Source organism: Centroberyx affinis, unplaced genomic scaffold (assembly GCF_046629955.1).
Source record: "Centroberyx affinis isolate AG114_WGS23_722 - 3 ecotype Tasmania unplaced genomic scaffold, CSIRO-AGI_Caff_v1 ptg000859l_1, whole genome shotgun sequence".
Taxonomy (NCBI): domain Eukaryota; kingdom Metazoa; phylum Chordata; class Actinopteri; order Beryciformes; family Berycidae; genus Centroberyx; species Centroberyx affinis.
Window position 1 is genome coordinate 324,917 of NW_027279453.1, and position 259,592 is coordinate 584,508.

The following is a 259,592-nucleotide window of genomic DNA, read 5'->3' on the forward strand; positions in this document are numbered from 1 at the left end:
TTGAAACATCAACAGGAATATGGCACTGACTTCTGATTCTACAGATAATGCACACCCAAATGTTAATTTCTGGAGACAACTGCAGTGAAGTGGGAGAAATGAAAGAACATGAAAATCTCCCTCACTCATTGTGATTGCTAGAATGTGCTAAAATCACTCGCATCAAGGAAACAAGTGGCTGAATATTATAGGGGAGTTTGTTACTTTGGATCTCTGTGATGCTGACTTTTCCGACTTAAGCACCCAAGCTATCACCTCAATCCTAAAAGTTGGTTATGTTCTGAATTTACCATTTAGCAAGTTTATAAGGGCCACTCAAATGTGCCATTGATTTCTCAGATTGGATTAACAGAACAAAATCCTGATAGATTATTTTAATTGTTAATTAAATGATTTTCATCTTCCTATCCCTGCAAATGGACACTGAATCCCATCACCATTAATCGCATCTCTCCTTTTGACCACTGGTCTCATCAACTATGTACAGTAACTCCTTTTAGAAACTGACTGCTGATGCCTTATGCGCATGCTCTAGGCAAAAAGGACAAGTGAGGAGACTGTGGGGTGGGAAGGACTGAAAATACAAGCCATCTCCCAGTTGCATGGCACAACTCCATCCCCCAGTAGAGGAAGGTGAGATGCCAAGATAGCAGAACACTAAGGCCTGGACTTGGACAAGACTGTAAAGCACTGCACCAAGTAGCCCTCCACTGCAGGAGGAAAATATCACTCAGCATTTCTTAATTATTTACAACTCCCACCCCCATTGCTCTTACCTCTGTATAAGTCCCCGCTTTAAGGCATTAGTGTGTGCTTTATATATTCATACCTCTATCAACAAAGATTTTTAACACTTTGTGTGTGAACATGTATAGCGGGCTTTGGGGGAGAAAGGGGAGAAAGAGACAGAAGAGGGTCTGACAGAAGAGAGAAGAGACAGAAGAGACTGTTGGGATGCGTCTTGGGAAAAAGAGACCGTCTGGGAAGTGGGTCCTTCAAGTCTATGGCATGGACAAATTATCCATGTTTTCAGTCATACAACTGGGTTGACGGGGACCATCTGTGAAACCATCTGTGAGGACACTTCACCTCTCAAATGTGAGAGTGTCGCGCCGTTTCAGATCCACACAACTACATCCTCTCGGCAGGCTTGGTTCCAGGTCCCGCATCGCTGGAGAACAAACAGGAAAGATCATCCAGTGACCGACAAGCTATCGTGCTGTTAATACCCCGCTATCATGGCAGCCCCATCCAACAGGACGGAGCAGGGGGGGTAATGGAGACAGACATGGCTGAAAAAAATTCAACACCACGTACACACGGAATTAGCAGTCCGTATCCTGTCTCAAACTCACCAAAAAAATGCTTCCTGTCCCACGTTTTCTCTAAGATTCTGATGCAATTCATAGACTTGTCTGCCTTTGTCCAGGCTTCCCTCTAGAAACAATATGCAAGCGTATAGTGACGCCACACATCAAACATGGAGCATTCACCTAACCACACTCCAGCAAGGGCCTGCAGTAAGTCTCTAAATTGCCTGGCTGATGGTGATTCATCCCTGCATGCCCCAGAGGTAAGAGGTGGGACTTTGAGAATTAGCTGCAGATGCATCGGTCAGTCACTCTCCTTCAATTTCCACTTATCTTGTCTCTAAGAAACAGGTATTATCAGACAGGGGGCATTAAATCAGCATGCTAAATGTCCATTCTAAAGCAATTATGCATCAATTTGCTACTCACAAGAATTAAACTAGCTGTTGGGTCTGTTGAGATAATTTCCATGGCTGGTAATATAAAAAGGAACATGTCCCATCTCCTTTCGGTCCCTCGGTGTAGCCTTGATTCTGCCCCTGGTCATGCTGCAGGAAGCTGGCTTTGAGGATCTGGCATAGTTCAGCTGCTGGATATCTGACCCTCCCTCTCGTCCCAGCCAACCAGCAGGTACAATGCCCCTGAGTGTTTTTAGCAGATCTCTGTTTGCAAACGAGAGCCTGTTCGAGTCTGAAAACACCGCAACACTAAAAATAATCTTTAGCCCGACTTTTCAGGCAAAAAAGTCAGCGGACAGCGCTCAGCTTGAAAGGTGATCATTTGGCTCGCTGTCTGATCCTCCGGGGCATGAGCATCACAGCAGCTACAATATGTGCACAGTGACGGTGATAATCGGCTAATGTGTGTCTCAACAGAGATGTGGAATGGCAGCAGATGGGAAAAAGATGTTGTTTACAGATATGTTGATATCTCAGTGCCGAAGTGGATCCAACCACAGCCCGATTCCAGACAACAGAAAGGCTGTTTTTGATTTTTAACCCCTCGCTCTCTTGGAGGCATCTGGTTTAAAGGCCACACTAATTACATCTGTCTTCTCCAATATACCAGAGCGTTTAGGTAGATCTAATCACCAGTTTCAGAGAGGCTGGGATTTCCACTAATGAATTGATTCTCATCCACTGGCCTGATGAGAATCTGAGCACACAGCCACTCCCTTTTGAAGCTGAGCCACAAATGACAGAATAGGTATTCTTAGCAGACAACATATTGAAAACTATATTCAAAAGCAGGGCGTAAAAACATACCGAGATTCTGGGTATAATCTATGATTTGGGTTTATAGCTCCATATAGGGATTTTGAACAGTACTGAGGAACATGGAGGAGTCATGTACCTTTACCAACTGTGGCCATGGTAACAGCAAGATCAGAGGAGGAGAATCAGAATGATTAAACACTGTGTGTGTGTTTGTGTGTGTGTGTGTGTGTGTGTGTGTGTGTGTGTGTGTGTGTGTGTGTGTGTGTGTGTGTGTGTGTACCAGTCTGTGTGTTCACACAAGGGCATGTCTGTACCAACTTTCAAAGCCCATGCATATGGGGTCATTGTTTCAATATCAGTGTCAGTGGATCAGTAGACCTGCTCTCACATCAAGAAATATGGTTGCAATTTGTTACAAATGATCCATCTTGCTTGATTGATTCTCACCATTGCTATAAATAGTATTAATTGAAAAGACAGCATGGTTAGAGGGGGAAAATGAAGACAAGCCAAAGACACAGGATTCTGGGTATATACAGCTGCCTTGTATCCTCCAGCTTTAAATAATGCAGTTAGCGTGCAGAGCACTTACTTCGTTCCTCCATCTCTTTTTTTCACCTCTTCACCCATCTTTCCTATTTCTCCCTCCATCTCTCTACCTCTGCCTTTCTCTCTTGCCTTATGTGATATGAGCTAAGAAACATCTTTCCGTCTTCCTAAACATATTTTATCCTTCTTCCATTCTTTCTCTGTATACATGGCACCATGATAGGCTGACAGAGAGAGAGAGAGAGAGGGGGGGGGGATGAAGACAGAGAGAGAGGTGGCAGCATAAGGGTGTCGTCCAATCACTGTGGTGGTTGTTCATGTGAGAGGAGGCAGCTGCAGAAATCTCAAACCGTTCATTCAGTCTTTTCTCCCCTCCCCCATTTAATCCCCATGCTTCAGGTCTATGTGAGGAGTTGGAGATGGTGGAAGTGGGGGGCGGATTCCAAGCCTTGATTTTCCCATCCTCCCTCCATACTAAGGCTGGTAGCAATGGACTGCAATAAGTCCATGGTGGGTCTTTGCCTCTGTTTACACACAGCGCTCTGACCATCCAAGTGTAATAACCCATGGGTGCAGAACGAGTTATCGTCGTCACAACAAGTAGGCGACTGAGTCACCTGTCCTGTGGCACAGCTGGAGTTGAGCTGCCCTGCCCAGATAAGCACTGGGAGACACAGTCATCATTGATGTTTTCCTCCTAGCCTGCAGGCACCTCAAGCCCCAGTGTGTGCTCCTAAAATCCTGCAGCAACGCCCAGGGACCGCAACCACACAGCCTCCCAAATGACTTACCAGGTCTGTTTTTCTTAGAACAGATCTGCAACAAGGAAGCACCCGTGTTGCAGGAGTGCAGTCAGCCACCAGTCTCATTTTAATGAAGCTTGGGGAGGGGAGCGGAGGGGAGGGGAGGGGAGGGGGGTGTAGGGATGAAGACGGTGGGCTATTATTAAGCTATACACCAAGTGCTTTTTTTTTTAGCATAATCGTTCATGAATGAAGTATTATTAGTAGTAGTATTATCAATCAATTATAGCACCAAAGCATGCTGTAGTTTGTTTCATTTCACATTTCAAAATAAGAAGGTAATCTCAGCTTTAACAATGCCTCTACATGAATGACTGCAATATTCTATTGCATAGCAATGTTTTTAATAAGGCTTTTTTTTTTTTTATCAAGAAACCATTGAAATAACAAAGCAGTCTATCATATGTTCATTTGCATAATTAGCACCTCATATAGGTTAATTAGTCACAGCCTCATGCAGATTCACTGCCTTGCACACATTCATAAAAAGCCATTTTCAAATGGTTCTATAAGTAACTGGCTCATAAAGGCAATGAAAATGTGTTTCATCAAATGAGAAAATACATGCAATGGAATATGCTTCATTGTAGCAGATCATTCTCGTCTCTTGTGAATGAAATCCTTAATTCATTCAATTCGTAAATGAGAAATTGTAATTCACTGAGCTACTGACTGAATGCAATAACCTTACAGTGGTTTATGTTGAGGATGCAATGTTTCAAAATCCTTCGAAGGCGATCGGATACCCTACCTGAGAATCCAGCCCGTCTCCGCTCTCTCCCTCTCAGGAAGCTTGTCAGGGAATGATGCGGACTAAATTTCTGTGCAGCGCTTGGATCCAACCACAAAGTCAGTCATTGCGCATGGTGCCAGTCACCAAAGCCTGTGTTTTTATTTTTTTGCCTACAGGAGTACTTTTGTAGCGTAGGTTCCTGCGCTGCCTGTCGCTAGAGGCACAGCTGATCTCCACACTGCGTGGGAACTCGTCCTCTCTCCTCCGTGGAGGATGGAAAGCCCTTGGTACCCTGGGAAGGAAACCCCTGGATCCAAAGTGATAACATTGATGCTCAAGTGGACAATCATCACCTGCTCCAATTGTCTCTGTAACATGCCTTATCCTGCGTTTTGGTACTTTTTATCCTACATCGTATTGCTATAGAGTGTTCTGTGGTATAATTTTGACCAATATGATATTTTTAAGAATTACTAGGTTATTCAATATTTTTGTCGTAAGGGTCATCTCTGCATTTCACGTTGTGTTCTCTGAAATTACCAGATTGTCTCTTGATAACTTTACTCTTTGGCAGACAACAGATTGGAAACACCGGAGCACCGATCTTCATTAGGCCTATTCCTAAAAACAACTTAATTTGTTGCCACGTTGTTGTCACTTACATTTTCTTTCAGTAAACTGGGTTGAGTTGGGGCTAATATTGTTTTGTAGCAAAATGTAGCTCCAAGACGTGACAAGTGGGTTTCTGAAGACTTCCTCAGTGTCTCAATTTGTATGGAGCTTTGCTCATCTCCACTTTATCCCTTGAAATTGTGAAGACATTGCGCCATCTAAAGGACAAAGTGTCCATTGCACCCAAAAGACAGTGACGTGCGCCTCATATTGTATTGTAAATTATGCCTACCAAAAGAAATCAGTGGAATCAGCACCAAAATGTGAAGACACGCTTATTTTTCCAATAATCTGAATTGATGGTGGTGGTGGCGCAGATACTGATGTGTAATTGTGTTTGGTCATATGATTGCCCCACCTACAGACGAGCAAAGTGAACAAGCGAAGCGAGAGGTTTCACTCCTGCCCACTTCCGTGTTCGCTTTGCCTGTTAGAAAGATGAGCCCGCTCCTTATTCGGTCTCACACTCGGTCCAATGTCATTACGGTGCTATTTGATTTAGCCAAAGAGCGCAATGTTTAAGATGTTAGTAATTGGTACTGGTAGCGTTGTGAGACGTAGACGGTCCTCAACATGGGTAAAACAAAACAAAAACTCTGGTTTCGCGCATGCGTAGAATGATGGTTGTGGATGACTATTATACTCTTGATTGTTTTTGCACAAATTGGCTACTGCATACCTTAGATAGCTTTCCTCTTAGGTAATTAGGGTATTCATCATATGATATTTTTAGATGTACGCTGTTAGCGGACAGGAGTTTCCATAGGCTGGAATAGGATGTGAAATATCTTGATAGTCTAGCTTCTTTGATCATATGATCGCCTCACCGCTGGAGTCACCTGACTTGTTGTGCTGTTGAAGTAAAAATGGCTGCTCACTTATCATACGGAAGAGTTAACTTAAACATTTTGAGAGAAGCAGCACGAAAGGAGCTTCGGGAGTTTTTAGACAAATGTGCGGGAAGCAAGGTAACTAGCATCACAACAATTGCAAACCAGGACTAAACAAATCTTTAACTTACGGTTTCTTCAGCCGTTAGTCACGGACCTGTCAATGGTCGACCGATACAAATACATGGCACAATACTCCAGGATATGTTTATATGTTTGAAAATGTACCAGAATTGGCCAAAAATGTATTTGTACACTTGTACATTTGTGCATATTCATTCTAAATATATCTTGGACTCTGAAAATACATCTATACTTCAAACATACTCCTCTGAGCTTTTGATTACATAGCTAGCATATCTGCAAATATCTCCACGAATGAATGTCATCTACATATACAATACCTTTTGGACATTTTTACCATTTTGAAACGCGTCTCTAAACACATCCTGAAGTACATGTGAAATGTGTTTTTCTTGGTATGGGCGGCTCCGACGGTCATTAGTTTATTCTTTATTCTAACCAACAAATTGTCAGCCAAACAGGTTATAGAAACCATCGTTTCCACATGCAGATATTGGTCCAGCTGTCGGTAATGAGATCTCTAACTTCATGTGCTTTTGCTCTCCAGGCCATAGTTTGGGATGAATATCTGACAGGACCTTTTGGACTGATAGCACAGTATTCCTTATTGAAGGTAAGTTTTGTCTGTTCACATACTGTTTTTGTGTAGCAGAATAACCTCACAGCCCAGGCTTGGATCAGGATGAAACAGATCTGAAGTCAAAGGGATACTTCACCTGTGATGCATCTGTTTGTTATTTTTCTACTATAGAGATAAATGGGGTGCTGTATCATTATGACTGTGTCTTTCAGGAACATGAAGTGGAGAAGATGTTCACCCTCAAGGGGGGCCGCCTCCCACCCGCTGACGTCAAAAATATCATCTTCTTTGTCCGTCCCAGACTGGAGCTTATGGACATCATCGCTGAGAATGTCTTTAGGTTTGTTTTGTCGAGGCATTTTCTCCACATCACAGGCAGACGGTCAAGTGTATTTCCCATTTCCGCAGCATTTTAACACTCTCACCCTCATTTATGCACCTTTTAGTGAGGATAAGATGCATTCCCGTGACTTCCACATCCTGTTCGTGCCGCGGCGGAGCATGCTGTGTGAACAGCGGCTGAAGGAGCAGGGCGTGCTGGGCTCCTTCACCAACATTGACGAGTATATCCTGGACCTGATTCCCTACGATGGGGACCTGCTCTCCATGGAGTCTGAGAGCGCTTTCAGGGTGTGTGCAACCTGTACCTGCCAACTGTGTCCACTACTGTCCTGCCATACAAACACAAACAGCAGTAACTACTAGGGATGGGACGATTTACTTATCTCACGATACAATTCTATACGCGATATGGGGTTCACGATTCGATACAACCGCGATATGATGTAATAAATAGAAGTTCAATGACAACAAAGTGTGACTGTGCAGAATTATGTTTATTTCTGAGACACAAATCTTTCTAGCAATGGCACTGGCTTGCTAGAATGTAAACAACAATTTAAAAATGTCTTTACAAAGTGGAAATAATAGAATTTTCAAGCCGTCGCATTTGTGATTACTACAGCAGAATAAAATGTAGCTAATATCACAATTCATTTTTCTGCCCCACGATACGTATTGTCACATTTTTGTATTGCAATATATTGAATTTCAATATATCATCCCATAGTAATTCTATTTGCATGCTATAAAGGTCAATGACTAGAGTTTAGATTTCAAATCAACAGATTTGAAATTCTACCTATAATTTCTGTTCAATGATATACAGTGCAGTTTTGCAGATAATAGATAAGCGATGCAGTGATTTTTTTTTTCAGTTTCACTACTACTGCTCTCTGGCTTTGTAGGTCAGTGTAGTTGGGTGTGATAGTTGTTCGAATTACTAAGTTCACTAGAAGGAAATCTTTAAAATTCCACACCTCATCAGGATTTATAGCTCTTATATGACTCACATGACTCATTTCACCCCCTTATGTCTCTTGCAGGAGTGCTACTTGGAAAATGACCAGACAAGCCTTTACCACACCGCCAAAGGCCTCATGACCTTGCAGGCGCTGTATGGCACTATACCGCAGATTTATGGGAAAGGAGAATGTGCGCGGGTGAGTACGAGGTGTGAGGTGGAATAATGTTGCATGGAAAAAATAACGACAAGTGAAACTGTTAGTTACACCCGGACAGATACTCGGCAGCGGTCAGATATGTGAATTGTTCAAAGAAGGATATTCTCTTCGCAGCACGTAGCCAATATGATGCTGAGGATGAAGAGAGAGTTTGCTGGCAGTCAGAATCAGATCCTGCCAGTGTTCGACACCCTGCTGCTCCTGGACCGTAATGTTGACCTGCTCACCCCTCTGGCCACGCAGCTCACCTACGAGGGCCTCATTGACGAGATCTATGGAATCACTAACGGTCAGGATGAACTTTTGGATTTCTTCTCATCGTATTTCAAGTGTTGGGTCTAATGTATGCTGTGCTTCTTCTGTTTTCTGACTTCTCTTTTCCCTCGTTCTCATTATTGTTTCCTCTGGTCGTGTGCATCCTCTGAAACACAGGTTACGTCAAGTTGCCCCCTGAGAAGTTTGCGCAGAAGAAGCAAGGTGAGGCGGGTAAAGATTTACCCACAGAGCCTAAGAAGTTACAGCTCAACTCAGCAGAGGAATTGTATGCGGAGATAAGGGACAAGAATTTCAATGCTGTTGGAGCAGCGCTCAGCAAGAAGGCCAAAATCATTTCTGCTGCCTTTGAGGTTGGTGTCACCTCAACTCCTTCCTCTTACCTTACTTACATACTGTGAAAGAATTGTAATGTTAGGGTGTCTTTTATAATATGAGAGGACAAACTCATGCAGTTGCAATGTATGGTACTTTCAGGTAGAGCTTGGTGATATGGTTGAAATCAATATCACAATAATCATAAGGATTTTTTCCCCTATATCAATATACATATCACAATATGACTTATGTGTGCAAAATCCCGTTAAATAATCAAACTGATGTTCATCACATTGAACTGCATGGTGTTGTTAAGTGTGATGTCATTTTGTCAGAGGTTTGAAATAGAATTAGCTTGTTATCATCAATTTGACAACAGATTTGTGTATCATATCAAAATATTTTCATATCATCCTGATATCATTCCACTAAAATATGATAAGCGATAATATTGAATTATTGCCCAGCCCTACTTCCAGGAAGCCATCCTACATCTCTGCAAGTATCTATCCAGACACTTCAGATAGTCCAATCTGATCATAATCTCTGAGGCAATTTGCCGCAAAGGTCATAACAGAAAACCGATAGGTTAGGCAAGTGATGACATTCGCCCACAGATAAGATAAAGTACTAATCTTTCAAGCGTAATGCTTGACAAGGCCACAATAATAGAATTCTTATTTTGGCTTTTGGTAATCTCCTTACTGTATATTGTCTCGTCTATTGATGTGTCATTAGCTCACTTGTAAACCAATGTTGTTTGATGTTGGGCTCTCTGGGTTTTTGTGTGTGTGTGTGTGTGTGTGTGTGTGTGTGTGTGTGTGTGTTGTCATTGATGGTGAATTTGTGTAGATATGCAGTAGACAGAGATAATATTTTGTGTGAGAGTTGTGGTTTATAGAGAGACTTGGACAGGGGTTAAACTGTTTTTTGTCTGCTAATATAATTAGACAAAAGGGCCTCTACTTCCCCACCTCACCTTTAGGTGTTGTCATCTTAATTGTCTGTCTTGCCCAGACCTGTTTTACATCTCATTTCATTTTCTGCTGTGCTGTATGATGGATTTTTGATAGTAATCAAATTGGTTTACATTATTTAAATGCTTTTTCTGAGGTGCCATGTTTAATTTATTAACAGCTTGGCAAATTAAGTGATATTCGTTCTTGTCTTTCAGGAGCGGCATAATGCTAAAACAGTGGGAGAAATAAAGCAGTTTGTGTCTCAGTTGCCTCACATGCAGGCGGCACGCAGCTCGCTGGCCAACCACACTTCTATAGCCGAGCTTATCAAGGACATCACCAGTGCGTAAATAACTTTCTCTTCTTTCCCTTTCAATCCCGTCAAATCTCATTTCATCTCTTCCATTGCAATTCTCAGTGGGATGCCCATATTTTCATAAACGGAAAATAAAGCGTTGTGCACTGTGAAGATTTGGCAGTGGAATAAAAATAGTAAAAAAAAAAAAAAGAAGCCATTATCCATCAACCCCAGGGTACATCTGTTTGAGGTGAAAATATAAATCACCTAAATAAAAAACTTCCAACTTCCCAACCCAAAAAGTTATGCCTTGGGTTTTTTATTAGTGCCATTTTCTATCTCTGTTTGCCAAAGAATACCTTTTTATATTATAGTTTTTAAGCATTCACCAAATTAATGTCTCTTTTTTTCAGCATCTGAGACCTTCTTTGATAACCTAACAGTGGAGCAGGAGTTTATGACTGGAGTTGATACAGACAAGGTATTCTCCACCCTTCCACCCATTGTTTCTCTGAGGCAGTTTTGTCCTTAGAAAGTAGAAGGAGGCTATATTGCATGCTCAAGCTCTCACTAATGCCTTATGGTCTTTATTTCACTATCATGGAGACTGCTGTTGATCCACATGTAGATTTACAATCCATGTGTTCCTGCTCGCATCCTTATGCCTGTGGTAGCATTGTCCGTATGTATTAATTCATTTACGAGTTATCTACATTTCTACATAAATACCTTTGTGAAATATGATTATTTTGTAAGTTTAAAAACAATCAATGTTGTTTAATGCTATCTTACCTGTAATATCAGCTACATCTTCTACATGCTATGTGAATTAATGATGCAAGATCTGGAGATTAGAGTACTGCATTGTCAATTTATTCCATAATTAGACACATTGTAAATTAAAAACTCATACGATAAGTTACATTTCAGGCATCTATAAGCCTATTGTCAAGTTACAGCTAATTCATTGAGATGTACATGTTCTGCTGTGATTTTCAGTGGACAAAAGAACATCAAAAGAACATCAGTCTATGGAGTCTTAGTTGAAGAAATGTGTTTATCTGAGTGTCATGCACTTAGTCTGTATGGAGAACAGTACAGCCACATACTGTATATCACCTGGTACCACAGATCAGCCAATAGCAGATGGCAATTTCAGTAGCATGCTTTTTACCATTAGATGTCAGGATTTACACAGATTTGGGTTTGGGGTTGAGTTACTCTCTAAGATGGAACAGTAACAAACAAAAAGTGTGGCATGCCATGATACAAAAGAGTTAAGTCTGAATGATCTTGATGATCCAGGTGAACACGTACATCGAAGACTGCATTGCCCAGAAAGATCCCCTGATCAAGATTCTGCGTCTGGTGTGCATGCAGTCTGTCTGCAACAACGGCCTCAAGCAAAAGGTGTTGGACTACTACAAGAGGGAGATTCTCCAGGTACAATATACGAATTTAAGCTTTCCCTATACAGTTATTGTTTTAGGACACTTGCTGTTTTTCATGATCAGCTTTAATTTGGTGGTGTAGTAGTTAAGGCTGAGCCTGATCAGAAAATCAGAAAATCATATCTTCTCTACCTCCCTGTATCCCTGTTGTCATTCCTGCTGTGTGAACAAAGAGAAACTAGTGAACCAGAGTGTACTGTGCTCTTCTTTTTTTAAATAATCACTTACGTCTTCTTGATTGAATGAATAATTGAAACTGGCTGGTGGCTGGTTTGTTGATAACACCTCCCTATAGCTCCAATTTTTTTTTTTCTGTTTTGTCAAGACCTATGGTTATGAACACATGCTAACGCTGAACAACCTAGAGAAGACGGGTCTTTTGAAGCCCCAGACAAGCTCCAGGAACAACTACCCCACCATTAGAAAGACCCTTAAACTGTGGATGGAGGACGCCAATGAGCAGGTAAGTCCTGTTGATGAGATTTATGGGCCACTGTAGAAAAGCACTTTAAGAACTGAGCCAGGAGAAGTTTTAAGGGTGTGAGGACCTCGACTGACCTCTGGACTGGGTGTGTTTTGCTCTCTTCAGAACCCCAACGACATCTCCTACGTGTACAGTGGCTACGCTCCGCTAAGCATCCGACTGACCCAGGTCTTGGCGCGGCCTGGCTGGCGCAGCATCGAAGAGGTTCTGAAGATGCTCCCAGGCCCCCACTTTGAGGAGAGACAACAGCTGCCCGCTGGGCTTCACAAGAAACGTAAGAGCCGATACAAACCGGGGCTGCAGTTTGCCCCGCCGCTCACCAAATGGAAAAAAAGTAAATGACCTCCTGGGTGCTGCGTGTAGATAAGACATGGCTTTGTTCCCGTCATGTCAAATGCTGAACAGCAGCAGATTTATTGCACAATGTTGACAATAGGACAGGGCGAATGTCAGAGTCTCTGTTTGTGCAGGTTTTTGTGTGTCTGTGCTGATGAGAGGGATGGATAGACGGGACTGTGGTTAATTTGGCAGTGACCACCAGTATTTTCCTCCAATTTCCCGCAGTCTTTTCATATTGGCTATTGCCGTTGTAGGTGTTGCACTGATGTGAATAATGAATTTAATTATACACTCAATGTGAAATGTGCTAATTAGAGCTGTGACTTTGGGTATTAGACAGTTGACTTGTTTGTGCATGTCCTCCCCACATTGAATTTTAAAAGGCGATAATAGAGGACTCTATCTAAGGGAGGGTGATGGCTAAATTAGTATTTTCAGAATCGAAAATAAGGTCCTTAAGCAGATTGGGCTTTGCCTTTTTTTATATTCAGTTGTGTTTAGTTTCACTGAGTGATGGCACAAATTTCAATGAGATACCATATCAAAGTAAAATGTAACCCAGTCACACATTCCCATATAAATATATTAAATACCCTGAATAAATTAAGAGAATAATACAGTAATAAGGATAATTATTCATTGTGTAAAATAAATAAGATTAGTTGTGTTTCTAGACACGACGATTCTTCTGAAAATTCTGTTGATGACACTTGGTAAGCTAACAAAGGTGTTAATTAGTGCTGTAAAATTATTATTTCCTTGTTTAAAACAACAGTTAACCTGATTGATGTAACTTGGTCACAACACAAGTCAAATTGTGTAAAAAAGTAAAAAAAAGTTGTTTTATGCTTGGAAATCAATATAATTCGAGGTTGCATTGAGTTATATTGTGGTGCGTTCACCTCTGTTTTGGAAAAATTTGCATTTTGTGAAACTAACATAGTAACTCCATTCAAATGTATTGCAACTCAATTGAAATGTATTATGCTGTGTTTGAGTACAAGCTTATAAAATGCAGCTTTTGGCTAGAAACTGCAATGAATACATTTATTTGGATTAGAGATTAGGTTTATGTTGTGCAACAGTAGAAAATAGATAATATAGGGTGAATTACATCCTGTTTTACAACATGTCAGGTTTTTAAGAGACCCTTAATGGTTCTTCAGCATTTTGAAGTGGATGGCTAGCAACCCAATTGATCCAATTTCAAGAATCCAGTGAACTGGTGTTCCTTTTTTCCCTGCAGATTGTGGAGATAAGAACTGAACACTGAACAAACACACACATAAAGGATCCTAAACACACAAACACACAACAAAGACTATACATTTAGTTTGATACGTTTTATTTTTATTTTTTAATTTCTATTATTTCACTGTTGCCGGCTTTAAACTTAAAGTATACCTTGGTTATTGTTTTACTTACCTCAACCCTACCATAAAGGAGTTGAATGGTCTTTCCTGAGTCGGGTGTCACCCTAGCTTAAACAAACCTGGAATCTGAGACGTGTTCTTACCTTCTTTCTGGTCCATGTGGGTTACAAAAACATACAGGAAAGTAATTGTGTGTGGTGTGTAGTCTTAGATGATTTTGAGTCAAGTGTTCATCTTTCCTGCTTAGTGAACTTCATGTCTACCAGCCTACCCAGAAGTCCTGTGTCTGACCTTCCCGCTCTCCTCTCACTGTCTTACAGGCCAACAGGGGGAGAACAGGACTACACTGGTCTTCTTTCTCGGAGGAGTGACGTACGCAGAAATAGCGGCTCTGCGTTTCCTCTCCCAAATGGAAGACAGTGGGATGGAATACATTATTGCCACCACCAAACTCATTAATGGTACCAGTTGGATCAAATCCCTCATGGACCGGCCTGAATCCCAGACCCCCTGAGTCACCTTCAGTTAGGAGGTGCACGCACACCTGCGCACATCAAACACTCTTATCGACCAGAAGACCTTGGCGGCTGTTTTTATGTCCATATCAATGTACTGCAGGTGTGTCATTGATGTCTGCACTGGTGAGACAGCAGCTGGCTCTTTAAGGTTTCCCAGTCCTTTATTTGCACCCTCACAATATAATGTAAAGTTGCCCTGATGGAACTCTTTACTGTAGATCCCCTTGCCCTCATCAGTTTGGTCATTGCTCTACTAAGCAGCTGCACTGTATATATGTATGTATGTATGATGGAAAGCTTTTGGATGTTTGTGTTAATGTATAACACAATAAAACATATGTACTTTGATTTGCATTTTGTTTAGACTTTCTTTTGTCTTTTTTGAGCTGTTTTGTGTTTGGCTGTTGCCTGAATAAAGTCTGTTGCCTGAATAAAGTCTGTTGCCTGAATAAATCTGTAAATTAAGTGTTCACAGCTAACTGAAATTCATCTTCATATTACATGGTTATATTGGAACTTTCTGTACATATTGTTGCTCATGGATCATTTGCAGAAAGGCAAGATGGTTGTGATCAGGGAGAGGAGAAGAAAGGAAGAGATGGGAGCGTATCCATCAGCAGCGGTCCAGCTCTCTGAAGGAGCAATTATCCCAGTAAACAGGCCTCCTGATCAGCCGATAATGGCCCTCTGCTGTCTGGAGAGCTTAGCCCATAGCAGCCCATGATTTGACAGCGCAGGATGCTGATTAAATTAGGAAGCCATTTGCTCCATGTTCCGGTAGCGGATAACTGTGCTGGAGGAGGGAGTTTGATCTCTGTTCCAGTCAATAGCTTCTCCGTGCCTTACACTATGAACATAGTGAGACACATTGACAGCAGCCAGATATGTCGGTGAGCTTGATTTCTATTTTAAGTGCTTCCCTGTTGTTGATAGGTTACCAGACTGGAAAACAATTCTGCTTAAAGTGAAAATACTTAAATTGTAAATTTTGTTTGATATACAAAATCTCAAAATCTTACTGTAGATGTTCTCTGTTTGAGGAGCAGGTGCACTGTGTGGCTTAACTTTCCATTAGGAAAAACCCAAGGGTTTCAGACCCTTGTAATCAGTTTAATTGCTTTTGGCTCCTCCTCTGCCATAAGGACTAGAAACAGGCAAGGCAACAGACACCAACTTGGACTTCTGGGCTGGCAGCACAGGAGCCCACTTACTGATCAGCTCCTGTCCTACACCAACAACACAAAGGTAAGATTGATTTAAGGCTGTTACTATTAAAATTCATGCATGTTTTACGCTTTAAGATTTAAGATAAGTCTTTACAGCCTGTGCCAAGACAATGCATTTATACTCTATGGTTAAATAAGTGAAAGGTACACTGTATCACTATATTACTAATATTTGTTTGAATGGTTTTTCAAGTTCTACATCATTATCAGACAGACATACATGACAAGACAGCATAATTTTTGACAAAATTATTTTCTTACTCTAGAATGGTTTATAGCTGTGCTTATGTGTAAATTTGCATGTACTGTGTTCAAATAACGTCCTGGCAAAGCAGCCACTGTCAAAGACAGAAACAAAAAGATCTTGCCTTAAGAAATCAACACATTTCTAACTGTTGATTGTTGGGCATGTTTGATTTCTCCATCTGAAAACACAGAGCAACAGTCTACATTATTTCTGGGTCTAAACCAATGGAGAGCAGATCAATACTGAACCCATTTAGTGCAATTTGCAAATAAATTATTAATAATGGTCCTCTGATAATGCAGCCAAGGCTCAGCATGTACAAGCCTGGATACTATTATGGGAGCTTCTTCCCACAACAGTTCTGATTCAATTAACCAAAAACATTTAACTTAATTAGTAGTCTATAAAAGTGTGCATTTTCTGTGTTTGTCAAATAACTTGTTTTTCATCTTTTAGAGTAGAATTGAGGCTGAAGGGGTAAATATGACACAAATGTGTGTGTGTGATTGCAGAACAATGGGACGAGGAGAAAACATGGGACACTTGAGTGAACACACAGTTCGCAGGCAGAAGACACATGTGCCTCTGGATGTGGAGCCTTTGTCCATCCGCTTCCTCCGGACATTCAGAGAGATTCTCAAATTCATCCTCTTCAGCTACACAGTACTGTTCGGTGCTCTGCTCCTGGCCCGATGGACCACTTATTTTATGGTGGCAAAGTAAAAATTAACAGGACAGCAGCAGACTGTCAGTGAAGAACGAGCCTGTTCTTGGACGTACAGCTCTTTAACAATTATGAAGCTGAAGGAGACCGTATTGGGATTTGCAGTCTTAATGCATTAATGTGATTATTATTAATTTTGTACAGTAACAACTGGTGGGAGGTGATCATTTTTAAGTATTAGTGACGTGTTTGAATGTGCAATCTAGAAATTTTTCAAAATGACCACAAGTATAAAACATGTGTGTTTGGTTGTGTAAAAAGTACATAGCCTAAATGTTGTTGTATGCTTGACTCCCAGATAAAAAGGTATAAAACTGTATAGCCTACATTTTTTTTAACCAGCCAGCACCTTTTTGTCAAAATGCTGATTGTTTCTAAACAAAGCACATCCTTGGTGACTAAAGTCTAGATAACAATGGGGAGAATTGGCCTCTGCACAGAATAGTCATTTAAACACGTTCGCTCCTAGTGCTAACTTATCGTGAATGAAATATGTGTGAAATTAAAGTATTTGTCATTTCACTGCATGGGGACCCCCTTGAACCCTATCAACTATTGGAGCCCAGTTTGGGAGCAATTAGCCAAAGTAATAGTTTTAGGGTGACATTTTTTCTTCTTCCCATTTGTTTGTTGCTAGATCATTGGGAATGCTTAAGGACTGAGGAGTACAACTGTTACTTGATAGTTTGGATATTGACACAGGCTTGGGTGTGTTCAACAAGCGGCTGTGTTCAACTGGCCGTCACGACAATGGAGGAGCAACTTCTCTGATACAAGCACACTAAACAACGCTGTACCCCTACATCGTTATGATGAATGAGTTGTGATCAATCACTCGATAGCAACAAAACAGGACCGCGTTCTGGTTGGCACAGTTAAGTGTTGGCCACGGACGTACACAGACATTTTGAGGGGCAGTGGCTCATTGCAACCCCTCCCCCCCCCCAAACCCACCCCCACAATTCCTAATCCTGACTTTGGCAAACAACATCATATGAAATGGTATGTCCAAACACACACTTGTCTCTCTAACACACGCACTTCAACTACTGCATGCACCTGGATGAAAAACTGATCCATTTGAAAGTGTCAACACCATTACAACAATTTGTAATGCTTAACACCTCGTACACAATTCACTAGAGTCGACTCCAAAAGAGTCGATTCTTGATTCCATCACATCGATTCTGAGAATCGATTCTAAAAATAAACGGAATCGGAGTCGACTCCAAACTCTGGAATCGTAGAAACTGTTTCATTTAAATCAATTTGTAATTAATTAATTCAGATTTAGGTCTATCTATACTAATCTGTGTTTGATTGCCTTGGTCTGATCCATTTCACAACAAGTGGGGGGGGGGGGGTTCATTTGGAATCGGAATCAACTCCAAAAAATTTGGAATTGTCCATCCCTACAATTCATGTTCGCTAGTTCCACTGGCGCCGAAAATCACTCAAGTCAATGGAGGACCTCTGTAATGGAGTAAATGCAACGCACCCTTGTGGACAGCGGCTCCGCTCACAACGGAGTGGCGGATACTTTGGAAAGTTTCAAAGTTTGTGTTAGTGATCACACCACCCAAATGAATGGTTGGCATAGCAACTATCCAAACAATACCATGAGTGAATAAGATTTTACCAAACAATGTATGTACTTTTTTAAAATATATTTTATTATTTGACATAAATAAAATATTGTGATTATTATTTTTGATGAAAATATGTTATCCATCCTTTTTTCAGTGCTAGTTTTGGTATAAATAACCAGCCTGTATAAGACAAATTACTTTTTCGAGCAAGCTATACTCACAATGAAATTATTATATCAATAAATAATTAATTAAATCAATAATTAAATGTACCATTTTATTTTGAATTACTCAAAATGAGATTATTAAATGTACTATTTTATTTTGAAATATTCCATTAAAACAAACCACTTATTCTTATAAACATTTCGTAGTAGCCCTTTTCACAGTTGCACTTAAAGGAATAGTTCACCCAAAAATGAAAATTCTGTCATCATCTACTCACCCTCATGCCAGTTGAAACACAGGTGAAGTTTGTCCATATAAGGGAGGTTGCCAGCACAACTCCATAGCAGCCTTCTCCAAAACAACTGAAGTCAGTGGGGACCAGTTCTTCAGAGTTCCAAAAAGACCTACAGTATATTTACACCATCATTTAGTGCAAATCTTAACTACAGCTGATTGATTTGCAACAAATAATGGTGTATAGGTCTTTCTATTCACAGTGTGATTGTTTGACTGTGCTTGTTTTTGGACAACCTCCCTGTGTGTTCTATGGACTAACAAATTTCACCTGTGTTTCATTTGGCATGAGGGTGAGTAGATGATGACAGAATTTTCATTTTTAGGTGAACTATTCCTTTAATTCAAGTTAGCGTTTCCCAATGTCGTTTTTCATTACAACTGTCTTCATTTCCCAAAGACACTTACCCAACAGACGTATTTTCGAACTCCAGTTTCCCCAAGGAGGTTTTCATAATAACCAGAGACTTTTCACAAAAGACAATCAACAGCAAGGGGGCGGTATTTAGTGCTGATTGTCTAATTCTTGCCCTTGGCTGTGCAGCGATTTTGGCGTAGTGGCCTTTTCCCATAGAGATACATTAGAAAAGAAACACCTGTAAAAAAAAAAATAACATTTTTAAATCATTGGGTCCATTTTCTTTAGAAGCCACCAAGAGCCGTATCCAGCTGTACATTTTTGTGCTCTGTTAACTCGCCTCTAGGCCAAGCCAGGCACATTCACCGTAGAGATGGGCAATACCAAAATTCGATATTGTATTCGATACCGGTAACAGTTTTATCGGTACCTATATCAATACTAATACTGAGTATTTCTTAAATAACCATATGATTTTAAATTATAGTGATAGTAATTACTTTTTAAATGATTATTATTAATTGGTACGGGTCAAAAAAATATGGAAGGGAAAACTGAATTCTGAAGGAGACTCTGGACTGCACGTTTTGTTACTAGTCGCGCTTCGCGATGACGTTTGCGGTGCTCGGAAATAGGGGCAGAGTGAGAGCTCTCCTCTTTTTCCTACTCTTTGGAAACACTGCCCGAGAGTTGTAAGCCACTTCATTCTTGCCTTAAAATCAAGGGCCCACTAGCGTAACGACCAGGGACAGATGTGGCTATGTTCCTGACATTGGTGGTTAAAAGTTACAACATCCAGACACCTTTATAGTAGGCTTATACGCAAAAACAGAAACTACGAAACAAGCACGGCGTGCCGTCCCGTGCTGACCTACTGTCTTGCACGGAGATGATACACACAGGGAAAGCCATACAATAATGTACGTGTTTGTCATGATTATGTTTTGACCGTAAAAAGACAACAGTGCGGCAAGGAAGCCCATTGTTTTGTTTCCCGGTTTCAACCAACGGACAGTTACTAGGGCGCGCAACCACAACAAACGTCTCCTCCTGATGACGTTGACGTTGCCAAAGAGTTATCACTGTGAGTTTGAGTTCAGCGTTTCTACAACTTAGGTAACTTTTATGAAGTGCTGCCAGATCACATACAGTTTTAATGATGGCAGCCAACGCCAGTGTCAGTTTGATGATCATGTATGAGGATGAGTCGGTGGATGTTCGCTACGGAGACGGATCCCAGTTACAACTGTCGCCGTGCGGCTCTGAGTTCATGCTGGTGAAAGCCCCAGACCCATCCGGACATCCTCTGCAGACCACACACACAGTCCGACAGAGGTCAAGGTTCACCATCAGCACCTACAAGGTACTAAAGATGAATACACACCAAATTAGGCTGTTTTATACAGGCCTGATGCTGGTTGGTTAGTATTCTGAATGCATGGTGTGGTTCTCGGTAAGGCATTTCTTGCTTACTTGCTTAGGCTAATATCCTCTTTAAAGTGATGATGATGATTTTGTAGGATTTGATGGAAGCTGCGTTGGTATTCAGGAATAAGTATGCCACTCGGCCATACCTGCCAGAGGAACTCATCCCTGCTGTCCTCAAAAAGGTACGAAGGGCTTTTCTGCTGACTCAGTACTAGTCCTTCAGATTAAAAGTCTTCTGCTCAGGCTGTTGTGTATGCTAACAGTATACAGTATCAGCATCTGTGTCTCCCTATCCCCCCTACAGCCTTTCTTCAGTATTGACTCAGATGTGGAGTGGCCCAAGTCGTCTTCCTGCGACGCCGAGCTCAGACCCGGCGGTGAGACCATCGTCAGGTCAGCAGAGGGACGGGCCGCCCTGACGCTGTCGTCCTCAGGGGAAGACTTCTCAGTCGAGTTCACCTGCAGCCTCAGTCAGGCTGTCAATCAGCACCACAGGACGCACGGCCTTAGCAGAGAGCCTGATGGCTGGCCAGTCAGTCAGCAGCACCAGAGAGGCAAAGATGAGACCAAAGAGGTTCGGGGTAGAGGAACCAGAAAGAACGAGCCGCTCAGATCGCGGTCTTGTTCTCCTCTGCCCAAGGTAATGCTTCCCAGCAACATTTCAGTGCTCATTTCTATCTCATTTTAATCTGATTTTATTCTATTTCTCTTCTCTTCTCCTCTTCTCTTCCAAGCCAGAGGAGCTGTACCAGTCGACCACAGTGGTCCAGCATCACTCCTGCTCCGGTGTCGCCCCCATGTGGCGCTACCCTCTCTCCCTGGCCCGCCACCACTGGACCTCTCGCCTCTCCAAGCCTCCTGGAGATATCGCAGCAGAGGGAAGAAGAGTTTCCAGCCAGGCAGATGGGAGGATAAACATAACAGCTGGACACAGAGAGGAGAGAAGGTCTCGTCTGCCTGAGGCGCTGCCTCTCACGTGTCCCTCGCCTCATCAGCACAGGTTCACTCATTAATTGACTTGAATAAATCGAGCAAACAAGGTACACCAATTAAAGATGTTCAGTGACAGATTTTACATGTGTAATATATACGTAGCATTAAATTGGTTAATGTGTTTAAGGTGGAAGTTTAAAGACCCCCTGGCCCAAGGCGAGGAACAATCAGACCAAAATCCTCCAGAAGAGCTGGTCAAAGTGATGTGGTGCCAAGGAGTCATCTACAGGTACGCAGCTCATTAGGTTTTCAGGTTCCCACGGGCCTTAAAATCCTTGAAAGTGTGATGAGTTGAGAAAAATAAAATAAAATAAATGGTTTCACCATGATTTCTTGGCTTGACATGATCATGAGTAAAAATTGAGGCCTCTGTGATGTCTAATTTTGACCAATGTCAAGACCTTGACAGTCATTGAAAAGTCCTTGAATTTGATCTCCTAAGTGAGTGTGGGAATGTAGTGTTTCTCGATAGATAATGGCCTTTATTCATCAAAACACTTTCACTCTATTTTGACTTTGTGCATTTTATTGTAGAATCATTTCAGAGAATGTAATACAAAACCTAAAACCTAAAACCCAAAACCTATTACCTATTACAAAATGCAAACCTATTAGTGGTTTGGTTAAGGTAGAAATAAGACAGATCATAAGAAAAAATATCACAAAAATGGGAAAAACAAGTATGAAGTGTTCATTTTGACATTGAGAACTTTTTTCATAAATCACAACTTTCTGATTGAATTTTGTTCCACATTCAACCTTTCTGTGTAAGACCCCTCCATAAATGAAGACAAATGTGTTTGCAGTGATACATATAGCATGCATCTAGACTGTAAATGTGTGTTTGTGTGTGGGTGTCTTGTGTAGGATCCTTGGTGGAGCTATCTCAGTCATAGAAGTTTCCCCAGGAGATGGATCAGTCATGCGGTCAAACGGTGTCCTTAACAGTTATTTCACCCACCACAAAACTGAGCTCCAGTCAGGGCAGGTGAGCTTCAGCCCGTCATGTAGCTGCCATACTGCATGTCATATAGTCTGATCTATTCAATGTAGCATGTTACCCTGCTTTGGGATACAAAGCCTCTTAAGCTAAAGCAACAACAGTTATTTGGGTCTTTGCATAATTGGGCTAATTTATGCATCGTGTCTGTCTCCCAGGTGAAAGAGGTAACATACCACCTGAACAGCCTTCCACCTGATGTCCCTGGGCAGCTCTACTCTGTGGACTCTATTGTGAGTCGTGCAAGCAGGTAACCGACCACTATAACACAGTGGGATGAATCTGATGGCTGTTCTCTGTCATTTGAGTCTCTGACTATCACATTGCTGTTTTTCCAGGATCCTCACTTGCTACAACCAGGCCAAGCACTCGTTAAAGCTCCCTGCCACACCTAGCTGCTTGCAACAGGTCAAAGACTCGGCCCATACATGTTAAGTGATGTATTTATTTACATACTGTTCGGGCTTCTAAATACATTTTTATTATTTTGTTTACAGGACAGACATTTTTCTGAGCCAGTGGTATTTGAAGAAAACCTACCTAACCTTGTGCCTATAGATCATCACATTATAGTCACACAGACGGTACACAGTGGGTGAGTTATATTTCACTGAGCTATTATTACTAACAGCTTTAAAATCACGTTCATGTAATGTTGAGTGATTTTCCATCCATTTTCAGGTCAGACCTTGTAGCTGCAGAACTGGAGAAGATAAAACGATTCAACTGTATCCTTGAACTCTGAGATGATTATAGAAGGTACAAGGGGCTGTGGACATAAATATTATGATTGGGGTTTGAAATTGTACTTGTTTTACATGTTTAGAACACTATACTAGCTGGCAGTCCAGTTACCTGCTACTGTAGATAATCTTTCTGAGTGAAAACGTGTGTGTTCTTTAACATCCTGTGTCCAGTTCTGCTGGAGAACAGTAATGTGCCGAGAAGTGCTAAAGTTTCTTCAGAACTGGGATGTAGTTCTGCAGAAGAGGAGACTCATAGTGAACCAGTGACTGAGAGCTGCATTGCTGACGCCCTGCAGAGAACATCTAAAGCCATACAGGACATTGATGCTCTCATATCGGCAACCACACTCACTTGAAATAGTCCGGCTCGAGAGAAAGAAGAAGAAGAAACTATGTGAAAGGTTGTCATAGTTGCCATGCTATTGGGACTTTACAGTTGTTTTACCACTATGTATATACACTATTAATTAAATCAGGGTTGTTGAACTTGTATTTAACTACCTTGTAACTTGTATTTAACTACCACTATGCCAGTTGTACAAACACTGGTATGAATTTATATTCAAGGGCAGCAACATTAACAGAAAATGTTTGACCAAACCCCAGTTATTTATGGCACAGTCCGAGTCGCTATGCTCTCTCTTCCTGAGGATGAGAGGATACGTTAAAATGGTGTTAAGTGGCTTTCACATCCTCTTGCATCTTGGCAACAATTTCCACCCTTTAGTTTGTGACAAATTGTGGTTACACAAGGCGTGACTAGCAAGTTCTGTGTTATGGGTTCCAGTAGGAGAAGAGGACCTCAATTGGACATCTTCAGTACTATTGGGTTATAAACTGAAGTTTGTTCTGAAGTGTTCATGTAAGTCTCTGCCTGTGCTCAAACAAGTTGTGGTCTCATGCTCAACCACAAGCCTACGTATACAGGGGCACAGCTGACACCCAAAACAAAGGAAATGGGTCTGAATTCTCAACATATAATGCAGAACATATAACCAACATGTTCTGCATGCGTTGTGTATTCTGCCATTCACACAGAAAGGCAAGTGTCTGACATACTATGAGAAATGAGCTTGAACATGATTGTTGTTTGCTCATACATGTTGGTCATCTGGCTGAGACTGAGGTTACTGTGTTTAACGGCAGAAAATGTTGACTCAGTCACAGTATTAGGAAGGAGGCACTGCCTAAAAAGAGATGCTCTAGGCAGCACTTTATATGTTGCTTCTACCTCTATGGAAACATGGTGAGTCTTGAATTATTGTTCATGTATCTTTGAGGAAGGGGATTCTTTGAGAATATGCGTTGCCTCCTATAGTTTTACTTCAATTGTGTAGTCTCGCTATACAGTGGCACTTCAACACATATCACAGCAACACATAAGATAATTGATTTTAACTGAAAAACATAAAGAACATTACTCAGACACATTATCATTGTGCTGGAAACTAATACTGACTGTTCATAACACATACGTGTTCATAACACAGGGGGCTCTTCACAGTTCTCACATCATTAAGATAGTGATAGTCCTTGCACTTCCTGTATAAGAAGAGTATTGTGGGTCTGTGAATGATTGTATCACACAGTCTCTAGCCACGCAGACATCAACGCAGGTGAGTGCTTGGTAAATGTTAGGGAATTTAAGGAGGAGGCTAAGAGGTAGAAGTGAATTTTTGAAGCAAAAGATAATGTTCCCTAAGTTCTGCTTTAAACTCTTTGCTAGCAGAGGTGTTTGTATAACGTTGCTATTTGTCCTAATGTTTGTTCCAGACGACTTTATCCAACAAAATCAATATGTCTCCCGCCTCAGCCAAACCAGCGTGGATTACCAACAGTGGGTTGGCATCTACCCCTCCAGCCCCTAAATCCCCTGATGTCTCCAAACCAAAGACCTCCTCCATCTCTTCACTGCAGTCTCAGTTTTCCCAGTCCCAGGAACCCAGTGCGCCATCCATCCCCAAACCGCTCATGAGCACCAACGTCAAACCTCCACCACCTCTGGCCCAACAAAACTCTTTTCTCAAACAGCACAGTGTGAAAGACACTGTTGGCGTGGTGAAGGAGGGTCCCCGAACTTTGAACCCCATCAACTCTGTATGCCTAAAACCCCCAGCAACGCAGAAGCCCAACTTTGTAGGGACGTCTGGAACCCAACATCAGCCTCAAAGAGACAGTACTGATCCGTCTGTTCCTAAGAAGAAGAGCCTTCCTAATGTGTTTGCTCTGGGAAACCCTCCTCTGAAGCCTACTAGGCCACCTAATGTTGACATACATCGATTTAGAGGGAATGGACCATCTTTCAATAATGGTGAGAGACCCTTCTTAAATGGTGTTTGAATTACACTTTGGAGAATCGTGTTCATCCATCCTGCATGTGGTTGACTCATATGTTTATTGGTTCCTCAACATCATTTATACTATACGGTGAAAAAAGCCTACATAGAAATAGCTTTAGATACTACTGATTTAAGATGGCATTTTTGTGTGATAGGTCCAGGGATGAAAATACCCGGTCCTCTTGCTCCTCTATCTACCCCTCAAAGCAATAACTACCCTCCCCCTCCATCTTCATGCCCACCGTCTAACCACACAACTGCCATGTAAGTACAATTATTGCAAAGCTGATGTATTTTCAGCTAATGTTGAGATTGCTATAAACATTACAAGAGACACAAGTATATTGTTGTATGTTATTGTTAATTTGAGCAGGGTCAGATCGGACCTAATCTTTGTCAGTTTGATGAGTGAGTCGCAGAATGTACATCACTGTACATTCAGGCTTCAGACACATATAGTTAAGCGCCTGCTGCAGCTCTGTTTCTCACAGGAAGCTGTTTATCAGATTTTCACTGGTCTCAACAAACCTGACAGAGGAACTAGCCGATCTTCACCCAGACAGATAAAGACTTTTTGTTGTGGTTATACAGTAGCAAAGACAAAGCCGTTCCCAGTCTGCCTGTACAGTGTTTGAATTAATGCAATTGAGTCCCTCTTTCTGGCCATAAACAAGGAGCCAACAGCTGGACCAGGAGGAGAGCTATGATGATGTTGGGGTCATGAACCCTCCGCCAATTCCTCCCCTTGAAGGTGCTAGTTGATTTTCAATCAATATACCAAATAAATAAATAATTCTCTTAATCAGTCAAGTGACCTTTAATTCATCTCACAAGAGACAAGATTGTTGAATTACCTGCTGTTTTGTCTTTACAGGACATCCTGCAAAGAAGACTGAGGTAATTATTGTCCTGTGTGGTTCATCCAAAATCAGTTGCATAAAAATGAATTTCAGTCGGCACCATGCACTTGATTGTCACCATGCACTCGGGTACTCTGATTTTAAAATGGGCCGCTATGTTGCAACTAACATAATGAGAGGTTTACTACGAAATCTAGCAAATTACAGAGACCTTTGCTTGAATGTTTTTGTCTGTCAGATATTGTATTCGGCAAACTGTTGAAACCCCTGGCATAGCAATGAGGAAGTTGTATGCATCATTTTTATCTTAATAATGTTTTTTTTCCACTATAGGCAGAGTTTGGTGATGAGATGTATGAAGACCTTGATGAGAGATGGTGAGAAGCAGTTTTTAGGTTCTTTTTACTTTCAGGAGCTGCTTTCAACACAGAAATTAGTCATATAGAGCAGAATGTGCCATATAGTGTACAGTATATGGTATACTACCCCACTCTATCTTTCCATTTTATCTTCTAACAGGGTAGAACAGCAGGAGAAATCTAAAACATGTCAAGATAAGAAGACTGGAAAAGAGGAGACAAAACATAGTAAAGTCACCAAGGAGAAACAGGCAGTAAGTGGTGTAAATAAACAAAGTTGTTGATTGTATAGAGTTGTTGCCTTGAATATGTTGTTTCTCTACCTTATGCAGGTAGAGTTAAGTGATAAGGAGATATATGAAGAGCTAGAGGAGAGATGGTGAGAGTTCATCAACACAAATTTAGTCTAAAGAAACTTTATACATACTGCCAAACTAGCCTCTTTTTGTTTCATTTTGCATCCCTCTCACTATGTTTTCACGAAACAGGAATGATCAGAAGCCTAAAGAAACCAACAACTTGGTGGAAATGAGAGGGCAAGACAAAAAAGATATGAAAGAGGAGAAGAAAACACAACAGCAGGAAAAGAAATTACAGAAAGCCAAAGAGAAGAGGGAACAAGAGGCAAAGAAGAAGTTCAAGGTAAAGGGACAAACCTACTTTTGATTCACAATTGAAAATATGTCATGTCAGCAGGAATATACCAACACATATAGATGATATATATGCAGTGACACTATGGAATTATATGCACACAATGTTGTCAATTCATGCATTGTGCTGAGCCAACAAGGCAAACTATACAAAGGTCAGAGACCCAATGTAAGTCTGTATGAATTAAAATCAAGTAACAAACATAGCTCACGTCTCTGCATCCCATGCCTAAAGATTAAAGGGCCAGTCTGCGTAATCCAGAATGGGAAGGCACGGCTGGACTGTAAAGGAGGGAAGACAGACCTGCCTCTGAAGCAGGGTGAGACCATAGAGATCGTCCGCATCACAGAAAACCCAGAGGGACGATGGCTGGCCAGGACCATGGAGGGCTACTGTAAGTGGCACAGACACACACACACACACACACAGTGCTTGCTAACAGTTATGAAACCTATAGTAGAAATCGGGAAAGAGGGCAATGGGAATACATGTGATAAAATATCGAAGCAATGAATGCTCTTTATTAATGGCTATTTCCAAAAAACAAGAAGACAAAACACTTGAGAAACTCTGTCACACTCCCTGATCATGTGGTTGAGGTGTTGCTGATTTTTACTTTAAATAGAACATTACCACATTAAAAGAGTTGTAAAATGTGCTTTGCTGTTTCAGATGGCTATGTGAAGACCGAGTATGTCGACATAGACTATGATCGTTTGAAACAAGAGGCAACAACCGGGCTTCTGTCTGACCGGTCCGGAGGAGACCCAGAGGTTTATGATGACATCGGGGCCCAGGCTGACGTCTGCAGGTACAGTAGGTGACAACAAGACATGTCGCTAAACTAGACAGTGAGGTGATAAAAGGTGATAAAAAAACTAGACAGCACAATCTAGAATGAGACTTCTGAAACACTGCACTGACATCTTAAAAAGATAAAAGTTCAGAAGATTTTCAGTCACATGATTGATTCTTCTTTGCTCTATCATACATTTTTGATGCGGATTGCTGATATGATGCTGTCTCTCTTTTTCAGTGGGTTCAAAGGCCAAAATGGTAAGCTGTGGTTTGTTTTTTATTTATTTATTTTTTTGTGAAATTGTTAAAATATAATAACAAACCCTGTCTACGGTAATGACTTTGCTCTTTTTGAAACAGTTGAGGATGGTGATATTTACGATGATGTGGACAGTCCTGACCAAGGAATAAGGTTGTACTTCTAAGGTTGTGTTTGTACTTATGTTTTGAATGGATGGGACAGATCTGGAGTAGAAATCAGAGGGAATGCAATCAGGTGCTAGAAATATCTGAGACAGTAGAGGTCAGTGTTTGACCAAAAACAGTAACGTCTGTACTGATGACAAAAGCCTTAGTTTAACCTGAACCTGAAATACTACAACTACAACTAATACTACTGCTACTACTACTACTACTACTACTACTACTAATAACAACAACAACAACAACAACAACAACAACAATAATAATAATAATAACAACAACAATAATAATAATAATAATAATAATAATAACAATAATAATAATGATAATAATAATAATGATAATAATAACAATAATAATAATAATATAATCATAATCATAATATTAACAGTACTACTACTATTGAAGTCCATGGCTATATTCCCTTCCCCAGTCCATGCCTGCTTTCTGTGTTTGAGAAAATGTATATTCTTATGTTTGGGTGATACTTAGGGGTTGATATTATTATTACAGCCATCATAAACTGCTTCCACTTTTTTAAATTTGAAATATGTTTTTTTCATCTTAACCTTTATAAGTGTGCAATATGTAGGTCTGTACTAAGCATCCCACACTGCATCTTCACACTGATTCTTCTGTTTTCCCAGATTTCCTCCTCCACCTCTACCAATCACAGATGGAGGTAAATATGTCAGCATTCAAAGACAAGTTTTCACAATGTTTTTGGTGATTAAATCTTACAAAATATTGGGGAGGTCCTGGCAATATTACGTACTAAACTGTGCTTGTCTCTGTGCCCATAGATGAGGTTTATGATGATATTGAATCCCAGAGCTTTCCTCCTCCTCCACCTCTCAACAAGTAAATATCAGCATCAGTCATTGGAATACATGGCAGAATACACATGAGTTCACTTACATATTATGTTTGCTAGTTAGTGAGTTTTAAAAACCTTCCAATGGTTGTCTGTGTTCCTTTAGTCCGCCACAGCTTACTCCAAAAGGAAAGCCAGAGGTGTTGGATCCCAGGAAGCAGAAGAAATTTGAAAAAAAAGAAAAGGAATTCAGGAAGAAGTTTAAAGTACGTGTTCCTACTGACTATTCATTGTGATACTGGTGATAATATTTTTATCTTTTACTCTGTTTTCCTCAACAAAAAAAGTTCAATTGTTCTTATTCTAGTTTGAAGGAGAAATTCAGGTGCTGTATGATGTTACTGTAGCATCCACTTTGAGGACTACGAAATGGGAGAGCAAAGACCTGCAGCTGAAGCCAGGAGAAGTGATTGATGTCATCGTCAAACCTACTGATGGTAAACTGATCGGCAGGAATAGAGAAGGAAAATGTAAGTTTGCATCAATCAGTTCAGATTTTATAACATGCATTATGCTTTGAGTGGATAGAAATTAAAACTATATCTGCCATTTTTTTTTTTCAGTTGGCTATGTGGCAACAGCACATGTTGCACAGTAAGTTTGTCTCTCTCTCTCTTTCTCTCTCTCTCTCTCTCTCTCTCACACACACACACATACAAATGAAGCTGCACAGAAAATTATATCTGTGCCTGTATGACAATATTTTATAGATTTGATTAATATTTTACACAGGGATACCAGTGATATTTATGATGACATTGGAGAAGGTAGGCTATGTTGCTATAACTCAAAATATGATCATGCTTACAGACCACATATGCATAATTATTTAATGTAAAAAACAAATTAATTGAAAATGTCTCATTTTTCTGCAGACTGTATCTACGATAATGACTGCTCTGATTTTTGAGAAATGTAACCAAGACCAACCAAGACACTGATCAGTGGACATTTTTTAGGTTTTGTATGATTGAATGTTTTGAATGAATGTATGTATGAAGTTTTTGTACATTGCTGAATGCATTTATTGTAACATATATATTGTGCTTTTCAATAAACATCCATCATTACATGAGTAGTGTCAGTAAATATAGTTTTGCACCCCATTTTAACTTAGATTTTAGGGTGTATCTGTGATGAAAACCGGCCAGTGCTGAGCTGTTGAAGAGCTCCTCTCCGTTGAGCATAATGCTGTCGTCAGGTCAGATTTGCGTTTATATCCCCAAAAGGATTAGAGGGGGATTAAGGAGGATCAGGCTGATCTAAGATCTGTACATTGGGAGGTCTCCGACGCTGCCCTGTTTTCTCGCGAGAAGTCACGAAGTTTCCGGTGTTGTGTATGTTCCTGGAAACATGGCGGCCAGCTTCCGCGGCCGTCCTATCCGAAGTCTTCGGATGCGAGGTAAGCGTGAAAAACTCGCTTCAGTAATATCTGTATTATCGGGATATTATAGAAATAGATTTTCTCAAGCATGTGATGACCCCGGCGTGTCCCCTTACGATGCCCGCGATGTGTGTTTTTGACAGGTCGGAATGACAGCGGGGAAGAGAACGTACCGCTCGATCTGACCAGAGGTAAGCAGAGGCTTCATCACATCAGAGTGAAAGCGATTATTGTTCAAAATGGATGAGTATCATTCCTACAAATAGTGGCCCTATGAAGTGAGAATTCATTTAGTCAGTGCACTCCTGCGGTCATTGTCATTGCCATTTCCTCAGTTTCGCCTCACTGTTTTGTCTAATAACATCGCAAGCAATAACATAATAACAGGCATTAGCGAGCTAACTAACTAGCTAAGTTAGCGTTAGCTAGCTGCCACAGCTAACCAGCCATGACGACGCTCTGTTGTTTTGATTGGTGAGTGGGCAAGATAGCCTATTATTTAGCCAACCAGCCATAAGTGCAGTAGTCATACAAGAGTCACTGGTCATTGCTGACTGTATGAGAATTTTGGTTTTCAGACTGCTAGCGGAGTAGCATCAAGATAGCGAGGGTGCGCACCCTTTAGCTTTGGTTCAATACTAGTGGCACACAGCTGCACAATCTGGCAAGATTTGTAGCACCAGCAGCATCACTGCATACCCGTTTGTTTACTTAAGCAGTGGTTCCCAATCCTAGTGCTTGGGACACACAGTCTTGCTGGTTTTTATTGTAGACATTTAATCACAGACTATTATACACCTGGGACGCCAGGTGAATGAATGCAAGTAACTCCCAGATTGGATAGAAAACCAACAGTACTCTATGTCCAGACGACCAGGATGCAGAACTACTGACTTGCAGGATGGGTTACAAACACTTGTCTCCATCTGCTCCAGTCACTAACCGGGACCATTTATCACGATTTTGAAAAAAAGAAATGTCTCGTCTAGAATACTAGGTCAACCTCACAGTCTCATTTCAAGTTGGGGTATATGCTTCATAGCTATGTATGACTGTATATGACATCATTTATGTAAGTGGCATTAGAGCTCTGCACAGTCCTAAAATTGACCACTAATCCGTGTCTGTGCCCAAGCAGCTCAAAGTCTGTCTGAAGTGAGTCAGCTGCTGCAAAATCTGAAGGCAACCGTTCACATAAAGCCCAAATTAATGTTTCCTATGTAAAATGCATACAATCATCTGTTTGCTTAGCATAGTCTCCCTCCTCTTCCAAATTGTTTGAAGGCAGAAAAATGAATATATTGTTTATTATTATATTATTTGCTCACGGGACACAACCCTAACCCAGCCCAAACTCATTTGCTGGAGAATATGGCATATAGCTGCATGTTGTATTATTCCCTGGCTGGCATACACAGCTGATACATTTAGATGATATATAACACTGGGTATGGCTCAAAATTATATTTCAACACTAGCTTAATTTCTTCAAATCTGATACCTGCAAAGAAATGATACTTTTGTTCAGTATTTTTCCATGTTGATTGAAAGAACATTTTGTACATTTGGTTTTCTTAACATGTTCAGTTGACTAAAAGTGCCCACAAAGCAGTTGAAAACTTGCCTCTATTATAAGAGGCCAGAATTTTTAAGCTTTGTAATATTTCTTGGCGTGTCAAAGTCAATATTCTTGCTCAAAACCGATACAGTGGTGACAAGGTATTATTCTTTGACACCAAATGCTATTTATCTGCAGTGTTTGGTATATTATTTGATTGTAGAGAAACTATTCTGTGCAACCCTTTAAGCAAGTGTAATCTTAGTTTCCACAGCATTCGCTTTTTTGTTGAAATATCTGGAGTTGGTTTCCCCTCAGGCTAGATATTAAGCCACTGATTCTTGCCAAGAGAATACTCTCCCCTAAGAATAATCTCTCTGCTTTGTCAAGAACATTTAACATTACAGTAGTCACATAATAGTTGAAAGGAATTGAAAACAAAAAAAGCACTTCCTTGTTAAACATTACTGTCCGGAGCTTGTTTTTACTGTACACATTAAATTAGTTTGACCAGCTAAAGCTACTTCCTTCCTGAAACATATTAATTACGGTTCATCGACTGGTATTATGGCAATATAGCTTAATACTTGTCTTGGTTACATTGTATTTCCCTTTCTCTCTTCTGCAGAACCATCTGACAACTTCCGTGAGATCCTTCAAAATGTGGCCAAACCGCATGGAGTCAGTAACATGCGAAAGCTGGGCCACCTGAACAACTTCATAAAGGTAATGCTATCAAGTCACGAGGCTTTTACCGCCGGTTTTCCTTTGTTCTTTGGGCCAGTGCAGATGAACAAGAGGAGAGGGAGAACAGTAAGCTGTGTAGTCCACTAACTCATTTTGAAGGCTTGTCCTGAGTCTGTGAGGAAATTTCGTCAACAAGAAGAGTTGGTAGAACTTAATAAGTTGCTAGCTAGTTATTTCCCTGAAGTCAGCAGCACGGCATCATTAAAGCTGTGGTTACAGAGGCACAGCTTGTCGTGTAGAGATTGACTCACTGTTTAGAGATCTGTAGAGATTGACTGGCTGTGTTCCCCTTCCTCTGTAGCGCAGCCATTGACCTCTCCTTGGTCCTCTCCTCTTGGGTGTTGCTGCCAGTAGGCCTAGCTGTGCCTGTCATTGTGATGCTGACAGTGAATGTAACAGGAGCTCTAGGGATGGGAAAGCACTTCTAATGTGCGTCAAGAGCAGCACTCTGACTTTGAAACCTGAGATTTCCAATGTCTGGTTATTGTTGTGCTTATGAACTTGAGACACTCTCTTTAGTTATAGAATCTCTTTTTTTCCCTCCCAGTTTACTCTATAAGTAGACCTAAATCTGCACTGTTTTGTACATGGATGATAGATATACCAAGGGCAAGTGGTGTGTTATGGTGGTTAGTCTTACCTCTACAGGAGGTTTGATTTGCGGAAACTGAGTCTCTGACATTTTGGAGCAATTTTGGAGGACATTTTGGCATTTTGGAGTGAATTCTTTTCTTTTTTCTTTGGAAGCTTGAGAACTGTTCTACTAGTCTGGTCAGTAGTGTTAAGACAGGAAATTGGTCAGAATCTGTTTGTTGTGGTCTTGCACAGAGCACATTCAGTCCACTAACTCATTTGGAAGGCTTGTCCCGAATCTGAGGAAAATCTCTGCAACAAAAGAGTTAGTAAAACAAATAAATCGCTTGCTAGTTATTTCCCTACTTAATATGGCAGTAATATGCACTTTGACTGAAATGGGAAAGGGAAGGGAAAATCTCTCGCTGTCACCTGTACTTACATCATTTTTTTCTCACCCTCACGCCTCATTTAGAAATATCAAAAACCTTTTCGATGATTGGCCGAATCTGCCCAGAGTTCACTGACTCCGGGCGCTGATTCCTGTTCAGACATTTACTGATTCCTACTGAAGGACCAACTGCCTCGAACCACTTCTGACTGTTGCTCTCTGACACATTTTGAACAATTATTGGTGGCAGTGTAGCCGGTGTGTTTTGGCCTTCAGAAAACTAGGCAGCTGGCACTGTAGGAGGCTGTAGGCTGAGGCTGAGTCTGGCTTGTGCTTCTGTAGTTCGTACACCTGACTCTCTTGTTTACAACTGACAGGAGGGTAATATCCGTGACGTGTGTGTGCGTGTCTGTGTGTGTATGTCTGTTAGAACACCAGGCCGCCGATTCCTTATAAGGATTCCAGGACAGTGAGGGTGACCTAATCCCCCTGGAGAGTGTCACATGCCCCCCTCTCCTTCTCCTCTCCCCTCCTCCTGCCTGCCTGGGCTCTGACATCACTGCTGGTCCCAAACAACCCCCTCCTCACCATGCCTCTGTCCACCCGTCCCATCCTGCTCCAACTTCCCTCCTGCTCTGCTCTGTGGTTTACAATGGGGAGAGGAGATTTTATTCCAGCCCTAGAGCTGTTGAAATTGACGTTCTTCATCTTATGAAAGTAATAAAGGCCCATTCAGAAGGTTACATTTTGCAAGCAGTGGTCTTTCTTAATGTTTCACATGACCTAACACGCTGTGAACATAGTCTCATTGATATCATAATGAACTCTAAGACGGTAATCCTCCTAGATGTTTGACCTGGGATATATGATGAGTTGCTAGAGTGTGTCAAATCATTTTCAACTTGACCTGTCTCTCTGCGTTGCAGCTGCTATGCAGCATTGGCCACCATGAGGAGAAGTTTGGGTTTACGTACGAAGAAATCATCATTTGGTAAGTGTTGATGATGTTGGTACACCATGTGCATAATGCATTGTATCGGAAAGTGTTATATTTCCAAATCGTCGTCTGTTTTATTATGCAGCCAGGTGAAATGGGTGTATTGAGTCAGGCCCTACTGGTAACAAGTCATGATTGATTGATTGAACATTTGGGACATTAATTTGATGAGTTTGAGTGAAGAGCTGGCAAAAAAGCACAAAACTTGTGCTTAGGAAATAGCTGTAAGCTGTAAGTACTGGTCTGTTTTGGGCTGATCTAAGTATGTGATTTGCACCCCTAGCCTGCGGCTAGCTCTACTGAATGAGGCGAAGGAAGTGCGCGCTGCAGGGTTGCGGGCGCTGCGCTACCTCATCAGAGACACCAGCGTGCTGCAGAAGGTCCTCAGACTACAGGTGGACTACTTGATAGCCAGGTGAGAATCCTGCTCCGACTACACCAGTGGTCAGGTGGAGGGGCGCTAAACTGAAAATCACTTCATTTATTCATACATTTATCAATTCCTTTGGAAAGTTAAGCTTCAGTGACATTTGTTTTCCCCGCTGGCTGTCTGTTGATGGTGAAAAGAACAGTCAATATATGAAAAAGACATAACTGATTGTTCCCTGTGTGTTGGTTCAGGTGCATCGACATCCAGCAGAGCAACGAGGGAGAGAGGACTCAGGCTCTGAGACTAGTCAGAAAGGTAAGATAAAACTGACTTTTTGTCTTTTCCCCTACAACTGCTCTCCCTGATTTTTCTATGTGACACTGTCATGTCGCTAGGGGAAGTTGCCCTCTGCCCTTACTGTTCAGCCTTGTGCCGGCATAGTGCCACCAGAATGATCATTGGGTTAGTGGCGTTGGTGTCGGTGTGTGGATGGTTTGCATGACTCTGCGGGCTTGGGTATTTATAGCTCTTTCTGTAGTTTACTGTAAACGTTCCTCACACACTCACACTTAGAGGCAGGCTCTGGTTTCAGGAAATGACCATTGGCCATACAGACAGTAATATAACCCTACTGTACATTCCTTGTCATATAGCCTAGCCTCTATGGTAAAAATATGTTTCTGTTATCACTTAGATTATAAGTCTTGGGAGAATGTGTCTGGCTGTGAGCATTATAATACAATTTGCCTTGTTTGTCAAATACTTTGTTTCATTTGAAAATGCATCTTCTGAATAGTCTTTGAAAAGGTCTCCTACAACTCAATCCAGATTCTGGTGAATGTTTTGCCTCTATTATTTAGATTGTTCAGACCTGTTTGATGACTCTTTTTTCATCTTTTTTCCCCTCACACCCTCCCCATCCCTCTTTTAGATTATCACAGTCAACGCGATGCTTTTCCCATCCACCGTTGCTAATTCTCTCATTGCTGTGGGGACTGATGGGCTACAGGAGAGAGACCGCATGGTCCGTGCAGCCATCGCCATCGTCTGCGAGCTAGGTGCGTATCTGGACTGATGCTGTAGAGATGGAGATATTGATTTGATTGTTTGAGTTTAGGCCGGTGTGTGTGAGATATTAAAGAAGGCGTGAGTGAAGATAGAGTTGAGAAGTTTTAGTTTATTTGCACAGTACTAAAACATCAAATCAAAGTGATGTTAAATGCAAATTAATATTTTGTGCAGGTGAGATAGAAAAACCCAAGGGGGAAAAGACAAAAATATTTAAAAAAGAACACAAAAAACAAACAGAAACAAAATCAAGATGATGAGCAAACACAGTTTCATAATTTAAATGGCAGCAGAACACAACATGGTGCAAAATGGTAGACAAGAAGATCAATCAAATGACAAGGGAAATTAAATTTAAAAAAAACTAAAAATAAATTAAAAACCTTCTGCACACATACTGGCACTTTGAAGATCTTAGAGGGAGGTTGTGATGTTGCTAGACAGAAACACCTTGTATAATAGTGTCCTTATTATCAAGAAATGTGGAATGCTCCCAATATCTCATCGTTACTGATGCCCTCTGCCCCCTCTGTAGCCCTGAAGAACCCAGAGGTGGTGGCCAAAAGGGGGGGTCTCAGCACCATCCTGAAGAGTGTGATTGACTGTCAGCTGAGCCGCATCAACGAGGCTCTGATCACCACCATCCTCCATCTCCTCAACCACCCACGCACCCGTCAGTATGTGCGCGCTGACGTCGAACTAGAGGTACACACACACACACACACACACACACACACACACACACACACACACAGATATGAACTGGGAGGAGGCTATTGTTCACAATTGAGCCAGTGGGCTGGGAGTCATTCCAGTCAGGATTAGCAGTCGTAGGTTGCCTGTCTCTTTCCCATGGAGCTTACAGTGATCAGTTACATCAGTCCTCTAAAGCCCCTCTCGCTCCAACACATCCTGTCTGTAAACAGATACCTGGGACAGAGGCATCTCATCACCACAGTCATAATAGCCGCATAGATGTCATGTGATATCTGTAGCAGGTTAATTATTATTATAAGGTGTTTATTGGGAATATTTAAGAATGTGTCCACTTCATTTTCAAAAACTGATGAAGAGTCCTTGTTCATTGTATTTTGTTCTCATCCATCTGTTGTGTGTTTGTGTGTGTGTGTTCTGTCCTCCAGCAAATCCTTGCGCCTTTCACAGATTTTCACTACCGTCACAACGCAGACACGGCTGAAGGGCAACTTAAGTGAGTGTGTGAGGGGGGAAAAAAAGAGTGTCAGTGTTACAGTGGAAACAAAAAGATAGTGTTCTGACATTTGCTTCTGTTTACTGTTTTCTGTGTTCCTATATTGGTAACATCATGCGTTGAGCAAGTTGAGGGCTTGTATAGTGTTTTTGTGATATGGCCCTTGCCATCAGGGCTCCTAGACTTCAGAACGACCTGCCTGAGGATCTGAGGCCGGCTAAATCAGTATCATCTTTTAAGTCAGGCTTTTATGGAGTGATTGATCCTCCTGGACTTCCCTTTTATGTTTAGCTTCTGTGTCTTGTTTTGCTTGCATTTGCTTTTTCTTTTTTGCTCCTTTGTGAAATGCTTTGGAACTGTACTATACAGAGATTGTGTATTAATGTGGTGTGTGTGTGTGTGTGTGTGTGTGTGTGTGTGTGTGTGTGTGTGTGTGTGTGTGTGTCTTCTCAGGGAAGACCGAGAGTCCCGTTTCTTGTCTAGTAGGATGGCCATAGTAGCAGCCTTCCGTTCCTGGTCTGGTAAGGGTCCAGCACTCATGATTTCCACACAGAACTGATGGTCATATTAGTCCTTTTGTTAATGATTTTGACTGATTTTTAAGTCAGAATTGCAGATAAATAGACTAGTTGATTTTATATTGGTTGTTGTGTTCTACTCTTGAATCATGAGTTAAATGCCTCCCTCTGACTCTTTTCTTTTTCCAGGGATTATCAACCTATGCAAGGCTGGAAATTCTGGAATCCAATCTTTAATTGGCTTACTTTGCATACCAAATATGGAAGTTAGGGTGAGTATTGAAACACCTGCATACCCAATATGGCTGTTAGAGTGGATATTTAAAAAATTCTTCCTACCAAATAAGGAAGTTTTTTGCCTTAAAAGCACTGTATAACTTATGGTCGCTAGCTTAGCAGGCAAGACCTCTTATAGTCGACTGTAAAGTGTTGCTCCAGCCAGGAGGGTTTTTATCTCCCTTTGAACCAGACATATTCCTTTTAAGCTTGAGTGATATTGCTAATTTGTATGCTAAACAGTCTGAACCACTCCACTACACCCAGCAGGGGCAATGACTCATTGAGCCATATTGAAAATTTGACCTGCATTTTTCAATCTAAATGGGGTGCTTCAAATAAGACCAGAATCAACTTCCTCAGTTGTGACTCTTTTGACTATTTTGGGCAAGAGCCTGGTTAGAGCCAGAGTACAGGAACACAATGTAGGTAAATTCAAAGGCAGCCATGACACAGTCAAAGCAAGTCACAAGTCAAAGCAGATGTACTTGCAGATTTTGTCTCACTAGTTCTAAATGCTAGAGAAGCAGGCTTGTGGCCTGAAGGTCAGCAGTTCGCGTCCCTGGACCCGCAGGCAAAATCTGGGTGGTGAAAATGAATGAAACACCCCTGCCCCCTCACAACTGAGGTGCCCATGAGCAAGGCCTTTCAGTCCCCGCTGGTCCAGTGGAGCTGCTCAGTGGCCAACAATGGAGGACTGGTTGCACTGGGCAGCTCCCAGCTGTGAGTGTGTGTAACTGCATGAATGTGAAGCTGGGCGTTGCTGAAAAGAGCATGAATTCTCAGCAAAACCCTTCCCTGAATAAATAAAGCCAAAAAAGAAAAAGAAACTTTGGTCCATCTGCACAGTGTGTTTTGGCTTGGTCTTCTATGGCAGCTTATCAACCATTGCTTTGTAGTCAGCCTGCTAGCTAGTGGTTCATAGCAGTGTGCCTCGTGCTTTCATTACTTCAGTCTGATTGCATAGAAAAGGTATATACCCAATGTATATATTTTTTTTTGGTATTGAGATGCTTTTTTGAGTGCTGGGAAATTTGTGCCATGACAATCTTGTTAATATCTGACCCCTGTAATGTAATTTGCCCTGCAGAAAGGCTTGTTGGAGGTGTTATATGAGATATTCAGGCTTCCTCTTCCCATTGTAACTCAAGACTTCACAGAAGCTCTTCTAAGTGTTGGTAAGAAAAGCAACTATTCAATCTTAGGATTTCTGTTTTCTATTTTCTTCCTCCTAAACCTAAATCAGCCCGTCTTCCACTCATATACAATATTCTTCCGTCTGGTCTACTTTAGACCCCAGTAGGTTCCAGGACAGCTGGAGACTGTCTGATGGGTTTGTTGCTGCTGAGGCCAAAGTCCTCCTGCCCCATCGGGCCCGGTCCAGGTGAGAGAGTACATGAGAGCATAGAAAAGGAATAGGTAGAACTTTGACTAAAGCAATTTGCTTTCACTGCCCACCACAAATGGCAACTCAATCTTTATGCTGCATTAAATGAAGTTTTCTCTGTTTGGTTTATCAGGCCTGATCTGATGGACAACTATCTTGCATTAGTCCTATCTGCCTTCATCACCAGTGGGCTGTTAGAGGTGAGCTGATCTGCATGAACAATGTGCATCTATATTGGGGCCTATTTTTTTGTTTTAGTCTGCAATATTTAAATGTTTCTTTCCACCAAACTTTGAATTGGAGTAAAGCAATTTAGTATGTATAACCAAAGTCAGCAGGACTCCCTTGATTATTTTGCCTCTCAGTTTCACACCATGTATTTGCACTGCATTTGTGCACAGCAGCTTTAGGTTGTGAATGTTGCTATTAAGCCATACCCTCCTCTCTCTCCACCTTTGTCACTGTAGGGTCTTGTTGAAGTGGTGACCAGCAGTGACGACCAGCTTGCTGTCAGAGCCACCATCCTCTTGGGAGAGCTACTACACATGGTAGAACAGGAAGGGGGGAACGTGTCTGACACATGGCATATGTTGAAAATGTCACGATTGAGTTACTGGTACTTTAATGCTCAATTAATACTTCTGTGCTTTTTCCTCTACCCGCCTTTCTCTTGTTTAGGCAAACACCATCCTTCCTCATTCCCACAGTCACCACCTGCACTGCCTTCCCACCCTCATCAACATGGCAGCCTCCTTTGACATCCCCCAGGAGAAACGACTGTGAGCACACACACACACACGCACACGCACGCACACACACACACACACACACACACACACACACATTTGTGTTTTACCTTGCAAAAAAAATCCTTTGCAATACAAAAACATTTGCTTGCCAGACCTCAAAATATATATTTTTTTGTTTGGTTTTGTTTTGATTTATTTATTTATTTTTTTGCTTTTCCTCTTCCTTTGATCAGTAGTGCTCTTATAACTGGGAATGCAGCACTTCTCTCTTGCAGGAGAAGTGAATACATTTTAAGATTTGCAAAGAGAAATCCTCCAGAAAAAAAAAAAAATCCACCATGTACCTTCAGGACTTCTGTACACTTAAACTGTCTAAGGGTACACATTTCACACGTACTTGAGCGCACACAAACATCCCCCATGTTTATTATTGTGTATGTTCCAGTCGGGCGAGTGCGGCAGTCAACCATCTGAAGCGTTTCCATGAGAAGAAGAAGCGAGGATCCAAACCACACAGCCTTTACCTGGACCACATCATCTGCAAGTCTGTGTCTTTGCCTAGCCGCAGAGAGTCACACTCACGTGCTCACAGGGACATCTATGCCATCAAGGTACACCGTGACATGCTTTTCAGGTTCTAGACTGGTACACTCTGTACCTTAAAAACATCTCAGGATAGTTAAAATGCAGGACAGTGTAAATATAAATGACAGTGTAAGCTTAGAGACGCTGAAGTTAAAACCCACTTCTATCACCTCTAAATTAACCATAAATCGCAGCCCAACGGTAACACACCATTATAATAAAATAAGAATTCAAATGTTCTGGAAATCTTTTTTTTTTATCAATAAGAATGAAATGTTATTTTAGTACTAGTACTAAATATTTTGATCAGTAACTAAACAACAGTGTTACAAAGCGACATGTGAATTACGTTAAAAGTGGTTATTTGTGGTTTCTGCATTTATGTTTAAATTAACAGTTACACAGTCAAACATAATAATAATAATAACTTAGATTTATATAGCGCCTTTCAAGAGACCAAAGGACGCTTTACACAGTGAGGCAGACAAAACAAATAAAACAAGAACAGAAAATAATAATAGCAATAATTGCCGGGGATGAGAGAGTTAACTAGAGTCCATAGGCCTTGGTTAACAGGTGGGTTTTCAGGATTTTTTTAAAAAGTGTCCAAAGATCGGGCGTTGCGGATCTCTGCCGGGAAAGAGTTCCAGAGGGTGGGGGCTGCCACACTGAAGGCTCTGTCCCCAAAAGATCGCAGGCTGGTGTGGGGGGTGGAGAGCAGACCCATGTCTGAGGACCGCAGATTCCGGGACAGGGTATAGGGGTGGAGGAGGTCAGATAGGTACTGGGGGGCGAGGGCATGGAGGGATTTGTAGGTGAGGAGGAGGATTTTGTAGGAGATGCGGGACTTGACCGAGAGCCAGTGAAGCTGGATGAGGGTGGAGGTGATGTGCTGCCAGGGCTTGGTGCGGGTGAGAACCCTGGCAGCTGAGTTCTGCACATACTGGAGCCTGTCCAGGGCTTTGCTGGGTACACCGAACAGGACTCCATTGCAGCAATACAGACGGGAGATAATGAAGGCATGGAGTCAGAGAGTGAGTGAAGCTTAGACCGTGGTGGCGGATGATCTGACCAACGGGGGAGCATGTAGATGGTAAAAGAGGAGAGGTCCAAGCACAGAGCCTGTCTCACATGTGCATTTATTCATTATTTATACAATGGCTTTGAACCTGACTCAGTCAATCAGAACTGAGGACTGGAGCTATATTTTTTTATATTGTCAGAGTTTATATTTTGGGTGTGTGCTTGTCTTTAGGACACGGAGGAAGCGCTGATGTTGAACCTGAGAGACAGTCACATTCTCAACCACAAGCAGAACCTGGACTGGAACTGGCTGCTCATCGCCACCATCCTCAAGGTGAGACTATTCTCATACAACACTACAGACAAACTTTTACTTTCACTCCGTATCTCACACACGCACAGATGTGTCACACCACACCCAACTGCCTTTTTTCATTCTTATGTTTTACTTTTGTTTTTCTCTCCCAGTGGCCCAATGTAAACCTCAGGAACAACAAAGATGAACAGATGCACAAGTAAGACCCCCCACCATGTCATCTAAACCATTTAAAGTTTTTACACAGTTTGAAGTATTTCTCTTTGATCTTGTTTTGAATACTTCCTTGCATTTGTCTGTGATGCAGGTTTGTGCGGAGGCTGCTGTACTTTTACAAGCCCAGCAGTAAGCTGTATGCAGGGCTGGAGCTGGATCACCCTAAGGCCAGACAACTCACTGTGGTGGGCTGTCAGTTTGTCGAGTTCCTCATGGATTCTGATGAGGTTAGTAGAGGGTGCACACACACTCTCTCACACACACATTCATCTTTAGGTTGTCCTTTTGTAATTTTATAAGCCACATCGGCCTCTTCTCTCCCTCTCCCTCTGTCAGCAGGACGGTCATGGTTACCTGGAGGACCTGGTGAGGGACATGGTGTCATGGCTGTCCTCATCCTCAGGACTGAAGCCTGAACGCTGTCTTCAGAGTAACGGCCTGCTCACCACACTCAGCCAACACTACTTCCTCTTCCTGGGGACACTCTCCGCCCACCCACACGGGGTCAAACTGCTGGAGAAATGCGGCCTGTTTCAGTGGTGAGTTCACAAAACGGTACAGGAAATCCTCACAGCATTTCTGAGCATATAGGGTCACACTATCAGAGAAGTGTTGCTTTCAGTTGATATACTAGTGAGTTCTTTAAATAAATACAAATGGATTCACTGGAGAATACACAGATGAATTTTATTAAGAGCCTGACAAACAACACTTTTTAACTGAGACTAGCTGTACTTCTCCCACATACATTTTTTTTCCTAGTAACAACTTGATTGGTTTTGTCTCCATGTATGTTTTCTGTCTCTGCAGCCTGCTGAACCTGTGCTCAGTAAAGAACCAAGATGCTGTGCTGAAGCTGGCTGTATCCACACTGGACTACAGCAGAGACGGCCTGGCCAGAGTCATCCTCTCCAAGATCCTCACTGCTGCTACTGATGTAAGACAGCAACATCGACAGGATAACTGTACACATGCGTACAAACACAAAAATACAAAAACACATAATTCCAGTGTTAGGGAGGCTACTTTGAAAGTAGAGTTTCACAAGTTACCAGTTACTTCACCTTGGAAGACGTTGTACAACAGCAAAGCTACCCTCAAGGAAAATACTGTTTTGTTAACTCACATTAACATCACATCACATTGTAATGTCATATAATACAAAATGACATGACTGTAAAAAACACTGACTAGGTAGGCAGTGAGCTTATTACAGTGGGGCAGGCTGGGCCATCGTAACAGTCAGGATGAAATAACAAAAAAGGATGGAAAAAATGCAATTTCCCTCTTTTCGTTTATTGCCAGAAGTAGTTGGGAGTTGCAGTAGTTAACTATGCCACAAAATAACAAAATAAACTGCTAAAAACACTATCCAAATTTGAATTGACTTGAGCTAAAATGTAGTTAAACTATTATTTTAATTACATGTAGTGAAACTACTCCCCAACACTGCATAGGTCCTATGCCTGCAGTGTCCATTTGAATACTGGCATGCTCTCAGCAAGGACCAGATTGACCATGTCCCCTCCTTCTCCCACAATCCTTCTTGTCTCACTGAGCAGACATGCAGGCTCTATGCCACCAAGCACCTCCGTGTGCTGCTGCGTGCGGGTGTGGAGTTTTTCAGTAGCTGGGGCATGGAGCTGCTCGTCACCCAGCTTCATGACCACAGCAAGGCCGTGTCCATGGAGGCCCTGGACATACTGGACGAGGCCTGTGAGGACAAGGTGACTGCTTGGAAACACACATCACTTAGAATACTGTCAGAAACCATAAGGAATGACTTGCTTCTCTTTAGAGTGTTAGCCTAGAGGGTAACGAAGTGAGTTGTGACTGGAAGTAACACTCTCCTCTCCCACGGCTACTGTTGACTTGCCAATGAGCCAGGCACTTAACCCTCAAATTCTCTAGTGGTGCTGGTCAGTGGCCAAAAGTGCAAGACTGTGGTTGTACTGGGGAGTTCCCAGTGTGAATGTGTAGAACTGTATGAATGTCAATCAGGGCATTGCTGGAAAAGTGCATGGGTGCTCAGTCATCTTACCCTGGATAAATAAAATATATATATTTGTCTCAATCAAGTTAATGCAAATGCGGTCTTTGTTGTCATTGTCCTGAACAGTGGGGATGACATGATATGAATGGATATTTATAAAGGAAAGGGAAAGTAAAAATCATGATAATCTGTTGTTGAAAGATTTACGTCAACTGATAGATTCGACTATGGGTGTGGTTTGCTGTCTGTTGATGGTGGTGTTTTGTGTCCTGTCTTCCTGCTGTCTGACCTGGTTTGTTGTGCTGGTCCACAGGCCAACCTCCACGCTCTAATCCAGCTCAAACCAGCTCTGTCCCACCTGGGAGACAAGGGCCTCCTGCTGCTCCTCAGGTTGGTGTACAACACAGTCACTGTACATGACTCAATGTCATGTTTCAATCTTTCTGTATAATACAAAGCTGTCTGGCAGTGTTTACATACCATCTATAATTACCCTAAATGTGCTGGTACCACTGTAAATCTTGTCTCTACTGTTTAGGTTCCTGTCCATTCCTAAGGGTTTCTCCTACCTCAATGAGAGGGGTTATGTCAGCAAGCAGCTGGACAAATGGCAGAAGGTAGAGCATACTAGCAAGCAGCAAAATTCACTCTCACTTGTGTTCCACTCACTAATTCTTGTTTAATTAACGAGGTTACTGTTTAATAACAGCACCACGCTCTAATAGAAGTTTTACTGTTGCTCTGCGACCTAAATGTCTCTTGGATTGCAGGAATACAACCTTAAGTATGTGGACCTGATAGAGGAGCAGCTCAACGAAGCACTAACAACTTACCGCAAACCTGTTGATGGAGACAACTACGTCAGACGCAGCAACCAAAGGTGGGAGGAGTCTAGCTGGACTGCAAGCTATGAATTGTTGGTCATCAACTGGAGAGCCACAGGATATGCTGCAGTATGTGTGTCTGATTTCTCCACTGGTTGTCCTGTTTCTAGGTTACAAAGACCAAATGTCTATCTTCCTGTGCACTTGTATGGTCAGCTGGTCCATGACAAGACAGGCTGCCATCTACTGGAGGCTCAGGTAACTGCTTGAGCTTATTTCACAGCCATGTTTCTGCAGTGCAGTCTATTCTTTCTGCAGTTTGATTTTCTGCATTCCTTGCTCTTAGAAGCAAGGGGGTGTGCAGATTTAGCTAACAACCCTTCTTCCTTATGTCTCTCTCTTTCTGTCTCCAGAGTGTGGTTCCTGACCTCAGCTATACGGTTCGCTCCCCGATGCTGGACACCTGGGAGGGCATTAAACAGCTGAAGGCTGCTCTCTGGGCCCTGGTAAGTAACAATTGCTGTCAATTTGTTTCTATCACATCAGTTACTCTGTCACCGTAAGAGTAATTCTAGAGAGGGATCTAATGGCATCTCTTTTTGTTCATGCAGGGTAACATTGGCTCTTCAAACTGGGGTCTGAATCTCCTGCAGGAGGAGAATGTCATTCCTGACATCCTCACATTGGCTCAGCACTGTGAGGTGCTGTCTGTACGAGGGTAAGCTCTCTCTCACACAGATACAAACTAATACACACACACACACACACACACACACACACACACACACACACACACACACACACACACACTTCACTCCTGAAGGCAGAGCATGATTTTGAAGAGGGAAAACCCACAACAAAAAAATTCTTTGAGATTTTCTTTAACTAATTCAGAGCACCAATCTTGCTCCATTAGTGCTTTGAAATGTCCCTTTGTGTCCTGTGCTTCTTGTGTTGATGGAAACCCTGGAAAGCTCATAGAATCTGAAAAAAAAAAAGTTTTTAAAGCTTTTGAGGTCATGGAAATTTCATTCACTTTTTGTCAGTGTCCATTGTCAACCTAGCCTGCTGGTAGATGACCTAATTGTACTTTTTCTCCTAGTGTTACTTTGAGTTTACTTTGAGTGACAAGTCAAGACCTGGAACATTTCAATGCGCTGTCCAAGAAATGACAAATATTTTTCACAGTATGCAATGGATACAACTTATGTTGTATGTTTAACTCATTGTATAGTAGTATGTTTGCTAACTACCGTCCCCCATCCCCAGGACATGTGTGTATGTGCTGGGTGTGATCTCTAAGACCAGGCAGGGCTGTGAGGTGCTGAAGCAGTATGGCTGGGATGCGGTCAGACACAGTCGCCGGACGCTGTGGCCTGTCACTCCTGACGAGGTCGACACACAGCTGACCTCCGAGCTTTCCTCAGTACCGAGCACGCTCAGTCTAAACTCCGAATCCACCAGCTCCCGCCACAACAGCGAGAGCGAGTCCCAACCAAGTAAGTAGGACATATTTGTAAGGACAATTAGAAGAACTCATCAACATTAACGCATTAACAGAATTTTTACAATTCATTTCTGAAACTGCTCTCCACTGTAACAAAACAACAGATTGTGTTTTGAGTTGTGTTTTTTTTCTTTTTATGGCCCACCACCATGGTACATGGTGTAGAAGACATTGGGCCTCATTCACAAATAGTGCGTACGCACAAATCTGTGCTTAAACCATGCGTATACCGTGCGTGTGTTACGCACAAATCTGGGATTCATCGATATTTTCTTACCTGAATTTGTTCGTACTCTGCGAACAAATTTATAACTGCCTCAGACCATGCGTACACACAAACGATGAAGGCCCGGCTGTCTTAGAAAATGTAAACACACACCTTTTAACTAAATGCATAGCATATTAAAACCACATTCATTAAAAAGGCTTTAATAGGCAACAATATTTAAAACCGTTAATTTACTAATGCATTGGCCAAATGTATTAAATAACCATGAAATTGATGCCCTTTCATCCTTATCAATTATTGTCATTAAAATATTCAACTATAAAAACTGAGTGTCCCAGTCCTACCTTACAATGGAGTATGAGACATATATGACCATATTGAAATGTAACAGTTTTGGTTTTCATTGTTTTTATTGGCCTATAATGATTGGCTACTCCCACCAATTTCTACTGCCATGAAATTGCGCATATGTAGCCAATGTTAATTGGTAGCCAACTGGTTAATTGGTAGCCTATTAAAAGGCATGCAGGGTCTATAAAAGATTCCGATTTACCTCCAAGCAAGTGTTAAGATGGCATATCTTGCCTTGCTGGGAGATATTGCAGCCCGTGCCTTGAGGAGAGAGTGCATCTTCAGAGTCCCGCCTTGTCTCCTCCCAGAATTAACTATGCAAATGACTATAAATACGCCCCTCTTGTCACCTTCTTGTCAAAAACGATGGTGAATGTGCCTGTGGTCAGTGCTCCCCTCTCCAAATATTTCCAATGTGCTTTTACACATGCAGTGTTTTGTAAATAAAGGTGAAATTGCACAATTGAACTGAATCAAAGATTAAAAACAAAACCATATAATGTGACATGTCCAGTATTCGCAGCGCTGCCGCTCCAAATATGGCAATGTGCTTTTCCATTTGTGGCATTTCTTTCTACAGTTGTCTTTCCTTTCATACCGTTCAGTCCCGCAGTCAGCGCACAGCTTCGGTGGTTTGTGTGAGCAGGTACTACACACAAATCGTTTGGACATCATACAGTCGTTCCAGGACTTAATCCGAGTGCATCTGCCCACCCGACTGCGTTTTCTTCCCAGGAGAGATGGATCTGTGCGCCTCGCCTCCTGTGCGCCATGGATCTTTGTGCGCCTAGGCAACTGTACAGTCCCCGACGTGCGTTGACATCTCCATGTCACATAAACAAAGAAAACTGTCCATTTTACTGGCGATCTTGGTTTTGGCATTGTGAGTTAAGGTCTGATGTTATCTGTGGGAAATTAGTTTCACTAGGTTTTCATTGCGCTCAATTATGAAATAAATTACTCTGGGTGAAAGTCCTTGCTGGATGTCATCACTTTCACCCTCATTTCTTGGAAGTTGCCCACTTATGGAAGCTTTCTCCATGATATAACATATTTCCTTATATAGAGAAATGGGGGCGTGGCAGTATGCTGATTGCAAATATCAGGCACGCGCCTGTCAATTTAGAATGATTCTGATTCACTAACATACGCACGTCGGTAAGAACAAAATTGGCCGGTGCGCACGTGTCATGAATCCAACGGTAATTTTGCATGCGCACTTATTTTGTGCGCAAAGTAAGAACATTTCTACGCACATATTAGTGAATGAGGCCCAATATGTCGTCATGGTGGCATCTGTGTGCCTGTTGGTCTGTCTTGTGAACACAACTCAAGAACAATACATGACAGAAACTTCATACTTACACCACAGGTTCCCATGTAGAGTAGATGATCTGATTAGATTTTGGAGCACCTTGCTGCATAGATTTGAGGGAAAAACATTTTTTTTCTTGAAACTGCTTATGTTTAATATATCATGATGATTATGGTGGGACATTAGGCAGCTCAAGTGTTTCTTGTGTACACATTCTTGACACACTCCTTGTGCTCCCAGACATGTACATCCTGGACGATGACAAGTGTGAGGTACTGGACCAGTCAGACGAGCCCTCCTTCTATCTGCGCTCCAAACCAGTCAAGGACCGCAGCCCCTTCACCATCCTGGCCTCTACACGCTTTGTACGCAACCGCTTCCTCAACTCCCTGTCCCTCCCTAGCAAGAAGCTGCGCTCCACTAGTGACCCCAAGACACCGTCAGGCTCCCGCACCCCTACTGAACTCAAGACGGGGGGCATGAGGCGGAACAGGACGGTGACAGAGCCCTCTGTCTACTGCCAGGGGGAGGTCTTCACCCCTGTGTTCAACGGCAGAGGAATGCCGAAAAGCCCCACAGTCAGCCTGGAGACGTCCTTTGTGGGGACCAGAGGGGGCTCCGAGGAGCAGCTTGTGGACGGTAGGCTGGCCCGAGGAGGAGGCTCGGGGCTGGTGTCAGGAGGCTCTGTGGGTCTGGGACTCGGGGGTCTAGGAGGGCATGGGGCCACAGAGCCCCCTGGACGGGAGAGGGAGCAGAGCAGCCGAGAACGTCTAGCAGGAGGTGACGGCGGCTCCTCGTCCGGTGGAGGCGGTGTGGGAGGGGGTGGAGGAGGCGGCGGAGGGACTCAGTTTAAAAGCCGCAGTCAGAGCTTTAACACGGACACCACAACCAGCGGCATCAGCTCCATGAGCTCCAGCCCCTCCAGGGAGACCGTGGGAAACCCCGAACACCCCGAGCCCGAACCGGACTCCTCTGACTGTGTGAGCCTCAACACGGTGGTGTCAGCCAAGACTGTCAAAACTCTCTCCTCCCTCGCCCCTCAGGCTCAGACCAACCACTTGTCTGCCTCCAAGTCCAACTCTGTCTCTCTGGTACCGCCCGGCTCCTCTCACACTCTCCCTCGCCGAGCTCAGTCTCTCAAGTCCCCCTCGGTCACCACCATCAAGAGCCTAGCGGACTGCAGCTTCATGTACACCAGTCCGCGAGATGCGTTGGGCTATGCTACACTGAAGAGGCTACAGCAGCAGAGGATACACCCGTCTCTGTCTCACAGCGAAGCATTGGCATCGCCTGCTAAAGACGTGCTCTTCACTGACACCATCACTATGAAGACTGGCAGCCTGGACTCCAGGCTCACACCTCGCAGGTAAGTCAGGCGAGGCTACATGGACTATATAGAAGAAACCATACACTGTTACAACTTAATATGTCTATGTTTTTTTCTTTGTCTGGTGATTATATGAATGTTGGTCATACTTTGTCAATTTCTTTCTCAATTGTCATCACCTCCATCTGTTGTTGTATAAATAGAACAATAGATGGTCACTCATCCTAGTGACCAACTCAAGAGGCGACCACTTAAATGGTACTGTAGCTTCAGGAGATATCTGCCAGGTTTTGGTTTGTGTCTTCCTCAGCAGTGACAGGTGGGAGTGTGTGTTTCGTCCACGTTCTGCTGTGTCTATCAGGTTAACTGATAGGAGGGTTACCTGTCCAGATCCCAGCAACATAAATCCGTACCGCAGGCTGTCCAGAACCCTCGTCCCGCGGTGGGTGGACCAACCCAGTGTCCTCCTCATTAGTGATGTAGCTACTAGCACTGCAGACACAGTTAACCTTGCTCCTTTTAATTTAGTGGCAACTACAGTTCTACGCCTACAGTGGTGTTGGTATTGCTTTGACTCATGTAGCTCCTTAGTGTGACTGATCCATCCCCATCTAGAAAGGCCAGTTGCTGGTTGTTCCCTCCTCCTTATAGCTGTAACCCATTCCTCTTCCAAGGAGACAAATTAGTCTTGGATCCTTCATATGAATTTCTCTAACTCCTATTGAAGATATTTTCCCTGTAGGGCTGTAGGCGTTAGGTCCTTTGGTGCTTTGGTGTGTTTTAAAACAATGCAAGCAGGTAATAGGCATTGTGATAAGGCAATTACATCAAACTTTGGGTGGACGTGCCTTCTGCTGTGAGTTTGTGACCTGTACCTGCTGCTATGATAGTTTGCTATGTAGGTATTTAGAGCCCCTTGTTTTTGTCAATTTTTTGTGTCTTCCCATCTTCCTTCTCACTCTCTGCTCAGTAAGTCTCTGTCTCTGTCCTTTACCCAACATTTTCCCTTATTCCACATTCCTTTTCTCTCCCAGTCTCTCCCCCCGGATCCTCTCACACGCCTCTCCTCTTGGCCTCCCTAGGTTTCTGAAGGCTCTGAGCTTCGCCTCCCTGGATAAGGAGGAGTTACTCAGTCCCATCAACCAGAGCACCCTGCACCGCTGCTCCTCAGTGCGCTCCATGGTATCTAGTGCTACCTATGGGTGCAACGATGACTACATTGGCCTAGCACTGCCCTTTGACATCAATGATATGTTCCACATCAGAGACACACCCTACTTTCAGCAGAGGATCAGCCCACCCTCCGATGAGAGGAAACGCTTCCTCTTTGGCGACGGAGATGGTAAAGAAAACTTAATGCCCTGAGAAATGACAAATATCTGAGAGATGTTGAAACAGAAATCATGCTGTGAGGTTAGTAGGGAGAGACTTTAGAGATAAGAGGTGGAAATGGAGAGAGAGCTAAGTTGAGGAGAAGATTACAAACAGTGTGTGTGTGTGTGCACTGACACTCTGTTATCTGTCCCTCTGTAGGCGACCGCCCCCCTGTCCCAGTGCTGAAGCAGCAGTTCAGTATCTCCGAGCTGATTGCCAGCCGAGGGGAGAACCAGAACCACGCCCTGGGTTCAGATGAGACCGGGCTGCAGGAACACACTGAAGACACCTGCCTCTACTGTGTAGGAGCCATCGTCCTCGGATACCCCACACAGCCACAGATCAACAGCACACACCCTCGGACAGGTGAGCAGGCACACACACATTCACCCGTACACATACATATACAGCCTCGATGCAGAGTGTAACCACCTTCTCTCTGACAGACTATGTCGAATTCCCGTCATGGGGAGGCCATGGCGGCCATCGTCTGGAGGTGATGCCTCAGTCCAAGTTCTCTGGGGTGTCGGGCTGCAGCGATGCTGCCGTGTCACAAGGCTCAGTCTGCAGCACGCCCACCCCCAGTGACATTGTCATAGGTAAGACCACACATATCCACACGCTCATCTGTGTTTTCAAGGCTTTTTCAGGATGTCATTTTTTTATTCAAAAATTCCTTTCAAATAGGAAATGACTAATTTCTTTACTGCTTACCTGCTTTTTGTGTTTCCAGTCACATCCCTGATTCTGTGAATAAAACTGCAGTTTAATGTGAAATGTGTGTGAAGTAGCGGGAGTTTTGATAGTTACAGGCTGTGGTGTGTGTCCTTTAGGTGGCAAGGGGATACCAGAAGACGCCCCTGCCTGCCGGGTCCTGCTGAGGAAGGAGGTGCTCCGCCTCATCGTCAACCTCAGCTCCTCTGTAGGAACCAAAGGCCACGAGACAGGACTCCTGACGTAAAGCTCTCTCCTCTTTTTGACAAACACACACACAGTCATTCTTTGAAGTCATTCTTTAAGACACGCATATACCTATAGCCATGAAATGGAACAATAGCAGCTGGTTTTTACAGACCTGTTAAATCTCTCCCCCCCTCTCAGGATAAAGGAGAAGTTTCCCTATGCGTTTGATGACATCTGCCTGTACTCCGAGGTTTCTCACCTCCTATCTCACTGTATGTTCCGCCTGGCCTCAAGACGCTTCATACAGGAACTCTTCCAGGATGTGCACTTCACGCCTGTAAGAGATTACTCACGCTTCCTCCTTTCTTCTCCCCCATTCCTTTTATGATATTGTCTGTGTCTTTGTGCTCATTATTCTGACATGTCTTCTTTTTCAGATGTATGAGGAAGCAGAGGCAATCCTGACAAAGCCACCAAAACCTGTTGAAGAGGATGCGGACCCTCCTGCAGAATCCTGATCATCCTCCGCCTCGTGTTCTCTGCACAGCCCCGGTCCTACCGCCCTACAAACACAGAGAGAGCGTGAGACTGAGAGAAAGATAAGGCTACAAGGAGGGGGAGACATTTGGCATATTTCTGTTGCTCAAAAACAGAGTAGCGTGCCCAAGGATGAGGGGGAGCTGGTCATCACTCGCCTTTCTTCTAGCAAGTGAGAGCTGGAAACAAAGGATGTCGATGCCTGTTAACAAAATTTAACCTAACACGCCTAATGCTGTTTCAGACTATTTTAAAGGAAAAAGGGGGAGCAGTTTAACCAAATACTGTTTTCAGATGGGTTGGCAATCTCGAGCAACACTCAATAATACATCAACGTATGCTTAAGGACATGCTGGATCATTAAGACAAAGACTCACGCTGTGTTTAAAAAAAAATCAAAAAATCAAAAAAAAAAAAACTTATATCAACATTTTATCTCTTTCCAGAGGTGGTGTTTTCTGTAATGAAACCAATAAGGCATGTTGTTGTGTCTACCCAGTGATTCCCTGGACCCCATGTTCTTTTCCCCTTATGAAACAAAACACTACAGAAGGTCCTGCTGTTTTTAAACTATCTGGAGCCTTCCTGGTTCATGTCCCACCCCAAACCTTCAATCTGCTATAGCCAGATTTGTGCTGTGCTTCTCTCGCTTCACCACTTCCTACTACCTGTAGCCTCTTATCAGCATTGACAGCCAATTACTTTTCTATTTCTTATATCTCAGACAATCAAACATCACTTGTGTTGTATTTTCTTAAGCACTATATACACACCACCCTTACACAGTACATGTGGAGAACAGCATGTCATTTTAGCTAGTTTATGCCATCCTTTACTTGCTTAGGACCTTAAATGTTTTTTCTTCAACCATTGCATTATTATTATTATTATTATTGTTATTAAGCTTGTGGTTTTAGGAATTCTCAGGAGGTGGCTTGATCCTTGGAAAGGTGCTCTGTTGTACCATTTATCTGACCTCCATTCTGTAGAATGACATTACAGACATAGTACCAAACTCTGCTCATACACTTTTTCCAAAATCTATCTTGCTTAGGCCCAGCAGCTGCCCATTCTATGCCTTCTTACCTCTGTGCTTCACTTCCACTGCATGTGCAAATAGCATGGCAAAGTTGTAATGTCACCTTACAAAATGTCTTTCAATCGCTTGTAAAACTTTTTTAAGATAGGTTGCCATTACATGCTGCCATTACATTGCAGGAATATAATTATCCCTGAATCGTTTTCACAATGCAATATCACTGTCTATCATTGGCTGAGATGGGGGGTGGGTTGGGGGGTTGGGTTGGGTTGGGGTGGGGGGGTTGCGATGATTTAAGGATTTGTAAAAGGTTTCCAGGGAAACGGGGGATCTCTGTTTCCATTGGCTTGTTTTTGCTATAATGCTGCTACACAAATGGACTCGTAGAGAGATGATTCATAGATCAGCTGAGTGATGTCAGATCCGATCTATTTATTATATGTCTGTACCATAGAGTGAGCTCAACCAGAGAAGAAAAAAGTTATTTATATTTTTCCTCAAGACTGTATTATAATTTAAAAAGATTTTTTTTTTCTTTTTTGCCTGAATCGTGGTTTCCCTTGTATAATGTGTACAGTATGTTTTGGGGGCATTGATGACCTAAAGAAGCATACAATCCTATCAAAGGGATGCATTGTTAATAAAACAAAATTTTGAAATACCCAAACTCTTTGACATTTTGCTCAGTTCCTGTAATAATGCTTCATTTGTAACTTTTCTCTTCATTTCCTCATGTACACTGAAAATCTCAAACACCCCTAGGTCTGAAACAACCGTTCTGCTTCAACCATGAATCAGGAATCTCCTGTAAAGGCCCAGGTTGTCCTGTAGAATTTGTGCATCCTGATGTACCGGCATGGTGTCCACACGTTGAATAACTTCCAATACTGAACTGCTGTCTGCCTCCACAGCACTAATTTCTACCCATACTTATTGACTAAACTCTTGTTCCTGATTCACGTTTGGTTGCTCGGTGAGTCTGACTGAACTCCAGTCTACAACCCTTGAACCCGGTTCTCCAATCATTCATTTTGACAGTCAAAGAAGTGCCTGGTAAAGAAAAGATACATGAAAGATGCACAAATTTCTTTAACACTTGATGACACAAAGCCATTGAATCGGCTTCACACAGATAAGTACAAAATTAAGACATCCTTCTGGGCCTGATGTGGCCTTTCTTATAGTTTAAAGTGCTCCACAGTTGTTTATTTCCTACTTAACACAACATATCTCAGATTCATAATACTAACAATCCAGAAATTAAAGAAACCAGGAAATAAACTATTGAATTGTAATGGATATTGGTAGTACTATGCCCTATTCATTATTCCACAACTATCATAGAAAACTAAGATGCCAAAAATGTTCAACTAAGGATTCCATTCACATAATAATAATTTAATATTTTTGCACTGATTGTACATTTTACACTCGATACTGCTATTGGAAAAACTAAAATATTAAATGCTGGAGTGTGTCTGTTCCTTTAAATCACCCTAAACACAGTGTTAACGTGAAACATTCAAACATACAAAATAATTACATTAAATAAACATGTTTAACTCACAACCATCCCAAAAGTACAAAATGACTAAGTCAAGTATATTGTCTACCATATCTGTAAATGGACAAGTGAAAAACTCCTGGCTAGCTGCACCGCCTGTCAAGTGAGAAAAGTCACGTCATTTTCCACAGGAAAGTCAGAGCATCTTCATTAACTGTTCACTACATCTACAGTAGTGTAGCTCTTTCTGCTCTTGACTCTCATTCCAGTAGTCCGCTCTTTGCTTGTTCAGAAATATTGCACAGTTGTGTGTTGCGGTCTTCGGTCCCAGCAATGCATTCATGGCTATGAGGTACATAGCCATGGTTGATGATTTCCATGTCAAGTCAAATGAAGGCCATATAACCCTGTGTTTGCCATCTCTCTCCTTTTCTTTGTCCATCCTTGTCCCTTTCATTATGGAGGTATATATTTAAGAGTTTGAAAACAATAAGTTCAGTTTGTCCCGCTGTTACGTGCTCAGAAACGGTCAATTTTCTCCTCTTTCTCCATCTGTTCTTTTGCTATAATTTCTGAAGGTCTGCTGCTTTCTGTGGTAGACTTTATGGAGATGGAGTCTGGGTCCTGTTTGTTCTCATTGTCCTCGTAGCTCAAGTTCTCATAGACTCGCTTAGCGTTGCTACTCAGCTCCAGCTCCTGGTTGGCCTTCGCCTCGGCCTGCTGGAGCTGCAGCAGCACTGCCTTGTTCACACCAGGACCTGAGAAATTAGAGTCAACGTGAGAAAAGATTCCGTCTTACAGCCATTCCTGAATAGTCTACACTTTTATTTCTCTGTTCCTCTCTCTCTCTCTCTCTCTCACACACATAGACATACATACCAATGTAGCTGAGCAGCACAGGGAGGAAGATGAGTCCGTGAACCATCCCCAGCAGTGTGATGACCAGGTTTAACCGGAAGAAGAAGATCTGGATGAGCTGGGCTTTGGCGAACGCCAGCACTATGATGCCTGGCAGGTTGGTCATAGCAACACCGGCAAACACCTTTAGGACACAAAGACAATACACTCAACTCAGGCAGCTCTTATGGTCGATATACAGGAAACACTTCCAGTGAATGTTTTGTGCATTTGGTTGTTGCTTCAAAATGATGTTTAATAATATTAACTGATCTCAGTGTCTAGATTGCTGTATGTTAATATAGATCTACTGACCGCACTGCCCATGTTGGCTGTAGCCTCCATCGCCCTTTCCACATGTGTGGGCTTAGTGCTGAGGGCGAAGGATCTTGTCAGATGGGACACAAACTCAACAGAGATGCCCACTGCCTGGAGATAATATAGAGAGAAAAGGTTTGTTAGTTTTGTTTTTACACCTTCTTGAACATAATTGATAGTAAAGCAAGGAATGACCTGATAGGATCACTATTATTGTTTATAAACAAACAAGCAAACAAGAACAAAAAAATGATATGCACATTTTCATAAACAGTAATTATCATTAAAAGGTTTGACTATAATTTCATACATAATTTCAAGCAAGCACATGTTATGTGAAGTTGAATGCAATAGTGGTAAGCAAAGCAAGACTATAAAGTACAGCAGTGGTGTATGTGTGTGAGAAAGAGACAGAGGTGAGGAATAAAATAAGGTGTGGCCCATATTTAGGGTAAAGATCTCTTAGATTTTCTTCGAACACCCAAACCTCTGATTTATCTGTCCTTTTGTTCAATATCAGAAAACTGGAATCCAAATATAGGATCTATAAGCCAGATTAATGTCTGCAAGGCTCAGGAAATAAGTCACTTCTGATCATAGCCCTGCCCTTACCGTGACCAGATTGATGAGGGCCACTGCGTTGTAATCGATGCCCCAGAGTGTCATGACACCAACGGTATCCACGATGATCATGACGATGGTGAGCAGGTTGAGCAGGCCGGACAGCAGGTCCATACCCAGTAGCAGACAGCACACCACAAAGGTCGGCAGCAGGCACAGTGAGATGTTGAAGAGTCCCTCTGGCACAATAGTCAGGTACTGCTCATAAAATACATAAGTCACCCTGGACGGGAGAGGAGGGAGACACAGCAATTTTCAGAAACTACAGAGTAGTTGCACAACTTTTCATAGGTTTGATGGACAACTCAATAGAAACAGCCCAAGATGATATGAAGAAAGGCAAAAAGAGACTGGGTGTGAGTACATACGTGTAGGGAAAGACCTCAAAGTCGGGCGAGGTGCCCGGTACGGCCCTCATGCCCATGGTGATGTTGTGTGCCAGCTCTCTGGCCTTCTGCAACGCTGCAGTGAACTCCTTAGAGTTGGTCAGAGGCGTATGGTAAGCCATGAACCGAGAGGCTGGGAGCAGAGGGAGACGGGGGTCAAGTTCAAGTTCAGATACGTGCAGCATTTTCATCTAAATTAATATAACATCTTTGACTGCATCGGGATGATTTGGGCTGATTCCTTACCTATAATTTCACCACTCCCATCTCTCACCACAGCCTTGTCATAGGCTCCGAGGCCACTGTTAGAAGAGAGACAATAGGAGGTGAGACAACATGGACATTTTGTGTGAATGCTGTTTTGATGTTGTGATGTTTGTTTTTGTGTGAAACTACAGTACTCACCCTTTGGGACACTGCAGGTCAGGCCTGTTACCCAGGAAGTCAGGGAGGAAGCGGTTGAATTGCTCCACATTGGGCCTGAGGACGCCGTTAGGGGGAGGAGTCATACACTTCCGTCCACAAAGAATAGGAGCTGTGGAGACGTGGGAGAAGAGCTGGTGTTAATCAAGGACAGTCTGTGTCTTTGTTCACACAAGGAATTATGTAAAACTGTTACTGCTTAGAATGTGCGCCACAGTGCTATTTTGGACATTGAAATCTACATAAAAAGTGCTAAGCAGTAATTCTCACATTTGTCCGCAGAGCAGAACTTTCCGGTATTAGGACCAAGGGTGTATAGACGACAACATTTGGATCCAGGGTTCAGCCAGTCAATGAAATCATCCACCCAGGAGTTAGCAGGAATAGCCATGTAGGATCTACAGAGGCAGAGGTGGAAATACAGTCAGAATACAATCTCTCCATGTTGACATTTGATAATGATAAAGAGGCTATAAACGGTGTCATATCTTTGTGATGCTTAAGAACTGTTGCTTCACATTACTGAAGAAGTTGTTTGGTTTTCGTGGGAGTTTTTCCTTGTTCTCAGTTGAGGGCGTTGTGAAGCCCTTTGAGACTGTAACAGTGATTCACCTGTACAAATAAACTTGACTTGAATTAAACTGGATTCATTCTGAGTAAGCATTTGGACTGACTCCAAACCAAACAACCAGAATGTTGTTAACATTCCAACTCAAGTTAAAGAGTAACTAAACCCCAAATCCAAATCTGTGTAAAGCCTGACATCTTACGGTAAAAACCAGGATACTGAAATTGTCATATGCTATTGGCTGATCTTTGGTGCCAGGTGATGTCACCTTCTATAGAGCACAACAGGTGGTGACATCACCTGGCACCGAAGATCAGCCAATAGCAGAAATTTACTAACAAGCCCTATTAATTTGCCTGGCTTGCCTGGCTGTCTTGGCTTCCCCTTCTATACATTCATTTGGACAGTAGGGTGATCATTTAGAGGCAGCTTTTATCTGCTGGATGCTGTTCACGTAACTGAGTTGATCATTAACTGATCTGATTGGCCAGTATGTAAAAGGTTGCTGCGAGGATATCAGCAGGTTCAAGGCTTGTGTCGGAGGGAAAGTCATGATGTGATGTGAAGGAAGAGAACCACACTTCACAACTTCACAACACTGAGCAAAGGAACTACTGGAAGCAGAGTTTGATTGTACAGCAGTATGTTGTCATGAAGTGTTATGAAGTGTACAGTTTGTCTCGAGTAGGCCTAAATTTCATCCTGTCCAGATTATGATTATGAATCTACTCACAGTTCAGGGTAGTCGGTGGCGTACTGGATCTTCTGGGTGAGCGAGAACTGATCACAACCCACGCTGGAGCAGACTGCGTTCATGCCTGCCGTAGTAGTGAAGTTGAAGCCCTTTGTTGTTACGAAATAAGTCGGGACCCCCACCTCAAAGTATTTGTACAGGTATTTGAAATAATCCAGCATATAGGAGCCCTGCACCAAAAACAAAATACTATCAGTAAGGTGACATAGTAAAAGGAGAACCATTCATTTACAATTTATATAGTCAGGGAATTCATGAGCAGCTTGAACCTGACAGTCATACAGCAGCGCTTACTCACCTTAGGCATAGCCAGCTCCTGATCCAGACCCACAGTCACATGAAACATCAGGAACACAGAACTGCATACCATGAAGATGAAAACCACCATCTGGACAGAACACAGAGGACAGAATGAGAGAATATTCTACAATCACCTAGTTGAGATTTCTATAGTCCAGAGTTGAAATGGTTCTCAGCCTTGCCATGGCTAGTATATATGACACAAAATGCCGAATCACACCAGATGATTGTTTGGAAATGTCACATAAAGCCCATTATGATCACAGAAGAGTTTATAGTAAAATATTAGCCTGGGATGATAAGCAAATTTCATTTTCTTGGATGAAGAACAAGTATGATTTTAGGCTTATTTCATTGGATTTCAATGAAGTTAATGTAGTACACTTTGGATTTCATGACATTTAAAGCTCAATGGTTGAACGACTGTGAATCTATCTTGCGTAGCCAATACTGCACATGTTAACTGTCAGTGAATGTTATTGCTGGAGAAGGAGCCGCGGCCTTACCACTATGACCCTGGAGACAGGGTGCAGCAGGACAGGGGCGTAGTATTTCCTCATGAAGGGCAGCAGGAAGCCCTCGTTTGGCTTGTTGGGACGCTGGGTTGACACTGTCACGCAGCAGACCAGCTCGCAGCGGTTGCCGTCTTGTCGCCGGGCGTCCAGGGACAGCAGTGCCACAAAGGCTGTCATCTGGAGCACGAAGTCCATGAGCACAGCCAGAGCCGCGTACAGAGCAAAGGACTTCACTGCTGGCATGGTGGACAGAGCCCCTGGGGTAGCAGTGGAGATACGTGGTTAGAGTTTGACACACTGCACAGAAACCCCATAGTCCCTTCATACAGCCTGCATGTGTACAGAATTGATTGGATGGGATGGAATGATGCCAGGGAATAGACAATGGTGTTTGCCACCATGTGGGATTGATGAAGGAATGCATTCAGCTCTATCATATGAGTGTTACCTATTGCACCCATTGTTCATTGTTATTAGTCAAGTTTATCATTGTTTCAAATTTTTATGTTCTGTATGCAAACATTCTTACCAAGGAAGAAGCAGACCGACTCTGACATACTGCACAGGAGCATGCTGGGAGCTACGTTTCCAAGGACGCGACCAATCTGCTCCTCTCTTCTCTCACCGGGCCTCCGTACATCTCTCTGTAAGGTAGAGCAAGGCAACACTCTTTTAGTCATCGAAAATGACAAAAACATTGCCCCTCTCGCTCACACACATGCACACACATAACACAACACAAACAAACACACACCTGGTACTCCAGCACGAAGATGAAGATGTTGTCCGCTCCGACAGCTAGCACCAGGAAGGGGACGACCTGCAGAATGACCAACGAGGAGGGGATGCCGATCCAGGCGTAGAAGCCCATGGAGGCCAGGACAGAACAGCCGACCACCAGGATCCCACCCAGACCCACCAGGAACTTAGAGTCCACCTGCAGGACACAACAGGCTCTACAGCTGAGCGGTGGAACGCATTCAATTTGGAGTATATGAAAGTGGCCTTGGAGTAGAGATAAGGGCCCATTATGTATATTCATTCATTTCTTGCTGATATTTTTCCTTATCTATTGCTTACATCATGTATTGTATAAGTACAGGGGCAGTAAAAGCAGGTGTTTTAAACTGACAAGTTATGTATTCAATTCTGACTGTACAGCTGACACATACTATCTACTCTCCTCTTATCATATACGTGATAAGTACTATCACATCGGTCTTATCCTCACCCAGGTACATATTGTATACCTGTGTGTTTATAGTAGGTACTGTATGTCCCTATAGGTTTAAGGTAAGTCTTCTCAAGTGCTTCTCCCATCCAAGTTAAGTAACAACAGCTTAAATGCTGAGGACTGTGAAATAAGGTGTAGTAAAGTTAAGACAATGCAGTCTTACCAGTATGCGTTTCCAAGAAGAGTATTCTCCCAGTGCCACAGCAATGTAAATAAAGACCACCGCATAGCTGATCATGAAGATGGGGATATCCTCGGCTGTTGTCCTGTTAATCTCATCCTCCAGAGACCTCTGTGGACAGAGAGTGAGAGAGAGAGAGAGAGAGAGAGAGAGAGTGAGGGAAGCAGGGAGAGGCAAATGATTAGGAGGAAAGAGGATGTGGTGATAGAAAAAGGGAAGGGATGATTTAAAATGAGTAATTGAGGAAAGAAGAGAGGGAGCGGTGGCAATTATACATTTTTACAATTCAAAACATCTTTGGAAAAGCAGAAGCAGCAGATCTTTATCAGCATGGTTATTGCTTAGTCACAGTTACTGTGTCAACTGTAGGTTTGCTGTTCAGCCACCCTGAAATCCACTGAAATGTATTTCTGATAATTCTGATAGGTTTCTTATCAGGTGGCACCAGAGTCGAAGCTAACTACGTCTTTGTGCGTTTTTCATTATGCAACAGATAAATTATGCGATTACATTATATTTACAGTACCTCTGCCATGTATGCAAAGGTGAAGTTGGTGTTAGGGTTTCTCTGGTATTCTTGGACAATATCCAGGAACAGTTTCTCCCACTGCAGCGCCACTTTGAACTTCACATTGTCGCGAGCGTAGTTGTTGAGGGAGATGGTCAGGATGAGAGCTTCAGCATTGGTGTAGTCCTCATCTGAGACAGGTGAACAATGTGTCAAAGTGGTTTAGTAAGCCTTGTTGTGTGGTGTAGTGTGCTGACGCTATAGGTGTACAATGTGAATACAGTGATGGTACTGAAAGTCACTCACTCTCATAGCCTCCCACAGCCAGAAAGGGGAAGACTGGAGCTCCATAGTCAGCCATGCAGCTCATGCCTAAATCAGTGATGTCTTTGAAAGACAAGGGAGAGCTGGAGAAGAGATGGGGGTAGAGTAAGGAATGTTATGTTTAGTAACCGAGTGATTTTAAGATATTTTTACAGTCACACAAATAGTCATTTCTTCCACTTCCGTTTGATGAAACTAATTTGAGAACCATTCCATTTTATTTCATCCTTACTTGACGCAGTAGACGAAGTGGTCTCTCCAGTCCACCTCTTGAGTCACTCCTAACTCTGTCATGTTGATCTTAGCGTTGAGGTTGGCCAGGCTGTTCTGGAAGTACTGGGGCAGGCTGTTGACTGCACAGTCCGTCAGGGAGGGGTTGGATGGGTTCAGCGGGGCGAAACACACATCCTTCAGACTCGCTGTGCGGTTCAGATCATCAGACCAGAACTCTATGTTCTATAAATAGATGTAGGATAGTGGAGGCATCAATGCATCAAACTTTTGCATGGCTTTTGATGTTTCCAATTAGATGAAATCTTACTCTGATATAATACATGATACAAATACATACTGGCAACACACGACTCTGGTTATGCGGTCTTTACCTGTATCCGTTTCTGGAGCTCCAGCAGCTCAATAATGAGATCTTTGGAGATGATGCCACTGAAGTTCTGCTGTCCAAACAACAAAGAGTTATAGATGTGACCTTTTCTGCCCGGCGCTGTCAAGATCAGCTGGTTCGTTCTGAAGAACGGGTCAAAGTATTTGTCGTGGAAGTCCTTCTCCCTGCGGGCCCGGCTGTCGGGAGCAGACCACAGCTGGACGGGGTCTGTGGTGAGCTCAATATGCATAAGGCCAGTAGCGAAGGCAGCCACAGCTATGGCAGACACTAGAAGCACCTTGAATGAAGATTAACAATGAACAAATGAGCCGGTTCATGAATGACCACACAAGAAACCACACTCATATATTCTTCATCTCATTGACAACTAGTTTCTATCTCAATTACGGTGCTTATGTCAAAGAAAACAACTTTAAAAACATCTTAAAACATCATTTTGAAAGCATCTTTAATGATGCCTGCATGTAGTAAATTCCACTTTGGCTCATTTAAAACCTTGAGGAACCAACCTTGAGGGGGTGTGAGGCCATGAGAGTTCCCCACTTCCAAAACATAGAGCCCAGGAACTCTTGAGCGGCCAGGCTGTTCCTGTCAGCAAAAGTCACCTCGGACGGATCGATGAGCTGCTGGGTCACAATGTTCCCATTCTGGTCCTTGCCTTTCCCCTTTCCTCTTCCTTTCTCTTCATCCTTCCTTCCTCTCTTCACCCAGCAAGAGACAGACAGGTAGAGCAGGAAGGCGAGTAGCAGGAGACAGAGCAAGATGATAGAAACCACCAGGAAGCCGTCTATCCCCATCAGTCTGAAGGGTGCGGTGGGCTGTGGAGGATCGGGCATAGCCGGGCACGACTCCTGGCAGTCCTGGCAGGAGCAGACCAGTCCTCCGGACGGTGTGGTCTCGTTGCACTTCAGCGCCCGCCCGTTGTAGGGAACCACACCCTCGGGCAATCCCTCGGTGACTCCCTCAGGTATGAGCCTGAAATCGATGTCCAGTGGCGCCAAGCCATTGCTGGAGTCTCCCTGGAAGTCGTACCAGCGCTGCGGGGTACACAGCTTGGCACCATAGCGACCACACATGGTGGCGATGGCGAAGCCTCCTGTGGCGGGGATCCTGACGTTCTCACAGGACTGGAACGAAGCGTCGCAAAGGTGGTGGAGAGGAATGCCTGGTAGCCCACTACAACCTCCCTCTCCTTGCCCAAGTAGGTGACGTTCATGGTCTTTGTGACATTTACTGCCTGGCTCTGGTTGGGGCTGCAGGTGTTGATGCAGTGCAGGTGGGCAAAGTTTTCGGTGCAGGAGGGGCAGCGGATCAGCACAGCCTTGGACAGGGTCAGACTCATTTCCAGGGACTTAATCTGCTTTACTGAGCAGCAGGCATAGGTGTTGTTCTCTCCACGGTCCAGCATGGGGCACACCTGCAGCAAGAACAAGGTGCTATGCTGTGACTCGGTGCTATGTTGTGATTTTCACTAAAATCTTATGTTTTTCCCTTCAATCTTAAACCAAAAGTATAGACTTTCTCTTATTTGTTGTGTACATATTCTATCCATTTCCATGCTTTATTCTGCCCTTTCCTCTGCCTCTTTTCTACTTCCAGCAAAACACCAAGCAGGATCTACTGACCTCTGCGAGTCTCCTGTAGTGTTCTCCGGTGAGGGCTCGGGCCGGGCTGTAGTTGAGGCAGGGGACGATAGGAGGAATGAGGGTTTCTCCCAGCGAGGGATTACGCCCACACTCCTCATAGAAGGCACAGTAGCCTGGCTCATGTTGGGCCTCAGACAGGACCTGGGTGGGAGACAGAGAAACACAGTTTCACAGTAGGGAAAACTGTAGAATCACAGTAGGGAAAACTGGTCTTATTAATGCCGTCATATCCTTAACACTGTACTGTGTCCTGCCATGTCAGCTAGTTAGCGTATCCTTGTAGAGACAATAAAATGAAGAGATAGTTACTGTATGTTCAAGGTTGGAATAAAACCACAGTCCACCTCTGGGATATAACGAGAAGATAACAATTGCCAGATTATTGCTATTTGTAGTAAACAAAACATTGGGAATTAATGTATCCTTACATATCAATAAAACAATTTAATAAAGATCTTACAAACTGACTTTCCACATAGTCACACCTTGATCAAGAGCGGAGTTTGTAAGATAGCCACGGGGAACATTTAAGGATACAATACGGTGTGTCCATTCAATTACCCAGTGAAATAATAAATTCAAGGTTCAATTACTTTATCTCTCTTTTTTCACTCTTTTGGCATGAACCAAAAATAGCAGAAAAGTTCCTGGACCCTGACCAGTGAGTAAACTTTACCATCACTCACTACAAAGAATGAAAACAGCGGCTTGCCTGCACAGTCCATGTAGTCTGGATGAAGTCACTAATCACATTCTACTAAGATACTATAATAACTGGTAATACTGGAAGAAGATGAGAGTGTTAGTAAATCACTGTGAGGTTATTACACTGTTTAATTTCTCGAGTGTTAAAAGCAGCATATTCATATTAGAGTACACCACAGCACTGCACCCCTAACAAAGAAATATTGTTGATTGAGATGGACCAACTTACCAGACAAGCCAGAAGAGAGATCAAGGAAGCGGCACGGGTCATGATTACATTCCAGAGCAGCACCAAAAGAGTCCGGATCCTCAAGTATAGAAAAAATGGAGTGTATATGAGTTGCCCGGTTGCGTGTCAGTCCTCCTCTCTCTCCTACCGTCTATCTATCTGTTTGTCTGTCTGACTGAGCTGTGAGGGCCCAGGGGTTGGGAAGGGAGAGACATGACATGGCCAGCGTCACCACTCCTGTGATGTCACACCTGGTTTATCTGGCCTGATGCAGTGAGTGCCAATCACAGCTATGGGCGATCATTTCCTCTGTCTGATCATTAACATGGGTGGGATGATTATAGGGTTGCTGGGGAGATTCAAAGCAACTGGGAGAAACTATGGGAGATTCCAAAATAACAGATCCAAAATATGGACCCCACCCCGTCGTCACCTGTCTCTTCGCCACCTCAGCCAGGCGTTACTGCTGACCCTCTGCAACTTTTGTTGTTGCCATTGAAGATAGATAGATAGATAGATAGATAGGTAGATAGATAGAGAGAGAGAGAGAGAAAGATAGAGAGAGAGAGAGAGAGAGAGAGAGAGAGAGAGAGAGAGAGAGAGAGAGAGAGAGGGTGAGTTTGCATATTTGCTGGCTGATGTTTTCCCCTCATGACTGATGACAGGTTATTTGTGTAACTGAATGTGAATCCCGTTGGATCAATGTTTCAGTTTCGCGCTTTATAAAAATCTGTGCAATTAACCTTGTACTTTACTGCCTGAAATAAATTCCAGCACAACATTGGTGTGCAGTTTCATTCAGTTCACTCAGTCTCAATACAGTTTGAGCAGGTGAACTGTATTGTTTTAGGTGCAGTATCTCAGTTGATTCCACCTAAAGTTCAGCATTACTAATGGTTTTGCTCCTCTGCTACCACATCCAGTATATTGGTCAATCAGAATCAATTCAGACAAGCACACAGGCCTTCTTATTGTAGTAAGGGATAATTCAATGCGTACCTAATGCTGAGTACAGTGGGCTACAATTTTCAAGAACGTTAGTTATCAGGGCCTTTGGACAGCTCCAATGTGTCCCTGCTTGCAGGCTATCTGTTGTGTAAGGGGTGGAGAGAGAAGAGAGACGGCCAGCCCTTCAATCAGCAACCGTTAGTCCAGAAGTCCTTGACACACTTTACCACAATTTACTCTTGGCTTACCTACATGTAATCATGATACTGTGATAAAGGAGAGAGAATGAGAGAGAGAGAGCGATCCCTCCCGGACACACACATTGCAAGCACAGCTGTTTGAATGAGACACTGCACTACTCACATTTGATAATATGTTTCTTTCAGACAATAGCATTTCATTTATTATCAGTCCTAGATAAGCAGCTGATGATGCATTTGAAAGTGGTTACTATATGTGAAAATGGTGAAAAGTGTGAAAAGTCCTGACCGCCCCATGTATTTAAGTGGGAAATAACAATGTTTCATTATCTTTGTCATGTTTTTGTATAAAAGTGTAACTCGCATCAAACCTAGTGATGGCCTAAAGACAGTAGCAGTCGGTCATGCCAAGACAGCATGACAAAAGTAATATTTCCTTGATCACATCCTTCAATCTGGGATTATCTGTATAATTAACATTGCCTGCGTCTATTATCACATGTCAAGGTCAAAGCCAAGATAAAACGGACAGCCTCCATGGTCGTGCCATAAGGATATCAGAGCTATCAGGGCTAAGGTACTTAAGCATTCAAATGTGTGATAAACAGAGATGGTAAAAAGACAAGGAAAAGTGATAGGATACAGTGTAGATATGGTGATGTTCTTTGTTCTTTCACATGAAGCCAATCATGACAAGACAGATAATTTTGTAACACAGCCAGCACATCAAAAACTGATGCACATCGGAGTGCAGCTATGGAGGCTATACAGTTTTAAAAGGTAAAATCATAATTTGCATTGTATAATTTATCAGTAGGTCTATCCGTTTATCTGTAAGAAATATAAATTAATACCCTGCACTGAAATGATACTATTTGTTATTGCACATTCTTCTTAAAAGAGTGATTTCCTTGCTGTATTTTAAGTGTTTTACTTTGCTTTTCTGTGCAAAATTAATTTCTTTTTGCATTTATTTCCTGCTATATTCCCCTCATATCTCATCATCTGCATATAACCTTGATTGGAATACAGTGTACTGGCATAAATGCTTTATGAGGACCTATCTCCACATACAAAAGGGACTCTGCCCATTCATAAATTTGTTTTATCAACATTAGCCTGAATTCAGGAGTACTGGTTTTGATATTGCTGAAAGAAATCACATACTGGCAAATTAATTTTGCCTTAAATGTTTACAGCTAAAGTCTCTAAATGAGTGAAATCGCTTTAAGATTCTTTTCAAAAAACGTATTCACCCACTTTGGTTTTAAGAAGGATCAACTGCCACAGAGATGTCAGATGTCACTTGACCATGTTTATGCAAAGGTTTTGCAACTGTTTCTTGCTAAAAATGCCGACCTCAGGTATACGTTCACGGCACCAAGCAACATAGAATGTAAAACATTAGCTGCTCACACAGTTTCTCCATAATGAAAGGACATGAGCAAAATATGTAAAAAGTTAAAGGGGTGAATACTTTATTGATGATATTGTGTACGTAACAAAGGGAAATACATAGAATAATGAAGTATCAAATAGGATTTGGGGAAGAAATCACCAAATAATACATAATTTAAACTGTAACTGTAATTAATAAAAAAAAGAAATAAAAAAAAAAATATATATAAAAACACTATGCTGTTTTGCATCAAATAGGCTGGAATTGAATGGTCACTTCCCCTGTGAAAAGGAATTATCCCACAAACTAAACACTGAATGGAAAGAAAGTCTTTGTATACGTCGTTTAATAAAGGAGCAAGGGAGGTAATGTTGTGCCTCAATAAACCTATAATGGTTGACTCGATAATTAAAGAGTAAATATTTGCTCATCATAATATCATGGGCACAGATCCTGCTGAGCATTTTTCCCTGGCAAACACAGCATGACGGCTGTGTGTGTGTGTGTGTGTGTGTGTGTGTAACTAGTTCCTCCCATGGTAAAATATCATTAAATCATTAAAAATCATTAAAATGCAAACAAATATAACAAAATTATAAATTATACAAATTAAAGCAATTTATTGAAAAGGCTCTGACAGGTAAACAAAACTCACCAAGGAGATTCTGATGGTCTGATGGTTACAAAGACTAACTGGTTACAATAACATCCTATGCTGCATGGTTTAATTTGCATAGTCTGACATATTTTACATACATTTCACATAATAAGCATGTTTTACATATTACTGCAAACTTCCCAGTAACCTCTTGTAATGTAACATATATTGCATTGTGCTCTCACATAATAGAAGCTACTATTCATTTCAGCTTTATCCAAATAATACATCTTAATATTATGCCTGTATAGAATGATGATGCAAAAAATAAGCCATCATTTGTACCAATAACTAGCAAGCCATTAAATCCTGTTGGTCTGCTTGACAGTGTCATTTGTGGTTTTCTAATGTGTGAGCTTGAATGTCTTGTATAGTTTCAAGATCAGGATAAAAAGAAATAGGGTGCTATTGGAAATCTCCGCTCTCCTGCCATCCACCAAGTTACAGTGGGTTGTTTAAAAAGTATCTAGTATCTCCACATCTCCACATCTCCACATCCAGATAAGGCACACTTTCCCCTGCTGGGCCCCTCGTTATGATCAAGTCCTTATCAATCATTATTTATGGAACCATTCTGCAGGCTGGTGGAGCAAGCTGATTATCTTCACGTGCTGGACTCCGACACAGGTGAAGGGTAGGTGCCAGGGAAAGGACTCGCCTATCAGCTGACAGCCAAGAGGATATAAAACTTTGGAGCGATGGAGATAGGAGGATTCCTCAACTATCTGCAGAGACCACTGGGGTCTTTACTTGTTTTTTAAATTGAGAAAAACACAGACATGCTTTCCACGCTTTTATCACGAGCCGACTGGACTACTTGTAACTCTCTTTTTACTGGGCTACCAAAGAAATCCATAGGTGAATTCGAAATAATTCAGAATGCTGCAGCAAAAATTTCAACAAAAACTAAATTAACACCATTTCTCCATTACTGGCAACACTGGCGAGCTATGTCTTTTAGAATTGATTTTAAAGTCCTTTTAATTGTCTATAAAGCAAAAACCTTAATACATGTCATTATTATTTTATTGTATCTTATATGTCCCTGCTAGAACACGGAGGTCCTCCACTGCTATTTTTATTAGGGGTACCAAAGGTTTTACACAAGAGCACTGGTGAATCTGCTTTCTGTTTTTATGCCCCTGGACTCTGAGACCACAGGATCTCAGCACGGCAAACTCTGCTGGTATTTTTCAGAAAAAATTTAAGACATATGTTTTTAATCTGGCTTTTTAAATTAAGGCTATTGTATGTACATAGGATTTTGTGTTTTATGTATGTTTCATGTTTTCTCATTATTTTTGTCTTAATAATCTGTTTTATCGTGTTTTACTCGTATTTTGCATCAACTATTTTACTGCTTGTTAAGTTTAGCTTCCTGATTTTATGTGAACTTGGACTACTTTGGACTACAATTCTGTATGGAAGGTGCTAAACAAATAAAGTTTATTATTATTATTCTCATATCAGCAGGGGTGACAAATTATCTAGCTATTAGCAGATAGGCAATACTTTGTTTCTCTGATTATACTACTAATACTTCACTGACTAGGCCTGTGTCAATAAACTTTGTGTAGAAAGTTTAAAATTGGTTTCCACTAAGTAGATTAGTAGATATTAAGTAGGGATTAAGAGAAGTATCTCTGGCAGCCAAACACATCCACAACTACTCTTCTTATTCTGCAACACCATGAATTTTGAGAAGACAGAGCCTAGCTCTTTCCAGACTACACTCCGTGCTGAATATGCACAACACACAGGTCTAGGTGCCTTATGCAATTACACAAGCTTAAACCGCTTCCCACCATTTCCATGGATGCAGCCCTTGTTTACAAACCAGACTTTCTGTGCGTGGTCTGTCTCTATTTGGGTTTCATCCTGACAGGTCAGATGAGAAGTTTGTTCATGAAACTCAAACAGCAGAGCAGTTACATTACAGACTGCTGACATGGCACGGATCAGTCATGACATCAGGATTAGGACCGGGGTCAAACAGTATTTGCAAACTTTTTATACTTTTGTTTTGCACAACTGAGGAGCCAGGACAGTGGAGTTTGACACTGAGGTCAGTAAAATAAGTGTCAGCAAGTTACTTGAAATTAGATCTAGCTTACTTCTGGGTGATCGACAACTTTCCTCGCCTCTATCTGAATTGTTCTGATGCAGTAAGCCCACCCACCTGGTGCTACAAGCAGGATAAAACACTACGTATTTGTAAGTACTATTTGATGTAGGTCTGACCAAGATAGTCATGTAAGAGACCCTAACGAGATGACAAAATATATAATGAATATCAGCTCTTTCAGTAGACAAGAGACTGAGCAATGCTGTAATGATTACCCCTGCAGTATTATAAATCACACCAGCCATTATTTCCTCTTCCTGACCATCAGACAGACGGCTCCCTCCCTTTGAGTCAGTGGCAATAGCGTTCACATTTGTCTTGAAACGTCACAACACACCATCGCTGTCACTGACTCGAAGGAAGGGAGCAGTCTGTTTGTTTTCTTAGTAAGATACTGAACCATGGCTGCTGTCACCATGTAGGCATGCAGGTGTCATTGCCCTCTGTGTCACTGCACTGTGTGTGGGCACGACTGACCGGATTGTGCTTTGCCACTTTTTATTGTGTGGTCGCCAGCTCCCTCAGATTCCACTTTGGCCCTTGGAAACCTGGCAGGTAGATTATAAACAAACACAACTGTCTCATATAGGTTACCAGCTACTATCATGTAGCTAAAAGTGTGAAAGTTAGTGTGATTTATAGAATTTCATGAATAGTATTGAGCTTGGTGAGGTGGTGAAACGCACGGTGCTCTATGCTGCTTTGAGAAAGACTAATTTCTGCATTTTAAGTGTGTGTTTTTGTTTACTCTGAATAAAACAGATTCTTGGGGAATCAAGAATTTATTCCAGAAAAGCTGACATGTGGCATGACAAAAACATTTGCTATCGCTATGAAAGGTACATTAATTTTAGGAAATGACGAAGTAAAACACATGGCTATTTTCATAGTTTTGAGGTTACACTACTAAAGCCTCATTCAAAAAAGTACAAAATAAAATGTAAAAAAAACAAACATCCATGCATCATCTTTCAAAGTTCATAAGTAATTGCTCACTATCTGAACTTTAAAATACAGCAAGTATGAAAGGAAAAATAGACATGGGTCTCAAAATCTGCGTTGCTTATTGGGTCCATAATCTCCCGGACCTGGCAGACCCCTGGGGAAGCCCCCCTGGCCTCCTCCAGGCATGTTGTTGTTTCCTGGCCCCGGCATCAAGGGAGCGCTCTCAGCAGACAAGCTGGGCGCTCCGGCGGGGCCAGAATTCCCACCCATTGAGTTTCTGTTCATCGGCATCCCATGGCCCGCCATGTGCATCCTCATGTCTTGCTCCCTGTTCTCGGAGAAGTTCCCCCTGAAGCCCTCCTGTTGCCTTTTCATCATTTCCTCGTTGCGCATCCTCAGCTCCTCTTCCCTCCTCCGTCGTTCCTCCTCCTGGCGGAGCTCTGCCTGCTTCCTCTTCTGCACCTCCTGGCTGTGTAGCTCCTCCATCCTCCGCAGCTCCTCCTGGCGCCTCAGCAGGTCCTGCCTCATCAGCATCACCTGGTGTTCGTGTCTGGCCGCCTCCATCTCTGCCTCCAGCTTCTCCTGGGCCTCTTTCATGTTCCTGTCCACCATCTCGTACTGCTGCTTCTCCATCTCCATCAGGGCCTTCCAGCGCATGGCGTACTCGTACTCGAAGGAACCAGGCTGAGCAAATCTCGGTGGCTGCTCGCGCTCTTTGTGGTACTGTTGATTTTTGTTTATGATCTTTTCTGGCAGACCCTCATCCTCATCAAACTGATCCATAGGCTCAACTGTTATAGGTCTGGGGAAAGCAGTGAGAAGAAATGCGCCATCACCACACTTATCCAAAGCCTTCCTTGCAGCTGGTTTGGAAGTGTACTCCACGATTCCTTTTCCCGTGGGCCGTCCCCGGTCATCCACTATGACTATGGCCCTCTCTATCTGCCCGAAGACAGAGAAAGCCTCCTCCAGCAGCTCGTTGGAAACAAACTCTGGCAAATTCTTCACAGTTAAAGCTGCACCGTGCGTCGCAAACCTCACACGGATCTGCCTGCCTCTAAAGGGGGTATCATCAAGCTCAGCTCTTGCAATCTCTGCTATGATTCTCGTCTCCAGTCGGATGAAGCCAAAGCCTCGGTCCTTGTTGATGAAAATCTCGGAGGGCTTGCCATACTTGGAGAAGAGCTTCTCCACATCTTGCTCGGTGGCACCGGTTGGCAGGTTTCCAACAAACAGTCTGCTGCGCTGAGTGTAGGCTTTCTCACCTGGTTTCCTGAAGTTCTGCAGATCTAAGGTTAAGGCCTCGTTTGGGTTGGACTGCTCGTTGTGTTCTGGATGCTGGCCGTTGCTGCTCGTCCCCCCGGGTTTCTTCTGCTCGGCCGGGCCGGGCTGTCGGGGCGGGCCGTGGTTGTGTTGAGATCCCCTATTTCCTTGCATTTTTGCAACAGAATAAAAAAAACCGAGTCGACGAATCGCTCGATAAAGACACACAAACTCTCGGCAGACGGCGACACACAAAGACCTGCAAAAATGGCCGAAGCTCGTGCTGGCTGCGACGCTATTGTGACCCGAAACAAATGCGACCTACTAAACCCATGACGTAGTCGTTGTGCGACGGCGCGAGATTGAGCGGGTGATTTCGCGGGAGTCCCGATGGTGTCCCTTTCCTCTCAGACAGGTTATCAAACTAACGTTATCTGAACGCTTATAAAATAACGCTTATAAAATAACAGGCTTAATACAGTTAAACTGCTGAAGCTTGACGTCCGTCTGCCGAGGTAAGATCGTTATATGTGTTTGTTTCTGAGTGTTTATCGTTACATTCAGCAGAAAGCCGTCTCTGTTATGGCTCAACATTATGGCTTGCTAACATTAGCTACAGTCAAGGTTATGCTACAAGTTAACTGTCTCATTGGCTTAAGATTGCAAATTAAAGCACTTGAAAAGTTTGCATGGTATCCAGAAAGTGTGTGTGTGTGTGTGTCGAGTGTCAGTAAGCATGGCAGCACCACTTGCCACTAACGCTACACCTGTCCCCCCCAATTCAGTCATGTTTTCTGACCTGAGCGCCCAGAAGAAAGAGGGCTCCTCCCTGCTGTGTCGCCCAGACTCCGAGGACCAGGGCCCGGTGTTTGACAGGGTGCTGCCGGCCTACACTCCCTGCTCTGAACACTTCAGACTCGGGGAGCGGAGCTTCAATCGCCAGTATGCTCATATTTATGCAACACGGCTCATGCAGATGAGGCCCCTGCTCACAGAGAGGGCCCAGCAGAAATGGGGTGAGTTTTGGACAAGCACAGGACATAAGTCAGGCACACCTGTGAACGGCATTTGAAATGTAATATATTTTTGAAACATGTATTTGAAATATAATATCTGTTTTCTTAGCTACATCAATGTGTCTTTCTTTCTGTCTTTCACAGGAGCAGATGTACGTATCAGGAAGCTGTGCGATCTTCAGACAGGGGAGCAGTGTTGCATTGTGGGAACCCTGTTCAAGCATATGGAGTTGCAGCCATCCATTCTGAAGGAGATCAGTGAGGAGGTCAGGAGTGACGCTCTGCCCCACCTATATCCCAAACATCCCAAATGAAATCATCCACTACATCTGAATGATGATGCTTTGCCCCCTCACTCATATGCCCTGTTTCTGTGTCTGTCTTTTCCCCTCTCTTTCAGCACAACCTCCTGCCTCAGCCTCCACGAACCAAATTCATCAGTGAAACAGATGATCTGATTCTGGAGGATGAGCTGCAGAGGATCAAATTGGAGGGCAAAATCGACAAAGACAAGTGTGTCACAGGTCAGAGTTTTTCTTGAGATCCTTGGAATTGTTTGATGCTAATATGCTTTATTTGCTTACTGGCTGAACGTAAATGCTTACATGAAGGACAGTGTGGCTTCACTCGAATGTATCTGTGAACACGTCGTCTTGTTTGCCTCATGTGTTGTCTCTTTTTTGTGCTTTCTTTCTCTCTCTCAGGTAGTGTTATTGCCATATATGGAGCGGAGAAGAATGATGGGAAGTTTACAGTGGAGGACTACTGCACTGCTGATCTCCCTTTGCAGACAGCAAGACCTGCGCTCAGCTCTGACAAGTATGCGCACACGCACACACACACACGCACACACACACACATGCACACATACTGCTTATCTCCCAGTAATTGAATTGTGATCTTCAGTTGTAATTGTCCTATCTGTCTTTGTCCAGGTTTGTGCTCCTGGCCTCAGGACTTGGTCTTGGCAGTAGTCATGCTGATAGCATGCTAGGTCTGCAGTTGCTGGTTGACATGGTAACCGGTCAGCTAGGTGACCAGGGGGAGCAGAGTGGGGCAGCAACCATCTCCAGGGTCCTGCTGGCTGGAAACCTCCTGAGCCAAAGCACCCAGGACAAGGAGGCATCCACCAAGGTGACTGCCACTGGTTTAGCCTTGACACACATTCACATAGTTTTACTAGTTTAGAAATTTGCATGAACTAGTTCATACAATAAAGGATTCAAATGCTGTTTTACACTCACTGTGTCTCCAGCCCAAGTACCTCACCAAGAAGACTCAGGCTGGCAGTGTGGAGGCTATTCGTCTGCTGGATGAGCTTCTACTTCAGCTGGTGGTGAGTTGACATCACCAGTATCAGGTTTTGTATGTTCATATATTTACATTTACATTTTATGCATTTATCTGGTGCTGTTGTCCAGATTGACTTAAAATTAGTGTGACTGTAGACTAAGCTGAAATTCCTAGATCATCAACATTACATGCACCCAATATTAAGGATCATATTGCCAAGGCCTTTGAGCCTTGGCAATATGACCAATGATCATGTATGAGGGAGAGAATCAGTAGAGTAGAGAATGTGACATGAGGTACTTGAAAGCTGAGTTTTCAGCCTGTGACAGAAGATGGGGAACAACTCTATTTGATAGTTTAGCATAATAATTTAATCATTTAATGCTATGTGTTTCTCCCCCAGGCCTCTGTTCCAGTGGATGTAATGCCAGGCCAGTATGACCCCACCAACTACACCCTTCCACAGCAGCCTCTCCATCGCTGTATGTTCCCTCTGTCCTCTGTTTACCCCACTCTACAGCTGGCCTCCAATCCATACCAGGCTAACATCGACGGGGTGAGGTGAGCAACACTGCTTCCACGTACAGTATGCACATACACGCACTTTCCTACCATTTTGCATTTGGCCTTCAATCCCAAGTGAGTGCGCAGATATGTTTAAGGGCTTTTTTTTTCCTCCCAAGGTTCCTGGGCACATCAGGCCAGAATGTGTGTGACATCCAGAAGTACAGCAGCATGGACAGTCACCTGGAGATACTGGAGAACACACTGCGACTGAGACACCTGGCCCCTACGGCACCTGATACTCTGGGTTAGTCAAACGTGTTCATTCAATCTAACTCTCTCCCCCTCTGGAACAGACAACGTTGGCCTGCACATAATTTCTGTTCAAATTATTTACCCGATTTTCTATGCATTGTATGTCAGGTTGTTACCCATTTTACCAAAAAGACCCTTTCATCTTGGAAGAGTGCCCCCATGTCTACTTCAGTGGCAACGCCCCTTCCTTGGAGTCCAAACTCATCAAAGGTCAGTTGAGATGCTCATCATCTGTGACGTATACCTGTAAATCAGACTTCTTGGACAGTATCACTTAATCTCTGATTTATTTATTTTTTTCATTTTTGGCTCGGAGGACAGGTGCTAGTGTGTTTCACTTATTTTAACTTGTTTCATCATTTAATATTGTTTTATCTGTACAACTGTCTTTTTCATTATGCTATTGTCTTTTTAAATATCTTTCCCTCCTTCCAGGTCCTGATGGTCAGGAGGTCCTCTTGATTACAGTCCCAGAGTTCAGCAGCACCCAAATGGCATGCCTGGTCAACTTGCGCACACTTGAGTGCGAGCCAATCAGCTTCTCTGCCTTCTCCGCTGACGACGATGATGAGAGTGAGATGAACATCAGCCACTGAGACTCCATTCCCACACACAACGTCTTGATACTCTTGGACACTACTGATACATATTCACGCTCATTATTATGTCTCTTGTGAGTAATCATGACATCAACAGCATGCCAAGAATCCTAGAACCTTTGCTGTATTGATGCTGTCCAATATCACTAATTATTCCAAGAGCTTTATACATTGCTGTTACATTTACCAATATATGGTTTCTTTAAATGTTTGTCTTTATAGTATCTTTTCCTATAACAATCTTTAAAGAGGTATACAGCAGTTATCCCAAGATTCTCTTGTTACAATTGCAGTCAGCGTTGACAAAGTTGATAAAGAAGAGAAGACACATTCTGTGTATTAACAAGCCTTTATTATTTGAAAAATAACTTTCTTCTACCTCGGCTAGTTCTGAGGAACATGACAGAAGATATCTCTCTGGATTCTCACGTATCAACTTTGAACAAAGTTTTTTTTTTTTAGACCTTTGGTGAGACTGTTTATACTGTAAAAAGGTTTTGCTGTCATGAATGAAAATAATGTAAATAATTCAACTATTTTGTAAGAAAAACTGGTGTTTGTTCTTAATTGGTGAAGTAAAAACTAGATGGCATCTTTGTTAATATCCATCCACCATAAACATCTCTTCATAAAGCCGAAATGATTCACAAAGACGTCTGAATAATGCAGTGAGGACTCTTGAACTGAAATTATATCATTAATTAAAATGGTTCCATTTCTACAAAGAGGCATTTTCATGTGTAAGCAATAGGCAGCTTGACGCAACTACTACAGTTAAGTGTTTAGCAGCTGACTTTGAATTTGGACAAGTAAGATCTTCCTATTGCTTATAAGTCATACAAAAACAGGATTCCTATCTTAATTATTTTATTCAACCTACTCAAAGTAGAACATGGCAAGTGAGAACTACAAGTAGGAGATGATGGATGTATATAGTGTACTGAAACAGGCTGTGTGTGTGTGTGTGTATTTTTAATAGTCATCAATCTTGTACTCATAGTTATAATCCAGGATGGAGTCTGTGAACCCGCCAGGCGTTGACGACTGTCCCTCTCCTATGAACCACGAGTCGTACCAGGAGGTTGTGCTCTCTGTTGTTGTGGGAACTGTGGTTGTGGTTGTTGGGGGTAACGTGGTCGTTGACTGCATAAGTCTCTGTTGCCGTAGGCGACGAAGACGGGCTATTCTAAGCTTCCTCAGCCTCTCACGGCGGGCTTGTGGATCTGCTGAATACCCACCGTTGCCAACAGCTACACGCCTATTGCTATTAACAACTGAGGAGTGACGTGTTCTGCTGTTGCCATGGCTGATCAGGCGGATGGGCTTGTTACCATGGAGGGCCATGATCTGTGGATGAATTGGTAGAAAACTGCTTCATTATTTGATCATCTGGGCCCAAAGGACCAGATAGGCACGAGGGAGGTGGGAATGGTGAGGGCCAGGGAGGATTGGTGAGCTTAGTCAGTTCAGGATGGCACTAACACTGTCAGGGTTAGGGGTTCAGCTCCCACTGGGGCCATCTATGCTGCAAGTGTATGCAGTCTTGGTACTGTAAGGTGCTTTGGGTAAAAGCATCCACCATATGGCATATGTTATGGTGAGGACAGTATAGCAAAACATATACAACGAGGACGGAGAATGGAGATGATGCGAGAGTGTAATCATCTCACCTGTTTGATGCGGTCCCAGTTGGACTTGGCCAGGTTGAAGCTGCAGGCGGTGGCTCCTGATTCATAACCCACCACACAAAGCTTGGTCATAGGGGAGAAGCCCTCGGCTCGCACCGTCACATGGTACTCCCCCGGGTTCAGCAGCCGCCAGTAGTCCCCTGTCGTAGCTACAAGGGCGAGAAAATCACTTCAGAAGAGTAGAGAATGTTGCTATAACTTAAAGAGTGTGTCCTGTCCACAAAGAGAACAGAGTGGAAGTCTTTGTCTTTGTCTAGTGTTACAACCAGTATACTGACCTGTAGTGACGTCATGGTTCACCCCCTCTACAGACACGGTGGCATTTGCAATAGGGTTCCCCTCCTGATCCTTCACAATGCCCCGAATGCCACGGTGCACCTAGGTAGGGAAGGGGAATAGTTGAAGTACAATGATTAATGCTTTATCTTCCTATGGGATAGCAGTCCACATGCTGTCTGTGTGTGTGTGTGTGTGTGTGTGTCTGACCTGCTCCATGAAGATGAGCATAGCTTCCCTGTTCTTTTCCCACTCGTATACCAGCTCACTCTGATGAGGGAACTTGTCACAGCCCAGGAATATGGATAACTCAAAACAGTTGGTGTGCAGGTAGCTGAAATCATTCATACCTACAGAAACACACACACACACACACACACAAACACACAACCTTTAGAGCCTGCATTGCACACATTTGTCCACCAGGGAGTGTCATAAATATCTACAGACAGGTGAAGACTGACTTCTTTGAATAAAACTACTGGACTCTACTCACTGCCTGTGACTGGCTTCCATTTGGCACGGTTGATGATCCCCAGCCCCCCCGCAGCATTGTCTCCATGACAGGAGCCGTGGTGGTTGTGTGTCATGGTCAGGTGTGTGGAGGCGTAGGAGATAGCCAGCCACCTGAACAGGGACTCATCTGCCGTCACCCGTGGCTCATCCTCAGGCTCGGCATACTGGTAGCCACCATCGCTGCCACCGTCGCCGCCTCTCCCTCTGTCATCGCGTTCCTCCTCCTCTCTGTGGCCATAGCCGTGCTCATGGCCGTAACCTTGTTCATGGCCGTAACCTTGTTCGTGGCCGTAGCCTTGCTCGTGGCCGTAACCTTGTTCATGGCCGTAGCCGTGCTCGTAGCCATATCCTCGCCTTTCCTCTTCGGGCTCTGCGTACCCCCTGCCTCTCCAGTCCTCCTCCGGTTCCTCATGGTAGCCCCTTCCCCACTCTGTCACATCAAAACCTTCTTCTTCATACCTGTGAGAAATGATGGTGCAGAGGATGGGTTTGGTGTCAGAGATTTAACACAAGTGTCATTGTAGATGGTTCATTAAACATGATGCAGGGAAAGGAGAAGGAGGGAGGAGGAGTTAGAGGGAGATGGAGAGAGTCATACTGTCTCTTCTTGCGGCTGTGGGGCCTCTGGCTCTCGGCAGCCTTGTTGAGGCGATAGCTGTCATAAGGGTAGGCCACAATCCTCTCCCCGCCCTGGAGGTTCGCACCCAACACAAATGGATGGCTTTCCATCCAGGAGATTATGGCTCTGGTTTCCACAGCAATCTGGAACAAAACAGGGACAGCTGCCCTTAGATCAGGATCACAGATGTAGTGGAGAGTAAACCCACGTAATCCCACCTTTTTGTTTACAGAATAGAGTTTAACCACCTTTATAGGAAGACAAACATCTTTGGCATGAGTTCATAGTATGCATCATATTGTAAGTAGTATTAAAATTATTTAAGTTACATGAAGAGAGGGTCTTTTAAAAGGGGAGAATATCATAAATTAATGTTTTTTTTAAAAATATAACCGATTTTTAATGTAGTCCAGAGGAACGCTGCCTTGGCTTGTGTTGTAGAGAGGATAAGTAAAGAAATAAGATAAAGGCTTTTTAACTTTCTTTCTAAGAGAAGAGTGCCTTGAACTTGTTTTTTCTCCATTGCCCTTATAATTGATTTTTATTTCTATTAGTAGTTGTTAGTAGCCTTATGGTGATCGTGACGTCATAGTTTACCCACATTTGAATTTACCACTGCATTACTGATGAGGATAGTCTTGTATTCTCACATTTTATGATTAGTTGGTTGTAAGACACACACACACACACACACACACACACACACACACTCCTTACCGAGCTGTTGGCCTCCATGTTCCCTGGTATGGGCACATGGTGATTGGGGCTGAGTTTGGGCACCATGCCCTTATCTTCAGCGTCCCACAGGAAACCGTTCAGGTCTGGGAAGTTCTGGAAAATGTCATGGCCGTCCTCAGTAAAGTGGCCGGTGGTCCATCCACTCAACTCTGATCCCTGCAGGGAAGAGGTTGGACGAGGGGCAAGTAGGGCCAAACAAAAGAGGAAAATTAACTTCAAGCACTCACACCAATCACTCCAGACCACGATGCACCATGTAGTGCATATATAACTCCTATGATTCACAAGCTTTTACTTTTGTTTCACTGTTTTTGTTCCCTTTCCATCCCATTTGTCAATAAAGGAGAGGCGTATCCTTTCATAGAGTTCACTGACCACTTGAAAGGCTCTCTCATGTCCGTCGGGGTTGAGCGAGGGCACCAGGTGGATGCGCATTCCCTCCACCAGCCGTTGGGCTCGGGGGTTTCTGTCTTTGTACTCTTTGCACAGGTACTGCATGAGAAGCAGAATCATCTCCCGACCCACCGCCTCGTTTCCATGGAGACCGGCCGTGAAGCGGAACTCCGGCTCACCTGGGGAGACAACCGTGCAAGACTGTAGCCATTTGTCTATCGAACACAGTCTGCTGACTTCTGGTGTTTTAATAGGATTTAAGGATGTAGTTTCATTGGTTCTCACTCAGCCATGCGCCATTGAAGCCCAAGAGTCTGAAGGTTTTCATTCCAACCAACACAAACCCAGTTGTTTTCACTGATTAGTTCCTCCTCTCCCCTTTCAAGGTGTGCAAACCAGTGAAATCAGCTGCTGTAGTCTTTGGCTGGAATGAAAACCTGACTTTTGGGCCTCGGTGGCACATGGCTGAGAACCGCTGGGATGTAGGGATTACAGTTATGATTTTACTCTGATACTGATAGGGCAAAACCCAATACATTTCAACAGAAGTAAACGTACTGACTGACAAAATTATTCTGTCTGCCTGTTGTCAAAATGAACACATTCCCACCTATTTCGTGCTCTGTGGGGTTGCCAGAGATGACCATGGCCATGATGTCCAGGCCCTTGGAGCTGCGGCCCAGGCTGTAGATGTTGGTGATGTTGGGACACTCCTCATTCACTGACTTCATCAGCTGAACAAGTGAGATAACGGAGATGGTGTCGAGTGAAATGAAGGTGATGTGGCTGGTGTGCACAGTGTTCTACATTTTAACAACATTTATGAAATCATATATGTGAAACTGCTGATGGTTACTCCACTTGGCAGTTGCCCTCTGGTAGTTGAAATCAGAACCCAATGAGAATGGCTTGAATTCTTCAGAGGGATTTTGGTATAAATTTATATTACAGAGTACAGTGGATAAAACAAGACAGGGGTTTTATTTCCAAATAAAATAATCTGACTTTATTGATTGTACCTAAGTGTGGCCAGCTAAATAAATAGGGAGTTTCTCTGGAATGCATGCAGCCAGCAGGAGTGCTGGGGCCGTGTGCAGGAATACTCACTGCGACCATTTCTGAGTAGCTATGATGTTTGAACTCCAAGTAGTCCACTGGAGTCACTTCATTCTGCCTGTACTGAACATTGACTGGATCTGTGAGGGAGAGAGGGAAAATGTTGACTGTGTATATCTGTGTGTGTGTGTGTGTGTGTGTGTGTGTGTGTGTGTGAGAGTGACTCACCAGGCAGGGGGCAGCCCAGGATCTCTAGCCTCATACACAGAGTGCCATTCCAGCTCTGAGGGATGATCCTGATGTAGCGGGCAACCACAGGCTCAGCCAGCTGGTTCATCACTGGAGTGTCTTTGTCACTGTTACCGAAGAACAACTGGACCGAGGAGAGAAGGTAGAGAGAAAAGGGAGAATGGAGGGAGAGAAGTGTGAAGTGATGTATTTTGACCCATCTTTTTGAGGCGGTGCAGCGCTCAGTAAACTCACCCAGTCAGAGTATCCGTCATGGATGGTGGTCCACTCTCTGCTGTCATTGCTGAAAGCCAGGAAGTAGGACGTCACAAAGTCACTCCTGAAACAAAAGTGGGAACAAGTTGAGTTTAGGAATGGAAGATACAGTATTTGTGTGTGTGTGTGTGTGTGTGTGTGTGTGTCTTACTCGTTCAGGGAGTCCCGTCCCTGGGTGATGACTCCAGTGAACTCTGTCTCCCTGCGTGCATCTATCTCAAACCAGTGGATCCTGTCCTCTGAGTTTGCGCACCATGCTCCGCCTCTGGAGCTCTCCTCGTCGTCTGAGCCCTGGGAACCACAGAGGCCAAAACTCCTTTGATTGACATTTTAAGCATATGCATCTACTTGTGTGTGAATTTAAAGCAGATATAGTCATGCAGTCTTGAAACTCAACTCATTTAATTCATACTTTGCAGGTAGTCATTCCAATCAAGCACTAGACATATAGCTCTCAATGGCACTAATTGGACACTACTGATTTAAATACATGTATATCATAGATAGAGTTGAATGTTTAGTTGATCGTTGAACTTCAGTGGTGAGCGGAACAATAAGTTTAAATTTAATTGCGTGGCTGCTAAAGTAATTTTTAGAGTATAAAAGACTGATCACAACCTGCCAAAGCAGCTAATGGAAGTGACAGCGATGATAGTAATTATTTTCCAACATATGGCTGGTAGCTAGTGTTTATTTCAAGGCCTGGCACTATGTAAGTGATAGCTGCAGTGTGTGTTAGTTATCCAGGCCGGGGGAGTGCTGCAGCGGTTGTTGTGTACCTGCATGTTGAGGCGCGCCCTCTGAGGTGCGAAGCGATACTGAGACATGGAGGAGGCCAAGAGCTGGTCGGGATCGATCTTATGGGACTCCATCCCCAGGGGAGGACATTCTGCCACGTACACCAGAGAAAATTAGATGATATGTAATATGTATTAGCAAAGCCAGTGCAGGCTTTTTTTTTCCAGATTTGAGTAGAGATTGTGACTTACTCTTTGGCTCTTTGAAGACACGTGGCCTGTTCCTCGCCCGCTCTTCTGCCTCCTTCAGTTTCTGTGCTCTCTCTGGCAGAGATTAGAAAAACAATCTTAATGCAAAACAAATTGTCATGCATTGGCTGAAGTTTCTGTCTTTTTCTCTACACAAGAATTGTCTAGAAATTCATCGTTATGCACCACTTATCCACAGATTAAATGCCAAAATCCCTGAGAGGACCCAGAGGGCCAGATTGCAGGGACAAAAAGATCCCAGATGTTGTTTTTTTCCTTCGCAGTCCAAGTATGCATTGATCAAACTCAGATCGTCCTGAAGCAGTTAATGTAAGACAGACTGCGTGAAGCCCTATTTGGTGACACACAGTGAACAGTAATATCCCAGCTGCCATTGCCCTAAGTCATATTCTGACACATTGTATCGTGTGACACATTGACATAGATTATTGCTGATAGCAGGGCTGCCAGCAGCAATACGTGTCTTCCTGACACTGGGAATGTAAAACATGTTGTACACTCACATATACATGCATACATTGACACATACTCTCATACACAGCTCGCATATGTGCAGATGCACATCTGCTTTTGTATCACAGGGTTCAAGTTTAGTGCTTCAGGCCTTAAAATCTGTTGAACTCCTGCTCCAAGTAACCTTGGCTGCTGAAAATGCTGTCCACCTTAAACCCAGTGATCGGTGAACCATACACAGGATGTGCCCTATTGACACTCGTCTTGACAATGTCGTATATCATTGGCTCGAGGCTTGCCTTAACCACCAGCTAACCTCGCTACACACAGCTCACAGAGCAGAACACGTGGCAAAAAATGCTGGATGTGATCTGCATACTGAAGGTTTTCACTCCCTCAGTCCTGCATTTCAACATCACTCCTATCATATCACATTGTATCATATCCTCCGCCTGCCTCCCCTCCACACGATCCAATGTTCCTTTCTCCTCCTTGTTTCTTTTCTTTATCATTCAGACTAATCCTCTGTGTGCGTAACATTCCTGGTTGACCTCCCACTCTCACTCTCTGTGCTCCAGTCCAGCGCACGAGAGATTTCAAAACATTACAGGCTTTATCTCTACACTCAGATTTGTTCCTCTATGGGAGGATGAACTTTTGTCCTTGCTGTGCAAGTTGTAGCAAGCATATTTGCACCAAAGGCCCGCTGCCTCTTGCATGGTGTGAGATCACATCGGCGTTTTCTTATAATAGAAATGTGAGCCATGGGAGTGAACGCTGTAGAGCACAACGCTGTTATCTATTAGTGCTGCCATGTTCTTTGGTTTGGCAACTACAACATATTGTCACAGTCTGGCATCTGTCAGATGCCATTCTCCACCTGTCCACCAGATATCCTCGGACTTCCCCTCATCACCTGTTCCCCCCCGTCCTGCTCCCACACACCTGTATTCCATCACCCATTAGCCCTGTTGCACTGTTCCCTCTTTTCCTGCCTGCTTGAGCCAATCACCTCCCGAACTCTCCCCTGCCAGCCAGCTGTCCCTCATGTGTAATCAGTCTGTGTGTATATCTTGTCTTGGTCCCTCGTTGTGTTTTGTCACGCGTGTGTTACCTGCCTTGTTCTCTGTTACCCTGTGTTTCCTGTAGTTTCTCCTTGCTGTGTCACCACCCCGGTTTGGTTCTGTTTTGCCTTTTGTTTCTGCCAGCCTGTTTGTGGTTTGTATTTGGTTAGCCTTCAGTTAGTTTTGCCTTTTGCCTGTCGGCCTGGTTTTGGATTTGCCTGCCTTGGTTTTGTTTGTTGCCTCAGTTTCTTCATTAAAGCCTTTTTCGTAACCCCTGTTCTCTGAGCTGGTCTTGCGTTTGGGTCCAGCCCCCCTCCTCACATCCGTGACACATGTAGGCTGACATGAAGGCATGGTTGCACTGGGCAGTTTTATGTAAGGGAAACAGACGGTCCACATCTGGGTTGTCTTACCTCTCTCTTCCCGCTCTCTCTCTTTCTGTGCTCGCTCTCTCTCTTTCTCCATCCATTTTATTTCCGTGTCATCTTCTTTCCTCCCTGTGGAAAAAGAGAATCAAGGATAATTTTGCAGAAATATCCATTAATACATCAGCCCCATTATGTATGGCAGTAAATACTCAGGCCTTTCTGGGTGTTTGCAAAGCATTCCAAAAAACATGGAAAAGGTCACAGCATTTAAATCAAGGATAATTTACAAATCTGGAGAGTCATTGACCTGACTTGTTTATCCCTTTTCCTTGCTCTTTGCTTTGTTGGCAGACAGTCTCACAGCAGACTAACCAATGAATGTAATATAAAACATTTGGGCATGGATATTATTCACGTGTGTGTGTGCGTGCACGTACTCCCGTATTCGTCATAATCATCATACCAAGTACCCTCATAGGGAGGAGGGACTGTGGGCTCCTCTGTGTAAAAGAGAGAAAAGACAAACACAAGTTAGATGACTCATGCACTAAAAAGCAGAACATGTGAGATTTCTTACAGACATTTTACAAGATTATACAGTTTGAACTCCAAAGATTTACAGTACTACATCAACACACTAACAAGTTAGCACAGCCTTGATTTCCTCAACCACAACAACCATGCTCTGTTTGGACAAACATAAATGCCACTGCAACGCCTACCATGTTATTAAACTTACAGCAGTTAAATGTTTAATTCACATTTACAAGAATCAAAGCAGACTTGCTATCTGATGACAGGCTTTTTACTCCCCAGCAAAACTATGAAAACTCTTGTTGACTATGTGGAGCCAAGCAGACCCACCCACTCCTGTTTGCCTAAAAACTAGGGCTGGTTAGCTCATGGATGCACTATAATGTTATTCCCATGTGTTCTGCTCTGCTCCCACCCTAAAGGGACAGATGGGATGGACATTTCATCTGCGTTACAGGTCTATACTGCACTTGAGAAGTTGCCAGATTCATAACTAGATAACCGCTTAATTAAAAACTTGATATATTGATTGATGGGTGGTAAATTAATTTCTGTCTTTAACATGTTTGAGTGATATCAGTTACCTGTTAGGGTTTCTACTTCTATTTCAGGGCTGACCTCTTTGCCATCAGGGAATGGGAGGTTCTCTGGCACCTCATCTATAGGAATGGAGGGGGGGAAAAGTGAAAACAGAGAGGTTTTAAGGAGGGTTGTTGGATAATATGAAAAGCAGACTGAGGAGCGGGAGAATGTAACAGAAAAGGCAGGATGGATTAATGAGAGTGAATGAGTGGAAATGCTGAAATAGCTGAGGTGCAGCATACTGGAAACACACTGTAATGAGAACATGTCATCTCTATCGCGTAAAGAGCTGTCCAGTCCAGATGAGCGCTGGTTTGCACTGAATGTCACAGAGTCACACATGACACAGTATTTCCACCATCTGATCCTGTGGAAAAAAGTAGTTCAGTCACTGCAGACTTCAGGTGGATGGAGGTGAAATTCACAAGGTGAATTTGTCGGCAATACATTCTATTTGCTCTAACCAGGATTAGACCGATATATCAGTTTGCCAATATATATTTGGCTTTTATTAAATATTGGCCAGCAGATGTCCTGTGTTGCCAGTATGATGGAGGTTCCTCTCTGACCACAGCTACATAAAACCTGAGGTGAAATTATATTTTCTTTGAATATTTTCTTTGAACATTTAATTCACCACTTGAAAGAATTTCATTAATGTGGGTTTCAGTGGAGAGTTTTAGTGTTCCGCGGTCTAAATGCTGTTTTATCTCTTATTAATGTTTCATCAACTACCATCTCACAAACAGCTTCACTCAAACAAAGCAGGGGGAAACAGAGAGTCAAACCTACATGTGCCATCCCAGTAATCACTGTCATCTGTATCAGCCTTCCCATCAACCTCCGGGGCAGGGGGCGTCGGCTCCTCTCCCTTCCAGTAGTCGTCATAGGAGTCAGTCACAGGAGCGGCTGGGTCTTCCTCCTCCGGCTTCCAGTAGTCATCATATGGAATGTCGGTGATGAGAGTCTCAGGCTGAGGTGTGGACACTGTGGGCTCAACCTCTGGTTTCCAGTACTCATCCACTGGGTCTGTCACTGGGCCTGCTGGGTCTTCTTCCTCCGGTTTCCAGTAGTCATCCTCCGGATCAGTCACTGGGCCTGCTGGATCCTCTTCCTCCGGTTTCCAGTAGTCATCCTCCGGATCAGTCACTGGGCCTGCTGGATCCTCTTCCTCCGGTTTCCAGTAGTCATCCTCCGGATCAGTCACTGGGCCTGCTGGATCCTCCTCGTCTGGTTTCCAGTAGTCATCGTCTAATAGAGATAGAGATGGAAAAGTGGAGTGATTGCGGGCTGGGGCCTCAGTGGGCGGAATAGGGCTATTGACTAACCAGACTATCTTAAGTGTCTGGACTAAAATGCCATTTATGCTCCTCAAGTGTATATTTATAGATATGTTGTACTTTCATTTCACATTGCTTTGATTTTAAAAGAGGTTTTGGTTGAAATCTACAAAACTGCAAACAAATAAAACCTCAGAAATGAGATACAGCAGCTGTTTTGTAATCCGAGACAAACTGCAATAAACAGGCGTAAAATTTGGCTCAGTTTTTCCTGTGCAAACTACAACAAAAATGTCCTCCCTAGCCAGATTTTCACCACACTGGTGAAAGTATGGTCATATGACAGCAGATTAGCGCTATCAGGATACTGCCCAAAGTCCATAATTTTTTAATGTAGGAATGCGTCCGATAATTGATCAGTAAATGAATGTGTGGAGGTGTGTTTGAGTTGTGCAGTAGATGTTTGTTATAGATGGGATAATGGTGGTGTGGGGATGAGAGGAGGGGTGGAGGGGAGCGGGGTCCAGATTCACCCACTGGGCATAGGGCCATAATTCCTTGCCACACCCCTGTTGTGGAAATGTGTGTGTTTGTGTGTCACTCACCACCGTCAGTATAGGGGTAGTCTGGGTAGGGTTCAGGTTCTGTGGGCGGTTCTGTGGGTGGTTCAGTGGGGATCGCTAGAGGCATCAGACAGACAGAAGGTCATCAGCAGCACAAACAGAGCCATGTTCAGTCAAGTTCAAGAGATTTCAAGTATGAACACTGTCCGCTCCTTTGTCCTCACCTGTAGTGGTAGGTGGTGGGGTTGTGGTTGTGGTTGTTGGCTGCCGGTCCTTCTTCTTCTTCTTGTCAGTTTTGGGCTTCTTGGTGGCGTTGGGGTCCTTAGGCTCTTTGTTCTTCTTTTTGTCCTTCTTCTTCTTCTTGCCTTCCTCTGGTGCTCTCCTTACCCTGCCTGAAATACAGGGAATGAACGAGGGAAGCAAGAGTAGATTACATTTTTGCATATTTTCAACGAATACCCTACAGATCAGAATTTCTTAGCTGGTGAAGACAGATACCAATTTGTTAATTGATAACAGAAATAGCAACTTCATTCTGCAAAAATGCTTACTTAAACTAATATGTGAGTAGTGAACCTGCAGTTAAAGACGGTAGTAAACATGATATCATTATTTGTAGCACCAGAATTAAAATACTTGGTGGCAACCAGATGATACAAATAGTTGTCAGTTTATGGAATATTTATCCAAATGGGATATTGGTGTCTGATGACTGATCAACAGCTGATTGATGAAAACATTTCTTATTGTTGCTCTTATCATTTATGCACTGGAGTGTCAAATTACACATTAATTTCTTCGCTGCAGTGTCAAAGTGCAGCACAACCCGCGGAAATCCAGACAGCCAGTTACATTTCAGCGGTTGCTTCAGCTCCATCAATATTTTCCTCTGAGGTTGTCTGAGCACAAGTGCTGGTGTCATGAGGCGCTCTAATGGAAAACACTTCTCTCTCTTTCCATTAGTTGTCCTCCATTAGCCACAATTCGGTTTTAATGATACAGCATCAGTCCAAATACGCAATAAATACATCACTATCACTTCACCAGCATCTTACCACTAAATCATAAACCCATCATTTGGATTCATTAAAGAGCTAGTCTGGACCGGCCTGACAGATGTGTATTACATCTGAAGCTCGGTCAGAGAGCCGTGCGATTGAGAGAAGAGCTTCCTCCCTCACGAACAGCTGCGTACAACAGTCAGGAGAATCAATTCTTCCATTGTGAATGTACACAAGTACAATACGGAGTCAGCATGAATCATTCAGGGTTACAGAGTCAGTGGAAAAGATCAGTATACTAAAAATCTGTCTGCAAGATGCTCCAGTCAGAGGGTCTTCTCCAGTGCACTGAATCTCGTCTGCTCAGAGCCAAACACACCCATTTGTCCTATTTATTCCCAGATGTGGGATAGCAGTAGTAGACAGGTGAGCATCTGGACTTTGTCAACCCTGAGACTGAATGAGTGTGTGTGTGCTGTGTGCATATCAGTCTGTGTGTGTGTGTGTGTGTGTGTGCGCGCACGCGTGGATGTGTCTGTGTGTGTGTGAGCATTGCATAAGTAATTCAGACCGTAGCAGAACAGCTCAAGGTTCTACTTTGCACTCCACTTGTCTGTGTGATGCAGCCTGTGTATACTGAATTTTTAATGGAGATTTTTGTGCATTACAACTGCACAACTGACAGATAACCTTGCATGGTAAGTACAGCCTCCACTTACCTGCCAGTGCAGCCTCCTGTGTGTCCCTCTTGACCTTGCCAGTGCTTCCCAGCGTGTCTGGGTCCACTAGAAGTCCTTGCTCTTTTTCTGGATCATCCTGGGACTCGTCTTTTGTAAGAGCCCCTGCCTCTCTCTCCTCTCCAGGCTGGCTGAGAGAGAGTACCCCCCCAGCGGTCTCCCCTCCTCTGGGGAGCAGAGCACAACACAGGGCCAGCAGAGCCGCAGACACAACCACAGTCTGGCCCTTCATACTCGCTAGTCTTCCAACCGCAGAGTCACACCTCAGTTCTTTGATTTTCTCTTGTCCCAACCTGGGATTTTTCTCTCTGGCGTTTTTTTTTTTTTTTACTTCAGCGATTCAGTTGTATCTCACTTATCCAAATATACAATCCGATTTGGTAGTCTGTAGCGGTGTCCTGCAGAAGAATTATATTTCAACCTTCCTTTTCACTTGCTCTTCCCCTGCGTTCCTTGCCATGTTCCACACCTTCACTCCAGTGGGGAAGTTTCTGCAGCTCCACGCACGCCCTTAGCCACAGCGTCAAGACAGGCTCAGACTCCAGGCAAGAGACTGGGCTAGACAGAGATGCAGTGGGAGGGGGGTAGGGATAGACGGGGAGGGGACGGGAGGAGAGGGGAGGTGGGAGAGAGACAGAGAGAGAGAGAGAGAGAGAGAGAGAGATAGACAGCAAACCAGCAATCCAGCCAAATGAAAAGACTGGGTTCCTAATTCCCCTGCAGCTATGGTCAGCTGAAAAAACACTGTACGGGCCGAGGATCCCCTTCACCTGGCCGACGAGTCAGAACAGATGCAGGGATCAGGAGGCGGATGGGGGAGGAGGATGAGGGAGGGCAGGTGAACCGTTTGCAGCTCCTGGTTAGAGAAAAGGAGACAGAGCCAAGTTCTTTTAGTTCGCCCCTTTCTGCAGCTCCTGTTGAATTCCTGTGCTGAGAGACTTCGCCCTGCAGACTCACCACCAAACAAAACAGCAGGAGTGGAGTGAATCCCAGGACACTGAATTCCAGAGGAGGAGGGGTTGGGGAAGAGGGGGCAAGGGGGTGTGTGTATGCGTGGGGGGGTAACAATACCAAACTCCACTAATCATCAGAGAGTGGAATTTAGAGAAAATGAAAACAAGCAGGAGTAAAAGAACATAAATTCCTTCCAGTACTTGTCCAGTACTTGTTTTGGTTGGGAAAGGTTCTTTGCTTTCCATCTAACCTTCAGTGCTGCTTTGTCATTCTTTCCTGCGGGTGCTGCGTAGCTAACTTTCTCCTTTCTGGAGAAAAACTTATGGTGGGCTAGGGGGCTATGGAAGAAAACACACAGGGTAGGAGAATTGTTTGAACAGATGACAGAATTATAACCTTTTAGGTTTAGTGTTTTCTTTGCTTTGCCTCCTCTTTGCTTCCCACCCCCACCCTCCTCTGCCCACCAAGTGTCTGTCATGCTTTACAACTAGTGGAAATATATTTAACTGTTGCTGCTGCGTCTAGTCATCCAGGGCTGTTTATTCACCGGAGGTAATATGATAAATGGGCTGTTTGTGTTTTAATTTAATAATTATAATTAATTATAAATTAAAAGTGTCTTTGACCTGAAATGGATTACAGGTTACGTAACTTCAGGTGCAGATGTCCAGAAATGGACAGAAATGACAAGATTCTGATTTAATTCCAAATTCTGAATAAAATCACATGGTGCTTTCATCACATTTTAAAGTATAAATCAGCAATCCAAATCACAAATATTAATATTAAGAAAGGTATCATTCCACAATGTGTTAAATATGGCGGAGGAGTAAGAGTGCACTCTGTCAGACTAAAAAGGCATCATGTTACGCAGCTAATGCAGACATCATTGCAAAAGCCAATGATCTCAGTGCTCAACTCCTTTCCCCAGCCGTGTTGAAAACTCATTCGTTGTCCATCGACACCTGCGCTCTTCCATGAGAGGAAGTTTATTGCCCAGAAATGCCTGATGTCAGAATAAAGCAGGGAAATCACAGCAGCACACAGCCCAGTGAAGACGTATTTACTGTGGCCGCTCACCTACGCCAGGTTACAGGAATGATTTCTTCTGAATGGGTTTCCAACTGAACTCCGTCACAGTCAGGAATGTCTGGGAACATCTGCAGGACTTTCTGTGAATATCTGTGCATCCGTCTGTCTGCCATTGATGGGTGATTCATTGTGAATGATGTTGCTGCACACAGGCACATGAGTCAAAACACAGACACATATACACAGTCATAAATACACAAACACAGATGTGCATGCAAACCTACACACACACGTACGCATGCACACACACTTGCTGAAGTAATTCATCCCATACCACCTCAGCCTCTGAGGACGGCAGAGTAGTATTACGTAAATACTAACAAATTGGGCTGACAAAGGATAAATAGACCATGGAGGATTTGATTTTAAGAACATTTTATTGGCATGCAGTTGTACCTATGGAGACAGTGACATTAGCTTCAAAGAATGTTGCAGACTACAGTTCAGACTACAGTAAGGTCAAGCAGAAAGGCCATCTCAGCAGCCAAGGCTGCAGACATGCAGAGGGGAGCGAGCTGGAAAATGATTTCTGTGTGGGGTTTTTGTTTACCCAAACTATTTCACAATACAGATAGAAGTCTGTACAGGTCATTCTGTTTGATAGAATGGGGAACATACAGTAAATGAGAAATCAGCTCACCAGTTTCATTAGTCAAGACTGGGCAATCTCTTTCCCACTATGCTCTCAGAAATAAAATAAAAAATGCCTATAGAGCAACTTGTTGGAGTTGAACGTATGCCCTGGAAAAGTAAAGCACTGGAAAAACAATATGTTGATTACTTGCAATTATTATGGATCATGGAAAGCCAGGAGAGCCAGTTTCTGATAAGAACTATCTCATCTAATTAGTGATGGAGGGAGGAGTGTGTTACATCCACACTAGACACACACACACAAGCATGTGCATGCGTAAAAAGAAAGAAAATACAAAATCCAGGATATTGGTTCCATGTGTTCATGTAATTTGGATAAAAACTCCAATCCTCTCATGTCACTCCCATGGCGATGGTTGCTCAGATCATGTGACTGTGTGTGTCACTTTAAACAGTCTTTCATAATAAACTAGTGGTGACTTTCTTCCAACTGGCTTCATCCTCCCTCCACTCACAGATGGAGCCTACTGTTTACGCTGCTAGCAAACACTGGGACGACTCCATGGATGACAGTCATGAGAATAAGATGGACAATAACCTTGTGGACAAAGCAAACAGGCCTTAAATTAACCGAGATATGACAACTGTTCATAAACCCGGACTCGGCGCTAGCACACGATTATACTGCAGTGCAAGAGACAAAACCAGGACAGTTTCCAGACTTGGTTTTCATGGATCTGATGTCGGTTTTATTAGCGCCTGTAAATGTCTTTAGGTCATGTCAGCCTGAGCAAAGCAGTATTCTATAGTTGAGCCCTGTGCACACGGCCTTGAGCTGAGCGTCAGCATCTACTGGGCAGGAAACAATGACATCAGAGAAAGAGAGAGAGAGAGAGAGAGAAAGAGTTGGGGGAGGGAAGGCGTGAGTAAGAGTGAGAGAAAAATGCTGTATTCCAGAAGGCTCACTAGGTACAAATGGAAACAGTTTCATAAACCTCCAGCCTACTCCGGTTCCATTCATTCTCACTGGGCACCCTGAATCTTAAACACTCGTGCAGGATATTTGACATGCGGCTGAGGTCTGGATTTTGGAAAATGAATCCTTTGGGGAGCTCTTTAAGAACTTTCAGTGATATTAGAAAAGATCATACGTGTGTGTCTGCCAAAAGTGTGTCTGCCCTTCGCTCCTCACTGAAACCATGTGCATATTGCAGAATCCTAACACAACAAGTCTAGACAATGAGGCAAACCATCATAAGATATGAAAAATAGCTTATGGAACGGATTAGTGATAGAGGTTGGATAAAATATTTTTCCATCCTTTGTGTGCTGTGATTCAGCAGGTCCACCACAGCCCAGTCATCTGGCACCGTGGGACTGGAGCCATGAGGCTGATGAAGCACAGATGTAGAGGCACGCAGCACCCAGACTCCTCTGGAGGCAACTCAGCTTTACTCTCTCAGGACGAAAATCCCCTGCTTTCTGTGATATGTTAGGGAAGAATCTTACCACCACCACTAGCTGCCAATGCCTACACACATATTCCAACATTGTACTGTAGTGAAACGGTATTATGGAAATAGAGTGGAAGCACACTCACTAGAATTTATGAGCGGGAGAGCTGCAGTGTCTTCAAAGTATTTGTTTATGAAAGATGAATTGCAGACTCAGAGGTGCAGACACTGTGGCTGGGGGTATAAACAGTGTCTATACAGTGGGCCAGTATTAGTGCTCTGCCCTAACACTGCTGTGCTAAGACAACTCAAGAGGTTCATTTGCAAAAAGAATTCAAAGGGAGCTTAGTGCTGTGTTGTTACATGACTCCAAGACTGCTGGCCTAAAGGCTACAGGGTTTAAATTCCACTGGAATTGTTAAAAAAAAATCACCGTAGCGAAAGCTACTTATACTTTTTACTGCCTAATAGTTTGAAGTCAATTGTATTATGTAAAACCAACAGCTTTAGCTTTTGCCTATCCTTAGTCAGACTAGATTATCCTGATTCACTGATGTCTATGAAGGAATTTTACAGTATCAGAAGTCATATCACAAGTCATATACAGGCCATCCTGCATATAGCACCTGTAGACTATAATGTGCATGCTCACAGCTTTGGCCATTTTCACTGAGGAACTGTCAAAGTGTGCTCTCTAGTGGCTGAACTACAGAAAAGCTACACTAGAGGCCCACTACAAATCACTGCAGCACAGGAAGACCTTTGTCAAACTGCTAATGAAGTCCAAAGAACGAAGTGTTCCACAGTAACATAGCTGAAGACCGATGCAATTAGGCATTATAAGAGGAAGTCACACAGGAGTCAAAATAGACATGCTTTTTTAAATGGCATTTATTTAGCTTTCTCCATACAATACATTTAATGTACAACAGCACATATTCTGAAATAACTCTCATTATAAAATAGGGCTTCTACAATCAAGGTACAGTCATAAAATGCTCTGAGGGACAAGACAACAGCAACAGTAAAACACCTTCATATAAAGCGCAGGATATTGAGAGAAGTGATTGTATTTGCCGAGCTACTGTAGGAAGCAGAACTTTTGACCACTCCTCGTAGAGCATCCGACATCCTGCATGGACCCGTTTTTCTCTTGGTTCTGGTTTCACAACTGAAGAGGTTCCAAACAATGATAAACGCATAAGAATATGATCTTTTACAATTGGTGAAAATATAACTTTTGGTAATATGAGAGAATAAATCAGGCCTTGTCTGGATACTGAATATACCTATATATACCAAGGTCAAAGCGTATACAGTATTATGACTGCTAATCAAGACGTAATACAGTAGCCTATATTCTTACAATCATATATTGAACAGGATTTCTTTTGCTTGTGACTGTAGCTGTAAAGACTGGGTTGTTTTGAGTGTTTTCCTGACATCAAACACTTAAACACTGCAAAAGTATACTGTACTATCACTGAAGCCACAAGAAAACCAGCTTATATCAACATGGTAAACATCAGCCAATTATAGAGATTGTTCAAAAGGATCTTTCTTTAAAATCTGCAGACGTGAATCGGAGCATGTGTGGGCCTCTATAGTGTCTATAAATGTGTTTTTAATAGTATACACATAACATTGACCAGCTTGTGTGTTAGTTTGCTATTATGCAGTGCTTCAGGTGTTGAATATACATTATATAACGTCCAATTTGTATGAGAAAAGGCCTAGGTACAACGAAACATAAAAAGATACAGTCCGAGTAGAATACAACTGAGAGGCCATAGGTCGTCTCGAACAAACATCAGGAGAGAGAAAGGAGAGATTTGTCTCAAGTCTTGAGGTAAGCAATGTGTTTCAGTATAATGCCCTACTGACAATCATACAGTTACAATCATTAATTCTCTATATACAAACTTCCTGATTCACATACACTGTACTGCTCCTCGGATACAAATTTAATAAAACTAAATGTGAGATCACATCCATGATGCAATTTAGGGTGAGAAGGGGATTCTGACTTCATGAAGCCTGTTTTACAAGGTGGGCAATAATGAGCATTATGGCTATTGAAGATGGCCTGTTTTCTCCCCTTGCAAACATCATACATACTATCAACATTCTACAACAGTGCAAATTTTGGCAAAATTACATCAGCTCACTTTTGAAAAGTGGGTAAAGGTGGAGAATAGAGATGGCAGTAAATAATAATCTGTGTCGGTGTGGAAATTGTAAGATTGCAAGCCTGTATATTTATATACATCCACTAGGCCTGTGTTTGTATTGTAAATTTAGGGGTTCAAATCAACTGTTTTAGGGGTACTGCTTCACATGAATGGAGGAAGTCTTGTGGCACGGTGGCTCAAATGAAAGAAAAAAAGGGAAGTGAGGACCAACCAGCATTCGACCCCACATGGCTCTGCTGGATCTAGGCACCGTTTTTGCTGTTACCTTCTTAGAAGACAAGGTCGAGCTCAATAACCTGCGAAGCCAATCCCATGTCTCTCCAAAACATCCCTTCAACAGTTGCACCGCCTAAATGTGTGTCTACTGAAAGAGGCTGAATGCAAGTATGAAATGAATGTGCTATAGTAGTAACAGTTTGCGCACTCACTGACACTACAGACTGTAACTGAGACATGACATCAACAAGCTTTACGAAGAGGAGGAGGCTATAGGATGCTACAGTACTAGTGCTACCTGAACATGCTACAGATTGAGACTACACTGATGGGAGACGGTTTCACATCGGCACAAAGCAGGAACCAGCTTTGCTGAGAAGTTCACCACCCGAGGCCACAGAGCCGCTGAAGCCAGATTTGTCCAGGACTAACAATCGGTTTTTAAAACAAGCAAACAAAACGATGTGCTGTTTGTTTTAGAATAAGTCTTCCTTTTCCCTCAAAAATTCAATGTACCATTTTTAAAATGAAAAAGTACCTTCTTTGCAGCTTGATGGAGCAAGTACTTAGTAAAGCTGGCTTATTGTGTGCAGAGGAAAACACCCCATCTGTAGTCAGTTCCTGCCATACAACACACATACACACACGTTCATACGCATACATCCGCTTGCACACGCGCACAAACCCTGAAGTTAGGAACGATTTCTATCGTCACACAGCACTATCGTTTTGATTATCATTGAGTGAGAGCTGGGATTGCATACTGTACCATACATCTCCTAGGAGAGGCACCCTTCATCAATATCAGCTCATTCATTTCACCACACATACACACACACAAGCCCGCACACTGTAATTATCTTTTAACTGGTCAAAAAAATTACAATCACATGCTCTATAACGGAATGTATAGAAAGCTCATACCAGACCTTTGACTTTAGCTGGGACAAAGCCAAGCACACAGACTCTGTTATGAAACATCTACTTGGCTTCAACCACAAACAGTTGAAGAGCTTTCACAAGTCAGAGGATATTCAGACGTTCTGGTGGAGAAACGGTGCGAGAAATGCTTCTCACCGTCACTCTGCCATCAGTTTAATAACAAAGTTCTGAAGTGCTTTTATACATAACTATGCAGTTATGACAGCTGTCCCTTCGGAAAGGACTAAAATAGCTATTTTTAAATTATTTAAAATATATTCCCCCATATAAAGTGGGAGCTCTGGACCTAGTCTATCAGACCCCCAGGGAATAGCCCATGAGCCATGAGCGTACCAGAACACAAGTTACTGGAGCCAACAAACACCTGGCTGTACCTCCACACATTTGGGACTGGGTAAACTTTGAGAACATGTCCTCTTGTGTATCTATCTATCACATGTGGCGTGCACACTTCATACGTACTCTAACAGAGAATGCAAAGCAACTAGACCTGTTGAAGCCAGTTGCATTCTACGCCTATTGTGTAATATGTTTGAAAACAGTATCTGCTGAGAAATCCTTGGGACACAAATGTGCATATTATGGCCTTCTAGGCAGGTATAATATGACCACAGGAATTTGGCAGCTATTGATTTGGCTGCTAAATCCACAGAAAAGTGCAATCATTCACTTTCTTATTGTTTTGTGACATCTTGTATTTCTGGCCTGCATCCGTTCTTTGTATGTGACTGTTCTCTGTTTGAAAAAACAAAACAAAGCATAACTTAGTGAGAGACCCCAGTCTTAATCAAAGTGCAGCACCCCAGCATTGGTGGAGGGAGAACAAGGGTTTGAATGGGTTCAGATAGCAGGTCCTAGGTCGGGCCTAGTGGGGTCCTCATTCTAGCTCTTTGAGAGTAAACCTCTCACACATACACTAACAGACATATTCACGGACATGATCGCACGCACGCACGCACACACACACACACACTCTGTCTAGCTTAGATGAGTCTGGCCTCTCCCTCCATGTCTGGCGGTAGATCACACACTCCTGTGAAGTGCATCTCCTTTCCCTTGCTTCCCTGTCCCATCCCAGCTCTGGCCCCTCGTTCTCCCAGGCTGGGTGAGGGTTGTTGGGCTTGGGGGTCCGGTGACGCCCCCCGGGGGACTCCACCCGACCGCCTCTCTTTCAGGAAGACCTCTAGTCGACGTAGCATCTGCTTGGGGTTCTTTTTGGCAAAAAGCTCCACTTCTGGAAGGTTAGAAAACACAACAACAGAACTCAACAGTGGGACTCACGCCGAGATCTCACTTTTTTATGTATTTGTGTTGCTGCAAATCGTGCGCATAGTTCTGCACACAATCCTGTAGCTCAAATGTTTTGAGATGAAACTGATTAGACATGATTATCAGTTGTTTTCATTGCAACTCTGATTCACTGACAAAAATGTTTTCATTATGAAAACTTCACTGAGAGCTAACAAAAAACAGGAAAACAACATTTGTTTTAGTTTATGCATGCATTATCAAAGCATAAGCAGAAAGAAATCCAACACCTGCATGCAACACCTTCATCACAACGCAATGCAGCTGCAACAGAATAATGCAGCGGTAACAGACTCTCTTATTGGAAATGAATGACTTTCCATCGGAGAGCAATGGATTCACCACATTAAGGGTGATCCCAGCCTGACACTACTAGAAGGAAGACAGGCAAGATTTCAGAGTGACCGGTCAGCAATAAAATAAGGCATTGTCTTTACCTTTGAGTACAAAGCCGGAGTCAGAAATGGTCTTCTGTTGGGTCTTCCACAGTTGGTACAGGTGCAGATACGTGGCAACGTAGAACTCATTCAACATGCCAACCACCTGCTGACGACGATTACACTCCCTGGTAAAACCACAGACAGAGCGCAGTGTGGTTGGTGTAAAGAGGCAGGTATTAGGGCTGCATAACTACTAATAATAAAAAATAAAAAAAAGACTTCAATTTCCAAATCGCAAGAAGCTGCATTTATTTTATCGGAGTGGTGGGAGCTGAGGACTACTAACATGGTATTCTGGTGCTGAGCCCAATTTCTGGCCTATAAATTAAATGCACATTATAAAAAAAACATTAATTGCATTCAAACACAATATTAAGCGACAATTACTAAAAATGTTTCTTGTTTGCTGAAAACCTAAAAAAACCTGTCTCTATACTGTATTGCAATTTATATTGCAATTTATATTTGTATTGCAATTTATATTGCAATATTCAGCAAAATAATCGCAACATGATTGTCAATATCACACTGCCCTACAAGGTATTATACTGTGTGAGATAGAGTGGCAGCAGGCAACAGAAATACTACAGAGGATTAGTGACTCACTTGGACAAGGCCTCCTCTCTGAGCACTTGCAGGGCGATACGGGTCATGTTGATTGACATCACGCTGAATGGAAAGTTCTGCAACAAGTGAACATACACATAAGAACCATACTTGCACATGCTAAGAGGCCAAGTCTTGAAACATGCTGATTTGTAGCTGACTTTATGGGAGGGTTTCAGTGTCTTGCTCAAGGACACTTCAGCAGGCCACACTGAAGAAAAGTCTCACTACACCACCCTGCCCCCCATTTTGAGCACGCTGACATTCCTATTGCCCTTGAGTATTTCCACAAGTCTCCACCTGGTCTATTCTAAGAAATATACCATACCCTTTGTTCGAAGCATGAGTGTTTGCATGTTTGAGTGTCTTTACATGACCTGGTGATACCTGTGTAGGGTGTTGTGATAACTTGTAGATGTCTCTAGCCAGTGGTAGAGTCTCTGGGTCCATCACAAAATAGAGAGTATGCATCAGTCCCAGGAAGCCAGTACCACGCAGGTCAGTGGCTGGGTCTGTACCTACAGAAAACACAAACACAGACACATCAACACACAGTCATAGTGTTTCAGCAGTGTTTTACTCAGGTAGTTGTTACAGCAGGAATAATTATCCATACTACAATGACAGCACATAGGCTTCAGACCCATTTCATTAGTTTTATATCTTCAGTGTTTCTTTAGACCAACATTAAATACATGAGAGGGAACATGTATCACTTCAAACAAGCAGTAACTAGCAATAGCAATTCATTTCATATTGAAAATCTTGGTAGGCACAATGTAATATGAGCTGATCAACTTCAACAAAACGTCCACAGATTGAGGCCTAAACCAGTACATTTGTGAAGGTGTCTGACCCTGAAAGCCGATGTTCTCCCAGTGCGTCCCGTAGCGGGGACAGTCCAGCCTGCTGCCCATCAGCCTCTTATAGATGGTCTGGAGGACACGCATGTGGACTGTCTGGCTGTTGTCTAGAGAGCCTACAGGAAGCACACACATGCAAAGGGGAAAATCAGTGATTTGTTGGAAACACTCGTGGGTTTTACACCTGGAAGACGATTACGCAAACAGGCTCAGCCAGCACACATGCTCACATTGTGCGATGGCGAAGACCAGATCCCTCTCCTCCAGAAGTTCTCTGTGCAGGCGCGGTGGTCCAAACAGGAAGTGTGTGATAGCGGCCAGACCCGTCCTGCGAATGGTTGGCTGGATGTTCTTCTACAGAGGGGGAAAAAAAGAGGACAAAAAATGAATTGCTCTTTTCAAAAATCGAATAAAAGCCAAGAATGTATGTAATTATGAGACAAATCCATGTGTAAATGCACACATGCGCACATATGGAACATCTTTCCCTTCTCATGTATTTTTTATGCGATGGTTTCCTGTAGAATTTGCAGATGTGGGTGGTGGAGGTTTCATTTTAGTTCTGGGACCCAGGGTGGCTCATCGGACCATTCCAGGATAGGTACCAGTAGGTGTTGCAGTTTAAGAATGGCTCTTATTATTTATCTTATTATTTATTTATATCATAATATGTGGATAATTGTGCTATAATCGCAATTTGAATCATTCTATTTTTGGCCTGGGTGAGCAACAGGGGCAGATGATGCATATTCATTGTATTTAAATTATCTGTGGGGGCGATTTTCCTGCTGTGGAAGGCCACCACAGATAAAGGCAACACTGGATAGAAATCTTTCCCTCTCTCATCCACACATGCAGCATGCCTTACCAGCAAATCCCCAAGGTCTGTGGTCTGGAAGTACTGCAGGGCTTCATTGAAGGAGATGAGTGGGGTTGGGCTGGAGTCCTCAGTGAGAGCTAGGGGATATGCCACATCAATTATTTCCAGCCAGGCAAGTGCGGTACAAAGTTCAACTGAAACACATTACATTCAACAGAATCATCACCTCCTAGATAAAAAGAGACAAACTATGACCTGTATCTCACCTGGTTGGACAATCTCCAGAGCCTCCCACTCCTCTCTGGCCTTCTCCAACTCTGAATTCTCCTCTGTAGAGAGAAAACACAAAGGTAAGCTAATGAAAACCCACTAATTCAACCAACGCTCTCACATGTTCTCTCACACACACACAAACCTCACCGGCTACAACACAGACAGGGGTTGAGAATCCACTCAGCCAAGCGGCCATGGTGCCACGGCCAGCTCCCACCAAGTTCATTCTCAGTCGTAAACCCTTCCTGTCTAATAGACCTGCATCATCCAGAGTGGCACAGGGACCCTCTGCTTCCTCCTAGCCAGCAACCTACACGTCCTGAGGGACGTTTTACCTGCTAAGGCTGCCTGGTATCTAGGATACACTGATATATTCCTGTGGGACGAAGAGTGTGAGACAAAAGAGAGATTGTGCGTGTTTATGTGTGTGTTACCTGCAGGCTTAGGCTGCTCCCCTCCTGCTGCCAGGGTCTGCAGAAGACCATTCTGCTTCAGTGCTGAAATCTGTACAATTACCACACAAGGGGTTACCTTAAATACATGGAGGACCGTGTAGGGTGAAGCAGAGATACAGAAAATGAAAATGACTCACCGGCAGAGATCTGAGTGGTGCACTACCGTTGGTGTGGTCTTTGACATTGTGACCGATAATCAGTCCATTCATGACCTGAGAAGAAGCAAACACAGACTCTTTATAGATAAAAGGCTGGCTGGGCAAAAGACAATTGGAATGGATGAAAGAAAGAAAAATAATGTTATATTGAAATCTCATATCAGTGAATACTCCAACTGTGATTGTTAGCTGTACTCACAGGTTTATGGTTGGAGTGGCCATTGGTGATCTCCTCTAATGGTTTACATTCATGGGACAAACCATTCAGGCCCTAAGAGGAGGGCAGCAACACAGAACAGATGCTTACGACATGTACACAATATAAAAAATACTGCAGGCTTAACTGCTCTGAGAAAGGTGATTCTTGTCCACTGCATGGCTAGAAAATCCAATACTAACTTGCGCAAAAAAATGCAGTACAACTAATCAGCTGATGTCTAGGACAGATCTAGGAAGTTGCATTCACTTCACTTTATCTTGTGTCCCATTATTAACCTTCCTTTGTAGGTAGATTTAAGCATTGTGCACTGGGTAAATTAGGGATGCACTTCTTTTCAGAAAGATGTCCCATCCCCATTATCTCTACATTCAATGTAGCAGGGGACATACTTATCCAATTGTCTAATCATATCAAAAAAAAGGAACATACCAGGATAGAGACCAGGGAGCAAGGGGTAATGTTATGGCTAGAAACCAAGCTGGGGATAAGGGAAATGCCCTGTCAGCTGGCACCATAGCAACATGCCAAGCAAGCCAGACAGGAGATTACTGCTAAAGGAGAGGGAGGGAATTGTTTACCTTAAGCTCCAAGTTAAACAAGTGTGACAGAACTGCTTAAACACATGAGCTCTTAATTGTTTAACATGAAACAACAGTACATAAATGGACGGGACATTTATCCAAGGACTGAGTGGGTGTAATCAATATGGCTACAGTATACAGTACCTTAGCGCCTGCTTTCATTTTGTTGACCAACATAGCAGGTGTCAGCTACAGCTACTGTACTATCTCATTATGCCAAGCTGCTGTAAACCCAAACATCGGACTCAGACTAAATCATTGAAAACTTGGAGGCCACCTAAGGTGAAAGAGTATTACCTCAGTGTGTGGTGTGACACCAATGTCTTCTTCCATTGCATATGTGTGTGTTGCTTGGCGAGCGTGTTCCTGATCCTGCCCTCTAAAGGCTTTTGAGGTCATGGACCGGAGTGGGCTGCAGAGCTGATGCTTGGACCACCATTGTTCTTGTAGTGTAGCTTTTGTAGTGACTGCAAATTTCTGTGCTCCAAATGTCCAAAGTCACCAGGTTGATTTCACTAAGTTGTGATACTGGCGATAGATATTATCCAAGTCATGCGCATCATATTCTTCAAGCACAGCCTCTTTTTTTCTGTGAAAAAGTAGTAGGTCCAGGTTTTTCAGGCAAATAATGCGTGATTTTGATGGCAGCCTGGCTTTATTAGTTACTCCAAAGTCTACCCTTCTGCATCCGAGTGTGTACGCTGGGTGGAATGTGCAGGTATTGGTCTACCAGAGCTGACTGGAGGACTGGAGGCTATCTGTCAATATATAAGTTTCCTGGAAACCTCCCTCCTTCCTCTCCTCCACAGATCTGCTTGGCCAGTGGGTTTTCTCATCAGCCCCATCAGAGGTGCACAGAAGCTGGATAATGACATTGCTTGTCAGGGCTTGGCTCTCCCTGTCCAAGACACTTCATTACTTTGGCACTTAAGAGGAATCCAAGAAGCACCCAGGTACCAATATAGTGTTGCAGTTCAATTTACTTGCACTAAAGTTGTGTTAGGTCTTCAGCCTCACATGAAACAGCACACATCCAATGTCAGAACTGTCCGTTTCCAGTAAAATATGGGTCATGGATAAGGTCCTTTTATGGCCAGAGTCCTCAGTAGGGGTTGTCATATGTCCAAATTATCTGAAAACTAGAACAAGAAAACAATAACTCCACAAAATCTCTCAATACATAACCTACCTGTTAATCAATTTTATATTCATGAGCAACATTTTGAGGCATTATACTCAGATCCAATATTACCTACAGCTGGGTGGGGATTCACAATTTGAATACAATAACTGTGGACTGCAGTGTGGGAACAAAATACCAGAAAAATAAAATCAGAATCGTTTCCAAAAATTTCCATCTAAGTTACATTACCGCAAAATGTTGCCCCTGTATTATGGCCTTGCTTTGTGATTATTTTGGCAGGCAACATTATCCTAGATTAAGCTTAAAAAATGCTTCTGTTAACGTCTTTTGTTAAATGTATGCATTTAAGCATTGCATAATAGCTACAAGCGCAGTGTCTTCACAAAATCACAACAAATAAATAAGTAAGTTACAGCTTTGACAAGTGACAGTTGCCTACTGTACCCGCTTTGACAGCCAGCTATGTAACGTCAGCTAACGTTAACCGTTAGCAGGCTGGCTCTCAGCCACCACTGTCCTGACGTTAATCAGTACAGTAACGCTGTTAGCAACCTAGCTAGCAATATTTCAGCTAGCAACCCAGCAGGCACAAAGACGTATCTATTGCTCCAGCTCACATTCTGAACGCAACGCTTGCATATGCAAGCCGACAAAAATGTGAGATAAATAGTTAAATGATTCAGGTTATAAATGTAAATTGCAAGTAAGGAGTTCAGATCTGTCATAAGAAAAGCCAGTTGTCAAGCTAACTAACGGGCTAGCTGTAGCTCTATTGCACTGTATCTGGGATGGAATCTGTTCCACAGTCCGACAGCACTACACGAATAAACTCCAGCTTCATAACATGCTTTGTGTATAAGATATGTTAAATATGCTACAAAAACATTGCGTGCAGCGGCTTGTCCCGACCATATTATGCAATATGAATTATTTTGAAACTACCTCAGTTTTTGATTCTTTCTCCCTCCAATCTCAGCTTCCCTTCCCCCGTCCAGTGGCCACGGTAATTTCAAGTGCATCTTGGGAATTGTGGTTTCCTGCCTGGCTCTAGGTTCATTACGTCATTGCGCTCTTTAGGCTCAGAGAGCAGGGAGGCTGTATGCTTAGGCTGACCTCCTTTTCTATCTATTGATTCCTTCAACACACATAGATACTCTCTTCTTTATTTAAAAATACAGTAGCTTTCTACATAAGCTCATGATTTCTCTTTCTCTTTGTTTGACTCAAATCATAGATATGCATGCCATAGGAAATAACAGGCCTTTGACATAACTCCTCCAGAAAGCTTTGACAATCTTTGTAACTGTGGGTGAGCTGAGCTAGAGTGGTGTGCTGGGAGAATGGTGTTCCCCATAAAGTGCAAGGATTTTCCTGCAGTTCTCCCTGACACAGAACAAAAGATGATGTTTGGAGGTGAATTGCAGTCAAGGCCATACAGAATGGATACTGGATATATAACATCATTTAACCAAGGCTGTCATCAGTGCCAAGGATTCAGCAAGACTGCCAGATTGGTTTGTTTTGTCCACTCAGTCTTATTACTCAGCTGAGTTTGATAAATTTATCCTCTCCTACTTACAACGTTCTTGTACTTCTCTCATTACACAAATAATGGAACAAGGTCTAAGTGGCTAAGAGTCTCTTCACATCTGCTTGTGTTCAGATTTGAGGGATTTCAAGCAGATGTCAATTATTACCCTCTGGAACATTCTTTCAAGCAACAATATTAATTTTTCGTAACACAAGCCAACCCTCTGAACTATTCCGCCGAGGTTTACGTTTTCAGAATGAACTGGATTCATGCAAAACCAAACCAGGCATTTGTTATGGGCTTGAATTCTCAAAAAAGGGGAAAAAGTGAAAAAAAAACCCACAGTTAACAGGTTACTTCCTGTTTCAACTGAGAAATTTCCTTCATCCCTTAGTGGTATAACTTACATAATTCTTAAGTAATGCTAGTGAAGATTTCTCTCACTTGCCAGCAGCCAACGTAAACACGTCTGACAGAATATGAGCCCTCTATCCTTCAAGTAAAGAAACCCTTGCCCTTGCACTGCATCCAAGAAAATGAACAGTTACAAAACATTGTGGATCAATTAAATTTATACAGAATAGGAAAATGTTACACGGCTGGCAATAATGGAGGACAGACTTCCCGTTTGGGATGAAATCAACTGTTACTAGATCTTGGGGAATGTGCTGCTGGCTCCCACCGAACTGTTAGCTGCTGGTCTCCTCACACGTCTGAATGGCCAAACACCTGCTCACTCTGGCAAAGTGTCCGCCTTAAACCCATCAAGGAACAGCAAGACATTTTTATGAACTCCATTTTTCATGCTTTCGAAAAGACCCTTTGAATTCCCCCGTCTCCTCCCTGTTGAAGTGGAATATTTATGCAATCGCTGTAAGGACTCCAAAATGCGCTTCCAGTTTTCAGTTTTTGCTATGGGGTTGGAATTTCTGTTGTTTTTCAAATTTTATGTGAGCTATTCAGTATTTTATGCATTGATTACCTTAGTCTTTTTAGTTAGACCTGATCATTAAAATGCTTTTATGATCTATTTGATTAAGTTCACATGCATCAGGAAAGGACAAAGGAATAATTTTCCTAACTGCCTTTCCTGCTTCTCCATTAGTGTAATAAATGCACAAAAGACCATAAATATCAATGACGTTGCAATCATTTATTCACTCGACAGTCATTCTTACCCAATGTAATGCATTGGCATTGTTACAATAAATAAAATATTGAAATAAAAGTGCAATTTCACAATGAAGGGAGGGACAATAAGTAGAGTGTTATCACAAAGACACAATGTGCCATGTATCACAGGCCTTACTGCTTATACAGGCTCAGTGCAGCTGCTGTGGTATAGAATAGTGCAGAGTGTTAACAACAACCAAGGCATGTCGATGTGTGAGATCGATGTCACTGCTCTACTGTGGCTTCCTCTGCACTCTTTATCTCCTTGTCTTCATCTAGACTGATTCATAGAGCCTGGATACGAGTCAGGTGTCTGAATGAATGATGCCAAGTCTCACCACAGATTCACCTATCTAGTTTTTTTCCATACATGAGGGGAAGATAAAAGCATCTTTGACATATGTAATATAATAAGGCTGTGCTCAAATATTTCTAAGACGGTCCTAATATCTCAGACAAGCATCATCTTCATGTGATCTTCTCAATCTCCTCCGGGTTTTCTCATTTTTTTCCGTAGTTGTTTGCAGATTCATCGGATTTTGGCTGAGCTTCTGCCGCTGTTGTGCACACACAGCCAAGTCTCAAGGAGCATGTTGTGTCAGCAGGCGTGAGCCATCTCCACAGAAACATTATTAGCCATCCTTTGCCTGAGGTGGTTGGCAAAGTCCACCTGCGTCTGAGACAGCACTTTGTTTATGATAGTCTTTGGGATCCAGCCCTGCGCAAGACAGAGAAAGACAATGATCGATTGGCCCACATATTGTTTAGATTTTTACTATTAGTGACTGTCAATATAATTGAATGGATTACAGTGCTACTTAATGAGGTTATTGTGACACAGAACGTGCAGGGTGGTTAGATATATACCTTAAGATCTATATTTAGTAGCCAGGTGAACTTTGTCTTGTTTGGGTCTTCAGCAGAGGGCTTCATAACTATACAGGTGGGCCCATTCTCCGCTCTGGAAACAATCAACAACAATCAGTGTAAAGCAGCCATTTTGATTGAATCATATATCCATCCATTATCCATCCATCCATCCATCCATCCATCCATGACGCACAACTTACTGAAATGGTGTGATCGCTCTGTATCCATCCATCTCTAAGTTCACACACTCTTTACATAAATGCATGCATATTATGATGATAAGATCTATGACCTGACCCACCTGACCACGCCCCTCTGTTCGGGCATTTCTGGGTGCTGAGTGGACATTCCAGCCAGAAAGCAGGTGGAGCCCCGGCGCTTCACACAGCGGACACTGACAAAGTCCCGCGGCCCCACCACGTTGCCGGGTGTCTCTGCAGATACCTCGTGGGTAACCATCGTGTCCTCGCCAATCTTTTGAAGGATCTGGAGGACAGAGGATTGGATAAATGCTTTGTATTTGTATATGGAACAACACAAAGTTTCTTATTGTAACAGTGAATTTAAATACCAGAATCCATACAGGTCTTCCGAGGAAATGATCCCTATTCGTATGCCAGTGGCTGGTGTTGCCTCTCACCTTAACCTGTTTGACGTTCGGGTTCCACTCCCCCATCTGCTCCATGTTGCCCACCAGCTCTCCATACAGACTGTCAGGATGCTGCTCCAGCATCACCTCCAGCTTGAACACCTTCCCAATGTCAGGCAGCATCTTACTCAGGACTTTGTCACCATTTGCCTAAGGGGTGCAAGTAAAGAGGTACTGGAAGTATTTATTTATTTTCTTTCATATTTTAAATAATATACAGCAGATAAAACCACACTTTATTTACACCAGAATTGCAATATCTGGATCATGAGATCTGTAATCTCCCTTGCAGAATAGCAGCAACTCTAATTTTTTTTGGATGTTTTCTTGCTTTAGTCAACCATTATTCAATTCTGTGTGTCCCGTCTTGATACTCACAGCTACAGTCTCAGTGGTCCAGCCGTCCTGTTCGCTGAGGATGCTGATAGCCTTCTGCAGCGCGTCCTCGCCTTGCTTCACATAGGACATCTCCTCCTCGCTGTACCCCTCCTCCTCGTCGATCCGGGAGCCTTGAAGTAAAGAGGCGAGTACCACAATCATGTTTGTGTATTTCTGGGATAAATAACTCTCAAGGGCCAAAATAACATTGGCTTATCTGTCTACTTCTCATCTAAAATCTCCAACATTATGCAGTTTTCAACGATCTTGTCAGTTCTGTTATTTATATAATTCCAAAACAGCGATATCTCTTCCTATCTGGTTGACCCAAATAATGGTCTGTATTAACAAGATACTTTCAGCCTGTTTGAGGGAGAGTAAGGACTCACTGAGAAGGGAGCTTCGGCGGCGGACCTGGCTGATCCAGTTACTGGGGCCCGGGCCTGCCAGTCTGTTCAGCTCATGGTGAATGGCCACCAGAGCATTCTTCCTCAAACCTGGGAGATGGAGAAAATAAAGCACACAGTTACTACAAACCTGAACCCAATGATGATAACACATTCATCAAAGATTCGCCAAGATACTGCACATATTATAAAACATGTGCACACACTAACTCATGCACTAAGCAAGGAAATCACAGGGGAACTAATAGTTTTTGGGGGGCATTTCATTCCCTCATATAGCTTTCAGTTTGTGCAGCTATCCTAACCCTGAGCAGGTTCCATCCAATGCTTGTCTGAATTCAGTGACTTCAGTGAGGAGATATACATTTTTTCAACATAAAGCAAACAGTGAGAAAACTGGGTCACTCACCTGTCATGTTCCTCATGTGCCGGTAGGAGATGCCAGCGCATAATTTGAAGGTTGCAGGCAGCATTTTCTGTCAAAAGAGTTTCTGCAGCTTTCAGAGAAATAGAAAATTGTAAAGAAAAAAACTCCAAATGGAACGCTAAGGTAGAAGATATGACTGAGTTGTAAAATTCTTGTAAAAAGAAATAGAGGTATAGTGGAGAGTTCTGTAGAGAAGGACTTAGGTTTCTGTCTGAAGAAGCCTGAGTGTGTCTCTATATATAAGAGTGCTACCCACAAGGCCGCGGTGCTATCATCACGTAGATAAACACACACACATCACCTCGCTGTTGCAACGACCATGTCGCCAAGGTTACCTCGCGGACACGACGAGCATGTCTCTCACAAACACTGTGTCAGATAACGTCCAGTGCCCAGGCACCCACACACACACACACACACACACACACAGTAATGAGTCTGTCTGGAGAATAGCCTCTCTCCAATGATGAGAGCATGTCAGACAAACGGAAATGTGTCGTCGTGAGTGCCAAGAAGAGAGGTCAGCGGGAGAGACCCTCGGGTGACTCATACATCCCTTCATGGTCCAACACAGTCCAAACACTTGCTGGAATGTGAGCGCTCGCACTAACACACAAGGACAAAATATTCCATTCATTTCAGCTTGTTTTTTCATTATGATTAATGTCTTGATGTCTGACCTCCCTTGAGGTAGGGGTTTGTGTCTTGATCAAGGCCACTTTGACAGGATACATGATGGACACACTGGCTGTTGTGGAGTTCAAACCTGTGACCTTTCAGTTACAGGAAGGCCTGCCAGACAAATAACACCACAGTTTTTTTTTTTTTAATGTTTCATACTGTGATAACTGCTCTGTTTTGCTGATCTACCGAAAGATGAGAGTTTAGAATTGTTCAAAAGCTGGACTGTTTGTTTTTCCATAGCAGTATCAAACACGTCACATTTCACAATACCAACGTCCGGACTTCGGTGTCATGATTTTCACGATAGTGCCTCGATCTGTCGAGCCCTAATGTCAGTGGGGACTGAATCACACTTTGGAAGTTTTCCCAAGCTCTTAGCTGCGGCTGGAGCTTGCTTAATCGTTGAATAATACACCATGATCTGTTAATGGCATGTTTTGTCAAGCAGCTCACATGTTTTGACAACCTTGCTTACAGGTTCCAACCAAAACCCAAACTATCTAACAGCAATATTGCTTCAATGAGCTGCAACGTCAAACATGCGCTAAGAGTCAACAGAGCTTGTGACCGCTGGAACACAAATCTGTCAAAAGAGAGGCAGGCCATCTGGATAGCCAACGGGAATGGGCAGCGGGGGAAAAAAAGGAGAACAGATTAATAAATCCTGAAGAGAGATTGAAGTCACCTTAACCTGCAACCTCCTGTCCCTCCGGCTGGATGGCAGGATACATCCCTTCATCCCTCTGGCCTTCTCCAGGGTAAGTGGACTTGTTTAAAATGGGAACACACAGGCCTAGTACTATCAGACCCATTACTGAGCCACAGCGGACTAACCATGTACCCCGCTGTACTGTAAAGCAGTTTTTTCGGAGACAATGAATCAGGACCTAAAGTGGGTCACGGGCCTGTTTCTAATGGGTCCCCAGTTGACAAGAGCAGCATTATGTTTTAATGAGCCTCAGTCCCAGAGCAAACTACATTTTCTAAATTTGATATTCCGGGCTGGAAAGGTTTAAGAATCCCTCCCGTAAAGGAAGTGTCTCTGAAAAGTGATCGGTTTTGCTTGAAGTGTTATCCAATCATAACCTTCAGACAGTGTAATCGGTACTGCCTTCTACTAAATGACAGTGTGTATTATATCCTTACTTGGCTGGCCTAAATAGTCTTGGTGATCATGATGGTGATACTGAGACACAGATACAGAGACTCTGGAAGCTCCTTTCTTACGGAAAATGGTCAGATTGAAATTCTACTGTATAATGTGTCTGTAAATAGAGCCTTGTTCTGAATTCTGAATCGTTATCTCTACATGGATGGCACCTGTGCTGACTTCACCCAGTTGTGCTCTGCTTTCAGGAGTCTGATTTGCTCAGATACTTCCAAGTATGTAACTTGGTTGTTTCCCATGATTCCACCTGCGTCAGGCATTGATGGCCTTATCAATGTGATGGACTTGCATATCTCATATTTGTATGACCTCACAACTTCATGCCCTAGATTAGTCTGGAAAATCATTTTTTGACACAATGTCTGAGGCTCTCAACATGAACATTGCCCCAATTCCTGAAACTGACATTTTTGGTACATCAAATACAGACATGGTCATAACTTTCGAAGCAGGCTAATGTTATCAAATTCTCTCCTCTGAATACCCATAGGAGAATACTATTACAGTGGACGTCATCAACACCGTCCTCAACTAGGTCTTGGTTATGTGATATTGTCTTTCCTAAAACTGGAGACATTTTAATTTGAATACAGCCAAGTTCTTCTCCCATTGGCAGCTACTAATCTCATACTTTGAAATGCTCATACTTTGAAAACCTAATGAGATAGCCCAGATAGTGATACAATTGTTCAAATGTCTGCTAGATGTGTGTATGTGAGATTAGAATGTATTCATGAAATGTCTCTCTGGTAACTTTTGAGTCATCGAGGCAATCCAGCAGCAAGCTGTTTATGGGCAAAGCAATGATTGATACAGGCATGTCAAACTTGCAGATGCATTTGTTTGTTTTTTTCCTATCCTTGTCCTTTTATTATCGTGTATTTAATTATTTTATCTTATCCATTTACTTGCTTTAGTTGTGTGTTTGGGGGAATGTAGAGTGGGATGGGTTGTTGTTGGGGTTAGGACAGAGTGGGTTTTGTACACATCAATAAAATCAATAAAAGAGAGGAAGAGGTTTGTTCTAATTGTCGGCTGTATTTCCATGTCCATGGCAGACAATAGCAAAAAGGCGAGCAGGGAAATTAACTCCCTCAATCATCTATCAATAATGAGAAATGAAAAGAAAAAGTCTACTCCTCTAGCTCTATGGTCTTTTCCGGTCATAAGGAGAGTGATGGAGGCAAGAAAACAGAGAGACAGGCGTACTGTGGAGTGCTCAGACCAGCACAGGGTTTATTGGGAGTTGAAGGACACAGTGGGTTTGGCTTTCACATGCACTCAGCACCTTACTGTACATCACATTAAGGAGGGCAAGAGAATTCTCTAGTCTCCTTCCTCCTCTCCGTCCCATTCTCCCTTTTCCCCTCCGTTCCAACAAAGTGTGTGCGTGTTGTGTACTTGTGTTTACTTGTTCCCCGATGAAACGAACGGAGCATGACAGTCAGAGGATAAACAAAGTGCTGATGTCTGCGTGGGGCATTGTCTGGGAGATCATGCTAACAAGGAGGCACTTCATTCTGATTCAGACATTTTTTTTTTTCATATCAAGTACACAGAAGAAAACAGGCTTGCGTGAAATCGGTAAGGACGATTAAATTACTGTTATCATTCCCTCACATAGGAAAATATCACATTCTTAAACAAGCAGAAGAGAGTGAGCTCTTCCTCCCTTTTAATTGGCTGTGCTACTGTAAGAAGGCCACTTCTTTGTGTGGTGTTGCGGGATCCTGGCGTCTTCCTCGCCTCTTCTGACGTGAATGAACTCATAAAAAACATTATTCCAATAAGATAAATCTTCCATGTAGCCATCATATACCCTGTGTCTTTAGACGATAGTTGGGTTGGGGGGGACAAGAGGAAGACCCTTTTGATTGGTGAGGCATATTGGAGCACATGTAAGTAAATTTAACACAGTAAATGCAAGGGGGCAAAATGTAAAAACATGGACACCAGACAACAATGGCTATGCAGCAATATTTTGTATAATGGAAAAGGCATGGGAAGAGCAAGAACGTGTCCGAACTGCAGAGCCAGTTGCAGACACTTGAACTAAACTGTAGAAAAAGAGCGGAGCGTGTGACAATAGTTTCAATACAATAATGTGCCTTAATGGTATAAGAGGTAAAACATCTTGACTGTAAAAATGTTGTCGTTTGGTGAAGAAACAGCATGACATTATTTTATATTGTGCAACTTTTAAGTCAGCTGAGTGCATGTGTTCCTCTCCACTCCACGGGGACTGTGCAGAAAATAAAAAAACAAGATATTTCTGTACAGCATATCAATTAGGATTCCAAACTCCACGTATTCTCAAATATAAAGTGACACTGTAAACCAAGGGAGAGGGATTCTCGTCGATGTTGTACGGTATACGATGGTAACATCAGTGGAATGAGGTATGCAGAAGCAAAGGGATACAGCTGTCCATACTTACACTTGTCCATGCAATGAAAACACAACACAATTCTCACAATTCTGTGTGTGTGTATGCGTTTGTGTGTGTGTGTGCGTGTGTGTGTGTGTGTGTGTGTGTGTGTGTGTGATTTAAGCAATATGATATGTCTGCAGGCTCATATTTAGAGAATGTATATAAAATGGATCAGGCAACCCACATTCTGATCCTTGGTGGTTCTAAATGACGCCAAAAACCTTCAAAACCAACAAATCAACATGACAACAGTATCACATAACTAAACTGTAATCTTTGGCCTGAGTGTATGCAAGGCAATGTACATTGTGTGTTGAGGTTGTTGAGGTGACGTTATCAATTCTGAATGTTTATGAGTGATCTGATATGGTATGGGAGGTGGGGAAAAAAGAGAGAAAGCATAAGAGAGAGTGAAAGTTGTAGAGGGGGTGACACATTGTGAGTGAGGGGTACAGGTGGAGAGACAGAGATACCAGGATAATAGGCCAGAGAGAAAAAAGATTGAGAATGAGTGAAAAAGGACTTCCTTTTTTGGAAAAAAAAATTCCACAAAGACCCCATCTTCTATTCCCTGTGGTGGTCTTTCTTATACAGTGGATCCCCTGAATATTAGCTTGTTTTCTTTTCTGTTTCATGAACGTCAGTGGCTCTGTTCTATAGTCCAGCAATCCTGAGGGTGAGTAAGGTTTGTCTGAATGTTTCCAAACGTCTCTGCAACATTGAGCATTCCTCTACAGATGCCCAGGGTCTCAGGGCCTGGTGTTGGTCATCATCCCCCCTGGGTTGACCATTGGGCTTAGACGGGCTGTCTCTGGCTGCTGCTCAGGCCCGGCTGTAAACCAATCAGCAGTGGGGAAGCCCTCGGAGCTCCTTCCCTTTGTGTGTGTATGGCTCCACACTGTCACTGTGCCACTAGGGGGCAGAGTTGGACATGGAGTCCACAGAGTTCACACTGGAAGACTGCACGCGACTGTGGGCGATGGACACCTCTGGGTGCTAGAGGAGAGAGAGAGAGAAGTTGTGTGAGTTAGTGTGCGCATGTGTGTGTATATGTGTGTGTGTGTGTGTGTGTGAGAGAGAGTGTGTGTGCTCTCTTACATGCCGCCTGAAGATCCTGTCCAGCAGGCTGCGTCTGGGCGGTTCAGGCGGCTGATTCCAGTCCAGATCTGGGGGTCTCGTCCCTTGAGGCCCAAACACGTTCAAATCACTGAAGCACTCAGTCTCTTTCATCTAAAGAGAAGAGAATACAATACAATAGAATAAAACAGAGAGAAGAGAAGAGAAGAGAAGAGAAGAGAGATTTGGTCAACTTGACATCACTAAGTGACTTCTTCCAGCAGTTGCACAAACTGCACTGAGCATTTAAAATGTCAAATTAAGAGCACACTTACCTCATTCTGCCATGGGATGGAAACGCTGCCTGTAGCAAATTTGGAGTAGAAGTCATTGTCAGTTTGGTCCAAATTTACTCCCTTTACTGTGGAGAACTGCTCTATGTCCAAAACATCCTTACAGTACACGGCCCGCGGCTGGGAGAGAGGGAAGACCACAGAAAAGACAGGAGGGGAGAGGAAAAACAGCAGGAGAGAGGTTTAACATGTAGTCATTTAATAAGATCATGGACTGATACTGCTAAAAACTAATGCAATGCAATAAATTATGTAAAAAAAACAATCATTGACCTTGTTCCCACGACGGCCATTTTGAACTTACGTCACACTCGGAGTGGGAAACTCTACCCAGAAGATTTGGCATAGTCAATGAAAACAAGGGCAGTGACTGACAAACCACATCAAAGAAGAAAATGTACCAAAAAAGGGAAGTTAGCTAACTTAGTATCTAGTTAGCTACTTGCTAAGATACCTAGGCTGTAGTGGGCCAAATATATTACCTCTGGATTCTTGAGATCCATTCATTTCTAATACGTTTTTCAGTGGGAAATCTGTGAAATGATAAATGTTTGTCCAATTCCCAATATTTGTATGATGTGCATCTTCCCATGACGTAAATTCAAAATGGCTGCTGTGTGAATAAAGTCGATTGCAGCATGCAGTGTGTCTTACAAAGTACTCACATCAGGCACAAAGGAAGGCTCCAGTATCCCGGCCTCCAACCTCTTGAAGTTGATGTTTTTGAAGAAGGAGTTGGCCTTCACACCCGCTGCTCCCTCTGCCTGGCACCCCAGCCTCTGCTTAGGGTCTTTGGTCAACAGCTGGACGGGTAGAAGGAGACGAGGGGACGAATTATTCACATATTCATCCATCTATCCATACAACCATCTATCAGTCAGTCCTTACCATCCTACAGATGGCCTTAGTGTCCTCTGTAAACTTGTCGTTGTACTCCTCCTCTTCCTCCTGCACCCTCTTCTCCACCTCCTCCCGTTTCACTCGTTCTTTGCGCGCGCGGAAGGGTGATCGTCCGGCGGTCATCTCATAAACGAGGCAGCCCAGCCCCCACCAGTCGGGACTCATCCCGTACTTCTCGTTGTTTATCACTTCTGGAGCTGGAGAGGAGGGGAAGGTAAAGGAATGGTAAATCCTGGTAAATTTACACATGCAAATACTAACGTGTGTTGCGTTCTTTCTTACCCATGTAGCCAACCGTCCCCACCCTGCCTCTGATGAGTTCTCCTTCAGGCACTTTGATGGCCAGTCCCAGGTCAGAAATACGAATGTGTCCTGCAGTACAAAGGCAGTTGGCAGAAGTCAGTAGAGAACAGCACTGTATTTGACAGGTTTATCTGATCTCAAAAGCTGGGTGTACATTTTTTACTTTATACATGTATCTAGAATAAAGTGCAGTATGTAGTATTAGTTTGAAAATGTCTATCAGCAGCAGAGCAGGAATGCTGCTGTACAATGGAACCAGAAATCCAAGCCAAGCAAGACATTGACATATGAAACAGCTTTTAGGACTCACCGTTGTCATCTAATAGGATGTTCTCTGGTTTCAAATCCCTAAAAATAACACAGCATGAGTGAAAAAAAATCAACATTCAACACTGCATCAAGGATCAATCTATAAGATATTTATCCATAAGAGATTATCTGCATCTGATCTAAACAAGCACTAAAATGAAAAAAACAATGAGGATTTAACTGATACTTTGAGAATCTGATTTAGGTGAATTCCACCTCTAAATTCACTAAAGATTGCATGACATTTACAGCTCTCTAGAACAAGAGATAGGATTTGAATGGCATTGAATGGAACGGACTGTTATCACAACCCAATCCACCCTTCAGCTGTGCTACCTGTAGACGATGGATTCTCTGTGCAGATGCTCAAGGCCGCAGCAGATTTGAGCAGCGTAAAACTGGACCCTGTCTTTCTCGAAACCTGGTGTGCCCATGTTGTAGATGTGAAACTTCAGGTCTCCACCGTTCATTATGGTCAGCACCAGACACAGAGCGTCTTTGGTCTCATACGCATACGCTAAGCTCACCTACAGGGAGAGACAGGAGAAGAGAAATGGTGCTTAGTGCTTAGACCACTAGAGTGTGTTGTGGAGGTTTTGACAAATAGGACAGAGGAACAGACATGCATGACAAAAAAGACAAAAAAGATAAGATAGAGTATACATTTAATCCTGATGACTTTTATGCTCACTCACAACAAATCTGCTGTTGACTTTCTCTAAAATCTGTTTCTCGTTGAGCGCCATCGACTCTCCTTTCCTCTTCTTGATCCTCTTCTTCTCCAGCTTCTTGCAGGCATACATCTTCCCTGTAGCTCTAACCTGGCAGGCACACACCTGAGAGGGGAACAGGTGAAAACACAAAATATCAACTAACGCATAACCGTGATTTAAATCATAACCTTTAATACATTCATCATCATCAGCAACAATCAATCAAAAAGTGCATCTCTTACCTCTCCGAACCCGCCCTTCCCCAGCACTCGGTACTGTCTGAATGTGTCTTTAGTGATCGGTTGCCTGACGGAACACAGACACAGCAAAATCCATTAATAGACTCATATAGTATTGATTGGGGAAAAGAGATTATCTGCAGAACTCAATACCATCATGAGTCAGTTTCCTGTGCAGAGGGTTTGGCCTCTAGTACACAATTACACTTTCCAGACATGGAAACAAACGCTTTCAGGCAATCAAGGCTGTTCTGAAAGCCTGCTGTATACATGAATATTGTCTGATATATATTGGAAGCTATACGCTATATGTATAATGTTTTGCTTTGTGGAGTTATTATTGTTATTATTATTATTAATTGTCTCAAGTGTCATCATTTCAGTGTTTTTGGACAAATCCATTTTTGTGAATGGGATTGAATGGGATTTACTTATAATGAAGTTCTTATGTTGCTGAATTTCCCCAAATATATATATATATATATATATATATATATATATACAGTACTGTGCAAAAGTCTTAGGCACCCTAGATTTTTTATATAAATTTCTTAGAAGTCTTAGATGTTTATTTGTTTTCTGCATTAGTGTGTCAGTAGACTGCTGTTTATTGTAAATTTTTGATATTCAGAAACTTTTCATTTCATTAGTTTTGAAAGCATCTTTGCTTTATGGATTTCTTTGACATATGCCTAAGGCTTGTGCACAGTACTGTATATTTTCACTGCAGCTTCAAAACGTCGGAATTGGATTAGAATCCACTTCAACAAATAAAGAAATGCATAATAGAGGAAACCTTCAAAAGCAAAAATAGTCAATATTAGTTTTGAATGTAGGTAAAGGCAATCATTTTACACACCTCGGGCTTTTACAGGCCTGGATTAAATTTAGCCCTAGACTAAGAAATGGACATCTCTACTGAAAAGAATTTATTAAACTGGGACTAAGTTGAATACATGACTCTAACATTGGTGGTAGATATGAAAAATGGTCCAACCGACCTCTCCAGCATCTTCCACTGCAGGAAGCGGTCAAAGTACATGCTGTTCTGGTAGTCAGAGAATGGGGCTCCACTCAGGTAGTCATGGAGGGCCCTGGTGCCACACAGAACACAGCAGAATACATTATATCATGTGAGATAAACAGCAACAGGCTCACTGAATCCATCAGTAGTCATGAGAAAGAAAGAAAGACAAGACAGAGAAAAGCAGGTGAGAGGCCAGCAGACAGGTGAGAGAATAAAAAAGACGTCTACAGTTGACTCACTTGCGACAGTCGCTGAAGATCTCCTTACAAGGGCTGAGCTCAAGGTTCTCTCTGCACTGGTCTGCATAGACCTCTGCTATGTCTACACACTGAGACGACTGCACCGACACACGCAGACACACACAGTGATGCACACACACAAGTACATCACTTTTTAATACATACATAACTTATTCATATTGCAAGGAATTCACAGTCACAGAACATTACCTTTGTACACTTTGTGCAAACATTACGGGATTGTTTGGGACACTTTGTGCTTACATTGTGTTGTTACACCCTTAGAAGTGCACTAAGTGTTGGGGAGGCTTTCATTCAGTAGTAACACAGTGTTATTGTGTGCTTACAATACCTTTCCATGGGTTAATGCACAGGTTAATACACCAGTAATTGTTAAGTGTTATTGAATTCACTCAGAAGCAGATAAATATATCAGATAAAGAAACTTACTTGTTTTGAGAGAAACTTCTTGATGATCTGGTCGCCTCTGCTTTTTCTTTTTTCATCAGGTGTCACCTCATAGTCTTCCTAAACCACAAAATATATTGTATTTTGTAATACATTGTATTATGTAACTCCTGTACAGGATATTGATATACATATTTTGAGATCCAGGGAAAGAGTTGAATTTTATTCCATGTGCCCAGATGGTGGAGTGGTTTGCTCTGTTGCCTCTGAGCCACATGGATACGCTTACTGGCCTAGAATCCGATCCCACCTGAACTCTCTCTCCTCTGTCTAGCTCTCTGCTATCTGTCTGAATAAATAAAAAATACCAAAGGTGAGTGGACTGCACTCTCTGCCTTTAAAGAAAAAAAAAAAAAGCTTAACTTTTACTTGCATCTTATTGATTGGTATGGTGGAGTGGGTGCTGTGCAGTAAACTGCACACAAACTCTCTGTATCTCTCTGTGCTTGTGTCACTCTCATCCAAACATATGCCGCTTTTTGGCTCCACATTTGACCATAGCCGTTGAGAGAAAGAGGTTTGGCCGTCACACACTGGACATATTGGACATCTCACCAAGGCAATGACATGAAAAGCACTCTGACGTATCTGAAGCCAGCACTTTTAAGTTCTCGAAAAGGGGAAGCAACATGGCGCCCGAGCTGCAAGCTGGCCCAACTCTTTCTATCAATGGCTCTTTTCCAACATGGGCCTGTGTTGCTTGGCAACCGCGCAGTAAACACGGCGGGATTCCGCGAGGTCCTGGAGTGTCACAGTGTGTCACACCAGCGTCACCAGCTTTCCACTACAAATACACACACACACACTCACATATATATACATACACACACATAAGCCCATAGCTTAGGCAAAAACAGGCTTTAAAAAGCCCCGGCGTCACTGACACTCAGCAGCAGAACAAAGCAAGGCCAAAAGCCAAACAAACAGGTTGGTTGAATTGTCCAGAGTCCAGTGCTATGTGTGCTCGATGGTATGGATATATAGGAGTATATTAGGAGTGAGAGACAGGGACTGAGAGTGAGAGAGTGAGACAGAGAGTGAGAGAGAAAGAGGGAGAGAGAGAGAAAGAGAGAGAGACAGAGAGAGAGAGAGGGAGATTGCTGCCAAGTGTTGATTAACTGTGGCTTTGTTGTCCGTGGCTCACAGAGAAATCACACACACACACACACACACACACACACACACACACACACACACACACAGAGTAAATGAGCTGTCTGACTCCAACCCTTGCCTGTGGGGGGGTCAGCCAAAGGGAAAAGAAGACGCCCCTTTAGCCTTTTGGAAGTAGAGGGGATCCAACACACACACACCCACACACACACACACACACACACACACACACACACACACACACACACACATACACACACACCTTCCCATGACGTAAGAGGAACCACAGGGACCCCCAAGCACATTCCTTCTTCTGTTACACTCACCAAACCACACACTCTCTCTTCCCCTGAAACGTTGTGTTCGTGCCTTTCCGCGGCTTACACACTCATCCTCGGTGAAACGTGTGCGACTTTCACATACCTCACATCATTTCACTGACTTCCTCAATTCAGACTTAATAAATCGGCTGATCTACTAACTGAGGTCTTTGCATCCCATTAACCTTTGTCTCTTTGCAGAAGTGGGAAAACGCGGCAAATAAATTGCGCCGAACTGAAATAGTTTTTACAGTAAACGGCGTCACTGCAAAGCCCCTACATGTGCTTCACAGATACACTACCAGTCAAAAGTTTGGACACATGAATGTACTATGTTGTATGTATTTATTTCTTAGACAAATATAAATAGTGAAGTTGATGCGTATGTATTAATTTCTTTCCAAAGCCTTTGCCTTTCCATCAAGGCAAAGGGAGGCTACTTTAAAGAATCTAAAATATAACATAGTTTTGATTTGTTTAACCCTTTTTTTGTCACTGCATAATTCCATTTGTGTTATTTCATAGTTTTGATGTCTTTACTATTATTCTAAAATGTAGTAAAATGCGTGTGTCCAAACTTTTGACTGGTAGTGTACACACCCATTTGTTATATCACTCCCAGGCTCAGCTCATTGTCACTAAACATCAGTGTACGGGACACAACAATGAGTGTAAGGCTCAACACGTAAGCACAGAGTTCATCACACGGAGTTCAGGACTGTCTCTTGCGTGTGTTTGGCATGAGCAGCACTGAAGTAGTTTCCCCTCATAGAGTGTGTCGGTCATTTTTAGGGCGGACAGAGGGGGGTGGGGGGTGGAGAGGGGTAGGGGGGGGGGGGGGGGCTGTCACTGCTGGGAGGGGAAGGGGCGGCGGTGCGGGAAACAATGCTGTCCTTTCTGGTCCCGTCACATGCCCGCAAAGATATTCTGGGCATTACTCTAAAGACTTAGATGTGTCATGTGGGAGGTATTCCGTCTAGACGCAGAGAAAGAAACAAGGAGGGGGGGGGGGGTTACAAGTGGTGTTAGGATTTGGGGGGAAAAAAAGGGGGATGACGGGGAAGGAGGGGGGTGGGTATAGCTGGTAGAATAATCACTACTCAGTTTAATTGTCTCCTCAACGCCACATGACCCAGCACCGGCGTATTTTTTCAGGCTACGCTGTAATCAAAGTGAGTGCATTGACAAAGTGTGTGTGTGTTTCTCCAGGAAAGAGAATGAGCATGCGTGCGGTTTTTCAGCACCGCTCTGCATCACATTCACAGGAACTCATTAGAAATTAGGGATTAAGTGCCTTGCTCAATGGTACTTTGATGGTAATTATTAAGATAGGGAGAGAACTACTCATTCACTTTCCTCGCATTTTCTCTGGGATATTCCGGGATTCCAAACTCCAACTTTCCAGTCATAAGCCCACTGTGTGTGTGTGTGTGTGTGTGTGTGTGTGTGTGTGTGTGTGCGTGTGTACCATTGCGTCCAGTAGATGGATGCATCGCAGCAGTTGAGGTCTGGTCTCACAGTACAGACGGAAGAGAAGCCGTCCAATCGGCTGCTTCTCACACAGGCTGACATAGTCCCTCTCTGCAGAAAGAGCACACACACACTTTGACACTTCCAGCCATGTCGACATTGACGGACAAACACACCCTCTCAGTGACACCCGCAAGACAGATGCGAGCACACACACACACACACACACATACACACACCCACACACACACACACACACATACAAACACGTACCGATGCTGTTGCCCAGCTCAGTGCACTGGCTTATATGGGGGAAGCGAAGGATCTCCTTCCATTTTTTACTCCTCCCCTTCCGCTTTCCTCCTCCACCTATGAAGAGAGATCAAGAGGTGGAAATGTTATATTAAAAGATTTGTCAAAGTTGATTTTCATCAGTGAAGAGCAAAAAGAGAGAGAAGAGAGAAAGAGAGAAGGGGGGGGGGGCGTGTGGGCTCTCCTTTGACTTAAATCATAGTCTCAGTGTATATATATAATTTATAGATTACATCTCACTTCCTCCCAAGGTGCTACTCTCTCTCCTGATTTTCTTTCTCAGAAAGTAGAATGTGGCTATTCTTAAGTATGTGTTCAACTATGTTTGTGTGTGTGTGTGTGTGTGTGTGTGTGTGTGTGTGTGTGTGTGCGTGCGACAGAAAGCCCATTCTGACCAGCTCAGTTCCCATCAGAACCCGGGACTCTGCCAGACTGGATTCCATCACTCTGAATAATCCTGCATCAGCTTCCTGCACCAACATTACCCCGGGCGGGACAAAAGCATTTCTATCTCCCTAGATCTCTGAAAGAAAGTCCACAGACTCACTACATTGGACTCTCCGGCAGCGCTAACATTTGGAATTCATGACGAAACTTTTTCTCATATTCTACTGATCTACTTTTCCCCACAGATGCGCCCACTTTTACGCACAGCAGTCCAAATCTTTTTTTCTTCTGTGGGCAGGAATGGTTTTCATGTCCAATCATCTCATAAATCATCCAATCATCACAGACCTTTGGCGGCACCTTTGGCGTCCCACCACCTTCCCATTCCCCCCATCTAAGTCCTAACATCACCTCCCCCTTTTTCCCATCAACTTATATCAAAATCAGTCCAGCGGATGTGATCTAACACAACCTTGATCCACATTAGAGCGCTGACTTCACTCTGCTGCGTCAGCGAACATTCCAATTTGCCGTTCCCTACGTCACATTCCTCCCGCTTTTATTTTTTTCTGATAAAATGCGAACCCTGAGCTAGTGCACTGACAGGGATTTCCTTCAAGCCCTCTCCCCGCAGTGGAAACTGGCTGCGAGGGCTGGCACAGCGCTAGCGGCAACTTTGAGAGCGTGAGAGAAAGAGAGGCAATGACAAGCGGACATCTTTAAGTAATAACCCAGGAATGCGGGAGTCGCTACGTCATGTTTGAGCTGCTTGCTTTCACAGCTTTTCCCATCAAATTACTGCCGCATCCCTCTCCCCTTTGTTGTATGGATTAATGTATTAATCTACACTACATATTGTACTCAGTAAAACATCAAATTCAAGGATTTTTCAGTGACTGTCATGGTCTTGTTTGGTGAAATTCAAGGACTCAAAATCAGCATGTTTTTGGGTGAGACATGACAATGAGAAACAACAACAGAGACAAAATTAGAAATCATAAAGGCCTAATTTTTTCTTACTCCTAATCTTGTTAAGTAGTTTCCTCAGGTTGTGAGGAGAGGTCCAGAAAGCTGAGGCATATTGACGAATTTGAATACTATAGTTTAATTTAAAAAACTTCAATGCCATCCAATTATTTTCAGCAACATTTAAGGCCTTGTTTTGTTTTCTCAAATCCATAATCATTCAAGGATTTTCCTGGTCCATGGCCAGCCTGATTACATATTCATGCAAGGTGTGTTTAGGCTTAATAGTCGTGTTTTCGGACAGAAGACACAGCGTCAACACAGCTGACACACGGAGACCGGGGCCTTGCAACAACAAGCCAGTATCAGCACAGACAAACTTTGCTGTATTAATAACTCGGGTCAAAATATCCCCTAAGAGAATCATTAACTCCCAGCACCTGCTCCTCATCAACATCACTGTAGACCAAACACGCTATAAACAGGCAAACTTCCTTATTTATGAGCTAGCAGTTCTCTGAAAACTGTTAATATTTAAAGTAATGTTCCACAACAAAACTTTAGTGCTTTAGTGCGCTCTGTTGTGCGGTCCAATATTTTAATCTCTATTAACAAAAACATGACGTCTGCCAAAAAGCACAGCAGTACAGTGAGCAGGGAAGGTCATTTCCCACTGGGGCCACCCATGCAAAAAATGAATGCACTTGCGGTGCTGTAGGATAAAAGCGTCCACCAAATGGCATACATTTCCTGTGAAGGGTCAACCCCATGTCAAATTATTGTGTCCTCCACCCAGCCATTCAACTTGTACACAATGTTCACACAACCACAAATACTGTAGTTCCTCCTCTTTCTTTCTTTCTTTCTTTCTGTGTCCTGTTTTCTTTCTTTCTCGCTGCTCTCCAAACCTATAGGATTTTTAATTTTCCATGCTCTCCCTCTTCGTCTCCCTCTCGCTGCTTTATGTAACTCGTCTCCCTCGCCACCGTCACCTTGCTCTCTTTCTCTGTGTCCTCTCACCCTGCCTCTCTCTTTTAATCTCTGACCCTGTTGAGGATTTTCTGTGTCATCATCACCACTGAATCATCACCACTTCGCCGCTGCCAGCCAATGACTGACCTCATTTTCCGCTCCCAGCCAATCAATCTCCTGCTTCGCTCCTGCTTTGCGGTCGGTTAAGGTCGCAGGTTTACAGCTTTACAGGCACAATAAACAGAACATCCCTATAGACGCAGTGGGTGTTCTGCACCGTGATTAAACACTGTATTCACTTAGGCGGCCCCGCCTAGCGACCTGGTTTGGCAAATGTGCCATATCTATCATGGTGAATAAAATATAAAACGTGTGTGTGTATGTGTGTGTGTGTGTGAGAGTGAGACAAAGGTAGGGTGTGGGGTGTTGGAGGGAGTCAATAAAGATGAAAATCATCCAAACTGCTTGGCGATCTCTACCAGAACCCTGTCGGCATGGTTAACTGTCCAGCTGTAACAAACTGCATTAGGATTTATTCCAGGAAGCAACGCTATAGCAGAGGCCTGCTGGGTGTAAAGACCTGAACATCCACATGCGGACACACCCACCCACTCCCACACACAATATTAGGCATAAATTATTCATCTCCTCATAACGGACTCATCCATCTGGATGTAACAAAGTCATTTCCTGTCCTGAGTGTCTTTGGACGTCTCTGTTGTCTGGACCTTTACAAAATAACGACCCCATTCAATTCAAATGAGTTTGAATTCTGTGTTGTGTTGGTGGCAGTCGGCTATATCTGCTAACTGAAGGGGGAACACTGACCCCGACCTCCCATCCCTGTCTGGTATGATTCTGACAACGTGTAACAGCATACAGTAGGTTTTGGTGGAAATACGCAAAAGTATAGTAAATGTGAAACCCTAACCCTAACCCTAAAGCTGAGATTTCCAATCATGGTATTAAGCTAAAGGATAAAACCTCCTTTGGCGCATTTTGTGTCCAGGTCAGTGACTCTAGGTCCTTGTATAACAAAATTGAGCTATTAAAAGTATGAATATGGTCGTAAATGTCTTACATAAACCCTTTCGTCCTCGCTCCCTCATTTATTTTCTTCTCCATCAAACAGTTCCCCCTCTCTCTCTCTCACGGTCTATCACTTTCCCTCTCACTTACACACCAGCAGAAATATGCGCTGCAGCGCGAGTGCGTTGCGCACAGGAACTTGTCAGTCTAATTTGTTCCATGCGGGCAGTGTGGTCGCCGCCCTTTATTTATGTTTCTGCTTAGCAGCTCTGACATCATCAAGGCATGTCGAGTGAAGCAAAAATAAGGTCAGAGAGGGAACGACATCCGCCTGGCGCGACACCAGGGGGTTACCGGCATCCCAAACATCTGTGTGTGTGTGTGTGTGTGTGTGTGTGTGTGTGTGTGTCCGCAGAGGGTTTCACTGTGACCTCTCTCTAGTAGCGTCCTCATGCTCAGTTCAACTGACTAGGGCACTCCTGCAGGCCCCGTCCATCCTCACATTCAAAAACAAATCCTACTTCACCGTGAGGAGGTTGCATTTATAAAGTGGTGACAATTTGCAGGATTCAAGCTGTTAACCGGTTCATAACTCACACACACATGCACACACACATCAGTCATTTGATCTACCTCCTCTCACACTGTCACCTCTGGCATGGACGACCAGTGTAAACCACATCCTGAAACTGGGTGTGAAGCTGACATCTGCAAGTGAGAGAGCTGGCGGAGAAGAACCGTGTGAGAATCTGTTATTCTGTACACACCTAATGTTACAGCTTGAATAAAATGAGAAAGATTTGATTTTATTTCTGTCACTGCTCATGCTCATCCCCTCCTGTACTGGCCCAAACTTTCATCCTGGTTCACATACACCTGATTACCCCACTCCGGTTCATTCTCACGTCACCTGCTTTGCCTGATGTGTTAAATGTCGGCCCTCGCTGTTGAGTCATAGCACGGTGGTCACTGGTCAGCGTAGTGCCGACAAAGTGAAGCAAATAAGCACCAGCGGCTGCAGTCTAGGATGCAAATGCTATTGTTCTGTGAGGCCTCGCTCTTCCTTCTCTCTCACAATGTCTGCCTGTGTATTCCTTGGAAAGTATTTGCATGCGGCCTGCAGGTAAGGCTGCAGTTCGTATGGAGAATTGCTCTGTTTCCTGCGCATGCAAAACTGGAGAGGTAAATAATTCAACGAGCAGATAATCAAGCAAATAAGTAAGCTGGAATAGGTACTCAAAACATCCTCTTCCTGTTTCTGAAGGCCCCGCGCAGTGACTCAACGGCGAGCGTTAGTTTCAATTTACCCCGAGAAAGATCAGCAAGACATACTAGATTTCTATCTCTCTTACAGAACAAAGATTGGAGGGAGTTGCTCGGGAATACATCACACCTTTTCCAGTTTGTGCTTTTGTGTGGATTGTGCAGTAGGTCATCTGTGTGTGTGTGTGTGTGTGTGTGTATGTACCAGTTGGTGATCACAAGACAACCACCAACATAAACAAAAATCAATTATATTTTCAGAAAAGCGTAAGTTTTAAACACACTATCCTCATGTAACTGGCATTAGTTTGATACAATTTTATATGATGTATACTCTGAAATGTGACAGTTTTAAATCTTAAAAAAGTGGGTTTAGGTGGGTTTATCCTCCACTACATCCTTTCATGTAAGAACCAGTTACTGAGTAGTGGTTATCCTCACTTTTATCCTCATGTTTGAAAAGGCCATATTTTAGGGTTGGCTCTTAGGTTTGGGGTTAGTGTCAGAAGTGAGGTTAAGCAACTTTAGAAAAACAAATGCGTACTGTATGTTTGCGTGCATGCGTGAGTGTGTGTGTATGTGTGTGTGTGTGGTCTTTGTGCCACAGGAAGCCGAGGGACACACTGGCCCGACCTGAGCAGAAGGAGAGGACTATGGGAGGAAGACGCTCTTTGTTGCCCTGTTCCACGATGATGTCATGTCAGCCCCTCTGTCCAGCAGCCTCATTACCAGCCTGAACCAGCCCCTCCGTCCATGTATTTCTCTGCATTTCTCATTATCACAATAATAACGGGACGGTCCGGCTGTAACATCTGCTTACGTGCTCAGAGCAAACATGGGTGACGTACGGCCCTCTACCTGGCAACACCGGCCCATTCTTTCGGCTGCTGCGGGGTCACATGTTAAACCACTTAATGGGGGGTCATAAACTCCAAATCAGTCATAGACAATAAAAAGAGAGATCTTATCAGCGGTGTCGGTGCTGGTATACAGCTGTATCCCAAAACTGAGTGTGCTGCGTGGACAATGACATCTCTGTTTTGAATTTATATTATATATATATAGGCATATTGTTGACACCGAGGTTGGGTCCTGCTATTCAGTGGTTAATGATGTAGCATTACTTTCAACTGACATGATATATGAACCTTTGCTTAACCCTGACTAACAACGCACCTACACTATATTTAGCCTGAAAACTGTATGCTCCTCTGTTGAAGGTGGATTTAAAAACAATATTTCACCATAAATCCAGAGCGTGTGACATGTGGCCCATAACTAGAGGATTAAGAAAAACGACACGTATGCAACTAGTTTCCTCCTCTTTATGTGCATCGTGTCTCCTTGTAAACATTAGTGTTATAAATAGCAGCAGTGCCCAAGGGCAGGAGCTGTGTGTTAATACAAACGGAGGTGGTCAAACCGGTCCGTGACCTCAGAGCTGATGAGCTGTGACAGTTGTCTCTGGAGTAACTGTATGCGTGTGTGTGAGTGAGAGAGAGTGAGAGTGAATGAGCAACCGCGCGGGTTGGTGGTTAAGAGACAGACAGACAGACAGACAGACAGAGAGTGAAGACTTGACACAATAGCGTGCGTGCAGGGGCAGAAGTCTCACAGAGGCAGCAGAAGCGGAGGGTACATATCCTGTCTGGGAAGAGTCAGGTGCCACAAGCTTCCTGTTCTATAAATATACCAAATATGGAATGTGAAAAAATATACGCTCGTCCCAGCTCGGGCATTCAATAGGCTGAAATTACATAACCCACCGGGCTGTCCGATCAAAGCGCCACACAACCCAGGGCGCGCTGGGTAATACGCGCTGTTTGCTCATCCATAAAGCTCCAGGAGGACAGAGCATAGTCCACATGGAACTACAGCCATAATAGGAAGTCAATGTTCCTACGCGCCGACACGGTGTTAGTTTGTTTGTTCACCTCCATAAATGTTTTGACAGAGTAAGCGTTATGGTAATCGAATCCTAACTCTCCGTTCGGGACAGTTTTATTTCTTCTACCATGCAGAGAGAAACTTAGTGAAACAACAACAGAAGTGAAAAACCCTTCCAAGTCCAGGAAGGTGCATCCAATGAAAGCAATAAAAGTTGATCCAACTTATCAAACTGATGGAATGTACGATCCACACACACACACACACAAACACACACACAAACACAAAAACTCATCCCGGAAATAGGGTTAAAGTGATTACATTGCCCTTCTCAGGCTGTCCCTTTCCTCTCCAGCTGTTCTCCATTTCCTTTTCTTTCTCTGTCTCTCTCTCACACACACACACACACACACACACACACACACACACAGACACACACACTCACACACACACACACACACACACAGAGGCAGACACCTCCTCTTCATGGAGATGTTTGCTCCACACCTCACTCCTATGCTGACATTCCATGTTCTTTTGTCCTCGATCTCTTATTATGGCAACATCCTCAAAAAAAAAAAAAAAGAAAAAGATACAGGACACTACCCGCCTGACGTTCCTCTACTCTTGTTCCTATACAGCCATGGCTTCAGTGTGTGTGTATGTGTGTGTGTGTGTGTGTGTGTGTCTGTGTGTGTCAGGGTAAGAAATTAGCTTTTTTCAGAGGGCCGTTTTTACCCCCTTGATCTGATGTTCAGGGGAATGTCGGAGTCTCGTCAGTTGAGTTTTTTCTCTGAATATCACCCCCCTCCCCCAGCTGTGGTAAAACAAATTCACCTCCAATGGCCTTAATACGCCGTTGTACATTTGCATTGCATATTAGCAATTAAACAGTCAATTTGTAGGCTACAACTAAATTTGTTTTAACTTCTTTCCCACTGCTGGAAACTTGCAGCAGGCCTTACAGAAGAGAATAGTGCTGTTTTCCCCTCTTTCAGCCCCCAAACAGTACATCTTCAACTGTTGTTTTTTAAGATATTGGTTGTTTTATTTTTTGTTGACACTGTGGTTTGTGTGGGATCGCCATTTTCTTCTTCTGCTGGCTGCATTTTCAGACTGTTTTCTGATCAAAACCAGCTCCACATCTTTTTAACCCAGAATGCATTGGAAAGAATTGTCTGGTCAAAGGCTCACATGTGAATACTTGACAACTCAACTAAAAAACAATTGAACAGGATGAAATGCAAAAAAAGGGTACTCCTAATTATCGGGGGGTATTTTTTGCCCACTCAAGGCCCTGTCATTTCTGACCCTGGTGTGTGTGTGTGTGTGTGTGTGTGTGCACGTGTGTTTGTATTGATGTGTTGAAAGTGTGTTGAACAAGTGCACAGTCTGGCCTTCAGCCCCTCGTACACAGCAGATGACATTAGGGAGTGAGCTACAGCGGATACTGTATTGATTATTCCACAATTAATGAACATCAAATATTCATCGGATGTGTTCCATTAAAGAGGTATGGCGGCAACAGAGCATGGGGAACACATCTTTCAGGCCCAAGTGTATCAAGACACAATACACTGCAGCATAAAGAGTCAACTGTCTGCCTGAAAGCAGCCCCCCCTTACACTGTTAGCCTGTAGGCCTACATCATCAATTTATGATGTTCAATGCATTCCAGGAGTTATTTTGTGATGAAGTGATGTACTTTACTTTTTGGGTGAACCCACTTTCCCACAACCTGCCTCGTCTACTTCTACTTCAGTTAGGGATTTCCTACATTTCCCAGAATGACTTTCACCACCCCCCAGGAGAACGGGCCTGGGCTCGTTCCACTCAGCTGCGGGTTATAGGTGTAGATGGAGAGAGCGATGCCGACAGCAATAGTAAGAGCAAGACACAAAGTTTTACCAGCTAAGAGAAAGAGAGAGAGAGATAGAGGGAGAGTCGTGCCCCTTTACTCAAAACTCAACATGTCTTGTGGCTGCATTGCGTTCTATCGAGGCTACTGTCAATGGAAAAAGACATACAGGGGAATTTGAGACATGTATATGATACAGACAGTACCTGTCGACCGCACCACTTTCATCTAGTAGTTTCTATGTCTAAAGATTGTACTTCTAACATATAAACAAGTAATATTAGACCCAGGTTATATAATTTCATTTTGTGTCGCAGTTCTAACTTCTCAAGTAGTAATTTCATCTGTTTGCATTAATGATATTGAGACCAAGTGGAAAAAGCCTGACTGCCGGTAGTGACAGCTAGTTGGAGGATGACCGAACTTGTACGGAGGCGTGCATGCAAGAAAGTAAAAAAAAGTTCAACCAAAGAGAAATATCACTTTAACAATCAAAGTGAATCATCTGTGAGTATACTGTTAAATATGAGGTGTGTAAGATTGGGCCACGAAGAGCCCCACAGCTATTTGCGATACACTTTCTTTCCTAATCCCCTCTTTCCCCCCGTCTGTCTCCAGGCAAACAAACAGAAATACCCGGCGAGGAAACGACAGGCTGTTTTCCCCTCGTGTATTTTACTCTCCCCTCCATTAATGCTCTCCAGTTGTCTCCCCAATAAAACTCAACGGCATTATGTCATGGCTCAGTCCTTTCAGACGAGTCCTGGGGGAGGAACACTCCAGGCAGTGTTTGTGTGTGTGTGTGTGTGTGAATGTGTGTGTGACAGAGAGATAAAGGGAAAGAGACTAGGGAGACAGAAAGTCTACTGTACATCATCTCAGACTGCTTCTCCTTACAGTCGTCGCAGCTGACAGGTGACAGACCAGACAGGACTGCACGGGTGTCAGCAAATGAATCAGTGTTGTGTCTGTGTGTGTGTGTGTGTGTGTGTGTGTGTGTGTGTGTGTGTGTGTGTGTGTGTGTGTGTGGAGGATGAATGGCAGCAGTTCAGTCAAGGTGTAGATTTTAAATGCGTTTCAGCCTACACACCTCTTTAGGAGCATACGGTTAGTCTTCGTATCATCTGCAGCTCCCCCGGCTTGCTGAGACTTGCTTTGGCATCATAGAGCCACACACACACACATACACACACACACACACACACAAACACACTCACACACACTGCAAGAAAAGCTCCCAGACGCTGCGCATGTTGAGAGCCTACACAAATGGCCTATAGTGTACAGAGAAATAGTTTACGCCTGTTATCTTATATCATACAGTTTACTGTAATCTCAGATCAGTTGGTCTGTGATGTTTGCTCTAATCAAAATGTCCCTGAGGAGTCCAGTGGGAAGAAAAAACAGATTATGGGATTGGTTCCAAACACAGCAGAATCCCATCAGGGTTTGTTGTAATCTGAATCCAGGACTCCGACAATCCTATTGCACTACTGAAGAGAATCCTAACTGATTGGATTCTGCCATACTTAACGAACTAATCATGCAAAATTTTCCCTTTGGATTCTCCTGTTATTGTTTTAGCATACATTGAATCCTGAATGTATTACTATTAGTTGATTAATCAGTTAGTCAATCGACGGAAAAGTAATCGATTATAATTTTGATGATCGACTAATCATTTATCAAGTAAAAATACAAATATTTGCTGGTTACAGCTTCACAAATGCTACGATTTGCTTGCTTTTCTCCATTTCATATCATTATAAAACTAATACACTGGCTTTTTTTGGCTGCTGGTCAGACTAAACACATTATAAGAGATCACTTTGGGCACTTTGTGGTAAGTTGTGATGGGCATTATTTTTGACATTTTAATTTTTATCGGTTTTTATGCTCCTGTTTTTTTTCTTTTACTCTGTAGCACTTTGAGATTTGCTTCTAATGAAAAGTGCATTACAAATTAAATGTATTATTATTATTATTTATAGACTAAATGATTAATCAATTCATCGGAAATTGGTAGATTAATTGATAATGAACATAATCTGTAGTTGAAGCCCTAAAATCTTTTAAAGGCCAGATAACATTTTAAGCTATTATTAAAATTGGATTTTGCCTGCTAGTAGGCCATCAAATGATTCTGACTCATAGTATGTGGGGTGACGAACAAGATGACATACTTGCTTTATTAAAAACACAAAGAATCCTCTTCTGACTGAAATCTGCCTTTGAAAACAGCCAAAATGATGTCATTCTAAAAGGATACCAGCCCAACATCATTCTTTCAACAGGTCCGTCTCGCAATCGAATTACCGCATTTAATTCTTTGTGTGTGGGAATGCCAAGGGTGAAACAAAGGACAAAACAAACAGCTGCCATAATCTCATCATGTCTCACTTTAGTTCAACTGCCTGGGAATAAATGACGATTTCTAATCTGAGTAAATCCTTTACTACTGTTTGGCCTCAGGTCATTCTACCTGCACTCCGTACCACTTTCAGATACCCACGTTTGTGTCTGTGGTGTTCATGTAGTGGCTGTGTGAAGCGCCTTGTTGTACTGAATTCTACAACAGATGGCGATGATGAAATCTTTGATTCAGCTTGAGTAAATATATCCAAAACACACAACGTGAATCAGAAATGCTAAGCCGCCGAGCAGCGGGGTGGAATTCGGTGGAAGCGGCCGAACCCCGGCTCTGTTACTGCAATTCCAGAAAGGCATCTGGATTCAGCCGTGCAGTTTTCCCCTTACTCTCATTCAGTTAGACAGCCGATGACGTTCGCTTGCCTGGCTTGGATTCTACGACTGCTGCCAGCAAGAGTTGTGAATGGGGAAGCAGGCAGAGGCAGACGCACACACACGCACGCACACACACACACACACACACACACACACACACACACACACACACACACACACACACACACACACACACACACATAATAATCTTAGGGTCTACTGCAGGATGTTACTCTCGTCAGAGTGGCTGAGCTCAGGTTACATTTAAACGAAAGAATTCATCTGCCCCCCCACCCCACCACTCCACCCCCATGCTACCACACACACACACACACACACACACATACTCTATGCACACACACACACACACACACGCATGCCCACTCCACAGCAGCACAGAAAATGACGATGGACTGACGCCTCCAAACACTGCTGAGAAAGATACACCTCTGCTCCTAATGTTACATAATAGCCGTTCAGAGTAGACTGGCCTGCTCACCATTAGAGCTGCTCACACAGCCTACCTATGTAAACTACCATTAAAAAGGGCTATCACACTCACTATCACCCACTTAGACAAACAGCCGTGTCAACCACGGGTGTCTCATGACCCCTGAATAATTCACTAGAACTGTTTGTATCTGCTGTGACCCCCAGTTTCCTCAGCGGACAAAGAGCACACACATAGTAGAGCTTTTAAAGTCTTTTATCCGCCCCATCAGAATGGGCTGCTGCTTTGACATGCTTAATGGAAGCTGTCAGATGATACTCAGATGATGACCATGCTGGAGATTGGGTGTTTCATTTCGCCGCATACTCATCATCCATACAATATCTTCCGCTGGAGACCGGAGGGCGACTCCACAGGAAGATGGAGCTCGGATGGCAATAGCCCACTCAGTCTGTTATGTAACGATCAATTTGATTAAATGGCTCACAGGCTCTATCTAACTGATAGCGTATAATACTGTTTGGCTTTATTTGAGATAGCAGTCAAGACTACTTAACGTGATGCTGCAATACGGTCGTAATTGTTTGGATTTCCTGTGGAAGGCCGGGCCGGCGGACATCAATTAACATGGAACAATGTATTGATCGTAAATCCTCTTTGATCCAAAAGTTCTGACTGTGTCCCAGCTGGTCTTAATTCACAAGGATTGCTTTCCCATCTCTACCTTCCCTTGGCGTAATCAATGACGACAGAATCGCAAATGGCAGAATTTGGGCCGTAACAAACCAATATTATCAGATCACTCGTCGACGAAAGAGAGAAGAGAATGATGCATTTTCCGATGGCTGGCACAAGGCCTCGGCCTGTTTGGGACTCTGGCCGGGGGATATCAATAGCTTTTTATTTCTACGCTTGACTGCCGCTCGCACTGTTTTACTGATTTGGGAAGTGTGAGGACGCTGGCATAAATAGGCGCAGACTGCAGTGTAAACTGGGCCTTCCTGTTGTGAGTGTGTCCCTGGGAGCATTTGGACAGGGGATGCATGCCTCTCAGTTCAGCTCTGGCTCAAGACACACTCATATAAACAAACAGGAATAAACACTCTTTCTTCGCTCCATTCACATTCTCCCCCTGTCACTGGTATGTGACCTCGAGTGAGCCGCTGCATATACTGTATTCTGGCATGCATGCGGGTGAGCAATGGGAGAATTTACAGAAACACACTCTTGAACTAACACAGGGATCAGACCTCCAACGATTCAAACAGTTGTGGGACACAACAAACAAGCGCTCTTAACAATCTGTGACACATTTCAATTTGTACAATCCAACAAATTCTAACTGCAACTCCAACAGTTGATCCATTCTCACGCAACTGCATTTACAGGGCAAAATCCACCGTTCAGGCTTGAAAGCCGTATTTCAGCTACTCGCTCAAAGATGCACCTCATCTCTTGATATGAAAATGTAAAGGCCTTTCTCTCCCCCACATAGTCAGGGCAGGGACTGGATGAGCACCACTGGAGCAGCTGGGACAAGCAAGATCTGACATGGGTCATTAACTGCTCTTATTAATTCATGAAGCTTAATTCGCCCGGCCCAGCCCTCCTCTAGTCTCATAAAGCACCAAGTCTCAGCTGCAGCCTAGACTAGCACATCCTTCCCGTTAAGGTTTTGACAGCAAGTCAGCTCTCGGTTTTACTGCGCTCCTTTACTATTCCATTTTAATTCCCACCAAACTCTGATTGCCCTCTGTGCAGACTGTCTCTGTCCCTAAGTATGTCATCACTGTGAGATAACTGTGGCAATGCCAGAGGCGCACCGTCTTCTCCTGCGTCACTCTGCGGTTCCACAGAGACTGTTGCCACATTACGCCATGTGCATCTAAAGTTGTGTATATCAGTATGTTTCATGGGAACACAGCATTATCAGTCACCGCATCTTATTCTGAAGAACTGGAGGATAGGCTTCCAGACAAGTGTGACGCTGGAGCATTCCTATATTAAACCTGTGGTTGCATAAAAGCGGGGTCCAAGGGCCTGCAGGGGTCCAGGGGCTGCCAAGTAAACTGAGGAATAGGGATGGGACGATATGCTCATCTCACGATACGATCTGATACAACCACGATACGATGTAATAAATAAAAGTTCAGTGACAACAAAGTCTGACTGTGCATAATTTTGTTTATTTCTGAGTCACAAATCTTTCTAGTGATGGCACTGGCTTGCTAGAATGTAAACATTAATTTAAAAATGTCATTACAAAGTGCAGATAATATAATTTGGCTAGAGAGCTTGTGAAATTGTGATGGGCAAGTGTCTCATGTGTGATTACTACAGCAGAATAAAATTTAGCTAATATCGCGATTCATTTTTCTGCGCCACTATACGTATTGTCACATTTTTGTATTGCGATATATTGAATTTCGATATATCGTCCCATCCCTACTGAACAATAATTAAATTTCGCTGCAATTTAATTCCCTATATATTTCCTATATAAGAATGACTATTCTAATCATAGGTTACCTACGCACATACAGGGTTTACAGTTATAGGCTATTATTCAATACTAACAACAAAAATCTTCCCTTATGGGGATTCCTGGGACAAAATCTTATCAACTAGCGGTTTCTGCACCTAATGTGTGTCTATTTGGGGGCCTGTGACATGAGAATGCCTGAGTCCCCCTGCTTTAAACAGCAGTTACATGACAGTTATTAAGATATGTTTTCATTTTTGACTGCAGAGTCAAACCACTGAGAACCCTTAAACAACCTGTAATACAATTGAACATGTTAAAACCCATACATTGTGTCAGTGCATCCCATTCATTAAACAGATAAATTGCAGCCTAAAATCTAACAGTATCATGGATTGCCCCCTGTGCAGAAGTCAGGGTCGTGCTGAGGGCAGGAGGAAGGCCTGGAGCCAAACATCATGCAGTCCTCCTCTCTGACTCCAACAGCATCTGCACAACTCACACATTTCTACACTGACAACCTGAGTCCGTGCGGGCCCCGTCGTACATTTCAACATCAGTCACGTCATCAGATCACCGTTCAAATGCCAACCCTGCTCGTATATTCCCTCTCTAGATAGGAGCCATCCCCTCCTTCAGTATGTGCCTCAGCATGTACAATGTTGCGAAAGAGCGCATTCATCTGCACAGACAGCGAAAGCGGATGTGGGAGGCTGATTTTTTTTCTCTCTCCTTATATTTGGGTAAAAACACGTAGGATCTGTCAATTTCGATGAAGATAAGAAAATATATCTATGAGCCTGGCTTAAGGTTAAATGTGATAAACAGTCACCAGAAGAAGACATAAGCGTTATCCAATTAGATATATTGCCTGTAACATTGCATAAGGCTACGTGTGGGCCTTTTTTTTTATGTTGCATCTGTATAATTTACCTGCTGTATGCTGTAATGGGCCATACAGTCTGCAGGCTACCTAGAGGCTCTGCCGTCATCCTGTGCCATTATTCCCACCTTTTTTGCATACTGTGCGCAAAATGTGAAACAGCCAGGCCTAGTTTCTATTTGCATAGAGGTCCTTTATGTGAAAACTTACCCTCTCTCGCTTTTAGCAGTACAGTGTTGGCTACTATGTTCTCCAGCTCCATCAAAAAAATCCTAAATGAAGAGCTTTTCGGCACACAAACGTCTGCAGTGGAAACAGCGTCCTTCAGATTGCAGGTTGTAAATATATTTTTTTACTCCTCGTCTGTATCCGAGCAAATTTCACTCATATCAGAGTCGTAGGGGATAAAACAGGATATCATAGATTTGCTTGCAATGTAAGCTGGGCATGGTTCTTGTTGTGGGCTGGAAGTGCGGCGCTGCATTTCTACTCCAATCCCCCCAAAACCGTTCCATGCGTAATTTGATGCGGAATCTCTCCGATGCAGAAAATATCAGTTTAGAGGCACCAATGTAACCAAACCAGGTCCTTTAACGCATTTCTAACAGCGGAACACTAGGCTACTACCAGCTTTACATTACAACAGCAGGGGTTGGCTGAGTGCACCAGAGAGGACATCGGTGCGCCCCCCTCCCCTCTTGGTGCGTAATCAAAATGGGCTGGGCCTGTCTGAGAGCTGCGTCAAGCCGGACGGACACAGACAGAGCGAGGCCGGAGGTTATAAGATTTTGCCAGCAAAATAAAAGCGTAAAACGTTAATTAAAAAAATGAATAAATAAAAATAAAACAGTACAGGCATATAGTATGAATCGTAGGGGAGGGATCCGAGCTGTAAAAATCAATAAGGGAGACACCACATAAGGAGACTTCCCATCAACACAAATGTTAAGATTCATGTCTTTTGGCACTGAAGCTGTTAGAACTTTTCTTGTATTCTGACAATTAATGCAACATCTTTGTTTTGTCTCCTGTCACACGTTTTGTTTATTAGAAGTACACAACTATTGAACACTTGTCTTGAACCACTGAAACACTGATTCCCCTCCCTTGTTACCAGGTTGGAACTTCACTTTGTCTCTATGTCGATGATGTATTGTTCTTTCTGAATACGCTGTACAGATATAGAGAAGGGAATTGTGTTTTATCTTCAACAGATAGACCTAAATTTACCTTTGATAACCCTGGTTCTATGGCAATAGTGTGATGAAAACTGTTCATTTTATTTGATTTTATTTCCTTTTTGGTGAAGCAAGAATTCAGGAAGTCAGAGACCCATTACAACCTGTGAGCTGACATTAACCATATTATCAAGTAGGAAGCTTGTATCTTCCGCCTTTCTCATGTAACCTGAATGCAACATTATGGTGCATGGTATTTCCTAATGAAAGAATGACTTATGGTGAGTAAATTTAAAACTTTAAAAAATACATTATGACTTAAACACATATTAATCCATAAATGTGGCACATTTGTTCCAGAATAACTGAAATATCCTGCTTGTGTGTGTGTGTGTGTGTGTGTGTGTGTGTGTGTGTGTGTGTGTGTGTGTGTAGGGCTGCCAAAAACTCACAGGCACAAGACACCTTGTAAGGCCTGTTTTAACCGATACAAGTGGCACAAGTGTTCCTGAAGGCAATGAGACCATTATTTTGAAAAATTTGACTGGAATTCTTATTTATAAACTTTGTCTAGCTTGACACTAATTTCTCGGTGAGAAAGGCTTTTTGCTTATTCGCTGCACAATCTCTCCACACTCAAAATCTCATCATAAAATGCATCTTGGCAGGAGGATACTGAAACTGAAAAATGAAACTGGTTGCATGATAACGGTTAATTCGCATGTTTACTGTGAGAGTTCATACCACTACCGCACGCCCCCGCCTTACCCACTCCCCCAGTCTAAAGGGCGGATTCAAGCGGTCATTTCTGCCCGCTGAGGGGCTGCAGCCCGACTGACTGTACGTCTGTCAAACGCGATAACAACGTTGTTATTGACCGATGATGGCAGATACGATCGATTTCTCCGGTCGCGCTCTGATCATTTTCAACCTGACATCATGCGCTGTCTGCAGCACTGAAATAATGACTGACTAAACTCAATTCCTCAAATGAATCACGCTCTTTCCTCATAGATGCACGTTTCTCTCGTTTGATGTCACATTGCAGCGCGCAACGCATTTTGCACGTTTTCTATTGGAAATCTGGCGCCATCGTCTGGGACACAATTAAAGCAAATATTTAGGCCTTAGACACACAGTACAGACAGCCACTTCGGGTTTCAAGAATTATTAGTAGTCACCACTTTGCTGAAAAATCAAACCTGCATTGTCACATTTTGCATTTTACTTTGTTGCGCTGCTTCCTAATTTCGCCGTACGCCTTGAGTAGATCATACATTAAAATACAGCATTACAAGCAACGGCAATGGTCAGATATTGTGAGGAAACAAGTAGGGCGTTTTCTAATAGAAGACCTGACCTAATGAAAAACAAAAACACTTTAATGGAGCATAACCATTACAGTTTTTATCAGGAGTACATCATCTCCAAATAAAAAGATGCAACATAACAGAGTGACAAAATAGTAAGTGCTGAGGTAAGAAAATCATAATTTTTTGCTAACAAATATTTTAGACAAACACTTAAGGTTTGCCACCAAGATCTATAAGACTGAGCAGCCATTACAGAAAAGAATCAGTACTTTGATTTTTTTTTGTCCGCCCCCCCACATTTCAAATGAAATTAATACAGTATACTATATAGGCCTAGCAAGATGCTGCCTTGTACCTATAATCGACACACTCCCATCCCCTCTCAGAAACAAACACATGTCAAATTCAACATAAAACCAAAGAGTCCAATACAAAATCAGAAGGAGGGCGATGGAGTCGAGGCAGCGTTAGTATTCGTCTAGGTTATCTGCTTTGGGGATGGAAAGGCCTCTGTCCTTCAGGACCTGCATTTTCACTTTCTCCGTCTCCTGCTTGGCTTGCTGCTGCAATCGCTGCTCCTCCAGAATCTCCTCTATAGAGACCTGCTGCAAGACTGTGTCGCACGGCTTATCCACATCCTGCACAGACAGACAGACAGACACACACACACACACACACACACACACACAGACACAGGAGTTCATGTTTCACATGCTTGTAACAAACTTACCCATTAATATACTTAGCTGCATCAAACTTTAGAACATCAAATTGTTTCTTTGTGGTTACTACTTTATGGTTGCTCCGATTGTATTTAGTGTTATTTGTTACACTGTAATGGTGTAATCAGTCATGTATAAAACAAAGGGCAGGGCTGCAGCATGCACACACACACACACACACACACACTGCTGCCTGCACTTGTTGCCAACCTGGTTTCAAACTAGAAACCTTCCACTCATCAATACCTTGGAAACTCTGGTTGAAAACAAGGCCATGTTGATAAATGTAACCTTTTCTGGATGTACACACATTTAGTATTACTCAAATGATACATTGTCACAAATCACTAGTTAAAGGATTTTCAGTGTACAAAGGGCACAAGTTACACTCAGGTAAAAAAAACAAAAAACAAAAAAAGAAAATCCTATGAGTAACTTCCACATTGACCCTTCTTTGCACCAGAACCTTCTAAGCCTTTATGTGAATATCTTGCTGTTTATGCAGACATAATAAATGTACATGCTAATTTCATTACTCAGACAGACCGTCTTGCCAGTATTGGCCAAATCTGATTATCCAGTATCTTTCTAGACATAGTTGAAATGGCACCAGCCTTACTCAATCCACAAACCTCTCCTCTCAGTAGCACCACAAGCAAAAGATGTTTGGTTGTTCCAGTGCACTGGATGTATGTTGATGTGTTTATTTTGTGTCAAAACTGCTATTATATGTCCATGTACTATGATGGCCATAACTTTTTTTTTTTTATGCGTCTCATTCTACTTCAGTGCATTGCTGGACACTCGACATACATCCCCTGCAGCTGTAACCATACTGCTGCCTGACTGTACACAGTGAGTGAATGTCGGATGTGTATTTGCAGAGCGATGTGTGCAGTCTGTGTTCGTGTCTCACATTGTTTGCACTGCATGCGGGCCTGTGAGGTCCTGATGTCCTTGTAACATGTGTCCGCAAGCACTGTGATATTACGCAAGGTGTCAGAGTCTGTGCACCGATTCCAACAAGCAGGCCTTGTCACACTGCCAAGCATAACGGCTCCCTCACTAAATTTGTGCCCCCATGTTTTATATCCCTGCACCCCCGTCTCCCAATACCTGTTAACAGTCACCTTCCTACACAAAGTAGCTTCATACTATACATTCTGTGACAATGCAGTTCAGCTCTGATGTGTAGCCACGTCCACTTCATGAGTTTGCTATCATTTGCTAAAAAAATTGTTTTGTATCTTTAGGTGTTTTTATCGTTTTGAAATTGTCTGTCATGACCCGTGCACGTAAAGGTCAAGTAAAAAGCCATGCTAACAGCGGCCTTGGGACCAGGGGTGAAGTGTCTTTCTTTAGGTTTCAGTTACTTCGGTTACTGTTGCCCTTTTGTTATGTTTTTGTCAATTCTTGTGCGCAAATACTGATGCATGCAAATAGAAAAGACTGCTTTCTTGAAGAATGTTTTCTTGTACTGCGAGGGGCTTTATACTGGAGGATGCAGCAATATATTTTCCAGGTTCAAAGCTGATGTGTAAACTTTCCTCAGTGCTTTTGGCCAGAAACTGCTATGAGCTTTTACCAATCTTATAAGAGGAAGAGACTGAATTTATTTTAGTTGATTTGCGTATTCATTTAACTGCACTTCAAGTATGTCTCATCGTCCCATGTTCCATGTGCCAAATGATGGCTCAGGCTGCCTCCTTGCTTGCAAATCAAGTTACGCTAGAATGGGAACCTCTGCTGAAGAAAGAGGATGAGAGAAATTAGTAGAGCTGCAACGATTAATCGATTAGTTGTCAGCTATTAAATTAATCGCCAACTATTTTGATAATCGATTAATCGCTTTGAGTAATTTTTTTAAGAAAAATAAGTCAAAATTCTCTGATTCCAGCTTCTTAAATGTGAATATTTTCTGGTTTCTTTACTCCTCTATGACAGTAAACTGAATATCTTTGGGTTGTGGACAAAACAAGACATTTGAGGACGTCATCTTGGGCTTTGGGAAACACTGATTGACATTTTTCACCATTTTCTGACATTTTATAGACCAAACAACTAATCGATTAATCGAGAAAATAATCGACAGATTAATCAACAATGAAAATAATCGTTAGTTGCAGCCCTAGAAATTAGGGAGCAGCAGAAGCTGCTGTGCACCCCCACCAACTGGTTTGTTCAATTCACTGCCATAAAAAAACAAAAACAAAACACTAATACTGCTTCTGAGTTGCTGACATGCTGTGACTGTCTTAGCTCAAGTGAAGAAACACAGTCATGGGCGTACACTTTTCCTACATTCAACCTATCAATCCAAGGTACACACAGTAATATTAATTTAAATAACGTAGAATAAGTAATCATATCTTGTAATACATTATGCTGCCTTGGTCACTTGGTTGTGGGTGGGACCAGGAGTCTGTGCCACCAGGACACATTACTGTACATTTCATGCACTGGATGAATAACGTAATTTTGACTGAAGCTACATCATCATTAACTACTCACCATATACAAAGTACCATTTGTTGGACCATGTGAGGACTTAAAGAAATGTACATTAAAAAAGTATCAAGTATACCACGTATATAATGCAAACACACACACACGCCATTAATTCCCACCAATAAATGAGGACTAGTCCCACTTACTATCTCTCCAAGCAGAACAACATTCTCTCCTCTCACAATGAATATTCCTCTGGGGATGTCACCAAATTTCTTTCCCACATGGATGCGCTCAACTGTCTGATGAAAAACTAAGTTGGCTAGGAGAGAAGAGAAACTGGTTAGAGAAACAACGTAAAGATTCTGATTTGAAGAAAAAAGGCAGCAAATGATTGTGGAGTAAATTTCGGGATATTTAAACATTTAAAATTTAAGCAATTGAAATAAGCCTATATGAAATTACCAGAAAACACTTTGGGGTATACTTTGCATGCTATAGTGAGTGTACAGTCAAGTGGAAGATAATATAATGAGGTATACCAAACTGATCAATGCTTCTGAGGTAACCGATCAGTGTTCTGCCATCCCGGAGCAGGACCAGGTGCTTCTCTGCAGGGTGCAAACAACACAAACCATGTTGAGCAACAACAGAAAACTACAGCAATAGCCAATCCATCAGTATGCATCAGATACGGTGTTGCAACTTGTAACGACTGTTCAGGAAAACATGTCTTTCAAGGAGGGAAGTGAGCCTCTTCGCCAAACTCCTAGGCTGCTTACTGTCGATGTCGTCAATCAGGCTTGCTGTCCCTGGTACGTAGTTCATCTTGGGCTTGGTGAGTTTGCTTCGTATATCTATATTTTTTTAACGTCAAGCCATGAATGTTTCAAAATATGTTTCTTTCCAGAAGAGTACAGGAAGTGAATTTATACACGTTAGGGGAAAACTTCCTGTAGACCTTTAACCCTTTGAGCGCCGGCTGATATCTGGTGGAAATTGCAATTAATTAACTATTTAGAACCGTTCTCCCGAGATAACTTATTTAATAAATAAAACGTCGAAGGTTGTCACTTATTTGTAGATTGGATATATGTAGGTTATAATAAAAAGAAAGAAAGAACATAATTTCCATAGGGTTTCTCCTATTGGCTGAAGAGACAGATCTTCCACTGACGCACATGAAGGAGGTTCCACCAAAGATTGAATATTTAGAGAAGATTAAGTTGTGGCTTGCTTAAAAGGAAAGTCTCGCCTTCCGGTCTGCAGAAGTGGGTGTCAATCATCACGCATGCGCAATCCCCTCCTGCAATTTTGCGGCAGAACAGCCGTTCGGCACCTGTCGTGAGATGAGCGAGCGCCAATGTGGTTGGGGTCCAAAACGAGAGCCAAACGGGGAGGTTAGCCTATTTGTTGTCAAACTAGTTGGCAAAGTTGACAAAGTCATTGAATTGTTCCTTAATTTGGCACCCATTCAGTGTTCTTCTTCAAGACATCTTTGTAGAGTGGATGCTGTAGACAATACAGAATAACTACACCTGTGATAAGATGTCCCTTGTCCATGTTGAAAAGTCGTTCGGTTTGTGTATAACGGTTTCGGTTTGTGTATAACGTTGTCCAAATAAAGTGTGAATGACTTTTTTTCCCCAGCAGAAACTACCTACATGCCATATCACAACTTTTCCGAAGGGGGTCCGGGTCCGCCGCCCTTCTCGTACTAGAAATTAGTGGCAGAGTGAGAGCTCTTTACCTCTACCACCTATCGAGTTTACTCCCCGTTAAAGAGACAGGACACGATTGCGCGAACTAGATGTCATTCAATCATTTCCTGATCCCAATCACCATCTCTACGTCTGTAGAATAACGGCAACATTCTTGTTTGGGAGCAGTAGCTTGGACCAATTTACTTGTCTGATAAGTAGTTTTGTTTAAGATTTGTTTTTTGTTATGGCAAATGACAAGACTGCTACCGGGGAACGCGCCTAGGTGATGCATCATCATCAAATGCAGTCAAATCCCAAATCTGGCTGGCCCTCGAATTACAACTCGGGAAATAATAACGTGAACTGGAATAACACCATGGTGAGTGGCTGAATCCAGTCTAAGCGGAATTCTTGTGTTTGTTTGCTGTCTTTGAGTTTGTTTTATTTCGAAAAGATTGCCTGAGTGTGTTCAGCAAAACATTGTTGCCCAGCTAGCCAGCGCTGCAAGCTTTGCCCGTGCTAGCTAGACAGCTAACGTAACGCTGCCTGAGCTAGCTGGCATTATGTAATAGTTAACCAGCTAGCTTAACTGTTGTTAGAGTTTGTACTCGGTCACGTTTATCCTGACGTGACAACACTGCTACTGGTGCTATGTCAAAGTACACTTTGATTTCTGGAACAAAATCTTTTTTCCAAATGTTCAACACGGCCTATTTTCGCTTCCTAGGTAACATTTGCCAGCCTCATTCAATTGATATAGGGCAGCACTGGTTCACCGTTACGACTGACCACCAGAATTCATTCACTTATTTTCTGGGACAGAGACGTTGAGAGCATTGGCTTTGAAGTTTTGTGTAGTCTGAATGATTTTGTGTTATTAAGAAGGACAACTGGCTTACAGATGAACAAGTTGCCTGCATTTTGTACATGTATATCATCAAAAGTGGTATGTAATAAAAAAATTTAAAAAACATGAATGAACTCTCCCATATGTTGTTATGTGCTCACAGGACGCTTCCCAGTATCCCGGCTACCCCTCAAACTACTGGTATCCCCAGTCTCATTCCACAGGGCACTATGCAAGTACCTATCCCTCAGGGTCAGACGTGCAGCCACTGTACAATCCACAGGTACAGCCACATGATGTGTCGTAACTGGGCCCTCTAAATCCAAGGCTATATAAAGACATCCAATCCTTATCTTAAGTGCATTCACCCTTCCCTTACATTTGCTGACAGCTTCTGTGTTGAAAAAAAATCTGTCTCTCTCAGTCAATCATACACACATGCACACACACAAGGACATTTCTAATCACTCATTCCACTCTCTTGTGCTTCCCATTTAGGCAATGCCTGGAGCATATCCCAACGGCCATGGTGTCTACAGCCCAGGGCAGGGTCAGTATTCAACAAGTAGTTTCCATCCGTCCAACCCTTTCTACTGCGCTGACCCTCAGAGACCGGCCCCAGGTCCTTATCCCAGCCAGGCTTGTCCAGCAGAGCAGACGACTGGTGGCTCTGCACAGCCGCACTCTCAACACCAACATCATCACTATCCCGGTCCACACTGTCAAGGGGTACGTTCATTTAAACACACGCTGTGGTCACACATAGGAAAGAGTGGTTGGTGGATGTAACGGTACAGTTGGTTGTCTCTGGTTGTGCTGCACTATACTGAGTGATAGTAGTGAAAAGTAATATAAATTGTGATAATTTATTTTTGTGATAATTAACATGCAAGTGTTTCCTTTACATTAATTTAGCTGTGGTACCCCTCCACCATCCATGTGCACACACACAACTAGAAAAATGTAATTTGTAATATTTACATAACAAACCTGGGTTTCAGAACCCAAATTACCCCCACCCCAACCCTCCAAAACTTACAGAAACATTCTACTGGAAACACTACATATTGTTCTCCTTTCTCTGCTCACAGGGACCTGGATACCCTCCTGGATCATATCCTCACTACAGTGAAGGTGCTCATGCAATGCCTCCAAACCCCCCATACCCCACTGGCCAGTCTCTCCACCCCAGACCCCAGGCTGAGGCTTGGGCGCACTCTGGTGGGTATGCGCCCTCCCAGCAGCAATGGCAGCCAGGCCAGCAGCCTCCACAAAACCACTATGGAAATCCCGTCCGTCCCCAGCATCCTCCAGCATGGCCAGGGACTGGAACTGGCGCACCGCCACCCTACCAACCCAAGGTATGAATCTGCCAGTGCCACTGAATTGTTCCAATTCTTTGTGTTAATGTGTAAGTAAATTAAATGTGAAAAAAACACATATAAGACTGTTGAAATAAAAACACATACTTTTGCACCCTCATAAAATTAAGTATTGCAAAACTACAGAGCATGGCGTTGACAAGTTTATATAGGCTACGGTTACATAGGCTTGTTGTTTCAACGTGACTTTTCAATACAGATCACACCAGAATGCATCAAGTGACAAGTCTGGGTGCACAAAAAAATTTCACATTGCTATCAGATCTTGAACATTAGATATGATAATAGTCAGGCTTGCATTATGATTGGAAATCTGCAAATTCTTGATGCAATCCAGCCACAATGGGTGTACAAGCAATGTGAAGTCATTGAGATGGAGATGAGGGGGAAAATGCACCAACTGAAATAAATGGGAGACACAGGAGACTCATAACAGCCATTTTCAGGCTAAATGTGGACATGTGGCATCATACAGTCAGATCTCAAAAATCACACATGATATGTTGGAAAAAGGTTTTGACCATTTTAGCTTGTGCTGACTGAGCAGCATCAAATGTATTGCATTTGTCACACTCTCAACATTTATGAACTTTTTTTTCTTTGTCAATCCAGGACCAACAGCATCAACGTGCCCCACAGGTGGGACCTAAACCCAGGCCAGCCCCATCCCCCAATCCCCCCAATGGAAAACCCGCAGATTTCAGTTCACCTCCCCAAATGTACAACAGAACAGGGAGAGGTGGGCTGACAGAGCCTAATCCTTCGCAGGGTGAGCCCCCACCCTCTGCTCCGACCCCGGGCCAGGCTCCAGCTCCAGGCCTGTCCCAGGGCCTGGCCGGACCCCAGCCCCTGAGCGATAACCCCAGCCTAGCTAAGGTCCAGTATATCATGGCCAAAGTGCTAATGCTCCAAGAAGACGTGGATGAGTTTGTTGGCAAAAAAACAGACAAGAGTTACCGGTGTCTGGAGGAACTGCTGACCAAGGAGCTGCTGGAGCTGGACTCTGTGGAGACCCAGGGACAGGAGAACGTCAGGCAGGCCCGGAAGGAGGCCGTACAGAGGATCCAGGCCATTCTGGACCGGCTAGAGAAGAAGGCCTTCTGAACCGGACTTATCCTTTGGTTCTGTGGGTCACCGAGTCTTGCTGTTTCCTTTTTCTTTTTCCAAATCTTCCACGGACACAATGAGGGTCTGGACTTGTTCCTTGGAGCCGCACTATCCTTAAGTTTTTTCCACCACCATGATATAAAATGCCTCTAGTAAATGGAAGGACCCAAGAATAAGTCAGAACAATCAATGGAATCAGGACTTTGAAAACATCATGCTGGTGTAAGACTATGAAAGTGATGTTGTGATAAGATCTGCAAACTGATAGTTGTACATATCAGATCCGACTTCAGCCTCAGCAAGTAACTGTGTTGGCTACATAACCTGACACCTTGCTCAGCTTATCTTGTATGCCATGCTTATGCCAGCATAATACAGGACAGAGTCACTGGAAGATGATTTTGGTACCACATTGCAACTCTTAGTGGTCTCTAACCTGTGATACAGATTCAGATTATCTTTGTGCTGTCCCTCAGGATCGTAGGTTGGATTTGTCTGATCCTACATCTAAGGTCAACTCATGCATTCCCTTAGCTGTGTCATTACACGCCATGACCCATTTGCATGGTCATGATAATGTTCATTATGTCACTTCCTATTCTTCAAACACTGTCCTCACCTACCTGTCAGAGTCAAGTACACAGTGTAGCCCGTAGTCGCTTAGTATTCCATGTCACTGCAGGAATAGGTGCAATGCTTTTCTTTTCAATTGTAATCCTAGTCCTGCATGTTCTGTAATAATATCATAGACAACCACTGTTAAACTGGATACAGTCTTGACACCTCAATGCCCATATTTGGGCCTGGATCATAGCTGATTAGTGAAAAACCCCTGAAGATTGCTGTCCCCGTTACTCCATCTTGCGGAGGAAATTGCTTCCCAAGTGCAGACCTAGAATCAGACCTACATATGGATGCCATGTTTTTCACTGTAGGGATTAGTGTTATTACACATACACAAGGACAAGGTTCAGAATTACTTGAAAAGCTTTTAAATTATGTTCTTTTTTCTCTCCCTTTTTGAGCATTCTTGACTGTATATTACTAGGCGGGTAAAAGAGAGTTCAATCCATTGCTCTTACTGACAGATAAAGGAAAGGATGTAATTTAAAGTTAAGGAACTTTTATATGTGAGGGCAGCTTGTCACGGTATTTGGGTTAGATATTAGTGGGAGTGGGACCTCTTTCCTCAAAGATTAATGCTGATATCTTTATTATATGAAATCTAGTTTGCACCAAAAACACTTCTTAGGCTTGTCTTGAGCAAGTCCTTTTTTTCCAATTAATGCTTGATATGTTGATTTAGAAAAAAAGAGTGCCATATTTTGGGGGACGCTTTTATATCAATAGAAAAATAATAAAAATAAGATCTCAAACTTTGCATGGAAGAAAAACATCTGTCATATTTGTTCATTTTCCTGTGCTGTTAATTTTCTGTGTTTAGATGGAACACCATTGTACAGTTAGTTCAGCATTAACTGACAAATATATATATATATTTGTAATATAAAATATATGTAAAAATTAATCTTGATTACAAGAACAGGATCTTGCCTGTAGATGTTTCAGATGTAATGCATGTTTCCAACACAAGATGGGAATCTTTGCCTGACTAATATCGAATTACCACAAGAGTGAGAAACTACTGAGAAATAATTAAATGTCAGGATATTTTTTAACCTGTGGTCAAATGAATTTTTGATGCTCTCTGACTATTTGATATGACCCTTAACTGCAAAGTCCTATGTGGTTAAAGAAAAACCAGAGGAATTGAACTAAGATTAAATGTTTGCTCTATATAATCAGAGGCTATAGTACTTAAATCTGACAGACAGATTGTTTGTGACACTTTCTGTTCTGAAAATCCAATAATGAGAACTTGCTTGTTTTGTTTGTCGAGTTGAGATGCCTGCATGTGGCTGCACACACTCTATCCCCTGCCAGCTAGCATTCAGATCTTTAAATAGACAGCTATTTTAATGCAAAAGCATAACACAGCCCCCCGAAGCCTTGTGGAACATGAGCAGGATTTGATTTGTGGGTCACATAACCTGACAACACTTAGGACATCTTGGGGTGAGCAAATCTGAGGCAAAGAAGCCTGAGACTAGAATACACCTGTTTGGTTCATTCTGCTGTTTGACGATGGTGGTTCGCGGACAACTTGCTTAGAGATAATTCTCTTGGAGCTTCCTTCTAAATATAGAGGGAGGCCATATATAAAACCCTTTCTCAAACTTGTTTTGGCAAAAGGCGGCTACAAACAGCAGCAGCAACTTTTTGTTCACCTTTTCAATTGCTGGAATAGACTTTGCTTCTTTAGTTTGGAAAAGATAATCACCGTCACATCAGAGGTCTGCTTGAACCCAGTGAAGAAAAAGCAATGTCATATAGATCCAAGCTTCCTGCGTCCTGGAATGATAAGCCTCCTCCTCGAAAAGTGGAAATTGACTTGAGTTCTCCTGGTTTGGCCGTGTTTGAACTGGAAAGACTACTGTTTACTGGCAAAGCCATCATCAGCCATGCTGATGAAGTGTGGCCAAGGCTTTACATTGGAGACCAGTAAGTAGCCAATTGACCATTGTTCTGGTGAAAACCCACAGGCAGGCTAACAAGAGTGAAGCATGGAGTGAAGCATGAAGTGAGGCATGTTATATTACGTTAGTCTAGTTTTGGACTAAGTCCACACTAAGTGAAAGAGGAACTGATCATAAATCAAGATGCAGGATGGGTAACTCTAGATCCCTAAAGTTGCATTCCACATAAGGAACTTGCATAAACAGAGTTTCCACTGATGGTATTGATATGTTTCTCGTAAATCCTTACTGAGGCTAAGAGCATGTGTCAAGTCTCTGTAGTAAGTTTATTTCAAATTGTCAAATGTCTGAAATTGTCTGTCCAGCAAGCACTGGTCACTCTCATATACATTGCATGCAAATGTTTAATTTTAAAGCAGCTGCCACACTGTAGTCTATCTAATAGCGGATACTATCAGTGAATTGGATTTTGTTTATCGCAGAAACAGTGCAGAGAACCGGGCTGATCTTTCCATCCATCGCATCACTCACATCCTGAATGCAGCTCACAGTAAACGGCAAGGAAAGCCACATATATATGAGGCCTTGAACATCACCTACATGGGCATAGAGGCTCATGACTCCTGTGACTTTGACATGAGCGTCAGCTTCCAGGCTGCAGCAGACTTCATTCACAGAGCTCTCAGTGGAGGAGGTGAGAGGGGGAGAAAGAGAATGGTAACTCTGTAAAGATCAATTAGTTTTGGTGGCTAAGTTTTACACCGTTTCACCTTTTTAGAAATGTATGTTAGAGGTGAAGCATTCAGAAGAAGCTCTCTATACCATGGTGATGAATTGTATGTTGTGAGAAAGTGCTGTAGCCCATATTTAGTCTTCTACTTATGTTGAATAGTTTTGCGCTTTTCCAATCCACCCTCTTTCTGTTTCTCAGGCAAAGTCCTGGTGCATTGCCATGTAGGAGTGAGCCGTTCTGCCACCCTGGTCCTGGCCTATCTGATGCTGAAGCAGAACCTGACCCTTGTAGAGGCCATTTGTGCTGTGAAAGACAACCGGGGTGTTATCCCTAATCGAGGTTTCCTCCGACAACTTATCAAACTGGATGGCCAACTCTTCGGTGCCCATCATTAAACCTCCCTGATCAGGGCAGCAGACACTTCAAGGACAGGGGAACAGATTCTGGATGACCCATCAGGTCCCATGACCATGTAATCTTGACCATGAGACAAATTGGTCTCTTTGATAATCACTTAATATAGGTCCAGAGGAAAGGGAAAGAGTGTGCTACTGCTACACCAGATATCTCAACTAAACTCTACAAAACAATGTTGAAAATTAAATTCTGAGATACCTTGATATATCTTCATTAGATTAGATCTTCATTAGATAAGATCAGCATTGATACTATAATAGAGAGAGAGTTCAGAATAGGGCCATGGGAATACTGGATCTATGAGTGTTTATTGAACAGAAATACTGTACACATGTACTAACAGCTGAACTAGGGCCCCCCTCTGGGAATGTACTGTTTCATGATGAATGGTCACCTCACTGTAACCCTTGTGCCATAACTTACTGTGCCAGAGGTCTTGTTATCAGAGTAGCTCCTGGATGTCTCTGAGATGTCTGTGGAAGTGCTAACTTATCTGTTCTAATGTCAGCACATCCTGTACGTCCTTGGAAGACACATAAAGGACTGCTCTTTCTATTCCTCATCGAAGATATGTATGCAGGTATGCAGCCTCTGTGCTGTGTGCATCTCTTCCTCTCATGAGACTCCTTTTAATAAATATATATTCAAGTAAGACGAACCTCTGACTCCAGAACTTTTTCCTCAACAACTGTATTTGGAAAACTTTTTTTTCCTTTTGTTCTTTTGTACTCTGCTGTCAATTAAAATGAAAGAGGACATGACTTTCTATAAAGTTTCATGGTATTTTTCTATCCCCCCTTTAAACATAGGGTTAAATGTTGAGAAAACATTATGCATCACTGTAAATGGTAACTTACTATTTCATATTATGCCCTTTTTATTTTCAGCACTATTGATCTTGATGAATTAAAAGCTTTCTAAGGTGCAATCTGTAAATGGTAAGAGGATAATCCAGCAGACTCTCTGGTGCAATGGTATTGTTTTATTGTGATTAGAAAGTTAATATGATACAGTATGGACTAGAGTAGAAACGGGCAATTGTGCCATAGAGGGCCGAGAATCTGCAGGATTTTTTAATAGTTGCTGTGTTGTGCAACCCCTAGAATAGGCAATGGTCGCTTGGCTTTTGCATTTCCTATTTGGAATCTGAACTGTGATGCCATGTGTAAAGCCCACAGGTAAGACAGTAATCATTACACAGAGCAATGTGAAGGCCAAAGCAAATGAGAGGAGGAGATACCAAATAAACATGTCAAAGTTCATTTGCTCTGATCAATTTTAAAAAGGGGACATCTCCCCCTCTTCAGCATGTGGTTTGGTGTCTTTGGTTGAGGAGACATAAATTCCAGCAGGTTGTAGGTAAGTAATGTAATCAAGATTGAGAAGTCTTATGGTACTTTCAGATTATGTTTGACATCTTGTGTTTGAGATACAATTTTGGATGCTGAATTGGAAAATGCTGAGTGTTTAAATTGTAAGAAGAAGAAAAAATTATGCAACAGTTCTTAAGATGTGTTGTCTAATTTTACTCGTATGGTCTTCCTCTTGGAATTGCAACGAATGTGTTGTAGTGATTTCAAATACACATGATCTCATATGAATAAGTAATTTACAACAACAAATTCATTGTAACTTCTGGAAAATGACTGCATGACTAAAAGAAAATGTTTTCTATAGCAAATATGGAGACCCACCAGCAGCTTTTTGATGGTCTGGACTTCAACAGCTCTCTACTGACACAGACGGATGTAGATCAGTCCTTTCACACGCTCCTCTCCGGGCCCAACACGACATCTCAAGAAGACATGAGTGCAGGAACTGCTGTGTTCGTGCATGACACCTTCAAGCCACGGCCTGAGTTCCTGGAGGTCTTGAAGCAGTCATACCTTGCAGATGGGTTCACTGTCGACTTCAACAAAACCACAGAGAGTGCTGATATCAATAGGTACGTGGGGGAGAAGACCAGTGGGAAGATTGACAAGCTGGTCGAAAACCTGGATCCTAGTACAGTCGTGTATCTCATCAGCTACATATACTACAAAGGTAAGAGGTTGTATGAGATGAGATGTGGTGTGTGGACTATCTACCTCTCTATCTCTATCTCTCATTTTCAGGGCCGGATACACTCTCATTAGAAGTTTATCATATCAACCATTAGTTGTGTGTATTTTCCACTCATTTCTGTCAAAAAGGAAAGTGGGAGACTCCATTCGATCCCAAGGACACCATGCAGGAGGACTTCCATGTTGATGAGCAGAACAAGGTTCAAACTCGCACTGCCTATTAAGAATTGCTATGTTACAATAGTTATGCTAGCAATCACTGCCCTACACCTCTAGTCACCTTAGATAGAGCGCACCACGTTTGACTTGTCTGTGATTTCATTGTGCATCCTTGATACTGTTCCTCTTTTCCCTGGAAGGCACGTAATGCTCAAATTGTCATCTTCCAGGTTACAGTTCAGATGATGAATCTGGAGGAGACATTTAGTTTCTACTACGACCAGGGAATTTCTACATCAGTCCTCCGCCTACCCTTCAACAACTCCAACTCCATGCTGCTGTTGCTGCCTGACAAGGATTTGGCTGGATTGGAGGACGCCATCTGCCAGAGCCACGTCACCAAATGGCTGAAGTGGCTGAAGCCCAGGTTGGAAGAACCTAGTATCTACTGACTGAAGTGAAAATCAAGCTTTTGTGCTGGGTTTCCAAGATTGAAGGATAAGTTTGGTGATTTTGGACCTATATGTAGCTTGTCTCTTACATACCTGTAGTATTTGGACCCGCAGAAAATATTGGCTCGAGTCAGCTGTCGGTTGAAATGGCAAGCTCCCGTTGCTAGCCTCTTGCTGCTAACAATGAGTCCAAAAAACAAAAACACAACAAAAACACACAAATCACAACAATAACAAATTGCCCAACTGGCAATTGTGGGTTTCGAGCCCTTGTGGCTATGTTGTGGCATTTGTAGCGCCCCCTAATGGCCAAGACAAAAAGGCCTTGTCCCATGTACTTAGGGCCCTTTAGTGAATGTGTCATGCAAATTTCACATTCATTGGACAATCTATATTCAAGTTCTGAACCATTTGGTGATAGGCCACACCCCTTTTCAAGTTCATCGGCTAATGACTTGATGATTTTTGTAGTTTTTAGATATCAAAAATCTGGCAACATATTTTAAAGAGCTTGTTCCATAGACTAGTCCTGCCAAGTTTGGTGGCAATCGGACAAACAGTGTAGGAGGAATCATTCAGAATCAGAATCAGAATCTCTTTATTCGCCAAATGTACAATGTACACAGGAATTTTACTAGGTGATACACAAAATAGCAGAATAAAACAAGAAGAGCACACTAAGATTACATAAAGTGAAAGTAAAAGGAGAAACATCATAAAATAACCATCAATAAGAATATATATACAAGTTAAGTATATGAATACGATATATGAAGTTAAGTAATAATATATGCTACATTGCTACATATTGCACAGTCCTGGCAGGACGGTTGGGTCCATAGTAGGGGTTTGCACCGTCTCATACAGTGTGTGTGTATGAAAGTGCATGTGTGTGCATTAATGAGTGCGTGGGGGGGGGGGGGGGGTATTGGCAATGATATGAGTGGTTGGGGGATGAGGTGGGAGCTAAGATGGGTTGTTGAGGAGAGTGATGGCCTTAGGGAAAAAACAGTTGAGGTGTGTGGTGGTCCTGGTCGTGATGGAGCAAAACCTGTGGCCGGATGGAAGTTTTTTGATGAGGCAGTGAGCCGGGTGTGATGGGTCCGCCACTATCCTACTAGCCCACTTCCTGGCTCTAGCTTCATGCAGAACACTCACAGGCACCTGTTCCTGGCCTGTGAGCCGGCTCGCTGTTCGCACGATGCGCTCCAGTCTGTGTTTGGTGTGGGCAGAGGATGCGGGGTACCACACAGTGATGGAGGAGGTGAGGACACTCTCGATGGTGGCTCTGTAGAACTGGGTGCAGACTTTCGAGGAGATGTTCATCTTCCGGAGCAGTCTGAGGAAGAACATCCTCTGGTGAGCTCGCTTGATGACATTAGATGAGTGTGTCTCCCATTTCTGGTCGCTGGTGATGGTGGTGCCCAGAAACTACAGCTGCATTATTGATGAGTAATGGGGGATGTGAGGGCGGGTGTTTCTCGACCATTTCCACCGTCTTGTTGACATTGAGCTCCAGGTTGTTTTCTGTACACCATGCTGCCAGCTGTGACACAGTGTTCCTGTAGGCTAACTCATCATTGTTCTTGATGAGGCCTAGGACTGTGGTGTCATCAGCAAACTTGACCAGCTTGATGGAGAGGTGGCTGGAGGTGCAGTCATTGGTGTACAGAGAGTAGGCCTACAGGTATGGAGAAAGAACACAACCCTGTGGGGCTCCAGTGCTGGTGGAGCAGACAGGTGGGTGCCAAGCCATACCTGTTGCTTCCTGTTGGTCAGGAAGTCCGTAATCAAAAGTGTTTTTCCAAATATTCAGAATAGTGGAAAATCGAATTAGGTGGAAGTGGGTCCTATTGGCAAAGTTGTAGAAGAATATTGGTTCTAGCAAGTTTTGTGTCAATCAGACATATGGTGTGGGAGTTATGGTCTGTTTTGCAAAATGTTTTATTGAAACGCCATCATCTGGTCAACTGTGTGGGCAACATCTTGCCACATATTTAATGGGCAACATCTTGCCACCCTAATCAATCATTGTGCCAAATTCCATGTCTCTATCATATACCAATTCATGTGCAAATGTGGGAGAAAAAAATAATAAAACAGACTTGAAACCATAAATATACAATACTGACAGTGAAATCCAGCACTATTGGTCTCAACAGAAAACAATCTAAAGCAGGTTGGGTTTGAAACTCCTGGTCCGACACGCAATGCAATCCACCCTCCTCATCACCTGTCTGTTGTAGAGGACAGACAACTCTGCTGGACACCCAGTGTAGTCCTCAACAATCAACCCAGTATACAGTATGTTGTGGTTGATGTGAACAATACTCAGTGACTGCTTAAGCTTTAGGCTGAAACACAGCAAAAAAAAAGTAGAAATCTTTCAATTGAATTCATAGATTAATAATTAGTTTGCATATTTGCCCATTCCTTTTTTAGGGAATACTATTTGTTTGTTTCAAAGTTCTCCATCAAGACCTCCTACTCCATGAACTCCCTGTGAATGACTACCAGACCCTTATTCAATCTCAGTTAATGAATGGCTTGTAGACATGGCCAAGTGGCCACCGATCCAATGGCAAGACATATACAGTAGGTATCTGATTGTCTAGTGTATACAAAAGACAGCCTCCGAGCATACAAATCTCTCGATGCTGTAAATTACGTAGTATATGGGCATGTGCAACAATAGACATTACATCTCTGGTGAGTTTTGTGTGTTAAGGTCAATTGGGAGGACAAATCATCTCGAAAGAATCTCAAACAGATAACTGATAACTTTGACCTCAAGCAGTTGATCAGTGGGCCCACAAGAATAACTAATTCCACCAGAACGCAAATTGATTTAATATTTAGTAACAGACCTGAGAGAATTTTAAAATCCTTTAACATGTTAACTGGTCTCTCTGACCACAATCTGACTCTGGTGGCCAGAAAACTAACCAATAAGTGATTTAGCCCTTTTGTCAGGGAATATGAATCTTATGGAATCCCCAAAAACAAACAGGAGAACTTTAAAGGTGCTGTACAACAGATTGAATGGGATGATCTACTGTTGGGAATAGACCATGAGGAAGACAGTCAAATTTTCTCAAAAAAATTAGCGCACTATTAAAGATTTTAACTGCAAACTTAGGCACAAAAATAACAAAAACACTGTCCCTTGGATAAATGCGGATATTTTAAAACTAATGAAAGAACGGGATACTGTCTTAAAAACTGCAATTAAAACTAAATTGAGCCATGACAGACACCATTTTGCTATGTTAAGGAACAAGGTGGTAAAGAAATTAAGAAGCTAAGGCTGATTTTTTCTTGACCATAATAGAAAAGGCAAGAGGTAATTCTAAAATTATCTGGAACCAGTTAAAAAAACTTACAGGACATCATAACAAAGAAGGGAAACTGCTTGAACTTAAAGTAAATGGGAAGCTTACAAACAATCCAATTGAAGTAGTGGAAGCTTTGTCCAGTTAATACAATGGAGCCGGCTTTCAGCATGAGGAATGTCACTGAATCAGAGGTTACGAGAATGATTAGATCTCTTAAACCATCCAGAGCAAAGGATATATTTGGTATGGATGCAGTTATGCTCAAGGAGCTTAGTACAACACTAACCAATCCTATTACCAAAATGATTAACCTCTCGATCTCTCAGGGAATGTTTCCAAGTGTTTGGAAGTCGGCTGTTGTTGTTCCAATATTCAAAAGTGGAGATCCCCTTTCTATCTGTAACTACAGGCCTATCAGCATCCTACCTACAGTGTCAAAGGTTGCAGAGAAATTGGTAGCTGAGCAAATCATCTGCCATCTGAATACTGGTTCATTTGCCCTGCACCCAATGCAATTTGGCTTCAGAGCCAATTATTCAACTGAGACAGCCAACTGTTTTCTCACAGAAAAAATCTAATCTCTATTGGATAAAGGTGGTGTTGTCGGAGCTGTGTTTCTTGACCTCAAGAAGGCATTTGACACTGTTAATAATAGAATTCTCATTTCTAGATTAGCTAGCTTCAATTTTTCTTCAGGTACACTTAAATGGCTAGAATCATATCTGGTAAATCGATCTCAGTATGTCCGAGTACAGAATCATCAATCAGCTGCCCTCCGTGTGTCCACAGGTGTCCCACAAGGATCTATCCTGGGCCCATTGCTATTTACATTATATATCAATGATTTTCCATCTGTATGTCCTGACACTAACATCCAAATGTATGCGGATGACACTGTAATTTATGTACATGGTAGCAGTATGACACAAGTTGCTAATGAACTCACAAACTCCATGGTTAATGTAACAGCATGGTTAAAGCAAAGCTGTTTGCAACTAAATGTGTCTAAAACAGTATGCATGTTGTTCACCAAGACAAACAGTTCTAGTGTAGAGCCAGATGTCTTTGTATCAGGGGAGAGGCTACAGGTCGTATCTGAATGCAAGTACCTCGGAGTTCTGATTGATTCCAAACTTTCTTTCAAGGCTCAGGTGAAAAAGGTCTGTAACCGGGTCAAATTCAGTCTTTCAAATTTCAGGTTCATTCGAGATTACATGTCAACAGAGGCGGCTAAGATGTACATGCATTCTATGGTCATTTCCCATATCATTTACTGTTTAACAACCTGGTCACAGGCTAGCATCACTACTCTAAAACCATTACAGTCTTTGTATAAACGAACACTTAAAATCCTTGACAAGAAATCTATATATTCTTGGTATTGCCAGTCTGCCCTCATGTACCTGCTTGTCTTATTGTGGTTTTTGCTTTTATCATGTCAGACTGATTTATGTATTTTATACACTATGCATGCTTTTTATGTCTATGATTAACATTAATATTCTCTCTTTTTTTATTATTGTTCTGCATGCTTATAAATGATACCAATAATTTTGTAAATTCTATCTTATATTACATTATGTTATATTATATTCTGTTTTTAGGGTGACCCTGTAACATCGGTCCAGGGACTAAAGATGAAAAATAGCCTCTTGGCTAACTCTGGCGCATTTACAGCAATGTTTATTAATGTGCACTGTCCCTGTTAAATAAACCAACAAATAAATAAATAAAAAATAAGAGCAGAGGTCTTACCCAGCCAGCGTCAAAGTGTGAAGGCAAAGCGCTGCCTCCCAGTATTGGACGCTTTATAGGAGTGCTTGCCTGATTGGATGAATGCTGTCACTCACTGGGCCGTCTGCCCCCGGATTTCAAACTGGAAACTTTCTCTTATATTACGAAAATAGTTCATCGAAATGTGTTTCTGAAAACATTTGAGAAATAAGCCATGCAGTTGCTGAATCTATCTTCATTTTAGATGGACAGTGGTTAGTTTAAAAGTTTGTACACAAGTTTCGGGAGTTTCCAGAGACGGTGAGACACCCCTAATTTGCATAAAGTAGCCTAGACCTCAACTTTAGGCAAATGTGGAGTGGCCAACGTGACGCCCCGTCTCTCGAAATGCACCGTGGCGCTACCAGAATGCATTGCACGGCTGCCTACATAGAAAATGAATGGGAAGCATGGAAATGACGGATCCTGTGGAAACGTACCATGAGTGAGTGCCTGACCTGAATTTGCCTTGTGATGACCTTGGCTGTGCTGTGGGAAAAACAGTTAGCATAGAGACATCAACATCATAATGATGATTACAGGACAGGCTAAAAACTACTTAATTGTGAAGCACATGGCTACAGTAGAGGTGAAAAAGGTGCTACCAAGTCATTGCTGTCTGACCGATCATGCTGTATGAACCATCTCACATCGAAAATTCTCTAAATTAAGTTCAAAATAAATCTCCTCACCTGGTTAAGTATGGGTAAACCCTTAGAGACATATGGCTACCTGGCTGGTGAGGTGTGGCATGAACTCCCTGTGAGAAACACAAGATAACGTTCAACACACAAGTGGAGCAACACGAGTGGAGCATAAATCACAAATGCAGAATGTAGTCTATGATCTAACAAACCTTTCTATCTTTAACTAAGTTAACTTGCCTGACATTGCCTGATGTTAGCTGACTCCATCTCGTTATGCCAAGGCCTGTCCAAACTGAGCAGGGGTCGTCCAGAATATAGGGCTGCAGCTGCAGGATGTAGCTCATCTTGGTCTTGCCCAAGCGCAGCTCTGTACTGCTCCTCATCACTGCACTGGGATCTTATTCCCAATTCATAGGGTGCATTCCAAGTCTCTTAAATTGCATCCACATTTCCGTCACTTGCGTCTTTTCCTTGCGTCTTAGTCCCTCCCACCGGGGATGCATGGAGAGACGCAAGGAAACCATGCCAGGACGGAGGAAACAAGGAAATATGTTTTTAGAGAAATGAGACGTCCTTTCCTCTGAAGCGTCATGTGAAGCAACATCTGTTTCTGTTTACAGCGGCACAGCTGGATGACATAACAAAATGGGTTGTGGATGAAATAAATGTAATTTAGGTTCCCCATATTGTTGCATTAATGTTACACATCAAAAAGCATAAAATAACGGGCACTTACACTTGTACTGTTTCTCTGCCATCTCATTCAAATTTGCCAGGTGTAGGGGCAGTGTCATTAACGTCATGGCGTTCAGCTGAAAGTCTTCCAGGAAGGCTGCTCTCGTGTATCCTCGCTCATAGCTCTTCAGAGATCCCTCCTCGCTCCTCGATCCTCGATCCTCGATCCTCGCTCCTCGGAGCAGAAATAAGAGCTTTGGGATGACTTTCACAATGGCGGATCAAAACGACTTCCGGTTCAAGCAAGGATCGAGGAGCGAGGAAATATCAAATAAGAGACTTGAGACGTACCCATAGTATTCCTATGATGTCACATGCATTTCCTACCAATATGCCACTTTACAATACACACAGCTCATTGTCTGTGTTTGTCATTTGATTGTAACCACCTGTTAATTTATTACCTGTCATTTTCCTACCAAGATGTCTGTGTGGTGATGTAACAGAATACTATGAATAGATACCTTATACACTCACACTAATACTCAAACAACTCCAGCTGCCTTACACACATCACTTAGGGACTATCATGTTAATTTGCATACATTCACACAGGCTATGTATTTATTTGGGTTTAGTGGAATTATCTATTTCGCACTTCATTCTTTTCTAAGGATGTGCCTGATCTTTCACTGAGAACAATAGGATGATTAGTTGAAGGAAATGGTGGTTGAACTAACTGGAAAAGCCATTGTTTTGTATAATGAAAGGACACATCAAAACATTTTTTAGAATCAGTTTATTACCCGGATGTTGACACAATCTGAAAACTTTTCAAGAGTTGAATTTGAAATCATGGCTACGTGCACCAGGTGATTTCACTGATTACTTCCCCCTCTCTGGTTGAAGATATGCTAACCAGGTGATTTCACTGATTACTTCCCCCTCTCTGGTTGAAGGTATGCTAATCAGTGAAATCACCTGGTGTAGTGTTAGGTTGAAATGAAAACCTGCAGACAGCTACAGTATCATCACAAGCAAAGGTTTTAACTACTGCTGAGTTGTGTAATGCTTAGAACAGGCAATGGCTGCTGCTTGGCTTTTACATTTCCTGTTTGCAATCTCAGCTGTGATACCATGTGGAAAGCCTGTAGACCATAAAGTAAGACTAATCACTACACAGAGCAAATATGGAGGCCAGAGCAAATAAGAGGCGGAGATACCAAATAAACATGTCAAAGTTCAGTTGCCCTCATCAGTCTTAAAAAGGAGACATCTCCCCCTCTTCAGCCTGCGGTTTGGTGTCTTTGGTTGAGGAGACGTAAGCTCTAACTGGGTAAGTAAGTCATCTTATTAAGATTGAGAAGTCTTAGCATTATTTATTTCAGCCTTGTAATGCATGTTTAATAATGCTTTGCTAAAAGTCAAGACAGATTATGTTTGACATCTTGAATTTGAGATGTAAGTTTGGAGGCTGAATTGGAAAATCATCACCATCTGCCAAGTGTTGAAATTGTAAAGAGGAAAACAATTTAAGTAACTGAATTCTTAAGATGTGTCCTCTTGGAGTTGCAATGAATGTTGTGATTTCAAATACACATGATGTCATATTACGTAGAAATTTACAACAAATTCATTGTAACATCTGAAAAGTGACTGCATGTGTAAAGGACTATGTTTGCTATAACAAAATGAGCAATGGTGCACTTTTGAACTTTTGTCTTAGTTCACCATGATGCATACAGCCTTGGAGATATGGATCTTATCAGCAGTGGTCTGCTTGGGGAGAAGCGATCACCATGAAGATCACCATTCACATTCACATGTCAAAGGTCATGAGCACCACCACACTGAACCTGACAACAGTGCCAGAAGCGTCTCACTGGTGACTTCAGCCAACAAAGATTTTGCTTACAGCCTGTACAAGAAATTAGCAGCTCAGGTGGACTCACAGGGCAAGAACATCTTCTTCTCACCAATAAGTGTGACCATTGCCCTGGCTGCCTTGTCTGTGGGGGCCCGGGAGGAGACCCACCGGCAGCTTTTTGATGGTCTGGGCTTCAACAGCTCTCTACTGACTCAGATGGACGTAGATCGGGCCTTTCATACGCTCCTCTCCGGGCCCAACACGACGTCTCAAGAAGACATGAGTGCAGGAACTGCTGTGTTCGTGCATGACACCTTCAAGCCACGGCCTGAGTTCTTGGAGGTCTTGAAGCAGTCATACCTTGCAGATGGGTTCACTGTCGACTTCAACAAAACCACAGAGTGCGCTGATATCATCAATAGGTACGTGGGGGAGAAGACCAATGGGAAGATTGACAAGCTGGTCGAAAACCTGGATCCTAGCACAGTCATGTATCTCATCAGCTACATATACTACAAAGGTAAGAGGTTGTATGAGATGAGATGTGGTGTGTGGACTATCTCTATCCCTCTATCATTCTCAGGTTCTTCCGTCAAATAAGATGCACTCTCATTAGAAATGTATTATATCAACCATCATTTCTGTCATATAGGAAAGTGGGAGACTCCATTTGACCCCAAGTACACCAGGGAGGAGGAATTCCATGTTGATGAGCAGAACAAGGTTCAAACTCGCACTGCCTATTCAAGATTGCTATGTTACAATAGTTATGCTAGCAATCACTGCCCTACACCTCTAGTCACCTTAGAGCGCACCACATTTGACTTATCTGTGATTTCATTGTGCATCCTTGATACTGTTCCTCTTTTCCCTGGAAGGCACGTAATGCTCAAATTGTCATCTTCCAGGTTCCAGTTCAGATGATGAATCTGGAGGAGACATTTAGTTTCTATTACGACCAGGAGATTTCCACATCAGTCCTCCGCCTACCCTTCAACAACTCCAACTCCATGCTGCTGTTGCTGCCTGACAAGGATTTGGCTGGGTTGGAGGATGCCATCTGCCAGAGCCACGTCACCAAATGGCTGAAGTGGATGAAGCCCAGGTTGGAAGAACCTAGTATCTACTAACAAGTGAAAATCAAGCTTTTGTGCTGGGTTTCCAAGATTGAAGGATAAGTTTGGTGATTTTGGACCTATATGTAACTTGTCTGTTACATACCTGTAGTATTTGGACCTGCAGAAAATATTGGCTCCTCAGTCAGCTGTCGGTTGAAATGGCAAGCTCCCGTTACTAGCCTCTTACTGCTAACAATGACTCCAAAAAACATGAAGACAACAAAAACACATGAATCACAACAATAACAAATATAGCCCAACTGGCAATTGTGGGTTTCAAGCCTTTGTGGCCATGTTGTTCCATTTGCAGTGCCCCCTAATGGCCAAGACAAAAAGACCTTGTTGCATGTACTTAGTGAATGTGTCTAGCAAATTTCACCACCATCACCAACAAGCTAAAACTACCTCCTCCTTTCCCCAGAGTTCAGGAGGGTAATGGCTGCAGGAATAAATGAGTGTTTGTACCCATTGGTCTTGACAGAAAGAAATCTAAAGCAGGTTGTGTTTGAAACTCTTGGTGAAGGGGGTGGGCACAGTCTGACACAATGCAATCCACCCTTCTCATCACCTGTCTGTTGTAGAGGACAGATAACCCTGCTGGACACCCAGTGTTGTCCTCAACAATCAACCCAGTATACAGTATGTTATGGTTGATGTCTCGGGAACAATACTCAGTGACTTAGGCTCAAACACAGCAAAACAGTATATGTTTTTTTTCTATTGAAGTCATAGATTAATAATTTCCAGAATGACAGATCCTATGCTGCAGTCAATCACTATTTACAAGTTTGCATATTTCCCCATTCCTTTTTTAGGAAATACAATTTGTTTGTTCCAAAGTTCTCCATCAAGACCTCCTACTCCCTGAACGATGTGTTGAGTGGAATGGGAATGACGGACATGTTTGGTGATGCAGCAGATTTCAGTGGTATTTCAGAGGGGCAGAAACTGGCTGTCTCAGAGGTAAGGATAGAGAGTCAAATGGTCAGATTATATCTGAATACCAATTAATGGTAAATATGTTATCGCACACATCTTTCCTTCTTTCCATTCCATCCATCCTTCATCTCACTCCGCTGTCTGTCCGTCTACAGGTTGTGCACCAAGCCAGTTTGGATGTGGATGAGGCTGGAGCCACCGCTGCAGCTGCTACAGGGGTTGGCATCCTGGTCAAGTCCCTCCAAATAGTCCCTGTCTTGCGGTTCAACCGTCCATTTATGGTCCTTATCATCGAACCCACCACAGAGAGCATCCTCTTCATGGGCAAGATTGTCAACCCAAATATCTGATGAAGAAAACATCTTGTACTCGCTCAAAATCAGATATTAAATCTTCACAAAACTGTTGTTCTGGGGTTCCTTGATTTATCAAGGTAAGATAAAGTTACTAAAGAATAAACAATGGATAAAGTAAGGTTAAAATGTCAGTACCGGGATTAAATAATAGTAACCTTTAAAGGGTCTGTGTGTAATTTCTGGTCCAATGCTAGCCTCTATCGTTCAGTGATGTCATTACAACAACATATCAATGCATGGCCAGCCAGCATCAGTGGTGCTGGTTGGAAATACCAAGAAACTGTTTCAGAATCAACAAGAATGAACATTCTATGGATGCCTTTCCCATGTTTCTGTTTGATGGACACTTGCTGTGATTAGGATACTGACATTAGCATGATTCCTTGCCTGTGGAGTTTTGGAACATATCAAAGGTAAGGAGCAGGCCCGTGCACAGACTTCTAAAGGAGCAGGTGCTCAATGGGGAAAAAAGGTCATCCCCCCCCCCCCCCCCACCACCAAAACTGACTACCATTGAGTACCTTGCAAGGACACTGCAAATGACATAAGTCAACTTGCAGGAATAATTACTGACCTTTTAAGTGAGACTCAGGTGTATATACTCCAATCTTAAAAACTGAGTAGGTCGAGTGCAGCTCAATACAAAAGATTTTACAGTTTTTTACAATTATCTCTCAATGCTAGACTCACTTTTTCAAAACTCTTCACACAGTTAGCACAACAGAAGTCTATGCGGACCAAACTGTGACTGACTCTTGTCTTGCTTTAGCACAAAATGCATTGGTTTAACACAAAAGACACTCAATGACCACAGCTTTCAAAATTCTTGAATTCTTTTCTCACTCAAAGTTAACTAGCAAAACCATGTGTATCTACAGCCCATTTTGCAAATGCTTACATACTCTTTTCAAAACTTACATTTAAGTTCAAAACCTAACATACATTCAAGTGGACAGCAATTTGCCATCCCATTCCATTGAAATACATTCAAAATCCTAAAATGAGATAATGTAAATGTAAATGAGACCGACCAGTGATTCCCATCTCAGTCCCATCTCATTACCACCTATAAAAGGAGACATCTTTGGAATGTTTTTTTTACACCTCAACTTCAAAATGGAGCCTGCAAGAGACAGAGGAGAAAGAGTGGCACGGAGAGGGAGAGGAGTCCGCATGCGTCAGAATTTGACATGGTTAAAATGCGTCAGTGTACAACAGGACAGACATAAGTCACATTAAAGTGCGTTGTGCGATAAGAAGGACTCTAAAAGTAATAAATAACCTAAAAACAAAAGTAAATGAATGAATGAAATGAAATAAGCTATAAACCATTAAGAAAAAATATATGTTAGCATCCTCCATTTAAGGAGGTGGACAGCCACAGGGAAAAGGCTGTCATGGTGGCGAGAGGTTCTGGTGCTTATGGCCTTCCAACGCTTGCCAGATGGGAGTTTTTTGAAGAGGTGGTGGCCGGATGGGCAGGTCAGAGGCGATCTTCTCAGCCCTGGCCTTAGCGCTCTGGGTGAAGAGCTCATCAATTGATAAAAGGGGGCTTTTAGTGATCTTCTCAGCTGAGCGGATCACTCGTTGCAGCCTGGACTTAGACCGGGAGGAGGCAGAGAGGAACCAAACAGTGATGGCAAAAGTGAGAATGCTCTCAATAACAGCTTTGTAGAAGCAGACCAGGATGGGAGGGGAGATGTCTAATTTACTTAAATACATCCTCTGTTGAGCTTTTTTCAATATTGTGGTGATTTTGTCATCCCATTTCAAAGAGTTGGATATTGTGGTCCCCAAGAACTTGAATGACTCAACCAGGTGTACGGCTGAGCCATTAATTTGCAGGGGTGGGTGAGCCGGCTGTTTCCTCCGGAAGTCAGTTCAACTGTCTTATAGGTGTTGAGCTCCAGGTTGTTAGAGAAGCACCATGATGCCATTTGGGCCACCTCCCCCCTGTAGGCGCTCTCATCATTATCAACAATGAGACCTACCATTGTGGTGTCATCAGAAAACGTAATCAGCTTGACTAAGGGGTCGTTGGCAGTACAATCATTTGTGTAAAGTGAGTATAGCAGAGGAGACAGCACACACCCCTGATGTTGGTGAAGAGAGGTCCGGAGTGATATGTGCCAATCTGCCTCCTGTTTGTTAGGAAGTGAATGATCCAAAGACAAAGGTCAGGGGGCACATTGAGTTTGGCTAGATTATGGTGCAGCAGCTCAGGCATGTTGGTATTAAAGGCTGAAGTCCACAAACAAAATACGGGCATATAGCAGTTGGGCTTATACATGTGTTCCAGGATGTAATGAAGACACATTACTGCATCATCCACTGAGCGATTTGCCCTATATGCAAACTGCATCGGGTCAAGAAGGGGGTCCGTGATATGCTTTCAGGTGAGCCAGTACCACAAGCTCACCTGAAAGCTCATATCTTCTGATACAACATGCTGTAATTATGTTAAGCAATTTTTATCATGGTAAGTGAAAGATGACATGAAAAGCTTAAAACTGAAATGCAAGTTTATTTAATTATTTATGGTGATTTTTATACAAACAGCAATATCACACAGATACAGATTATACAAACAGCAAAATCTCCTTTGTTCTGGTTTAAGGCAGACAGAGAGAGGTTCTTTCTCCAGGGCCAGGCAGCAGGTACCAACAGTAAGCCATCTTTTGACTTTTCAGGCTGTTAACTCGGTGTGTGTGTGTGCGCGCGCAGGTGGTGGTCACTAGGGCTGGGTACTGAAGGTTGATACTTGTTTGGCACTAAAAATTCAATCAGATCGGTACTACCGAGTACCGAAACATGTTGAGGTAAACGGTACCAACTTTTGATACTACCAATCTCTAACTGCAAGATTTGGTGCAGGTGGCTGACTGTTTTTGTTTTTGGCAATCTAGCTAATGCTAGCTAAAACAGAGCTTGCACCTATTATGTAGACCCAGTTAATTTTTCTAGCTTCATAGCCTAGCTGAGCCTGCAGAGTCTTTTTACAGTCTATGAAGCCTGTTGAGGTGGGTTGCAGAGGATTTGTAGGCAGATCAGCATTAGCACTTCTTGGTGAATTGGGCATCCGTGGGCAGAATATTGAGGTAGCCTACTAGGGTGTTAATTGTGTGACTTGGATAAACATTGAGGGCGCTGGACAGCTGAGCGGGCCCTGGCATTCATGAAAGGGAAACTTCGCCGATTTTCAACCAGCATTGTATCATTACAATATGGGTAGTATGCAAATGAACAATGTTTAACTTCCCTCCATGTTGCCTGCACCCAGAGCTCCTCGCTCATTTGCCAGCAAAAGTCCGCCGGGTGACGCAAAACGCGTCATCCGGCAGACTTTGGAGATTGGCCTTAGACTACAAACTACATTTCTGCATTTTCTGTAGTGGTGCCTTCAAGGACGGTAAAATGTGGGTCTCCCAAAACACTCCCGTCCCATGCTACGCTAGCGATAGGGAAAAGCAGACACTAAAATATCATACTACTAAATACTTTAAAATATCAGTATATTTGGAAGAAAACTAGTTTCATGATACGAGGCCGAATATCGCGCTGTTGAATCAGACACAACAGAGTCTGGAAGACTATATCTCAAGATGGCGCCGCGGATGGCAGCCTCGGTACTGCGCTCTCTTGTGCTCTTGTACTCTCTTGTACTTTTTCTGTTTTTGTCTATTTGTTCAGCTTTTAGCCCTCCCTCTCTGATCACATTCACCAGAGAGGAACTTTTAAATATCCAACAATCCACTGGTCAAACTTTTTCACCGCCTTTCACCCAACCGGAATGCTTTACTGAACTTCTAGTTGGAGGAGCAGCAGCGGGGATTTCGAACTGCGCTCCCATCTATACATCTGGCGAATATCCGCTCTCTGGCCAACAAGATGGACGAACTGCTGCTTCTCAACAGAATAAACAAGGACTTCTCCAGATCCGCTGCCTTCTGCTTCACCGAAACCTGGCTTGGTGAGCACATCCTGGACAACACACTCCATCTGCCGGGCTTCCAACTTCTCTGAGCGGACCGTGTAACGGAGCTATCGGGGAAAATGAGGGGAGGCGGCATCTGTTTCTACATAAACAAAGGTTGGTGTACAGATGTCACAGTGTTGAAGAAATCATGCAGCCCTCACCTAGAGACTATCTTCATAGACTGTAAACCGTTTTATTCACTGCGGGAGTTATCCCACCTCAGGCCTGTGTTAGTGAGGCATTACAACACCTGGCTGACCAGATATCTAGCATGGAGCACAAACATCCAGACTCCCTGCTCATTGTTCTTGGGGACTTCAACAGAGCAAACCTCAGCCACGAACTGCCAAAATACAGACAGCACATTAAGTGTCCCACCTGGGACAAAAACACACTGGACCACTGCTATACTGTATTAAAGGACGCCTATCGCTCTGTCCCCCATGCAGCTTTGGGACTCTCTGATCACTGTCTGGTTCATCTTCTCCCGACTTACAAGCAGAAATTAAAATCTGCTAAGCCTGTGGTCAAGACTGCGAGGAGATGGACCAACGAGGCAAAGCTGGAGTTACAGGCCTGCTTTGACTGCACTGATTGGAGCGTTTTTGAGGCTGCTGCTACAGACCTGGACGATCTCACTGACACTGTGACATCTTACATCAGTTTTTGTGAGGACATGTGTGTGCCAACTAAACCCTTCTGCACATACAACAACAACAAACCCTGGTTTACTGCAAAACTCAGGCAGCTTCGCCAGGCCAAGCCTACAGAAGTGGGGACAAAATCCTGTACAACCAGGCCAGAAACACACTGACTAAAGAGACCAGAGTAGCAAAGAGGTGCTACACTGAAAAGCTGAAAACCGGTTTTCAGCCAACGACCCGGCGTCAGTGTGGAGAGGCCTGCAGGAAATCACCAACTACAGGAGACCATCCCCCCACACTGGAGAGAACCTTCAACTGTCCGACGACCTGTATGTGTTTTACTGCAGGTTTGATAAGCCCACATTCACACCCCACTCCGACCACATCAAACAACCATCTACACCCCCTGCCACCCCCTCACACCTCCCCCCTCCCCACTGACCCCCCACCTGCACTCAGGATCTGTGAAGAGGATGTGGGTAAGCTCTTTCAGAGACAGAAGACCAGGAAGGCACCAGGCCCAGATGGCGTGTCACCCTCCTGCCTGAAAGTCTGTGCTGACCAGCTAGCCCCCATCTTTACACAGATCTTCAACAGATCACTGGAGCTGTGTGAAGTCCCCTCCTGCTTCAAACACTCCACAATCATCCCGGTCCCCAAGAAACCCTCCATCACAGGATTAAATGACTACAGGCCCGTCGCCCTGACATCTGTGGTCATGAAATCCTTCGAGAGACTGGTGTTGGCCCACCTGAAGGACATCACAGGCTGCCTGCTGGACCCCCTGCAGTTTGCCTACCGAGCAAACAGGTCAGTGGATGATGCAGTCAACATGGACTACATCCTGCAACACCTCGACTCCCCAGGGACATACACAAGGATCCTGTTTGTGGACTTCAGCTCGGCGTTCAACACCATCATCGCAGAAATCCTCCGCTCCAAACTCACCCAGCTTGCTGTGCCAGCCTCCACCTGTCAGTGGATCACAGACTTCCTGACAGACAGGAGGCAGCAGGTGAGGCTGGGGAAAACCACATCCAGCACCCGGACAATCAGCACTGGCGCCCCCCAGGGATGTGTGCTCTCCCCTCTGCTCTTCTGCCTCTACACAAACGACTGCACCTCAGGAGACCCATCTGTCAAACTCCTGAAGTTTGCAGATGACACAACGGTCATCGGCCTCATCCGAGATGGTGACGAGTCTGCATACAGACGGGAGGTTGAACAGCTGGCCCTCTGGTGTGGTCATAACAACCTGGAGCTGAACAAGCTCAAAACTGTGGAGTTGACAGTGGACTTCAGGAGGAGCCCCCCAACACTGCCCCCCCTCACCATACTCAACAGCACCGTGTTTGCTGTGGAAACCTTCAGGTTTCTGGGATCCACAATCTCCCAGGACCTAAAGTGGGCGTCCAACATAGACACACTCATCAAAAAGGCCCAGCAGAGGATGTACTTCCTACGCCAGCTCAGGAAGTTCAACCTGCCTCAGGAGCTGCTGATCCAGTTCTACTCTGCAATAATCCAGTCTGTTCTCTGCACATCTATCACTGTCTGGTTTGGATCGGCCACCAAACAGGACAGGAACAGACTACAAAGGACAGTCAGGACTGCAGAAAAAATCATTGGTGCCGACCTGCCCTCCATTCAGGACTTGTACATCTCCAGAGTCAGGAAGCGGGCAGGAAAGATCACTGCAGACCCATCTCACCCTGGACACAACCTGTTCCAACTCCTCCCCTCTGGTAGGCGCTACAGATCACTGTACGCCAAAACAACCAGACACAAGAACAGTTTCTTCTCACAGGCCATCACGCTGATGAACAATTAAATCACTTAATGACAGAAACTATCCCTGTGCAATAAACCTGTAACACCTACCTCATGTATATAATTCACGCCCTCCTCCCCCATCATCACCATCATCATCATCATCCATAGAATAGCTGATTTGTGTATATAATATATAATATTTATTCCAGCATCTTTGCACTCTGCACCATTGCACTACTGTCCCAGTGTTGTTTACATATGTATATATATACTATATATATATATATATATATATTTTCTATACTTTTTTATACTTTTTTTTATATATATATGTATATTTGTACATAGTAGTTAGATGTTTAGGTTTACCTCTGTCCATTGTGTTGTCCTTGTTTTTAGCTGTATATTTATTCTGTGTAAGTATATTGTGAGCAACGGAAAAGCCGGAGTCAAATTCCTTGTATGTGTACACTTGGCCAATAAAGCTGATTCTGAAGAGGAAGAGGAAGCGACCACTGGCCCGGAGCAAAGTTTCAGCTGCAGCTTAGGTAAGCTAAGCTGCTAAGTTTCTCCGTGATTCATCCAGAAGAGCTGAATCTAACACAAAAAGCAAGTAGCTTTACAATATAATGTTGGAGCAAAGATGTGGTGCCACTATTACAACTTATGAGGCCGAATATAGTGCTGTGGAATCAGACAAAACAGAGTGTGGAGGAGAGGGCGACCACGGGAGCTGTAACAGCGTCAGCCAAGGGAGACGCGCCTGCAGCCGGGGGCTGAACACCTGTGAACGCCCGGTGATGATCGTCAGGAGGACAGACAGAAAACTTCGCGCTGCAACAAACTTCACGGTGCTTTGGTGAACCTGACTTTGTTTTCTGACAGAATATTATATTGGACATTGCCAACTCTGAATACAGAACAACAGCGAACAGCGACTGTGTTAACTTTACCTGTAACTTGCAGCCACATCCAGCGGCACCGTTCAGCACTCGGTGAGTTGATCCACATAACGTAACTGACTCCAGCGCGCTGCTTTGTTTTATGATCCTTTGAAAATGGGAGCGATTTATCCAGACTCGATGAGGAAAAACGTTTTGTAAATGAAAATAAGCCTCAGTAAAGAGATATAATGCTACTTTGTCTCTGCTAGCTTTGTCTTTGGTGATACATTGGCCGTGAACACACAGTCAGAGTCAGTGACGCGCGCAATGCATTCTGGTTGTTGTAGGATTCCCCCTTAAGAGTGATATGGGGAATCTACAGCCGTTTTCTCAGTTTTCTCTGGTCATAGGGCTCCAATTTCACAAATAATTGCACATTTCTACTACATGGGTGACCTAGTTTTAATAAATCATCATATTCACAGCAGTGAAATAGGCCTTTAAGAAGCTGCCAGACAAGCCAGCAGGGCCAGTCAGACTTAGCTTTGCCTAAGCAGATACAATGTGGAAATGCGGACTGCTGAGTTGGTCGGTATTTGCTCTCTGCTTGGGCATTGTAGGATGTAACTTTCTTAGTGTGTGACTTAGTAGGGTTTAGATGTAGCATGTAACTTAATCGGTGAAGGAGGTTGCCCACTTGATAACCCCAATGATTTGCCTACACTCACTCACCCTGAAGCTAGAGTAGGTAGCTGGTGAATGTTGCAGCCTGTCTTATGGTGATGTAGATTTATGATGGTGTAGCCTGATGTTTTCTATGGTACTCACTGGTATGGTAGTATATCATTCTGTTAAACTCTGAATTGGGCCTCCATAGGAATGCTTACCTTGGATTATGGCACAAGGGATATTAACATAATATCCTGTGTATTGATAAATGAGTCAGGCCCACAGGTCTGACATATGGCTAATTACAAAATCTGTCTCTGTGCGAAAATTACTGCTTACTTTTACTGGCCTGTGACGTTCATACAGGCTGCTGGTGACAGTTCAGCACCTCAGCCAATGACTGCCACACAAGGCGGAGAAAGGGACAGGGCCTGATAATGACATATACCTGTGGGCCCTGGGACACAGCTCTGGCCCATCTGCAATTGCCCTGGCAGCCTCCAAAAGAAGCAGGGAAGCCAGTCCAAGGTGAGCGACTTCACAGCCAGCAATGCTCCAACTCTCACCCTTGTGCTGTATCTCCAGACTCAAACCCAAATGGTGTCTAAGGCCACAAAGACGACATGCCACACCTGCTACACTCCACATGCACTAAAGGATCACTTCTCTGAGGGATACAAGCTGCTCCAAGTGCTCCAAGTAACTGCACCCATACCGTCATTGTCATCTCACATCTGGAAAGGCCCTGTGCATTTTGTGTGAGCCTCCTCCCTGATAACAGATCAGTATGGTGGGGGAAGACTGTGATATCGAAAGGAAAGGGCACTGACCTCAATGTAAATTACCTCATTTCTACCCCTAAGAGCTGGTATCAAGGAACAGTCCTAGTAAATAACCATAAAACTCCAACACTCAGCCCTGTCTTTGTTAATCAGGGAATAAATCTGGGCTTGTTTGAGCTATCAAAAAGGAATTACAGTCTCACTCTGCTTCTTCTGGCTATTAGCCACGCTGCAGTGTTACAATATTAAAGTGTTCAGGAATTTGTCCTGAGTTTAATAATGTTAATGTTATGACAGTCAATTATATTGGATAGATCGGTTGGTTAGATTGATGTGTGGTGAACGTTCTGGCACAAACTGGCTGCTGTGCATCACTCAGGTGGGTGCTACACATCGGTGGTGGATGAGTTGAGTCCCAGAGTCCCCGAGCCCCCCCCCCCCCCCCCCCCCCAGATCTAATAATAATAATTATTATTATTAGATCTGGGAACCAAAATTAGGGTTTCATGTAATGAGCCGTAACACTAGACTACCCACGCACACACCCCTCAACTGATCACAACAAAACCAAACACACACATTTTCAATGCGGATTTCATGCACTTTACGTGGTCGTGACACATGTGCTAACGGAGTCTGACAACAACTTTTGTCCAAGGTTTATCTCCAAAGACAGACTCAACTGCATCACCATCACAAGCCAAGTAGAAAGCCTGTTTCATCCGAAACAGTGAAGAAGACCTTGCTGCCTGCCTATCTGCCTGACAAATGACACACACACGCCAGCACGTGTGTCTGTGTGTCTGCCTGCTACAACCTCACTATCAGCTATCCTGCTGAGTTTAACTCTGAAGAATCATTGGAACCTCCAGAGTGGGTCGGCGTTAGCCTTGAGACCCACAGCCCACAGCCTGCGTGCTTCACCCTGTTGCGGCCTGATGAGATCAACTGAACAGACGTTGGATCTTCATCCTCCAGCACCTCGTCGAGCCGAAACTCCTCACAGACTCCCGGCCTCAGCGTGCTTCATCTCCCTCCGGACCTCCGCTGGTGTCGTATGTACTGATCATTGTCCACTGGGCATCATATCATACATCACACATAGCTATTCCATTACATTCACACTTCACACACATATCACACACTTTATTATGGCTCTCTATAGTTATAGTAACCATTCAGTTATTCAAGGATTCATTTAAGTCAGTTTTCCAGATAGTTATACTTTCGCCCCTTTATTGCTATCGTTGCTGACTCATGTCTTCCACTGCTCATCTTCCATGACTGTGTCTGCTGAAATGTTGGTTTAATTATTAGTATTGCATATTCACATGATCATCTATTCCATGGCCATTGATTCATCAATTCATAGGTATACCTCTTGTATATACTGTACTATATTCACTTATATTTACCTGATTATTGAGAGTGCTTTAGTTTAGTAATAAATATATTATTTTGCATAAAGTCACTTCCTGTGCTCATTGTGTGGGTTTAAATACAAACATGCCGAAAATTCACTCCTTCATGAGACCTGTTGATGCTGTCTGTTATCTGGTGCCCCATTCTTAATTCTCATTGAAGCTAACTCTAAATGATATTGATATCAGACACCATCAATACCTATCACCACTACACAAGTCAATAAGCCTGTTCTCTCCCTCCAGTAGACTGTCAGTGCTCTCTGTCAAGTACGGCCACAGCACAGATCAGCATCAGGATGGGAGAGGCAACACTATGCTATGACGATGCAATGCAATGCATCCCTTCCCTTCCCTTTCAGTGGTCGGGCTGTCTTTGCTGACCGCTTGACCACTTCTGGACTGTTTCCAGAAGCACCACATTCACCTTCCTGCAGCTCCATCTGAAGTGGTGGGACAACGATGTACCAGCGCGGTCTGGTGGGCCAGGTGGTGATGGTGGCTGACCCACAGATTCCCAATGCCTTGTGGTTCCTTGGAGTTAAGGGGTTGATGGCAGGGTGTGGTCAGTCAGTGTTAGGGCTGGAAATAAACTATATATTAATAAGACATGTTAGGTCCTTTGGTCCTGCTCTCCTCCAGCGTCACCACGGCTATGTGGCAACATGAGCAGCACATGAATGGTTGGTTGGTGCTACAGCACTAGGTGATTTCACTGATCAGCTTACCTTCAACCAAAGAGGGGGAAGAAATCAGTGAAATCGCCTGGTGTAATATTAGGTTGGAATGAAAACCTGCAGACTGCCCTCTATGGCACATGATTGTCCACCTCTGGAGACTAGAGACAGACTAGAGACAGCTATCATCACAAGCAAAGGTTTAACTACTGCTGAGTTGTGCAACCCTTAGAACAGGCAATGGCTGCTGCTTGGCTTTTGCATTTCCCATTTGCAGTCTCAGCTGTGATACCATGTGGAAAGCCTGTAGACAGTAAAGTAAGACAGTAATCATTACACAGAGCAAATATGAAGGCCAGAGCAAATAAGAGGCGGAGATACCAAATAAACATATCAAAGTTCAGTTGCCCTCATCAGTCTTAAAAAGGAGACATCTCCCCCTCTTCAGCCTGCGGTTTGGTGTCTTTGGTTGAGGAGACGTAAGCTCTAACTGGGTAAGTAAGTAATTTTATTAAGATTGAGAAGTCTTAGCATTATTTATTTCAGCCTTGTAATGCATGTTTAATAATGCTTTGCTAAAAGTCAAGACAGATTATGTTTGACATCTTGAATTTGAGATGTAAGTTTGGAGGCTGAATTGGAAAATCATCACCATCTGCCAAGTGTTTAAATTGTAAAAAGGAAAAAAGTTAAGTAACTGAATTCTTAAGATGTGTCCTCTTGGAGTTGCAATGAATGTTGTGATTTCAAATACACATGATGTCATATTACGTAGAAATTTACAACAAATTCATTGTAACATCTGAAAAGTGACTGCATGTGTAAAGGACTATGTTTGCTATAACAAAATGAGCAATGGTGCACTTTTGAACTTTTGTCTTAGTTCACCATGATGCGTACAGCCTTGGAGATATGGATCTTATCAGCAGTGGTCTGCCTGGGGAGAAGCGATCACCATGAAGATCACCATTCACATTCACATGTCAAAGGTCATGAGCACCACCACACTGAACCTGACAACAGTGCCAGAAGTGTCTCACTGGTGACTTCAGCCAACAAAGATTTTGCTTACAGCCTGTACAAGAAATTAGCAGCTCAGGTGGACTCACAGGGCAAGAACATCTTCTTCTCACCAATAAGTGTGACCACTGCCCTGGCTGCCTTGTCTGTGGGGGCCCGGGAGGAGACCCACCGGCAGCTTTTTGATGGTCTGGGCTTCAACAGCTCTCTACTGACTCAGACGGACGTAGATCATGCCTTTCATACGCTCCTCTCCGGGCCCAACACGACGTCTCAAGAAGACATGAGTGCAGGAACTGCTGTGTTCGTGCATGACACCTTCAAGCCACGGCCTGAGTTCCTGGAGGTCTTGAAGCAGTCATACCTTGCAGATGGGTTCACTGTCGACTTCAACAAAACCACAGAGAGTGCTGATATCATCAATAGGTACGTGGGGGAGAAGACCAATGGGAAGATTGACAAGCTGGTCGAAAACCTGGATCCTAGCACAGTCATGTATCTCATCAGCTACATATACTACAAAGGTAAGAGGTTGTATGAGATGAGATGTGGTGTGTGGACTATCTCTATCTCTCTATCATTCTCAGGTTCTTCCGTCAAATAAGATGCACTCTCATTAGAAATGTATTATATCAACCATCATTTCTGTCAAATAGGAAAGTGGGAGACTCCATTCGACCCCAAGGACACCAGGGAGGAGGACTTCCATGTTGATGAGCAGAACAAGGTTCAGACTCGCACTGCCTATTCAGAATTGCTATGTTACAATCGTTATGCTAGCAATCACTGCCCTACACCTCTAGTCACCTTAGATAGAGCCCACCACGTTTGACTTGTCTGTGATTTCATTGTGCATCCTTGATACTGTTCCTCTTTTCCCTGGAAGGCACGTAATGCTCAAATTGTCATCTTCCAGGTTCCAGTCCAGATGATGAATCTGGAGGAGACATTTAGTTTCTACTACGACCAGGGAATTTCTACATCAGTCCTCCGCCTACCCTTCAACAACTCCAACTCCATGCTGCTGTTGCTGCCTGACAAGGATTTGGCTGGGTTGGAGGATGCCATCTGCCAGAGCCACGTCACCAAATGGCTGAAGTGGATGAAGCCCAGGTTGGAAGAACCTAGTATCTACTAACAAGTGAAAATCAAGCTTTTGTGCTGGAGAACACTATATCAACAGTATTGTCCTCTACCATCAATCCGATGTACATTATGTTGTGGTTGGTGTCTTAGGAACAATGGTCAGTGATTGTTTAGGTGAAACATTTTTTGGCATTTGTTTTTTCTGTTGAAGAGATAGATTAATCATTTCCAGAATTACCGGTCCTACAACTGCAGTATAGAATCTGTCAATTGCTGTTTGCATATTTCTCCATTTCTTTTTTAGGGAAAACAAGGTATTTCTTCCCAAGTTCTCCATCAAGACCTCCTACTCCCTGAACGATGTGTTGAGTGGAATGGGAATGGCGGACATGTTTGGTGCTGCAGCAGATTTCAGTGGTATTTCAGAGGGGCAGAAACTGGCTGTCTCAGAGGTAAGGATAGAGAGCCAAATGGTCAGATTATATCTGAATACCAATTAATGGTAAATATGTTATCGCACACATCTTTCCTTCTTTCCATTCCATTCATCCTTCATCTTACTCCACTGTCTGTCCTTCTGCAGGTTGTGCACCAAGCCAGTTTGGATGTGGATGAGGCTGGAGCCACCGCTGCAGCTGCTACAGGGGTTGGCTTCATGCCTCTGTCCCTCCATATAGTCCCTGCCTTGCGGTTCGACCGTCCATTTATGGTCCTTATCATCGAACCCACCACAGAGAGCATCCTCTTCATGGGCAAGATTGTCAACCCAAATATCTGATGAAGAAAACACCTTGTACTCACTCAAACTCAAGCTGTTACATCAGATATTAAATCCTCACAAAATTATTGTTCTGTGTTTCCTTGATTTAAATGCAAAACAAAACTTTTTTCTTTGTTTTACCCATTTATTTTTTTGAAGGCAACATAAAGCAAGGTTCAAATATTAGTACATGGATAAAAAACTAGTAGCTGTATGTTTAGCAAATGTAGGTTATCAGAGTTGTAATCCTCCCATAGAATCCTCCATAACCATACCCTGTGGGAGGATGGGGTGGGGGTGGGGGTGTATATTGCTCTCGTCAGCTGTGGCACAACCTTTTTTTAAACAAACCCTATTTTTCTGACATATTTTGCAATATGGGAGGGACCTCTATAACCTCATGGCATGTTTTTTGCACATGGGACTCATAACAGAATGCCCAGGTTGCTTACAAATTTAAAATAAAAACATAAATAGCCTAAGTATAATGTTGGTGTTGACATATGAATCGACAATCATCTTTAGATCGCAAAAGGGTACTGATATGTATACAGAATGATACAGCCATGAATCACAGTCTGGGTGGTAATTAGTTATGACAGCATTGTTTTAAAGCAAAGAAACCCAATATACTATAACAAACCTAATTTAAATATGTTTTCAGGATTTGTTGGGGGTGTCCCACATTACAAATAGCCTGCTTTCCAATATTATGGAACGTGTGTTATACGGGATAAAAACATTTATTAAATTCCTTGTCAAACCCACAAACCTTACATCTAGCCAAAAACACCCCCTACAGAATTGAAAAAAAAATCTATAAAAAAAAATAAGGCAGGCTTGGTCACTTTTGGTATTTACTAAATAATTAAGTAGTTCACACTTTTTAAACATTACACAAACATGAGTTTTGAATATGTGCTCGATTACTTTTCCTGAATGGAAAAAACGCTTCCTAAATGTATCGTGTTTCGATTGGATGGGTCTGAGTTGCTTTTAGACATGGCCGAAACAACAGGGGAGGGAGCGCAAAATGGACCTTATTTTCACAAAGAAAGAATAAAATATACCCCGGAGGAAGAGGCAAAGCTGGAAAGGCAGCATTTCTGGAAAGTAATCGATGCGTTTAGATATTACAGGTAGGGAATTTAAAAAATAATACAGTGCATCAAACAAAGTAGCTAACGTTAGTAGCCAGCGCCAACTAGTTAGTGCCTCTGAACGTTGGTGTAAGCTAACAACAGTAGCATCATTAGAGACAGACTAGCTATAAAAGTTTCACGTTTGTTGGAGGGAAAACTCCCCGGTGAGACAGCCAGATAGTTTAGATAGATTTAGCCAGAGCGTTTTTTTGTCTTTGTTTTTTTTTTTTTACTATTTTAACAGGTTCCTTTGGCATTCAGTTGCTATCCGTTAGCTTCACTACTGTTCTTTACTTCTTTTGACCATAGTCCATCCTTTCTCCCTCTTTCACAGTTCACAAGCTTTTATATATCACCTTTCTAATCCAATGCTGTAACCCAGTGGTTCCCAAAGTGGAGTCCAGGGCCCCCCAGGGATCCTCCTAGGGAGCGAAATGAGTGAGGAATAATGGCATTAACCCATTTCGTTTGAAGATGGGGCAGGAAGGACCTTTGGGATCAGACGTTTAGCTCTCCCCCCTGTTATCACCCCACCTTCAGTATAAATTGTTGGCCAAATCAGGCCTAACAGCTAAAAAATCTTAAAATGGGGATCCCTGGGACAACATTTTTCCCAGGTTTACAGTCTGTTGTGTATCTAGTTGGGGGGCCTTGACATGAAAAAGTTTGTGATCCCCTGGTCTAACCTGTGGTTGTTCCTGTCAGAATCCATGTCCAGGAGCAGGTGAATCGTGCAGAGCGTCAGTTTCTGAGCCTACCGCAGCACCACCAGATTTTGCTCCCAAGTGTCCTGCCCAACCTGGCCCGCATCAGTCAATGTGTGGACCACAACCAGGAGGTGCTGCAGGGCATTGTCTTCAACTGCATCGACATGTTTGAGAACATGGAGTACGGCGAGAGGGTAAGGCTGATTATTAGGGGAATGTGCTCACTGATGAACACAGATATTGGCACTATGTGTTTGTCTCTGCCTCTTGACTCTCACCAAACACATATATAGGATATATATATATATGTATATTATATATATGTATATTACATATATGTATGTATGTGTGTGTGTGTGTGTGTGTGTGTGTGTGTGTGTGTATATATAATATAAAGCACGGTAAGCACTCAAGGCTAATTTATACTTCTGCATCAAAGTGTTGGTGTAGCTACGCCGTAGGTCTTTGCAGTGCCAGTGTAGCCCACAGAGACTGCCGCTCAAGCTCACGTGCACCTCTTCAAAATTTTAACTGCATGTTGGGTGACGCCAGACTGCAAGAACTGGGATTGGTCCACTTGGGTTGCTTCGTATTTCCTCCTACCTGTATCTGGTTGATGTCTGCCGATAGTGAAGACAACATGGAGCAGATAGAAGAGAGATGAGCTGAGGAGGGCTGCAAATATGTTGTATGTTGTAGGACACCTCATCCCCAAATTATAAAGAATTTGTGCCGAGAAATATTCCAGAACATGAGTTTCAGAGAATGTAAACGATACTACTTCTGTTGTTATTACTAACATGCTAACAAAGCACACCACAGCCATCTGTCGTTTCCGTGGTCTATGTGTAGAATCACCAACACAGAACTATAAATGCTCACACCACTGTAGACACCTACAGCGTAGATACGGCGACACTTTGACGCAGAACCATACATCAGCCTTCATGGTACTGTATGGTGCTTAGGATAAAAGTGTGCCATATGCCATACTGTATGTTAGGGCTGGGCGATAATTCAATATTATTGTTTATCGTCTTTCAGTGGAATCATATCGTGATGATATGAAGATATTTTGATATCGTGACACACATTTCTGCTGTCTAAATTGATGATGACAAGCAAATTTTACTTAAAAACTCTTATAAAATTAGGTATGGTACGAATATTATTTGAATATTTCTGTTTTGATTGACATCACACCTAACATTACCATTCGGTTCAATGAGATGAACATTAATTTGATTATTTAACGTGATTTTGCATACATGAACCATATCGTGATATATATTGATATTGAGAAAAATCCTTATTATCCTGATTATCATGATATTGATTTCAACCATATCGCCCAGCCCTACCATATGTCATGCTTTGAACAAAGTATTCGCAGGGGTAGCTGAAAGGTTAGAGAAATGGGCTTGTGACTGGAAGGCTGTCAGTTTTAATCTTTGGACTGACTGGGAAAACGGAGGTGGGCAAAGTGAATGACAACATTCTCCCCTCTCTCAAGGCACCTAACCCCCATCTGCTCCAGTTGAGCTGCTCAGTGTCCAACAACAGAAGGCTGTGGTTGTACCGGGCAGCTCCCTAGTGTGAATACTGTGTGTAACTTTGGCTGGTTAAATAAAATAAAAGTACAGTTTGATAGTTTGTGATATATTCAAGAGGAATTTAGTTGTGGTGTCTCCCTCTCTTCATCCTCCAGGAGGATCCGAGGAAGGTGCGTCCAGCCTCTACGTTTGACATGGACAAGCTTAAGTCCACCCTAAAGCAGTTTGTTCGAGACTGGAGTGAGACGGGCCGGGCTGAGAGGGACTCCTGCTACCGGCCCCTCATCCAAGAGATCCAGAGACTCTTCCCCAGTGACCAATAGTGAGAGAACACACATGCTCCATATATAGCTTGCCCAGGCGTACATGGAACACTTTGACAGAAAGACAGACACATAGATACATAATGATAGAAACAAATAGTCACACACCTTTGCCATGCACTATGGTAGCATGAAAGCATTGTAATAATTCTAATCATGTGACTTACTACATGTTTTCTATGTGATATGTGCACTTTATTATGTCAGTGATGTGTCTAAGGTGAGCGTGCTGGTTCCGGGTGCTGGGCTTGGCCGTCTATCATGGGAGATCGCTCGGCTGGGCTATATTTGCCAGGGCAACGAATGGAGCTTCTTCATGCTCTTCTCTTCAAACTTTGTTCTTAATAGGTACCTTATACACTCACACTAATACTCATACAACTCCAGCTACCTTGCACAACACTTAGGGACTATCATGTTCCTTTGCATACATTCTTACAGGCTATGTATTTGCTTGCTTGTGCAGGGGGTTCCCCAAATTTTTGAGTAGCCAGCCAGATGGGGAAAGTAGCCGGCTAAGGGATGTTTGCGATGGCAAGATACATTTTTCCGGTGATGCATTTTTACCGAATGAATAAACAAACCTTAAATATGTTTATGAAAGTATGACTTAAAATAACATAAATAAACATTTTTATTACAGGACCAATGCTCAATTGAAAAATAAACTGATAATGTTTTTTAATTGTGAATGTTTAATGTACTTTCTTCAGTCAGTGCAGAAGAAATAAGTAGTCAAACAAAAACAAAAATAAAAGTAAAACAAAAATATTACAAATAGTAATAAATATAATACCAAATGCATATTGTAGTCTTCTCAGAGCAAGACTGGATCTCTCTCCTGAGTACTACTGCACTCACAGAACTAAGATCCAATAATTATGGAAACATAAATCAGTTTAAATAATGATTTTACATGGTCATGGTAATGAAGCCCCTAAAATGATCTCCTCAGCTAAGTGTTATACAGTAGTTTCAGCTGTAACACTTCAGCTGAGTCCGTTGTTACCATGGCAGCCTTTCGCTGCGCGTTGTGCAGAGGCTCAGCTGAGGTCACTATTATTTTGAAACATCTAAAAAAACTCACAACTCCCCTTGCAATTTCTATTATCTATTATTATCTATTATCTATCTATTATCTATTATCACTACCTGAAAAATTCAGGTAGTGATACTGAATTTGAGAGCGGATTCGGTTAGTCTGAGTAGTGTGAACCAGAACTGGACTGGACAGCTGGTTGTTATGTGACGGTACGGCTCAACACTCCTTATGTTAGGTAACATTATCATCCTTAATTTGAAAGAGACGGAGGTAAATGTTGTGAGACATTCTCAATTTTTCTATCCAGTCTGTTTCCTTAACATTGCGGTTCCAGTTCTGCGGCCTTCGGTCCAAATGTTGCCGTTAAAAGTATCAACTTCCTGCGATGGAAAAAAGAGAATATGACGCTGCTGTCAGTGGCGGTTTGTTAAGATCTGATGGATAAACTGACGCCTCTGGTTACTGGTGTCAAACTGAAAATACAGGCGATGTTAGCCGCCACATTGGTCTGAAGTAAACGTTACTGTGGTTACAGACATTATTTCCAGCCATCGTGAGATTGGAGGAGTGGAGTGACTCCTGATACCCGTACAGACACAGTCTGAGTCTAGTCATTTTACTTCAGTCTGCTCCAGTGTGTACCAGACATGCGCAGTCACTCTCATTCAAAAATTCTGTTGTCACTACCAAATTCTGGTAGTGTGAACATTTAGTGACATTCAGTTATAAAATCAGCCGGCCAGACAGAGGTGAGTAGATGGCTAAATAGCCGGCAGCCGGCGCTTGGGGAACCCCCTGCTTGTGGTAGACCTATTAATTGAAACCGAATATTGAAAAACTGAACTTCAAACAAGCAAATAGAAGTCTGATTTTTAAAAGTTCAGATTCAAATTCCTACATTCAATTTCACTGATCACATAAAATTTCAGAACACATAATTCCAATTCAATTTGTCTGGTGGCACAAATCTCATCCCGTACTCTCCACACTACCACTCACATCCACTTGCCCTCAACTTTGGACTGCTCCGTTCAGGTGTGAGAAGGTGAACTCTCTGACCCTGTACCCCTGGATCCACCAGTTTAGCAACAACAAGAAATCATCTGACCAGACACGGCCTATCAGCTTCCCCGATGTCAACCCTCAGAGCTTGCCGCCAAATGCGGACTTCTCCATGGTAGCAGGGGATTTCCTGGAGGTCTACACTGAGTCTGGTCAGTATTTAAAAGCTGTGTGAATCTTTCACCTTTGTAGTGTGCCTGACCAGTGACTGGTAAGCAGTCAAATTACACTGGTTTGGTACTGGAGGACAAATGCTGAATTAAACACTGTAGGCAACTTTTATATTCATTTATTAAAGCATTGCGTACATGTTATAGTATATTTTCTGTCTCTCTCAGACTCCTGGGACTGCGTGGCTACCTGCTTCTTTATTGACACAGCTCACAATGTCATAGACTATGTGGAGACCATCTGGAAGATTCTCAAGCCTGGTGGAGTGTGGATCAACCTAGGTGAGTTAGTCAGTGGAAAAGAGGTACAGTTATATAACTGTTAAGGAGCAAAATAGCAAACAAAATGGTCTCATTGAGTAAATAAGAAAAACTGCATATTGTGAAGTTAAAAGACAAATACTGTCCATCAGTATAGATCCATACTTACTAGAGAAATATGTTCTTTGTCAAAGCAAATAGAAACAATAAACATTCACCCTCCGATACCCAAACACTGTTAGATATCATCAGTTTGCGATGTTCATTCCAGGATGATGACGTTATGAAGTGTTGTAATTACTTTTTTGCTGTCCCCATTTCCCCTCAACCTGCCTCGTCTACTAAAGTTAATGATTTCCTACGATTCCCAGAATGACTGTTGACAGTCCCCAGAGAAAGGAGTTCTCTGTGCTGTGCATGTGTGAGTGGAGAGAGTGATAGTGACAGTGTAGTAAATTTTTCCAGTCATTAAAAAGTGAGAGTGGGACAGAGCAGTAGTGTGGTGAACCTAGTCATCCAAATTACAAAAAGCCATTAAAGAAGTTATATATAACGTTATGTTTCATACACTACTGACAACAGATCCGCAAAGATGCAAGCTGTGACTGCATTGCGTTCTGGCCTATTGAGGCTACTGTCTGTGAAGAAATTGGTATCTCTGCCTCTTCTATGATGGATTTCTCCCTGTATGATTGTTGAACATCTGTGTAAAATGGTGAGTCTAGAAAGAAGCCCCCTTTTATTCTGAGGGACTGACACCAAAACCTGATGTTTATTGTTGTTTTTTTTAGGTAGCTGAACATTTTTCAGTGATAAAACTCCATTGTCGCTGTGCTGGAAATGTTTTGATGTGACAGTTCGCTTTATTTTTAACAGTATTAAAGGATTTTTAAGGACCTTTTACCATTCATTTAACTTTTAAAGTGCAATTGCTTGACTTGCCAACCTTTGACTTGTCCTTCAGCATAGATAGATTTCAAAATTGATCTTTCTTCCCTAAGGTCTCGAAGTGAACAGTATGTATAGTAGCAGTATTGTATGTCCAAAGGTTAAATACTCTTGTGTTTCACCAGGCCCACTGCTGTACCACTTTGAGAACATGGCCAATGAGCTCTCAGTTGAACTGAGCTACGAAGACATCAGAGCAGCTATCATTAAATATGGCTTCCACATGGAGGTAAATATGACTTAATAACACAATGCTCTGTCACTCAGCATTGGAGCAGTAAAAGTAGCTCCTCTCCTGATGCAATAAAACTGAGGGAATCATCATCTTCCATCCTTGCTCACCCTGTATATTATTAACCCTTATTTGAAACTTATCTGAATTATGTATTGTGCATTGGTCTCTCTTGCTTCTAACTGTAAAAACACATCTCACTAAATGTTGATGGCAAGCAAACCCAGTTTACGCATCCAAGTTGAATAACATTACAAACACATAGGAGTGGTTCATATTTCACTTCAAATCTTTTATTCCCATTGATGTCTGAAACAAAGCATTCATGTGTGTCCCACAGGTGGAGAGGGAGTCAGTTCAGACAACCTACACAGAGAATGACCGCTCTATGTTACGATACGTTTATGACTGTGTCTTCTTCGTGGCACGGAAACCCGCACATCTGTACGGCAACGGTCAACAAGACGACCAACCACAGAACTCACCGCCAGCCGCTAAGTCGCCACGGCGAGAGGGTACCGACAGCCTGACGTGACAGGAAGCCATTTCATAAGAAGACAAGTAAACTTAAGGGAGAGTAACAATTGGCTGAGAGAAGATCAGATTGACAAAAAGAAAGGAAAATGGATACACAACCAAAAGACAATGGACATAATGTTTTTTTCGGTCATGCTCATGTTTTTTTATGATGCATCTCATGGAGAAACTTGCCGTAGTCTGCAAACCCTCTTTTTTGGGGGGCAGGCGAGACACCTGCTAATGGCTCAAATGATGTGTCTTATGAACGACACTACAGTGTCATCTTTCAGCCCAAAAACGTACGTGTAAGGTCCTTCTGCCTCAGTAGCAGAGAAGTCCTGTCTCTGCATGAAACCTGGTGAGCCTAAATATATCCCTGACACCTGGGTTTGAGTCGGGTCAGTTGCACTTCCTTGCTATCTTTTAATGGTTTGTGTGTCAGCTACAAGCCATGAAGAGTACCTCTTTTAGCTCCATAAGGCCTGCAGTCTTGTTGATTCTCATCTCCATTGACTTTCACTGCCTGAGAATGAGTGTGCGCGCAATGGGAGTGTGTGACTGTGGACTTGAGTCTTTGTAGATCAGTCATTTACATATGAAATGTATTTATTTTTTTCAAATATCGTGCCACTAAAATACTCAATTGCAGTGATCAATAGACAGCACTGAAAATGTAACCAGAGCTTATCTCAGACTTTGTGGCTCTACACAAGATCTAAAATATTCCCAAAATGTTGAGAAAGATGGAAATTCTGTCAGGAATAAGTTGTTTTAAAGTTATTGTATGATTGGACACATGAGTTTCATCTACTTAAGGTGGTTTATACTAACGCTTCGCAATAAAGGCAATGATTTTCAAAAAAAAATAATCCTGAGAGATTGACTCTATTTTGTAAAATGTCATTACAACTCATGATAACAAATCAATTGAGTTCATGATGCATGATAAGAGACGAGGAAGAAGTTGTGGTCTGCATGTTTTCCTGATCTACTTTTTATAGCTATAGTGTGATGTGTATGTTCACACAGACCTGGGAAATGACATTATTTGTATGAAGGGAGAGAATGGGAAGCACAATCATAACCCAACTTTGATATATCTGGCAAACAACAAAAAAAAAGTAAATTTTGGAGCCGAGATTGCCTATACAAGGAGCAAACTCACGCATACTGGGAAAGAATGTTAGAACTGTGATTTTTTTTTAAACAAATATTTACATATTCACTTGTATTCCTAACACTGCGTTTATATGAATGGAGGAACATGATATTGAGATGTTGGAATACATATTTATCCAATCATTCATACTTTTTCTGAATATTTTGGACTGTATCATGTCATTGGAGTACCTTACGGTTAAGTGCATTGCTTTACACCTGAAGCCACTTCTTCACTTTGTAAAGTCTTCAAGATCAAACCATCAAATAATTTATTCTACGCAGCCTGTATTATTTCTCAAAGACCGCCACAGGCAGAGCAGAGGCTTCCTGTTGGACGTGGGCGGGGACAGACCGCGATGCTCTGCTCTGATTGGTCAGCTGGAACGCTTTGCAGTCGTGCTGTAGGTGTTTTGCTTTGCGACTAGAATGCGCAGCAACGGCGGTGGGAAGTAGCGACTGTTGATGTAAAAAGCTAATCCTATCTATCTTCCTGGTGTATCGCGTAGTGACATAGCTTGTATTCATGACAAAGAGACGTGCCGAGGACACGGTGTTTCACGACGCCCCCTCTAAAAGATGTTACCGTTCACTTTGCAGTGTTGACACGCAGCTCGAAAGCATGGCTGCAACTGGGGGTGTGAATCCGCCATCGCTACTGGCTTTGTTGGGCAGCCGCTGCAGAAAGAGACCGCATTACTTCGAAGACCGAGAGGAACAGCAACAACAACACGCAGCTCTTCATCGCAAAACGAGACATTGCGAGCCTAGGAAGCATGCGGAGACTGGCTCGTCGGTGCAGACTTCTGGAAGTTTCCAGGACCGTCGAACCTCCACCACACTCCCAAACTCCAAGAAACGACCTCGAGAAGATGGCGTGGCTGCACAGACTGCTATTCCCAAAACTGGCGATGGAGTAAGTGAACGCTAATATAAAGTTACACGGTAATTTTGCATAGTCTATACAACGTGTGCAGTGGTGACCAGTATCGTCTGAAGCAGGTGCAATAGCAGTGAGCGTCCATAAGATGTCACCCATTACATGCTGTATTGCATCTGAGGTGTCTGGTACATCAAGGCAGCATTGGTCCTACCTGCCAAAATCCCAATAAAGAGAATAAAAAGTGGATTTGGCTATATACTTGGCCTTGTGTAGCTCCGTGGGTGAAATATGGCTCTAACTGTAATCCTGCCCAGGTCTGGTTTGATTCCCATAAATGTTAACTGTTCGAGGCGCTTTGGACGTTTATCTTGAGGTTCCCCACAGGGCTTATTTCTTTCTCTCTTTCTACTTTTAGGCCGATGATGACAGCAACAACAACGACGACGACGACTGCACTTACAACTCTTTCCAGTACTGGAGGGTCCCCTTGCCGGAGCTTGACCTCTCCCTTCTAGAGGATACCAACAACGAATCAGAACCAAGAGAAAAGTCAAAGGGCAAAGACTCAATTTCTGACGCCATGGAAACATGAAGATGATGGGGGCGGGGAGTCAGATATTCTCTGCCTAATGCTCAGCAGACAAGAGTTGTGATGAAAATGTGATGTATTTCAGCACATAAAAACATCAGAAACGCATGGGCAACATTTTAGGTTGCCTATAAATTGCATCTAAGTGAGAGGCAATGACCTGAAGTCATGGACTGCACTAGCAGCCAAATAAGATTGATATATGATTTAAGTGAGCCCCTGCTAAACACCTATACATGAAGTAAGATCTAATTGTTGACTTCAGTGAAGGCAACCTTGACCTGTATCTTAACAATAAGGTTCTTACACTGGTAACCAGGACTTTGGTGAACTTAAGTGTATACCTCAGTTTAGGGATGTCCATTCTCACCATCCATTAACAAATTGAAGATGAGGGTTTTTTTTATATTAGGTTCCTTATAATTAGAATATCCCTATCTAAAGAGGCTACAGTTTTTGTATTTCTGTGAAAAGGATTCCAGCCAGCCTCCTACATGATGTGACAATGTGCTGCAATGACTTCCAGTTTTTGTTCTTTGCAGAATCCTTGCCTTACAAATCCAAAGAAATCAATACAAAAAATGCACATAAGAGAAAATCTTTGATCATATTCAAGCACAACAATTCCAACCCATTAGCATCATATTCTGATATGAGTACATGCTTTACATGTGCTGACAGTATTGTTAAAGGAATTAGGTAGAAAAAGGCAAACTCCTCTGTATTATCTTTCAGCTTCAGCCAGTAATATTACTTGGTGTAACTCGGTTGTAGTTATGTGGATATGTTGTGGAGTTTCAGTTTATCTGGAAAATAAGAGACATTCATTTTTCAAATGCATCTAATGAAAAGCTATACTGTATTTTGATGTTGTGTTAGCACAGAGCATTTTGCATTCCTGCCATTTGTTACATGTTACTACTACACCTGATTGCCAGTCATAGAGAGCTGTGTGTCACAGGTTGTACAGATTTTCTTTGGCAAATAAAATGGTCTTTATTCTTGCAATGATTTTTAATGAACATGTTTGTGTGTGCGCTCATGAGTCTTGGTAGCGTTGTATGTTACTGAAAAATTAATTCTGAGACAAGGAAGGGCTGCTGGCTTCCTCCACTGTCTTGATGGGAGCATGTGCACTTGATGTGGGCAAGCTGTTGAGAAAGGACTGAAGGCTCAACACCAACCTACACTACCAATGTGCCGCTGAACAAGCCTCTAGGTCCCACTATATCTGCTAAATATACAGTATCTGCTCTAGCCTCTAGCCACTTTGTGGAGTGGGCTGTGTGTGTCTGTGTGTTAGGAGAGGACATCTAAAAAAAAATTAAAATCCATGTCTAGATTCAGGGTCTACTTTTCTACGATTTTTTGTGAACAACTCTCCCAGCTACATCCATAGTATGCTGGGAGAGGTAGTAATTAATCACACATAACATGAACGCTGAACACACTACTTAAAAAAATGGATGAAAAGTTATTGGTGGTTGTTAGCATGGTCCCACACAGGCAGAGCTGCTGGCCCATCATCCCTCCTGCCCACCTCCACATCCAAACCTTCCCACACCTCCCTGTTCCTAGTCCACGACCAGGATAAGGCGGCATAATAATCCCTATTCATCCTCCACCACTTGTTGACAGCACAGGGGAGGGAAACAGTCCTGCGTGTGTTTGAAGGAGGGGGTCATGAACTCCTCAAGGCCTCTTGAAAAGAATCTGCCTGCCCTTTGGACCAGGGGCTGATAAAAGGCCTGTCCTTGACAAGAAACTAATAATGAGGGTGTGGGATTTGATTTAGGTTTGCTGTAGGCTAATACACGTGTCATGTACCTAGCTGAAGTATCCCTCCAGCAATGGTAAGTTTCATCATTTTGTCTATTAATTCAAGAGGCTATAATCGCTTTTGTTTTTTTGGGGGTTTTTTTTTTAACGAGAACCATGCAAATAATATGGTAAGTAGGTCAATCAAAGCAACATACAAGCACGGCTGTAAAATACAAGCAGTTTACTCAGCATTTAATTATTTTAAGTTCGTCGTGTCTGTACATTAACAAAAGAAAATCACCATAATATTCCCATACACTTCCTATAGGGAGTTAGTGTGTCTGTGGTGCTCAATAGTGAGTTTATAAGTATATCGTACGTTACTTCATAGTATTTTAAACCTCTATGGTATTACTATAGGATTTTCTGCGGTAACGTTATGCGCTTGACCTAGCTGCATGATATTTTAAAGTTTTGTTGTGACATTTGGATAGTATACTTTTTGCAGAGTAATTATCAATAGTTGTAGGCTAACTATAGTTCGTAAGTAACTTAAATGTCTCGCGAAAAGGGGAGCAATATGTGAATCTTCAGTGTGACATGAATATATTACGTCGTCACTAACAACAATGTTAGTGCTGTAGCAACGCGAGTTGGACAGGAGAGGTAACTACCGAGGAGGACATTGTTTATTTCTGTGAAAATCTTGCAAATCAAAATTTGGTTGCAGCCTCCAATGCCCAGGAATTGGGAATCTCTCTCTCTCTCTCTCTCTCTCTCTCTCTCTCACACACACACACACACACACTGTCTACTTGATGTTATTTACAATGCAATATTCTGGCTAAAATGTAATCAGTTTTGATAATAAGGGGTGTAGTGGAGGGCAAACTCACCTACACTCAGTTTGCCCACCATTTTATTCATGGTAGAGTTTACCCACCTTTTTAGCCTGCCTCAAATCTTTACAAAATAAATTCCTAGTATATATAGTAAGTAGTATCACACATGGACGTTATGTGAGGTCTTTTAAGCAAAAACAAAACATAAATGCCTTTCTGAAATTTGTGGTTATATTGTTTGTTGTCGTTGCCTTATGATGATCACTGACTGGAGGTCATAATTTACCCACTGTCTGATTTTCCACTACATCACTGCTGATAAAACTAAAACTGCCACTGTGGGCCATAATATAGTAGTAAATTTTATTGTCTATAAAGAGATATATTTATTGCAAAACACCATGCACTACAGTAGCTACATACTGTAAACCCTATTTGGTGTTGACACAGTCTGAGCCAGGGAGGGAGCACACTGACGCTGAACCATGTGTACTAATCACAGGAAACGGATATCTGTGGATATTTCCTACCAACAATGCTGTACCCAGTAGGGCCATTGTTAATGTCTGGCCAGGGAAATGCAGCACAGGAGCAGGACTCTGACAGACCAGGAGAAGCATGAAGTAAAGACTGCTGTGAGGTTGAAGGAGAGGTTGTCTGTTACGCCTCATATCCGGTAGAGCAGTTTAGGTTTCTTTGACTTGGAGTGACCTGCAGTTGCTCGTAGGTCCAGCATCTGACAGCACTGCCATGAGCTTCATTGAAAAGGTCACAGATAAAATCTTACAGGAAGGCTATGTTAAGCGATTATTTTGCAAGAGAATGGGTTTGAGACTGAAGTTGACAAACTTTGTACTCAGACACCCAAGGATGTGTCATCTATAACTAAACATTTTCTTTTCTCATTCCAGTCACGAAAGTCTTGGATTGAGGAAACCTTCTTCAAGAGAGAGTGTGTGAAGTTTATCCCTTCCTCTCGGGACCTACACAGGTAAACTGGAATCAGAATACATTGATGACTAACCAAAAAAGTGAATATAGTACAGGATTTTATCATTCTCAACATAAACGCTGGCTGGTTTGTGCAGTAGTACACAGTGTAACGCTAGCGGTAGTGGATGGATAAAACATTTTTCTGAGAGAAGAAATGTTTGGCATTCAGCCCGTCCTTCCAGGAATCGGGACCATGTGGTTTCTTTTGTAATGTGTTATTTCCTGTTACAGATGTATTCCAGTATGTCAAGTATGCCAAAGCTTGATCAGGTATGATTTAAAGTGTGTATGTGTGTGTGAATGTCTGATTCGGTCTGTCTCTCTTCTAACTCTGGGAGCACATTGCACGAAGAAAAATGTCTTTGTTTTGATATGTAACTTGAACTTGAATTATAGTCATAACATCTTTTTTTAACATTGAAATTATAACAATAGCAACAATTATATTCAACTACACTATGAAAACAATAATCTCATACATTTGTTTTACATCATAATGGTTATTTTTCTATGTTTACGACTGACATTTTTTGAGTGTTTTTTTGAGTGGGTTAAAATTTTGAGTGGGTTAAAATGTTTAGAAAGTGGAATATTTTTACATTATTTCATATTATATTGTATTATTCATATTGACTCATGTCAATATGATTTTTGTTATTAGATGCTAAGAGGATGAAGATTTTGATAAATTGTTTGATGAACTAGTCTAGATCCCAAACTAATAAAAGTGCAAGGATACAGCAAGACAGTGCTAAGAACAAGGAGGAAGGTAAAAGAGGAAGGTGTTGTCAGTCAGTCTGGTGAGGTGCAGTCTGAGTAAACGGGGTTTCTGTCTACAATGCACGATTGGAAGTGACTCTGCAATCCAGACATCTCTCACCTCAACCTCTCCACATTTCTTTCCATTTCCCAGATGCTGTTGTGGCCGCCTGATGGGGGAGCACTCCTGGCAAGATTCATGCCCCCCCATGTCCCTCCATCCTGGTCCTGGGCAGGAGGAGGAAGAGGACTGGTCCATAGAGCTCCACACCAGGGCCAGTCCCACCAATGCCTATGGGACCGTAGACTTCGAGGACAGCGCCACACGCGTCTGTCGGGCTAAGGTCTGTAAGTCTACTGTAACGGTATCTGTGTTTCTAGGCCAAATGAAAATTTGCTTATTTGCTCAATTAACATGCTAAATTTAGGGAACTCTAATCCCATTTTCTACAAGGGATTACTCCTAAAATTAAGGTAAATGTTTTGCCTGGGGCGAACAAGACAGGGGGTTTGGATTTTGATGGTTTTATAAACAGGCGTGCCTAGATCCTTCGTGCTTCACTATGATGTTAACAGACATTAGCACGTTGAATACAAAGAGAGATAGTATCTATTTAAAACAGTAAAAAAGAGACAGATAGACAACCACAGAAAACACATAGGGAATTGAACCAAGAACCTCTCAGTCCCAAACAGCTCTGTGTGTATTTCCTCTCCAGTATGTTCGTGTGGCTGTAGACTCAAAGCCAGAGGTGCTGCTCCAGCTGATGCTGAGGGAGTGGCAGATGGAGAGACCCAAGTTACTACTGACTGTCCAGGGAGGCTCGGAGAACTTCACCCTGCCCCCTAAAGTCAGGCAGGCCTTCAGCAAGGGGCTGATCACTGCTGCCCTCAGCACAGGGGCCTGGATACTCACTGATGGCGTTAACACTGGTACGACTGTGGCTAAATTTGTACTGATGACACATTTCTGCTGTCAGTTTGTGTCATAAATCATTTGTGCCAGTATTACCTAAACGATGGGCCAGCCAGGACCTAGAATGAGTCACGGTCCAGTTTCTGGATTCACATGACCAGCATGTCTGTTTTAATGAGCCTAGGGTGGGACTAAAGTTAATCAGTTTTGATCTTGGCCTGAAAAGTTCCAAGAACTCCGGGTTTAGGCCTGACTGTATACTGCTGCTTCATAAACATCTTCATGTGTCTAAATCAGGGGTGTCAAACTCACCATTCATCTCAAAATCACCATTCATCTCAATCACCGGCCATTTTGTTTATCTTTTAAATTTCTGTATATCAATACAACATGCTGTTATAAATGCACCTCCGTTCATTCTCTTGTGCCTTATGAACTGTTGTAAAATAGTAAATACAACATTCAGAATCAGTCAAAAGGAAGAAGGAAAAAGACAAATTCCTTATGGGATTTGGCTTATCATAGGCCTACCTAATTTTAACGATTTGAGGCTATGTGTGGTTTTAATTGGGTCAAAGCGAGGTGACGAGCTAGTGAGCTAGTGAGCTAGTGAGCTAGTGAAAGTTTGTTAAATAAAACCATACAACTACACAACATACTATATTGTCCTACTCGTTATCCCTCCCATGAAAACCCTATGGGATGCATTTTCATTCAAAGACACAATGTTATCTGCCAGGACACTGCAATGCAGTAGCAGAAGATGCTGTGTGTATTTGTAAGCCAGTTGAATTGTACAGAAGCTCATGGACCTTGAGGTTGACATATATGATCTAAAACTTTATTTTATGTCCTGTCCAGGTGTGTCAAAGTATGTTGGGGAGGCAGTGAAAACATTTGGGAGCCCTGACCTCAGGAAGAGAAACACAGTGGGGGTCACACCGTGGGGAGTGATTGACAACAACACTGACCTTATAGGCAGAGATGTGAGTACTAAAATCAATTTACTGTTGAATGAGATTACACTTCCTCACCAGTTTGACATTGAATAAGTTTAAACCTCTGTAACATGGCTTAGTTTGCTCATATATTGTGCTTGGCTCCTGCTTTACTCTTGATTTGATTTTCCCTTGTTGTGGTTCAGGTGTTCAGGCCCTACCAGTCGCTGGGGAACCCCTTGAGCAAGAGGGCCTGTCTTAATGGTTTCCACTCCCACTTCCTGTTGGTGGATGATGGAACTCTGGGAAAACATGGTTGCCAGCAAGGCCTCAGGAGGAGGCTGGAGAAACACATCCAGCTGCAGAAGATACACCCTCGTGAGTTGGTGTGTGTGTTTATGGGACACACAGATTGATATGGCTGGTAAATTGCCATCCCCCCCCTCTCCTCTCCTCCTCGCAGGACTGAACCAAGGAGTGCCAGTGGTGTGTGTGGTAGTGGAGGGAGGCCCTGTCGTTGTGTCCACAGTGTTGGACTATGTTAGCAGCGTGCCCCCTGTGCCAGTCTTTGTCTTCGAGGGATCAGGCAGAGCTGCTGATCTGCTTGCCTTCTTGCACAAGCAGACCGCTATAGACAGGTATGTATGTATGTACGCCTGTCCTAGTGGATCTAGTGGAAGATTTCTGGCTTGACCTAGTTAGTTCATGGTGCCTGTTTTACACTTAATTGTGTGCATTGGGACCAACTGCCTTGTTTGACAGCTTACCAAATGTTCAATAAAAAGACCTGTCACAAAGACAATTCATTTGCTTGCTGCCTGTTTTAGGCAGCTGGATGCTGACATCCAGGAGGACTTCCTCGTTAGGATTGGGAATGTGTTTGGAGTGGAGAGGACAGAAGCCTCGCACCTCTACACTCTTCTCCTGGAATGTATGGATCACAGACAGTCTGTAAGTATAGCAGCGTTTGCGAATGTGTGTGTTGTGACTGGACACTTGTAGTGCTTACACTATTTCAATATACTGTATGTTTGAACAACAGATCACCATCTTCGACTCGGAGTCAGAGGACCAGCAAGCACCAGATTCGGCCATTTTGACCACTACACTCAAAGGTACTTGGTTTCTACTTGTTTGTTGTGATAATGATAGTCTAAAGCAAATAGGAATGTAGACACATACATTTTTTGTGTGTTTTTTGCTATGTGTGATTGGCTGTTTGTATGACGAATAGGCACCAGGGCCAGTCCTGCAGAGCAGCTGAGCATGACTCTAGCATGGGACAGAGCTGACATTGCTAAGAAACACGTCCTGGTGTACGGACAACACTGGCAGGTGAGACTGACCAGGTTCATCACTACTGCAGGCTGTGGTCTCATTAAATCCCATTATTGCGTATTATATATTCTCTTAACTTTTTTGTTGTTGTTGTGTGATCATGTTATTGTAATCATTTTATCTGCTGTATCCAGGTGGGTTCCTTGGAACAGGCCATGCTGGATGCTCTGGTGATGGACCGTGTCAGTTTTGTCAAACTGCTGATTGACCACGGCATGACCATGAGCCGCTTCCTCAGTGTGGATCGCCTGGAGGAACTCTATAACATGGTTATTATAACACATTAACCTGCTTTATCTACTTCTGGCTTTTGCCTCACTTTGCCTGTAGACTCACTTTTTTTCACACTCCATCTCATTCACACCATTTGCTTCTTCCTTTGGCCAAGACTAGAAATACAACATTTACATTAATACAAATACTATTTTACACAGATTTGTTTCTTCTTATTGAATCACTGACAATAGCCACACAAAGTCGACAAACTGCACAAGTATAACATGTTACATCGATACTTTCACCCCACAGTACTTGTCTTGCTGTGCTGTTTCCTCATTTGTTTCCCCTTGGCTCTCTCTTTGCTACACAGAGGAAATTCAATTCTTTTAGTTTGTGGCTCTCAGTTGCCAGCTCTTGAAGCTCAACTTCCAAAGCTGTGGCTTTGATTGAAATCACAATAATGCACTGTAAGTGTTTTGCACCGAAATTATCTCTGGTCAATATTATTCATGGTGTTTTCCCAGTTGTTGTTTGAAGATGTTTTCGAGATCACAGAGCTCTTTTTCATGGGTCCACTCGCACTTGGCTTTCTCCTCACTGCCTTTATCTTCTGCGTGTTAAAGCATGTTTAATAATTAATAACTCTGGGATAATAAGTCCCCCTTAGAAGACAAACAAGGACCCATGAGCTGCTACTGTATATGTGATTATTTGGTCTTTTGGAGATTTGTTTTCTCTCTACTTCGTTAAAAAGTAAGCAGCATGCTGTGCTTTTGTGCAGACTGAGTAGCTCTGTAGTTGGTCTTTAGTATTTACCTGTCTATATCAATCTATATCATTGGTGATTCATTATGAATAATAATGCCATTTGTCTCTTCAGAAACAGGGACAAACGAACAGTTTCCTCCACCACCTTGTTGAAGATGCGAAACAGGTAGACAGCAGTCAGGATGAAATCACATAAAATCATATCTATTTTAAGCCACTTTACGTAGAAGCATCACAATCCAATTTACACAGACATTATTGGCTTTTACACAGGATATTGACTTGAGCTGCATTTGTGTACACTATAGTTGTGTGTTTGTGCATCCATGTGTACATATATAATATTTATCTGTGTGTGTGTGTGTGTGTGAGAGTAGACCTCTCTGCCCAGAGGTTACCGTCTGTCTGTCATTGACATGGGCCTGGTGATCGAGTACCTGATAGGAGGAGCCTACCGCAGCACCTACACACGGAAACACTTCAGAGCTGCCTACAACCGCCTGCAGGACAAGGTGAGCAGTGATTTACATACCATCAATACAGTCATCAACAGTCAGCAAGTTAGATACCACTCTTTTATTGCCCAGTCTGTTCTAATGAATGTCCCAGATAAAAACTGACTTGGTTCATTATTTTCCTTTGCTTATTAAATTTAGCTATGTTTGTTTCTCTTCACACGTATAATGTGTGCTCTTGGTTGCTTTGGTGTGTGTAGGAGAGTGTGCGGGACAGTTCTGGCTCTCTGTCTAAACAGAGGAGGGGGATGACACCAAACTCCAACAAGAGCAGGAGTCCCCAGCACCTGCATTTCTTCAGAACTGCTCAGCCCTACAAACGCAAGGTTGGTTGAGGGACGTCTGTCTTCTATTTCTCTTAACTGTCTGGAAGAAAATACAACAAGGCAACAGTAAATGTATTATCCCCAATAAATTATGCAGCCTCCCCTCACAGCCAATCAGAAACAAATATGCTATCTTTTTATGACCTGTAGTTGTAGTGTCCCCAGTGGGCCAATCAGTGTAATTTTGAAAATGCTGTAGTACAGTGGTGAGATTTCATTGTGGGGAACAATGAGGAGATTGTGGAACCTATGGAAATTAAATGTATATACAAAGCAGTTGTGCACTGTCAAAAGAAAAAAGAAAAAACTGAAACATTGAAATTAAACTAACCCTACACCTAACATCTACTTCTGTTATAAATTTGCTATTGGTACTACTTGTGACCAGCATATTGAAACAGCTCTGTCTTGAAATTCTAAGTTTCCGTTAGAAACCTCTTTAGGAGTTTCTAGGATTGAAAACTCAAGGTGGTCTTTGGGAGTATAGCTCACACTTAAGTTTCTTATAGGCACCTTTTGGATCTCCAAGGCACCCCTAAGGCAGCCGCTCCTTGTTCCTGTACCTTTCTCTTCTCCATCCAGGAGAGAGACCTGTCACCTGCGAACCGGCGAGCAATGACCTCGACCCCTGGCCTCGGTGAAGCTCCAGTGCTGGTTCACTTCAACTTCAACGACCTGTTTGTGTGGGCGGTGCTTCAGCGACGCCAGCAGATGGCACTGTTCCTGTGGCAGCACGGCGAGGAAGCGCTGGCGCGTGCTACGGTGGCCTGTAAGCTCTACCGCTCCATGGCCTGCGAGGCACGGCAGAGCAACATGGACGACAGCACTACAGATCGGCTCAAAACATACTCACTGTGAGTGTCAGTGTGTGTGTGTGTGTGTGTGTGTGTGTGTGTGTGTGTGTGCGGGGGGTGGGGGGGGTGGGGGGGGTTGTATCTATCTAACCTGAAAAATATCAATAGTCAACTAAGTGTCAGTTCTTGTAAGCCAATAGGTGTATTAGCATGATTAAGGCACTGCATCTGTATTTATTCCTTCCTCTCAGTATGTTCTTTTGTAATTGTAATTAATTATTTATTTGATTATCTTCAATACTCTCTATTTGTTCTATTCTTTTGTAAATCCTATTCTTTGCTGCTGCAAAGACCCAGTTCGTAATCCAGTTTATCTGGCCTGTCTGTGTGTGTGTGTGTGTGTGTGTGTGTGTGTATGTGTGAGCATGTGTGGGAGTGTGGGAGTCTCTCTGGTTAACTACATGTGGAAGTTGTTCATAGGTTTTCTGAATGTCAGGCCCAAATTTAGTTATTAGTATATGTTTTGTGTGTTTCTATTTTTTGATTTATTATGGATTTTATGCAGTTATGTGTATGAAAACCTGTGTATGTATGTATGTATGTATGTATGTATGTATGTGTGTATGTCCCTCCTGTTTGTGTCGTAGTGAGTTTGGTCAGCTGGCGGTGGATGTGTTGGACTGTGCATTTCGTCAGAGCGAGCAGATGGCCATGAAGCTGTTGACCTCTGAGATGGAGGCATGGAGCCACTTCACCTGTCTGCAGATGGCTGTCTCCTCAGGTCACAGGCCGTTCGTCTCACACTCCTGCACACAGACCCTCCTCACCGATCTCTGGACCGGGCCACTCAACATGAGGAAGAACTCCTTTCTGAAGGTAGACATCGTAAACATTGCCAGAGCTCACCAGGTGAATTTGATGATATATTTAAATTTATTTCACCTATAAAGTTGTCTCTGATTCTAAATCTGATGATAGAAATGCGTAGTCCTTTAGCACTATGTAGTTAGAACCAGTGTGTTTGTATCATAAAAAAAAAAATCAGGGTACAGGGTGGCATACAAGTTAAACATACTATCACACTGAACTGAATCCCTACCAGCTCCCATGGTGATGTTCTGTAGCTCTGACCTACATCTGAGAATAATTGCCCTTTATTAGTAGTAATAGTAGTAGTAGTTGTAGTAGTAGTAATAGTAGTAGTAGTAGTAGTAGTAGCAGTAGTAGTAGTAGTAGTAGTAGTAGTAGTAGTAGTAGTAGTAGTAGTAGTAGTGGTATAACATGCATGGTTCTGTATACAATCGTTGGCTTACCAGCTTCAGTATTTTGATGCTGTCTATTAGCACTAGAAGTAAGAGAAAGAGCTGATGCCTTTAAATTTGAAGGTTTAGGTTCCCACTAGTTGAACAAGCTCATGACACTCAAAGCGGTGTAGGGCCTTGATCTCCTACCCTTTCTTTCAGATCATCCTGAGCCTCCTACTGCCCCCTGCCATCCTGCTGCTGGAGTTTAAGAGCCAGGCTGAGATGTGCCATGTGCCGCAGTCCCATGAGGCACTGCTCTTTGGACGTGACTCTGGGAAGCCGGCGGCAGCCCACGAGGAGACTGGGCACATGGTAAAGCGCCGGGGCAGACTTATCCAGTTGGCACACTGAAATCCTACTGGCTTGGGACAAGTGATACATGACAATATTCTATTCTATTCTATTCTATTCTATTCTATTCTATTCTATTCTATGCTCTAACAGGGTAGTCAGGATGCAGAGCAAGGTGTGTCGTGCTATGACAGGTGTCTGGCTCCAGTCTCCTCTCTGACCATGCAGTGTCTATCCTGGATCAGGAGACTCTATGAATTCTACACAGCTCCTGTCGTCAAGTTCTGGTTCCACACAGTAGGTGGCGTACAGGCACGACTTTCTGCCAGTGGCCTTCAGTCTTATTTTCTATTTTTATACTTGTGAATAAAGCTGGTTCTGTCGGTACTTTAATGACTGCCTGTGACCCAATATTCTTTTATCTTTCTGACTGAAATGGATGGACTGAGAGACGAGACGCCTCCTCGTCCTTGATACGGCATGTGCAGTATTTAATGTATGTTTCTGTGTGTGGTTGCCTTATCTTGCCCTCCCTCACATCCCCCCTCTCTCTCTCTTTCTCTCTCTCTCTGCTGTAGATGTCCTACTTAGCCTTTCTGATGTTATTCTCCTACACCGTCCTGGTGAAGATGGAGGATAAACCCAGTGTTCAGGAATGGTTGGTTATAGCGTACATCCTGTCCACTGCAGTGGAGAAAACCCGAGAGGTGAGAGAGCAAGTGGTAGGGCAGAGAGATATAGAGGAGGAGGGGAAGGAAAGGGTAGGGAAGAAGAGAGAGCAGGGAGGTAGGGAAAAGAGATAGAGAGAGGTGATGTTTGGTGAATTGGCCTGCTGTGTGTGAAATTCAGCCCTTATGGCTAGTGTGTTTAGACTCAAAGGTCTTTGTCTGCCACAGTTGAGACTATAATTAATGATAGAGGCATTATGCTCTCCCTCTCTCTCCCTCTCCTGCGCTGTTGTGTTTCTCTTCCTTTTTTTGTTACTATTTAACTATAATGTGCTCATGTATGCATCGGTGATACATTTCCCACAGAAAGCAATAACCATAAAACGTCAAATTATTATGTTAAAGAAATGATAAAGTAGTAAATAATGCAATAAATAAAAGTGTATTTGATACAGCAATACAGCTTAATGCTACATAAAAACTATCCAAATGTGTACCTCTTGGTTAGGTGCTAATGTCAGAGCCGAGGAAGCTGAGCCAGAAGCTGAAGGTTTGGTTCTCGGAGTACTGGAACGTATCTGACTTCATTGCCATCCTCCTCTTCCTGGCTGGACTGGCGCTGCGCTGGCATGCAGACCCCTTCCGGACAGCTGGACGCATCAGCTACTGTCTTGACATCATCTTCTGGTTTGTCAGGGTGATGGATCTGCTGGCTGTCAACCAACATGCTGGCCCATACCTCACTATGATCACCAAGATGGTGTGTAGGCTACTTCAGGCATTTTTGAGGCATTGAATTTTTTTTCTTACAATGATTATTCATGTTGTCCTGCAATTTGTTACTTGCAGGCCAGTCTTTAGGATGTGATACTGGATGTACACTGCATAAGAAATATATATGCACAACTGTAATGCAGACACTTACTGAAAAGTTCATGAACTGAAACAGAAGTTATATTTTTTCTCACCCCCTTCTCTTACCCATTTTCTCCCCCCTCCTTGTCTGCCCAGACCAGAAACATGTTCTTCATTGTGGTGATGATGGCGATAGTGCTGCTGAGCTTCGGCGTGTCCAGGAAAGCCATCCTGTCACCAGACGAGGAGCCGTCCTGGAGCCTGGCCAGGGACGTACTCTTCCAGCCCTACTGGATGATCTTTGGAGAAGTCTATGCAGGAGAGATAAATGGTTAGTAGTTCAATGAAAACCACCTGTATACTCATTTATCAGTGTTGATGTGAGTATTTGCAGGCAAGACTAGTGTGTAACAAAAGTTAATTGACTCATCATTTGATCTATCATCATTTTGATCTGTGAACACATTCATATTTTCCTAGGTATGCACAAGTGAAAACAAGATATTGATTTTTGGCACTGGCCTGTGTTTGTGTGTGTGTGTGTGTGTGTGTGTGTGTGTTAACAGCATGTGCCGGTGGTCAGCCGTGTCCTCCAGGTTCCTTCCTCACGCCCTTCCTCCAGGCTGTTTATCTGTTTTTCCAGTATATCATTATGGTCAACATCCTCATTGCATTCTTTAAGTAAGCATCTTAATAAGTGACATTATGAAAGATTTAAGTACCTATGCCTGCTTGAAAAGTGTAGTCTATATAGTTTATACATTCTTCAGTAAAACCTGGATATTACAGTCTGTAACTTTCTCTTGCTGACCATACTTAAATGAAGTTCAGATAGCTCCAATTAAGTTTGAGAGTGCTGACAATTAAGGACCCCTATTACAGAGTACATATTCAGCTGAATGCTGTTATCTTCTCATTAACAGCAACATCTACTTTGACATGGCATCAAGCTCCAATAAGCTGTGGAAGTACAACCGTTACCGCTACATCATGACCTATCAGGACAGGCCATGGCTGCCTCCGCCCCTCATCATCCTCAGTCACATGACTCTGGGTGTGAGAGCCATCTACAGGAGACTTAGTGGAGGGGCTGAGCAGGAGGAAAGAGGCTCTGGGCTCAGTGAGTACTATAGTAGGAGTGTGTGTGTATATATGTCATGTGTGTCTGTGTTAATCTGTTTTACTCTTTGTTCAGAATGACATATTCACCAAGTGAACTATATACACCTTACAGATCAAATCACAGGCTCTAATTTTGTGATGGCACTGTTTGGCTCTTCGCCTAATATCATTGAACCATTTCCTACAGTGAGCAACAGTTCGGACCAGAGCAACACGGTAACCAAATGTATTATCTCCTCCCAGTCAATTTTAATTTAAGCTGCTGTATGTTTGCTCGTGGTGATTCTGCACCTTCTGCACAAGGACATAAGTTTCCTCTTGGGAGATGCTGTTGTGGTGGATCTGCTCCAGACTTATGAAATTGTCAGAGTGCTAGCGCAGAGCACACTGCATTTAAAGGGAAGGAAAAGAGGTGATCGGTCATGGTGACGGCAGCCCATACCCCACCTACTGATAATGAACCCCTCCTAATTCCACCCCATTTCCAACTGTGCTGCAGGTGCGCTGCACTGGCCACAAAATTACCAAACATCAGTTGCCAAGCCCTGTGCGTCCATGCTGTTGACTGCTGTTGACGTTTTGCGCATTTTGTGCTGTTGATTCATGAAAATAGAGCCTGATGTGTGTGTTAATTGTGTCACTTCTCTTACCTCTCTTTACCAGAGCTTTACCTGGGCCCTAAGGATCGTAAGAAACTCCATGAGTTTGAAGAGAGATGTGTACAGGCTTACTTCCATGAGCAAAGTGAAGGGCTCCACAGCGGTCAAATCAACAGGATCAGAGCCACAGCTGAGAGGTTTGATTGATGTTGTGATTTTTCTGTATCAACTGAAAGACAGACAGCTGTGGCTATTCATGTTAACTGTGAGTTCTGGTAAATAAATTTGTAACGTCATCATTAAACCCTCTTCAAGTAGAAATGTGTCTAACATACACCACTACAGCGTCAAACATCCTTGAGCCTTGAGTGTGTCTATGTGTATTTGTGTCCCACTAGAGCGGAGGAGATGTGCATGATGGTGGGGGAGGTTTCAGAGAGGGTCCACTTCATCCAGGACAGTCTGTCAGAGTTGGACGGTCAGCTGGGTCAGCTCCAGGACTTGTCGGCCCTGGCTGTGGACACACTCACCCTGCTCTCTGCCTCTGACAGCCTACATCAGGAGGAGGCGCGTCTGGCCCGGTGTCGACCTATCACAACGTCCCGCCACATCCTCCCTCACAGCTGGACCCTCCCACACGGAGGTGGAGCAGACAGTGATGTAATCAACTTGCGGCGAGTGTCGGGCAAGCCGTGTAAAAGTACCCCACCTTCGTTGTTGAGGGGCTACACTATGGTGCCGAGCAGAATGGCATCGCAGGAGTGTCATGTGGGAGCCAGGGGGAGCAGAGGGGGAAGACAAGGACACACTGAGGAAGGGGAGGAAGGAGATAAGGAGGTACTGTGTTCACAATATGTCTTATTGATTATGTTCTTTTAATGCCATCATTAGATAATTGTAGGTATTGTAGGAAAATGATTGAATCTGACCTCTGACCTTCCTGGAGGGGGGCAAGCACAAAGAGAATTTCCTTGCGGGTATCAATAAAGTATCACATCAACATCATTGCAGGACATACTAGCAATGGCCTCTCAGCTCTATTACGACAAACCTGCCATGTAATAACTATTGATATCTAATGACTTCTACACTTAGGATATTTTATTCAGTAAGTGCTCTTTGTTTTACTCAGGAGGCACCATCTACTGCTGCACACCATCCCGGTGAGATGTGGCAGGGAGTTTACCGGCTTGCACCCCATGGTTCCCTCCCACACCTTTATGTAGGGGGAGGTAGTATCAGTGGTCTCAGGGATAGGACCCCCTGTCAGTCCTGTGGACCATCCCGCAGTGGGTCTCCCTCTGCCCCCTGGCCTGGTGATGGAGGTCTAGAGGCCCCACATCATAAACTCTGGCCCTGTGACCCATACCTGTACCCCAGTCAGGAAGAGACTTCTATGGAAGAAGAAGAAGAGGAGGAGCAGGAGGAGAAGAAGACAGAGGAACAGCTGTCTAACCTAGATGTATCCAGAGCGTCTAGCCGTGCCGTCCTGCTATCCGACCCCCGAGACGTCTCTGAGGGTTTGGTAAACCCCGGCTTCTGTCAGGATGATAACCAACCAAGTTCTCGACCCAGACTCTTCAGCCAATGGGGAAGAACCACGAAATCCCCTCGGTGGGCGTGCCTGTTGAGGGACCATCCCTATGGCCACTGTCGGTCTCTGTCATCCAGTGTGGAGAATATGACTTTCTCTGGTGCCCCCCTCAGTCCAGTGAGGGGATCGTTCCCTTTCCTTGACGAACCAATAAACAATGAGAGTTTGCCAGGTGGGAGGGGCCTTAGGGAAGACACATCACTACGATGCAGCAGGAGCAGAGGTACTGTTGTAGTTGGTGATGCATTGGTTTGGTCGTGAGCCACATGTCTCAGGTATTCCTGCAGGTCGGTTGCAATTAGGGTCAAAAAACCTATTTTTATGAAAAGCGGATGGGTTAAAAGTAGAGAAAATGCATTAGATCAATAAATCTTCACTCATATTCAAAATGTATGTTAATCTGAAGTCATTATTGTTCTCTAGCATTATTGCAAAAGTACAGTTGGCCCAGTGGAAGGGGGCACTTGAACAGATTATTCAAATGTGCAGCATTCCTTTCCTCTATGTCCTGCCCCTGCACATCAAAGACAAAACCAAAATTTGAGTTAACTTTTTGTTTGTGCCAACATGGCTAAGATATTTATGAACCTAATTAGGCTATTGCTTGACAGCTCCTGGCTGCAAAGTGTGCACTCTTTGGTCCATGCATCCACAGTTTCTAAAATATTATTTTGTTTCTCCAGAGTGGTCCAAGTCCTCTGACTTCACTCACCAAGTCTTGGGCAGCAGAGGGAGATGCCAGAACAAGAAAACAGTCAAGATACAAGAGAACAGCCCAGATATTGTAAAGTGACACAAAATGAGTTAACATTAACCACATACTGTTGAAATGTATTGCAGTCATCACAGTGATGTTCAGCGTATCACTGAACCATCATGGAGAACATGATGGTTCAGTGAGTTCACTCATACAAGAACTCATAAAATCATCCAACTTTTTAAGAAACAAAAAACCCTGCTGGTTGCTTTATTTTGAAATGTATGTTTTTCCACCTCTTTATTTCCTATGGGAGCTAGGTAAGCATGCAGTCCCACTTGTCTGATGCCTACTGGAGGAGGCGCAGGAGGTTGAGAGGAGGAGAACCTACATGGTCTGCTTCAGCCAGCCTCAGTCAGCTCAGTATGGAACTATAGCCCTATTTTGTTGTTTTATTGTGTTGGCAGAGATTTTGAAGGAGGGCCAATATGTTGTCTAGTTTCACTTTGTCTCAGCCAGCAACTGTAACCATGGATCATCCCATTGAATATCAGTGTACAGTAGCAGGAGTGTAACATATATAACATATAAATGCACAGCACAGCAATAGCAGCCAAGTAAAATGTGTAAGGTCTATGCTTTGTTTCCAAGAATTCAATATTGGTAATATCAATATTGTTTCAGATTATGAACCCATGGATTTGTTGCAGAAACAAGTGTTTTCCCATCAGGTAAGACTGTGGCAAATAGTGCCAATATAATTAAAGAAGTAAAGGAAATATTGTGTGTGTAATATGCTATTGAGGTTGAACTGATGGTCATTGCATTGGCCTGCAGGATGTGTGGAGTCCCACTCAGTCAGCATGGAACAGCTGGGCCAGATCCGTGAGCCACAGATGCTCGTAAGTTGGTCTGTCTGCCTTTCTTTTGGTCTATGTGTCTAAGGCTGGAGTAGGGGAGTTAATATCCACAGCTGAGATTTTCACAGCACTGGATGATTGTAAGAATTAGATAGAACTTGGTTACAATTCGAAACAGGTAGATATTTTCTTCCTTGTATCTCTGTTGCAGATCACAGAGTGGGATTGCCCCTGAAGGTATTTAAAACACCCATGTCACTTTCCTTTATACAGTTAATTTGTTCATTAACTTGACATTTACTGTTTTTATACTTTAATTTCCCCTCATTCTAGCCAAGAGCTCCTCATTCCCATCCACAGATGATCTGTATCCTCACTATTCAGGTATTAAAACAGTGTACATCACTGTGTCCCAAAAGCATTTTTTGTCTGCCTGGAGTAGTCTGTTGCACACATGCAGTCAGCTGTGGTTCTGAAATTTCATGTGTAATGATATCTGTACATTATCCCCTATGTCGTTTTGATTATGTTGTATTTGTTGTAAAAGCTATGGAGAGAAACAATCTGATGAGACTGGCTCACACCATCCCCTTCACACCTGTTTCCATTCTGGGTACGTTTTTTGTTTGGTGTCATCTGCTCATTTCTTGTTGATTACCATCAGTCCGTCTTTTCACTCTACCAAAAAATATCTGCACATAAATACGTTTTCTATCTTTGTTGTCTCTTTGTTGTCCATCTCTCTCTTTGCACTCCACCCTGCCTTTCCTCATTCCCTCCAGGAGGTGAAGAGGTGAGCATCTACTCTCTAGAAGAAGCACCCTCTGATGCCAACAATGGCTCCAGCTCCAGCACAACCTCCTCTTGGTCGTCACAAGGCCTGTCTGCCATGCTGCAGCCCCTTTCCAGTGAAGAGGGCTCCCTGGACGGGGGTCTCTGCCGAGGCTGCAGAGTGCTGTGTACCTGGGCAGAGCGAGAGGTGCTGAGGCCCGGTCTGGTATACGTGGTGAAAGCCTTCAGGCCTGAGGTGGTTCGGGCCTGGCAGAGGTACTTCCATGGTAGCACGGCACTGCAGCTTTGTCTAAGGGTAATTTAAAAGTTAAACTCTGTATTCACACACATACACACACTTATTTTATCTTATATTAAATTTATTTTCAACCTTGGTTTGGCATCCCTAAAGGAGATCCAGCAGCAGAGAGCAGCTCAGAAGATGATGCAAGTATTCAACCAGGTCAAACCTGAGGACATGCACCACTCTCCAAGGTTTGTGTGTGTGTGTGTGTGTGTGTGTGTGTGTGTGTGTGTGCGTGCGTGTTTGCTCCAGTGTTTCTGTGTGTGTGTGTGTGTGTATGCATGTACTAATATTTGTCTTTTCTCTCCGCCAGGTTCTGGATGTATCGCTTGTCCTGTGGCATTCAAATGGCCAGTGGCTGACTATTGAGAGGAACATGTCCGGCGACTTCAGGAAGTACAACAACAACACAGGAGAGGAGATCGCCCCCTGCTGTTCACTGGAGGAAATGCTTCTGGCCTTCTCCCACTGGACCTACGAGTACTCCTGTAGAGAGCTGCTGGTGCTGGATATACAAGGTGCGTCCTTGTGTGTGTGTGTGTGTGTGTTTGCTGTATGCCTGTATTAGTATGCACATATGATTGTGTGAGTGTCTGTCTATCTCTCTTTCTTTAGCTTTATCTATCCAGTTATTTTTTGCTCTGTTCTTGACAGGAGTGGGCGAGGAGTTGACTGACCCATCAGTCATTGTGGCAGAAGACCAAAGGTACAACCGCTGACCTACCACATCAAGGTTATGAGGGACATTTTGTTTTGGTAAACTGTCACTCTTGATTTAGTGTAGATCTTAGAACTTCAAGTGATCTCAAGTATGTATTGATAAAGGTCATACAAAAACACTTCTCAGCCTTGACTCTAATGCTTTTCCTAACCCTAATGCAGTAGCAGCAGCAGTACTAGTGGTGAGATGCTGTTTGGTCCTGATAATCTGGGTAATGCTGCCATCAACGGCTTCCTGCTGAAACACACCTGCAATGCCTGTTGCCACACACTGGGCCTAGCAGGTCAGAACACACGCACATACACACACACATGCACACGCACACTCCTACAGGTCAATAGCAACAGATACGTTAGAAGAGAGGATGGAGGTGTACAGTATGTGTGTGTGTGTGTGTGTGTGTGTGTGTGTGACAGAGCGAGTGTGAGAGAGAGTGTGTGCTTGTGCATATTTGCACTGTTGAAATACATAAAGAATCTACACAGTATATATGTCTAAATTAGTTTGTGACATGTGCATTCCTTAGAGTATACATGGGATTTTTTTTTTTGTCTTCGTCAAGGTTTTTTTTCCATTTGTGCACGTGTGTATGTGTGTGTACTCGCATGTCACCTCTATGTCATCACTCAGGAGGCCAACATTGGCTCTGAGATAAATCCCAGACAACTTCAAATGAAGACAACACACACCAACAGCCAACTAATTAAGCCACGAGTGTTCGTTTATTTCTATGACAACAGTAGAGTTTGAGGCATGGGGGTGGGCCCTGCTTTGTGCGTTGTGCTGCACGGCCTTTGATTACGTATTAATCATGTCTTTGTGCTGGCGATGTGCTGCTGAGACATTAGCTTTGATTAGCTATTAATTAACGTCTCTGGGTAGACACGATACCGGCATCTAGAGGATAACCGCTCAGAAAGAAACTGTGCTCAAAAACAAACAAGCCCGGCAAACAAACACACAAACACAAACATTCAGACACACTTGTTTTGATATTTCAAAGGTGCTTTGTGTTTCCTCTTCCTCTTCTTGTGTCCTCTCCAAGATTTCCCCAACAAATCAAACCAAATTATTCATGCCGGATGCGTGGACTTCCTCCCAGGCCTGTCAGTATTCTCTTTCTTGTGGTAATGACTGTGTTGTTGGAGCGACATGTCTCTTACTGATGTTTCTGTTGTTCAGATTTAAGGAGGCGTCCGGACAGCCGCAACGACAGCGGAGAAGCCGAGCCGACGTCAGGGGAAGAAGAAGAAACAGGAGAGGACGATGAAACCAGGATGTAACCTCTGACCCGGGAAGTAGAAAACATACACACGCACCAGCAGACACACATGCCTGCACATACAAACACTAACACACACATTCTCGCAAAACACTGTCTCGGCATCACCTTCGCCGCCCCAGATCCTAGCCTTAATCTTTGCTATGGAAATTGCTAGACTGACTTCAGATTAGCATCATCACCTAATCCTTAACAACAGGGACATAGTGGAGTCCAGAATTGTCATGGGTGGAAGTGTGTGAATGTGTTTTGTAGCACTGGACACTTGCTTGACACTTATTTATGCCAGAGATGTTGACTAAAATCACATTCTGTTGATGTATAGAGGGAATAGTGTCAGGAGGGAGGGGCTGCCAAGGAGCACTATTATAAAGAAGGGTTGTATTGTATTGTAATGTATATCATAATAGCAGATTCCTTCTGAGACTTTTTTGAGACTTCACTGAAGTCTATTTAAAATTACTATTGTTTGTACTTTGTTTATAAATCCTTTTTTTGTGAATAAAATGCCATTTCCTGTAATGCATACGACTTAACATACCTAGGATACAATTGTTCCATGTTTGACTAAAATAAAATCTATTCAAACAAAATCTATAAATGTGTGCGTGTGTGAGACAGGAAAACGAGGCACGAATGCACCCATAAAATTTCTTTTATTTTTTTCTTCCCACAACAAAATGTCTACAAAAGCGATAAAATATAGAATTTAACAAAAATCACTTCAGACCTTCACATTGTATGTACATCTCAAAGGAGGAGACACTAAGGTCCTCGCGTAGCTCTGAACTTCAACCCAGTCTGATCCACCAAATGCGGTTATTTGTGGCTCTGATAAATGCATATGCACGCACACACACACACACACACACACACACACAGACACACGTTCACTCTCTCTCTCTCTCTCTCTCGCTCTCATATGAAATTGACAACCGTTGCTACAATAGAGCTCTGAGGATCCACAGTAGAGTCAGAGTTCAGAGTCCAGCAGAGTCCCTTCTCACCAAATGAAAAAAAAAAGCATAAAACGTAAAAACGGTTTGTCAATGTAATCAAATACACATTTGCCTTGGAGTTCCCCTTTTTTGATTGGTTCTCAAGTAAACTCACACAGTAAAGCATCTACGCCCCACTTTGCCAATCCTTCCTCTCCTCACTAGCTATGGCACTTTGAAAAAAAAAAAAAAAAGTCTTATTTTTTTTTGTGGTTTTTTTTTTTTTTTTTTTGTTAGTCCTGTGTAAAAGAGATTCTGTAGCCTAAGTACCTTTCAGGCTTTGGTTACAGAGTGCTACATTTTATTTTATTTGCTCTTGCTGGGGCGCAAAGACATTCTAAACAATAAATTAACAATTTTCAACACTACTCCAATTGCACGCATGTGTAATGCATTAAGAAAGTTTACAAAGCATTGGTAGAGCAAAGAACCATCTCGCTCTCTCTTTCTCTGTTTCTGTCTCTCTCTCACACACATAGTACACACTCGCACAGATTTTCTCAGGAAAGGGAGAAGGAGGTTTGGGGTGGAGTGTATTGACTAAGTGTAGGAAATGCATTTCTAACCAAGTATATAAAAAATGTCTGCGCACTTCATCGGTGTGGTCACGCCTCGTAGGGCGACGACCACTTCTAATGTGCGCTCCATGATGTCAGTCTGTGTTGATGGAGTGTAAAAGGCGCATGAGGCGTTCAGCCCCTCACACTGAACAGGCTACTCCATAACATTCAGAATAGATTACCCTCCCCACATCGCCCCCCCCGCTGCAGGTTAGGGGTCTCTGATCCATTTCAATAAGGCCAGTTCAGAAAGGGCTGTTCACTGACTGGCTATGCCAACTCACACATTCAAATTTTGAAAAACAAACAAAAAAAGATCACATTTCAAATTGAACAACAAATTATTAAATTGGTTGCATATAAATAAGAGCATTTTATTTAAAAACTCTTTTGACTTGTGAAAAAAAAATGCTTTTGAATTGACTGAATTGAAGTGGAATTAGCCCTAACCCCAACGCCCACCCTGCCAATAACCCCTCCCCGCCAAACCAACAATATGAGAAGAGAAAACACAAATAAGCCCCAAATGTTTCATTGCCATGAAACGTCATGCAAATAGAACAGAACAACAATAGGCTAATAGTAATAGAAGAGTAGTAGTCATAATAAGAACAATAATAATAGTAAATAGTAATAAAATAAAAAATAATCTTACAATGCAAACATGACAGTAGTAAATGCCTCCAGTTCTTATTGCTACAGTATCTTACTTACAGTGTTGCGTTGCCACTCGCTCTTGCCAGCACATCCCCTCTCACAACCCCATCCCACCCCGCTGATTCACAGTCTAACAAGGGAAAATAAAAACATCACACACAGAAACTTCATATTCAGAGTTGGATGGAATTCACTGTCCCTGGGGTATTGGATTGGCGCTTGATTCACAGCTTACTAGTGGACTTCTTCCGTTATCCCACAAGCAGCACAATAGGCAGTAGACATTAGTGTACAGAAGTGACAACAGGACATTGATATATTTCATCTATTTCTTTATGCAGTACATGACAATGCATGTTATATAGTCTGGGTTCTAAAGAGATTTGGACAGTGAATTCATTCCCCATACACACACATACACACAGACGCACACAGACACACACTTATCAAAGCCTTGTCTGGGTAGATTCCATTGCTGACATACGTTGGCGGCGTATGCAGTATTTATCTCCAAAAGTAATGCTTTAATAATTACATTTTTTTTTAATTCGCAAAAATATTAAAACCCTCTTTTAATGCAAAGTCAGAAAAAGAGCTGCTCCCTGAGAGATGCTGTGTAGTGCATCAAGCCTTAATGAGCAAGTGATTGTCTAAAAGAGCCACTGGCCTCTGGTCTGGGGTTAGGGTCAGGGGTCGAGGGAAGGATCCTGGGCATCGGAGGAACCTGGGATGGGGGTCTGCTGAGAGTCAGCGTGGAACACACAAGGATGTACAGCAGGGCACTAATAATTAATTGGGCCAATAGTGGCAATGCTGGTAATGTGCCTGCCATGGTGGTATTACTTCCTAAAAGTTCCCTTGTATTTTGCCCTATGATGCCTGTTCCCCATGCTACACTGTTGTGTTCACCGCATGAAGAAGACTTAAATGTTGGGATGAGGAGGGAAATGGTTCAAGTGATAATGTTGCATACGCTCAAAGTACAACTATTCCATCTGTGTCCGTCCTTGTAGCAAGTGAAAGATTTGGCCACTGTGCAATGAACACGTGCATCCGAAGGTCAGAAAACCTAGCCAAGGTCTTCTGTTTTTGTGCATAAGTAACACTAAATGAGAGAGCACTAATATAGCCTTAGTAAGTTAAGTAGAAGTGAAATTCTAAGTGCTGAACTAAATAAAAAGTTCCCTCTTCAATATACTATCACACCAATTTAAGTGTAACCGTTAACATTCCAATATACTTTTTGGATTGCATGTTCCTATCCATTAATTGTTTTGATCAAAAAATATATTCACATGGCAGAAGTTGAGGAGTTTCATTTCAAAATGCTATATATATTTTGGGAGAAAATTGTTCAGTATCTTAAAACTATACAAGATCCAGTCAACTGATTTCATTTTGTGCTATTGATCATTGTGCAAGTAGGTGTCATTTTTTTGAGATGGTCAATATCTCCTTTTGAAAGGAAACTCTTCGGTTGTACTTGGAGTTGGTCGAAGCTTATCATACTGTATAACACTTTGCAAAAGTAATGCATACAGAGCATCTAGTGGCTGAATGTAGAACTGCACAAAGTGATCTAGGTCCTTAAAGAAGCTCCTAAAACCTCATGCGTAGGCCCAGTGATTGTCCAAACTGATCATATACTTTACGCAGGTCTCCACCACAATAGGGATTCCCACAGAAAGAAACATGAAAGGCCAATTAATAAAGGGAATAGCAATGTCCACAGATGTAATTAATGCCCAGTAAAAAACAATGTGATTCTACACAGTGGCCAAATGTTTATCAACATAACATTAATTTAGAAAATCCAAAGGAAAAAAGCATTGACAATCTACCAGTGTTAATAAATATGGAATGACTAACACAAATCGAAAATAAATAAAACACACAAAGTGATTGTCTATCACAGCTTTCTGTACGGATCTCTATCATAATATTGCAACTTTAAATGGCATAATGATCGATGGACGCTAATCTGCTTTTCTTCACATCTGGCTTTACCGTACTAAGAGTGTGTGTGATGTCCTAACCCCAGATCACATTGTGTCACATTAACAACGCTACAGAGTCTGGGGTCCCGCGAATGCCAGTCACAGAAATGATTGGTGGAGATACTGATGGTGAAGAATCTAGTATAGTGCATTCTAGCTAAAAGGGCTACCCTGTGCTAAACAGCTGACAAAAGGAAGGGGAGGAAAGGGAGGAGTAAGATCAGAAAGGCAGTGTGAAAGTTATTGCTCCTTGGAGAGAAGGGTCCTTCATATTCACAGCCCGGAGTGATTGACATCCATGGACTGGATTGTGCAAAAAGTGACGGGAGGGATGAGGGCATACAGCACTCGTATAGGTCTTTGAAGATTGGAAAGTTAAATCCAACTTTACTTTGATGTCATTGGTGGAAATATGTTCCGGTCGTCTTATTATAGTGGAATTTTCCTCCACTTGGTCATTGTGGTATCTATCTAATTCTGTCTGCTCGAATCACGTGTCAAGGCCCTTAGACGTAAGGAATAAGGGAAGGGGGTAGGGGGAATTTTGGGGAAGAGGTGGGGTTTATTGTGAGGTCCTACTAGTTTCTGATTGGTTGTTTCTGATTGATTGTTCGAAAGCAGTCCAGCTTTTATTGGACAGAATTATTGCAGCGACAAAAAATGATTGATAGGATGGCAAATCTGCCAGATTCTGTTTCTTCGCAAAATAGAATATTTATGTATATATCTTCACCTTGAAAAGTAGTATCCATTATTTTCTTTTTAAATCCTTCATATGCTCTCTTTACATTTCTATAAGTTCTCATCAGAAGGATGCAATACCTTCTTTACATATCAACAAAATCCAGACAAGGCTTTTATATATCAACAAACCCGAATCAACTCCCGGTTTTACCCCAATATTCTTTTACAAGTCTCATTTCAACTTTACAAATTCTGTACACATGAAACTATCAAATAAAATAAAAACACATAGACAAGGTATAGTCAGCCACATTGGACTGCTGTATTTTTAAATTAGGACTAACTTATTTTAACAGAACAAGAAGTAATACTGGAATCCGCTCTGCACTAGAAGAATATCTACAATAGCTTCTCTAAATTCACACAATTCCCTCCCCCATCCGGCCTCTTCACCATTTCATCATGTGAAAAAAAAAAAATCAAACAAACAAAAAGATTTTTTTTCAAAGTTAAAACAAATTAACTTACCCAGTTTTTTTTTTAAAAGATTGACAGCTTAAAATTGTTCCTAGATGTTTAAAGTCTGTACATTTCTGGTCAGTCAGTTCAGTTCAGGAGAGAGGAGAAAGCCCCACTTAGGTTGCGGCTGGGGGCGCATTTCATTTATATATACATTCTTCAGACTGTATCGGTGAACAGGATGGGATAAGTGCTGGACATTCCTAGTATTGTTGGCGGTAACTGTAAGTTTCTGGCGGATGACTCCTCAATTCCCCCGGCCTCATCTCGGGCTGGGCGGGCTCTGGAATATGTGGTTGCCACGATGATGATGCAGTCAACATGGCCGCTGTCATCTTGTCGGACCCGGTGGTCTTCTTATTCTGGTGGTCCTCCGCTGATGCCGATTGGTGCGGTGGGACCACAGGCAGTCACTTGGGCATGGCCATGGCAGAGTTGGGGTCGGGGTTGAAGAGTTCCTTGTAGAGCGGAGGGAAGAGGACGTTGACGGTTTCAGGGTGCAGCTGCTGGAAGGCCTGGAGCTCCTCTGTGTGGAGCGTACACAGGGCTGACAACGTCGGGATACGGCTGATCAGCTGCCAGACAACAGAGAGACGGAAAGTTAGACTAATAAGCTGCGGTGGCCCAGAGGCAGGGATGGGATTAGAAATTATTTTGTCATGTAAGTGTTGAGTTTCATAACTTTTATTGTGTACATTGCCCCACTTCTCCTTGAGGCCTGGGGAGCTGCTAAATCGGTGTTTGGAGTGTGGCACTTTTGACTGGGCTAATCCTTTAGCCTAAGGCTTCATGATCAAAGCAAAGTGCATTGGGCTACCTTAGTGTGACTTAACTTGCTACCTGAGCTAGTCCAGGCCTACCTTAGCCAGTGCATCCTCATCCATGTGGTTCTTCTGCATGATGTGCTGCAGAGCAAAGTAGATCTTTTCCTGGAGCTTCTGGACCTTCCGGGGCTCCATCAGCCACGGCCGGTCTGAAAAATAAAACAAAACAAACAAATAAATATGTTATTCACTTTTATGCTTTCCAGGTAATCTGCAAAGGAAAGACCAGCCTGGACAGAAAATGTTCCAGTATTAAGTGTTGATTTTTCAGCTGACAAGTGTTGATTGGAGAGTTGTTTGTCTGTCATAGAGTTTATATGGCTCTGGGGCAGGTGTTCAAAACTATCTAAAAGCATAAAATTAACTCTGATGGGTTGGATAATTACTGGCATGGTGTTGATTTTTACATTCTGAGAGTTAAATTAACACTGACGATTTTGCTGGGTGATACAGACAAATGCAAACACACTGTACAGAATAGAACCTGCTCGTTTCGTTTACCACTAAGTGTCTTGATTTAGAGCAAGCGCAGAAGTAAAGTGCCTTTACCAAATGTAAAGGCAGATTGCTTCCCGTATTGTAATAATAGTGTGCAGCATTGGGGGATGTGCACTGACCTGTGGAGATGAGTACTGCTGCTGAGAACAGAGCTATCTCCTCCTCTGTCAGCTGCAACGAACACAGACTCTTGGCAAAGTCAAACACCGCACTCACTAAGTCATCACAACCTTCAGGGAGGGAAACAAAGAGAGAAGGACAGGGAAATGGAGAGGCAGACAAAAAAAGAGAGATTTTCAGTGGACTATATTCATTCTGGTCATGCATTCATGAGCAAAAATGCCTCACAGGGAAGAGGAAATGGAGTTTGAGTTGAACCAGCATAATCTATGTGTTTGGAGCATAAAATTAGATAACATAGAGTAGAATTAGGTGATAGTAGAAATATCTTACCTAGTGCTTTGAACATCTGCATGCCTCCGTACTTCCCCTCAAAGAGCACAGTGTTGTTGAGAGGGTTAAACGCCCGGCACATCCTCACCAAGACTACTTCCAGACAACCTGGAAGAAGGGAGGGGGAGAGATTGGGTGAACCTGACAGTAATATGGATGCAGCCACATTACTAGCCACAAGGCAAAAAGAACATGAAATCACAAGACGTTTATTTTTCTTCCCTGAAATACATTCATCTGAGCTGTGACAAGATATGGGGATAGGCACGGCCAGGTCCTGTTCCCATACCTATGACGTAACGAATAAGGAGGAAAAGCAACACAAGACTCTCACCTGACTTGAGCAGGAGGATCTGGTCATTCTGGCACAGCTCCATGAACCCTGAGATGCGCTTGGCGAACTCCACCACGTACTGGATGGCATGGGTAATCTGGATGGCACACTGCTGCCATAGCACGTCCCGTGTCTGAAAACAAACACACCCAGTTTGGGATGATTTATGTACTTATATTCAGGTCAGTCAACAAAAACGTAAAAGAAAAAACATATGTAAAATGTAACTTTTTCTTTCTGTCCCTCTTTCTGTCTTTCTTACACACTCATATTACAATTGTTATTACTGTGACTACCACTTTGTAAAATACAGAGGACTTTTTTTTCCCTGTTAAGAGGAAGGGCTGAATTGAATTTGAATTTCTACTAATGAAATAGCTATTTTCTTATTCTGAACGTCCAAAGTACAATATCAGCAAATTGCCTTTGTGTGTTTCATCATTTCTCATTGTAGGAAAGTTATTTCAAAGCCTTCCGCAGTAATGACCAATAATGCATTAGACACAGAGGTATGAGCGGTTAGGTTACAGTGGTGGAACAGAACTACTGAGATGTGCGTGCACACACACACACACACACACACACGCACACACACACACACACACACACACACACAGACCCTCAAGTAGAAAAGCAGGAGCAGCTGGGAACTGTAGAACTGGTGAAGAAAGTTAACACGATAAAGGAAAAAAGAGAGTAGGAGAAAGGAGAGGAAAAATAGGAATAGGAGCTACATGGAACATTGGAAAATTAAATGTGCTCAGGCGATACAGATGAGGATGGCATCATAACACACACACACACACTCACCTTGCTCTGGTACATCTTGACGTCCTCATAGGAGTGTGTCTGCCAGGCTAGCTGCTGCAGCTCGTCTGCTGTGTACTGACACGTCTCCAAGTGGGACTTGATGATGTTCTGGGCAATACGGTCTGGAAGGGAGGGATTGTTTGTTTATTCATTCATTTATTCATTGCCATCCAGTATCTTTATTCATTCATTCATAAATTTGATACAGAGTGGATAAATAGATGAAGAAATACTGTTTTAAAAGAATAAATTATACATTTCCATATGGTAAGAACTAGTATGTGAATAGGGTAAGCATGTTGGAACATACTCAACATATCTATGTGAATATCACACACTATAGACATGTCCCTATATGTTGAGACAAATAAATAGACTTACTGCTTAATTTAACTTTCCCTTGGATTTGTGCTAAAGGCCTGAGCTGCACATACAATAATATGACACCTTGTCAGCTAGTTGTGCGTAAGCCTGTCTGATCTCCTCTTCTGCTCTCAGATTAGCACTCTGACTCACGCTTTCTAGAGCGACTACTTTTTGTGTAAACGGTCATGTTCCTTATGTAGATTTCAAACAGTAAACCATGGTACTGTATTTTAAACAACAAACAACAAGGCCTAGGTTTGTGCCGTAACCATCTCTGTCATTAACATTATATGCATGGAGCAGCATGTCATGCAGTCTTTACCCAGCTCTCCCATGCTGACGTTACTGGGTCCCAGCTGACTGTCCTGGTAGCCCCCGTAGCTGAACAGGTTGGGTACTGGCGTCAGGTCATACACCGGCTCCTGCTTAATGTGCTTCATGCCTGACATGTCCAACCCCGACTGGTCCGGAGACGGCTGGGTGGAATCCATCCCATAGTAACTGCCTGGTACTCCACCTCCGTTGCCGTGGCCACCCTTCGGCAGCTCGATGACATGACCGTTGGCATAGGTGCCCCCAATCTCGTGGTTGAGGGTGGACAGTCCGTTGGTGAGGCTGGATGAGTAAACGCGGGCCAGGGCTTCCGCCTCACCCGTCTGCTGCTGCCTCTGCTCCTGCAGGCGCGCCTGGTGCTTCTGGACCTCTGCGTACAGGCTGTCGCGCTGCTTCTTGGACATGCGGCCAAACTTTACCGCTGTAGGGGAAGACAGAGGAATTTTACATAGGGCAAAAAAAAATCTGTCACAACCTTGCAGCTCCTCCAAGTGCATGAGTCAAAAAGAACCAAAGAAATGTGAAGAATTCAGCTTGCTGTTGAAGAACAATTGAATTCAGTCATTAAAAACAGCATGTTACAAAACCTATCCCACAATAATAATAACAATAATAACAATAATAATAATAACACTTTATTTATAACACACTTTTCATTAAAAACTAAGCAAAGCAATGGGGTAGAGTTGCTATTTGCAACTCCAGTGAATAACTGTATGTGCTTATTTGTATGTGCCAATACTGAGCTCCCATGCGGGTCCGTGTGTGCATATACATCTATGCGCTCCTGCACATCTTTTTGTGTACATGCACGTCTTGATCAGTACATTTTGCATATATTTATTCATATGCATATGTGTATATACTGAGCTCTCACCATCTCTGGACATTCCGAGGGCGAGACATTTCTGCAGACGGCAGTGTTGGCAGCGGTTGCGGTTGGTTCTGTCGATGAGGCAGTTCCTCTGGCGGGGGCAGGAGTAGGATGCATTGTTCTGCTGACTCCGTCTGAAGAAACCCTGGTTACATGTCAGTGAAGAGAGTTACAGATCCCCGTCGGACATAAAATGTACATTAAAGCAAACAAAACAGGCTTTTTATATGATGTTAAAAGGAAACAATATAGAAAGTCTCACCTTACATCCCTCACACGTAATGACTCCATAGTGGATACCTGAGGATTTGTCTCCGCAGATTTTGCATGGTATAACTTCGATTTGGGCTGCAGGCAGAGAGAGGAAAGAAAAGACATGCATTACATAACCGAGGTAATGTAAAACATGCTTTTGACACACGTTTGCGTACCAGTGCTGAGGGCAACTCCTGCTTCAGTCACCTCACTTTTCCGCTTTTCAGACCTCAGTTGGTGGGCTAATTAAAGGTTGAAAAACAGTACATAACCTGGCTGGCTGTAGGACCTGACTGGGGCTACAATGTGTGTATGTGTGTGTGTGTGTTTAGTAGTGTGGATGGCTTCAGGAAGCAACTTCACAAGGTGAGCAGGGCACAATGACATCTGGACACTGTGTATGTTCCTGTAGGAGGTTTTCTAATGACAGGGACATTGAGGACAGCACACACATGTACACACACTCACACACACACACCCAAACACGCACACACACACAGAGACACACACACACCCCAGGACTGCATTATTTGTGTGTGGGTTCTTTGTGTTTCATTTGAAGGAGAGGTTAGAGAGGTTCCTTGTAATGAAATAACAGGTTACATCAATGAAGGACACACACACTCACTCTCTCTCTCTCTCTCTCTCTCTCTCACACACACACACACACACAGACTACAGATCTACAGTTCTACAGACTTTCACGTAATGCTTCCAATATTAAGTTTCTCGTTTTTTCTTTTCTTTTTCTTTTTTTTTTTTTTTTTACAAATAAACCAATGTAAGTACAGATACACTTTTCACTAGTCAACATTAAACATCTACATTCACATCAGTAATTTACTTACTGTGTATAGGCAGCTCCATGTACAGTCACAACCAAAGGCACAGAATATGAACAACACTGACGTATCTCAATGTAACGTGCACAACATGTCTCTGACCATAGTATCCATAATAGCCATATGGAAAGAGAAAGCGCAGGTACTGTTTAGAGATATCAGATCGATCTAGAGGTAGACAGGTATGTCTGCTGAGATGGCACACTCTCTATAAAGAGATTAGACAGCCAATCTAATCCTAAATTATTTCCCGACGTGCTGGTTCCCTCTGCTGAGCACTGGCTTAGCCACAGCTGAAACAGCCATTCAACAGTAATCTCCTTGCATATTGCTACCTGTAGCTGTATTTCAAGTTTAATGAACTTTTCAAGAACATGTAGTTCATCAATAGACAAAGTCAACAGCCAGAACTGGAAATACAAGTGTGTTTCTGCCTATTCAATCCCCCTAAAGAACATTAGTCAAATGTATATTATGCAACTGAAGTTGGTGCTTCAGAGTTTGTGTATTTGCAGACGAGTATGTTTTTATGCATGTGTGCATGTGTGTGTGTGTGTGTGTACACCACAGTACATTGTGTCTTGTTATCTTTTGTATATAAAGTGTTCATATGTGCTGGATGGACAGTATGAATTGTCTTGCTATGTGGGTGTGGGTGTGTCTGTGTGCATGTGTGTGTGTACATGTGCAAATGCTAAATGCCTGAAGAGGAATGAGTGTGCAGTATACATAATGGGATAATCCTATAGAGATGAGGATCACTGGAGAGAGTTCTGTCTGCCTAAGTGGCGCAGACAGTAATTGCTCTTCTAGTCTATACACACTGAATACTATACCTGCTGCACCTAACGAAGTTTGCCTGTCATATCGCCACATCTCAGCCTTTTAACACACACTCACAGACAGAATATCAGATTATTCATGTGAATGAATCCCCCGATCCCCTGCTTTGTATTTTATTCTTTCTGCATGGACCTGAACACCCTGTTGGACAGCACAGGTTATCCATACAGTAGAAGAGAGCTGGTAAGACGGAGAAAGTGATAGAACAAGTTTCTCTCACTATGTGAACTAGAATCTGTTAGGCGAGTCCGATCAGAGAAGACAAATGGCTAGTCTTGACTTTTATGCCTCTTCACATCTAGAACGATAACTATAAAGATGACTATAAGCTATAATGATACATTGTTGCTCAAGCATTCACAATAAAACGGTATCTGTGATAAAGTGATAAAGTTCCTCAGCAAACAAAGTATCACTGCAGTGCGCTAACAACTTCTCTACCCCCTTTGAAAAAAGATTTGATTGGTTGGAAATGTTTCATCGTTAGTTACTGCAACCACAAAATCACTTTGAGGTCGACCCAGAAATCTAGTTATAGTTGCTGTTTTGGATGTGTTTATAGGTATCGTTGTAGTGGGAACACAGATATTTCTATTTAAATGTTTTTATAGTTATAGTTATCTTTATAGTTATTGCTCTAGATGTGATTGGTCCTTTAGTCCCTTACATTATTCTCCACTACTGCTTCTTTGTTGCATCTTCAAATTACTACTTAAGTATAGGAGCTCAAACTCAACCATAGACTTTTGTGCCCTTTCATAACTGATTGTCCATCAATGAACGATATATTGGAGGAGTATTTGATGACATGCTGTTAGAGTGTGTGCTATAGATTGTGCAGCTCGTACTGAGAGTTCTGGTGTGGTTCAAGACGTGACCCATTTACACCAGTTCCTGGCCAACTGGCTCCAAACTGGGTCAGAGCAGAGCACTGGACTGGGACAACACATAGACTACACACATACACACACACACACACACACACACACACACACACACACACACACACACACACAGAGAGCTGTCAATGAACACAGCCTGTAACAAACTATTTATAGTCTGTAAAACAGGTCAGTTGCGCTTCAGGACACGGCCGTTATCAACAGTCTAAATATGAGCAGTAAACAGAAGACAGGACAACGTTGTGTCAGCAAGGATTGTATGTGTGTGTGTGTGTGTGTGTGCGTGTTTGTGTGCGCGCATCATCATATCTCCCTCATTCTTCCCGATGCTGCTGTTTATCACGTACCTTTACTGAAACACTTTGATCAAATTGTTAATCACTAAACAAGTGAATATCTATGGGTAAAGACTAACTGAATGTATCCAACCCACTCTGCTGCTGGGATGTGGATATACATACTTATTTATATTGATTTCCAGTAAAACTTCTTCACAGTTTTCCTACCTTAGAGGCTTGTTTTTTATTCTGTTGCTCTCCAATGATTGGAATATATCTCTACTCTATGTCTTTTTACCCCATGGGAGATTGTACTCTTTTGTACTCTTTGTATCACATAATTACGCCCAAAGGAGCATGGGCGTGTGGGCATGTGCATTGTTTTAGTGTGCATTTCAGAGTACTTGTGTTTCAGAGAGGGTTTGAGTGAGCGTTTCACACACTGTGTTGCAAACATGGAGATACAGAGAAAAAGAAAGTATGTGTGCGTGTGTGTATATTTGATAAAGTGTTTGCGAGTGTGTGTGTGTGTGTGTGTATGTGAGTGTGGGTGTGTGCATTGTCGAGTGTGTGCTCATTGCCAGCGGGGACTGTCAGGTAGGATATAGGGAGACGGTCATGACAGCATCGCTGTTGCCAGGGTGACCACCCACTCGCTGCGCTCGTCTGGCTGTCACAGCAATGATTTGCTAAGCTGTCACACTCTTAAAGGAAGTGATGTCATGGTTGTGTGGAGCCAACTCGGTGTATCATCATTATTCGTACTGTCGCCCTCTCGCTCGCCTCCTTCCCAGCCTGCACCCAACAGTGGGGGCTAGCTTTGTAAAGTGTTTACCAAAGGACTCCCACTTCCACATCTAGTCAACAATACGCGCTTGCTGCCTTGTTATACTGTCGCTGTAATGGCAGAATTAAGACACGTGTAATCTGTTGCGAGTTTAGAAGACGCTCTGGTCTTATTGTTTTTAGAGGAAAAGTGTGGCTGTACAATAATGCATGTTGGGCATTTCCTTTCCTGGTATTACATTAGAGAAACAAACTCACAGCTTCTAAGCTGTAGTGAAAGTGAATTCCTAAAATAGAACTCCAGAGTAAGGAGTCTAATGCAGCTATTCCCCTAACCTCTCTTGACAGGCATCCATTTCTGGACAAAGCCTTGGTGAAAAAAGCCATTCAGTGCTGGTTTTTGGAGATTACTGTGCTCCTAGCTACCTGTGTTTCACAGATATGGGGGCGGGACTTGTCTCCAACCTGAGTTGACCTACTCTGAGCTGAGCAGACTGACAGCCTCCTCAGCCAGTGGGAGCACGAGTGTTATCCTGAGGTTATTATGTAAGAGCGGGACTGCAACGCTGGCGATTCCACAGCTAAGAGGAGGATCAGGACCACACAATCTCTTGAGAGAGAGAGAGAGAGAGAGAGGGATATAGGAGAGAACTCGGCAAAGATAGTCGTTAGGCCATATTGTAATCAATGCGTGAGAGAGTGTGTGCACAAGCATGAGTGCGTGCACACGTGCATGTGTGTGTAGCCGATTGCGGCCATGAGGGCTGTATTGAGCTGGCACGTGTGTTATGATAATTGATTTTTAATGAAGTGAGGATCTCCTGTGTATTTCCTGGGCTGGCCCTCTCTCTAAATAGAGCCCTAATTATCTACATTACACTGCAGAGAAAAAAGCAGCAGCCTAGCACCAATAGCTTAGCAATACTTCATCTAAACTACATAAGTAGCTCACACATACAGGGTTATGAGCACAATTTTCTGTAAGGACACACACACAGATGGATGTGACCCTTTAACATTCCAGCGCTACCTCTCCATACTGATATTGTAACAGCAAATTAAGACCACTAGGTGTTGCTGTACATGTTACTTTGTTTCTGTGTGTGTGTCTGTGTGTGTCTGTGTGTGTATATGTGTTGCATAAGGGGCAGACTGGACATGCATGTTTCATTCATTCAGCCTGGGGGGGTGGGTCTACAACAGAAATATACCCAAAGCAACACACACACAAAGTCATGCAGTAACAATAATACTTTGAATCGCTTTGTTGAATCGCTTTCTACTATAACTTTTGCCAATGCAAGACACTTAAGAAATGCATACGCAACCCCTACTGTAGTCTCAGGGGTTGATTTGTTGGGGATGAATGTGGGTGGCATCTCCACTGTTCACAAAAAAATATGCATTGCTGCTTCCTAGTTAACTAGAGATCTTCTGGGAAAATGAAGGAAATCAGCACTTTACCCACCACTCTCCTTGTTAAAGTTGAACAACTCATGCGCTGCTCTTAGATGTCTATATTCTGTGAATTATACTATCATTGTTCACCATCCATTTCAGTTCAGTCTGTTTGTCTTTTTCATTTGTCTCTGAGTCTTCCTTCTCCCTGTAAGTGGCTGTGTGACTGTGAAATCATTTCAGTTTCTGTATTTCATAATCTATTTCCATCTCGCAGCGTAGCACTGTCTTCCCTGTCTCCTCGCTGCCTAGAGAGGAACAAGCGATTTCCCCGACGATGATGAAAAACACGGAGAAACTTTTGGTGGCGTGATAGCTGAGTGGATTAACACAACCGGCTGGGAATAGCGTATACCAATGCTGCTTGGGTTATATCCCCCGTGTCTCCTGTCATGTTTTCACATCATACTGTCCCATTAAAATCAATGAAATACTGCCACTGCATATGGTTTCAAACAGACTCGCGCTATGTGCTGTCATAGTTTTCTCTTCTCTCTTCGCTGTCTCTTTTCACTGTCTGAAACATCTAATAAAAATATTGAAGGGTGGTGGACTATCTGCTCTCCTCAAAAAAAATAAAAAAATAAAGTGCATTTCAGTCACTTTAATCTGTCCTCTACACTGTATGTCTTCACTACTTCAGTCGCTCTTTGTGACTCAGACACCTGCGTGTTTACCATAAATATCATCATCATCACTGCTACTGACCTATTTGATTTTAACAATGAAGCCTAATGCTAAACGCAGAGCAATCAGTGATTTGATCGATAGCACCGCTGTTTCCCCATCAATTGCATTTCTTCTGTGTATTTGGAACCAACTTGTAAACAGCAGACAGAAGCGTATCATTCCGGATTCGAGCGTCTAGGCCTAACCTGACCAATAAACATAACGCTGACATTCTAACTTGAACCATCATTGCGCTTCACAGTCTTATTATTGTCACAGTCATCCCACTGTCCCTTTCAGTCCGCAGAGTGTCTTTGTTTGTACAGTCTACCAAAGGACGCTGTGTGTTATAGTAATAATCATAATGCCATGCGGCGGACCCACCGCCCCTCCCCCATCCCTCCCTAGCCGCCAAGCCTGTGTGTTGCCACGCATCTCTTTGTCCACCCCGTAATATAGGTAGTCACACTGTTGCTACATGAGCAGAGATGCTTCAACCCCCAACCTCCCCTTTTCCCATTGCTCTTTCGTCATCGACCCCCCCGACCTCCCTACCGTCACACACACACATGCACTCATAGAGACAGTCTCCCTCGCCCTCCCCCACTGTGTATGTCAGAGGGCATGAGCTCGTCCAGCTTGCCATGCGGCCCCAAAGCACTCTGGGTAATTGCTCAGATAGCAGGTCTGGGATCAGCTGCGGTTTGCTCATAGAATGTTGTGCCGCGGCGTGATTGGACGCCATGGAGAGGGAACAGAAGGGGGCCGCTGGCTGTCGTCCAACGCATCGATTCACATACACACACACACACATGCATGCACACACTCGCAGAGACACACGTTCAGACAGACAGAGACACACATTCAGACATGCTTGAATGCATACATTAACACAAACTGCTTTAGAAAAAGCAGACCTTACAGTACAAATACTATGCATACTCCCCCCCCCGCACCCCCCTCACTCACACACACACACACACACACACACACACACACACACACACACACACACTGTCTCCCACCCAGTGCAGCATGTGTCCTCAGATGGATAAGAGGAGAAGGAGGCGTGGGAAAAAATCCACAGGGTAGACCCCCTCTGCCCAAACACACACACACATATATACACACACATACACACAGTCTGCCCATCTGCCTCCACAGATCTGCCTCTCATGGTCACTGTACACACACACAAACACACGCTCACACGCTCACACCCCATCCCCCTGGGTGACCTGTAGGACCCTGGTGGCCTTTGACCTTTCCTTAAGGACTGAGAGAGTGCATCAGAGTGGAAGGAACAAGTCCAAGTGTGAGAGGTCTGCATCTGGTCATTACCCCCCCCCCCCCACCCCCACCCCCTCCCTGAAATCAGCCATGAGAATGCACACAGAGGCGCACTCGCTGAAGCAAACATGCACACACACGGAAACACACACAGTGCTTTTCTCTCTCTCTTAAATATCCCTTTTCCTTCTCCCTCTCACGCATGTACACTCACATGCAACAGACATGCATGTGTGCACACTGGGCTGTTAAAACACTGCGTGGGTCGTGGTGCTCATATTTTGATCGGGCGAAGGGGATCAATGCAGAGAAGAACACATGTCTACACACACACACACACACACACACACTCTGCCGACTGTGATCCTGTTGTTTAATTTCTGGTGTGAGAAAATCACGTTTTGTTGTCGCTAGCCACGTCCTCATGCCCCTTAACCTCACGCTCCTCCTCCTATGGTGTTTCTGTTGAGCCTAATTGTCGATGACAGTGTGTGTGTGTGTGTGTGTGTGTGTGTGTGTGTCTTAGAGGGGGAAGGGAGAGAAAAGGTGGCTATCCCAGTGAGGCAGAGCGAGAGAGAGAGGGAGAAAGACAGAGACAGACATCCATGGAGCAGACAGAGCATGGACAGATTGAGAGAGTTGTTTTCAGTTCTTACATAAGGTGTACAGAAATTTGCCCTCAGATTTGTTAGAGCCACAGCCTTTATAGTGCTACTCAGTGGCCAGTCAGATAGAATCAGGGGAGCAGACAGGCACATTGACATAAGTGTGGTGGAATGAACATTAATGCATTAATGAAGAGAGCAGCACTTAGTGTGAATCACTGACGGTCAGAGTTTAACCCATGGGAATTGGAGGGAAACTGTGTTTGTGTGTGTTTGCGCATGTGTGCGCGCTTGTGTGTTTTTATTTCTACCCAAATTTAAACTTAATGTCGTCCTCCAAAGCTGAATGGTGTAGACGATGTGAATTGATGAACTTGTTTATGAGAGTGTGTGCATACACAAGAAAAATGCATTTGTGTGTTTATGTGTGTGTGAGCCTATGTCGGAGAGTGAATGTGAACATATGAGTGTGTTCCTGTTTGAGTTTGTGTGTTTTAAAGTATGCGTGTTTGAGCGTATGTGTGTGTTTGAACGTATGTGTCTGGATGAGCGTGTGTGCTTGAGCGTGTGTGTCCTCTCCCAGGGATGGCCGCTAATAGCTCGCCTCGGGCCACAATTTAACTCAGCCAAACAAGGTTCTCCCCAAAGTGGCCCCAGGGGCATCTCTCACAGAGGCAAATTGATCACAAAGACTATCACACAGCTTAGCTTGGCCCAGCCTGCTCTGCTCTTCACCTGCTCTCTCTATAGTGCTCTCTCTCTCTCTCTCTCTCTCTCTCTCTCTCTCGCTCTCTCGCTCTCTCTCTCCGTCTCTTGCGGGATGATTTAACAGAATGCATTATGAACATTATATCTGAGTTGAGAGAGCAAAAGCAGTTTTGATGTTATAATTGCATTCTCTTTGTGAATGACAGGAGACTTCACGTCAACACCTCTGCTTAGGACACACACACATACACACACACACACACACACACACACACACATACAGGGGTTAAGAATGGTAGCTCAGGACTTTAGAGAGAGAGAGAGAGAGGGATGGGGAGAGAGAGAAAGAGACCTAATAAGAGTCTCTTCAATGAGATTACCAGCACTAAAACAGGCTAATCTTTGCCATTAAGAAAAGATGCCACCGTAGGCTACGGCTAATTCATATTATAGGCTTATCGTTGTTAGTGTGTGCTATGCACCTGCCAACACTGAACACCGCCACACAGTGTATACATGTAGCAACTTGTCATATACTTACTAGTTACTGTACATATTCAGTATCCACTAAATACTGTAGTTATGAGGAGCAAAATGCCGCTTTCTCTCGCAAAATGAATTGAATTGTGTCGTATAAGCAAGCCACACCTCACATGCACAAGTAATACATTTTGTTCCTTGGTTACTCTATATGTATAAAGTAGAGTTGGAATGCAGCAGTGTCACACACACACATATATAGACTAATCTGCTTTGAGTGTTAACAAAGGCTAATAGGCGGTGTGCTAGTGTGGACTTTGGATACTACTATTACGGGTGCTGCCTTTAATCAGTGCTAACAGCGGCTATGCAAGTGTGTGTAAAGTCTGTATCTGTGATATATTCACGACCGCGTGTGTGTACGCGCAAACATGTGTACAAGTAAACACAATCTCCTGTTTTCCTAACCCACCATTCTCTTATCCCTCACTCTCTCACATAGACTCTCTCTCCCTCACACACACACACACACACAGAAACTCGAATGAACCACTCACAAGATCCGATTGCACTATTATATAACTCTTTTAAGTCTCCCTCTCTCTCTCTCTTACTTGCTCTCTCTTTTCTTATCTCACTCTCTCATTCACTCTCTCATTACTCTCTCTCTCCTTTCCAATTATCTCTTTCTTTTCAATACTCTGCCTTAACTTCAATTTGCCATTTACTTCATAGATTCTCAGATCGTTTTGCATTCTTTTAAAAGTAGATATGGAGCTACTGGGTTTTACTCATACTCATTTTTTTCTATAAAAGCCACCCATCAAATGGTATCTCTCTGTTCATGCATTACTTGGTTTCTTCATCTCACCAGCGCAGTCACCATCTTCCCCCGGTTTTTACATCAATATAAATTGGAGGAAAATGTGAATATTGAATATCATGGTGCCTCCATTGAGACATGCTGCCTGTGTGGATGAGTAAAAACCGACAAAACAGAAGGAGCTGTCAGAGGACTCTATGACTTCAAGGCAGATTTAGAGTTTAGGAGTGGTTCAGCCTGAAATCCCTCCCGGCTAAGATAACGTGTAGACACAAACCAAAGCGTGCCGTATAGCCCACGCTTTGTGTGTATAAAGATTAAAAAAAAAAAAGAGAGAGAGAGAGAGAGAGAGAGTTGACTGAGGAGGAAAAAAGAGAAACTATTCGCCTAGACTCCCCCAGACAGCCGTGGAGGGATAAAACCAACACGGAGCGCACGCTGAGCACACGCTAAACAAACATGGGCCATGATAGCTGCTGCTAGCGCTTCACACCGGCTCAGAGGGACCACACACTGTCACCCAGGCCATACAGTCAGCGTGGTGGGACGCTTTTCAGTCCACACACTGAAAAAAGGGTCAGTCAAACACGCTGAACTGTGGGCGACTGATAGACAGGTGTACAGTCAGTGGGATGTGTGTGTGCCTGTGTGTGTGTGTGTGTGTGTGTTGTAACACCACTAGCGATACCTCAGTCAGTCAGTAGGGCTGTGTTGAGGGATTAACAGTGTGGCCTGCATGGGCTTGGGGTAATCTCTCCTCTCTTCTTACATAACACTGGGCCATTAGTCAGCACAAACGCACAATAAACAACACAATAAACAACACCGAGCTCAACAGACCACACATGCCTTGATAACACTGCAAAGCAGAGCTTCAGAGAGGCTGGGTGTCCAGTATTATGAGTGTCGCGAGCAAAATCCATTTAACAGCAACCAAGTGATTTCATGACAACAATGACAGTGACTCAGTGACAAAAACTGTTTCTAACTATTGATCATACCACTGGTTTTGAGTTGGACACTCAGTTTGAAGCATATGAGTTGATATTTGGGCTGTAGTCCTTCACTGTTAGTGCTATTAGCCAACGCGTGGTTATGCAGCAAGAAAGAGAGGTTCTTCATCTTTTTGGACTAACTGTTGCACTGGTTGTTCCACTTTCCTCATTAATATTTCATGAGGACACAATCCATTTTCATTCCTATAGAAGCATTTCACTAAATACTAAGAGCAAGCAGGACAACAGCAAAACATTCTGATAATGAATTAACTCATGAACAATTAGAAGCCATGCTTATAGAGCCAATTCCGAAAGGTTACTGACTTTTTACATTAAAGTAATGGCATCTAAGTTATGTGCCATGGATTTATCCAAACAGACTGCTTCCGTTGGGTTCGACTAAAAATTGATCCTGTGATGCTTTAGAATCGGACAGATCAATGCCAACGCAAGCCTCCAAAGCAAAGCAGGATGGGACTAATTCTATTGGCAGCAGGCCGTCATGCGTAGCATTGGCGCTATTTGTGTGTATGTGTTTTCAGTACAGCTTTGTGTGTGTGTGTGTGTGTGTGTGTGTGTGTGTGGATGTGGGGTAATAGAAAAACTAGATAAACATGCTTTTTTGAATAAATTGTAATGATGAGCATTGCTGCAGATTCCAGGCAAATGTTTTTTGAGTTGCTCCTATTCTCTTCTTTTACACCTTCCGCTTGTCATCACCTTTCTAGTTTATTGCTCTCTCTCTCTCTCTCTCTGTCTCTCTCTCTGTCATTCTATCTTTTCCCATGGTGAAGGAGCGTGGGAGATTGTGATTGACACATATCGCTAACAGAGGGGATCAAATGGCACTGTGTCCCCTCCTCCCTGTTTCCTCCCTCCATCGCTGAACTCTTTGACCTGTGTGATCTGGGTGCGACTGCAGGGTGTAAAAGGTCTTAGGCTTATCAGTAATACAAAGCATACAGACGCTCAGACACACGGGCTAACGCAGGAATCACTGTGGAAATAGTCAACTGGTGTGCATGCAGATAAACATGCAGGATACATGTCTGCATTGTTGACCTATGTGTTTGTGGTTTCGTATGTGCATGTGTGCGTGTGTGTTATCATTGGCAGAGGTCTTTCAGTACAGGCACAGTTTCACTGAGTTCATATTGAGTCCAGTTAGGTCCAAATTAAAACACTGGGCATGATGATGATGATGTTGATTGGCTCTGATCTCTGTTTTGGATTCTCAAACATATTTTCTGTTTCCAAAATAGGACTTTTTTTTTCTTGTACAGTCATCTATGACCTTTAATTGCAGCGATTAATATTGTTATTGATAAAATGAAGTAACTAAGATTCCCTTGAATTATAGAATTAGATTCCAATCATATAATAGTTATTGTTTGTGTTTCCTTTTTGCCCATCTTGTGTTGTTTATCATATACATAATGAAAATAAAGCTTGGCTATCACTAAAGCTCTGACCATGAGGAATATAATGCAACTGTTACAGATGTGACTCAAATGTAGACTTTCTCTACTTCAGACATAAACTAAAGATTCATTTTATTATGCAACTTCTTCATTGGGGTTTAGAGAGACACTATTCATAACACAGCATCATCGTGTTGCTGTTGAAAATACAGAAATAATTATCTTGTTTACAACATCCTACACAACATCGGGCCATATGGGAAACAACACAATGCTCCATTTTCTGAGACGTAGAAAAGGCCTGATGATATTATTCTGTCTGCCCTTTCTCTGGCTGTTCCTAGCCAGGCGATGGGGTGACATCATCTTCGGTCAGGGCTGCAGGAGTTGTGGCTATTGTTAAATGATAATTACCACGGCTCATGAGGGGCCTCTATTTTTTATAACCTCGTGGTTGTGAGCACATTTCTCTGTAAGGGCAGCCGAGACTCCACACACACACACAAGCACACACACACACAGGCGCGCGCGCACACACACACACACACACACACACACACAGGTTGGGAGTGGGGGCCGCATAGCCCACACTGATTTAATTCTATCTGACAAAACCCTTTGGGGCGTGCAGAGGGAGAGAGGAAGATGGAGAGAGGAAGAGAGAGAGAGAGAGATGGAGAAAGAGGGATGAGAGAGACGCTTCAGGGGCCTCTTCTGCCAACCACGGCTATAAAGTGAAAGCTGGAGCTTTCGGTCTCCCCCCCTGAAGCCCCCCATGCACGAGAGTGGTCGCAAGGCCCATTAAAATGTGGATAAAATACAAGGTGCACGACAGACGAGTTTGCCATGGGATAAAGGAAGATAGAGAGAGAGGGAGAGGGAGAGAAAGAGGGAGAGAGAGAGAGGTGGGTGGTGGGGGGGTGTTTGGCCTTCTCATGTTTTTTTTTTTTTGCCCGGGGTTGGAAGGCCTGAAGTTGAGGTTCCAGAAAGCTCTAGCCTATATAAAACATATAAAAAATATATTTTTGTTTAAAAAAAATATTTGATGCCTGAATGTTGGATGCTGGATTTTGGATGTAACAGTGGACACTTGTTTAAAGATAAACACTACAAGGATTAAAATGAAGTTGTTTTAGTCCATCTAAATAGTATCCTATATTATTCTTATTGATATAATACTAATAATAATAATAATAACAATAATAATAATAATAATAATAATAATAATAATAATAATAATAATGATAATGATAATAATAATAATGATACATTTTTTCTTCTGACATTATTTAAACAGACTATTATATCATGCCTGTTATATCTAACAACATGTATATGGCCATAGCCCAATATAATGTGTCATTGAAAATGTCTCCTGTTGTTTTATTTTTAAGCACATGTAAGCTATACATATGGATTTTTATTATATAGTGCTGAGCATTTACATTTAAATTATTTACATGATAAATACGGGATGGATGTGCTGCATCATGGTCAAACATTACGCTTCTTCCTCCTCCTTTCTATCGGAGCATTCAGATGCCCCTGGTTAATGAATCAGTCTAATTGTTTGTAACGTCAGATAGCAATGGGAAAGGTTCAGCCGATTAAAAACGGATGAATTTACAAATTAGAGTTCAAGCTCATCCAGTTGAACAATATTGTTGCAGCTTTGCATCAGCGATAATTACACATCAACAACTGTAAACAAAACAAAACCAAGCATAAGCTGATAATAACTAGGCTCGAATATAAAAGCATTCATGTTTGACTTTGTAGAGCAGCTGATAAACAGCGGACAACAAAAACTAATTAGGGCCAAACGAAAAAACGCAGGAAAGTGATTTAAAGTAAATTTAAATGTTGCCGTAAAGAAGGGTTTAGTAAGAGTGCAAGGAGCTGTGTTGACCTGTCAGTGTGTGTGTGTGTGTGTGTGTGTGTGTGTGTGTGTGTGCAGGACGACATTGATGTTGAATTTCAACATCCTCGGCGCGATGCGGCGCATTACGAAAATGGGTTAGTGGAGCGCATGAAATGTAGTCCTGTAACATTCAATAAAGTTTCATCAGAACCCAAAATAAGACATGGCTAAATAAAGTTTTCCGTCCATCATGTAATCAGTGGCTCCTGCAATTTCCCTCTTGAAGTCATTCATGTGGAGCGGGGTTCAAATTAACAAGGTCTTAATCAAATATCATGCGTCACTTTTAATTTCCAATGACAGACTCCACTGACTTCTCTGACCATTAGTCTAGACGCTTGAATTTGCAAAACTGTATTCGGCGCGCGCACACACACACACACACACACACACACACACACACACACACACCAGTGAAATCCCAAATAACTTTTTTTGCCATTTAGTGTGCTAGTGAGGCTGCAAAGAAATTCAACCCTAAACCCTCAGCAGGCTGTTCTGTGAAGGGAAAAGTAGCAAAAAAACGGGCTACACAGCTCCAAAAAAAATCCCAGAATAACTTTCAGGGGCAGGTTTAAAGCCTACCTTGCTCTCTCTCTCTCTCTCTCTGTGTGTGTGTGTGTGTGTGTGTGTGTGTGAGAGAGAGAGAGAGAGAGAGAGACAGAGAGAGAGAGAGCGGGATGAAGCCTGGGGAAAGTGCGGTGGTGTTGGTGAGCAGTGGGATGGTCTCCTTACCTCGCATGGTGTTGGCGTTGCTGGAGCTGGTGCTGAGGCTCGCTTCCCAATGCAGCAGTCATGAAGAAACAAACATAAACACTTAAAAAAGGGGGGGGCTTGTGGAGGAGGAGGAGGAGGAGGAGGGGGGCAAGATCCTTGGTTAGAAATAACAAGAACAACGAAAACAGTGTGGATGATCTGCGTCGACGTCCACCGGCTGCCCTGAGAGGAGGCGTCTCTGCGCTAAAAGCATCCCAGACCGGGGCAGCGGGAGGCGGGCTGAGGTCGCTCGGTGCGTCGGTCGGTGCGCTCTGGTCGTGTGGTCGCTTTTCTCATGACATCTGCGCTCTCACCTCTATGGGAGGGTTTCACTGTTTTCTGCGGGCTGAGGGAGGGAAGAGCGTATAGGAGAGGCTTTACCCGGCGGCCCGGATTGGACTGGAGCACTTTCTGCTCCTCCCACTCTCTCCTGTTCAGCCTCCAGCCCGGAGGAGCCCGCACACACACACACACACACACACACACACACACACACCGCACAGCGCACAGGCGGCCCGGGCGCACTCCGCTGCCTGGTACACAGTCAAAGGCATGGCAAGTTGGAGAAACCGAGTTTTTAATGTCACCTTCCTCATAGTCTGTTCCACTCGCTGCGTTTCATCCATGCACTGCAAAAAAAGTGTTCATCTTAACAGCATCATCTAGTCTCATATCCTGTATTAAAATGTAAAATTCTGCCCAGTGTTTTTTCACTACAGTTTTAGCCTACTTGTTTCAGAAATGTCCTAGAAACATGCGGCAGTGTTTTAAAAGGCAGGATGAGGCTCATCAGTCCACTAACATCAACAAAATGGCATTTGATTCAAGACAGTTACTGAGCCAAGTTGCACTGGAAACAAGTGAAATTGTTTTTAAGAAAAAATAAGCTTTTAAGACTCAATAGGCCACTTGCTTAAATGTCTTGTTAAAGTGGATATTGTTTGCAGACTGTTGGTCTGCGAAGGGTGATTGCTTTTGTCTGAGGCTTTGATTTAGGCAACCTAAAAGTTTTTTTGAGATATTAAAACACTGGGTGTCCGCTTACACGAAAAAAAAGCTCTAGGATACTACTCTAATAATACTGTAAATTTTAGAAGGATACTATACAAATATCACAGCCAAACTCGATGTCTCTGTATTATAAATATTCTAGGAATATTATAGTGATACCATAGGAGATAAAGTAAAGATAAAGTGTGATAAGATCATTATAAACTCACTGAGTAAAACAGACACACTATTAGGCCCTGTAAGAGTATTATACAATACTAAAGGAATATTATAGGAATATTATAGTTATATCATAGAAGATACAAATACCATAAAGTATGATAAAATTACTATAAAGTCACCACAGACACACTGTAGGTGACTGTAGGAATATTATAGAAATAGATTTTTCATTAGGGATATCTTGAAATTATTTAATTGGTGACACTTTCATATGCATAAAAGTATGCATGGTAGTAACATCTATGGGTTAACATGAAAAATATGGCAGATGAGAGATGCAGCTAGCTATTGGGGATGCGGAAAGATAAATATGGACATAGATTAGCATAATAAAGCAGGAAGCTTTATCAACACAACATTTGAACATCCTATGGATCGTTATTGATGCCCGACTTGAAGTACGGTCTCTGCAGCACACCAAACTGTGAATAAAATAAAAAAACCTTTGAATTAATCACATGGAGGTTCTATACAATAGATCTTATGTCACAGAAATAAGAGGAGCTCAGATGACATGACAGGTCTCAGGTGTCCTCTGGATGGCTTTCAGGGCGGGGTCCTCTCCTCCGTCCTCTGAGAAATTCTGAAATACTGACCTGGAAAATGAAAGAGAAGGCCCAAGTTAGACCACTGTGCTGTATGCCCCATGTACAGGAAACCACAAGGAAGGATCTAGTGTAGGTTACAGTTTATTTCAGTGTCTGCAACTCCCAAGTATAAGTATGATCCAAACCTCTGTCTGCTGTTCTACTGTCATGATAGTCTTTTTACAGTGTGATGTAAGGCATATCTGCAGTCTGCAGCTCATGGCCCTATATGGGTTCAGCGAGGTTTATAAACTTACAGTCGGGCCTGTGAAATCCTTTTAAAACTCATTGTATAATTTCAAAAACGCTCTCTTAAAATAAGGCCTTATTCTAATTTCCTCACGCAGTCACTTCTTGAAGATAGAGTACAGGCCTTAAAAATGTATAACTTATTATAACACAGTTATTACACATTAAGTAGGTGCTGAATTAGTTCGCAATGACATCCTGTTGCCCAGGCTATTATAGAGAAAATAATACAGTAAGGCTTCAAGGCTGTGGTCCTCAAAGTCACCTTTTGAGGTCTGTAAGCATCATTTCAACTTCACCCACTTGTATAGTGACTTAGCATAAATGGCATCACCCTCCAATGGCAATCGGAACTGGACAAAACACATTAGAAAATGGTGTTATAAATACAGGATGGTATGAGGTAACCCATCTATCTTAACTTGCAAGACACCTGAACATCCTTAAAAGAGGCCACAGCATTTTCTTTTTTGTTTTTTTTTGTAAATTCTTTTTTATTGAATTTTCAAGGTTAAACAGAGATGTTTCTGCCCTCAGACTATTTTCATGGTGTTTTTGCTTTATTTTTAGACAGCGCACCGGCAGATTTGAACCCACAACACAGCGAGAACATGGCATGAACTTTAACCTACTGAACCACAACGAAACCCTACCATGCCACCTTTGACCCTGGACCGACCCCCGGTGACCCTGACGATACGTTCAGTAATGTCAACCCCACCCTCCTCCATCCAAACAAAATGTAAAAATAGATTATGTCATGAACGCACAGAGCTGAGTCTCTGTCCTCTCGGTGCTGGAAAGAGCCATTCCTGTCATGCACGGTTAGCATCACATCCAGCATTCAGCATCTGTCATTAGAGTTGTTTTCTAAGGGGAAAACATTGTTGGAGCTTCTGTCAGTCACTGCAAGGTACAGTAGTAGAAAATGCAGGTGTGGGTGAGAGGCACTTTCACCCCCGATCCCTTAGCCTCTTTAGCTGTGGCCCAGGGAGAGAGAGAGAGAGAGAGAGGGAGATAGAGAGAGGGGGGAGAAACAGAGAGAGAAACTGCCCCAAGCGCATCTCCACTGACCTACATTTCATCTGTCGTTTTTTTTTCACTCTTCCTTTTTTCATCTCTTATTTCTCCTGTACCAACAGCCCCATAATTGTGATGTAATGACCAAAGCAAGCGTGACAAAAGCCCAGACTGGTCAAGATGAAACACTCCCGAAGACAGGCAGACAGAAGAAAGAGAGGAAGAAAAGAAGAGACAGTGAAACACAGACAGGGAGGGGGGAAAAAACGGGGAGGGGGGTAAGCTAGCTTCAAACTACAATAAAGGTTTCGTCCTTTTTTTTGTCAGGGCAATAAAATGCGTCCTTATGTGATCTATGCACTCAGCGATCTTAAAGGCCTTCGATCCATAGAGCCGGGCCATCTGAGGTTAGCGGCTCCATTAAGAGGGATTACTCCTCATTGTCAATTATTCACTGTTCTCCAACACAAGATAGTGGAGTATTGACTTTAAACATTACCAAATATGTATATCGTTGGTCGAACAAGAGGAAAAAAACAAAACAATGAAAATAGAGGTTGTATTTGATGAGCTATGCTGGAGTGTAGGCAGCTCTGTCCATATGGTGCATGAGAGAGAGGGAGGAAGGGAGAGAGGGAACGAGAGAGAGAAGCAGACCAGGCCATGCCCAAGGGCTGAACTTGGAGAAGGAGAAAGCAGCACTCTGCACAGAGAAGGAGCTCAGGTCCTTCTGTCTTGATGCTCCACTGTCTGTTTGTATTCGCTGCCTGACTGCCTCTCTGCCTGTCTGACGGTGCGCCTGTCTACCTGTCTGGCTCACACTACTCTTTGCCTTCCCACTTGAAGGTCGTGAAGTCTCTCTATATACTGACTGTTTGACTGATTGTCTGCATATCTGTTGCTTGTCCGTCACCTCTGTCATTACCCTTTTTCCCACTTGCATGCAATTCTTTCTGCCCTTACGTGTCTGTTTGTTTCAGTTTGTCTCTGATTTCCTTCCTTCCTCCCTTACTTTCTGTCTCTGTTGATATTCCCTCCTCCACTTCATTTTTCCTTTATTCTCTTCTTCTCTCCCTTCTGCCTTTCTGTTTGTCACCCTTTCCATTCACCTCTATTGTCATAGCATGGCATGATGGCCTCTGCCTTTGCAACGCCTCTTCTGTCCATTCACATTTCTCTTACTGTCAAATTCTGCTAAATGCGTTGCGTTGTGTTGCCGTCAGCGATGCATCAACATGACGTTCTACCTACTCTACAGAGCGTTGTTTTGAAAGAGGAGCAGAGGGGGAAAGCGTCTGTACCATATTCGTCAACATGCACAAGTATTGCGTTTTTCACTATGTACACAAATGTAAGCCGAAGCTGAGTTGAAACAAACTAAAAAACAGCCACAAACTACAGCCAGACATTAGTATAGTAGATTACAATTATCTGCTTCTTATGTCCCGTCACCATGGTACATGGTGTGGGACATTATGCTGTGTTGTGTGCTGTCTGTCTGTATAGACAAATTCTTATGAACACCATAACTCAAGAACAATACATGATATAGAAACATCATCCTTACAACAAAGGTTCCCCCTATAGAGTAGATGATCTGATTAGATTTTGCAGCATCTTGCTGCATACATTTGCATATTAATGAGGAAAAATGGCAGGACATTAAGCATCTCAAGTGCCTCTTGTTGTTATATTGTTATATTATTGAGTATATTTGTCACTTTTTAAGTCAAAATCATAACCCATGTGGATTTGCATTCATTTTAAGATTTTTTTATGAGTCAATACATCAGAAAAAAAAATCACAAAAACAATGTCAACTTTATTTCTTATCATTTCAATACACTATATGAGAATGAACTCACACATTCAACAATTGAGAATTGAATTTAAATGCAATTCAAACACGAAGTGGATAGAAAGCTTCCTGATGGCTGTAGAGGAGACCCAGCCTGGCACTTTGACTGTACTATGAGAACTTCCTTGATTATCGGAATTTGACACACACACACAGACACACACAGACACACACACACACACACACACACACACATAGACGCACAACCCAACAATAAATGGGATAATGGGCAAGCTGCTATTGTGTGTGATCAGCAACAGGACACCAGTGGAGAGATATGATTGTGTGGTGAAAAACGAGCGAGAAAAAAGACGGAGGCAATAGTGAGAACGACAGGCTTGAAGAGAGCTGGATGAGATAGCCTTGTTTCTTATAAGGCTATTCATTCATACCAGTCGGTGCTGCCCTTGAATCGACCACTAGGAAGTTAACTTATATATAATTAGATAAGTTTCCTCTTGAAAATAAGAAATTAGGCCATTGGTCTCTGAGGAATCTCCCTTTCCAATCTGACGACATGTTCCACACTGCCTCTTATTTTCCCCTGAAACAAGCAGGTGATTTTTCATTGTGAAACTGTATGTGTGTGTGTGTATGTGCGCGTGTGTGCATGTGTGTGTGTGTGACTTTGTGAGTGTGTGTGTCTGTGCCCGTGTCTTTGTGTGTGTTTTCACATGCGAGTGTATCTAAGTGTATCAGTGTTTCAAAAGACAGACAATTCTGTTGGTGGGAAATAAAGAGGTTGCTTGTTTTTCTATTATGTGCCAAATTGTTCCATGTTTATTGCCTCTGTGTAATATGACATTGACACATTGACATGTCAAGTGAGAGCTCAGAGAAAGAGAAAGAAAGCGAGAGAGAGAGAGAGAGAGAGAGAGAGAGAGATGAGAGACGGAGAAAGAGAGAGAGAGAGAGCGAGATTGAAAATACACTTGAGAAATTTGCCGAGAGATACCACAAGTGACATAGGCAATTTCTGTAGAAAAATTACTTCATCATAATTTCAATCCCAAAAAGAATGGAAAGGAAAGCCCTGAAGGAGGAAGGCCAAGTCACCTTGAGAGGCATTAGGGGAAACGCTTACCCACCACACACACATACACACACGCACACACACACACACACACAGACACACGCACTCACACACACACACACACACCCACTGTGTTCATACCCACTTGAATATGGTTCAGAATAACTGGATGTGTTCATGCAAATGTACAAATTTGACTGCATAATTTGTATTCAGCTGCTGCCTGTGCTTTGTCAGAGCCTTTTTTGATGCTATAGCATTATACATCTGTGTTAAGTGTTCAGAGCCTGTGGTATATCAGAGTTATAAATATACAATCTATTACTCTGGGTGGTACTATAACTAGCATCATCTAATCAAAGCTTTATATAGAGCCAGTGGTTCAGACAAACAGTCTCATGTCTCTACCTCACAGTGCCAATCACCAGATTTTAATTGGATTTCTCTATTATCCGTGTTTTTTTTCCACACAAAGCCATTAAGATATTAAATCTAGTTTTACTTTGAGTCAGTCATTTTCCCCTTCTCTCCTCTCTCCTTGTTCTTCCTAGTTTTTTTTTTTTTTTTTCGGTAGGCATATCGAATATGCCTCCGTAGCCCGAGGCTCTCTCTCAAAATAATTTAGTCGTCGTTGATTTCTTTGGGAGAGCTTAATAAACGTTGACGTTGAAATGGGGAGGAAATTGCAAACTGGGACTGTGTGAGGCTTTCATGTTCAGGGCTATTTGATAGTTATGTTGATTTTCTGAAGTGGTTCGTAATGATTTAAACCAATGGAGAATACAGCAACAGCTTTGCAAATCAGCGTCTTCATTTAATATTCACTGATGGTTTGTGAAAGATGGGGCCAGCTCAAAGAGAAACACTTCCTGACATTAGTCTTTATTGAAAAGGACCATTGAACCAGTGTGTGTGTGTCCCTACCTTTTCAAGAATAATTAGAAATCATTTTCTAATTTCATGCGCATTTCTGGTTTAGGTTATGTCACATCCTTGCACTATGGATTGCTCGACTTCCACTTGTGTAACGTAACCGCGCTCAAATTGTAACCTCCATTTTCCAAAAATGTCACGTTTTGGTGAATTCTAAGCTTCTTCTACCTTACTCTCTAGAGGCATTGCACACAGTAAGCTTTTCACTTAGATATTAAATTTCACAAATCCTTCTCATCAAAAACAAACAGATGTCTTCTATCTCTTATAACCTCATCTCATACCCTGCCCACCCCTCACCCTTGCCCTCTGACCCCTACCTTATCTGTAGGGTGTTCAGTCCAAAGGGCTTTTCTAGGAGACCAATAATGGAGCCCTGGGGGACGCCACCCAGAGATCCTCTTACTGTCTGTCGCACAGGGGCAGCACTAAGCACTATAATCTGAAGGGGGGGGGGTGATCATGGGTAGGAGTGTGTGTGTGTGTGTGTGTGATTGTGTGAGGGTGGGTGGCGGGGGGGGGGGGCGGCATGTTTTTAACCCCTCCCTCGCCCACATCCCCATCCCCTCTCGTTAATCCGGAGTCTAGCATGTGGATTAGTGGACACTCTGCAGCACCACTGTTTGACAGAACGCCGCGTTTTCCTATGGTGCATATAAGATTACGTCTTTAAGCAGTTTACACTCACAGCACTGTGAGAATATTGGAGTTAGCACATTGGCTAATGACATCCTATGCAGTCAGAGTGGGCGCCGCTTGCTTTAGCGTCCGTGGATTGATGTACAGTATATATGAATGTACCGATACGCTCCGTCGTGTGTGTGTGTGTGTGTGTGTTTCAGTGTGGAAGAGAGTGATAGAGTGTGTGAGTGAGTATGCGTCTTCCACAACAGGTGTTACGAATTTCATCCTTTTCCTTTATTTCTTCATGAATGGGTGCCAGTTTACTCCCCTCCCCACCACACCCCAGAAAACACTTACACACACACACACACACACACACAGCCTCATCATGTTAATACGATCATCACCTTTAGCGTTGGGTTGATGATTTGACATCTCTCTTTGTTTGGGCTGAGGTAAAATGAGTCTGTTAGTCTGTTAATCCATCAGGATTAAGAAACAACAACAATCCCCCATGCAGTGTGTGTGAGTGTGAGTGTGAATGTGAGAGAGAGAGTGTTTGTGCCTGTGCAGTGTGCGGTTGAGTGTGTGTCTGTGTATGTCTGTGCATGCATGTGTGTGCGTGTCAGTGGGTGTGACATGAACTTTGACTTTGACATCACTTCACAACTTTGTCTAATTTTACTTTCATGTACAACCTTGTGAAATATTACTTTGAGGGATTGAGCGTTAATGTGACAGCATGGAATGATGATGATGATGATGATGATGATGGTGATGATGATGGTGATGGTGATGATGAGGAGGAGGAGAATGGGTGGTGAGGGAGGGGTATAGAGTAGAAGAGTGGAGGGATTAGTTGATATTTCTCTGGCATTACGTACGCTTTGGCGAACATCTACTTAAGTCCTGCCTTATGCGCCACTGTCTGGAACACACACACAAAAAGCCCTCTGTCCCATTCACACACACAAAGACTATTAGTACAGTCCAGCTCATCCTCTCAATGCACAGAAGAAAAGAGAGAAAAACATGTTAAGTCTTTGTCCTCTTCTGTCTGGGCCCATTCATTCTCCCATACACAGGAGGAAGAGAAATGGGGAAAAGAGAAAGAAAAAATTGGAAAGACAGAGATGATGATTTGTCCATTGAGGTTTATGGTTGAGATGGTAAACACTAAGTTACTTCAGAGTGGCCTTACTGTGTCTGGACGTATACAAACCATAACAAAAGGATGGCTGCTGCACCTAAAGCAATAGGATTATGTATTTACCGCATTACAATACAACTCAGTACAGTAAAATCCAATGGTTAAAACTTTGTTCACCTCATTGTTTATTATAACTCACATTGCACACAAGGATGTCAAGGAAAAAATGTCAACAGGCAAAAATAAGAAGACGTAATATCACCATAAATTATATTATGACACCATAATGAATGTCTCGTGTTGTTTGCATGGTCTTTATTTCACAGTTCCACTTTGCAGTTTCCTGCCCAACTTTACTTTAAGAAAATAACTATCAATTATCAATCATATATCAACATGTGAGCACAATTTGTGTCACATACTGTATGTGTGCTGTATCATTCAAAGCTAACCTGTTATTGGCGGTTACTGGTTCTGCAGCTAACCAAATGTTTAACGTAAAAAAAATACTAATAAAAAGATTTATGCACAAAGTAATAATTGCTAAACAATACAATAATGGGTTATAATGGGGTATAAATTGCCAACTTTAAGAGTTCATAAATGGTTAGTTGATTACTGCTCCCCTTACTGTCTAATGAAATCAATTGAAAATTTAATCAGAAATGCCAAACAAAATTGTCATTACCATCGGCGGCATCTTTCATGTAAAATACAAACATGCTAGAATTATCTTCTAGTAACCACATCGTTAAAGAGGGTTGGATAATAACATTCAGATGTAAGTTTTGATAAATCTGTTCCATGACATCACAGTGACCATGATGAAATGTGCTGCCACCCTCCTCTTGTTTCTTGTTTGATGTTTGCTTTTTTAAAATTACTTAGCCATCCCTCTCTCTTTGCTTCAGTGGCTGCCACTTTCTATCTCTCCTCTCCTCCTATCCCTCCCCCTTTTAACTCATTCTGAATTATCCATAGCCACATCGCTCCCTCGCTTTCCCTCCTGTCCTTTCCATCCCCCTCTTTCCTGTCTGCTATGTCGATGCCGCTCTCTCTTTCTCTCTCTCTCATCCCCTCTCTCTCTCAATTTGCTCTCTTACTTTATGGCAGCCTGTACTTTCTGCATCCCGTCTGCCTCTCTCCACCCCCCCCATCCCTCTCTCTATTCCCTCGCTCTTCCCCTGTCTCCTCTCCACACCCTCTCTCTCTCTCTCTCTCTCTCTCTCTCTCTCTCTCTCTGTTTCTCTATGTCTCTCTCTTAGTGTAACTGTAGGATATAGGTCAGCAGGGCGGCTTGGCTGACTCGTGTCTAGACTCAGCCTCAGTCTTGGGGGCATGCAGTCACACAGCGGAGCACATTGACCAGCACAATCACCGCACCGCACTGGCGCTCCATTGACTGCCCGACTGTGTCTATGTGTGTGTGTCGAGAACACACATATACACTCACACACACACACACACAGGAATAAAGCTGAGGGGCGAAGTTCTTATCAGGAGGCTTCGCAGCACGCTGGGCATTACCAAAAACATTAACGCCATCTGTGAAGGAAAACAGAGTGGTAGAAATGTCAGTCTAAATGCCATTAGCTGGGAGTTGATATTTACAACAGGGCAAACATGACCACAGGGCGCTTCTTTAAATTGATCTGAAATTTTTTCAAGTGTGCACACATGCAAATACACTGCTGATAAATGGAGTGTTAATGTGGTATTCCATAACTTCCGTTTCTGTTGGGCTTATAATCCAAAAGACGAAATGGAAATTAAATTGTGTCGTTCCTCGTTGCGTGTTAAGTAGCTGCGCGCTGAATATTATTCATGCATGTGGCTGTGTGAGCTTCTGTGTGAGTTTGTATAAGATACATGATGCGCCGCAGCTACAGTACGTCTGCGTCTGCCTGTTTTAAAGGGGGGTCGGCAGCTGTATGGCAGTGGGTGCTGCAGGGTGCACAATGCTGTGGGGAAGGGTATATGGGGTGACGGTGTGTGTGTGTGTGTGTGTGTGTGTGTGGTGGGTGTAGTTTGTGCCTGTATGTGTGTTTCTGTGTATGTGTGTGTGTGTGTGTGAGGGCAATGATTCATTCAAGTGAATCTAGCTATGCTCCACCCCTCCTCCTCCTCCTCTTCCTCTCCCTCAGTCTGTGGTCCAGATGTGATCCCCCTCTTTCTCCCCGGATACTGATTTCGTCCCTCCACCCAGCCCCGCCAAGCCTCTGTCTCCCCAGACCAATGAGGTGATGGGTGCAGGAGAGGAGCATACGGCGGTGGGTGTACATTAGTATGATGTGGCATGTGGAGCCTCTAATAATTACAAGCCTCTAAATATTGCAAAAGCAGCAATGGGCTGCATTTAGTGTACATGGTGTTTCTCTAAGTGCTCAAAGCTCTTCATGTAAGGCATGAATCCACATGAATCCACTCGCTAACTTGTAACACAATCACATGTAACAATGTAGGGGTTATTCTGTTTGACCTGCACTGAAAAATGGCTTGTGGTGTGTTGTTAAAAATATGTGTATATGTAAATATTTATTTATATTTACACTGGTAAACACTTTTTAAAGAAGCAAAACCATCAAACTTTTTATCTTGCTTAAAGTTATCACCCACTGATCAGTATTCTATTCTATTCTATTCTATTCTGTTTTATTCTATTCTAATTTCCTTTGTGCAGTGAGTAAAGAAATAATCATGACTCCACCCAGTATTGCACCCATGAATCACCAGCTGTCAGCTTCAATTCTGATCTCATCTTATCAGTGTGCGTGTGTGTGAATTTCTGTGTGTGTGTGTGTGAATTTGTGTGTGTGTGTGTGTGTGTGTGTGCATGTACGTGCATACTCTGAGGCCTGCAAATACCCCAAATATAGTGACATGACTCGTCTTTTCATGCGATGGTATTGTCCATAATAAATTGTTTTCTTGGACATAATGAATTCCAGTGAAAGTCTTGGGGTTTGTAAAGATTATTTATAGGTAAATCGGGGGGGTTCTTAGTCTGCCTAGTAACAGTGGCGCCCCCACTCTACCATGCTGAAATATTGATAGGTGAATGGGAGTAGAGGTGTGTTAGTGTGTGTGAGAATGTATCTCTGTGTATGCGTGCGTGTGTGCATACACATGTGAGCATGTATGAGTTTGAGTGTTTCGGAGCATGTGCGCATTTTTTTTAAGTGTGTGAGTTTGCCGTTGTGTGAGAGAAATGGAGTGGGAGAAGAAGTGAGTGTTCACATGATTTTGTGAGAAGAAAAATCCATCCTGTGGTATATCTTCATGCTACCTCACTCCCAGCCCATAAATAATGTTATGTCTGCTGTCTGCCCCGTCTACCTCCCTTTGCCTCGACCTCTCAAGTTTTGTTATTTTTTTCTCCAGTTTCCCCTCTTTTTCCCCCCCTTCTCTCTCATTTACACTGAAAACTTATTAAGTCAGTCAGTCAGTCAATCACAGTCTCTCTCTACCCCCCTCTGTCTTTGTGTCATCCTGTCTTTCTCCTTCATCTTGAGTCTCATGGGTCAAAAGCATGAGAGAGTTTTCTTTTTTCACTAATGAGCAAACCTGCTGGCAACATCGACTCTCGCCTAACATGGCAAATACAGACACAAACACACACACGTGCCACACACACACACACACACACGTGCCACACACACACACACACACACACACACACACACACACACACACACACAAATCATGTAGAAATTGATTTCTGTCATGACAGTCATCTCCACAATGATTCATCTTGTCCTTATTTAGCAAAGTAAAGCTAATTAGAGGTCTTTATATCACAAAACCACAATTCTCTCATAAAGAATCAGGAACCATCAATGTATGGACACTTTGTCACACATAATCATGTAAACAATTGCATGCATGCACAGGCGTACATACATGCTTGGATGGTTGTACACTTGCACACATTTACCCTGGATGCATACGCAAATGTCAAATGTGTTTTTACACACACACATGTGCAGAGACACACACACATACAGGCACACACATATGCACAGACCTCACACAGACTTTGTTATATCATCTTGCAATGATCCTCCATCACCTTAATGCGACAAAACGTCAGAGAAAATGAATCCCTATTTTAGAACAACAAAGTCACACATCTATGCGTTCGCTTTCTGCTCTCTTTCTCTGTCTCTTTTTTCAGTTTCTCTCGGTGCCTGAATCAATTTAAGCCTCTTTCTATTTGAGAGGGTGCAGACAGGCTGAAATCAATGGGTGTGTGGCTGGAAATCTCATTACAGGGCATTATGAGGCAGAGATGTTGTTGTGATTACTCTGCAATGTTACCTTACCTGGCACACGTAATAATGGTGATTGTGAAGGACACAGTGTTAGATCCTTCTCAGCACGATGTAATCAATCACACACACCCTCTTGATACAAGAACAAACAACTTGACTTTCAGAATATAATACAGGACAGTTTTTTCTTGTACTGGAGTGCGATAATTTATGTGTCACTTCTGAGACAGGGTTGTTAGCTCACTGACTTGTGACTGGTGTTGGCTGGTTGTATGCCTCGGTCAGGAGCGGTGACCCCATCTCCTCTCCGTGACCCCGTCTAGTTCGGAGTCTTCGATGTCTTTCCTCCACTCTGTCATCGTCTCCCACTCAAACCGTATCAGAGGAGGAGATCCAGTGGACCAATCCTCTGGCCTTCTAACCTCCTTCTGTGTTGTTGTGTGGATTTATATGCGTGTGCATTGCTATATACACTGATGTAACAGTACAGCTCACCCCATCCTCCCCTTTTCCCCTTCCCCTTTTCCATCTCTCTCTCCCTCTTTCTCCCGTGTTGCCCCAGGCCCCGCTGTCACTTCCCATCATACTTTGCTCCGGCAGTAGAAGTGACGCTACATGGGCGTGCGTTGCATTGCTATGGAAGTTCTTGGCTGGACAAGGCTGCAGATAGTCTCACCATGAATTCAAGTAATAATGAAAAAAATACTGTATGGCACATTATCATGATCAAGTGAAAAGGTGTTTTAGGTAGAGTGTGTCATCAATATCAACATATTGCCTCAACATATTGCGTCATATCAAACACATTACTCCCCCACACCTGTTTTTTTTCAGTGCTTTGCATCATGTAGCAAGGAAACTGATGTTAATTGTGAATTGGTCTGTGTATAATCCACACTACAGGATGCAGTGGCAGCTTTGTGCTTTACCTTTTACAAAAGCACATTGATCCCTTCATGTCCAGGCCTCATGGGAAAACCACAGCTGCAGACAATCAATGATGGTCAATTTCCAAACCAACCATCCATCCCAACTATTCATCCATACAGTAGACATACTGTGCGTAACATTGCAACAAAAGTCATGATTCATGGTCCTTTCCCCTGTCCATCCATCCATCCATTCATCCATCTATACTTAGGTCCATACAGAAGAATAGACATATTGTGCATTTTGTTGAAAAAAAAATGCACGATTCACCTTTCTATCTGTCTCCCACTCATCCATCCATCCATCCATCCATCCATCCATCCATCCATCCATACATACATGCATACATACATACATACATACATACATACATACATACATACAAAAACACACACACACACACCCAGAAAGGTTCAATGGTGTTTAGATGTGGTGATTGGTGAGGTCATGGAAGGAGTTTGAGTTCATCATGGTGTTAATGGACCACTTTTGAATTTGGTTAGCAGTGTGTATGGGGGCGTTATCTTCTTGGAATATGAGGGAACAGTGTTTGCACCCTTGGGTGCACCTGGCCTTTTAAAATGGCTTCATATTTCTTGGTTGTTATACGACTGTGCAGAGCAATCATCGGTCCTTATGACTCCCACATGATTGCTGTCCATACCACTCCAGATCCACCATTATGTTTAACAGCTGCCTAGAGACATGTGGGTTGAAGGCATCACTTGTCTTTCTCCAAACCTAGATCTGTCTGGATCTAGGAACAAGGATGAAAGACTCATCAGACCATAGTCCTTTTTCCATTGCCAGGTTTCAAATCTGTGGTAATTTCCAAGGCCATAGTTTTGTGTTTAGCAAATATCTTGTTGAGTGTTTGTCTGTCGGCGAGCTTTGATGTGCGACCACTGTTCCTTTTTGCCATTGCACTTTTTGTCCGTTTGGTCTATGTTGCACTTGCCACACTTGAAATAATTGAATAACATCAATAGCTTTAAGAACATGTAACTGTATGTGATGATTATCAGATCTCTTTTAAACGCATACTGCTTATTCACATTCAACTTAACATGACTCGCCTGTGTAGCTGCCTTCATAATTGCGATGTAGTTACTTCAAATTTAAAGTCATTTTTCATGTGGTGTTTTCGTTATTTTGCCCAGCCTCTGTACAGAGGATATACAGAACATAGTATTGACAAGAAAATGTCAATATTATACATTATAAAACTCCCATTCCCATCCATCTATTCATGCCTGCATACAAATACACATACTGTACATTCAACCATGCATACATATCTACCATATGTATGCATGGTTGAATGTACAGTATGTGTATTACATGTATATGGAAGTAGGGCTGAATGATTTTGAAAAAATATCTAATTGCGATTATTTTGACTGATATTGCAATTGCGATATGATTTGCAATATTAGAGGGAATGATCATTTTTACATCATTATTCTTATTTTCATTGAAAAACAAATTAAAATGATTAAGGTGTGATTTTTGCAGGGATCTGTACCAAACAAAGATGTTTTCTTAAGTCTGTAGAATATGATGTGTAGGCCAGGACATATCTGCACTACGACAATATTTAATTTAAATGGTATTTTGACACACATTCACCTTTAACAAATATTGCACCTCCTGCGATTTGAAAATTGCAATAGGCCATATTGCGATTTTGATAAAATTTTGATTAATTGTTCAGCCCTACATGGAAGTGCATAATATTGAAATAATAATGCACGACTACCCTTTCTGTCACCTTTCCCATCCATCCATCCATCCATCCATCCATCCATCCAATATGATTTAACTTACTGTGTGGTAGAGTCCAAGTTTCCCAGCCTTCCTGCTCCCACAGTCGTGGCCCTATGAAACATTAAAGCCCAACTCAGACCATTTATATTTCATACAGCATTTTGCAAACAACAGATGAATAAATTATACCATGAAAGTGGGCATAACCTCTACATCAGCATATCACCATGGCCTATTTCTCTGCTTTTCCGAATGGTGAGTGGGACTGGTGTGTATGTGTGAACTGTGTATGTGTGGGGGTAGCAATATACTGTATATATATATGTGTGTGTATGTACCTGTGTCCTCTGTGTGTGTCTCTGTGTCTTGTCTGTGTCATTGTCTAGCTGTATGTATGTGTTTTAGTGTCAGCAGGGTTAGGTGTGTACTCCATAAGGATTAATGAAAGCTCTGCTGTGCCCCTCCTGTGAAAGAGAGAGACACTGATACACTCGCCAGCTTGCCATCTCCTCTGTCCCCAACCATTATCACTCCCATAAAGACTCTCTTATATAATATGTCCATCCATTAATGGAAAATAACACTCCGCTCCGACAAAAGACAGAAATGTAATTACCGGTCTGAATAGCACTGCTGCTCCTTATTCTCGCCCAGAGAGAGGAGGGAGAGAGAGATGAGGGACAGAACGGCGAGGGAAGGATTGAGAGACCTGACAAGCATTTTGTGAAAGAGAAAATTATGAAGGGGGGAGCGGTGTGTGTGTGTGTGTGTGTGTGGGGGGGGGGGATAAGAACAAAAGCATGAGGAAAGGTTGTAGTGAAAAGTGTCATTATTCCACTTTTTTCCTCCCTCTCTCCTCTCACTTTCTGTGCGTCTGTCTACTGTTGCTGTGTGTGTGTCCAAGGTCTCTCTCTCTCTCTCTCTGAACTCGTATACTAAAGGGAAATACATTCTATTACAGTATAGTAGTGCCATTGCTTATTATTTCATGTGTCCCCTTCAAGACACGCACACACACACACACACACACACACACAAACACACACATCATTTCACCCATTCCGATTTGTCACTGCATGAAGGAATTATCAGTCATTCACGCTGGCACATTTATTTGATACTCACTTTAAATATGCTGTTGTTGTGTTAATGATTAGTCATTACAGATCTATGTGAATGAGGTCCAGTTGAACAGAATCAGTGTTCCTCCCTGCTCGTGTGTCCAGAGTCATGTCAGCTGTATGTTCATACTGTTTGTCCTTAACCTGTCAATAGCATGAAACACACCAAACATGCTAGCAGCAAAGACACACTGGGACTTACTCTGTATGTGTGTGCACGTCTGAGTCTGTCTGCTCGTCTGTGTTTTTGCGAGTGTGTGTATTTCTGTGTATATATTTGTGTGTGCGTGAGCGTGTGTGTGTCTGTGTGTGTGTGGCCCTATGAGTAAACATCCGTGTCTCTCTCTGTCTGTCTCTTTATGTTTTGCCAGGCTGTTGGATTAGCATGTCTGTAAATGTCACTTTGTCATGCAGTTGGTTGCCCATTGGCACACCCAGTTGGTACAATACGATATTCAGTGTGTGTGTGTGTGTGTGTGTGTGTGTGTGTGTGTGTGTGTGTGTGTATACATGTGTATGTGTGTGTTTGAATTTGTGTGTGCACATCTGTACACATCTGTACACGTTTATGTGTGTGCATCCTATTGGTTCCAGGTCCGACTGCCTGTGTTTATTTTTTGCCATACATCTAAATGCTTATTATGTTTAACTAAAGTTTGCATGGCTGCATTATAAATCATCTGTGTGTAATAAATCACCTAGTGAACACATCTAACCTTCACGGTTCAACTTCTAGATCAATTCATGTGTTAGTCAACACATACGTGGACTTAGCAATGTCTCACTTGGACCGACTCCCTCACGCCTCAGATGTGTGCATGTGTGTGTGTGTGTATGGGGGTGGTCTTCTGTAATAGTTACATGTATGATTGTACAGAAAAATGAGTTGTTGCAAAAATTGCTGTACCGTATTCATGCGTTTATGGTACTGTGTTAGCAAATGATTTCATTCTGCAATATATGGAAGAGCTTCAGAGTGAGAGGGGCAGCTCAAAAGAGAGAGAGAGAGAGAGAGAGAGAGAGAACAGGGGTCAGGATGTAGAGGAGTACTGTGAGTAAAAGCTGTCGAGATTCGTTAGATGCAGAGACAAAAAGGGAAAAATACAGAGAATCTTTTATCTCCACTCTGCTCTGTGCACATTACATTACGTTAACATCGCTATTACATTCAATTAACGTCAACAAAATATTTTTACTTCTCTCCTCGGACCCATTGTCCTCCAATTTCCTCATTACTTATAGGGAAGAAGAAACAGTGATAATTAAAAATTTAAACCCCTTTTTCTTCAATAATTTATCACTGAGTGGCATATGTTAAATATGTGTTGAAAGCATACATTAGATTTGTTTTGTATACAAATCAGCTCCGGGCATGCACCCTTAGGGGGAGATTGTAGCCTGGGAGATTTGGCGTATACTGATGGTTGTATTATTTAGATGTGTGTGGATTCCTATCCCTATTCCTGCTGTTGCTATTGTTGCCATTGGTGATTATACTACACATTATTTCCACTGACGGGAGAGATGAGAGAGTTCATTACGGAGGATTTGAAGCTTTTTGAGAGACACACACACACACACACACATGCACAAACACAAGCTTTTTGTTACATATATTTGAGCATATGTGTTTGGTTATTGTAATTTTTTTGGTATTGTGTCAGTCGACAAAGTAGAGCTTACTGTGACTGTCTCGTGGAAACTAGCAGTGCATTGCCGTGCATCATTTCAGGAAATGTATTCAGATTTTCAGAGTGATGACTATACATTTTTGATATTATATATTAGTGGGTTTTGAGTAGGAAATGTTGCATTTCAGAACAGAACATTGAAATTAAAGTTAGAAGGTTTACACTCAACAGACAGATAAAGCGCCATAGTGCCATGCACAGCTCTGCCCATGTTGTGTATACAAAGGTGTTTTTGTGACTGGCTCATCACAGAACATGGCACATATGCCACATGAAAGGTGAGGGTCACATGTGTATAAACTTATTCATCTATCATGCTTCACAGCAGTCCACTTCCTACAGCAATCATTGGGTGTGTGTAAATCTGTGTGCGTGTGTGTGTGTGTCTATGTGAATATGTTTGAGCTGGATATAGGGTGAGATAAGGCCTTGGGCAACAGAACGGTGAATTGAAAGTCAAAGGTCATAGAACACATTACACATTCAAGGGGGGAATTGACATATCACCATTTCTGCTTTATATTTTTGAGTAGAGGAGGGGCCTTTCTTTCTTTCTTTCTTTCTTTCTTTCTTTCTGTAAAAAGAGAAGGGAATGTCTACTTCTTTTTCAGTCTCATTTTCCCAGATCTGTGAGAGAGGAGGTCAGAGGACAGGGAGACGATAAGAGCCTTGAGGAGAGGTAATAATGCTAAACGGAACCGATTCAACAGCATTTAACACAGAACTGTTGGTTTTGTTTGAAGCACTTTGTCTTGCATTAATTATATGGAATTAGACATATGAATACATTTTGACTGATTATGTTTTTTTTAGCATGTAGGTGATAGAAAACAAAATGTTTTATGGACTAGAAAAAAGAAAACTAAAATGTACAGATACAACCCAAAGACTTTTTCACATTAACTTTGGCCAAAAAATTCTCAATGTCATTAGCTTTGGCAAGAGTTTATTTTTTGGCAAAAAAGTATTGCAGTGGCACATTGCAATACAAAATTACAGACTTGATCAAGACATTCTTGATGAGGAACAAAGAGTTGAATTTTGAGCGAAAGTGATGGCAGAGAGAGAATAGGGGGGAAAGTGACAGAAACAAGGGTTGGGGGGGAGGGAGAGAGAAGGAAGGAGAAAGAGGGAGGGGGCTGATGCATCTCACGCTAACACAGATCATGATGATTATGTTGGCAGGATCTGAAAGATTAGACACATCAATAGTTTATGACTCTCCACAGAGTTGCGCTCAATTCCCTCATCTATAAATTACTAAATAAGGGCATTTACATCACAGCACCATTGCAAACTTTTTTCTTTTCTCTGCTATTTTCTTTCGTCTTTTTCTGGTTTTAACTTGGACACAGTCCATTTGACCCCCATGAACTGAGTAAGAGAAGTGAGGAAAAGAGGGGAAAAACTGCATAGGATGCGTGATGCATTCCTTTGTTGCTGTTGAAAGATGGAGAGGGAGAGAGAGAGCGAGAGAGAGAGAGAGAGAGAGAGAGAGAGAGAGAGAGAGAGAGAGAGAGAGAGAATAAAAGAAAAAGAAGACGTGGTAAAGATGTGAGCACCTAAAAGACAGACATAATTAATAGATGTGGCCCGCCGATACACATGAATTATGCAACTTTTATATTCAAGAAAATTACAAACACAACCCATTGGGAGAGAATGGAGGGGAATCATTATCTGCAGACTAGAACCTTTGTAAAATGCACCAAATTTTTAATAATTAATCCACATAAACAAATAACACATGAATAAAGAACACTTAAAAAGCCACCCAAGCCACAGGAGTTGGGCGAACTTCCTGTAACTTTCACTGTCTGTGGAGAGAAAGAGGGAGCTCAGGGAGAAAGTAGAGAGGGGAATTAGGAGAAAAGAGACTGAAAAAAAAATATGGTAATGAAAAAATATAATTTTTTCGCAGACAACTGGCTAAGTTTACTAATCCTGATTTTTTTTGTTTTGCTAATTCAGTTTGGAGAATTGTTCTTCTTTCCTTCAGCTTCCGTTTTTTTTTCTCTTGCAATCAACTCTGGAATTACACATTACTGTTAAATTACTGCACAGAGTATCAAACAGAGAAACTAAATAAAACAACTATCAAATGAATGTAATTAATGTAATTTTTTATTTTTGGTATCTTTGTAGAGAGACAGCAACGCAACTAGTTTCCAAGGAGTGTACAATTAATGTTATGTAGAGATTTTGTGTGTGTGTGTGTGTGTGTGTGTGTGTGTGGTATGACTTAAGTCACTTTCAGGGACACACACCAGACTTAAGACCAGTTGATTGGGGACGGCTTGTGCAATTGGGGACAAAAGCCGTGTCCCCAATTGGTAAAAAGCTGATTTTTGGGTCAGTGGTTAAGGTAAGGGTTAGGTTTAGGTTTAGGTTTAGGCAAGTAGTGGTTATGGTTATGGTTAGGGTAAGTCTCCAGGAAATGAATGTAAGTCTATATAAATACCCCAAAAGTGACATAAGTAAGACTGTGTGTGTGTGTGTGTGTGTGTGTGTGTGTGTGTGTGTGTGTGTGTGTGTGTGCAGGTGTTTGCATGTGTGTATGTGTGTGTGTGTGTGTGTGTGCGTGTTGGGGGTGAACCTTGAACCTTGAAGCCAGGACCAGAACCAGAGATGAAGATCATTCATTAACCACTGTTAAACACCATGTCAATTACTCTCTCTCTCTGTCTCTCTCTCTCTCTCTCTCTCTCTTTCTCTGTCTCTCTCTCTGTCGCTCTCTCTCTGTCTGACTCTCTCTCTCTCTCTCTGATGCTCTTACGGTAGTTGCAGACCAGATGCAATTTCACGAGGCAAACAGTTTGCCTCCATTCATTGTCTATGAGCACCTAATAACTGTGTGTGCACGGCATGATGGGATAGGTGTGGACGATGCGATGAGGGAAGTTGTAAAAGATGAATATTAAGCAAATGAGCACAACGGGCCAATCACAATCAATCCCATTTGCTGGTCTCCCTGGTGTTACCAGATGTAGTGCAAAATTCTTTAGCTGCTAACTTTAGCTCTGATAGGCTAAACAAATATTAACTATTCCATGACAAAATGAAATGAAGAAAATGCTAAAATACAAAATAGGCCTCCATAAACAAATAATAAACAAACTGAGAATTTGCTTGGGCGCTTGTTCCCAAAACACACCCATTGAAACGCCCACAAGCGCCGACTTTTGATAGCGACACACAGCGAAGTGATCGCTGTCTGCATGTTCTATTACTGTCTGTCTGTCTGTCTGTCCCTGACTCACTCTGTCTCTCTGTGTGACTGTCTTCCATCAATCCACACTACACACAGAGTCAAATTACTATAGGCCTAAATAAAATGCACACACACACACACACACACACACACACACACACACACACACACACACACACACACACACATATCCATGTGAGCAGGACTGTGCATATGTCAGATTAGGTTAGTGTGGTGTGGGTGAAGTGAAGGGAGGACAGGGGGACACCCTACAGTGACCACACAGTGATGCCCTACGGGTGCTCTGACTGGAAATGAGCAAGAGCTACAACACACACACACACACGCATTGCACATGTGGTGTATTCACCTTCAGAACAGTATAGCATCTGTTTGATACTCAAAATATCAGTCAGAAAAGCTCACACCAGCCTCCACACAGAAAAAGATGTCTGAAAGCTCATACTGACTTAGTGCCTATTTGCACCTATTTCTGTCATTACGGTAAAATAAGATAGATTTATTCACATCCATTTGCGTCATTCACAAGTACAACTGAAACCCAGTGCAAAAGGATGATTTTCACGAGGAGACTTGTTGAACGGTGAGTAGTTTTGTTGTCTGGAAGATACATCAGAACCACCATAGTTCACAATTTAAAATTTAAATTTAAAATTGCAATTCACAATCCAGTTTAGGCATTTAGCTCTTACTCTTACATTAGAGCTCCACTACCAGCGTTGCGACCTGTTCCACAGAGCGAGTTGACTTTTGAATGGATACACCAGAAAACAATTAATTCAACTTTATTTCAATGAGGGAGAGCCATCCAGAATTGAACCTCGGCTATTTTTTTTGCTTGGACGCAGCCATCGGATGCAATGCACACGCAATGCGAGCAGTGGAGCATCTTTCAGTGCTGGTTAAGGAATCATTCCTTTGATGCCTGACGCCCGATGGCTGTAGTGGAGCAGGGCCATTATCCAGAGTGACTTACAATGAGTGAGCATGCTAACAGTAGAATGAAAGAAGCCTAGGCTCCATGCTAACACTTTAGCAAACTCTATTGAATGAAATTAGGCTCCATGCTAACATTTTAGCATACACTATGTTGAGTGATAGGCTTCATGCTAATCCTTTAGCATACACTATGTTGAATGAATGAAGCCTTGGCTCCATGCTAACACTTTAGCATACACTATGTTCAGTAGACGCCTAGCATTATCCAAAGTAAGATGACTGACCTTTAAGTAATAAAAAGTTGTAAGTGTTTTTATTATATGGCCTGTAGATTCATTAACTCAATAT

General features: G+C 42.9%; 20 protein-coding genes across 25 annotated transcripts; 12 read left to right on the forward strand and 8 right to left on the reverse strand.

The window, feature by feature from the left end:
- Nucleotides 1-6,128: 6,128 nt before the first annotated feature.
- Nucleotides 6,129-14,797, forward strand: vps33a (VPS33A core subunit of CORVET and HOPS complexes). 2 transcript variants are annotated; one of them, XM_071521118.1, is made up of 13 exons: nucleotides 6,129-6,252; nucleotides 6,806-6,871; nucleotides 7,051-7,178; nucleotides 7,285-7,468; nucleotides 8,224-8,340; nucleotides 8,476-8,650; nucleotides 8,794-8,987; nucleotides 10,127-10,253; nucleotides 10,623-10,690; nucleotides 11,515-11,652; nucleotides 11,986-12,123; nucleotides 12,250-12,418; nucleotides 14,177-14,797. In XM_071521118.1, exons 1-13 carry the CDS (start codon nucleotides 6,151-6,153, stop codon nucleotides 14,368-14,370), a joined length of 1,800 nt encoding a protein of 599 aa, XP_071377219.1. In that variant the 5' UTR covers nucleotides 6,129-6,150; the 3' UTR covers nucleotides 14,371-14,797. The 2 variants fall into 2 exon arrangements, with proteins under 2 accessions (XP_071377219.1, XP_071377220.1); XM_071521119.1 differs by lacking the exons at nucleotides 8,794-8,987; nucleotides 10,127-10,253.
- A 5,329-nt stretch (nucleotides 14,798-20,126) lies between these two features.
- cunh5orf34 (chromosome unknown C5orf34 homolog) lies at nucleotides 20,127-23,619 on the forward strand. Its single transcript, XM_071521130.1, has 11 exons — nucleotides 20,127-20,343; nucleotides 20,501-20,590; nucleotides 20,713-21,048; nucleotides 21,143-21,408; nucleotides 21,529-21,630; nucleotides 22,269-22,389; nucleotides 22,560-22,651; nucleotides 22,740-22,809; nucleotides 22,899-22,996; nucleotides 23,083-23,129; nucleotides 23,319-23,619. Exons 1-11 carry the CDS (start codon nucleotides 20,137-20,139, stop codon nucleotides 23,501-23,503), a joined length of 1,614 nt encoding a protein of 537 aa, XP_071377231.1. The 5' UTR covers nucleotides 20,127-20,136; the 3' UTR covers nucleotides 23,504-23,619.
- A 674-nt stretch (nucleotides 23,620-24,293) lies between these two features.
- On the forward strand, nucleotides 24,294-30,504 carry LOC139645426 (FYN-binding protein 1-like). 2 transcript variants are annotated; one of them, XM_071521129.1, is made up of 20 exons: nucleotides 24,294-24,393; nucleotides 24,921-25,458; nucleotides 25,642-25,750; nucleotides 26,161-26,237; nucleotides 26,361-26,383; nucleotides 26,680-26,723; nucleotides 26,866-26,959; nucleotides 27,038-27,084; nucleotides 27,194-27,347; nucleotides 27,594-27,753; nucleotides 28,032-28,170; nucleotides 28,396-28,415; nucleotides 28,518-28,569; nucleotides 29,228-29,262; nucleotides 29,384-29,441; nucleotides 29,561-29,660; nucleotides 29,762-29,924; nucleotides 30,018-30,048; nucleotides 30,187-30,221; nucleotides 30,330-30,504. In XM_071521129.1, the coding sequence occupies exons 1-20, from the start codon at nucleotides 24,391-24,393 to the stop codon at nucleotides 30,362-30,364; spliced, it is 1,917 nt and encodes a 638-aa protein (XP_071377230.1). In that variant the 5' UTR covers nucleotides 24,294-24,390; the 3' UTR covers nucleotides 30,365-30,504. The 2 variants fall into 2 exon arrangements, 1 of the variants encoding a protein (XP_071377230.1); XR_011695237.1 differs by lacking the exons at nucleotides 30,187-30,221; nucleotides 30,330-30,504 and having other exon boundaries at nucleotides 29,802-29,924; nucleotides 30,018-30,040.
- A 271-nt stretch (nucleotides 30,505-30,775) lies between these two features.
- Nucleotides 30,776-54,454, forward strand: LOC139645405 (rapamycin-insensitive companion of mTOR-like). Of its 2 annotated transcripts, XM_071521102.1 has the most exons (38): nucleotides 30,776-30,856; nucleotides 30,982-31,029; nucleotides 33,025-33,122; nucleotides 35,034-35,098; nucleotides 35,388-35,519; nucleotides 35,726-35,789; nucleotides 36,406-36,532; nucleotides 37,078-37,247; nucleotides 37,685-37,752; nucleotides 38,206-38,273; nucleotides 38,460-38,542; nucleotides 39,637-39,724; nucleotides 39,840-39,930; nucleotides 40,067-40,133; nucleotides 40,401-40,481; nucleotides 40,612-40,712; nucleotides 41,128-41,293; nucleotides 42,523-42,624; nucleotides 42,759-42,805; nucleotides 42,914-43,049; nucleotides 43,162-43,361; nucleotides 43,633-43,759; nucleotides 44,385-44,549; nucleotides 45,129-45,205; nucleotides 45,354-45,432; nucleotides 45,586-45,695; nucleotides 45,810-45,897; nucleotides 46,053-46,145; nucleotides 46,251-46,357; nucleotides 46,909-47,138; nucleotides 49,282-49,680; nucleotides 49,756-50,407; nucleotides 51,451-51,710; nucleotides 51,902-52,108; nucleotides 52,189-52,341; nucleotides 52,576-52,699; nucleotides 52,844-52,982; nucleotides 53,083-54,454. In XM_071521102.1, the coding sequence occupies exons 1-38, from the start codon at nucleotides 30,808-30,810 to the stop codon at nucleotides 53,161-53,163; spliced, it is 5,142 nt and encodes a 1,713-aa protein (XP_071377203.1). In that variant the 5' UTR covers nucleotides 30,776-30,807; the 3' UTR covers nucleotides 53,164-54,454. The 2 variants fall into 2 exon arrangements, with proteins under 2 accessions (XP_071377203.1, XP_071377202.1); XM_071521101.1 differs by having other exon boundaries at nucleotides 49,282-50,407; nucleotides 51,403-51,710.
- Nucleotides 54,455-56,244: 1,790 nt separating this feature from the next.
- npc1l1 (NPC1-like 1) lies at nucleotides 56,245-65,998 on the reverse strand. The gene is given in 22 exon segments (XM_071521115.1): nucleotides 56,245-56,483; nucleotides 56,605-56,767; nucleotides 56,938-57,051; nucleotides 57,553-57,784; nucleotides 57,930-58,080; nucleotides 58,194-58,249; nucleotides 58,353-58,482; nucleotides 58,641-58,768; nucleotides 59,672-59,862; nucleotides 59,991-60,080; nucleotides 60,499-60,764; nucleotides 61,037-61,151; nucleotides 61,262-61,444; nucleotides 61,905-62,033; nucleotides 62,449-62,621; nucleotides 62,737-62,837; nucleotides 62,987-63,210; nucleotides 63,360-63,653; nucleotides 63,886-64,517; nucleotides 64,520-64,793; nucleotides 65,002-65,163; nucleotides 65,957-65,998. Coding segments are annotated over 22 exon segments (4,089 nt in total).
- A 6,029-nt stretch (nucleotides 65,999-72,027) lies between these two features.
- On the reverse strand, nucleotides 72,028-73,772 carry nono (non-POU domain containing, octamer-binding). The gene has a single exon (XM_071521134.1). It carries the CDS (start codon nucleotides 73,666-73,668, stop codon nucleotides 72,334-72,336), a length of 1,335 nt encoding a protein of 444 aa, XP_071377235.1. The 5' UTR covers nucleotides 73,669-73,772; the 3' UTR covers nucleotides 72,028-72,333.
- Nucleotides 73,773-73,859: 87 nt separating this feature from the next.
- Nucleotides 73,860-77,218, forward strand: pold2 (polymerase (DNA directed), delta 2, regulatory subunit). The gene is made up of 11 exons (XM_071521133.1): nucleotides 73,860-74,009; nucleotides 74,280-74,510; nucleotides 74,655-74,776; nucleotides 74,911-75,034; nucleotides 75,215-75,329; nucleotides 75,446-75,644; nucleotides 75,766-75,846; nucleotides 76,207-76,364; nucleotides 76,487-76,614; nucleotides 76,731-76,832; nucleotides 77,058-77,218. The coding sequence occupies exons 2-11, from the start codon at nucleotides 74,282-74,284 to the stop codon at nucleotides 77,216-77,218; spliced, it is 1,419 nt and encodes a 472-aa protein (XP_071377234.1). The 5' UTR covers nucleotides 73,860-74,009; nucleotides 74,280-74,281.
- A 975-nt stretch (nucleotides 77,219-78,193) lies between these two features.
- aebp1b (AE binding protein 1b) lies at nucleotides 78,194-91,105 on the reverse strand. The gene is made up of 22 exons (XM_071521132.1): nucleotides 90,583-91,105; nucleotides 89,087-89,254; nucleotides 88,905-88,979; nucleotides 87,812-88,270; nucleotides 87,022-87,096; nucleotides 86,341-86,403; nucleotides 85,949-86,032; nucleotides 84,001-84,072; nucleotides 83,791-83,900; nucleotides 83,163-83,302; nucleotides 82,991-83,075; nucleotides 82,736-82,880; nucleotides 82,559-82,647; nucleotides 82,062-82,185; nucleotides 81,434-81,630; nucleotides 81,038-81,214; nucleotides 80,300-80,463; nucleotides 79,682-80,160; nucleotides 79,396-79,535; nucleotides 79,188-79,287; nucleotides 78,892-79,058; nucleotides 78,194-78,568 (listed from the first exon to the last, which is right to left on the reverse strand). Exons 1-22 carry the CDS (start codon nucleotides 90,830-90,832, stop codon nucleotides 78,194-78,196), a joined length of 3,738 nt encoding a protein of 1,245 aa, XP_071377233.1. The 5' UTR covers nucleotides 90,833-91,105.
- Nucleotides 91,106-95,584: 4,479 nt separating this feature from the next.
- On the reverse strand, nucleotides 95,585-105,906 carry elmod3 (ELMO/CED-12 domain containing 3). Of its 2 annotated transcripts, XM_071521111.1 has the most exons (13): nucleotides 105,855-105,906; nucleotides 104,066-104,907; nucleotides 103,167-103,238; nucleotides 102,947-103,021; nucleotides 102,789-102,858; nucleotides 102,348-102,410; nucleotides 102,130-102,218; nucleotides 101,492-101,615; nucleotides 101,255-101,377; nucleotides 100,786-100,916; nucleotides 100,399-100,475; nucleotides 99,790-99,917; nucleotides 95,585-99,278 (listed from the first exon to the last, which is right to left on the reverse strand). In XM_071521111.1, the coding sequence occupies exons 2-13, from the start codon at nucleotides 104,165-104,167 to the stop codon at nucleotides 99,028-99,030; spliced, it is 1,305 nt and encodes a 434-aa protein (XP_071377212.1). In that variant the 5' UTR covers nucleotides 104,168-104,907; nucleotides 105,855-105,906; the 3' UTR covers nucleotides 95,585-99,027. The 2 variants fall into 2 exon arrangements, with proteins under 2 accessions (XP_071377212.1, XP_071377213.1); XM_071521112.1 differs by lacking the exons at nucleotides 104,066-104,907; nucleotides 105,855-105,906 and adding an exon at nucleotides 103,617-103,718.
- Nucleotides 105,907-108,214: 2,308 nt separating this feature from the next.
- star (steroidogenic acute regulatory protein) lies at nucleotides 108,215-110,393 on the reverse strand. Its single transcript, XM_071521110.1, has 7 exons — nucleotides 110,330-110,393; nucleotides 109,903-110,010; nucleotides 109,514-109,644; nucleotides 109,127-109,285; nucleotides 108,788-108,972; nucleotides 108,484-108,577; nucleotides 108,215-108,334 (listed from the first exon to the last, which is right to left on the reverse strand). Exons 1-7 carry the CDS (start codon nucleotides 110,391-110,393, stop codon nucleotides 108,215-108,217), a joined length of 861 nt encoding a protein of 286 aa, XP_071377211.1.
- Nucleotides 110,394-113,413: 3,020 nt separating this feature from the next.
- On the reverse strand, nucleotides 113,414-139,000 carry grk5l (G protein-coupled receptor kinase 5 like). Its single transcript, XM_071521103.1, has 16 exons — nucleotides 138,586-139,000; nucleotides 123,414-123,509; nucleotides 123,139-123,251; nucleotides 120,220-120,297; nucleotides 119,770-119,867; nucleotides 119,505-119,597; nucleotides 118,507-118,570; nucleotides 118,247-118,387; nucleotides 117,888-118,078; nucleotides 117,553-117,590; nucleotides 117,222-117,311; nucleotides 116,928-117,136; nucleotides 116,705-116,842; nucleotides 116,022-116,159; nucleotides 115,729-115,860; nucleotides 113,414-115,626 (listed from the first exon to the last, which is right to left on the reverse strand). The coding sequence occupies exons 1-16, from the start codon at nucleotides 138,635-138,637 to the stop codon at nucleotides 115,543-115,545; spliced, it is 1,755 nt and encodes a 584-aa protein (XP_071377204.1). The 5' UTR covers nucleotides 138,638-139,000; the 3' UTR covers nucleotides 113,414-115,542.
- Nucleotides 139,001-140,755: 1,755 nt separating this feature from the next.
- Nucleotides 140,756-145,107, reverse strand: lsm1 (LSM1, U6 small nuclear RNA associated). The gene is made up of 4 exons (XM_071521121.1): nucleotides 144,819-145,107; nucleotides 144,579-144,647; nucleotides 144,243-144,358; nucleotides 140,756-141,504 (listed from the first exon to the last, which is right to left on the reverse strand). The coding sequence occupies exons 1-4, from the start codon at nucleotides 144,862-144,864 to the stop codon at nucleotides 141,334-141,336; spliced, it is 402 nt and encodes a 133-aa protein (XP_071377222.1). The 5' UTR covers nucleotides 144,865-145,107; the 3' UTR covers nucleotides 140,756-141,333.
- Nucleotides 145,108-145,831: 724 nt separating this feature from the next.
- On the forward strand, nucleotides 145,832-150,839 carry bag4 (BCL2 associated athanogene 4). Of its 2 annotated transcripts, XM_071521116.1 has the most exons (5): nucleotides 145,832-146,118; nucleotides 146,750-146,869; nucleotides 147,085-147,315; nucleotides 147,678-147,947; nucleotides 148,581-150,839. In XM_071521116.1, the coding sequence occupies exons 1-5, from the start codon at nucleotides 146,026-146,028 to the stop codon at nucleotides 149,070-149,072; spliced, it is 1,206 nt and encodes a 401-aa protein (XP_071377217.1). In that variant the 5' UTR covers nucleotides 145,832-146,025; the 3' UTR covers nucleotides 149,073-150,839. The 2 variants fall into 2 exon arrangements, with proteins under 2 accessions (XP_071377217.1, XP_071377218.1); XM_071521117.1 differs by lacking the exon at nucleotides 146,750-146,869.
- A 571-nt stretch (nucleotides 150,840-151,410) lies between these two features.
- LOC139645424 (dual specificity protein phosphatase 26-like) lies at nucleotides 151,411-153,409 on the forward strand. Its single transcript, XM_071521126.1, has 3 exons — nucleotides 151,411-151,637; nucleotides 152,095-152,306; nucleotides 152,544-153,409. Exons 1-3 carry the CDS (start codon nucleotides 151,459-151,461, stop codon nucleotides 152,738-152,740), a joined length of 588 nt encoding a protein of 195 aa, XP_071377227.1. The 5' UTR covers nucleotides 151,411-151,458; the 3' UTR covers nucleotides 152,741-153,409.
- Nucleotides 153,410-163,598: 10,189 nt separating this feature from the next.
- LOC139645422 (serpin A3-5-like) lies at nucleotides 163,599-166,140 on the forward strand. Its single transcript, XM_071521124.1, has 5 exons — nucleotides 163,599-164,253; nucleotides 164,386-164,456; nucleotides 164,642-164,838; nucleotides 165,667-165,814; nucleotides 165,946-166,140. Exons 1-5 carry the CDS (start codon nucleotides 163,599-163,601, stop codon nucleotides 166,138-166,140), a joined length of 1,266 nt encoding a protein of 421 aa, XP_071377225.1.
- Nucleotides 166,141-177,861: 11,721 nt separating this feature from the next.
- Nucleotides 177,862-179,856, forward strand: LOC139645425 (serpin A3-2-like). Its single transcript, XM_071521128.1, has 5 exons — nucleotides 177,862-178,516; nucleotides 178,649-178,719; nucleotides 178,909-179,105; nucleotides 179,383-179,530; nucleotides 179,662-179,856. Exons 1-5 carry the CDS (start codon nucleotides 177,862-177,864, stop codon nucleotides 179,854-179,856), a joined length of 1,266 nt encoding a protein of 421 aa, XP_071377229.1.
- A 984-nt stretch (nucleotides 179,857-180,840) lies between these two features.
- On the forward strand, nucleotides 180,841-188,638 carry carnmt1 (carnosine N-methyltransferase 1). Its single transcript, XM_071521122.1, has 8 exons — nucleotides 180,841-180,977; nucleotides 181,686-181,881; nucleotides 183,396-183,562; nucleotides 183,771-183,911; nucleotides 185,641-185,819; nucleotides 186,006-186,119; nucleotides 187,172-187,275; nucleotides 187,619-188,638. Exons 1-8 carry the CDS (start codon nucleotides 180,841-180,843, stop codon nucleotides 187,811-187,813), a joined length of 1,233 nt encoding a protein of 410 aa, XP_071377223.1. The 3' UTR covers nucleotides 187,814-188,638.
- Nucleotides 188,639-189,367: 729 nt separating this feature from the next.
- On the forward strand, nucleotides 189,368-191,681 carry LOC139645404 (uncharacterized). The gene is made up of 2 exons (XM_071521099.1): nucleotides 189,368-189,871; nucleotides 190,254-191,681. Exons 1-2 carry the CDS (start codon nucleotides 189,482-189,484, stop codon nucleotides 190,428-190,430), a joined length of 567 nt encoding a protein of 188 aa, XP_071377200.1. The 5' UTR covers nucleotides 189,368-189,481; the 3' UTR covers nucleotides 190,431-191,681.
- A 2,576-nt stretch (nucleotides 191,682-194,257) lies between these two features.
- Nucleotides 194,258-212,204, forward strand: trpm6 (transient receptor potential cation channel, subfamily M, member 6). Its single transcript, XM_071521098.1, has 38 exons — nucleotides 194,258-194,293; nucleotides 194,937-195,126; nucleotides 195,502-195,715; nucleotides 196,560-196,684; nucleotides 196,843-197,014; nucleotides 197,100-197,274; nucleotides 197,464-197,587; nucleotides 197,679-197,751; nucleotides 197,871-197,998; nucleotides 198,109-198,243; nucleotides 199,074-199,127; nucleotides 199,339-199,473; nucleotides 199,677-199,802; nucleotides 200,385-200,656; nucleotides 201,244-201,472; nucleotides 202,060-202,212; nucleotides 202,420-202,488; nucleotides 202,770-202,898; nucleotides 203,368-203,619; nucleotides 203,871-204,045; nucleotides 204,281-204,395; nucleotides 204,638-204,834; nucleotides 205,500-205,632; nucleotides 205,834-206,272; nucleotides 206,568-207,252; nucleotides 207,713-207,813; nucleotides 208,047-208,149; nucleotides 208,411-208,457; nucleotides 208,564-208,628; nucleotides 208,798-208,823; nucleotides 208,920-208,970; nucleotides 209,134-209,199; nucleotides 209,369-209,673; nucleotides 209,770-209,854; nucleotides 209,976-210,179; nucleotides 210,316-210,367; nucleotides 210,544-210,665; nucleotides 211,565-212,204. The coding sequence occupies exons 2-38, from the start codon at nucleotides 194,956-194,958 to the stop codon at nucleotides 211,663-211,665; spliced, it is 5,808 nt and encodes a 1,935-aa protein (XP_071377199.1). The 5' UTR covers nucleotides 194,258-194,293; nucleotides 194,937-194,955; the 3' UTR covers nucleotides 211,666-212,204.
- A 5,285-nt stretch (nucleotides 212,205-217,489) lies between these two features.
- rorb (RAR-related orphan receptor B) lies at nucleotides 217,490-236,708 on the reverse strand. The gene is made up of 10 exons (XM_071521106.1): nucleotides 236,586-236,708; nucleotides 221,834-221,919; nucleotides 221,575-221,716; nucleotides 220,687-221,118; nucleotides 219,999-220,120; nucleotides 219,189-219,321; nucleotides 218,855-218,962; nucleotides 218,521-218,631; nucleotides 217,940-218,052; nucleotides 217,490-217,654 (listed from the first exon to the last, which is right to left on the reverse strand). The coding sequence occupies exons 1-10, from the start codon at nucleotides 236,590-236,592 to the stop codon at nucleotides 217,490-217,492; spliced, it is 1,419 nt and encodes a 472-aa protein (XP_071377207.1). The 5' UTR covers nucleotides 236,593-236,708.
- Between the last annotated feature and the right edge of the window lie 22,884 nt (nucleotides 236,709-259,592).

Bases quoted from the DNA above. Each gene is read 5' to 3' on its own strand.
- vps33a (XM_071521118.1), top strand. From the start codon at position 6,151: ATGGCTGCTCACTTATCATACGGAAGAGTTAACTTAAACATTTTGAGA. The intron at 6,253-6,805 runs GTAACTAGCATC...TTTGCTCTCCAG, and splicing joins ACAAATGTGCGGGAAGCAAG to GCCATAGTTTGGGATGAATA. The intron at 8,988-10,126 runs GTTGGTGTCACC...CTTGTCTTTCAG, and splicing joins TCATTTCTGCTGCCTTTGAG to GAGCGGCATAATGCTAAAAC.
- cunh5orf34 (XM_071521130.1), top strand. From the start codon at position 20,137: ATGATGGCAGCCAACGCCAGTGTCAGTTTGATGATCATGTATGAGGAT. The intron at 22,390-22,559 runs GTGAGCTTCAGC...TCTGTCTCCCAG, and splicing joins CTGAGCTCCAGTCAGGGCAG to GTGAAAGAGGTAACATACCA. The intron at 23,130-23,318 runs GTATCCTTGAAC...TCCTGTGTCCAG, and splicing joins GAAGATAAAACGATTCAACT to TTCTGCTGGAGAACAGTAAT.
- LOC139645426 (XM_071521129.1), top strand. The intron at 25,459-25,641 runs GTGAGAGACCCT...TTTGTGTGATAG, and splicing joins TGGACCATCTTTCAATAATG to GTCCAGGGATGAAAATACCC. The intron at 28,570-29,227 runs GTTGTACTTCTA...CTGTTTTCCCAG, and splicing joins AGTCCTGACCAAGGAATAAG to ATTTCCTCCTCCACCTCTAC.
- LOC139645405 (XM_071521101.1), top strand. From the start codon at position 30,808: ATGGCGGCCAGCTTCCGCGGCCGTCCTATCCGAAGTCTTCGGATGCGA. The intron at 31,030-33,024 runs GTAAGCAGAGGC...TCTCTTCTGCAG, and splicing joins ACCGCTCGATCTGACCAGAG to AACCATCTGACAACTTCCGT. The intron at 41,294-42,522 runs GTACACCGTGAC...GCTTGTCTTTAG, and splicing joins GGGACATCTATGCCATCAAG to GACACGGAGGAAGCGCTGAT.
- nono (XM_071521134.1), bottom strand. From the start codon at position 73,668: ATGCAAGGAAATAGGGGATCTCAACACAACCACGGCCCGCCCCGACAG.
- pold2 (XM_071521133.1), top strand. From the start codon at position 74,282: ATGTTTTCTGACCTGAGCGCCCAGAAGAAAGAGGGCTCCTCCCTGCTG. The intron at 75,847-76,206 runs GTGAGTTGACAT...TTTCTCCCCCAG, and splicing joins AGCTTCTACTTCAGCTGGTG to GCCTCTGTTCCAGTGGATGT. The intron at 76,615-76,730 runs GTTAGTCAAACG...ATTGTATGTCAG, and splicing joins TACGGCACCTGATACTCTGG to GTTGTTACCCATTTTACCAA.
- aebp1b (XM_071521132.1), bottom strand. From the start codon at position 90,832: ATGAAGGGCCAGACTGTGGTTGTGTCTGCGGCTCTGCTGGCCCTGTGT. The intron at 86,404-87,021 runs GTAACTGATATC...TCTTTTACACAG, and splicing joins AGAAGTAGAAACCCTAACAG to AGGAGCCCACAGTCCCTCCT. The intron at 82,881-82,990 runs GTGAGTTTACTG...TCCTCGGTCCAG, and splicing joins ATGACGGATACTCTGACTGG to TTGTTCTTCGGTAACAGTGA.
- elmod3 (XM_071521111.1), bottom strand. From the start codon at position 104,167: ATGACCTCAAAAGCCTTTAGAGGGCAGGATCAGGAACACGCTCGCCAA. The intron at 102,411-102,788 runs GTAACACACACA...TTCTCTCTACAG, and splicing joins GGAGCAGCCTAAGCCTGCAG to AGGAGAATTCAGAGTTGGAG. The intron at 99,918-100,398 runs GTGAGTCACTAA...TGGTTTTACCAG, and splicing joins AGAGAGGAGGCCTTGTCCAA to GGAGTGTAATCGTCGTCAGC.
- star (XM_071521110.1), bottom strand. From the start codon at position 110,393: ATGCTGCCTGCAACCTTCAAATTATGCGCTGGCATCTCCTACCGGCAC. The intron at 109,645-109,902 runs GTGAGTCCTTAC...CTTTACTTCAAG, and splicing joins CCGCCGAAGCTCCCTTCTCA to GCTCCCGGATCGACGAGGAG. The intron at 108,335-108,483 runs GTATATATCTAA...TGTCTTGCGCAG, and splicing joins TACTAAATATAGATCTTAAG to GGCTGGATCCCAAAGACTAT.
- grk5l (XM_071521103.1), bottom strand. From the start codon at position 138,637: ATGGAGCTGGAGAACATAGTAGCCAACACTGTACTGCTAAAAGCGAGA. The intron at 118,079-118,246 runs GTGAGTGAGCAT...CTCTCCCTGTAG, and splicing joins AAGTCAACAGCAGATTTGTT to GTGAGCTTAGCGTATGCGTA. The intron at 115,627-115,728 runs GTAAGAGAGCAC...TCTCTCCTCTAG, and splicing joins ACAGGATCTTCAGGCGGCAT to CACCCAGAGGTGTCCATCGC.
- lsm1 (XM_071521121.1), bottom strand. From the start codon at position 144,864: ATGAACTACGTACCAGGGACAGCAAGCCTGATTGACGACATCGACA. The intron at 144,648-144,818 runs GTAAGCAGCCTA...TGCACCCTGCAG, and splicing joins CCTGATTGACGACATCGACA to AGAAGCACCTGGTCCTGCTC. The intron at 141,505-144,242 runs GTAAGTGGGACT...CTGTCTGTGCAG, and splicing joins TTGTTCTGCTTGGAGAGATA to GATGTGGATAAGCCGTGCGA.
- bag4 (XM_071521116.1), top strand. From the start codon at position 146,026: ATGCATCATCATCAAATGCAGTCAAATCCCAAATCTGGCTGGCCCTCG. The intron at 146,119-146,749 runs GTGAGTGGCTGA...ATGTGCTCACAG, and splicing joins TGAACTGGAATAACACCATG to GACGCTTCCCAGTATCCCGG. The intron at 146,870-147,084 runs GTACAGCCACAT...CTTCCCATTTAG, and splicing joins AGCCACTGTACAATCCACAG to GCAATGCCTGGAGCATATCC.
- LOC139645424 (XM_071521126.1), top strand. From the start codon at position 151,459: ATGTCATATAGATCCAAGCTTCCTGCGTCCTGGAATGATAAGCCTCCT. The intron at 151,638-152,094 runs GTAAGTAGCCAA...TGTTTATCGCAG, and splicing joins AGGCTTTACATTGGAGACCA to AAACAGTGCAGAGAACCGGG. The intron at 152,307-152,543 runs GTGAGAGGGGGA...TCTGTTTCTCAG, and splicing joins CAGAGCTCTCAGTGGAGGAG to GCAAAGTCCTGGTGCATTGC.
- LOC139645422 (XM_071521124.1), top strand. From the start codon at position 163,599: ATGATGCATACAGCCTTGGAGATATGGATCTTATCAGCAGTGGTCTGC. The intron at 164,457-164,641 runs GTTCAAACTCGC...GTCATCTTCCAG, and splicing joins ATGTTGATGAGCAGAACAAG to GTTCCAGTTCAGATGATGAA. The intron at 165,815-165,945 runs GTAAGGATAGAG...GTCCGTCTACAG, and splicing joins AGAAACTGGCTGTCTCAGAG to GTTGTGCACCAAGCCAGTTT.
- LOC139645425 (XM_071521128.1), top strand. From the start codon at position 177,862: ATGATGCGTACAGCCTTGGAGATATGGATCTTATCAGCAGTGGTCTGC. The intron at 179,106-179,382 runs GTTGGAAGAACC...TTTCTTTTTTAG, and splicing joins CTGAAGTGGATGAAGCCCAG to GGAAAACAAGGTATTTCTTC. The intron at 179,531-179,661 runs GTAAGGATAGAG...GTCCTTCTGCAG, and splicing joins AGAAACTGGCTGTCTCAGAG to GTTGTGCACCAAGCCAGTTT.
- carnmt1 (XM_071521122.1), top strand. From the start codon at position 180,841: ATGGCCGAAACAACAGGGGAGGGAGCGCAAAATGGACCTTATTTTCAC. The intron at 183,563-183,770 runs GTGAGAGAACAC...TTATTATGTCAG, and splicing joins CTCTTCCCCAGTGACCAATA to TGATGTGTCTAAGGTGAGCG. The intron at 185,820-186,005 runs GTCAGTATTTAA...TGTCTCTCTCAG, and splicing joins GGAGGTCTACACTGAGTCTG to ACTCCTGGGACTGCGTGGCT.
- LOC139645404 (XM_071521099.1), top strand. From the start codon at position 189,482: ATGACAAAGAGACGTGCCGAGGACACGGTGTTTCACGACGCCCCCTCT. The intron at 189,872-190,253 runs GTAAGTGAACGC...TTCTACTTTTAG, and splicing joins TTCCCAAAACTGGCGATGGA to GCCGATGATGACAGCAACAA.
- trpm6 (XM_071521098.1), top strand. From the start codon at position 194,956: ATGGGGGAGCACTCCTGGCAAGATTCATGCCCCCCCATGTCCCTCCAT. The intron at 197,588-197,678 runs GTAAGTATAGCA...TTTGAACAACAG, and splicing joins GTATGGATCACAGACAGTCT to ATCACCATCTTCGACTCGGA. The intron at 206,273-206,567 runs GTACTGTGTTCA...TGTTTTACTCAG, and splicing joins GGGAGGAAGGAGATAAGGAG to GAGGCACCATCTACTGCTGC.
- rorb (XM_071521106.1), bottom strand. The intron at 221,717-221,833 runs GTGAGACTTTCT...ACATGTAACCAG, and splicing joins TTACGTGTGAGGGATGTAAG to GGTTTCTTCAGACGGAGTCA. The intron at 218,963-219,188 runs GTGAGAGTCTTG...CCCTTCTTCCAG, and splicing joins GATCCTCCTGCTCAAGTCAG to GTTGTCTGGAAGTAGTCTTG.